This window comes from Equus przewalskii, chromosome 23 (assembly GCF_037783145.1).
Source record: "Equus przewalskii isolate Varuska chromosome 23, EquPr2, whole genome shotgun sequence".
Lineage (NCBI taxonomy): Eukaryota > Metazoa > Chordata > Mammalia > Perissodactyla > Equidae > Equus > Equus przewalskii.
Genome location: NC_091853.1, coordinates 1,133,541 through 1,398,810, shown reverse-complemented (window position 1 = coordinate 1,398,810; position 265,270 = coordinate 1,133,541). Strand labels below are relative to the sequence as shown.

Below are 265,270 nucleotides of genomic sequence, written 5' to 3'. Positions count from 1 at the left end.
TCGCTACAGTGTTCTTTCCTTTGCGTAGTGTAATCTAAGGATGTGAAGCCTCATTATCACTCAGGACTCAGGCATGCAGGAGAACGCTGGAAGCTATATTGAGTGACTTCCTAACCGGGCTCTCCACACCCTCCAGGTTTGCCCGGCCGGTGTCAATGTACACTGCTCTCTGCTCCTGACTCTGCCACAGTCTCTCAGGAATTAGCTCCAGCCACAGGTGACCCACAGGAATCACGCCAGGATTCTTGACTCAATACTTTGATTACCCTTTTACACGAACCCACTGCAGACATGGCAGCAGCCAGAGTCCCGCAACGTTTCTACTGCTCTGGTCTTCTGTGTGGACCACTCCTGGATCAGAACCTTCCATGAAGCCACTCCAGGGCTCACAATGTCATGTAGTTGTAAAGGACCTTTGAACATGACATATTTTGGATCCTCCATGTGTTCATTTTAGAGGTCTCCATTTGGGGATTAGGATGGGGCATTTTTATCACGTCAGAGACCATGCACCTTGATTTAATAGTTACGCTTGTGGACACACTCAAACTAGGACAACGTTGCAACAGTGGAAAGTCTGTTTGACTTGGGCCTCAGTGACCTGGAGATCTGAGGCATTTAACTGACCTCTCCGGACTACGTTTTTCTTACATACAATTGTAAGGAGTTTTGCTTAGATCGTCTCTAACATCCTTTCTGCTCTGAAATTCCAAGGCTTTGTGTATTATGTGTCATTCATGGCTCTGTGCTAAAGAGCAAAGTGAACATTATTGAGGGTCTATGTCGTATCTTCTTGGCATCTCCAGATGTCAGATCTCTGCCTGCACCTATTAGGTCCTCAGCAAATGTCTGCGGCATGGATAAAGGAGTGCGTGATTAAAGCGTGCTGTTACACGGGCTTGGGGCAGGCACCCGTCGCACACTCCCTCCTCCGTGCAAATACTTGCTGAAGTAGACAAGAGGATCTGCTCACAAAGGACCTGGGCTGCTCTTGCCTGGAGGCCACTGGAAATGGATTCTCACTGGTTCTCCTTGGGGAGGCCCATGTCCAGGGCTCCATCTGCCAACCCCTCATCTTATGGCCCTCCTATCTCTGCTTTGAGCTGTCAGACTCCAGCCCCAAAGACAGGATTCGAGGGGAGATCAGAACAGCGATAAATGAAGTTATATCGTGTGTACATCAACAGGAAGCTATTTTTGATAGTGTATCACCCGGTGGCAAGGCAGCGGCAGTCAATAACACACTTTCACCTCCCACCCCCGACACACTTTGTAAGACCGCATCCTTTCCAAGCCTTTTTCCCCTTGCACAGCATCTCCAGCATCTGTGGGACACAGTGTCTCCCAGAGAACACAGGTACTCTCTGTGGAAGAATTACCTTTCTCTCTCCATTTTTATGGGAGGAGAATGGTGTGTCAACAGGATTAGGGAATTTTTGACAAAGGGAAAAAACCCTGCTCACTATCCGATCACCATAACACATTTTTGGACAATGGTTTCCCTGAACACTTGCTTTCTTTTTTCAAAAATAATTTTCCACATTGTTTTCCACATTATATGAGCTTTTAAAACCCACAATTCTGGTTATGTCACTCTCTGCTTAAAACCTTTCAGTAGCTTCCCACTGCACTTAGGATGAAATCCAGGATCCTGCACAAGGTCTGCAAGACTCCCACTCTCCAGCGGCCGCCCGCCCTTCTGGCTGCATCTCAGGCACTTTTCTTGCTTTTCTTTCTTCCTGCTCTTCCAGGCTCCCTCCTGTCTCAAGGTGTCTGCACTTGTGGGTCCCTCGGTGCCCAAACAGTTTTCATGGTATTTTTAATGGCTGCCTAATATCCCACGTTGCTGGTATAACCCCAAATTCCAAAGCATTCCTCAGGTCAGCAGTCGGTTGTTTTCAAGGTTTTTATTATTGGAGACAACACCATCACGGATAACTTTGTACATATGGATTTTTCTTTTGTCGTTTATTTTAGACTATTTCCTTAGGATTAAGTTCCAGGAGTGGAGATCTAAGTCAAAGGAAAGTGACTTTATACAGGGCTCCTGCATCACATTGACCTTCTGTTTTCAGAACACGTATTCTATCAGCAGTATGTGAGCACATCTATTTCGCCACAAGCTAAATAGCAATGAGTTGTCATTTTTCAGAAATTATATAGTGTTATTTCCAGGGGTATCTTGATTTTTTTCAAATCTGTTTATTATTAGTAATCAAATGTTTTACTATTTAATAAGCACCAGCAGCTGGACCAGTTGCCTCATGTACACTAACTCATTAATCCTCACAACAAACTTCCAAGGAAGACGCTGTGGATACTGTTTTCAAACAGGGAAACTGAAAACTGGGAAGGTTAACTTGCCCAAATTCTCAGAGTTGTATTAAATAGCAGAATCAAGATTCAAATTCAGATCTTTGACTGTTATTTCAAAAGCCATTTGCTTTATGCAGCGTTTCTCTGCGTTCCGTGTCTGCTGACTTTTTGTATCAGTGAGCTGCACAGGCATTCACAGGCCATGGCCGAGGCCAGCGCCGCACCCTCGTTCACGTGACATCACACAGGGAGCACCCAGCCCCGCGCCTTCCAGAGTGGGCCATCTACAGACAGGAGATTTTTGCCCCGGCCACCTCCGCCACCCCCGCCCTTTCCTTTCAGACTGAACTTTTTCTTGATTAAAGGTCTCACTCCATAAACAGAATTTTAACCTCAGTGACAAATGTATTAAAATGCCTGCCTCACAGAATTGTTCAAGATTCAATGAGCCCACATGAAGTACTCTGTTAAGTGTAAAACACTGCACAAAAGTGAGGCTTTATTATCTTTTAAAAATAGCACAGAGGGGCTGCCCGCCGGTGGCACAGTGGTTAAGTTCGCACATTCTGCTGCAGTGGCCAGAGGTTCGCTGGTTCGGATCCCCAGGGGAGGCGGGCGGGCGGGCGGGGGGATGGGGGTCGGGGGGGCGGCTTGGCAAGCCATGCTGTGGCAGGCGTCCCACATATAAAGTAGAGGAAGATGGGCACATATCTTAGCTCAGGGTCAGTCTTCCTCAGCAAAAAAGAAGAAGATTGCCAGCAGATGTTAGCTCAGGGCTAATCTTCCTCAAAAAAAATATAGCATAGAGGGAATTGGAGAGTGACTGCTAAAGAGTGCAGGGCATCTTCTGGGGTGAGGAAATTTTCTAAAACGGATTATGGTGATGGTTGCACACCTCTGTGAATATACCAAAAACCATGGGACTGTACATTTGTAATGAGTGAATTGTATGGTATGTGAATTCTATCCCAATAAAGCTGATAATCAAAGAGAATCATATAAAATATCGAGAGCTTTGCTACTATGGCCACTGTGCTATTCCCTCCAAATGCTGCTGCCATTCATTCATTCATTCACTCACTCTGCAGATATTTCTTGATAACCTGCTATGCACCTGGCCCTGTGCTGAGCACTTGCAATACAGAAGTGAAGGAGATGGACGTGGTCCCTATCCTCACGCAACTGGCACCATGTGCTTCAGACGAGGATTTACCCTGAGGTGTGATGAATGTTATGGAGTGTTAAAGGGAGCCAGAGAACACACAGCAGAGATTCCCCTCACACAGTCTCTGTCAGAGACGGCCTCAGCTCTGACCTGGGGAGTCGGGCGAGGCTACAGGCAGAGGAAAGAGCATGAGTGAAGGCTCAGTGGGAGAGAAAGAGCGCAGTGCATTTGAAAATTGAGAGCCAACCATCATGAAGGGAGGCCGGGGTGGGAATGAGAGTGATGAGGCTGCAGGTGGCGGGGTAGGGGCGGGATACACAGGGCCTTGTAGGTTGGATTGACAAGTCTGGATTTCTGCAATGGACAACTGAAACCCATTGAAGGTGGGTTCATGAGCCAAAGAGAGGCAAGATCTGAGTTTGTTTTTAGAAGAACCTTCTGGTTGCAATGTGGAGAATAGACTGGAGGAGAGAAAGACGGAGGCAATTAAACAGATTTTTAAAATATGTAGGAGGTAGAAATGATAGGATTTGGTGGTTGAACTACTTGGAACAGAGGTGGGAGGAAGAGAATTCCAAGGTCGCTCCTAGAGTTTTAGCTTGGGCAGGTGGCTGGGTGGTGGTGAGGCAGAGAGTGACGGCGGAGCAGCGGGCCGCCTCCTGTTCCTGAGGCACCGAGTGTGAGCACACAGGGCCAGTACACACAGTGCTGAAGGGCCCGGGCCCTGCAGCCAGACTGGCTCTTCCACCTTATTGCTACAGGGGTTACATAAGCTCTCTGTGACTCAGTTTCTTGGAGATGAGAGTAACAATAGCTCTCTCAAGTGCCGTCGCGAGGACTCCACATGTGAAGACTTCCAGTGTGTGTGTAAGACTATAGAAACGCTTACACACTGTAAAGACGACACACTTTTATCATTATTATTATTGTCATTACACACCCAAGAGGTGAAGTCCAGTTGGACGATGCGTCTGTCTACAGTTGGAGATGTGGCTTTCAGTGGCATCAGCACGCAGGTGGCACTGAAGACTCTGGGGGCAAACTGAGAGGGCACAGGGCCAGGAGAGAGCCCTGAGGTGCTCCAGTTCAGAGGGACGGACGGAGCCAGCCAAGGAGACCCCAAACGTGTGGCAAAGACACAGGAGGAATGCAATGGGAGTGCATGGACTCCAAGCCTCACGGAATATCCATCTAACATGCCAGGGTCTCTGGCTGTCCCCCCACTTTCCTTGTGTGGACAAGATTGTCCCAGCTGGGGTGTTTCCAAGGGACATTGGTGAATTCAGAAAAATTAAGTTTTTAACATCTATGCCCAGAAACATATTTTCAGAGTATATTAGAAGAGTACACTATTTTTACAAAGCCTGAAATATATCCTCTTATAAAAACTTGAATCCTTTTGGAATGAGCGCTATCCCTCAACACTCGTCAGTTTCATAAGCTTGGACCTCTCGAGTGTGTCCTTTCTTCCGTCTGCGCTAGCCTACTTTGCACACAAATTTCCTTCCACTGTTTTGTGCCTATTTTAACTCCCCACCTAGATGATTGGCTCCTAAGGAAGTGAAAAATTAGGGGGCCACGTAATTTAATTATTTCTTGAGTTCCTGTTTAAGAGGAGCTGTTGCTAAATGGTAGTTGAGGCAGGTTCTCAAAAAAAGAAACGTAACCGGTAATGGCCACTCCCTTCTACTGATGGCAAAATAGTCCTGCTGATCCAGTGCATTCAACTAATCAATGAGAAATAACTTCTTATAACATAATCAACTGTAATATAATCAGCTTTTAAGAATTCTTCACATTTTCTACAGCATCTTCTAGTTTACAGAATATTTTCATATAACATCATCAGAAATACCTATCTGCAAAGTAGTCATAGATTATTCCAATAATCTTTGAAATTACTATTTCCATTTTACTGATGAGAAAATCTGGACTTAAAGAAATTAGTTAACCTGCCAAGCGTTGTACACGATAAGTGAAGGGCCAAGACTGACAGCTGACAGGAAAGTGGTGAACCCAGTGGGGGGTGGGGGCAGGTGTGCAGTGGGACTGTCCATCCTGGAACCAGGCATTAAAGGGGTGCATTGTCTGTAGAGAATTTAAAAATAATAAAAGCCAACTAAAGGCAGTCTGCTTTTTATCATCACCGTGCGCCCGTGATTCCTAATAATGTCAGTAACAAACTTCTCTTTGCAGGGCTTTTTCTATCCCGTAACAGAAACAGTCAGAGAGCAAGCGAGCCTCATTTCCAGTCCCGCGGAGAGGATTTCTCTCGGGACTTTGCAAAGCAGCTCTTCTTCCAAATGCCTGCCCTTGTGAACACAGACACGTTTTCCTTGGGGATGTTAGAGCCTTACAGAATTATGCCTTCCCGGGAGAAGTAATCACCGCCATATGGCCAAACGTCTGGAAGCGCCTCGGCCTACTTAACAAAATTTCTCAAGAATCTTCTAGATGAGCAGCACCCATTCACTGATTCAGCAAAAGGCGCTGAGCAGCTCCTCTGAGAGCGCTGCCGTGCGGGAGCCGCGGGTGCGGGTGGGGAGCAAGGAGAGGAAGCCAGCGCCCACCAGGCCGCTGGACTGGAACAGCTTCTCTGGAGGAATTTGTCTTAGTGTCTGAGACCCGGGCCTCCTTGGAGTGTAACTCACTTGCCCTCTGGGCTTTGGCTGGAAATGTCCAGAATTCTCCTGTCCTCACTGAGAGGGGCAGCTGCTTGCTCCAGGATCACAAAGCTAGCTCAGTAGTGGAGAGTTCCAGCTGCTGGCAGCCCAGATCTGAGGGGTTTCCTGGAACCTAGAACTCTCAATGATAAACCGGGACAAATGAGGATGGTTGGTCATTCGTCCTAGTTGCTGAGACTTCCTAATCATTATTTGGTGCTCATTTTACTGTTGGAATCACCGCGGGGCCCAAGCTTGGGGCGTAGACAGCCTGGACGACATCTTCGTTTTGGGTATCTGCGGGAGCCAGCGTGGCGGCAGGCTCACCGTGAACCCAGGGAGAGCTCAGGGCAGGGCTCTCCATGGCAGCAGCACGGACATTTACGCAGGATCATTCCATTCCGGGGGGCTGTCTAGGGTGTTATGCGATGTCTAACAGCAGCCCTGGCTTCTACCCACTAGATGCCAGAAGCACACAACACACATCCCCTACCCCACTGTGACAATAAAAAATGTCTCCAGATAGTTTCACAAGTCCCCTGGGAAGGGGACCAAAATTGTCCCCCGCTGAGAGCTATGGGTCTAGAGAGACGTCTCTTGCCGCCTTGCTAAGAATTTGGGGCTGTTGTGCACAAATCGAGGCTGGTAGAGGGGGCGTCCTGGCTCCAGCCTGGGCACAGCACCCCCTTGCCCACATGAAGTTCTAATGGCTACACTGAAGCAGAGTTAGGCTGGTGGCCGGGATCCCCCGTGACAGCGCACCTGGGCAGGTGCCCTGTAAGCACGCTCTTCCCACAGGGTGTCACAAGGAACACTTCCTATCCTTTGGGGTGCTTCCTGGGGAAATAAAAGGGAGTTGAAAGACGACCACAGGGCTGCTCACAAAGTGCCCTGCACACTGAAGGCTCTGAGCAGTCTTGCAACAAACAAGCCTGTTTAAATTTCACAACCCAGAATCATTCTGAGGTCAACCCATCCACTAAGATTTAAATACAGCCGGCTCAATCTCCCAGCTGGAGGGTTTTTGGAAATTCTGGCGCCCTCCCTGAGATTTCTGAGAATTCCGGAGGGTCTGTGCCCTTGTGGTCACTTCCGGCTCTGAGTCCAGCCCCGCCTACATTGTCCAGCTCGCTCATGTTGCCCCTCTTACCGCTTCCCTCTTGTTTCTGCTCTGTGCTGACCAAGGCACCGATTTCAGTCCCCTTTCCGTGACGTCTCCTTGCCCAGAGCACCCTCCAGGCGGTGGTGTGCTCGGAGGGCTGCACCGAGTGTGGAGTGGTGCCAGGCTTCGCCAGATGGGATTTTAGCCCCTTCCCCTCAAAACTTCCCAGGTGGGAAGCCCCCTCCATGCCTGCCCGACTCCACTCTCCGAATTTTAATGGACAAAACCACCTCACTTCCCTTCCTCACTTGGTCCTAGATCTACTTTTGCACTTTCAAAGCCTTCTTAACAGGTGACCACATAGTTCATCGTCCAAACTATGACACTTCTGAGAGTGAAAGGGGACCTAATGGTAATTTCGCTGGGACAACAGACGTGCACCAAGAAAGTCCCCAGCACAGCAGGGCACGTGGTCACCACCCATCTCTGCTGAAACAAAGCGCCGGTAGCTCCTGGCCTTGCCCTTCATCCGCTCAGGAAAAGCCTTTCACTACAGTGTTTCGTTTCTGCCTCCTCCTCCCCTCACCAGTCCCTGGATGTGGACCAGAGCCCTACAGGGTGCGTTTTCTTATTGTTGCGAGCTGTGCCACCTCCTTAGAAGACAAGCAGCTGCTGCTGTCAGCTTTGGTTCCAAGCGAAAATTTCTTTTTCTCCATTACTCTTTGCTTATTCATCATTTCCCAAATTTATTTGGTCCTTTGGTTTAATCTATCCTTCCTAACACCCATTAACATCTCCCATAACTAGAAAAACACAACGGGGTAGGGGGTGTGTGTTGTGTGCTTCTGGCATCTAGTGGGTAGAAGCCAGAGCTGCTGTTAGACATCCCAGGTCTCACTTTCTCACTTCCTTTAGGTCAAATGTCAGCGAGGCTTTCTCTGAGCATCAGTGCAAAACAACAACCCACTCCCAGCTGGGGTTCCCCACCTTCCATGACTTAATTTTTCTCCATGCCTTATTTCTCCATGCTTTATTTTTCTCCTTGCCGCCATCTGGCAGTCTGTGTATTGGCTTGTCTGTTTGTTTACCGCCTGTCTCTCCCTCCTAGAAGGGAAGCTCCGTGAGGACAAGATTTTGTCTGTTGGGTTCACTGCTGTTATTCCCAGGGTCTAGAATACGGTGATATTTAATAAATGTTTTTAAATGAAGGAAAGAAGTGAACCAACTGCCCAGTTCCAGACATCGTCCACAGTTCCCCCGGGAGCTGTCCCTGGTCAGTGGCGGGACATGGACCCACTTCCGCTAGGTGCTCCTCCCCAGCTCCTTTCCCAGGTGGCCCTCCGTTCTCTCGGTGAGCTCACCAAGCCCCAGCCCTCAGTAAGAAGCACCTCACGCGCACCTGCAGCCCACCCGTCCCCCGACACTTGGTAGACCGTCCAGCAATTCTGCTGGGCAGACACACAAGGCAGTCAGCCATTCAGGTCTCCATGGACGTGAGCGTCACTCACGCGTTAACTTCCACAGGGCGTTCATTCCTGACAGGGCGAGACGGGAAAGACAAAACCGAGCAGCCGGGCCCTGAACGGCACCGTCTCCTCCTCAGCCCTACCCTCAGGAGGGGCAGAGCTACACTGGGCTCCTTTGTTGGCCAGTCTGCCTCAGGAACCCTCTTCGGGGGCTGGGAGTGTCTGGAAGCATGTCCCTTGTCCCTCATATGATACCCCTTTCCACCAGAACTGTACTTTGCTTCCAATAAATTAGAAGAAATACTCAGCCATCTACCTCCAACAGAAATTGTTTTATGCATTTTTGAAAACACACACACACATACATCTAAAGCAAAAGCGGACTGAGGTTCCAGCCGGGGCACAGGTCTGACTGTCCAAGTGGAAGCATCTCATCAGCTTCCCGTCAGTGGAACAGCACAGAGGTGTATTCCACTTGGTCTGGTGATGTTCTCCTGGGGTGATCAAAAGGGAGCACATTGGCATAGATGGCGAAGTCATCCTCTTTCCAGGGGGCCAGGTTGATCACATTGCAATATATGGCATCCGCATGGCAGGACAGCTCCTATAGAGGGAGGACCCTGGTTAGAGGCGGAAGGTTGGGCTCCAGAGACTTCCAAAGACCAAACCAGCTACCGGACATCCCTACAGGACAGCAAGTGGAACTCCGGGCTCTTGCTGAGCAAGCCCTGGGTTCCCTTCGATTTCAGAAACATTTCTTTTAGGGCTGTTCTCTGCCTCATCCCCACCACCCCCCATATTGGGTCTATCTAGGAAACAGCATGAAATCAGGGCAGAGATGACTGGAAGCCCCTTGAGGTGTGATCTGACTATTTTCCTACCGAGGATTTGTGGAGAAGGTTGGTCCGATGCCTCAGTTGTTTCTTAAATAGTCCTAGAAAAATTAATAAACTCAGAGTCAGCCTGGGTTGGGGTAGTAACCATCTTTACTTGGTCAACTCCCGGACTTAGTGTTGAGCTTTGAAATGCAAAATCCACCACGTTCAGCTCATTGGGCTCAGAGATGAGCCAAGCGCCCAGGTAGAGATGGGGGAGTGAGCTCTACTGGTACACGGTGTAATTTTGGTTATTGTTTAGATGAGACTATTTGGCGTCAATATTTCTCTCGTCAATGCATATAAACCACAAGTGTCTATGCAGACTGCTTATATATGGCTTTCAGCATAAAGAATCTGTATCATAAATAAATCTTGTTGCTATGTACATAGTCCTTGGCAACTCTAGAGAACAGACCTTCAGCGTGCCCACTCCTCCCATCCCCCAAGGCTGCCCCATGAGAAAGACACCCCCATCTCTGCCCCCAGTGTCTCCCCTTTCTTCATTCCGAGTTCCAGGACCAGCTCCTTCAACTCACTCTCGTGCCTCCATTTCTTCAGGGTCATGGACAAGAGACCCACTAGGAGCAAGATGAGGGCCATGACGCCAACGGAGACAGAAATGGCTGTGGCTGCTGTGCCTAAACTGAGGGAAGCAAACGAGAGCGATGAGGACGCCGCAGCGGCTCTGGCTAGCTTTAATGACTGTCCACAAATTGCCCTGGGGCCTCCCTCCTCCAGGAGCTCTTCCACCTCTGGGCTTCCACATCCCCAGTAGCCAACCATCTCTTGCCTCCGTTTGAAGCCTCTCTTCTCTTCCCAACCTCCAAGGCCATGGTCCCACTCACACCATCCCCACATCAGGGCCAAGCAGACCCCTTCTCCAACTCTCCCGCTCCATAGCTCCAGCCCCTCTCTCACCCACCCGCTGAATTCTTCAGTTTCAGTCTCTGGCTTCAAGGTGGTGATATTCTCTGCAGAAAGGGAAAGAGAGGAAAGGGAAAGGAGATTTAGGGTAATTCTTACCCACATGCTATAGACTGAATATTTGCACCCTGCCGAAATTCATATGTTAAATTCTGACCCCCAATGTGATGGTATTAGGAGGTGGGGCCTCTGGGAGGTGACCAGGTCATGAGGGTGGAGCCCTCATGAATGGGATTAGTGCCCTTATAAAAGAGACCCCACACGGCTCCCTCGCCCTTCCACCTTGTGAGGACACAGTGAGAAGCCGACAGTCTAAGAACCAGGAAGCGACTCTCACCAGACACTGAATTTGCTAGTGGTAATCTTGAACCTACCAACACCCAGAACTACGAGAAACAAATTTCTGTTGTTTATAAGCCACCCAGTCTGTGGTAATTTGCCATAGCAGCCCAAACGAAGACAACACACACGCAAATGAGCTCTATGAGATCTAAATGGTAACATTAGCCACTGTCTACTGGAGACGCAACATATGCCAGGCACAGTCATTATCTCATTTAATCTTCATAGACAGACAATGAAATAGGAACAATTATTATTCCTGTCTTACGGTAAAGAAACCAGCTCACAGAGATCAGACTTGTTCAAGGTCACAGAGCCAGTAAGCGGCAGAGTTAGGACTGGAAGCCCTGTCTCTCTGACTTTAAACTGTGCGTCTAGGAACCCTACACTTTACCGCCTTTCTGTGATCCCTTACTTGCAAGTTCTACCTTCTTACAAAGGGTAAGGTGACCAGATACGACAGGATATCCAGAACAGAGACAACCAGGACCATGCAGGTGACTGGTACCTGGGGAGGGGCATGTGAGGTGGCTGGCAGGGGTCAGGACGCCAGAAGGTGGGGCTGGCGCTCAGCGGAGATGGCAGGAGCGAGGGCCTGCCATGGTCTGTGAGGGCGTGGGGTGCTGTCATCCCCACTGTGAGAAAGGTCTCCTGCGTCGAGGGATGGACACACCAAGTCCATCCCCCTCCAGTGGCAGTCTGCCCTGGATTCTCAGTTAGAAGGAATCTTAAACCACATGCAGCCTGACCCTCCCGCTGTGCACATGAGGAAATGCAGGGTGAGCCGCTCGCCCAGGGAAGTGCTGGAGGCAGCACTTGGTTCATGTTTTTGACCCCAAACCTACAGCTCTCCACCCCCCGTGCTCAGGCCCCTTCCCGTCCTTCCCATGACCAGGAGCTGTGTGATTCAGCCTTACAGCAGGGAGCCCCTCTCCGGACACATGTCTTGGGGAGACAAGACTGCTCAGACACCTGAATGCAGGACTGCCGCCAAGACAGGGTGGAGGGAGCATGGTGGGTCACCGGGACAGTCCGACACCCACTGATGACAAACAGCATCTGGGTGGAGCCACCAAGAATTACCGCCTCTCAGGGCATGAAGCCCAGAGGGAATCGTGTCAGCAGTCGGACGCCTCGCTTCCTCTCCGTCTTTCTTCCCGTGCCCCTTCCGGGTAAGAAAGCTAAGCTCACAGTTTCTCTCTGACAGCTCCTGCCCACCTTCTGCGCAAAGTGGAGGCAGCAGACTTGGAAGTAGATCTTCCCAGTACCCATGGCACTGACGCCCGAGATGAGGTCTCAAGTCACAGGGCTTGACGTGGGGGGAGTGGGAGCATGAGAAGTCATATGTAAGCCCCGAGCTTGAGAGGCGAGCCGACAGCACCAGCTGGCCGGGGTAGGACACACCTGCTTACAGCAAGGAGGACAGACAGCGTGAGGGTGTCCATCCAGGATCAGAAAGGCAGCAGCACATCGTGGGAAGGCAGAGGAATGTCAGTGGGGGTGAGTGGAACAAGCATGAAGGATGATGCATGAAACAGCCTGAGACTTGGAGTCCAGAGACCTGGAGCTCAGGCACTTCCGACCTGTGTGATCTTAGGGCAGTCACTTAACCTCTCTGGGCCTCATTTTCTTCATCTGTGAGATGGACATAGTATGAATACCTACCTGGCAGGGTTGTTTAAGAACTAAACGGTCAGACCATCATTTAGCAGTAAGTAATAGCCACTTTGCCTAGGGCTGCTTTTCCACTGGTCTTACCCAAGAAGAGCAATGGTGTGGAGCTGTTCAGGAAGGCACTGCTGGCTCTGGAGTGCTGGAACCCACAGGTGGTCCGATTCATTGTTCCAAGGAGTCACCCAGAGGTTCTCGTCCCAGGTCCTGAGGTTCTGGGACAGGTGCTCCCCTCTAGCTGGCAGCAGTGTTTCTCAGAGTATGTAGCGGCAGCTGGCAGGTGCAGGGCCCCAGGGAGCTGGCAGCTCTCTTCCCCTTGATCTCTTTCATTCCTCCACGGGAACCTGTTGGATGGGGAGAATGTTCCAATTTCACCACCAGAGGGGAGGGCCTCAAAAGGCATTGAGATAGCCTTTCTCTCTTAAGGAAGGCATCTTCAGACAGGCCTTCCCCAAGTACGTGGTCCAAAGTTGGCTCCCCAGCCTCTCTCTGCCACGTCACCCTCTGATCTATTAGCAGATGGATTTACTTCGATCATTTACTTCCTTGCTTGATTATTGTCAGTCTCTCATCAAGAATGTAAACTCCACAAGAACAGAAGCCTTATCTGTTTTGGTCACCACTGTATTCCTAGTGCCTGAAAAAGTGCCTCACATTACAAATATATTCAATACAGATTTATTGAATGAATGAATGAATGAATGAATGCCAAAGACTCCTTCACAGCACCCTGACCAGGGTCACCCAACCTCGGCTGGAACTGCGGCGAGCCTCCAGCACAGACTCCGGAACCCCTCAGTTGATGGCAATCTTTGGCCTCTGAAGGAGAAGCTGACGTGAAACAGCCCGAAGCCACTCTGAACCAAGCCAATGGCAGGATGAAGTTGGTGGTGACTGAACTGGGAAATGCCAGTTTGGGAAGTAGAAGAGCTGTGCCACCAAACACCACGGGTGACGTCCTGATGTCCTGGAGGAGGATGGCCTGCCTGGCCACGTGGGTGGCCCGAGAAGATGGCAGGGAAGACACGGGGCCACAAGCCGCCCTTGCAGGCTCTAATATCTTGCCTCGGCCTCCAGCCTCTGCTTCCGGTATGACGCGAGGAGAGAGGTGTATTTAAGACCAAATGAAAGAGGATCTGTCCCCATCTGTCCTCCACCCACCACCACGTCCCCTCAAACACGTCTGCAGAAACAGTCGGGAAATCCCCTAACGAGCCGAGAGTTGGAACCAAGTGCCCAGGCCACACAGGGGAGTCACTTAACCCCCCTGGACTCAGTTTCCCTGTTTGTGAAATGGGGCAAGAGTAAGAAAGAAAATAACGCACGGCTACAGAAAAGACTGCTTCTTTTCACAAACGCATCTCATTGTCCCCTTCTAGTGTCCCCTTACACAGGTCCTCGTATACAAAGTACATTTCTTCTAATAATCATACTATTGCTTAAGAAATACTAAGAAGTCTTTTGAGAGGTCAGCCTTTCTAACTGTTAGAATTGTTTTTATTTTTGATTTTGGAAGGAGGAGGGGACATCATAATCTTTTCAGTCTGGGGCTTCTAAAAGTTTTTGTTTTATTAGATAGCATTCACACAGTTTAGAATTTAAAAGGTACAAGAGGACAGCCCTTGAAAAGCTGCTCTTCCACCCTTGGCCCCAGCCGGCTAGCTCCCCTCCCTGGAGGCAACAAGCATTCCCAGTTTTGTTTGGTTTTTTAAGATTTTATTTTTCCTTTTTCTCCCCAAAGCCCCCCGGTACATAGTTGTATATATATTTTTTTAGTTGTGGGTCTTTCTAGTTGTGACATGTGGGATGCTGCCTTAGCGTCACTTGATGAGCGGTGCCATGTCTGTGCCCAGGATTTGAACCGGCGAAACCCTGGGCCGCCGTATCAGAGCAAGTGAACTTAACCACTTGGCCACGGGGCCGGCCCCCAGCATTCCAAGTTTATTGGACGCCTTATGTGTACAGGAGCAAACATACAGACACACACACACATAGACACATACTTACACAATACAGCTTTCTGTCCTACAGATGATAGCATACTATATACATTGTTCTGCCTCGTGCTTTTTCACTTAATATATCTTGGAGCTGATTTATTATCAATATGGACACAACTTTCTCATTCTTTTTCAGCTGCCAAGTGTTCTGTTCCATCATGGACGCCCACAGTTGACTGAACGCGTCTCCTAGTAGTGCACATTTAGATCGTTTCCAATTTTTGCTCTTCGAATGATGGCCCAGTTATTAAACGTGTTCAAACGTCGTTTGGCACACGTGTGAAGATATGTTTAGAATTAGGGGAATGGTTACCAAAGTAGGGTTACAATCCAAATGTTAAGAAGTCAATGTTACTTTGAAAAAATCCAAAATTGTAGTGTCACTCAATGTACCCATATTACTACCCAGATTTCACTCTAAATGGCCTTTGGCTGTTTCCAAAAATCAAAATGCTCCTCAAAGAACAAGGACCTAAGACCACGAGGGCCTTCAGCAGAACTGCCAGCGCTGCGGGAGGCTGTCCATGCCGCCGCGCCAGCAGCGCCACTGGAGTAAGGGGAGCGCTTCCCCGGGTGACTAGGACAAAGGGGACAACCCTCAGCGACACAGATATTTCCACGTATTTCAAACAAGATTTACTGAGTCCCACCCACAGTCTGCTTACAACCGAGGCTACAAGGATGAACAGGGAACGGCTTTGCCATCAAGACACTGACGGTCCAAGGCAGCGGGTAGCTCTCAAAGTGTGGTCTGGGGGCCGTGTGGGGGTTCCAACCATCCTTTCAGCGGGCTGCTGAGGGCAAACTTATTTTCATAATAGCACTAAGATGCTGGCTGCCTTTTCCACTCTCAGTTTCTCTCAAGTGTGGAGTGGAGCTTTCCAAAGGCTACGTGACACGTGACACGACAGCAGACTGAGTGCAGAAGTGGACCCGCGACTCCAGCTGTCTTTTACGGAGCCAGACGTTAATAACAAGATTGGCAGAAATGTAAAACAACCCTCTTTTCTCACTAAATTTTTCATGTTTGCAAAAATATGGTTATTTTTCATAAAACTGTGTTATTATTTATGTAATGGTTTTAGTACCACTTTTTAATTAATTAAATAAATATTTTAAAATTTTCTTAGTTTTAATTCCAAATATGGTAAACATAAATAGGTAGAACCTACACAAACAATAGCTCTTTGGGTTCCTTAATAGCTTTTAAGAGTAGAGAGGAGCGCTGAGACCAAAAGTTTGAGAAGCACTGCTCTGAGGACTCGTGGTGTTTCTCGAGCAGAGGGTGGGAGAGCGGCATTTCACCAACGGGTGGGACATCGAGGGTGCAAGAGAAAAGATGCAGGAGAAGAAACGGGTGTTCTCAACAGCAGTATGTGTCAAGGAGGACAGACATTCTCTTGGAAGAGGAAACTCCCTGGGGCCTCCTGGCCGGCAACGTGGCAGCTGTGTAGACAGCTGTGCCAGAGCAGACAGAGCCAGGTGCCGGGGGCAGGTCCTCAGGTCAGGGAGCCTGGAGGAGGCGGAAGCCACGTCAGACCAAGAGGCACAGCCTTGCCCAAAACACTTCCTCACTGGCTGCTGGTGCCCGCAGTTCCAGTGAAGTGTTCCCCTCCCTGAGTCAAAGGCAAATTCAGAACAAAACCATGTCACGCATTGTTCAAGCTCACGCAAATGTGTAAGTAACCATCCAGTTATTGAGCTGGACTGGGGGGCTGCTGTTTCATAAAATGAGAGCGTGCAGCTGTGGCAGGAGTGGGGTCGTCTGGTGGGCGATGGGTGTGGAGAATAAAGGAGACCAGAAAGTATTCAACAGCTAGACCATCAGACCCGGGACAGTGACGCCACCAGAGAGGAGTTCAATCTGGCTGACTCTGGGCAGCTAAAACCAAGGAAAAAAGTCCAATCCAGCCAATTTTTTGTAACATATGTTATGTACCCAGGAGTATAAGACAGGTTGCAGGGGTGGAGAGCAACTGGACATGGGACCTGGGCTCAGAGAGTGCTATCCCACCTCACCCTCCCACCCCAGTCTAGGAGGGACATATCCACTGAGCCCATAGCCCTAACAGATAGCAGGTGTGTGGTCAGTGCTAAAATGGCTATTGGATCAGAGAGGAAGGATAAGTCATTTCTAACTTGGGTAATGAGGGAAGGCTGCATGGAGGAGGTGGCATTCGTGCTGGTCCTAGACGATGGGAAGGATTCCTATAGGCAGTGCTGAGACTATGGACATTCCAGGGTGCTCTGAGCAAAGGCAGGGTAGTCAACGCGCAGTCATTTTTCCCTCCACAAACGTTTGAAAAGAGAAGGTGCACACGTCACCTGAGGATGAAGGAAAGCTGTCACCTAGGATGGTGGAAGAAAGGAGCAACAGGACCTGGGAAGACAGGATGCACGAAACACAGCTCACACACTAGACTTCAGGAGCCCTGCGTGGAGCGAGATCATTCTGATCTACTTATCTTCCCAGTGTGTAGGCCAGTGCCTAGAACAGGGCAGGCCCACAGTAGATGCTTGATGGATGGACGGAAGACGGGACACACTCCCGTTCTCCAGGCTGGCCACACTACAGAGCGCTGCTGTAGTCAAGCAGGGCCACCAGGAACACAGCAGGCGAAGATGGTTAAGTTAGCTTCCTCTGAAGTAAAGATTCTCACCTTTTCTGGGACTTTAACTGTTTTTCTGGTTGTTTTTGCAAAATTTCATTTCTCAAAATAGAAACCCTGTGTCCTCTTGAGGTTTACAACAGAGCCATTTATTGGTTGGGGGTTGCTTTAAAGATCACTTTCAGGTTTCCAGTTTGCTCAGTGGCTTATTTGCAAGCCTCAAACAGTTGCCTTGAGATTCGGCTTCCCAAGAAAATCAGAACGTCATCCTCTTGGGCTCCCACAGAGGATGTGAAACGAGCAGCTGTCCACAGGCAACTGAACGGGAACTGATCCCAAATTCATCAAAATGACTGCCCTTTACTGGCCCGGCAGAGAGAATTCATTCGATTGGAAATCATAATAGAATTTCTTAAGAAAGCACATTTTATCAAGTGCCAAATGGAAACCTCAGGCACATCTCCTGATTTCCTTCACTGCTCAGAACCAGGGCCGTCCCTGCGGCCTCCAGGCAGCAGTGTGAAGGATTGGGCACACTTACCCCATCTGTGGATGAGGTGACTGAGGAGGCCTAGGGAGTGAGGAACGAACTACCCAAGGTCACAGCACACAGCGCGACCAGCATCCAAACACGGCCTCAGGATCCCTCAGCCCTTCTTCCGTGTCCTGCACAGCTTGTTTCTGTGTCTGTGGGAACGCTTCATTAACTGGAACGGCCACATAAACGTTTAGAGTAGCCAAGGATGGTTGTTCAAGTAGTTTACTGTTCAAAGGCGTGACATCTAAGGGGACTATCCACATCCGAGACATTGTTATTATTTTAAATTTTTTTCACATTTTTATTTAACTACTGATTCCAAAGCAGGTCATTTATCTTCTTATTACAATAATTTTCTGGCAGATAACCGTAAAATGTCTTATCTAACAAGAATCCCCTTATTGTGATAATTTTCTGACAGATGGAAATAAACGTTTTGCTAACAGTGTTGACACTTGCTTCTTCATAAGTTGAAGTAGAAGGAGACCTCGCTGATTTAAAACATCTACAATGACTAACACTTCCAAACAAAAAGCTGCTCTTCCAACTGTTGTTTTGATTTTTATCTAAATTTTAAAAAAATCCTCTATTAGTATTTATTTGTGTATTAGCTAAATTTGAAATTTTGCATTATAATTCATATTGTCTGCCTGAACAGTAGCTCAGAGTTTCTCATTTTAATCTAACAAGTTTTCACTATGACATAACTCACTTTTGTAGTAATTAATGTTCATTTACCATTACGTATCCACAAAGTAATTATTTTACATTCATAAATTAGAGACTTGTATATAGTGAAGTGCTAATTAAAGCCTAGCTATTGTTCATGGGTTGTTAAAGGAAATTTCTTCAGGACAAAAATTAACCATAGTTAAATTTCATAGCTCGCTACACATTATTTTTTAAAGTTACAAATTCTAAAATAAAACACTAAGCTTATATATTATTTCTCCCAAGATATTAAGAAGAAAAAAAGATATCAAAACAAAAACAGAAAATGAAAAGCTGCTTATAGAAGAAATGAAATAAAACTATTTCGTATTGTTGAATAAATTTGGAGAGGAAAAGAAATGGTAAAAAATAAAAATAAAAGAGTTCAGAGCCATTGGTTTCAGTCCACGTGTCACAGAAATGTGAGCAGGATGTGACCTGACCTCTTAGTTACGTTGCCGACCATAACTGAGGGATTTCAAGAAAAATTTAAAAACATGCAAACAGTCCCAATACATGGCCACATGATTTGAAAACGAAGCAAAGGCGCACTCTTGTTGAAAATTATCCACCGCGAGTAAGAAAGTTTTACTTTTCAAAAGATATTGTAGGTTGGAAGTTTTGGGAAATATAACAGACACAATTTTTTCCAAAAGGTGAGGAGAAAAATCACTAGATTCTGGTTACTTTATAGACTTCAAAGGATTCTGTATTTTGCCAGCTCTTTGAGAATGAAAAATCAACTAGGGAAGAAGGAGAGGTGCAAAGATTGGGGGCATTTAGCACTTTTTTCGTAAACAGGAAGAATCTGAAATGAACATCAATAGTAGGACTATGTATTCAAACTTCAAATTTAATTTGAAAAATATGGAATTATTAATGCTGCAAAAACAGATTCCATATGATGAGAGAAATATTGGCACGCTCCTGTGGAGCACAAAATAAACACAATTCTGTATTTAGCAAGACATTATGTAGCATTCAGAGGAGCATCTGAGAAAATCTATGAGCATTTTAACAAGAATTTTCTTCCTGTGCAGAAATCATAAAAGATTAATAATAGCATTATAGTGGAACATTTATCCAGGATACAAATGCCAAATAACCTTACACATTATTTAGCAGACAGAAAACAAAAATCAAATAATTCAAATGTAGCAGATTTGTTGGGCTGAGATCATTTTGAATATTGTAAGAAATGCTAGATATTGCACAGTGCAATGACAGACACATCTCCTGATGTAGGCCACATGGAATAGTTATTTTCAGATTTGTAAATTTTCAAAATGCAAATATATTTGTAAGAAAACATTTAAAAAATTTTGTCCATGGTAAATGATATAGCTTGAGAAGGATTACGTGGATTTTCAGTAGACCACCAACAAAAACAACTGACTCTGGCCCATAATAATTTGAGGGGGCAGGGATAGTACAATGATGAAAAAGATTTATGACAAACTCAATGGATTTCAACATAAGATTCCCCAAAAGATTCTAAGGCTGCCCATTCTTTAAACCCAGTAATGACTAAGGCAGCAAAAAGTTCTTCTGACATCACGGAATTCCGTTACATCATCCAAGAACTGTTTGACCTCAGTGAAACATTGGAGAGTATCGAAAACAGAGGAATCAAATGTAAACTTCAGACTACAGTCAAACATGTAATGGAAAAGTCAATTTGAAACCATTGTGACCGAAAAAACTCAGTTAGAGGCAGGATGGAACATTATTTTAGAAATCATGGATACTGGTAAAGACAGAGATTCTAGAACACAAGGCAAACCCATACACTTGAAAAGATATTTTAAGTATATTTGCTCAGCACTAATTTGGCACAAAATTTATGATAACATATGCCAAATTTATGGCAACACAAATATCAAAAATCAAAAGTTAATGTAGATAATGTCTTTGAAAACATCACTGAGATTAAGAACTCTAGGAAAAACACGAAGTTTTACCCAGTTCATAAAACAAAGTCTCTGGCACCCTTCCTCCCTCCTATGCTTCCATCAGGACTAAACTGAGATGTCCCCTCCTCCAGGGAGTCTCCCTTCTCCAGTCCTCACCCCTCAAGATCCTAGGCTGGGTGACCCTCCCACAATGCACTGTCACCAAAGCGCTTGTCACACGAGTATAATCCTCTGTTACCTCGTCTGTCACCCACTAGACTGCCACCCCTGCAGAAGAGCCAGGTCTCACCAATCGTTGCACGGTGCTACAAACCCAGTTCTGCCACCAAACCGACACCCAAGAAATGTTTGGACAAAGACAGATGTAAATAGCCAGACGCATACATCTATTAAATATGGTCCATCTCACTAATAACTGAAGAAGTTAAATTAAAACAATAATTTGGGGGGCCAGCCCTATGGCCAAGTGGTTAAGTTCGCACACTCTGCTTCAGTGGCCCAGGGCTTCACCGGTTCAGATCCTGGGTGTGGACATGGCACCGCTCGTCAGGCCACGCCAAGGTGGCATCCCACATGCCACAACTAGAAGGACCCACAACTAAAATGTACAACTATGTACTGGGGGGGTTGGAGAGAAGAAGGAAAAATAAAAAATAATTTTTAAAAAAAGAATGAAAACGCTCAGCCCTGGCAAGTGTTCTGGGGACAGACACTGGCAGGAAGGCAAATTGTTACAATCTTTGTAAAGGACAATTGGTGGTGAGTGTCAGAAAGCCCTGCAAATGTTCACACTTCCTTGACCCGGCAACTGCACTGAGAGGAATCTATCCTGACGAAACAGCCAAGGACATGTGTGCAGGGCTTCCCTAAGACAGGTGACTGCTGAGTCATTACGACAGCAGCAGTGGAGAAACACCCTTAATACCCAGGAACGGGGGACTGCGGAGTCAGTTGTGGGACCTCCATAAGGTGGGATATGATTTAACCATTAAAGTGATCTGTGGAAACAAACTTGTTGACAGGGAAAGAAGTTCACACTGTATTGCCAAGTCAATAAAAGGCAGATAACACAAGAGAATGTCAAATATGCTCCATTAAAATGAATCCTCTGGGCGAGTGCGTCTGGCTGCTGTGTGTGCCTTCTCCCACTTGGCAACACATTATGGCCTTCTTTCCACGTCCACATCACGCAGACAGGTAGAAACCAAAAACCATCTCTGGGTGGTGAGATTCCTGGTGATGTTCCTACTCTTCTCTCTGACTTTGTGTCTCTGCAGTGAGCTTGTATTGTGTTAAAAGAGAGAAAGAGGAGAGGAGAGGAAAGACAAGAGGAGAGAGCAGGGTGGAGAGAGAGCTGGCCCCGGGCGGGCGGCAGGCCCTCATGAGGTAGATGATGACAGGTTCTTCAAGAAAGGAGAGATTTGGAATTAGGAGATGTGAGGGAGGAGATAGAGTTGAGAACTCAGGAGCTCCAGTTTGGAGATGAGAGAAGCTTTGGAAAGTGAAGACGGTTTTTAAAAAGAAGAGTTCAGAGGGAACGGAATTGCCAAAAGGCAGTCTGAGCATCATTGAAGCTGCCTACGAACCAGCGCCTGGAGGAAAAAAACCTCACGGCAGTCAACTTCTTACAACCCCTGGGTTTCCCGTCTCTGCACAGAACGTCTCCTTTCTTCATCTAACAGAGCTGGTAATTTATCCTGCCGCTCGCACCTTTTTCGAGTAACTCCTGCTGCTTTCAATGTAGGTCAGCGAAGCAGCTTTGCAAAGAACCTGTTTTCTTGCCATAAATCTGTTTTGATGTATGATGAGCAAGGGTTAGCCTCTGTCCACTTTCCTGGGATTCTATTTTAAAACACTTTCCAGTAAATGTCACCTTAATCGAGTGCACGTGGCACCTGAGACTCACTGGAGTCACGTTATATTTAGCTCATTTTGAAATGCAAAGCCACGTGCAGCGTAGATGTTCAATAAATACACACCGTAAAGCAAGAGGGACGGCTGTGAAAGAGAGCGGCCAGTGAGAGCACAGCTGGTGGCTCGGGAAGAATCTGCTGCCGGAAGCAACGACTTGAGTGGGGGGTGTCATTCCTGGTCCCAGACCCTCCTGGCCCCCAGCCTCCAATCTGACCTGTCTCTCTATCACCTGTCAGACATTCCAGCCAGTTTTCCTCGGTCTGTTTCTATCTGTGCCACTCGTAGGCAGGGCTTGCTGGATCACGTTTTCAGCATCTGACCATGCATGCGCCTGCAGCTGCGGAAAGCAGGGCCCTCGCAGGAGCTGTGCCCTCCTCACCCCTCCTCCACCCGTGCCCCACCCAGCACACCCACAGCGCTGCCAAGCTCCTCCGCCAGGATTTCACGCCTCCTGTCCAAACAGGGATGGCGCTTTGCCCTCAACAAGGGCGCCTGCCTTTCTCTCTCAGCCTTGATGAGATTAAGGTCATGTCTGCCTTGGTTTTTGCAGATGTAGCCCCTTTTCTGAAGGTGGTGGTCTTCTAGGGGAGTATAAATAACAAGCTTTAGCAAAATAGGAAAAACATCTTTGTCTTGTTCCTTCCATCAAAGCTGCTGCTTGCAAGGTTAGGTTACCCTGCAATGGCTTTTTCTTATAGATTTTTACAGAAAAAATTAACTTGAAGGCAACATATATGCCTGACAATCTCAGTGGTTGACAGGCAGAAAGATCTTTAAAAGAATTTGTTTGTTGTTTTTTTCCAGAAGTAACTTAACAGGGCCTCTATTCATATAAAATGTTTCCCTCCTTTTATTTATGGCTGCACCGGGGCGACGAGAGTCCTGACTGGCTGGCAGTCACAGGGGGAACCAAGAAACAGAAGCACCCATTGCTAATAAGCACACTTAGCAAAGAAAGAGCTTCTCAAACCCTTACCAACAGTTCTTTCTGATCCTTTTCCCCAACACACCTTCAACCCCAGAACCAAGTTTCAAAGGGATTTTGGTAAAGGATGTATTCCCTAATCCTTTTTTTTTTTTTTTTTTAACATCCAGGCCTCAAAGACTAGTAGAGAATTAATTGATGGCTCTGCCAAGCTGGACAGATGACAATCACTGCTCATGGAGAAATCCTCTGAGGACTAACCGCTGCAGGACGCTTCCGCCCACCCTCCGAGGTGGGGAGCCCGTGGGGAAAATTAATCCTCGCCGCCTTGCCCGTTGCACTGGGGCGCTGAGTGAACAGGCCGGGGGGCCAGGCCCGGGCCACGTGGAGGGGCCCGCCAGCCACTCGCTCTTCACTCTCAGCACTGACAAGAGGGCCATCAGAGCCCGGGGTACAGCACCCCTCGGGCTGACGCCTCTCTGATAAACGGCTTTACAGGGAGGGTTCATAAGCAGGTTAGGAAGAAACCTGGCCTTCCTCTCTGATCTGCTAGACAGATAATGAGGATTTCTAGTCATTAGAGCAATGATGCCGGATAGGAATTCCCACGTGGCCGCCCTAGGAAACCCCTCTGGAAAACTCCACTGCGGGGCTCATCACAAGCCCCCTAATCCTGGAAAATGAACTTGAGGTTTCCTGCCCGCCCCCACCCCGTCCCCACACACGCAACATGGACTCCCTTGGCTAGAATTTCGTTTTCAGCACATTCAACAGAAATTTGGACATAAGGAAATGTTCTCAGAGCGTTAAAAAAATTTTCTTATTTAGAAAAAAAAATCTTCTAATTCCAGGTGTAACCTCTTAGGGATTAGTCAATGAGGGCAGCCTAATCTGGTTTCCCAGCCAGCGGGCTTGGGATCACAGGCTGGCAAGGTGATTGTTTAACAGGAGCCAAAGCTACCATCCTAGGCCACTTGCTAAGTTAGGGACCACACCAGGCCTAGGACCCACCCAGGGTTCTGAGAGCCAGTCCTGAGCTCGTTCCTCACACAGTCCAGAAACCTGTGTTGAAGAAGAAATTATCCAGGGTCTCCTTCATGAGCCCCTTCCATGTGCAGGCATAATAAGATCCACAGAAAAGTGGGGGAACCCTTGGTGACTCATTTCAAAGGATGCAGGAGTGAAGCCACGTGCTGCCGGTGGGGGGAACCTCACCCATCCAGCCAGGCACACCAGGTTTCAAGGACTGACCCCACGTCTCTCACAAGGCGGGTGAGCTGGGGCAAGTTATCAGAGCTCTCTGAGCCTCAGTTTCCTTATCTGAGAAAGTAAATAATGCCTACCTCACAGAGCTGTCATGAAAACAAATTTAAAGGAGATAACATTTATGAAGCTGGTAGCCCTGGTGCCCCTCCTGCTTGCTGCCTCCTGAATCCTTTATCCCAGAACCAAGGGTGTGATTTTAGATTACACGGCATGAGCAACACGTTTGCTAAGGTGTAATCAGCGATTTAACAAACATAAATGTGCCAGAGATCCCGCTCAGGCCAATGAAAGACTGAGGGCTTCAGCCTCCCGGGAGAAGGGCACCTCTAGTCTGAACTGAGAGCTGAGGGGGGAGAGCCAGCGGAGGAGAGAGGCCAGGCGGCATAGACCAGAGATGTCCCACGGAAACAGTGTGAGCGACAGATAGAATTTAAGATGTTCCAGTAGCCACATTCAAGAAAGTAAAAGAAAATAGGTGATGTTAATCTTCATGTTTTATTTAGTCCAGTATATCCAAAATATAATTATTTCAACTTGTACTGTTATAAAAATTATTAATGGGGTATTTTATGTCCTTTTTTCTTACAGAGTCTTTGAAATCAGTATGCGTTTACACCTACAGCACAGTTCAGTTCAGACCAGCAGCATTTCAAGGGTTCACCATATGGATCAGGCAGGTGTAGACAAATCCCCATGCACCAACCTCGGTGCTAAGTGTTGGGAGGCCGAAAGCTTTCCACTAGAGAAGGAGTCCTGCCCTCAGGGGGCTCACTGTCTAGTTTGAGATGTAGGGCAGATGGGGGAAATTTTACCAAACAATATACATTTGCCTGTAGGTTCCCAAAGTGCTTATCCTAAGGCGCTCAACCTGCAGTTCAGTCTTTTTCCTCCAAGCCTTAGACAGACCCCAATCCCAGGGACACTATCCCTTCCCATAAACAGCGGTCAGATCACACATCTGATTTGGGGTTTGGGATGCGCAGCGCCCTAGGGAGCAGTTTAAGGGAAGCGGGTGCCTGGCTTTCCAATCTCTGGAGGCCACATAGTGCCCACTTCCTACTGGCCGAGCCCAGATCCCAGACAAGTAGGAAAGAAACTGAAAGCAAACGCTTGGCCCTTCTCGGAACGCCTTACCTGTGTCCCCGGCGAGCAGCCGACGCGGCAGCCGCCGTCCATGCAGACGAGGCCGCTCTCAGCCCCGCTGCTCGCCGCCCCACCCCGTGGTCCCTGCCCCTCCCCCAGAGCCTCTGCGTTTCCTCCGCCGCCTGACAGGAGAAGCCAGTGGCGGCGGCAGCTTGCGGAGCGCTCTTTGAGCAGTGCAGGCGTGGACCTCGGCAAAACCACAGACCCAGACTGGCTTTAGATCCCCTACCATTTTTTTTGGAAACTTTCTCCCTTTCTGCACCCCACCCCTATCCCCACCCTAAGTTCCTTCCTTAACTATTTCTGCTGCTAGACTAATTCATACTAAGGAGTTACTGACTCAGTGGGCCATCTTTCCCAGGGATTTGCATTTTTAAAGACAAAATAATAATAAAAAGAGTGGCTCAAATTTATTGAGTGCTTCCTAGGTGCCAGGCCCTGTGCCAAGAGGATAATGCCTCACTCTGGGGAATGACTGGACGATGGTGGAATTTCAAGCAAGGCAACACCAGGCGGAACAGGGGTGTTTAGAATCACACTCAGTAGACAACTCTTAGGCACCCTTTCAGAGTCGGGGAGTCAGTGGCGGGTGTAGGAGACCTGCACTATTTTTTTCCTTAACTTGTAAATTGTAGAGCTGTCTTCTTTGTTTACGGATTCCAGGGTACACAGATTCAGTTTCTTGTTTTCATTCATTCAGCAAATATTTATTGAGTGCCTACTCTGAGCAGGGCACTGGCCTCGGTGCTGGAGGTACAGCAAGGGTCCAGAGGGCCAGAGCTCTGGCAGCTCGCAACATGATGGGGAAAGACAGGCAATAAACAAGCATAAAAGAGAGTTACAGATTGTGCTCATCCCCGAAAACAAAATGGACAAGGGAGTGAGATCAAGGAAAACTGGGCGTGGGGACGAGCCTCCTCAGATGGAGGCTGCTGGGGAGGCCTCCTGGGGCCGTTGTGGGGTTTTCCTGCTGCTTCTCAGCCTCCTCTGCTGGTCCCTCCTCCACCTACCTGCGGGCTCAGAGCATGGTCGTGGCCTCTCCTCTTCTCCATCCATGCCCTCTCCCAGGCAGCTCCCCACCAGGTTCCTGGCTTTCACCGCCTCCTGCATGCTGATCTCCCAAATTTGTACCTCTAGCCCCAGCAAGTCTTGTGAGAGCCCCAGACCCGCAAATTCAAGTGTCAATCTGATTTCCCCCCTGGAAAGTCTACCAGCATCTCAACATTAATATGCCTGAAGGAGTCCTGATTCTCCACCTCCCTGACCATTTCTGCTCCCCTGCTCCTGTGCTCCGTCAGTGACTCCACTCTCCAGCCAGCAGCCCAAACAAAATCTTAGTTGTTATTCTTTCTTTAAATTTTTTAACTTTTTGAACAGGTGATTGTGGGAGGCACAATAATGGCCCTGTAGATGTCCATATCTTAGTCCCTGGACTCTATCATTATGTGACTTTACATGCCTAAAGGGACTTTGCACATGGTATTAGATTAAGGATCTTGAGATCTGGAGATTATCCTGGGTTAGCTGGGTGGGTGGAGTCTAATCATAGGAGGCCTTCAAAGCAGATGGCCTTTCCGGGCTGTGGGCAGAGGGAGGTGCGACTGTGAGGAGGGCCAGAGACACGCGGCACTGCTGGCTTCGAAGACGGAAGAAGGAGCCACAAGCCAAGAATGTGGGCAAGCTCCGGAAATTAGACAAGGCACAGGAATGGACTTTCCTCTCTAGCCTCCAGAAAGGAGCACGTTCCTGCTGCACCTTGATTTTAACCCAGTGAGACCCAGGTCAAACCTCTAACCTACAGAACTATAGGATAACAAACGTACACTGTGTTAAGCCACTGTGTTTGTGGTAATTCTTTACAACAGCAACAGAAAATCACTAAGGTAACATAGTCACATGACTCAAAATTCAAAAAGTACAAAATGGTATACAATGACAAGCTTCCTTCTTGCCCTGCCCCCACCCACCTAGTTCCTCCCAAAAGTTCCCAGTGCTACCAATTGTTGGCGTATCCTCCCAGAGAGATTTTGTGTATATACAAGCGAATATAAATATTTTTCCCCTTTAATTCTATACAAATGGTAGCATACTATACATGCTGTTACACATTTTTTAACCCAACAATATATACTAGAGGTTTCTCTTTGGAGCTTTTCTTTGTTTTATTGTGGTTCCACAGCGTTCCATCCCATAGCAACACCGTCGTTGTTAGCCAGTCTCTTCCTGAGCCTGTTTCCAAGCTCTCCTAACACAGACAATGCTCGATGAATAAATAGCCTTGGACCAGCAGCATTCTGCACAGGACCAAGTGTAAAGAAGCTTGTTAGGCCTGACAGGAAGATCAGACAACTCTCTTAGTGTCCCGCAACAGACGTCGTCTTAATTGCATCTTTAGTACGTGTTTTCCTTCTGTGGGTTCCAAGGCATTTCATGGACCTGGAACAAGACAAGAGATTCTAGGAATGGAGAAAAATTCACTTTAAACAAGACCGTGAGGTTAAAATTCTGCCTTTATCTATTTAGCCCCAGCCTAAATCCTACCCTGAGAGTGCCTGAGAAGGTTCCAGAATGGGGACTGATTCAGAGACCAGCAGTCCTGGGAGAGGAAATAAAGCCCTAGAGAGAGGAGCCCGGCCCTGTCACCAGACATCAGAAAACGAAAACCCACAGAGACTGCAAAGGCAAGGCATCCGATTCATGTCGCATTTGCCCAAGCAGACTCTCCCCTCCCCTTAAGATAAAATGTTACTCAGGTGTTTGTGGAGCACGTGCTGTGGGCCACGCATTTTCACACGTGCTTTTATTTTCTTTTCCCAACAACCCCACCTTACAGAGAAGGAAACTAAGGGTCAGAGAGCTTTTCCACTTTCTGGACTTCACATGGCTGAGGCCCTGATCACACAGTAAGAACTGAGGACAGGTGGGAGCCCTGACAAATCCGAACGGTTAAGACACGCGTCAGGGTGGATGATCTTCACAGAGGAGTTCAGTCGCTTGATGTGCACAGTCACGTGGATACCAGCTACAGATGGCAGCCTGGAGCGTCGTGGGATGGCAGACTCTATGGAGGAACGTCCTGGGTTCAAACCTGGTTCCATCATTACCAGCTGTGTGACCTTGAACAAATTCCTTTACCTCTCTGGGACCGTTTCCCTCATGGGGCTGTTGAGAGAATTGTATGGGTGAGGACATGTGGAGCCCTTGGAGCAGTGTGTGGCATTAAGTGGGCACTCAGTGTCAGGTGCTCACCCTGGTCCATGTGGTTCGGCCAGGGTGCTAGTACTGAGTGCTAACGGTGTCAAGTGCTGGGCTGGGTGACACATAGAAAGCATTTATCCTGAGAACAGCCCCATGGAATCCTCACGTCCTCCTGCAAGGAAATCACTCTTCCTTTTCTACAGTGGAGGAGTCTGACAACCAGCCCGAACAACCCCAATGTCACACCTCCCATCCAAGGGCAGGGCTGGAATCTAAACCCTGCTTTGTCTGCTTTCCATCCTGTGCTCAGGAACAAGCCCAGGAGTGGTGCTGTCAGGGTGAAGTCCTGCTCCCTGGCAAGCCCGAGGCATGAACTGCTCCTCCTGCTGACAGCTACGGGGACTCGCGCACACTCATGCACACACGGTATTCAGGGGAGAAACGTCCCGGATGCCTGTGCCCTCTGCTGACTGTGCGGCAACACTTTCTGGTCTGAAAAGCACTTTTCTAGAAAAGAGTTGACAGTGTTTTTGGAAATGACTCTGAATCCTTGACATGGAGGGCAAGATTCTGCAGACCTTGGGTCCTTCTTATTTCCAGTTGCCTGGAAACAAGAGGCTTTGCCGAGCGAAGTAGATCAAGCCATGGGGGAGAGGAAGAGTTGGGGGCCCGGCGCTCTCTTTCAGCAACAAACGAACAGTTCCATCACCTTAAACTGTGAGTGTCTGGGTGGGGGATAGCTGGGGGGCTTTTTGCACCTGTCAACAATGTAATAATGATCCTTGCTGAGAGGCTCCTTGAAGGCAAAACAAAGTTTCTGCAAAAAAGGAGCCATGACAAGATTTCTCATCACACAGCTGCTCGCCACTGCACTCCACCCTGCACACACCCTTCTCTCTTTTTACAGTACAAAGGCCTCAAATTTTCCACCATGCAGGAATTATTCTCCCTCCCTCTCTCCCCCTTTCCTCCGCTCTCTCATCCTCTCTGTCTTTCTCTTCCAGGAAAAAGTCTCGAATGTCAGACCCTAGCGATCATGCAGTACAGATGATCGACTTTAAAGCTGGGCGACGCTGGGTTCGAATCCCAGCTCTGGCACCTTATTCGAGTCGCTTTAACCCTCTGTGCCTCAGTTATCTCATCTGTAAAATGGGCTTTAAAATAATACCTACCTGATAGGATTGGTGTGAGGCTTGAATGAGCTAATGCTTGTAAGGTCCTTAGCTCAGCTTGGCACATAGCCTATGCCCCTAGAATGTTCCTTGTTATTATCTACCCTCTTCGTTGTACAGGCAGGAAAACTAGATCCAGAGAAAAGAGATTTATCCAAGTTTATATGGCCCATTAGTGGCAGAGCTAAGACTAGATCCAGGCATCGCATCCCAGCCCTTTTTCTTTCTTTCCTTCTTTTTTTTTGGAGGAAGATTAGCCCTGAGCTAATATCTGCCACCAATCCTCCTCTTTTTGCTGAGGAAGATTGGCACTGAGCTAATATCTGTGCTCTTCTTCCTCTATTTTGTATGTGGGACACCTGCCGCGGCATGGCTTGATGAGCAGTGCTAAGTCCACACCTGCGATCCAAACCGGCAAACCCTGGGCAGCCAAAGCGGAACCTGTGAACTTAACTGCTGCACCACCAGGCCGGCCCCCGGCCCTGTTTCTACTGTACCACACAGAGCAGAAATTTTCCTTCATTCATCAACTTCAGGCAAAATGAGGTTGGGACATTTTTCAATTGGTCATGTCCGTGCTGGGCTGATGGTGTCGCAGAGCCAGGGCCAAGCGGGTCCTGGATCACTGGCCCCCTGCCATCAGGAGCCAGCTGAGCATGTGGGGGAAGCAGCCGTTTATGTGTGACACCAGCGCATCGTCTCTTGGGCCCTCAGGCCCTGACAAAGCTGATTCCCACAGACCACTGAGCAACCGTTCTCTTCTTAATAATTTGTCTTCTGAAAACTGAAGCTCCAGAAAGGAGAAGTTGACTAGAGAGTGTCACCACCAACAGCTTTCAAATGTTCTGGAAACAGACAAAACCTCTGATCCAGCCAGCCCCCAGTCCACATCCGCTCCTCCCTCTCCCTTTCCTTAAAGGACACACGCACGCGCGTGCACACACACACACACACACACACACACTGTCCATCGTGCACGTGCCCGAGGGCTTTTGTTCCCTGGGGAAAGTGTTCAAATGACCCATAGCAATATTCGGTTCCAGCATGGAAGGAGAGGAAGGAGTCAGTAACCTGCAGACAGGGCAAGAGCAGCTCCTGGTGTTTCCAGAGAGAACAGAATCCATTAGTTCTGAAAATGTTCCATGCTTCTGACTCTAGCCTGCGTCAAACTTTCCGAAATCCTGCCAGACCCTGGAGCTCCTCACAGACAATCCACACTGTCTCTGTTCCAGTCGGTAGCCAGGTGGCCCACAGCTGCTCAGACCAACCAACTTTCTTTTCAAGTCAGAGCCAGCCGAACCCTCCACTCACAGCAAACAGAGGCAGAAGGCGTGTGGGAACCGGCCTGGAGCATGGGAGAGGAGGCAGGAGCTAAGGCAATTGACGATAATTCTGTAGCAGAAAGATCAGTGGACTGGAAGTGGGCGAGCCTGGGTCCTAATCCTAGCTCTGCCGTTAAACGAACCGCACGCTCTTGAGCGGGTCGTCTTGCCTCTCTGTGCCTCACTGTTCTCTGCTCTGTGAGTGGGCTTGCCTTCATGGTCCAGAGGGAGTCTTCCAGCACAAGCTTTTGTAGTGACGATCTTCAGTCCCGATGACACATTACAGTTTTCCAAGTACTTCCACATACTTATTTTTTGTATTTTTAATCTTCCTTAAAACTCAATGGTGTAGCTAGAGTATTTGGCAGATGGCCAAACTAAGATACCTAGTGGTTGGGCAATAATGGGCAAACCATGGCAGAGCTTAATGCTAAAACCAAGAACCTTGATTCCCAGCCACGTCTGACCCACACCCTCTTCTGAGGCAGACCTCTCTGCCCAAAGAAAAGTCAAAGAGAAGGACTCCTGCAAAGTGGGTCAAAGCTGAGGAGGCTTTGTTCCCTTGGGGTCAGGGCAGTTCCCCACGTCCTTTTGATGTCTTTTTTTAACATTTTTGGATCCGAGGCAGGGCTCAGCTTAGCTCCAGACTCCAAGCTTGTCTGCTTGCTGTGCTTCAGAGATGGAAAGCAGAGCCCACAGTGGCAGCGAAGAGACTTGCCAGATCACTGGCTGGTTAGGGCAGAGCTGACCTAAACCCAGGCCCCCTGCCTCCTACTCTAGAGCTGGGAAGCGTTGGCATGCATGACAGTGGTGATGGCCCCTGCTGCCCTGGCTCAGAGAGTTCCATTGACTTGGGTCAGGGTTGGGGAAGATGTTCTTTCCCGTCCCCTTCCATCCCCACTCAAGGTGATAAAGACCCCTCTGTTTAGGGGGCATGATGGCTGCAGGGATGGGCTGATGGCGATAATTAAGCGTGCTTGGGTAACTGAGCACTGAGCCCTGCACTCTCTACCCCTGCCTGGGTCCCACTTGACAGACCAAGGATCCTGCTGCCTTTGGGCACTCTTATAGGCTGAATTGTGTCCCCCCAAGATTCGTATGTTGAGGTCTTAACCCGCAGCACTTCAGAATGTGACTGCATTTGAAGATAGGGTCTTTAAAGAGGTAATTAAGTTAAAATGAGGTCATTAGGATGGGCGGGCCCTGATCCAATATGACTAGTGTCCTCATAAGAAGAGGAAATTAGAAATCAGATACACACAGTGGGAAAACTATGTGAAGGGAGAAGGTGGCCATCCATGAGCCAAGGAAAGAGGCCTCAGGAGAGACCAACCCTGCCAATCAATGCCTTACTCTTAGACTTCTAGTCTCCAGAAGCGTGAGAAAAGAAAGTTCTGGTAAGCCACCCAGTGTGTGGTAAGTTGTGATGGCAGCCCTAGCAAGCCAATACAGGCATCTGCTCCAGAACACCCCCAACCCCGTCGCCCCCCACCCTCCAGAGCTGCCTCTGTACTCTCTGAACCTCCCCCACCCCGGCCCGGAGTCACCAAGTCCTTGGGAGCAGAAAAACTGGCTGCACAATGCACGACCAGATCTTCCCATTTCAGGGGCTTTGGGAAGAGCTGGCTTCTGCTTCAAAGTGGACTGGAGGAGGGTAAAGTGCCCTTGCGGCTCCCCAGGGAATGAAGAGAGAATAGGAAATACAGAAAGAACAAACCGATTAATATTTTGAGTTAGAATCCTGCCCCACGTGTGGCAATTGCGCTTCCGCCCCTCAGGAGTCTTCAGCCAGACCGCTGGAGGTCACCAGTCAACAGGGTGGTTCCCAGTGTCCAAGGGCACGTTGCTCTCTCAGTTAATTAATACAGGGTTTCTTGGGGTCAGAGTAGGGTGACGGATGCCAGGAGAAGCTGAGGCTTGGACTACCCTCTTCCCTTAGAGGATGCATAGACCTCCAGATCCCACCCCAGACCCACACGCTTTCGCAGGAGGGAAAGGAGCTGAGCGGTGGAGGGGAAACGCCCTATTACACACGCTGTGTTTGCGCTGGGCCTGGCTATTGACTCCAGGGGCCTTATCATTGGGTCCTCAGACTGGGCTGGGCAGGGCAGGTCTGAGAGTTAGGGAGATTGAGTTCCCGCTGCCCGGTGGCACAGAAGAAAGGAAGGCGCAAGGAAGGCCGCTGCCGAGCAAGGAAGAAGCTGCTGGTTGGGCCCGCAATGAAAAGGCTCGTTCTTTTGCTGCTGGTGCTCCTGGACCTGGGGCAGGCCCACGGACTACTCCACAGGTGAGGCTGTGTCCCCCGCACTGTGTGCAGCTGGGCAGTGCCCTGCCCTCATGCTTAGGGCCGCCCTGGGAGAGGAAAGCTGATGGGGAAATGAAGAGGAAAAGAACCTGAGAGCTTGGAAAAGGTTTACCAAGTGGCCACCTTGACTATGGCCTCAATCTCCAGCCTGTGACAAGCCATCCCTCTGCCTCCACCTTTGATGGAGCCGCTGCCCAAGGCCCCGGGAACTTCTCATGTTGGAAAGAGCAGGAACCTGCAGCTGTGGCTTGTAGCTCAAATGACCTGAGTACTTACCCAAGGGACCGACCATGGCTGCCCCCAGGAGTTTTTCTGTCCCTTTAAATCAGCCCCTCATGGGGTTCGTGGAAAATTGAAGGCTATCCCACATCTCCCATTTTCCTACAAGATCTCAAAGAGCCCATCTTCAGGAGGGATGGCCGTTTCCCACCTCAGATTCTCAGAGTCTGCAGGGCCAGAGACAAGACTGGACAGGCTGGGGGTGGAGAGGGCCCCGACTGACCAAAAACCCTGGCACACGGCCTTGCACATCCCCTCCTGTAATTCCCGAGTTAACCTCTGGAAAAATGGGGTGAGAAGGGGGAAGGGTCAGAGAGAGGCAGACGTGTGCCTCCTCCTCACATCAGGCTTTGTCCTCAGGGTGCCGCTCAGGAGGCATCCGTCCCTCCGGAAGAAACTGAGGGCACGGGGCCAGCTCTCCGAGTTCTGGAAATCCCAGAATTTGGACATGATCCAGTTCACTGAGACCTGCACGATGGACCAGAGTGCCAACGAGCCCCTCATCAACTACCTGGACGTGAGGCCTCCTGGGGCGGGGACTAGGGGGCGGGGAGAGGGGAGGAAGGCTCGGCCCGGGGCACGGCCAGTGTCAGGCCAGCAGCACTGAAGGCCGGCGGTGTGGATTTCTCCTCTGGGATGACCCACGTGGGCTGGTCCCCTGGGTCCCCGTGGACTTGGCCGAGCAAGCCGTGGTGTGCCTGAGTGTGTAGAGGTCTGTGGGGGAGGAAAGGGCACGCATGCCAAATGGAAGGGCGCTGCTTCTGCTCTCAGCTGTGTGGCCTTGGGCAAATGACTGAACCTCTCCCAGCCCCCATTCCCTGATGGCAGAACAGAGGCATTTCTGCCTCCTCTGCCTGTTCACAACGGTACTATGACAATCAGGATACCGAAAGTGAACACTACCGAAGCCCAGGGGCCTTGACCTGATTTCCTCCCTCATGGCCCTGCCTCTGCTCCTTCTACCTTTTATTGCCATCTTCCAGGCTCTGTAAGCTGCAGTCTGTGCTAGCCTGGGCCCCCGGGTGAGCACCCTTAGCCCTCCCCCCACCACCCACACTCTGCTCCCTTCCCTCCCTAACTTGTAGATGGAGTACTTTGGCACCATCTCCATTGGCTCCCCACCGCAGAACTTCACTGTCATCTTTGACACCGGCTCCTCCAACCTCTGGGTCCCCTCTGTGTACTGCACCAGTTCAGCTTGCAGTAAGTGAGACCAGGAGCCCTAGCGGGAAAGGCTGGAGGCCAGTCATGGGAGCCAGGGCCTGCCACTCTGTGGGAGGGGAGCTTGGGCTCCAGAAACTGGCCATCCTTGTCACACCAGCCTCCCCTCTCCTCGTCTGAGTTTCCTTGAGACTGCCTGCAGCAGAAACAGGGCTGGGCCAGGGAGAGAGCTAAAGTCTGACTGCTATCCAAGTTAGCAATTTCCATGCTAACCAGAATTAACAGGGGGAAACTCAGCCATCAAAAATACAAATCTTAGAATACACAATGACTCACTCCCCTTGCAACACTCAAAAGAATGCAGGGGAAAGTTCCATTCTGATGGCTATTTCTGGGCGGGAGCAGGTTCTGGTGCAGATTGTTCACTTACTTCAAGGAGGCTTGGTGGCCTACCTCCCAGCGTACCAGAGGTGGGGCTGCTGGGGCACAAGGCGTGGGTGAGTCCATTTGGCCAGAGGTAACTCAGAGGTCTTCATGAAGACTGGAAAAGGAAGCGCTAAGGAAAGGTGTCTCAGTCTGTGCAGGACAAGTTCTGGAGACAGAACGTCTCAGGAAAGGTGATGACTAGGTGTCCATGGCTGGGCAAGGAGTTGAGAGTAATTTCCTTGGATGGCAATTGTTTACTCCTGAGTTTCTTCTGGAGGCCAGGTTCTGACCGACACTGGTTGGCAGAGACTGCCACTGGCGCCTGATATGTGGCACTTATCTTGGTATGCCTCATGAGGTCACTGCAGGCGGTCACGCTTGCCCAGGAACAACTGTTTGATCCTCAGTTAGGCCACCACATGTGGCTGGAGAGGAATGTGGCAGCCCACTAGAGGGCCATGATCTACCTCCAGAGGCCCCCACCAGTGCTGGGAGTTGAGGGAAGAGACCCTGTATGTCTGGGTGTCGGGGTGGGGATGAAGGCAGCGAGCTGATGGCCTAGGCGTGAACAGCATCCTTGCTTTCCAGAGACACACACCAGGTTCTACCCTTCCCAGTCCAACACATACAGCATGGTGGGGAGTCAGTTCTCCATCCAGTATGGGACCGGGAGCTTGTCTGGAATCATTGGAGCCGACCAAGTCTCTGTAAGTACAATTCCTTCATTTTTCCTTTCTTGGTCAGAAACGTGGGAGACAGAATATTGTTCGGAGCTCTTAGCAGAGCAGTTTCAGATCCGCGATAGGAAGAGGTAGAAACAAAGAGCTGGCTTCTAGGGCAAGGGAAAGGCCTGGTAGCGCCCCCTGCCTGAGATGGCGGCAGTGCGCCAGTCTGCTCAGTGTGCAGTCCTGGAGAAGCAGGAAGGGGAACTCCCGCAGGGAAATGGAGCGCAGGGCTGAGATCCTGGTGTTGAGGTTCCCAGCTGGATCTCCTGGCCTGGGGAGCAGAGGAAACAACTCCAGACCTCCATCTTGAAGGATAAAGAAGTCCAAGCCAGGGGTTAAGGTGGGAACTCAGTTACAGAAATAATGTGACAAAGGAGGAGGTGGGGGCTGATCCCGGAGACAAGGCAGAATCCCAATTGTCAAAACAAAGGCCCAAGGTCAGTACCAGACTCAGTGCTGAGCTCGTGAGCTTCTCCTTACACTCCCTCTCACCGAAGGTCCTCTGGGTCCCAGAACTGTGGGAACCCAACCAATAGGGGGACAGAGAACCAGGGAGCCCTGGTCCTGCCCCTCTAGGTTTATGGGCAGCAGGACACGCCCAGGCCTTTGGGGAAATAGAGGCTGACCCTCTCCTGATGAGTATTGTTCCAGTTCTGGCGTGGTCCTGAGGCCAGCAGGGCCCAGGCTCCATCAACATCTCTTCAAAGTGGGTGGCATAGGACACATTATTGAGCAAAAAAATGTCAGGAGAAAAACACACACCATCTCTGCAGAAATATCACATACAGATAAAACAATAGACTGTGGTCTCTATTAGAACATATGGATAAGTACAAATACCTATTTAAAAGGCTACATCGCAGACTGATCATCACAATCACCTCAAAGCAGAGAAGGGCCTGAGACTGGCTGGAGAGAGGAATTGTAGCCTTTAGCTTCTCGCTCACCTGCTGGCTCACCTGGGTGGTGCAGGGCAGCCAAGCCCACAGCCACTCCAGCTGCAGTCGGTTCCTCCTTCAGGTTTCCTAGCTCCCAGGCCAGCTGCACGTTTAACTCTGGGACAACCAGTGTCAGCTTGGGCTTCACACACCCCCATCCTTGAGGCTTAGAGACAGTGAGAGAACAATATGGGTTCCAGTCCACCCTCAACCTCGAAGTTCCAATTCACCCTCCTCTCCCACTTGACATCTGTCTTCCCTTCCTGACTCCAAGACTTTCGACTCCAGGCCGCAGCAGCAGGACAGAAGCAGCATCCGAACCTACACTGTCCACCCAGCGCCTGCAGTCGCATGGAGTCCGATATCTGGAATAGAGTTCTCTTCATATACAGCCCCTAATGGCTCTCCTTCTCTTGCCAAACCCCAACTGATACACGTAATGAAGACATGGCATGCTAAACTTTGCGGATGCAGCCACTGCAGTCCTTGAGGGACAATGATAGCCTGGGGGTGCATATATGAGAAAAACCAAAAGTCAATGATCTCACCGTCTATTTCAAGCAACAAATAAACAACAAGACAGCATGCAAACCACAAATAAATCAAACCCAAAGAAAGTGGAAGGAAGGAAATAATACATACAAGAATAAGACATCAATGAAATAGAAAAGTCACACAATAGTGAAAGTCAATAAAGCCAGGAATTAACTCCCTACAAAGATTAATAAAATCGGTAAACTCCTAGCAACCTAATCAGGAAGAAAGAAAGAAAATACAACTTAACAATATTAGCAATGAGAAATGATAGATTACTAGAGACCCTGCAGACATTAAAATGATAGTAAGAGGACAACAAGAATAATTTATTTAAGCAAATTTAAATTTTTAAATTTGACAATTATTTAAAAATTGGCAAATGCCTTGAGAAATACAGCGTGCCAAAACTGGCACAAGAAAAAAATGAGAAACTATGACTACTCTAATACCTATTTAAATATTGACTCCATTATTAAAAACCTTTCCACAAGAAAACTCCAGGCCCAGGTAGCCTCGCGGTAAATCCTTCCAAACATTTAAGGAAGAAATAGCACCAACCCTGCACAAACTCTTCCACGTAACTGGTAAAGAAAGAACGCTTCAGAGCTCACTTTATGAGGCCAGAATAAATTTAGCAACAAACTTGAAAAGGACATTATAAGAAATGAAAATTACAGACCAATCTCTTTCTCATGAATGTAGATGCAAAAGTTTTAAACAGAATATTAGCAAATAAAATCCTGTGATTGTAAAAGGAGAAGGCATCCCAAGAGTCATTTTTTCAAAGATTTTATCACCTGAGAAAATAGAAGGAGAAAATTGTATAATCATCTCGATTGATAAAATTCAACATCTATTTTTGACTTAAGAAATACTCATAAGACCTAGGATTTAGGGTAACTTCCTTCATCTGATAGAGATTATCTACGGAGAAGCTCACAGCAAACTCCATACTTAACTGCAAATGGCTAAGAGCCTGCCTCCTCCCTGAGACGAGAGTGAGAGGAGGATGCCCACTCTTGGGCCAGTGGGGCAAGAAGAGAGAAATCAGGGTGTTCAGATTTCAGAGGAAGACGCAACACTGTCATTATCTACATAGGACAAGATTACGTGTGTAGAAAATCCAAAAAATATCTGCAGACAAACTCCTGGGATTAGGAAGTGAATAGAGCAAAGTTGCTAAGACTTTGCTCAGACGTATGTTCATCCAACAGAAATATGTACACATGTTCGCCAAAAGTCATGGATAAGCGGCACTATTAGCAAAAGTCAAAAACAGGAAATAACCCAAATATCCATCAGTGGTAGAATGGATGAATAGTGACGCTATATGCATACCATGGAATCCTAATGAACAAAGTGAAATAGCATGCAGTAAGCCTCATGTTGAGTGACAGAGCCAGATACAAGAGACTTCACACCATATGATTCCATTTATGTTAAATTCAAAAATAGGCAAAGTCAGTAAACACTGTTAGAAGTCAGGAGGCTGGTTACCCTGGAGGAGGAGTGTGGTGATTGGCAGGGCGCACGAAGGGGCTTCTCGGGGGTTGTCATGTCCTGTTTCTGGGTTTGGGAGGTTGCTTGCATGGGTGTGTACAGTCTGTGAAAACTCCTTGAAATGTACACTTACAATTTCTGTATTATATGTCAATAAAAAAAGTTACTATAAAAAATTAAGTGGGAATACGGCAAAAATCGTTGTCCCCATTTAATCAAGGAAAGTTGAGTAGGAGAAGAATTAGCTTCAGAACAGAGGGAGAATCCAGGAACCGGAGACCCTTTGCCAAACGTCTCCCATGCGACTTTCCTTTGGGCTTTCTCCCTTCAGGTGGAAGGACTGACTGTGGTCGGCCAGCGATTTGGAGAGAGTGTCACAGAGCCTGGCCAGACCTTTGTGGACGCGGAGTTTGATGGAATTCTGGGCCTGGGTTACCCGTCCTTGGCTGTCGGAGGGGTGACTCCGGTGTTCGACAACATGATGGCCCAGAACCTGGTGGACGTACCCATGTTTTCTGTCTACATGAGCAGGTGAGGCCCGTCCAGCCTGCCCGCTTAAGGTCTGTTATGACCACGGGGAGACAAGACGGTGCAGCCGAAAGAGCACTGGACTTAGCAGTCACAACACCGGGGTTGGATCTCTTGCTTGGCCTGTGACCAGCTGTGTGATCTTGGGCAAAACTCTTAACCTCTCTGAATATTGAGGAAATGGGTTTGCCTCATAAAGTCGTTGTGAAAAGCACTTTGTAAACTGTACCACACTGGGCTAATTTAAGGAATGCCTGGAATGGGCTGTTCATTTATGCAGTGAATAAATACTTCTCAAGCCCCTGTTATGTGCTGAGCATGCTGTAAGTGAAACAAGAAAGACCGTCCCTGCCTTCTAGAAGCTTAATTCCAGGGGCGGAGGCAGGAAAGGTGTTAAAAACTAAGCTGACGATAAAGTAGTTGCACGTTAACAGATAGATAAACAAACTGTGGTGTGTACGTACAGTAGAACATTATTCAGCCTCGAAAGGGAGGGAGATTCTAACACATGCTGCACACGGGTGAACCTTGAGAGGTGAAACAAGCCTGTCACAAAAGGACAAATACTGTCTGATTTCCCTCAGGCGAGGCCCCTAGAGCAGTCAAGTCCATAGAGACAGAAAGAAGAATGAGGGAGGGCCTGGGGAGTCGTTGAATGGGTACAGAGTTTTGGTTTTACAGGGTAAAAACATTCCGGAGACTGGTTGCACAGCAATGTGGATATACTTACACGATTGAACTGTACGCTTAAAAATGGTTGAGACGGTAAATTTTATGTGTGTTTTACCAATTGATACAATTAAAAAACAGTCGCATGCTGTAGTTGGAAAAGGTCCAGAGGCTCGCCTGCCTCTGGGCACCCTGGCCTCGGGGCCTGGGAGGCATCTCACCCTCCTCCCCACACAGGAAGGAGCTTTCTTACCTTTCTGACTTCTTCCCACTGAGGCTTGGTCTGAGCTTATCCCGTGTCAGCATAAGCCCGTTTCCCTTGTTCTCCTCTCCCACGTGGAGAGTCTTGAATTTCCTCCATCAAACTGCTTCCTGTCCAGCGTGGCTGCAGTGGGAACAGGCCCGCGTGAGTGAGGAAGAGGGCAGGTTGTCTGGCCCCCTCCCCCTCCGCTGTCACGGCTTCCTGCTCCCTTCACACCTGGGAAGACATGAGTTGAGATGGGAACCAGCAAAGCCACTGCAGTCAGATTGACCTGGATTCAAGTCCTACCACTTCCGTTCCTTCAGCTCCCCAAGCCTCAGTTTCCTCAAATGGACACTAGGTTGATGTGAGAATTAAGCGAGATCAGGCAGGTGAAATTCCAGCCAGTGCCTTGCATAAAGCCATCAACAAACGTTAGTTCTTCCCCTCAGCTCTCTAAAACTGCTGTCCTCAGATGCCCACAGACATCCGTCCCCTTTACCGTCTTGCCTTGCAGTGCCCCACATTTTGTATTTTTCTGATCTTTTTCTTCCGAAAATGAATCAGTTTTATGTCCTATTTACTCAGAATCCTGTTAGATGCCAGAACACAATCCAAGAAATCAACACCATTGAAAATTAATAAATATTCAAGGTCTAGTAAGTCATGCTGGGCTCCAATTCTCTTCTTTGCCTTAACACAAAGGAGTGAAGAATGTGGGAACTCCTGGCGTGGCCACAACGCGGTGGGAAGATGCTTGGGGGAGAGGTGTCCGTGGGGGCATCTCAAGTCCCTCGGGGTGCACACACTCAGGGCGGCCCGGCCTCGGTTCTGCGTGAGTGCTGCAGGAGCAGACCTGGAGTCCTCCCCACCTCCCCAGCCCTTTTAGCTCAGAAGCAGGAGGACACGTGCACGTGGTTGAACAGAGCTGTTTCTATCCTTTTGCCCAAAAAGGCCCAGATTAATCAACTTCCGCTCATCGGGAGCCCTGGTCTCAAAGCCCAGGCTGCCATTTCCACCTACCCAGGGACTTGGTGTGAGTGCCCAGATCCAGGAGCAGGGTCCTGGCTGAGGCTCGTCCCTGTTTTCCAGTGACCCTTCCTTGACAATCAGCCTTTGTTTCCATGTAGTGACCCAGAAGGCGGTGCGGGGAGTGAACTGATTTTTGGAGGCTATGACCACTCCCATTTCTCTGGGAGTCTGAACTGGGTCCCGGTCACCAAGCAAGGCTACTGGCAGATTGCCCTGGACGCGTGAGTACCCTCCACAACGTAGTTATGGTCTGAGGCAAGGACACGAAACAGGCACAGCTCCAGCAGGACGAACTGAATCGACCGGAATGAAACTGCTGGTGGCTGGCAGCCGATGCGGGGGCTCCCCGAGTGAGGCCAGAAGAGTGGAGCCGCGGAGCCGGGCAGGAAGGGCCTCGGCAACTGGGGCGGCAGGCTGACGCGCCGTTTCCTTCCTTGGAGGTGTGGTGCGCCTCCAATTCGACAGACAGTAAACTCAGTCAACATTAATTAACACCCAAGGCAAGGGCTCAGTGACATGGGGGTGCAAAAGTGAACTGGACTCAGATTTTGCCTTCACAAAGCACGTACAGAAAATGAGACATACACACAAACTACTGGCACGTAGAGTGGAAGGTGGTCAGGGCTCCATGAGATGTGGGGTCAAAGTGGCCCAGCAGACAGGGCAAGGCAGCTTCTTCCTGAAGAACTCCTCAAGGCTTGCTTGGAGGGATGGCCCTCACTGAGCTTGACATATATACACAAAGAGAGACATGGAGCCCTGGGGGAAGTGGGACTAGGTGCCTGCCACATAGCCAGGACTGTGCTAGACAGGCAGGAATTCAAAGAAACGTAGTTCGAGTTTCAATTCAGCCAAGAAGTTCCTGCAAGGAGCCAGGCGTGGGCTAGGCGCTAGGGAGACGAATGCAAAAGACGCTCCGGTTCACTGTCTGCCGGGGGTTTTCAGACGGCAGGGACTCACCCATTTATGGGTCATGGCATCATTTTAGGAGACCATGACCTATATTTTAATGAAATGGAGTAAAATGGAAAATATCAGAGTGCACTTCGCATATTAAGGTGAAGCGTTGTTTCATGAAATTTTTAGTTTTTGTATGTGTGTGTATATACTGGGTGAAGAATTGAGTGTATTTCTTGCTGTGGATCTCAGTCAAGAAAAACCTGAGAAACATTCATGGTGAGAGAGACCAAAATGGAAATCATGAATGTGCTGGCACATGTCAGACGTCCCAGCAGAGAGTGGGAGCTGCTGGGCGCTGGGAGGAAGAGGAGCGGGAGATGCAGGCCCTGACACGCGCCCTTTGCCTGCAGAATCCAGGTGGGCGGCACCGTGATGTTCTGCTCCCAGGGCTGCCAGGCCATTGTGGACACAGGGACCTCCCTCATCACAGGCCCCCCGGACAAGATCAAGCAGCTGCAGGAGGCCATTGGGGCACAGCCTATGGATGGAGAAGTGAGTGGCTGCCCGAGTGGGGAGAGCATGGGAGCGGGGGAGCTAGGCCTCCTCCTGGAGGATGGGAGGCCTCTAAATGGATCCTCTGTGTTGTGTTTTAGTATGCTGTGGAGTGTGTCAACCTCAATGTCATGCCGGATGTCACCTTCACCATCAATGGAGTTCCCTACACTCTCCAACCAACTGCCTACACCCTGCTGGTGAGAACTGTTTCCTAATTCTGCAAGTCACAGGGCCTCCCAGACACGCCGGCCACTTCCCCTTTTCAACAGTTGCCTGCACTCAGACTGCATGGACCCCGAGCCCCCTGCCATCTTATCCTGCACTGACGTGGCGGCGTTCCCTCTGGGAGGGACGCAGCTGCCTGTGTGGGCCGCTTGTCTCTAATTCCCTGTAGCGCCACGAAGCAGAAGCGAACCTTGGACAAGCCATTTAGTGAGGTTTTCTGACATCGTCACGTAGGACTTTTCAACTGACAAAGTTTAATCCTCTCAACCATCGAGTCAGACTGGGATGTTATCATCCCATTTGACAGATGAGGATGTTGAGACTCAGAGAGGTAAATGATTCCAGGTGCTTGGGGGGGCGGACGCAGAATAAGGTTATAGCTCTTCTAACATTCAAATTCACATTCTCCTCAAATAGGAAAACGCCTTGTTGCAGTAGATTTGTAAGTTTGGAGGGCGAGGGAGAAAGGGAACTCCTAGGTGTTATGTTATGCGTGATCACCTCACACCACATGTGGCCGGATTTTCAATATCGCATTCTCTGGCAGCGCCCTTGAACGCACTAACTTTGACCAAGAGTCACGCCCAGCATCAGGGTGACTGCGCCAGAATGGAGGCGCGGAGGTGAAGGCCGAGGGCGTTGGAATTCACCTACCCCCACACCTTGCTCTCCATTAACTCCTCCCAAAGCCACCAAACAGGAACAGACAACGCAAGTGAAAACAAGAGTTTTGCTTTAAAACACAGCTTCATGTCAAGTCCCCTACAAAGAAATTCTGGAGCTGCCGCTGTGACAGCACTCCGAGGACAGGCTAGCCATTTCACCTGGGCCAGTGCACCAGTCTGTACACCCTCCACCAGCCCAGCACCTACACTCTCCCACCTTCACCCTCTGTGAGTCCTGCTCACCCCACACCCTTCCCTGTGCCCCATATGGTGCCGTTGCCCTTTTCTGCCAACAGATTTCATCAGCGCCACCTCAATTCCTCAAGAATGCTGTAAGGACTTTGCATTTTTACCCCCGTCTCTCAAGAATGCTCTTTAAGCCCTCCACAAATTTTCCCGGCAACCTCAGATTTCATATGGCTGTTGGAAAGACCATGCCTGCCTGTTAGAGCCCAAGTTGGCCAAACTAAAACATGAGGTTGCGGGAACTTACACTTTTCTCACGGAACAATGATGCCTACTTGCCTTACGCCTAAAAGGAGCCACTCAAATGACTCTTCCCAGAATATCAACAAGAAAATAGCAGTGGCCAGCCACTTATAGAGCAATTTCTCTCCCCTAAAAAGTTAAGTTGAACTTCTCTAGAAACTAAAGAAACCAGAATTTAAGCCAAGATCTTCTAATGCCAAACCTATTGCTCTTCTAGCCTTGCAACAAGATCAGTTTCCCCAGTAGTAAAATGGTGATGGGGGATGGGAGTGTATAAAAGATGAACAATTCTCAAAATTGTAGAACTCAGAAGCCTAGGTAGACATATATGAAATAGTGCAAACACGTTGCTGAGCAGACAGGTAGAAGTGTATAAAGTGGGAGGAAAAACCAATTAGCTAAAATTGTGAAGCAGCTGTCCAAGGCAATTTGATGTAGCCACCACCACCACACAGTACAGCCTCTAGGCAGCACTACTTCCTTCTTACTCTCTATGTAACTTACATTCTTCTTTCCAACCCCAGGACTTTGTGGATGGAATGCAGTTTTGCAGCAGTGGCTTTCAAGGTCTTGACATCCAGCCTCCAGCTGGGCCCCTCTGGATCCTGGGTGATGTCTTCATTAGACAATTTTACTCGGTCTTTGACCGTGGGAATAACCTTGTGGGGCTGGCCCCAGCAGTCCCCTAAGTAGGGGCCTTGTGTCTGTGCCTGCCTGCCTGACACCCCTTGGGAACCCAGCTGGGTCTGTTAGGTTGGGGCCTTCCTCACAGCTGTCAAGTAGTCATTTTCAATCAGATAGGGTTGTCCCAGAGCTGCAACTTGAACTAGGACCAAACAGAGCCTAAGAACACACACACACTCACACATACACACCCCCTCCACCACCACCATGATGGAAGCATTAAGTTGAATGTCCACACCTTTGATGGCTTTTGGCTGACCTTCTATGATGGAAATCCCCAAACGCACGCACAAACAGAGATTTTAGCACAGTAAGTCCCTGCGCTCTCCACCTGGCTGCAGAACCCGCCTGCACGTGGCTGGGCCTGTTTTATCTGCTCCACCACCACTCCTCTCTCCAGCCCCACGTACCCGGATTATTCTGAAGCAAATCCTTAGCATCACCTCACAAATCATCACGTCAAGGATTTATCCATAAATCCTTCTAATATTCTTAAATGTGCAGTCAGTGTTTGAATGTTCTCTATTATAAATGTTTGGTCGTTTTTACAGTTGACTTGTTCATATCAGGATTCAAACAAAGTCCACAAATTGCATTTATTTGAAATGTCTCTTATGTCTTTTTCCATCTGTAGTATTTACGACATTCTGAATTTTGCTGGTTGAAATCCAGAGGTGTCGGGTACGGTGGTTCTCTGAGCCAGCTTTCCGGTGAAATGGTCATTAGATCCAGAAGCCTGGTTTTGTGGCAGGAATACTTCACAGATGGTGCTGGTGCATCCCATTGTGCCCCATTAGGAGGCAGCTGGTGCCTGGGGCCTCTCTGTTCATCGAGTTAGGACTAGGGAGTGGGTTCTGGGGCTGTCAGCCTCATCCATCCATGAATGACAAACTTCCCTTCAGGGTTTGACCTAAAGATTTCAGCAGCCATTGATGACCATTGCTTAGATCCACACTCTCATTAGGGGTCGCCAAACAGGGATTTTTCTAGTTCTATTTTTCCTTCTGTATTTGTTACCTGGAATTCCCCTATAAAAAATAACTCTTTCAGGGCCAGCCTAGTGGAACAGCGGTTAAGTTCACACACTCTGCTGTGGCAGCCTGGGGTTTGCCAGCTCAGATCCCAGGTGTGGACATGGCACCGCTTGGCAAGCCATGCTGCGGCAGGCGTCCCATATACAAAGTAGAGGAAGATGGGCAGAGATGTTAGCTCAGGGCCAGTCTTCCTCAGCAAAAAGAGGAGGATTGGTGGCAGATGTTAACTTAGGGCTAATCTTCCTCAAAATAAATAAATAAATAAATAACCCTTTCAGCAACTATTTGCTCACTGTAAGGTAGGGCTCATAAAGGAAAGGCAAGATTACTTGTTTTTTTTCCCCCTCTATCTATTGGTTTTCAGAATATTGAGTGTGTCTCAACACTCCAGTATTTTAATGCTCAATCACCCCCCCCCCCTCCTTTAGCCAGTGTGCGCTCCTTCAAATTACTTCCTGTGAACTTTTGACTTGACCTCAATACAAAGAGATCTTCCGGACCCATTTTCCCAAGGTGTCCTGGTTCCTTGTAGTGTGGTCATGTTTGCTGTAAATGAAAACATTTCATAGTACAAGGTGTGTGTGTGGTGAGGGGCACAGGGGAAGAGAGGCTCTGAAGGAACCCTTTCCACCTTTGGGGCCCCAGGTGCCGTCCTGAGGGAGCCGACATGGAGAGTCCAGGGCTGAGGTGCATCCCCATGCTGATGGGATCCGTTGGCACCAGAAACAACTTCTCTGTGAGGCTGTGGGAAGAGTCCATGAGCTCACCCAGATGGACGCACTCGGCTCGTAATGTTGGCTTCCCTTCCCCTATAAGTATCTTGGTCAAAGTAGATTGCGGCCACACATATACACACAATTTTGTTTTGTTTTTACTTTTTGTTTTTCTAAAGTATTCCTTTCCGAGTTAGCTCATAATGACTTGATCCCAATAAGCTATTGAAGCAGTATAGTAGGCAGTTAACATCACGGGGTCTGGAGTCCGTCCCACAGCAGGTGTGGGACCTCTGCGCCTCATTTGTCCATCTGTAAAATAGACATGATGACAGTAACTATCTCACGGGGTTATTGGGAGGGGTCAATGACAATGCCTGTGTGCAAACACTTAACTAGTTTATACGCCTGTGCTTACAAGGGGCCAGACTGTCACTCAGCTCAGGCGAATCTCATTAAAGGCAGAAGGCCCTAGAGTGAAAAGGCTTTATGACTCTTCCTCTAAAACAAAGCACTCTGAGAGCCACGTGGAGCCACTTGTTAGACAGCATCCCTGCAGGCTTTCTTCTTAAGGGTCGCTTCTGTAAGGGTAAGCTACCCTGGTGTGTTGAATGCCCCAGCCTGGTGCCCGCGGGTCTGGGAGCCTGAGTGATGAGGGCCTGGAGTGTGAAAGTGATGCTTAAGCCACCCCTGCGGGAAGTGAAAGCCCGCTCCGACCAAGGCTGCCCTGACCCAGTTCTGCTCTGAGCACTCGGGTCCCTCCAAGGCAGAAGTGGTGCTTTCAGCCGGTGTGGACTGAACTGCCAGCTGTGGAAACCTACTTAGCCCTATTAGCTGCTGTGGCTTCTCCAAAACTGACCTCTGCTCTTTGTGACGTTCGCATCAGCGGAGTTACCCCTGAAATCCAGGTCCTTGTCCCATGTCCCACATCTGATACTAGGTCACAAACCTCTCAGAGGTGGGCCGGGAGCTTCACCGTGCCCCGGGAATGGTTGTTAAAAGATGCTGTCCTCGTTTCCGAGGGCTCCCATAACCAAGCACCGCTTAAACAACAGGAGTTTACTGTCTCACAGTTCCGGAGGCCAGAAGTCCAAGATCGAGGTGTCGTCAGGCGCGTGCCCCCTCTGAAACTGGCAGGGGAGAATTCTTTCTTGCCTCCTCCTAGCTTCTGGTGGTGGCTGGCAATCCTTGCTGTCCCTTGTCTCGTAGCTGCCACACTTCACTCTGCCTTCGCCGTCACACAGCGTCCTCCCCGTGTGCCTCTGTCTCTGTGTCCCTTCTCTCACGATGACACCAGTCATACGGATTGAGGGCCTGTCCTACTCCAGTGTGAGCTCATCTCCACTGTTTGTGTCTTCAACAGCCCTCTTTCCAAATAAGGTCATTCTGCTTCGGCGTGTCCTTTAGGGGAGAATTCAACCCCCAGCAGATGCGTTGCTAACTAACTGCCCTTTAGTTGACCTGTGACTTCCTAAGGTCCTTTCAGGAGCTTTTAGTATTTTGTCTTTCTTTTCTTTTCTTTTTTTCCCCCTCACAACAAATCTGTGAATGAGGCAGAGTGGGTTTTATTACTCTCTTTTCTAAATGGGGAAATTAGAGCATACAGCAATGAGACGCTTTGTCGGAAGTCAAGGTGCCGGTGGACTCCGTGGCTCCCCGCTCCTCATCCGCTCCTCTAGCCTGCAGGCCTCCCCCAAGCCCGGGACCTGTCAGCGCAAGAGATCTCTGGGGCCAGGACGGCAGGCAGATGCTAACGGGGCCCCTCAGTAATATTTACTTTGTAAAATAAAAATGCATTTGCTGCTGAAAGGTCGATGGTTGCTGATCCCAAAAGGAACCAAACAGCTTCCTCCTGTCTGCTCCTCTGCAGAGACAAGGCCTGCTAAGAGGATTCTGGGGCACCTGCTACTTCTGTGGGTCAGGCACCACTTCCCTTGAGGAATCAGCCCTCTCCTGTTGTACGTGAGCCTGGTGGGCTACAGTGCTGGGGTTCTGTCGTCAATACCAGCGTTCCAGGGGAGAACACAGGCCTCAAGTCACACCCAGCAGATACTCTCTCCTGGGAATCTGAGTGTTGAGTGGGACCCCCAGGGAGGATGGGCGCTTGGAGCCGAGTTGTGCTGTAAGAGAGGTAGCTCCCAGGCCCCTCACACAGAGAGTGCCAGAGCTGCCCTCCCCTGTCCTACTAAGGCCTGGGCGCTCATCTCTTCTTACTGTTCTCAGTGGAAGGACTCTGGCCATGCATCTTACAGTAGGAGGCGACCGGGCTGACTGTCCTGCCGTGGAGTCAGCAGTCTCAGGACTGTGGTCTGAGCCCTTCTCTAAGGAAACCTCGAGAGCGTGGCTCAGCGTCTCTGGCTGGGGAGCTCGTAAAAGAAGAACGTGTGCGCACAAGCATAGTGAGGGTACAGGAGCCACGTGAGAACTCACTCAGCACCCACGGACCCGCGGTGTGCAAAGACTCCAGGATTGGGAGCTACAAGCCCAGGCCTCGGGGCCATGATAGGCTCCCACTCCTTGGCTTCAACAGCTGCCTCGTGTCTTTTCAGTACTTGCCAGGTTACAAGGGAACACTAACTTCTGTAACAGATAAACCCCCAAATCACAGTGACTTAACACAATAAAGGTTCATTTCTTCTTCTTGGAGAGTCCAGCTGAAGAATCGCATGATTCAAAGACCTGGGCTCCTTGCATCGTGTGGTTCCCACATCCCCTGGGACCTCAGAGTCATTCTTTCTGTCCTGCAGACAGGGAGAGAGTCTGGCAGATCCTGCAAGAGGTTGGGGCGGGCAGGTCTGAAGGAGGCCGAGGAACGGCAGGACACTCCCTCTACAGCTGAGCAATTTGAGCTCCGTGAGGGCGGGGCTCCATCCTGTTCACCGCTCTACCTGTTGGCTGAAATGGAGTCCACGGCCACGCCCATCTACAGGTGCCGGAAAATGCCACCTTGCTAAGGCCTGGGGGTGTGAGCGGCCTTTAACGAACGCTGGTGGTCTCTGCCTCATCCGACCTCAGGCTGGGATCGTTTTCTTTCTCCTGCTTCTTACATGTGCATGTGTCTTCTCTCTCTTCTCTCTCTCTCCACCCCCCCCCCCACCCCACATCCGTGGACGTGGTCCCTCTGCATGGGCGTAATCTGTGGAGACAACCCCGTGTCTACATTCCTAAGTAGACGATGTGCAAAGCTATGACTTTTTCAAATCACCTCCTGTGTCTTTGTTCCTTGCCCTGCGCTATTGAACCTGAGCTCTAGTCCTTCAATTCACTCATTCACCCAACAAATATTTATGGAGCCCTATCTGGGTCCAAGTTCCTTAAGGGGAAACTTTTTTTAAAAGTCTGAGTCAGAAGCTTATGTTTAACATTTTATTGGGAAGTTCAATTCAAAGGAAGCAAGAGAGAGGAAAGGGGAAGCGGGGACGAGAGAGAAGGGGAGTGAACACTGGGAGGTGAGTTTCCAGGCTGACTATAGAGTCACGACAAACACAACCGTTGCTCAGCTCCACAGGCCATCTCCAGGGAGGCATGTGGACTGAGGGTGACTCAGAGCGGTCTGCCGGCCAGGCGGTGGTGAGGGGCAGGGGGCCAGTTTGAACTCCTCCCTGCTGGCATCTTTTCCTCGTGTCTCTGTTGGTCAGAGTCTTTCCCACGGGAGTCTGGTCCCTGCACTTCCGATCCATATTCCAGGCCTCTCCAGGAAGCTGCTGGGAAGCCAGGGCCTCTGGGATCCCATCAGCCCGGGAGACGCCCAGCACCTGCTTCTTCTCGGTTGGCACCCTGCTTACAGCCTCCTTGACCTGAGGTGGTGGTGCTCATAGATATGGGACCAGGAAATGCAGGAGCCATCACCAGAATTGCTCTGGGCAGAAGCCAGCCAAGGGGCTGGGGCTGGGTGGGGGAGGGGAGTCGGGGCCAAGCACCAAGCATGTACCAGGCACTGTTGCATGATCTGGGGACAGAACCACGAACAAGACAATAGAGTTCACCCCCATGGAAACTAACTGGTGTCATGGAAATGTCCTGCTGGCATCTCAACCTCAGTGTAGACGACGTGGAAGCCCCGTGTCCCCTTCCAACCCCACTGTGCTTCCCATCTCAGTTAGTGGCATCACCATCCCCTCAGTTGTGCTGACTCAGTCGGCAGAGCCGAGCTTCATTCCTCCATCTGCCTCATGCTCCTTCCCACGCCGCCCGGCACACCTTCAGGTCAGTTAACATCTACCGAGAGCGCTCTAAATGCCCGCAGCGAGAGAAGGAAGGCTGCCTTGCTCCCACTGGATGCACCACGCCCAGCGCATCAGCCGAACGGCTAAGCGAGTCAGCCATCCTCACAGCAACCCTGTTGGTTCTGCCACAAAATCGCTTCTGTGACTCGTTTCCTGTTCCCCACACTCCTCATCACGACCTTTCGCCAGGAGTATTTCAAGGACCTCCTCGTCTCTCCTCCTTCCAGACACATTTCAGAAGCCCAGCTCCAATCACATCCCTCCTCTGCCTCCGACTTCCCAAAGGCCTCCCTCTGCGCACCACATGGACTCCGAGCTGCCTCGACTTCCAGAGCTCTCTGGGGCCTTGCCTCAGTCTGACCTCCTGTCCTCCCCTCACATCTATTCCTCCCCGGACCAAATACAACTATCCCCATTTTCTCACTTGTACGCTTTTGCTCCCAAGATTCCTTCTACCCTGCTCACCACAGGAGCACGTTTCCCAAAGTGGCTCCTTTTCAACAATTGTTAAGATGATAGTGAAGCGATGTCAGACACAGTGCCATGAGAAAACAGACAGAGCTCTAAGTCCTGTGGGACGCCGGCTGGGAAAGCAGTCGGCCTGACTCGGAGCCCGTTTGCACACGCTCTCTTCTGCCAAGCAGAGGTTCGCATCTCCTCTCCCTACCACCTAGGGCCCACCCACCCCCGATGCCTCTTATACTGAGCCTGACTCCCTCCTCCACTTACTACACATTCCTACCCGTGTATCCTTCCAGCTCCCATTCGAATCCCTCCTTCCATGAAGACTTTCCCTCCTTTAAATCCCCACAACACTTTAGCTGCATTTCTTATGTCATTATTTGCACCATGTCTTATTTCCACTGATAAAATGCAGGTTTCCATTTTATGTCCCCCAAAGGGCCTGACACACTTGGCTTGTTGAATGAACGCACGCAGGAGGGAAGGAGAGGAGAGGCGATGCCCACAGCGTCAGAGCCTCCCCGCAGGGTCGAGGCTGGCCGGCCTTCTCCACTGCAGCATGTGTCAGAGGACAGGGCAGGAAGGAGCTGACTCCTCTGTGTGGACAGAGGAAGTGGGACTAGAGCCTGAGGGTGGGGGGTGACTCGGCTCCCAAAGGTGTTAGGGACAGTTCTCAAACATCCCCTATAAGTCTAAGTTTCAGTCCCGTGTTCAGAGGCTGTAAGGGCCGGTCGAGGCCAGTCCTTCCCCTACTCAAAAGCAGCCGGAGTAGCAGGCCCCGTGGCCTGTGTTCTCTGACAGGGGCTCAGATGCGCCTCCACACCTCCACGGACACTGCCTCTCTCTCACACACACGCGCGCACACACAAACACACACAAGTGTTCCTTTAGAGCCGGGTCTCAGAAAAGTAGAAGAATGTGGGGGTAAAAATCCTAAAGGGCAACACCTTCAGCACAAAGACTCCGTCCTAGACCAGTGGTCGTCCTGGGGGTGCGCTCCCGTGCCCTTTCTCAGGTAAGCAAAGAAATTCCACTGGAAATTCCTGAAAACGAAATTCCACTTACACTTCGTGGAAATTGTCACACCCTCCCTGCAGGCATTTCACTAATTGAAAGGTGGAAATGAGCCTCCACTGGAGCTTCCGTTCCACCAGAAACTTCCTCCCGGGCCTGTCCCAGCACCGCGCGCCCGTGGAAGTGTGGGTGAAGGATACCGAGTCCGCCCTGAGGAGCATGCAGTCCAGTTAAGCAGACATAGAAAGGAGCCATGACGCAGCGTCAGACACACATCTTGGATATGAGGAAGAATTTTTTGACAGGGAAGATTATTAAACAAAGGAATGGGGTGCTAAGGAGGAAAACCCCCACCTCAGAAGGAATGTGGGGATGGCAGGGAGCATCAAATGTGTGACGAGACTTGAGGGGATCCCTTGGGATTCCTTGGGATCTGGTAACCCACATAATTTGAGCATGCTTAAACTCACTTTATTCCCCTTTTATCTGTCAACCGTAGTTACCCCAGGCATGGTTCCAGGCAGCTCAAAGAGACACCCAAATTAGCCTCCTGCTAACAGCACTTTATTACTGCAGGTTGGGTCACACATCCTCATCTGAGAGGCCCAGGGAGATGTCAGGACTTGCCTCCCATCTCACCAGTCCGGGAGGGGGCGGGGTGTGGTATGGTGGTGGTGGTCGTGGTGGTGATGTGGGGAAATGTGGTGTGTGCACGGGGTGAGGGCAAGGTGTGAGGACCAGAACCTCTCCCCACCAGGCTGGTGGTGGAACCAAATCCACCACACCACTGATACTTCAACAAACAAAAGGGCCTCTTACTGGGTGGCTTCCAGTAGCAGAAGTTGCTAAAACCAGCCAGAGGGTTTTTATGGTGCCCACAAACCAGCGTTTTACTTTGCAGGCAGGCCCTCTGACCCACAAGCTCCCACCCTCAAGCCTTCCATTCCTCCTTCCCCCCAGAGGCCAGAGTCCCTATAAATTAAGTCTCACGGGGCCCCAAATCCAGTCAGCTCTGAAGCCTAGCTTTCCCATCTCACTCCACCCCCTCCACCCACATAGCTGAGGTCACCCCGGCCCAGCCTCTTTTGCAACTTTCCCAAGTCTGTGCATGAGAGGGAGAGGAGGAAAACGCAGAAGGAAGTGTCTTGGCCTCAACAAACTCTTTTTTGCTCCCAAAGACTTTTTCCTCTGATCCGGCTGAGACTTGCTCCAAGAGGAGACCCCTGGCTCAGAGAGAACTCTCGCCCACCCTCAGAGGCTGAATGCTGAGCAGCTACAACTGTAAGTGCCCTGGAAGTTCTTCTCGGTTCTTCTGTCTGTCCCAGCAGCCCCTGGAGTACTCAGGTTTTGGAGGGAGGAATGGAGGCAGGGGACGCAGGGATGAGGCTTAGAATCAGGCAGCTGTAAGGCTTAGATCCAGCCCCAGGACCCCCACGCTGGAGAAACTCCCAGAGAGTGGCCGTGAGCCAGGCAGGAAGGACTCCCCGCCCAGCCCAGGGAGCTGGGGCCGGGCTCGGGGCTCCGCACCGGCTGTCAGTCTCAGCAGATGACAGGGCTGCTGGCTCAGCCAGAGGAGGGCCAGCCAGGAACCAGAGTCCTGCTAGCACCCAGAGTCCCCTTGCCACATGGAGAGGGTACCTTCTGGGATGGAACACATGTCCACCAAATGATCTCCTCTGGGAGAGGGGAGCTCTTGGAGTAGGAAAGGGTCCCTCTTGTTCTAAATAGTAAATGTGTCCCCAGCACATCTCTGCAATGCTAGGCAAGCCAATGAACAGAGTGATACAGACCTAGATTCCAGTCTGAGCTTGCCACTATCTAGTTGCCCTTGGGTCAGGAATCCACCAGGTTAGGATGACATTTTGTAAACTGCAAAGTACCCTATAATTGCTAGGCATTATATAGTAATAAAAATAATTTGGGGGGCTTACCAATCAATCCTCCACCACACAAGTCCCCTGCCTGGCAGGCACATAGTACATGTGCTGCATGGATGCACAGACAGATGGATGGACATTTAAATAAACAATCCATCATAATGTTATCTATTAGATAGATGGATAGTTAGACAGTTGGATGGATGGATACATGGATAGATGGATGCATGCATGGAGATGGATGGATAGAAGGATAGACAGATAAATGGATGAGTAGATGGAGATGGATGAATGGATGGATGGATGGACAGATAGATGGATGGATGGATGACCATTTATTGGAGATTCAATATTCCCAGCATGGGTCAGGCTCTTTGGATGGGTACGGAGAGATATGAGGCACTGTCCTGCCCTCTGGGCACTGACAGTTTACATGGTGAAACAAGACTAATACTCCCAAAGAACTTAAAGAACAGGAGTGCTGAGCATCTGAAACCAGGGCTGCGGGTGCACTTTCCGGAGGGAGCAAGTCTAGACTGGCTGGCATGTAGGTGGGTGAGGCAGAGTTGTGAGCCTTCCTGGGAGGCAATAAAGCCTTGTGCTCCCTGGATAGCCTCTTTTCAAAGACAAACTTTACTCCTAAGATTGTAAGTCCCACTAATGTTTTAGAGTGGCTAGGTTTGTCATTTTCCAAGACGTGGGAAGAGGGAGGGGAGGCACCGAAAAGTGGAGTAAGATAGTATGAGGTGGGGGGAGACTTTGCCTGCTTCAGAGTTCGCACCCACCCTGCGCACTCCCTCGTCCCTCCTGCCTGTCAGCAGAAATGACGCGTCAACCCAACACGAGCGAGGCAGGAAATTGTACCTGGGTCCTGGCTGTGGCCATGGCGTAGAGAGAGAAGGGAAGGAGGAAGGTGAGAGCAGAGCAGGTCCAAGAGTTCTTGTAAGTCTGGTCCCAAGAGCTAGGGCTTTAAAAAAAAAAAAATTGTGGGAGGGCATCAACTCAGTCTTTCTTACTCCCCAAGGACTGAGTGACACTGTGGCGTTGGCATACCAGGCAGGGCCAGGGCTCTGGGCTTAGGAGTGCTGCCAGGCAAGACGGGGAGAAGACTGAGTCGAATGCGATGGAGACGCTCGCCTGCAGATTCTGCTCTGTGTAAACTAGGCTGGCTGAAGTCAGGCTTTGCATTCCAAGCCTGCTTTTCACTGTTATTTAACAGTGAAATGTTATTTAACAGTGAAACAGGGTCATGACTCAGCCCGGCCTCTAGGAGGATGCCCTGGTTTGAAGCATCTGACTCAGCTGAGGGGGCTCAAAAGAACAGCCAAGCCCAGCCAAGGGCAGGGCACAGAGGACATGGGAAAGGACTTGAGCCACCATTGGAAATCTGCTTGTGCTTCCTTGGTGGGCCCAGCCAGTGTCGACCCCTGAGCCGCCCTCCTACCATGCACACAGTCCTGGTCACCCTCTGTTGCTGCTAGTTATCCTGGCCCAAGGACAAGGAATTTTATTGTCTTTTATTTTTTTCAAACAGAAGTTCTCAGGTATTTCTTATGGACCCACCTACTGGTGCAGGAGCATAGAAACAAAAAGAAAAACAATTTCCCAATAACACATGTCCAACTGTCCAGGTTGTGGTGATTTTTCTTTTCTTTTTTTGGTGAGGAAGATTGGCCCTTAGCTAACACCTGTTGCCAATCTTCCTTTTTTTGCCTGAGGAAGATTGTCACTGAGCTAACATCTGTGCCAATCTTCCTCCACTTTGTATGTGGGACACCACCACAGTATGGTTTGAAGAGCAGTGTATGGGTCCATGCCCAGGATCTGAACCCGTGAAACCTAGGCACCTGAAGCTGAGCGTGCGAACTTAACCGCTACACCAACAAGTCGGCCCCAGATAGTGGTGATTTTTAAAGCCTGACATGGTGAGATGCTAGTGACCTTGATACAGCATCAGTATGTGTGCCATCTTCACGTGCAATTCCTTATAGACCCAGCTTGGTTCTTCTCCAGTGTCTCCTCTTAGAGTTGTACCTCGTTTTATTACCAGTTTTCTTCCAAATCCGCTAGGGAATGGGACAATTCTGCTTTTGATTCTTGGCCAGGAATTGCTTGATCCTGAAAGTCTTGTGAGAGACATGGTGAGGAACGAGCCAACCGCACACACCACGATGGTGCAGAAGGCGAGAGAGCCAGCCTCAGCAAATTCCTGCCCTTCTGGGTGTGGCATAGGGGAATTGGCAGTGGCAGCACACTTTGAGGGCACATGCGGGGGAAGGGACCAGGGTGGTGGCGGGGTGAGGGGAGCTCAGAGTCAAGGTGGAGGTGAGTTACAAGGATCTGGGGAAGAAAAGACAAGTAGAACTCAAAGGGAAGACTTTCAACCTCAGAAGGGCTGGCAAGTGGCAGAGGAATTGAGCACTTTTTGTGTGGACCCCCAGGAGAAATCTACCCCCTGTAGAGGGAAGAAGCTCTGTGGAGGCAAGTCTGGCTTCATTTTTCCATGACTGTGGTGGCAACGGCTCAAGCACTGGGGGGGATTGGGCTAGAGGGCCGTTGAAGCCCTTGCTATAGTCTGCTGGAGCCAGCTCCACACTGATGGGTGGAAATCAGCCACAGAGGGAGTGTCTGTTCACACCACAGAGAGGAGCAAGCACTACAGAGCAGGTCTCCGCTCCTCCGCCCCACGTGGTTAACCATTTAACTGGGTCTTCCCCAATTTGGGGAGCCTGTTGTGCTGTAAGAACACGAGGCATGCTACCCTGCAAAATAAGCTGCGGCCACGATGTCCATTCTACTCATGCGGGAACAGACTCAGCAAGGTTAATTAAGTAACTCACCCAAGGTTACGAATGCGTACAGCTGCGATGAGAGCTCTGACTCCAAAACTCATGATCACTCCATGCAACCAGCCTCCCTCTCCTGCCGCAGACACGGAAGTGATTTGTCCTGTCAGGAAGTCACACTCAGATGACCTTGGGCTGCCATCCATCCACGCGCTCTTTTTAAAGAAATGTTACGTCTTTATTTGATGTTTTTTAATTACAGCTTAGGGTTGTGTAACAAATTTTAACACAAGATATATAAAGTCAAACAATGTTTCCTGGCCCCTAGTCTACCTTTCACCGCCTCGTGGGAATCATTAGTGTGTATCTATCCATAGCTTTCTCGTGTGTTTGCAGGACAAGCATAAATATATTAGCCATTAGGCACACACATAGGGTTGTTTGTTTTTATATAACTGGGATCATACTATACACAATGTTCAGTGATATTCATTTTTTTACCTAAATTATCATCACATCTTTCCACTTCATTACTTCTCTCTTTTTAAAACGACTTGGTATTCCAGAGTATGAATGGATCATAATTTATGTAGCGTCTCTTACTGATGAACCTCCAGGTTACAACGATGCTCTCCTGCCATCCTCTTTCTACAAATGTGTGTTTGAGAATATGTGTATTTCTGTAGGATAGATCTCTAGAATTAGAACCTAGGCTATGTGCATATCAAGCTTTGATATTGTCAAATTGCCCTCCAGGAAAGACTGTGCCAAATCATACTCTATCAACAACATACAAGAGTGTTTCCTCTACGTGCTTGTCAACACTAAATATTATCATCACTCTTTTTAATTTTTGCTACTCTTGTGGGTTAAAAAAAGGTATTTTTAAATTTTGCACGTCCTTAAAAGTTAGTAAGTTTGAGCATCTTTTCAAAGCTTACTACTAACCATTTATAAGACTTCCACTGGCTACTTACTCATATTCCCATATTCTTTGCCCATTTTTGTGTTGTATGTTGTCTTGATCCATGGAGTACTTTACACATAGTGGATGTCTGTTATACATAACACACACACTTCCTATCTCCCACGCAAAAGCTTCCCCTTTACCGCCCTCCAGCCCTGCTGCACCGTGCCACACCCCCGCCCCGCACCACCCAGCCCCCAGCCTCTCTGACGGGGCACCGAGCCGCAGGGTGCGTGAGCCTCACTCCAGGTTTGCGGGAGGCAGTAGAAGCTAGCGGTTGACAGTGTGGTCTCTGAAATTAGGCCTGGATTCATATCCAGCCTCTACCACTTAACCGGCTGTGACTTTAGAGATGAATTACTTAACTTCTCTAAACGTCCTTCTTCAGTGGGAGAGTAGAGAGAATAATAGTATCAACCCCACGTGCTATTTTTTGTGTGCTAACAGTAGTGCTAAAATAGCTAACACTTCTTCGGCCCTTAATCTGTGCCAGTAAATGTATTATGATAATGTATGATACGTATTAAATGTATTATAATAATGTATTCATACATTTAAGCTCAGAAAGATATGCATATTGTTTATTCGCATATTTGCAGAGCTCGGCACTATGCCAGGCAAATAAGCACGAGCTCACGGTATGAGCCGCCGGCAGTGTGGCCGTCTGACAGGCAGCATGGCCCTCTCACAGCGTGGGAGCACGCCCCACTCCGCCTCAGCTCACCCCGTCCCGGCCCCGCCATCGGTCCTCAAGCAACAGCTCCAGTTCAGCAGCCCCGGTCTCTGGCTCCCACTGTACCTTTCCGCACTTTGCCTTTCTCTCACTCTCCTCCAACTCTTGCCAGAGTTTTGCTGGGCTCCCCCAAACTGAGCCCAGTGCCCTAGATTCTGTGGCTTCAAACTTTGTCACCTCAGGAGGTCAGAGGCAACATGGTGCAGAGGAGCCCTCTCTGGCCCTGGATTCAAACGCCAGCTGGTCCACGTAGTGCCTGCGTGGACTGGACGAGTTACGAGTGCTTGACTCCTCTGAATCTCAGCTGTACTCGTCTCTTAGGGCTCTTAGGAGGATTCCCTAAGCTCTACAGAGCGTGCAGGGCAGCCCCTGCTGGGGCTCGGCCACTGCCAGTTCCTTTCTTACATCTGCCTCCTGTTCTGTTCTGACTCCCTTTCGAAGGCTCTGTGTTGGTTTCTGAAGCTGAGTCAGCACGTGGTGCCAAAACCTTTAGGACAGAGCTCACCAGTGCTCCCTCCCCGCTTCCAGAGCGGCAACTCACGCTTAGAGACCCGTCCCTTTCAGGAGCTTCTGAGCCACCTCTCCCTTGGCTGGTTTCCTTGTGGGGAGCAACATCCATTACAAAATGCCAATGTCAGTTAATATCCTGAATTCTCTTCCACTGCATGCCTGGAGCATAGGAAATGTTTGCTGAATCAGTGAATGAGTGAATTAATGAATCCTTAGTCGGATATTCATGACCCGTCTTAATCTCACTCCCTCTCCAGGCCTTCCTGCCTCCACTCCCTTTACCTCGCCCTCCCCTGAAGGAAACCGTCCACCTTCTCCACTCACCTGTTCCCAGGGCTTTGACCCATTCATTCCCTCCCTCTGAAATACCACCTCCAACCATATGTCTCATCTCTTCTGGGCCCAGTTCGATTGCTGGCTTCGCCCTGATTCCCTGAATTCCCTCAAGACTTTCCCTGTGCCCCTCGAGGGACACGTTACACTTTCTCTCCAGTGTAATCACCCAGCCCCCATCCCTTCTCCCCTGATAACTCCCCAAGGTGAGTTCCTATTTGCTTTGTCTTTGTGCTCCTCCCAGTGTCAAGTGCAGGGCTTTGCATGCAGTGGACATGTAGGCATTTGTTGAATGAATGCATGGACCATTAAGAAGAGCTGTCGCCCACCATGCCAACCCAGCACTCCTCGGTTACAGCGGAAGGTCCAGTGCCACCAACCTGGCTCCTGGGAAAGCAGCTCTGAGCAAAGCCTCAGATCACCTTTGGTCCAGGACATGGCCCATGGAGGGACACAAACAACCCGAGGCCTCTGGGGGTCTTCTATTTTAACTTTTCACAAACTAGGCACCCCAGGCAAAGCTCTTGTGGCCCACTGAGTTGCAGCTCCAGATAGAGCATTTTCCTACCAGAAGGGACCTTGAGTCTTTGGGTCCCAACTGGCTCATTCTCTAGTTGGAAAGTCCAGATGCAGAGAGGGGAGGTAACTGGCCCAAGGTCACACAGTAGCAAAGTAAGAACTAGAACCATGGCCTCAGGACATCCAATTTTGAGACTTTCCCGAGTACCAGGGGCAACACAAGCTGGCCAACTTTTGGCACCCCAGCCAGGCAGGGTCAGTTTCCCCAGTATGCCTAGCACATCCAAGTAATGAAGACCCAGGAGTTGGGAATAGTGTATACCTATGTGTGCACGTAGGGTGGAACCAAACAGCCAGGGAAGCACAGTCCCCTGCAACAGTTTTGTTTTATCTTATTAAAAAATAAATAAACATATATATAATTTACATATGTGTATATATAAAATATATACATATTTTTCTCTTACAGGAACAACACATTTGACATGTTTGTTGTAAAAAACTTGGAACACACTAAAAAGGATAGAGAACAACATTAAAATCATGTAATTTCCTACCACCCAGAATTAACCAATTAAATTTTTTATATATTTCTCTCTAAACCATTTTCTCTGCAAGTAGGAACTCGTTTTAAACTTTGGGGTACTATTGTACGCACGGTTCAGTGCCTTCTGTTTTCATTTAGATCCTATGGCATAAGCACTTCCCCACGTTGTTATATTATGCTCCAAAATTCCATTTTAATGACTACTTAATAATGCATTGTGTGCCATGATTTATTTAGCCACTTCTTTATTTTTTTTTTATTAATTTTATTTTTTCCTTTTTCTCCCCAAAGCCCCCCAGTACATAGTTGTATATTCTTCGTTGTGGGTCCCTCCAGTTGTGGCATGTGGGACGCTGCCCCAGCGTGGCCCGATGAGCAGTGCCATGTCCGTGCCCAGGGTTCGAACCAACGAAACACTGGGCCGCCTGCAGCGGAGCGCACAGACTTAACCACTCGGCCACAGGGCCAGCCCCTAGCCACTTCTTTATTGTTGGACGTTTGTAAATAATACTGTGTAGAACATTCTTGAACGAGAGTCTTTGCCCGAATTTCAGATTATTTCCTTAGGACAAATTCCTAGAAGTGAAGGGCAGGAATATTTTTAAGGCTCTCAGTACTTGCTGCCAAGTAGCTTTCCAGAAACATGTACCAATTACAACCCCACCAGCTGCATTAGAGAAGAGCCTTTGATTCTGCGATTGCAGCAACACCTCGGGCAGGGGGGAGGGGCGCTCTTCCATCCAAAGCCTCTCAGGCAGTCCTGACAATGGACCCCTTGTCCTGGCCCCATCTCCTCTTCCCACGCTGCCCTCCATCCCTGGCTCCAGGCTTGACTGTCTGTGACGCCTCTGTTCAATCCCATCCAGCCTTCTTGGCGCTCCTGGCTGCCTCTAAGAGCAGGGCTGGTAGAGCTGAAGGGTGAGAGATGTGCCCGTCCCGTGGAGCCACCACCCTTCCACCCTTGGAGAGGCCCCCAGGGGAAGTGAGGGGGAGGGTGTGTAAGGGTTGCTGAGTCATCCGTCTTTTTTGGAGAACAACCCCATCCAAATCCTTGGCCCAGGGCAGTGAATTGCACATCAAGGAGGGGAAAGTAGAGGCCAGCCTCAGTGACAATGGCTACAGAGGACTCTGGCCAGCATGTGGATGACTTCTGTTTCCCTACAGGCTCTGAAGCCCCTCCATGAATCCCCGGAAGAAGGTGGACCTGAAGCTCATCATCATTGGAGCCCTGGGGTAAGCCTAGCTCAGCTCAGAGGTCTGGGAGTTGGGAAGCAGCCCCATACCAAAGGGTAGTGAGACCTCCTGGATGTGTTCCCGCCTACCATGGGTCCCCTTCTGATTCAGAGTGGCACCAGAGTGGCATCCCACCCTAAGGAAGGGTGTTCAGATGGGTGAAAGAGGCTGAGCGTCAGGCTCCCTGGTTTCTGGTCCCAGCTCTGCAGTAACTCCATAGTGACCAGTTGTGTGAATTAGGCAAGCCGCTTAGTGTCTATCTGCCCTGCCACCTCCTGCTACAGACAGAAAATACCCGACCCTCGCTGTGGGGCACTCAGCCTCTGCGAGTCTCCCTGCCCCTTTGACTGCTTCCTGCTCTAGAGTCCATTCCCTAGGCCCTCGCTATTCAAAGTGTGGTCCTTGAACTGCAAACGTTAGAAATTCAGAAGCTCAGGGAGAGATGGTGGCCAGGGGGGTGTGGCAGGATTTTGAGAATGGTTTGGATGTGTGTGTTTGTACATGTGTGTTCACGTGTCTGGGTTCTTTTCCTCAGGGTAGGAAAGACCTCCCTCCTCCACCAATATGTGCACAAGACGTTTTACGAGGACTACCAGACCACGCTGGGGGCCAGCATTCTCTCCAAGATCATCGTACTGGATGACACAACTTTGAAGCTACAGGTGAGCAGCCCTCCCTTTCCCTTATCAACATACGTACCTGGAAATCACCCCACTCAAACAGCAGTGTGCACCAGGAGCTAGAATGATCTAGAGCAGAGATCAACAAACTTCAACTCATGGGCCAAATCTGGCCCACGACCTGCTTTTATAAATAAAGTTTTATTGGAACACAGCCATATTCATTTGTTTCTTTTGGTCTATGGCTGCTTTCCCATTACAACAACAGAATTGAGTAGTTGCAACAGACAGTATGATTGGCAAAGCCTAAAATATTTACTATTGGCCCTTTACAGAAAAATTTGCTGATCCCTGACCTAGAAGGAGTGCTAATCCAGGAGTTGGGAGACCCCACTCTTAACCTGAGGTTCCCTGGAAAACTTGGCAAGTAGCCTTGGGCAAGCCACTCCAAGGTCCAAATCTCTCAGGTGGGAATAACAATGCCTGTCCCGATGACCCAGGGGAAGAATGAGAGCTCGGATGTGGAAGTTCTCTTGGGACACTAAATGGCAAACGGCAAAGACACTGTAGTGTACGTGGCCGACAGGGTCAAGGTGCCTGTATATGAAATGACCACATGCACCTGTGCCAGGGCTGTCTGCTCCCTACCCAAAAAAGGAAGTTTTGACTTGATGTGACCTATTTAGGCCTACCTCCAGCCACTCATCACAGCCCCCTGTGGTGGCTGCTCTTCCCCTTCAGATCTGGGACACAGGCGGACAGGAGCGGTTCCGCTCCATGGTGTCCACATTCTACAAAGGCTCCGATGGCTGCATTCTGGCTTTCGATGTCACCGACCTGGAGTCCTTTGAAGCCCTGGATACCTGGCGGGGTGATGTTCTGGCCAAAACCATTCCAATGGAGCAGTCCTACCCCATGGTGGTGCTGGGCAACAAGATCGATCTGGCAGACCGGCAGGTACCATTCATTCACTCATTCACCAGACATTATGTGAGTACTGACTCTACGCCAGGCACTGCGTAAGGTCCCACACATAGAGCTGAATCAGGCAACGTCCTTACCTTAAGAATTTCACAATCTAGTAGTGGATACAGACACTTTAAAAGACAAGTATGATACGCTATGGTAAATGCAACAATAGACATATACATTGGATATTTGGGGACCACAGTGAAAGGTCATCTACTTAAGCCCAGAATACAGAAAGGGCTTCCTGAGGGAGGAAGGTTCCAGGCTGAAGAAACAGCATGAGAAAGGCAAGAAGTAGCATGATGTAAGCTGAGAACTGAAGGCGATTTTGTCTACGGACAGAGAGTGGAAGAATTAAGGCATCGGAGGTAAGCGAGTGGAATTTGAATTAACCTGTAGAACAATGTTTCTACCCAGGGCCAGGCAGAGGACCTGCAGTGATAACTTCTTGAATCTGAAAGTTCTCTGAGAAAGTAGTAATATATTTTTTTTATTAGCTTAAGCATATTCTGGATCAACTGGCTAACCTCTTGGCAGCTGGTCTGCTCCATGGCTGCAGCGACCCCACTTGTGTGGGTGTTTACCGTTGCAGGGACATCAAGGAAAGCTCTTTGCATCATTGCCTACTAATGAGAAAAGAATAGAGGTGGACTTAACAGAAGTGGCACAAAAGATGCTCTTGTGCCAAGCAATGCCAAAATGACACCAAAAAGAGCCATATAAACAAGGTTGTCTTAGTGTTTCAAACAGAGAAAACAAATAGGGAACTGAGTCATCATATTTGAACTACGTTTTCACAATGATTAAAATAGAGAAAAGTAATAGGAGAACTGAGGCATCACTTGGAACCATGGATGGAGGTGGATGGGTGGATGGATGGATGGATGATAATGCTTCCGACTAAGCCACACCTACATGAGGAAGGGCCTCCTGGACAGAGAGAAAGAGAGGAGTCTGGTTTGGACATGCCGAGTTTGAGGAGCTTATAGAACGACTAATTGGAGATGACCAGTAGGCTTTAGAGCACATAAGAATGAAACTTCCACGGAGAAGTCCGTGCTGGAAATAGAGAGCTAGGCGTCATCAATTGTGTGGTGACTTTAGGTTGTAAACTTAGTGTCAATCTCTAATTACAAATATCCAATCTCAGATGACAATCGAAGTCCTCAGTTCATTCAAAGGCAAGGTGTCCCCCTTTCTTTTTCGCATCGGGGCCAGCTATAGGTGAGAACACTGTGTTCCAGGAGGGGAGTGTGTCCTTGCATCTCTTTGCCAACTTTGCATGTCCATACTTCCTCTCCTTCTCTGGACAATTCTGGTTTCAGTCTTTGCCAGGAATGAAGCCAGGAGAGGCAGGTCAGGAGGACAGGAGAATGCTTATCTGACTGGTATTGGCATAAGATGGTTTGTGCTCTCTGGGCCCAGCAGGTGTTTCCAGCTGTCTCTTCCATGGGTTCCTCCTTGGGTCCTTAAGAAACCTCCACTGGGAACATGTAACTGTACCTCCCATGACAAGGTCCTGCATTTTCCTCCTGTCTCTCCACGACTCCTCTTTTTCAGCCATCTTCCACCCCATTCGGGTAACCTCCTCCTGCAGGCAGTCCTCCTGATGGAATTTACAACAGCTCCAGGCTGGCTAGCTCTCTATGGAGGCCACATCTCCTTCACAAGGCACACGGTGCCCTTGGGCTCCACTGTGGGGACAGGACAATTAGTGCCCCATGCGGCCTGCTCGCTCTCTGACTTAGATCCCTCCCCTCAGAGACAAGGCAGACACCAACCCACTGTAGCCAACACACTCCGAGGTCATACGTTAAGCTTTCCAAGTGGCCTCCTTGAAGCCCTATTTTGGCTACAGATGAGGCCTTACCCATCCTCCTCCTTGTGGAGGGTGTACCCACAACACAACTGTCTCTGGAGAAATCCTTTCTCATCTTCCTTTTCAATCCTTTCACATCCATGCTGTGGGTTTTGGAGTCATCTAACAGATTCTCAGTCACGAACCTTTGGAAACGTGCCAGGTCCCAGGGGTGGTCTGTCTCCCAACCAACTTCACATCTGACATCCATCAAATTGTGGTGCCTCGGCCACACTTTCATGTTCACACCTTGCTTCGTACATCTGTAGGCTGTGGGGAGGGCAGCTGAGGGAGTCCAAGACTGAGAGTCTGACTCTTTCTCCGTGAAATCAGAGGCAACGTCTTCTGCTGAGAGAGAGGAGGGAGGGAACCAAGTAGGAGTCTCCAGAATCATGGCGAAGCTTTGCCAGTTTCTCTGGAGAGAAACAGGTGAAGGAGGTCATCAAGGACAAAGACGAGGACGGTGGGTGACACTAAGGGCTCGGCTGGAGGAGGAGACTGGGAGTTTGAGGTGGGGTCTATGTTGTGTTTTTCTTCAACAGCTGTGCATGGGATAAAAGCCAGACACGAGGGACCTGGGACTAAGGTTTTCCCAGACAAGAGTAGCTGAAAAATAGAGCTGTGAGGGCTCTGAGCGACCATGACGGAAAGAAGAGAGACAGGAGAGGGCCAGAGGGCCAGGGGCGGCCGTGTCAGAGGTTGAAGAGAGGGCAGAAGGAGTGAGGGCATGAGAGAGTGGAAGGGAAAGGAGACTGAGTCACAGAATGGGAGACGGAGTTAATATTTCCCGGAGGTCCTGGGTCGGGCCTGGGAAGAAGAGGCGGAAGTGGAGAGAAGTGAATTCTGTTGGAGGAGAAGGAACCGCGAGGCTATCGTGAGAGGTGGAGGCTACAAGTTGAGGCGGACAGGAAGGCTCACCAGATCGCCAGTGTTCAGGGAATGAAGAGGGGCCTGGCAGGATGGGACGTGCAGGTGACGACTCCAAGGGGCCAGGGGGTCCCATCCAAGCCTCAGGGGGATGAGCTTTGTTCTACAGAGAGAGGAAGAATAAAGGTTTGAAAGAAGCAGTGAAGCCCCAGGCAAGCCCAACCCCACCATGGGATCTGTGGTGAGTAGGGCACGGAAATGACCCCCACTGGAGAGGGCGACAAGGGGACGGTGACTCCAGGAAAAGCCAGGGTTCAACCAAGACAGGGAGGCGAGAGAAGATCCTAGATTGGGGAGGACGAGGGCAGCTTCAATTTTCACAGGTAGGCCCAGGGAAGGGTTTGCAGGGAGGTGGAGAGGAGGAACCAGAGGCGAGGAAGTGCTGAGCAATAATGGAATGAGGATAGGGAAGCGGAGAGGAGGAAGTGGGAGTGGGCACAGCAGAGGGACTTCAGGCACAGACCCAGGACCACAGAGCCAAGAGATGAGGCTAGGAGGCGGCCTCCTCAAACGTCCTGCCTTTGGCAGGAGCAAGCAAAGGGTGCTGTGGGCGGCGGGGCAGGCTAGCTGAGAGGGGGGCCGGGAGGCACGGTCTCATTTGCACAGGGTTGAGTGGATGAGGGCTGAGGGCCAGCTGAAGGAGCACCTTCTCCGGGCTCATTCAATTCAAGCTGGTTGTGTGTCCTTGGGCCAGTTCCAGCTTCAACGTCTGTGAAATGAAGACTAGACACACTTGCTTGAGGAGTCCGGGAAATGATGCCTATAAAGCACACGACAAGATTAACAAAGGGAAGGAATTATTACCCTCCTTCTCATCTCCCAGGCATGGGCTGGGCAGACACGGGGGCCTTTCCCACTTAGTAAAAAGAAAATGAATATTTAAAACATATATGCCAGATATGGGATGATGAAAAAGTTCTGGAGATGAGTGGTGGTGAGAGTTACACAATAATGAGAACGTCCTAACGCCACTGATGTGTACGCTTAAATATAGTTTAAATGGTAAGTTTATGTTTACATATATTTTACCACAATTTTAAAAATATGTTATCAACAGGATAATTTTTAAAGAAATTACTGGCTTAGATTTTTTTTGAAAATCCTTACTCCTTCTACAGAAGGTAATATTGAAAAAATATTAGTTTATTAGAAAATCTATGCTGCTAGCATCTATGCTACAAGGAATTTACTCACTAGGATGTGAATTCTTTGCTCTATGCTCAGGTAGGCATTTCTGACTTACCACTGATTCATCTCATCAGGATTATGTTTTCTGAAAATATTCTTTGTTATTTTTCACAGTGGTTTAAGATGTATTTGACAGGTTAATTTTAACACATATTATGGATTATTTTAAATGCATATAAGATGAAAAAGAATCAGAAATAAAACTTTGCAAACTGGACTGATTTTGTCAAACAATTGGCCTCTGATGAATAAGCAAAACTGTAACAGGAAAAATAAAATGTTAATAGTATGTGGTCAGCCAAAAGCAAGTTAATGGAAATAACCCTTTCAAAATGTTCATACTTCCCACGTCCTCAGGTACCACACCCTGAGTTTATTTCTAAGTTATAGATAACTGTTATTTTATAGATAAAAAATGAAGTGACTTAAGCAATCACCAAACTGTAACGAAAGTTGGAAGAGAAAAGCGAAAGGTGCTGTCTGGGCGGCTTTCTTTCCAGGGCAGCTTCCTGAGGCTGAGTGGGAGAGGAGACGGGGCTAGAAAAAGAATGTGAATTTGCAACGTAATCTCAACTGAAATTTTGGAGTGTACTTAATCATTCTGTATAAGCCGGACTGAGAAAGAGCCAGAGGAAGTGAGATAAATGCCTGTCATAACCGGGCACTCTCCGGTGGGAGAGAGGGCCAGCCAAGATCAGCGGGCTGTGGCTGCGTGCTTGTCTGCCTAGCTCTGCTGCTGGATGACCTTGGGCACCAACCAGGCTTCTGCTTCTCATGCCATGAAATATAAAGACTCTCCCTGCCTCCTGGAGAAGTAGAGGCACTTAACTTCTTTTCACTTCGTTTCAATTTTTACTGCAACTTCTGAGCACCAGTGACGTGCCCAGTAAAATGCTCATCACCTGGTGGGAGGTGGGGGCTGGGGGGGGGAGTAGGATGTAAAGAAAGATGGAGCTATAAGAAGTGTAAGTTCAGTCCTTGCGCTCAAGGACTTCAAAAGATACAAAGCCCTTTGCGTTCCTAAGATGCCTTCCAGGTGTAGCGTGTTAATTTCTCGTGCTTACTTACTTGCGTGTTGCTAGTGAGAACAATAATAAGCAGCAGCCATCCTTGATTCTTCCTCCAAATAGTTCAGTGTTTTCCCCGAGCTGTGAGGCTTCTAGGTTGCTCACTAGGTCTTAGGCATCTACGCTCCACAGAAGGGAGCAGCCCTGACCGATTCTGGGGCTCCTCCTCACAGAGGCTGGAGCATCTTAGAGATGAGAGGCCAAGACCAGAGCCTGGGGTTTCTCCCCACTCTGCTCAAGTTCAAGAACTCCTAGGAGACTGACCAGGCAGAGCCTGGCGTGGGAGGTGGAGGTGTCGTCTGGGCTCCCCAAAGGGCAGGCTGCTTAGCTGACCTCAACCTCCATCCTCCAGTCTTAGGTAGCGAGCCTCACAATGCCAGAGCGATGCTGATGGACAACAGCATTGTGGACAATGGCATTGTGAAGGAGAGCCATGAGCCCCTAGGCCCTGCTCTCACTCCTGTGGCCAGGGAAGCAAGGGCCAAAGAGAGAGGGGACAGCTATGGTTTCTTTAATCCCAGTGAGATAGACACTCCTAGAACCTGCAGGAGTGACAAAGGACAGTCTCTGATCTCCCCCTGGCTGCACTGTTCTGGGAGAGCGGCAGAATGGTCCTTTCTCCATGAGAAAGACCTTGGCTCCCTTGAATGAAATGAAATAAGGGTTATAAACCATCAGGCACAGCCAATGTTCAATATGCGGTCATTTCCCCCACCCTGAAATAATCAGTCAGGCATTAAACTCATGGTACTGTCTTTGGAAGTAACCCACAGGGCTGCCGGAACATTTCCTAACCCAACATGCTCAACTGCGATGGGCCATTTGCACTGGGTAGAGACATATCCATTCGCTCAGCTTGTACTGAGTGGCTCACGGTGCCAGGCCAAGAGCTGAAAGGGTCCTGACCATGAGCTCGAGGAAGCTACAGTGCAGTGGGAGAGACAGAAAAGCAGCACCGCCCCTTGGCAGCGCCCTGCAGGGGACAACTCAGGCGCCATGCGAGCCCTGAGCTCGGGCCGCATCCGAGCTCTGCTTTTCTCAGCTGTGTGATCTGAGGCCAGTTGCTGAATCTCTCTGAGCCTCAGTGTTCTTATCTACAAAGTGGAGCCAATAAGACGAGTCTCACAGGGTAATTAAGAGGATTAAATGAGTTAATATGATCAGATGTCTAACACAGTACCTGGCCCATGGTAGGAGCCTGTTAAGTGTGCCTAGGATTCTACCCTGGGAAAGAAAGCTTAGCAGGGACCTGAGTCTTCGCCCAGCAGCAGGCCCCCTGGGCGTGGGCCTGGTGAGCCAGCTCAGGGGAAGGCAGTCCTCCCTCCCTGGCTCGTGTGCATCACATCCATCTCCCTTTGAGGGCACTGAGGATGGAGCCACTGGCAGGAGGAAGCTCCCGGTGGAGACCTTAAGAATGGAGCATCCTGCAGCGGGCTCTAGTTCTGCTGGGCCTGTGTTCAAATCCTGCTCCACCCCGTACGCTCGGAGCAAATTTGTTAATTCTCTAGTCCTCAGTTTCCTCATCTGTAAAATGGAGCTAACAATAACCACCTCATAGATTTATGTTAAAAAAATAACGTGTAAAGTTACAGACACATAGAAGCTTCTCAATAAAAGGGAGTGGTGGTGGGGAGGATGGGGCTGTGAGGTGGTAATGATGGTGGGGACGTGATGGTGGGGACGGTGAGGATGATGCTAGAGGAACAGTGATTATCTCTTCCCCTCGTTCAGGTGCCACAGGAGGTAGCCCGAGGCTGGTGTAAAGAGAAGGATATTCCCTATTTTGAAGTCAGTGCCAAGAACGACATTAACGTGGTACAAGCCTTCGAGATGCTGGCCAGTCGGGCTCTGTCGAGGGTAAGTAGCACCAGGAGGGCTGCACCCTAGGATGGGGGAACTCAGGAGCTTCCAGAAAAGAACATATTGGGCACAGGTGGGGACGCGGGTGGGGCAGCAGCAGCACAGCTCGTCGTCTTAGTTGGTTGCTGACCGGGCTCGGCAGTAGTCCAGTCCTGGAAGCACAGAATGCCAGAGGCAGAAAGAGACCGGACAGCACGCGGTCGGCAGTCCCTCCATCTGGCCGATTATCAAAATCATTTGTGGAGTTTCTAAAAAATCCCAACCTGTACTCCCCTGGAGATTGTCGTTTAGCAAGGGTTTGAGAAGTGATGCTCTAGGTCACTCCTCTTTGGTGGGAGAGAGGCCCATTGGTGCCCAGCACTTGTCCAAGCGGGGTAATCAAGCCTGCAGGAGCAGCTGACATCCTCCAGTCAGAGACGGGTCAATGTCAACCCCTTGGTGTGAGCATTCAACAAGCGTGTGCTGAGTGTGTCAGACGTTCCGGGCCCCTCGCCTTCGTGAGGGAGACAGAGGCACAGGAGTTGTTGCGGTATGGTAACTGGGGACGGACGTGGTGAGGGGCCCAGAGCAGGGGTGCACAGCTCACACTGCGGGGCGGGGAGGAAGCTCAGGGAAGGCTGCCTGGAGGCAGGAGCAGGGTTTTAAAGTCGGTCTGATGTGGGGTTTGGAAACTCGGAAGAGAGTCCCTAAGACATTAGGAAAGCTCCCGACCCCAGTCAAGGACCCCTTGGCTTTCACGGTAAGAGTGGGACCCAGAAAGAACCAAAGAATAGGAGAATCCTTTCAAAATCTGCCTGGCTCGCAGGGAGGGGGAGACCAGGTGGTGTGAAAAGGGACTTAAATGGTGATGCTCTGCTCTTCCTTGTCCCTCCCTGGGGGGTCAGAAATGTCAGGACTCTAATGACGATTAGCTCAGTGGAGAGAGGGCCCTGTGCACAGCAGAAGGGGCCGGTCAGAGGACTGTGATGTCCAGGGCTGTGTAGACTAGCCCGCATGCCAGGCCTGAGCACTGCCGGGGATAAGGAGACTCGCCTCGTTTTTTCTTCTCAGGCACCTCGGGGCAGGACTGTGTCCTCTACAGTGGGAGCACCCTGGGTCAGGTCTGAAGCAATGGGCCAGGATCACCAGGATGCAGCAGCTGGGGCCTCACGCCACCTCCTGAGGTCCAGGGTCTTAGGCATGAAGGGTTTGGGTGACATTCACCAGCTGGGTGCCCAGCCAGAGCCCGGGTGCCATGGAGGAGACAAAATCAGAGAAGGCATGGCTGCTGTCCTGGACGTTGTCCCCTCAGCGGCACTTGAGACGGACCACCAGGCACGGTTTCACCTGCCATACAGGAGGCTGTGCCCCACTCAGGTCCACGCCAATGTATCAGGAGCCACTAGGCAGAGTGAGGGCACACCTGCTTGCTCACTCACTCGCACACACACGGCGCCAGCTGTGGGAGGAACATGAGTGCTGGGAGCTTGGTGACTGCAGAGAGCCGTGGCAGACCAAAGAGAGGGGATCCCCTTAAGAAGAGACCCTTGAGCACGCAAAGCCCACCTCCTGGAGGAAGCACCCCCTCCTCCGCCCCATCCTTCCCCCTGAACCAGGCGGGTGGGTCCCAGGTGAGAAGTGGCCAGCTGGGCAGGGAGAGGCTTGTCAGACCGGGAAGGAGCCCTCCCTGGACCTTGTTGGGACTGGAGAGTTGGGAGGGTGGCCAGAGAGGCAAAAAGGCTCAGCAGAAGCCCTGAGTCTACGGTAGGGCGTGATCCCTGGACGTGGAAGGACGACGACTGACTGGGCCTCTCCAGGTTCTGGGTGGGGTGGGGACGGGAGGTGGTCATGGTGAGAGAAGGCTGGGGTGTGGGGATGTTTGCGGGGAGAGCTCTCCAGCAGAAATGAGGAGCGGGCTGTCATCATCTCTGCTAAGGGCAAACGTCACCTCACTTGTGCCCCTGGAGAATGGAAAGTTGTGGGTCAGGGTTGGAGACCAGGAGACCTAGGCCCTCACCCAGCCCCCAACACTCTGGGCTCCTGGAAGAGGCTGGAGGAGGAGGAAAGGAAGAGGGAGAGTGGGGAAGACCAGTGCTCCCCTTTCTGGGCCTCACGTCCCCAACAGCACAGCAGGGAGGGAACAGAAAGCAGAACAACCACTGGCCATTGAGAAACAGAGGGTGGCGTGCTTTTTGCCCCTGAGGATGTGAACGCTGACTTCTCTCTTCCTCCTCCAGTATCAAAGCATCTTAGAGAATTACCTCACAGACTCCATCAAGCTCTCACCAGAAGACCAGTCCCAGAGTAGATGCTGCTGACCTTCCAGACAGAGCCTGCCCTGGCCTGGTCCCCTCAGGCCCCCACCAGCCACACCGCCTGCCCGAGCTCAGCCAGGAGGCCCGGGCCCCGCTGCATGGCCCTTGACGCCCTCGCTCTGTACTGGCCCCTTGACATCCTCGCTCTGTGCTGGGCCCAGAATCAGAGGCAGCGTCTGCCTCAGGCTGATTGTAGTGAGGACAGCTGGGCCCTCAGAGGTCCAGATGAAACCCAGAAGGTCACAGCCAGAGCCGCGCCCTGGAGGAGTCCCAGCTCCCTCGCTGGCTCCAGCCCTCCCCAAATACACTCCTGCTCGGGAACGCGCATCTCTGCAGACAGGCTTGTCTCCGGAGGTCTGTGCTATCATCCTGTGGACTGGCCTTCCTCACCCAGGCCCCCACACCCTTCCAGAGCCACGGCACAGCTTTGGACAAGGGTGCAGCTCAGCCTCCCTCAGTACCAGGACCAGGAAGTGAGGGTCTGGAGCCCACGTGGGGGCCTGCCTCAACCCCCAGCAGCAGCTGTTCAGGCTGGGACGCCCCTCGGCCCCTCCAGAGAATAGGACTGAGGGAGCCAGGAAAAGAAGTGGGGCCTGGTTTATTCTTCCTCGCTGGGCACTCCGGCAACACCTGTAAACCTCTCTGAGCCTCAGCTTGCTCATCTGTCAAATGGGGTGGTGTGTGCCCTGCCCACATCAGTGCGGTCTTGGGGACCAGAAGCTCCACTTAAATCTCATTTTCTCGTGTTGATATGCACATATTTATTCCTTCAACAAGTATTTTTGAGTATCCACCATGTATGATGCACTGAGATTCAGTGACAGGTGAGACAGACAACATTGACTGCTCCTTGACCCAACATTGTGGCGAGAGAGAGAGGGACAACAAACAGAATTTAAATAGATATTCTCAAATAGCAGGTAAGGCTTGAACAAAGTGAAACAAGGTAATGGGATAGAGGACAGGGGCTAGGTTTGGGTGCTGTTTCAGACGAAGTGGTCCAGGAGGGCTTCCCTGAGGAGGTGACATTTGGCCTGATGGCTAGAGACTGAGAAGCTGGCTGCCACCTGAGATCCAGATGAAGAGCATTCCAGAGAGAGGGAGCACAAGGCCCTGGGGCGAGGACAAGCGTGCTGTGTTCCAGGAACAGGAAAAGGCACTCCTTTACCTGACGCCTCAAAGCCACTGTCCCAGCGACAGGCAAAGGGAACCTGCCTCCTGGATGGCTCCTTGAGCCTCTGCCCACTGGCCACCAGAGGGCAGCAGGGGTCCTCTCCCAGGCTGAGCTGAGAGGGGCTGCTCCACGGACGCTAGAAGAAGCTGCTAAGCTTTCTTGTGCTGATGCTCAGAGCTTGTTAGCAGGTTCTGGGCGTGTTCAGTGCTTCCAGATCTGAGGGGCAGGAGAATCTCAACTTCTTAAGCCTAGTAAGAAAAACTGTGGCATCAATGACTCAGACAAGAACTCCTAATGGGTGACCAATACTAGAATGTGGGCCTGGAGAGCTCCTGGATTCTCTGTTCCTGCAGAGTCTAAGGCCATATCTTTTTCTTCCAGCTACAGACAGCATAGGTAGGGTCCAATGTGAAGGGGGCTGCAAGGTGACCTCCCAGCGTCTCCCACAGCCACCACAGAAGCCTCTTGTCTACACGGAAGTGTCTTTCCCTGGGCTCCGAGCAGGGCTGGGCATGTTGGCTAATGACTTCCCAGTGTCATCTGACTCTGAAGATCCACCTCGAGCGAGGGGAGTCGGGGGTTAACGAGGGCGTTGGGGAGCCCCTTCTCCCCACCCCCAGCTGTGGAAGAACTGGCTCGTCCTGGGCAGCAGCACAGACCTGGCACAGGAGCAGGCGGCCCGAGCGCGCTTCGGCTCCACGTGCTTCGTGGGGCGACCTTCTCCACATCCCGCGGGCTCTCCTGGGAGTCGGCAGGACTGTGGCTGGACGTGTGGGGTGTGGGTGTGTGCACAGCAGCTTGTGCACTGTCATGGGCGCACAGGCCGTTTCCAAATGTGGGCAACAAGTAATAAATGTGACCTTCTTTGTTTTTATCCTTCATGGTAGTTAGTTATTGATTTAAAAGGGGAAAAAACCCGTGTCTCTGTAGTTCAAAATTCAAAAGATTCTAAGGGAAAGACAACAAAAACTAAAACAGGACCAGACATATAACTGGCGGGGCCCAGAACAAGATGCAAATACCCAGCCCCTTGTTCAAAAATTATTAAGAATTTCAGAACAGTGACAATGGATCATTAAACCAAGCACGGGGTCCTTCTGAGTACAGGCTGCGCACACCTGTGAAGCCACCCTGAGTATGGCTTCTATGTTTTCAGTGCCCTCCAGGATGATAGAGCGCCTGCCAGGCCCACTTGGACAGCAGACACACTGCAGCCTGAAATGAAAAGATCTGCCTTTGCAAGAGCCACGTGGAGATTCAACGCCAGGCCCAAACCACGCATTTTTCATCTTCCCCAGAGTCAGGAGCCAGAACAGAATGTCCCACGTGGGGGTGGAGAGTGGGAGCCTGAAGGCCCACAGCATCCCTCCTATCACAACTAGGGGATGTGCCGACCAGTCCCCTGGGCAGCGGGAGCTGAGCTGACAAACTGCAGGCTGCCCCCACTCCCCACCCCGCACCCCACTCCTGAGTCCGAGACTGGCCCCCGTACCCACCAGTGGGGCAGGTACTGGAGAGGGAGGCAGCATGTGGGGTCTGGATGGGGGTGGGGCAGCCATCCCTTCAGAGAAGAGGACCTGGACTGGCAAGTCGGCTCTGGCCCAGGCTGCTCTTCCACCACAGCCAGGCGCGGAAGGCCAGCTCCAGGCTGCTGATGGACAACGGAGACGATCCAGCCCAGGGCTCTGGGTGGCACACGCCCTTGGGGCTTGGGAAAAGAGCAGAAGCAAATCATATCACCAAATAAACCTGGGCCGGCCCAACTGCCCAGCGGGTTTTGGGGAAATGCCAGCTTTTTCTGCTGTTTGCTCCCTCTCGGCAGAGGTTTCCTCACTGCCCCATCCACGCCACAGCCAATCCCAGCAGAGTCAGGGACATGGCAGGCACCACAATGTGGTCTTGCTCCCAGGAGTGCACAGTCCAGTAGTGGCCACAGAACACAGCCATGCTAACAGTGACACCCAAAACTAATGGCCAAGCACGGCAGGCCCAGCTGTGACAGTAGGCTCTGGACACGAGGACATGTATGCTGCGTGCACACCTGGGGGCTCCCTCTAGGATGTGTGCTGGGGGTGGGGTGCAAGGACCAGGTTAGGCAGGACGTTTAGTTCAAGTACCAGGACTCTGTGAGGTAGGGAGTGTTCGCATGTGTGTTTGCATGTGTGGTGCAATGTGTGTCTACGTGTGTGGGGTGTGCGTGTGTGTGGTGTGTGGTACATGTGGTGTGTGTGAATGATGTGTGGTATGTGTGTGTGTGTCTATGTGAGTGGTGCGTGTGGGGGGGTGTGGTGTGTGTGGGGGGGTGTGGTGTGTGTGGTGTGGTGTGTGGGTGTGCATGTGGTATGTGTGTGGTGTGTGTGCATGTGAGTGGTGTGGTGAATGTGTGTCGTGTGTGCATGTGGTGCATCATGTGGTGTGTGTGTCATGTGCTCCGTGTGTCATGTGGTGTGTGTGTGGTGAAGTGTGTGTGAGTGGTGTGACATGTGTGTGAGTGGTGTGTGTGTGTGGTGTGACGTGAGTGGCGTGGGGGTGTGTGTGTGGTGTGGTGTGTATGTGAGTGGTGTGTGTGTGTGTGCGTGTGGTGTGACATGAGTGGTGTGGGGGGTATGGTGTGGCATGTGTGTGAGTGGTGTGTGGGGGGGTATGTGTGTGGTGTGGCATGTGTGTGGTGTGTGTGTATGAGTGGTGTTGCGTGTGTGTGCATGTGATGTGACATGAGTGGTGTGGGGGGGTATGGTGTGGCATGTGTGTGAGTGGTGTGTGTGGGGGGATGTGTGTGGTGTGGTGTGGTGTATGTGTGTGTGTGGTGTGTGTGAGTGGTGTGTGTGCAATGTGGTGTATATGTGAGTGGTGTGTGTGTGGCGTGTGTGTGTGGTGTGGCGTGTGTGTGTGTGGTGTGATGTGTGTGTGGTGTGGTGGAGAGCAGGTAGGGACTAGCATGTTGCAGGGCAGAACGGTTACCATTGGCTCCTGACACAGGAGGAGGTCACAACAACTGCAAGGGGTGCAGGGGCACTGGGCCCGGGCAGGCATCATGACACGCTAGGGGGGAGCCCAGAACAGCCCGCGGGGGGCGCTTGCCCGCGTTCCAGGCATGAGGCCTCCTCTCCCTCCGCTTCATGTCCCACAAGTCCAGTCAACAGCACTGCACCATTCTCTTGAATCCAGTCCCTTCTCTGCCGCCCCTGCCCCACCTGGGTCCGCCGACCTGCAGGCCTTGCCTAGACCACGCTCCCCCTCCCACAGGCCTCCTGCCTGCCCTTTTGTCCCTTTCCTAGACACTCCACATGGCAGCCATCCCAGTGCTGTCCACAAGGACAAAGTCCCTCTGTGGTCCACAGGGCCTTCTGTCGTGGGCCACTGCCTGTGCCTCCCCCAGTGCTCCCAACGTAGGAACCTCTCTCAGCACCGGGGACACCTCTCACCTCCTGCTGGCCAGCGGGGGACCTCTGTGGGGAACACTGGCCCCTCTCTGGCTCTTCCCCTGGCTAATTCCTCCTTAGCTGTTAGCGATCAGCTAAAACATCATCGTTTCCTCCAGTAAGGCTTCCCTGATGCCAGACCAGGTCAGGGCTGGCCAGCTGCCCCTACAGCTCCTCCCCTAGGCTGGGAGCACCACAGGGCAGAAATTTTCATCGGTTTATTCACCATCGTCTCCCCTGGGCCCAGAGCAACGCCTGACGAGTGGCTGGGACTCAATAAATATTTTTGGAAGGAATGCACCTGCCACTCTTTATCATAGCTGTTGGTCTGTTCACCCTGAGCCTGTACTCCCTGAAGGCAGGGCCTGTTTTGACTCATCGTTTTCACCCCAGCACTCAGCATAGAGATTGGTGCATAATAGATGATGAACAAATATTGTGGAATACGATAGAATACCACACAGCTATGAAAATAAACGATGGCGAAATGTTCTGGGTAATGACATGGAATAGATATCGAAGACTCATTGTTAAGTGAACAGGCAGCATTGTGGATATAGTGTGCTATCTTTTCTATAGTCGGAGGCTTAAATTAGACTTTATATTCATGTTTGCTTGTACATAAAGAAAACTTCAGAAGGATGAATAAGAAATTAATAAAAGTGGTTATCTTTCAGAGAAAGGACCAGGCACGTGGGAGTCAGGAGCGGGGGCAAGACTTTTGTTTGTATGATTTTATATTTTGAATTTTGAACTCTTTCAGTATTTTAATCAAAATTTTTAATCAAAAATTTAAAAGAAGGAAGATGAATATTGGTGGAAGGAAGAACATGTGGGGAGAGTGGCAGAACTCCAATCAGGCCCTAGCCGCCTCCCATCAGTTACACCCACAGCCTGAATCCAGGGCTGACAGATGCCGTTCCATCCGCCGGGAAGGACACACACCTAAGAAATCCCCCAGGCCCACGTGCTCTGGCCAAGATGCCAAGTCTCCCAGGTGTGGGACGATCACGTCAAGGTTTCTTGGTTCCCCTGTGTCCCGTAGGAGGATCCCGTCTCCTGGGATGTTGGTCAATAACTGAGCAAGTGTTTCCAGCCTTGGAGGCTCAGCTCCGGAGGTAAACTATCAAGTCTGTGCGCTGCTATGTGAATGACTACACTTAGGGAACACTATTTCCCAAGGTTAATCTCAGGGCTTACCAGTTAGTTAACACCCTGGAGCCCCCTTTTCTAAACTTAACACGACCCCTGAAAAGACTCTGCTCTAGCTTCTAGGCTCCAAAGTAAACTGGTACAATTGTTTTCTTGGCTCTACTGAGTAAAAGGCACCACACACAGGCCCTAGGACCCTGAATTCCACCCCTGCACATGTGCAGCCTTGGCTGGTGAGCACCAGAGGACGTGGTCAAGAATTTTTTGTACTATGGTTTGTAATAGCAAAAAAAAAAAAAAAAGAAGAAGAAGAAGGAACTGAAATGATCTAGACATCCTTCTACAGGAAATTGGGTAAATAAAACGTGGTATATTCCAACAATGGCATTTCACAGCAGTGGAAGTGAATACACTAAAGCCACACACATCAGTGGGTGAATCGGAAGCATGTGGAAGGCAGCAAGCCACGGAAGAAGATACACTGTGTGCCATTTACACCAAGTTCAAAACCAAGCAGAACTAAACGGCTTATCCTCACACATATTTATCACAAATGCACCGGTTAAAACAACAGAAAGCAACCAAAATACCTACAAACAAGGGAATAATGAACTCAAAATTTAGACAGCGTTCACCCTGAAGGGGACTCAGGGTGGGGGAGGCAGGGGAATGCAACAGGGGCCAGACGCACAGGCGAGCGGGCAACGTTGGGAGTGTCTGTGCCTCCAGCTGGGTTGTGGGGCACAGAGTCATTTTGTTATTACACTTTGCATCTCAGATTTTTGTCACACGGTGACTCAAACAGCCAAAGTTGAAACTGTCAACCACAGCCTGAGCTTTGGCGTCAGCGCCGCCTGAGTTTGAGATCTGACTATCTTCCATAGCTGTGTGACCATGGGCATGTCACCCAGCCTCTCAGAGCGTCCACTGTCTCCCGGGTCGGGGGAGTAATAATGCTGACCTTGAAGGGTCCTGGTTATGTCTGTGCCTCACTCGTGGTAGATGCTCAATACACGGTGGTTGGTATGGGGTCAGGAACAGCGGCAGGGGTGTTGGTTTTAAATCTATTTGTGAATAAAGGAGTAGAACTCTGGCATCCCTGTTAGGCTAAGGGTAAAATAAATGCGACCTGAAGGAATGAATGGGTGAGCCAACAAGTGAACTCATTCATTCTGTTCTTGCCTCCACATCCCCTCCCCTGGGGGACCTCTGGGACTCACAACGTCTGCTTAGCATTGCGGTCGCTTGAAACAAAACTTGAAATATAATTCTCACACCCACCCAGAGACTCTGGAAGCAGGCAACTGGCAAGCTTAGCCCCAGGAAGGGCCTGCAGCCACTCTCCAGACTGGACCACAGATCGCTGCCCGCAGGACCCACGCGGCCCTGGCCCCCGTGGCCCCTGGGGCAGTGCTGGCCCGCAACAGCTGCTGGGAGGCCAGCTGCTCTTTGGGAGGAGAGGCCCTTGTCGGCGGGGAGCTCCGAGACACTTGCAGCCTCGGATCTGTCACTCCTGAATCTGTAGGAGTGTCCCTTGACCTTGAGGTCTCAGCAACATTTGTCTTATATACAACAACAGCCCATGACAGAAGAAATTTCAGTGGATTTCCAAACCCTGAAAATAGGAGCGACTGATATTTTTAGACCTGCTGAGACTCTCTGCCGGTCTCTGATCTGAATTTTTTTTCTTTTTCCTGTTTCAGGCTGGATCTCGGGGAGGGAATGACCTGTGGAATCATGGACAGCGTCGTAAATTTGAAGTCAGATCATCTTTTTTTTTTTAAAGATTTTATTTTTCCTTTTTCTCCCCAAAGCCCCCCGTACATAGTTGTATATTTTTAGTTGCGGGTCCTTCTGGTTGTGGCATGTGGGGTGCCACCTCAGCGTGGCCTGATGAGCGGTGCCACATCCATGCCCAGGATCCGAACCAGTGAAACCCTGGCCTGCGGAAGCACAGCATGCGAACTTAACCACTTGGCCACGGCCCCTGAAGCCAGCTCATCTTAACCAAGACTTTGTGTGATCTTGATCCAGTATCATTTCTGGCCTCAGTTTTCTCCCCTGTAAAATGGGGGCAATAATTATTTCTCTCTTACTTCACAAGGATGATATAATGATAAAAGAAGACCATGAGTATGTTGGTGATTCGGAAACTATTGTAGGGGAGGAAGACATTTCCTCTATCTTCTCTGGGTTCGTCTGGCCGGAGAACGAATTAAATTCACATGAGACAGAATAGCAGGAGAAAATTTAACAAAGTTTATAACATGTACCCATGGGAGAGGTCAGGCAAGCTGAGCAACTCGCCAAGAAGGCTGAAGCCCCCACCTTAAATATCATAAAGGAGGATGTTGGGGGTGGGGAGAGTCAGTTACAGGAGGTTACCAGAAACAGGAATAAGATTATTATGCAGATTTAAGTCCTTGCATTCTGTATTGATAGGAGTTTCTAGAGATAAGGTCATCCCCGTTCTTCCTGGCACAGAGGGGGAGATACCTTTACAGGTGGAGATTTCCTTTACAATGTAAATGTCTCCTAACAAAGGGCAAGTAAATTCTACTTTTCAGTTGCTTTTCTGTCTGCAAAGTAAACAGCCCTAAATCCTCCTGCCAAAGAGACATATCTTGGGGTGGCCAATTCCAGGCCCCCACACTGTCCAGCTCTACATAACACGGTACAGAGAAATAACACTGCATGTGGAGCTGAGAGTCCTGGGTTGTTTGGTTGTTTTTAAGTTCCCAAATATGTATTTGAGGCTCATTATGTCCCAGGCACTGTGTGAGAGCTCTGTGAATGTCAACTCCTCTAGTCCTCACACCCATCCTAGGAACTAGGTGTTATGTTGTGATCCCTATTAGACAGACGGGGAAAGTGGGGCACAGAGAGGTTAGGTAACTTGTCCACATTGCACGCGAGATGGGAAACCCAGGTCAGGTTCCAGCAGCAGGGCCCTGAGTCAGCGTTTCTGCCTCCCGCTTGAGAGGTTTGAAGTCCAGCTCTGCCGTTCACTAACTCATTCTTCTATCCTCCATTCAGTCATTCTGCATTTATTTACTGTGTGCTTATCACGTGCCAGGCACTGTTCTAGGAAATGGGCATGGATCAGTGAACAGAACAGACCGTCACGGAGCTGGCCCCCGTGTGGGAGACGGACCACACGCATAATCGCATGCGGTGTCCAGAGGGCTGAGCGTGGAGGAAGAAGGAAGCAGGCATCTGATGCACGCAGGCTGCTCTAACAGAACACCACGGGCTGGGCGGCTAATAAACAACAGACACTTACCTCTCACCGTTCCGGAGGCCGGAAGTCCGAGAGCAGGGGCCAGCACGGTTGGGTTCTGGCGAGGGCCCTCTTCTGGGTCACAGACGGACCACTTCGTACTGTGTCCTCACATGGCAGAAGGAGTGGGCTAGCTCTCTGGGGTCTCTAATAAGGGCACCGATCTCATTCATGAGGGCTCCACCCTCCTGACCTAATCACCCCCCATGGGCCCCACCTTTAGGCCCACCTCCTAACACCATCACCTTGGGGTTAAGATTCAACAGGGGAATCTAGGGGACTCAAACAGCAGGGACAGGAGATATAGTGTGACTCCGGGCCAGCGTGTCATCTCTTAGAGCTCTGTCCTCCTATCTTAAAATGGAGCTGCTGAGGCCTTGCCTGCTCTGGAGGTGTAGGAGGCAAGCAGAAGCGCCGTGGAGGCGTCCACAGCGCAGAGGCTGTGACACGCTACTCAGGGCAGGGACTGCGGAGCTCACTGTTCCTGCCTCTTGTTCCGCTGGTGCTTGGTTCCCATTCTCCGTTCAGTACATCGTCACTGTTTCAGAGCTGGTCATGCGGGTCTCTGTGTCTCTCAATAAACTGAATTTTTGAGGGCAGGAACAGATCTTGGTGTAGAGCGAGTATGAAACAAAAGTACACTTATTCATATTAATAATCACTATTTAACGAGCCCCTACCAATGCCAGACACTTACAGACAACGCTGAATTTAACCTTCCATATATAAGTTATTATTATCCCTGTTCCCAGAGGAGAAACAGAGGCTCCGAGAGGTGAGTGACCTGCCTGTGGCCATTCACCAGGGAGTGAGAAATCCAGGAGAGGAACTTGCATCTCTCTGACTTCAAAATCCATGGCCTGTCTCCAAGCCCAAGCCGTCCTTGGGTGCTATTATCCATACTTATTCATTAAACAATATTCTGTGAGCAGCTACTATGTCCTAGGTGCTCCCCCAGGTGCTGGAGACAACAAGACTGACAAGGCAGGTGAGGTCTCTGTCCACATGGAAGACAGAACCACTAACGGAACAGATGAATCACACAGACGCTACCTTGACACACTGGGAGCCCTATCTGGTGGGGAGGCCTGTCCCAGGAGGGGCCTGCAGAGCAGGGCCCTGAGTGATGAAAAGAAGCTGGCCTTCATGGGGCTGGTCCAGTGGCACAGTGGTTAAGTCCACACGTTCTGCTTCTCGGCAGCCCGGGGTTCACCGGTTTGGGTCCCGGGTGTGGACATGGCACCACTTGGCAAAAGCCGTGCTGTGGTAGGCATCCCACAAATAAAGTAGAGGAAGATGGGCATGGATGTTAGCTCAGGGCCAGTCTTCCTCAGCAAAAAAGAGGAGGCTTGGCAGCAGTTAGCTCAGGGCTAATCTTCCTCAAAAAAAAGAGAAAAGAATAAAAAGAAGCTGGCCTTTAGGAGACCATGGTGGAAGAGCCAACCAAGGCAAGGAAAGAGCTGGGAATGTTCTCCAAGCCATAGGGTGGCCAGTGGGCCTGAAGGATCAGAGATAGGGGGGCAGGGCAAGAAGCGAGGTAAGAAAAGAAAGCTGGATCCACACCATGTGAGGCCTGAGAGTCTGTGGGAAGGAGCACTGGGGGGCCAGCAGAGGCTTCCAGGCAGAAGAGTGATGAGATCTGATTTATGTTTTGGAAGAGATATTATTATTATTATTATTAATTGTTTAAATAGCATTAGAGCTTACTAAGAGTAATTATAACAATGTCTTTTTAAAAGGTGTGTAGAAGGCAAGAGAGAGTGAAACAGAAGGGAGCAGGCAAGTCTGGGAGCAGAGAAAGTCATTCAGCCAGCAAATGACTTCTGCAGGTGTTTCCCTTCGGCTTAGCTCCAGCTGAATTACGCCTCATTTATCTTATGTACAGTAATAACTGGCCGTAAATTGAAATAACTGAATCCATTTCCAGGGCTCCGCTGTGACAGGGATCAGATTTCTTCCCCCTTCTCTTCCCACCTCGGGGGAGGGGTGGCCCATAACCCTGGGGGAGAGGGCACCCATGTGCTGCTGTCTGGAGTAGGGTATCTGTTGAGCAGGTTGAAGGATGCTTCTTAGGACCAGCCCCTTCTCCCCAGGAGCAAAGCTGTTCATTTCTAGATGCAGCTCAGTCTCTACCAGAACGTGGCCTGGGAGTCAGGCCCTCTGGGTTCTTACTGTGAGGTTTTGGCTGCCCCATAGGAAGTGGGCGGACAAACCCAGCCTCATCCCTGCTCCACTCCCACAAATTTGTGAATGGAAACAAGATTCCACAGAGCAGGGACAATGGAACGGGGAGATGGCACTGCTGGGTCCTGGAAGAGACCACAGATCTCTACACCGCCCCTCTTCTCCTCCAATTCAGTGTCTACACTGCTCGTCTTCTCTTCCCCAACCCCTTCACCATGCTCCTACCCGGGCCTCTTCTTCCTCCTGGAGAGGAAGCAGATGTGCATCTCAGGAAGGAGATGAGAAGGAAAGGAAAGAAAACTCCAGGAAAGAGTAACTTCTAGGAAGCAAAAAGATTGAATTTAAAAATGCATGGAAAATCAAATAATACCACCCAGGCAAATTACACAGAATTATGCAAATTATAATGTCAATCAGCGCACAGTCACATTTCCTCCTCTTTATTTCCAAGCCCAGCTTTTTTTGCACCCTGGAGGTGTCTGGAGGTGAGAAGATCCTGGCAGGGCCTCTTGTGCTAATGCAAAACTCTCAGCGTTGAGTTTCCACACTCTTCCGCTCCCAGGATTGCAGATTTCTTAGTTCCGCTGTTTCCCTCCACTCCCTCCACAAGGCACCCCCCGGCACTGACCCAGGGAAAGCCCCTTTACCACCCCCACCCCCACCCCAGACTTCCCTTGGCCTAGTGATGGGACAGGATATTTTTCACACCGTGCTTAGAGATGACGGGCAGGTTCGGAGGAGGAAGGAACTGAAAATAGAGTCCTCTATGCTAATGATATGCAAATACAGCCGGGTTCCCTTCACTTGGCCCCCTGGAGCCAAGAAATGACTTGTCTATGGGCAGTGGACCGAAAAGAACCAGAGAGAGAGAAAAAAAGAGAGAGCACTAGAGAAAGGGAAGAAAGAGAGGCTCAAGAGCCCTGGCTGACCCCTGCCCCCCAACTCAAGTGACCCCCGGCAGAGGACAGCGGACAGGGCAGTGCCGGGCTCTTGGAGAGAGACTCGGATTTGGGCTTGGAGCTCGGGAAGGGGGTGGGGTTGGCAGGGGGAGTCTAGCGCGTGTCCTGAGCTTTCAGGACAGGTGCTGTCCCCCTCACCCCCCGGTGGGGAGTGCCTCTCACCTCCTCCCTCCTCCTCTGGAGAGACTGTCTCCCTCTGTGCCATTATCTCCTACAATTGCACCTAAATGACAACACCCCACAGCGCCTGGCCCGCCCAGCACTCTGAAGCCCTCTGGCGAGGCGGCTGGCCCCGGATTAGCTCCTCTTTGGAGAGTCCACAATGGCCCTCCACGTCCTTTGTGCCTGTGTTTGCAGCAAATATTGAAGCTCTCTCCTGAAACCCATTATTAGGGCTTCAGGACAAAGGCTTTCCACGGGGCTTCAGGACAGAGGCAGTGCCAGGACGCTCCTCGCTACTGTACCAGCCGCCTCACCTGCCGCTTCTTCTCCAGTTACATCGCTGTGCCAAGGCAGTGGGCAGGCGGATGCGGTGGTGCCTACACCTGGGCTTGCCCATCAGAGGGGCTGCGCGGAGCTGGGCACCCTGGGGGTGGGCAGGGGCACACGCAGTTGGGAGATGGAAGGATCTGGCAGAGGGAGCCTGGGGTGGAGCTGAGGGCACAGCAGCAGGTGCACCATGGGCTCCTTGGCCATCAGCCCATCCCAAATGCTGTTACCTCTGCCTGGAACACTCCCCCTCCCACTCTCCAGCCTAATTTTCAGGGGCTGGTTTTATTCATCCTTCTGGTCTCAGCTTAGACTTCACCTCATCACCTCCTCCAGGAAGCCATCGCTGCCTCCCAGTTTTAGGTGTCCGTCCTCAGCACTCGGACCCGGTATTCTAACTGCCAGCACACACTGCTCCTTGTCCCTCCCCATCTCAGCTCTGAGCACCCCAGGGCGCCTCACCGCTGTGCCCACAGGTGGCACAGCTCCCCGAGCACGGCAGACAAGTGTGGCTAGAGAGAGGAAGGACAGGATGAATTCAGCAAGGGCGGGCTCTGCCTGGTCCTCGGGTCCTCAGAATTCTGCCCAAAGTGATGCTGAGTCGTGAAGGGGCCCAGGGAGGGGAAGGACCGAGAATGTTCCACTGCCTTCTGTGGAGACGCCTTAGTTTACCGAAGCGCACGGGGCTCAGTCCAACAACCACGGGACACTGGGCAGGTCTCGGGTCCCACCCGAGCCTCGGTCCCCTCATCTGACAAACGGAAGACGAACGTTGGAAGATGGAGAGAATGCTCTGGAAGCGGCAGAGGAGGGGGCGCAGGCCTCACAAGAGGGGACGGTGCGGGCAGGGGCTGGCAGTCACCAAGCCGCCACACCGTGAGAGGCCCGGCGCTGAGCGGAGGGTCCCCTCCGGGTGTGAGGGCCGGCACGTGTCTGCGGGGCCGGGACCCCCGGGGGCGACCCCAGGGCCGGCCGGTGCTGCCCTCGCGTCCCCTCTGCGGCGGCTACCGCGCACGAGGCGGAGGCCGCAGCCAGCCCGCGGCGGGCGGCGACCCGCCTCTCCGCCCCCACGCCCTCACGGGACAGGGGCGAGGGGAGCGCCGCCTCGCGGCCGGCGCGAGAACACGTCCCGGGGACGCGCGGAGGCCACGCTGCCACTTGACGGAGGGAGGGCCCGGAGCCTCCAGAGCGCTCCACAAACGACCGCGGCTCAGGAACCGAAGTGGGCGCAGACTTGGGGCGCGCGGTTCCGCTCCTGTCCCCTCGAGGGTTTGGGCTCGAATCCTTCTCGTCCCTTCGTGTTCAGGTCCAGGCCACCCTGTTTGGCAGCGCCGGCGCTGTCCCTGGTGTCCCTCTCGCCTGCGCAGGGCTGTGGAACCCCCGAAAATGAACAGCGGAACGGCTGGCGTGTTCAGAGGCGCGCGATAAGGCAGAAGAGTTCGCTGGCCCCGGCCCCCGAGCAGCCTGGGCCGCGCCGAGGGCCGCCCACCGCGCTGTCGGGAGGCCGCCGGGGGAGGGGCGCAGTCCGGAGCCGCGGGGAGGGCGCGTGGCCGCAGGCAGGGTGCAGGCACGGACTGCGGGGAGGGCGCGTGGCCGTGGGGAAGGTGCAGGCGGTGGCCGCGGGGAGGGCGCGGCGGAGGGCCCGGCGCGCGGCAGGAGTGCAGCCCGGCCGCTCGGCTGCGACAGGCCTTTCGCCACGTGGAAGGAGGCGCCTGTGGAAACGGCGACGTGCCCGAGAAGGGCGGCCGGCCAGCGATCTAGATGTTTCCCTGCAGCAGCTGGAGGCAGTCGGCGGGCGCGGCCCCTCAGGGAGGGGTAGCCCCGCCGGGAGGAGATCCCTCCGCAGAAGGCACCTCAGCCCGCGAGCGCCGCGACGACCCCCGCCCCGCCCGGTCCGAGGAGCGCGGGCGTCCGGGCGGAAGCCTCGCCTCTGCGCCGCCGCCCGAGTCCGCCCGGGCCTGCAGGAGGGGGGCTCTCCAGGCAGAAGGGACCCCCGACCCTCAGCTGCAGGGCGGGGGCCGTTGTCCTCGGCCACGACGCCCTTCCCTGCGCTGAGCGAGTGCGCCCCGCCCAGCAGAGGCTGAAACCTTCTGAGATCAGCCGAGCGCTCTGGCCCCAAACACGCCCGCAGAGCGGCTTCGGCGGCCTGCTCCCGGGCCAGCCGGCGCCTGGCGTCCTTCCTCTCGGCGCTGCCGGTCCTCTCAGCTCCCCGGGTCTCCCATTGCTGGGTCAACAGGCCGAGAAAGAAGCCTCTCCAAGTTCTTGGATGGTGATAAGCCGCCCCCTCTGCCTTTTCTGGCATAAGTAATCCTAAAATGTCTTTCATCGCGCCCTTGGCCGCCTCCGGCCCATCTCCAAGTCTCCTGACACCTCCTTCCTGGACCGCCCCCCAGCCTCCGGGCTGCCCCTGCCGCGGACCGAGCTCTGCGAAGAAGCCGGGGCGGGCTGGTCTGGGGGTGCCGACCCGAGGCCAGAGAGCCGTCTACCGCTTCAGGGGCCTCCAGCCGGGGGTCTGCCTCCTGCCTGCGTTTCTGAGACCCTGCTGGGGGGAGAGGGAGATGGGACAATGGTCCACCTCCACCCCAAGTGAGTGGCCCCTCTGTGACCTGGAAAGCTGTCCAGTTGTCCCTTCAGTCTCTGCCTCTGGGTCTGTTAGGAGTCATTCCAGCCCCCGAACCTGACAGCCCAGCCCAAGGCTTCTGAGCTTCCCAACACCCTTGGTTCCCCAGCCTAAAGATGAGCAGCAAACACTCCTCCATTGCCCCTTCACCCCATCAGTCTTGGGGCCCCCACCACAGTCCTGCAGTCCCGACGCCTCAATTCATTCAGGCTCTGTGCAAATGGACCCCACCCAGGGGAGCTCCCGAGAGTTCGGGCAGCCTCGTGTTCAGGACTTACAGCCGGGAGGCCTGGCCGGCGAATTCCGGCTCCGCCACTAACTAGCAGTGTGAGCTGGGGCAGTCTCCTGGCCTTTCCTAGCCCCGGTGTCTTCATCTGTGAAGTGGGACTAAGAATCCCCACCTCCCAGAGCACCTGCCTGCGAGGATCAGGTGAGACACACTGCACAGGGGCGCCCAGCATGAGACAGGACTTTTCAGGTTCTCTCTGTTCTGACCACAGCCCCACCCAGAGAAACAACGAAAGAGGCATCCATTCAGCTTCTCTGGTGCTGGAGGAGGTGACTTCCAAAGAAAGGCGTCCTCACCATTGTCCTCCTTTTGGGTGGTGTGCCGTCCTCCCCAGAAAGGGAGTGCTGGATCAGTCCAATGTGTGTTCCGCAGGCTAGACATGGCCTGCTCAGCCTCAGACACCCTACCCTCTGCGCCCATCCTCACACCTCCCTCTCCATACCCGGATCCTAGCGTCTCCCAGACCCGCAGGCTGCAGCCGGAAATGAGTTCTTCCATCGATCCCCAGACCAGAGACACTGTCTGCCTTCTCCTTTCACCTAGACCCTACACTCGCCAAGAGCAAACGCTGGGACCTGCCTGTCTGATCCCAATCAGGTTCCAAAAAAGTCAAATGTCATGAAAGACACATTGCAAAACCCCTCCCAAATCCGTTGCTCTCTGAGGTCTTAGAAACTGGCTGAGGATTTTGCTGTGTTGGGTGGCATCGTGGGGCCCAGCACAGACATTGAGGGTAGGGGGCATTCTCGGGGTGGCTTGCCAATCGCAGTGCTCACCATTCGTGTGCAGGGGCTTTGGTGAAAGACACCCTCCCTGGTGGTGCAAAGACCTTGGTGCTCACAGCCAGACGATAGTGTGAGGAGCAGGGACATTTTGTGGGTAACACAGAATATTAGAGATGGGAGGGGACTTAGGGACCATTTAGTGCCACTTCCTCCTCCCACGGCCACCTTACAGAGGCAGAAACAGGAAGTGGCCTGCCCAATCGCACCTCGGGAGCGAGGGGCAGAGCTGGAGTCCAGCTTTCCTAGCTCGCTGATCTGACTCTGACTCCACGGGGAGGGGGACAGGATAAAGAGTTATAGAATTTACAAAGCGCTCTGGTTAGTAACTCATATTTCTTTGCGTCTTCTCTAACCTGTGAGGTAGGTGTTATTAGCAACAGTCCAACTTCACTGTTGTGGAAAGAGGCTCAGAGGGGTTATGGCACCTGCCTAAGGTCACACAGCTGGCACAGCTGGAGCTCTGTCCCTGGGGAGCCTATCATGACAAGCTCTATTAGAGACCTGAGCTCTTTGGATTTCATTGTGTTTGAGGGGAAACGGCCCTTTGCCTCCTAAGCAGGAGTGGGAGAGTGGGCGTGGTGGGAGGTGGGAGAGAACCTCATTTCATAAATTCTTACCCTCACGACATCCTGAGGGGACTGTCCTCAAAGTTACACAACTACTGTAAATTTGTAGCAGTCCTTGGGACTTGGCGACACGCAGATCTGTTCTTGGGCACTTGCCTCTCCCTGTAGCCCTCTTCTGTATATAAAAGTCCCAAGATGGGGACAGGCTGCTGTGACCCAGATTTTACTCATTCACTCACTTGCTCATTCAACAAACACCTGTTGAGTGCCAACGATGTGCCAGGCAGGGTGCTAGGCACTGAGGACGCTAAAATTAATAGGATAGCCCAGCAAAGCCAGAGGGCGTGGGGCTCCTAGTGGGGCTAGGGTCCTTCCTGGCCCTCACCTCTTGGCCACTAATCCACATTCTAGTTGGGGAGACAGACACATCAGCAAGGAGTTGGTCATTCATTGTGCTTGGGGCTATGACAAAGCTGTGCAGGCGCTCAAGGGGCCTGGGGAAGGGCACCAGGTCTAGGCTGGGGGGTGACAGAAGGAGAAAGTGGGCTGGGTTCGGAAGAATGTGTAGAAGCAAGCCCAGCCAAAGCGAAGAAAGGGCATTCTCGGAAGCAGGAGTAGACAGCACGAGCAAAGGTGTGGGGAGAAAATAGCAGGGCACATCCAAGCTGTGCATGCTTAGAGAAAGATCTGGAAGGGTGTATGCTCAACTGCTAAGGCTGGTCATCTCAAGAAAATTAGATTATGGAGGCTTTTGCTTTTGTATTTGCACATTTCTATTTTATTTGAAAGTTTTACAATGAGCAAGAATTACTTCATAAGCAGAAAAAAATTAGCATACATAGAGTTCTGTGTATGATGGAACTTTAAGAAGCTTAGTGTTTGAAGAGCATAAAATGGGAGAGGAGGCTGCTAGCTGTAGAGGAGAAAACACAGGGAGCTGTGGAAAGTCCCCGGGGCCTGGAGAAGCACTGGGTCTGACTCTGGCCCCCAGGCAAGGCCTGGAGTGCTAATTGATTGGGTCTTTTCCTGGGAAGCCACAGGGCAGCCCAGGGAGAATGTCCATCAGCTCAGCTACAGCTCTAGGGAGTGAGTGGGTCCTTGGGGCTCTGGGGCTCCCCGGCTAAGGCCCCCGTTTCCCTTCAGGCTGGAAGCCATGCGAGGCGAGGCCAAGAGGCAGCTCCACTGGCAGCATCAGGGGTTCCAGGCTCCTAATCAGGGTGTTTCTCTTGGCCACTGTCCCTGTTCCACCTGGACCTGGGCTAGACCGGTGAAGCACAAAATACCTGAAGTACTTTGAACAAGGTCATTTGCAAAAAAAAAATCTTTGATCTTATTGACCTTTCAAAGGAGTTTTTTATAGACGTCATTTTTTTAAACCCTCTATTAACAAGATCTTCCTCTCTTTGTCCTTTGCCAGAGAAGGAGGAAGTACCTTGCAGGCTGTAACTCAAGTGTATCGTTCAAACGCACACACGTTTACAGTCCCTTCACCAATCCGGAGGGCCGGCGGGACGTGGCTGCGGTTGCGGCCCCACAATGCGCCCAGTCCAGAGTAGCATCTCCTCCACGGCATTGGGAACTTTGGGGTTGGGCAAGGCTCACCCTCTTCCTATAGCTTTCTTTTTCCCCCCCCTACTGGGAATGCTCTGGAAAGGCTAGGAGGGGTTAGGTCCCAATAAATTAGTACAGGTTTGCTGGTGCATGTTTTTCTCTGGGCAGATCCCAGACCAAGATAGTATTATGGGTTCCGCTGCTTAAAGAGCTCAGAAAGGAGAGGGGTGCCTGGGGACAGGTCAGGGTACCGGTTGGTGTGCATTACCAACACTCCCTCCTCCCTTTGGGGCCTGTGGAGAGTCTCCCAGAAAACAAGAATGGGAGAAGCCAGTTGTCCAGAGGAAGAGTGTGGTTTGGGGCTGCGACTAGAGTCCCCAGCCCCCTTTTCGCCCCCTTCCCTTTCTGCTAGAACAATGTGGAGCAGCTCTCTCTCCTCTGAGGGGAGGTCTGCCTTCCAGAGCCTCGGTAGATGAGAAGCAGCTCCAGGAGACAGGGACAAGTCTTGTGCAGTGCCACCGCCGATGACGAGGACGATGGCTATCAGTGTCAGTATGGAAACAGCACAGGAGACAGAGGGATGTTTCAGAGAATGTTTGATTTTAAAAGTGGTGATATGAAAAATCATCAGTTATCAATCAAAATCACATCATTTGTGCCAGAAAGCAGAACACCTATTTGGGAGGCTGGAGGGAAAGAAGGCAGGATTTGGGGTCAGGCAGGGTTTCCCTCACCTAGCTGTGTCTCTGAATCGTCTGCGGAGCTTTTATAAAATACTCATTTCCAGGTCCCACCAAGACACAGTGAATCTGAATAGGGACAAGGGCTGAGGATCTGTACATTGATTTTTTAAATCCTCCAGGTGGTTCTAAAGTACAGCCAAGTTGAAGAAAACTAATTGTGGTTCAGATGAGGATAGGGGCTGGGTTAGGACGGGGGAGGGAGAACCCAGGGCTGAGAAGGGAAGGGCTGGAGGGCAGAGGTGACGGCAGGTAGGTCTGTGCCCGCTCGCGGTGGCCTCCCGATACTAAGAGAGCCTGTCAGGAGAGAACCTGGGCCTGTCGTTTCAGAAGCAGGCTTCCCACAGCTCATTCAGTCTCCCCAGAAGCAGAGGCTGCGGGGGCGTGGTGGGGGTTGCAAAGAGGAGTCCAGCCTGCTTAGCACCCCGTCCCACAACCATTGTCCTGATGAAAGGACCAACTTGGCTTTCCCTTCAGGGTCAGCAGAAAGGACTTAGAGTGACTTTCTGGGTCCTTCGGACCCCCATGCTATTTCCCAATTCCCACCAGTGCTTCAAAGGCCTTTGCCAAAGGCTGTGCCTCTCTACCTAGGGTGAGCTGGGGGCGGGGCACAGAGACCCCACGCCAAGGGAGAGACGTGGTGTGTATCCCAGAGCCTCGCTTTACTCCGAGATTTGGCAGGGTGCTGGGGAACGGGGATCTTCATGTTACAAATAAACCTGAAGATGGCGTGTGGGGGATGCCTCATTCATGTGCTCTTTAGAAGAAACATACGATTCTTCAGTGACACTTCTGAAACTGTACCCATCTCCCTCCCCACTTTCCTAATATTTGTTTATTTGGGGTCTTCCGACAGCTGTCCTTGGATCTTTTCAATATATTTAAACCTTTATTTAGTATGATTGTTTTTCACATGTCAGCCCTAGATAGTGGCTGTGGCCGCCCCTCCAGGAAGGATGTGGAACTGGCACCTGACATGTCATCCCCCTCCCTGTTTCTGTCAGCACAGCATTACTTTTATAGCAACAAGTTTTAAGTCAGCTGTGTTGTAACTGTGGGTTGATTCTAGGAATGACCTATGACATCTTTTTTTTTTTTTTCCTGCTTTATCTCCCCAAACCCCGCTGTACACAGTTGTATATCTTAGTTGCAGGTCCTTCTAGTTGTGGGATGTGGGACGTCGCCTCAACGAGCGGTGCCATGTCCGCGCCCAGGATCCGAACCCTGGGCCGCCGCAGCGGAGCACGCAAACTTAACCACTCGGCCACGGAGCCAGCCCCATATGACATCTTTTTAAAGAAACGCCAGGCCCACTGCACACTGCCGAGTTACGCCTTCAGGCCCCCGTGGGGACGCGGTCAGGGCTCCCTGTCCTGAGGGAGCCTCAGTGGAAGTCGGAGGGGCACAGAGCTGGGGAGCTATGAGGCCCATTTGGAGACGAAAGCAGGAACAGTCAGTGCCGGGCGGGGGCAGCCCCTCAGTGGGAGGCAGTGTGTTACAGTGCAGCTGCACTATCAGTTATCTAGGGTAAACGCCTGGCTGTCAGATCCTCCTGGGTCGGGTTAGCGGGTGGGGAGGGTGTGACGAAGGCAGAGCCCACAGTGCCTGAGTGGGAGGAAGATATAAGGGGTGGGGGTGCCCCAAAGGGCCATTCAGTCGCAGCAGAGAGAGGAGGCTGGGCGCTGGGAACCTTGCATGCCTCACAGGCCTCGCCAGCCAGCCTGCTGCCTCCCGCTGGTCAAGGACGCACGGAAGGGGCACACCAAGGCGCCGAGCACGCCCTTGAAAGCACAGCTGCCCAGCGCTGAGCGAAGATTAGATTTGGGGACATGTTTCTTGTCTGACAATAAGTCTGACTTTATGTATAGCAGACTCTTGCCCGGAGGATGCGGGAGTCATTATGCTGAGGGAAAGAAGCCTCCCCGAGAGCACGTTGTGTGACTTCCTCCACAGGGTGAGTGGACAGAACAGGCAAGACCAACCTGTGGGAGGCAATCTCAGAAGGCTGTGGGGTGGGGTGGGGTGGGGTGGGGTGGGGATTCGCTGGGAAGCGGCATGAGGGGTCTTTCTGGAGTCATCACCATGCTCGGTCCCTCGATGGGTGCGGGCATTATCAGAACTCACACATGGTACACCTGAGATTCGCGTGTGTCATCGTGTGTAAAGCTCACCTCAAGAGAGACAAACAGCTGTGACAAACATTGAACTCTGTTAACGACGTGATGCGGAAGTGCTGGCCTAGACGGGCACGGATGCCTGCACCGCACTGAGGAGGGCGTCCGAAAATAAGAGGGGTGGACGGACGGAGAGAGGGACGGAGAGTTGGAGAGACTGTGACACAGCACCCAACAAAACGTCACGGTGGCACGAGGTGGTGGGCGTGTGGTGCTCACTGTGGAGGTCTTTCAGCTGTTCTGCAGGTTTTAAATTTTCATAACAAACTGTGGAAATACAAAGAATTAAAGGGTCAGGGAACCATCCCACTGCCTTAGGCCCCTCCGGCCCTCTTGCCAGGTCTGGTGCATCCCGGCTGAGTGAGCCGTGGAGACAGCACCCCTTCCAGCTCTCCTCGCCAGCTTCCCCTCTGGCTGAGCCCTGAGTTCACTTGCCCGGCAGGCCTGACGACCACTCCACATGTCATTAGCCCACTGGACGCAGGGAGATGCTGCCTCTCATAGGCTCCTACCCATTTCCCTGTTCTGAGGACCAGAGAGTCCTGCTTCCTTGATAACTCTGCCCAGCAGGCAGTAGCCCCCTTGATGCTGTATTCCAAGGCCAGAATTCCCCCCTCCTCTCCCATTCCCAGGTGCAGAAATAGGTAAGAGGTATGGTTCCTCTGCACCTCTTCCTTTGTTCTTTTATTGCTTTTCCTTCTGTCTGGGCTCGAAGGTGTTCACTAGTAGGGATTGCATACCTTATTCATCCGGCTGCCTCTGGGAAATTCCGGTTTAATTGTCTCCCCTACTCCCACCCTCAGCCCCACAGCCAGAGAGATAAGTATTTCCTTCATATTTATAGAGACCATCACCCTTCCTTCAGAAGATTCCACATTGTCCTGTCTTTCATCTAACACCCTCACCCCAGGAAGTTCTCCTTTGTATCTAACTTAAATCCTGCATGCTGCTCTTCTATAGAAGCCAATGGGACCTGAGGCCTGGGGTCCATGGCTCTTGACACACGGGTGTGCTTGGGTCAGGTACACAAGGCTGTGTTTGTGTAATTGGTGGGGCTGAAGAATCAGGAGCACTGAGTCAAACCAACCTTTCTTCTCCACTGGGCCTTTATCCTGCACTGCGCCCAAGCACCAGGCATGGCTGGCCGCTCAGGTGAAAGAGCGAGTCCCCACCCCCCTCGTCTCCCCCGACTGAGGACTTCTCTCAGATGACGCTTCCCGGGGCAGCCTGGTGTGGTTCACCCGACGCGGGCCAGTCTAGGGGCAGCAGCCCCAGGATGCCTCTTCCTCCCCAGACCCCAACTTCCGTGGCCAAATCTAGGCCCGCAGACCAATTTACCTTGCAGACTTGGAATAAGGGCAGGAACTGGATGGGGACAGGGTGTGTGGGAAGAACAAGAAACTCTCTGCCTGGTCTGGGAATGACAGGGATGTCCTTCCCATTTACAGAAGGAGAAATTGAGGCCTGGGTTGGTCAAGTGGCTCACCCAAAGTCAACACAACGCCCTCTTCTCGACGTCGTCCTCAATGTGCAACCCTTTCTGAGCATAAGACAAAACACATCATTTTTCAGTCTGGCGGGGTATAGAAATGAGAGCACAGGCCAGAAGTCAGGAACCCGGAGGTCTGATGCAAGCCTGGGCATTTCCAGGTGTGGGTAGCAACCTCAGTTTCCACATGTGTAACATGGGGACGAATAGCCCCTGTTCCCATCACAGGGCTGTGGCCAGCAAGTAGATGAGAGAATGCGTGTGAAAGCGCTCTGTAAACTGGAAGTGCTCTGCAGGTGTGCGGAGTAAGGAAGCACTATTTTTCTTAACCTTAGTTAGTAGCACAACTTCATCCATCACCCACTTGCCGTTCCCAGGGAGCCTAGAAAAGGGCCCAGAAGCTACTAACCCACAGGGTTCTCTCCTAACCCTAAAGAGCCTCAGCCCTTTGCCGTCTTCTCGCTCAAGGCCAGAGACAGAGGTGAGCCAGCAGGAGGCCGAGCCCTCGTTCAGGAAGGCTCGCCACGACTGGGCACCAGTGATGAAGCTCCTGCTCTTAGAGACGCGCAGGCCTGGGTGTCCCAGCTGACCCTAACCTGGGATGAGTCTGGGTGTGTCTGATGAATCAGAGGCCCTCCAGACCTCTACTTACAGGGCAGGAAGAGTCCCTGCCATCAAGTCTGGGACAGACGAGAATCCAGGAAATGGGCCTCTGTGGCCTCTATCCTGAGCCAGGCCGTGGGGATCGGTCCAGGCCTTGGGCGGAGGGGGTGCAGGACTATAAGCAGAAGCTGAGGGGCTGTGCTCTCGTCACGCCTGGAGCCCACATGTATGTTGAAGACTAGACTCCTGTTACAAAGAGAATCTCGTTACAGCGGATTGCACAACAGAGGAGATTTTCTCTCAAACAACAGTCTCAGGGTGGGTAGCCCAGACCAGCAGAGCCTCCGCTTCATGAGGTCATCCATGGGCTGAGGTCCCTTCCACCTGTTGTTTCCCCTGTGCCTGGCCATTGTCATCATGCCTGGTGGAAGCTGGGTCACCAGCACCAGAGGAAGAGGAGAGAGCATGGCGGAAGCATGCCCAACACCTTAAGGCCCAGACCTGGAGGTGGCTCAGCTTACTCAGCGTTGCACTGGTGAGGACTCAGTGATGTGGCCACAGCCCATTGTAAGGGACGCTGGGAAATAGAGTCCAGTTTGTCACCATGTGCCCCACCTTAGTAATGGTGTCTCTGATGGCAGATAGCAGTCTGCACCCCAGCACCGTCAGGGTGGGGGCAACACAGCGAGGTACAGGTTAGAGAGAAGCCACCACCCACACTTCTGTGTGATACCTGGTGTGGCTGCTGGTCACAGAGTGCACTGAGATACCAGGCCCTCGAAGGCTGGAGCTCCTGGGGGCAGCAGAGCAGAATCCTCGGGAGGGGCCCTTTCTCCGTGGCTGGTGGGCAGTAGACAGTAAGAACAAGTTTGGAGCAGGAAAACCTGCCCAGAGACCTCTGGAGACTCCCAAACCTAACCACGGGGAACAGCACTGGGGGGGATTCAGGCTCTGAGTCAGAGGGAGGGGCGCAAGCCGGCACAATGTGGGTAAGTCCCATTAACATGAGCTCACCAGCTGGCTGGGTGTGGCTGCAACTGAAACCCTTCTTCAGAATACCTGGACCTTCAGCGGAGCATGGCCGACACCGCAACCAACGACAGCTCTTCCAACGGCCCTGGGGCAGGACCCAGGCTGGGTTTATCCAGTCAAGACGTGAGCACTCCTGTTAGTCTGTTTAGTACCTTCTGGCCCATGACGGACACAACAGAAGCAAAACACCCAAATCCCGTGCTCCAGGAAGGAGCCTCCTGTAAACCCTTAGAGCCAAATCCCTAACAGCAGCGTGGCCGGTGTCTAACTGTGGGCATCACCAGCGAGTACCACAAGAGTGTGGGCACAATCAGAGCAATCAAGGCGGGCTTCATGGAGGAAGTGTGGGTTGAGCTGAAGGACAGGGAGAACTGAGAAGGAAAGGGAGGACATTTCAAGCTGGCTGGGGAGAGACCATAAGAGAAAGGACAGTGTTGATGGAGTGGGCCCTCTGGAAAGTGCCAGGCCTGTGCTAAGTGCTTTCATGCCTCACCTTGTTTAATCTTCCCAACTTCACTCTGAGATAGGTGCTGTTATTGCCCACATTTTGCAGTTGAGGAAAGTGAGAACTCAGAGAAGTGCAAGAACTTGCCTGTAATCACACAGCATGTTCCTGGGCAGCCGGAGGCAATCCCAGGGTGCTCTAGCTGCAGATGCTGCTCTCGACCTCCCCGCCAGGGCCAGCAGTGGCGTCAGAACTTCCCAGGCAGACTTGCTGCGGCCCTTGGCAAACAGCCCCAACATCACATCGCAGGCTGACGAGCTCCCTGCTCAGCGGAGCAGTCCAGGTCATGCCCGCAAGCCTGGCGCCCTGCCTGCCCCCTGAAGATGTCTTCAGTGGGAATCACAGCCAACGAATGTACCAGCAGGACGAGACAAGCTAAATGCTCAGGAGGCTCCTGGGGAACAAAGCGGCTCTGTGAGCAGCCCCGGCCAGAGCAGAGCCCTGGAGGGCTGACGGGAACTGGGCCCAGCCAACCCAGGCGTCCTGAGGATTCCTCAGAGCCTGTGCGTGCTGTGGCCTGCTCCCTGTGCTCTGGGGGTTAGGACGGGTACTTCTTGAGCCTTGGACCCCAGAGCCACTCAGCCAGCCTCTGTCCTACCCACCCAGAGCCCGCCTTCTGTCCTGGGAGACCCAGAGAAATGGCCTCAGCTGAGGTCCCCACAGGCCGGCCCCTGGGTCCCTCCTGTACCCTCATGCTGGGACTGTGTTCTCAGGGAATTCCACACATCTCGTGTCCCCCTGACTCCCAGAGGGAGAATGAGAGTTCAGGCTGGTCAGGGCTGAGCGCGCAGAGGAACCTGAGTGTGTCCCAGGCTTGGTCCCAGCCCCCACCCCCGAGTGGACAAGCCCCTTCTCATAGGGCTGAAAACCTATCCCTAACTGTGAGCCCATGTCCACCTTAGTCGCCTGTGAATAGCTCTGGGGGAGGCTGCTGGGAGGAGAGAGAGGGAAGAATCAGGGTGCTAAGTGCTCTGACCTTGGAGGGTAGAAAAAAAAAAAAAACCACAGCAATAGGAGGATCACTTTGGAGAGGGGTACTGATAAATTCCTGGACTTGTCCCCCAAACATGGCCCCTGGGACAAAAGTCAGGGTAGACACATTCCTCTTCACCCTGCCTCCCCTCCAGTGTGAACCTTGGGCACCCCAGGTGCGAGACTCTGTTCTCACAAAGCCAGCCCACCCCTAGCCCAGCTTATTCCTCAGGCAGGAGGGCTCCCTTCCACCCTGCAGATGGCCAGCCGCAGGCACCAGGCAAAGGACCACAGACAGAGGGTCATCAGGGAGTGTGGGGGTGAGGAGGAGCAAGAAGAGTGCATACATGCCCTGGGTCCCACTCCCTCGTAGAAAAGCGTCCCTGCTCTGGTGCTGCACCCACATCATGGACACACACTCACGCTCACACCCTCTCCACTTGGCGCCTCCCAGAGGCAGGAGGGGCGGGGGCCAGGGCTCCAAGTCACAGGCACATGGAAGGCCGTGATGGTTTTGCTCTGCCACAGCGGCTTGGGAGAAGAGGCTTCTCGAACCCATTCCACCACTTGGCTGCATCCCTGGGAGATTGTGAGGGCAAGCCCTGAAAGCGGGCACTCAGCACTGCTGGTTCCTTGGGTCATTCCCTGTGCAGGGTGACGCTGTGCAGTGTTGCCTAGCTGGAGTGTGGCTACACGGCTGAAGGCAGCCGGGTATCAGAGAGATGATGGAGACGAGTGAATGGCAGTGCAGTACGCATTCATCCGCGGGGAGCGTGTGTGCCCGAAGGAAAGGAACTTGCCTTACAGAAGCATTTCCTTTCTGCCGTGTGTTCCCTTTCACAGACGAACAAAGTGAGCCACAAAGAGGTTAATCCTTTGCCCAAGGTCACATGACTAGCAACCCCAGAGTCAGGACTTCAACCTCAAGTCTTTGCTCTTCCCACTATATCCCAGTGCCTCTCTGGTACCCGTGGCATAGGCCCTGACTTCAAGGAGCTGTTGGGTAGACAAAACCTAGGAGACCTGGAACCCTCACCTTTGGCCGCTCAGGCCTTCAGAGTGTCCAGTTGCCACCACTCAGAGAAGAGAGGCCTGAGTGGTCAAGGGCAATCAGGAGGAAGAGTGGGGTGGCTGGACCAGGTGGTGAGTGACAGGAACCTTCCAGTTTTATTCTCTCCTGGAGAATGTGGGATAGGAAAGGGGAAATGGGAAGGCATCGTTGTCCTATGACTTTCCCAAGGTCACGAAACAACCCAGCCTGACCTACTTCTCTTGCTACCCAAGCTAGATCCTGGAGGCAGGGTGAGGCCTGCAATCCAAGACCATCAGTTCCATGTTTCTCCAGCTATCTCAGTTCTCCCTGAATCGGAGTCTAGGCCCTCTACACCCCGCCCATAGAGAGAGGCAGCACCTACACCCAGATTAACATGTGCCTGGCTTAAGGCCCCAAAGCCTGAATTGCAGCCAGGAGGCCTATCTGTCAACCTTGACAGCCTGGAACGCACTTTGGATGTTGGGGAACCTCCCCCACCTTCATTCTCAGCATTCCCAGGGCAGTGTGAACTGCCTCGAACACCCTCACCCGGTCCACCAATTCCTGGTTCTGAGCAGAATCGTTTTTTTCTGTCTGGAATCATCCCCCTGGGCTCCCGGGCCCTGAAACCACAGACCTGCTTCCCCTAAATCTCTCCTTTAACAAAGTCGGCTGGTGCTCAGCAAGAAGAGCCGTCCCCCTCGAGAAAGCATCGTGTCTCCAGGTAACACCTGAGTGATACCAAGAATGGGAAGGAGGAGGGGTGCCCAAGGAGCCTCAAGCCCGCCTTGTGGAGGGAGAGCTTGATCTGTGCTGCAGGGCCATGCTGGAGGGAGAGGCTGGGGTCCTGTGTCACCTGAGCACCGACCTCAGCTCTGACATTGCCTCTCTGGGCAACCTTAGGCAGGTCCCTCTCATCTCTGGGACCTCGGCTTTCTCATCTGTAAAATAGAGAGGTGACTCAGATGAACCCTAAGGCCCATTCCTCTTCTCTTCATTCTACGGCTCCGTGGCGTTCCCTCTCCTCTGGCCTCAAATGCTTGGGGGTCTTGGCCAACTCCCATCTGACTCTCTCCAGACAGGTCCTATCCTTACCCTCCACAGTTCAGAGCCCATCCTAAGATTTCTTCCAACATATTGTCCCCAGCTCTGTCATGTGTGTGTTCTGAGAAGCCTCATTCTGCCTGCTCCTTTCAGGGCCTTGACCTCTCGGGGACTGGCTCTCATGGGTCGTGTGTCCCCGGTGCCTAGAACAGTGCCAGGCACACGGCCAGAGCTCTGGTTCCTTGAGCCAAAAACCAGACACAAGTTGGCATCGCCCTACTCACCTTGCCGCTCCCCCACCCCGGTCTCCTGGCCGAGGATGCTCACAGCCAGGGCATGGAGCCTCTGGCTTCCTTGGGGACAGAGAGGAGCATTTGCCTTTCCTTGGGGAGCTCTGAAGCCCACCAGTTCCCAGGCACTCATGCAATGGGCAGCCTCGGGGCCAGGTCATCCTGCCACCGCAGGGCAGCGTGGTGAACACTTTTCTGTCTCCTGCTTTGAAGTGTTTGCTTAAGTCACTGGGCTGCTCCGGCCAAAACATGATCCTGCCCACACTCTTGGCACAGGCCCCGCACGGGGCACACAGCAAGAAGCCAGCAGGTGCAGATGAGACCAGAGGCCCAAGGATGGACAGAGGTGGCAGAATGAGTCTCCTTCTTGAGGGTACAGCCTCAGTTTGCTAATCTGAAAACTAGCTTTTCCTTAGCTGGACCAGCTCAAGGGTGAGGTGTGTCAGGAGGGTACTTTGTGAATACTTAAGATTTATCTGCATAACTCAGTAAATCCCCAAACCCTGTTTGGTATGAATAAGTGAGGGTGTGTGCATGCACATGCATGTGCGTGTGCGTGTGCGTGTGTGTGTTGAGATGTGTGGAAGAATAGGGTTGGAGGATGGCCAAGCTCTGGATCGGAGGGCAACACAGAGATGTGCTTTAAAGCGGAGAAACTTGGACGGAATCACAAGTCAGAGGGCTTGGGGACAAGCTGGAAACCCCTTCTACAAATAATGCTTCCAGGGGCAGCCCCCATCCTGCTTCTTCCTGGGTCTAGCACTCGGGTCTCCAGGCTCTGGTCACCGCGGGCCCTTTGTGTCCCCTCCTGGGGGACAGCTTCCCTGCCCTTCCTTCCCTCCTCGAGGGCTGAGCCAGGTGCCTCTCCTCTGCATTCTCGCAGCATTCTGTGTTCCCATGGGACAACGGTCTTGTCACCTCCTTGCTTCCCCACCAGAGTGAGACCTTTTCAGGGCAGAGGTTGTGCCTTATTTTTCTCGGTATCCCCAGGACAAGAACCTGGCACTCACTAACAGTTTTTAAGTGAATGAATGGATGAATGAATACAGCTTGCAAATGTTGGGGTGGGGGAGGAGTAGGTTGCTACCAAGGAGACTCTGTATTGCTCCAGAGACAGGTATGGTGTGGATGCTCACCTGCTTTCACCATGAAAAGCAGACGATGATTCAACAGAGCTCCAGACTGAGTTGCATTGGATGTTAATGTGTTCTTTGCCCCTCTCTCTTTTTTTCTGAGCCTCTTTTTCTCTGTATTTCTATTTCTGCTATCTGTCTGTGTGTCTCTCTGCATCTTTGCTATCCCCCCACAAGCCCTAACTCCGCCCCACAGTTTAATTCTATCCAAGATGCCCTTTGAGCCATCGGCCTCTCTCCCTCCTGTCCTCTGCTGCTCTAACCTCTGATCTGGCTTCCTCCTTCCTAGGTCTCCCACCCATGACTAGTCCCCAGATTCTGTCCATCTCTCTTGGTGACTTCAGAGGAACCCCTGGGCTCACCTATCCCTCCTGCCCCATTATGCAAAATCTACCTGCCCAGAATTTTGCTGAGACAATAGGAAAAGGGCTGGGGGGGGAGAGCCAACAAGCTCCCAACCCCAGAAAGTGTTCTGGAGCCCCCAGCACCTTCATCCAGGTTACCTTGGGGGATACGCCTGAAAGGGAGGCTGAAAGTGTCTCAAAGGTGGGGTCTTGTATGAGGTTTCATCCTTAGCTCTGCAGGTTCAAAAGTTAAAGTGACACAATGGACTACGCACAGCATTTGAAGCCAGAATACCCAAGTTAGAGTCTTGCCTCTTCCGTCCAGGTCTTTGTGACCTTGGGAAAGTCACTTCAGTCAACCTCAGTTTCCTCATCTGAAAAATGAGAGCAATGTGCCTACATCACATGGTTGTTATGAAGATTAAACCAGATAACCCATGTGAAACCCATGTGAAAGCCAAGTGTTACTACAGAAAGTCAGTCAGACTCAGGGGAGATCAACTCACATTTACAAAACTCACACTAGACCAACTGTTAGACCAGAATGCCTGCGGTCGTTTAAAAGAGAGACATGTACCTGCAGGTAGCCCCAGATGCTCTGATCAGTTGGGCAGTGCATTCTCTGCTCTGAAGGGACCAAATTACAACTGGAAGTTTCCCTGGCAGGCATGGGATCTCAGCAAGGGGACTCAGTTGTTTGAGCTTGATGTCCACTGTCACCTGGCTATAGGGAGAGCTCGATGACTCATCTGCTTTCTAGGAATTGCCTGCCCAAAGTTTAGAACATGTCAGGCTACCCACACCACTGGACAATACTGGAGACATGTGGACAAATTCTTGCCCTTTGGCTCTGCTTCCTTTAAAACTCCATCATACAGTCATTCATCAATCCCATAAGTCTACACTGAGCTCCTACTGAGTGCCAGACCCTGGGCTACATGGTAGGGATACAAAAGAGAATGGACAGGCAATGCCCCGCCCTCCTCCTGGAGTCCACAGTCTTTGGAAAGAGACTGACAGTTGAACGTGTAGCTACCATCAGGGGGATCAGTGTGTTGTTACCACGGTGTTGTGATCAGTGTGTTGTTACCATGGTGACAGAGAGGGAGCCGTGGGAACAGGGCTGCCAAGCCCGTGCAGGGGCCTGCGGAAAGGTCCCTGGAGGAAGTGTCCATGCACACATCCCTCCTCCTGTAGGTGACAGGGCATGCTTGGGTGGCTTGCACGCTAGCTTTCTTCAGCCATGCTCAGGCCCCTGGCTACACCCTGACAACTCTGAGTGACCTCGGGTGTTTCCTAGTCCCCACAAGCCACACAGCTATAAACTCTCCCTTGGGCTGGGCTTGCAGACAATTCACCCTTTCAGTCACTCAAGAAATATTTATTGTATCCCTATTACATGCTGAAGCTAGTTCATTTTGCCTTCCTAGGGGTGTTTTTACCCTCACTCCCAGGGGTGCCCCACTGAAGCCCCCTGTACTGATTCCAGCCCACCTCAGAGCCGCTGTTTTCTTCTGGAGAGATGCAAGGACAATTCAGGACTAGGGCAGTGCTGCTCCAGAGGTCGCAAAGGAAGGGGCTCCTGGCATTGGGGGGGACTCTCTCTCCCGGGAGAAATGTCCAGACACTCCCCCAACCTGCCTATCCAACTTATGAGGCTCTCACACAGTGCTCAACAGCCACAGGATAGGCAGGCAGCTCCGACTCAGCCAGCAGGCAGCAGCCTGGGCAGAGCCAGGACCCAGGGGTACATTAATTCCTGGAAGTGACAGAAGCCTATGAATTAGAGGTTTGCTGGCCTTCAGGTCACCTTACATGTAATTGTAAGTCCAGCTTCATGAGCTCCTTCACCATATCCCAAACCCCCGTGCTCCCCCTGCACCCTACCCGGGACCTTAGGAGGGCGAGGAATACTTTCCCTATTGCCCTAGTGGACAGACCAAGGTGCAGAGCTTACAAGTGACTTAAGGTTGGGGACAAAACTGGGAACCAGGTCTCCACCACAGCCCCAAACCTCCCAAGTGCCCTGAGGGCCTCCTAGACATGGCTCGTCCCCTTCGTCAAGGGTGCTCAGAGGTCTACCGTCCCGTCCCCCCCACCCCCCCGCCCCGACCCCCGATCTCCAACCTTCAAAGCAAGCAGCCCGAGGACCCCACCCCTCGGGGGGCCTCAATGGGTCCCATTGTCCTAGAGGCTATTTGGCTTGACCTCAGCCCTGTAAGCAGCAGGACAGCAAGCTCAGAGAGGGGTCTGCCTTGTCCCCTCCTCAGCCTCCGCTGGCCGCCTTGGGGGAGCCTGTGGAGCAGGGGCCCCGCTGAATGTGACCTATTGTCTTCGGGGTGGATTTAGGAAGTGCCAAGCTCCCATCAAACAGCCCTGCTCCTCAGGTGAAACAAAAAAAGGGCTGTTCATTTGGGACCTTTTCCCCCTTATCTCCTTTTCCTATCTCCTCAGGCTTAGCTATGGTGTAGTGTTCAAAACCACTTCCCCTCGGAGCCAATCAGAAGCCGGCCCCGCCGTGGCCCTGAGGTGAGGGTATTTATAAACGCCTCCCTGGATTATCTGGGCAGAGCCCTTCCGCACACCTCTGGAACACCTTTCAGCTGCCCGCTCCCCAGGCACACCTGCAGCCCTGCCCAGCGGCCCCCTCACCCGCCGGTAAGCCCCGCCCAGGCCATGCCGCCGGGCTGGGGGTCATCCCTCGAAGAGGGTGGGCGCTGGGGGTACTGAGAGGAGGGATGACAGGAGCCAACCGGTTGTGGGGGTAGGTTGGTTGCCAATCTGAGCACAAGTGGCTAGGGCGCTCCAGCCCCTGAGTGTGAGAGCAGCCCCAGCTCTTCACCTCTGGAGGGGGGTCCTCACCTCCATGTAAGGACCTCAGCTGCAAAGCTGGAGGCTGAAGGGAGCTTGCAGGATGGGAGGTCTGGTGGAGAAGTTCTGCCAGACACCAAAACGGAGTGAGGCGAAACAGCCAGCTCCTTTGCAAGGGCTTCTTTGCTCTGCAAAGGAGAGAACAAAAATGCTGGACCCTCCTCGGCACCAGCCTTTGAAGGGGCTGGATGCACCTCTCCCTTTTCTTTTCAAGTCTTGGAAGCAAGAAGCTCTTAATGCTTGGCTCACCGGCCTGCTCTGCGAGGCTGTCTCCCCCTCCTTCTGCCCCCCCCGATGTCCTCTTTCACTCGTTCACTTCTCCACCAGCTTGGGGTACCTGCTTGGGCTGCACGAAATTTCATTTGTCCCCATTAATCCTGAGAAATTGGAAGAGGTGGAAGGAGGGCAAACCGAGGATTAGGAGAGGGCAAGCCAGGGGCCAGCTCCCTCAGGCAGGGGGAGCAGGACCCAGGGGACCAGTGTCCCAGGTGAATGCTTTAACACAGGAGGAGTTGGGCTAGGACAATGGTTTAGGCCAGCTCCACAGGCTTCTGGCCTCCCAACCCCTCATCCTGCAGCTCTGAGGGATCCCAAGTCACACTCAGGAAGTGCTCCCGTTCCTCAAAACCAGCTCACGGGGTCCCCAGCCTAGGTCAAGCAAAGCTTTTATCATCCTAGCATAAACTCCCACTTACCCTTGGCCCCAATGGGTCTGAGCACCAGAAGGAAGAGTGACTGTAAGGGTGTGCCCCTCAGAGTGGATGCTGTCCCAAGCAGAGCAGCCCCATGAGGACTATGCCCCTGGATGGCCTCCTCACACAGACACCCCTCTCCCAGAGCCCCGCAGCGCTCCCCACTCCCTCCCCTCGGATCTGGCATTCAGACCTGGAAAGAGCTTCCTCGGGCCACACGGAGACCAGCACACAGGCCTCCTCCGCACCAGGATGGCCTTCCCAGGCACTTGCCAGGGCCCGGTCCACTACTCTGGAGGCTCATTTGCAGGAAACCCTGGGGGCAGAGTCCGACTCTTTTTCTCTCTTAATGTCCAGAGTCTTCCCAGGCATCAGCTTGTAGTGGGCATTTAGAGAACGTGTGTGGAATTGAAATAAACAGCCGGAGTCTGACCCCAGGGAGCCCCCTGGAGGAATGAGGGATGGCACAGCGCTGACCGAGCTCTGGACTCCTTGAACTAGAGTGGCCCAGGCCTTCTCTGGTCTCCTCATCCACTCACCGGCTTCCAGGCAAGACTAACCCTTGTGTCCTTACAGACATCTCGGAGTCTAACCTTAAAGGACCATTTCAGGGAGCCCACGACCTTGGGCAGATCTCACTGCTGGACCTTATCTCCTCAGCCCAGCACCCACGCCCCCTGCCCAGTAAGGAAAGCAGAGAGGGAGAGGAGAGCAGGCTTGGAGATGAGGAGTGGGCATTCAGGGAGTGGTGCAGGGAATCCCTCCCCTACGGGAGACACCAGCCCTGGAGCAGCCCAAGCGCAGGGAGGCAACTCTGCGACAGCTTGTCCTCTCCCGACATTACTGATGAGGAATTGGGGGGCGAAGAGGGGTGGGAATTGTCCCCAGAAACACGGGGACAGTAGAAATAAAAGCAGTATTGATAACATGCCCTGGAGACCCACAGGCCTCTGCACTGTCACTCCAGACACGGTCCTCAGCTGAGACCCAACCCTCCTATCCCAGCCCCGCTCCACTCCAGCCCACCCGGCCACTCAGAGGTGGCCCTTTCCCTGTGGTTCCCACCCTGGATGAGGCGGGGAGGAACCAGCAGCTAGAGCAAAGGGGAGACTCAAAGTGACCTTTCCTTTCCCCGGAACACAGCGATCTCCAGGCAGGGACCGGTGATAAGAAGCCAGGGTGGGTTGGCCAAGCCAGGGCGCTCCGTACCTGGCACATGCGCAAGTCAGAGAAACCCCCCCCCCACCACATACACACACCAAGCAGGGCTGAGGAGGAAGTCAGCCTGGGCCACAATGACAGGATCACCTCCAGACCTGACCGAAACCCCACAAGCGGGCTCCCTGCCTCCCTTGCCCGCCAGATGTCCTGCCCTCATCAAGAAAGATTTTCTTCTTTTCCTCTCACCAGTCCCAGGAAATTTTGGAGGACAAGAGTGTGTGGCAGGGTTGGGGGATGTGTACAGGGGCAAATAGGAAAAGGAAGGCAGAGTGACCGGCCTGAGTTTGCAGAGCAAGGAAGAATCCACCAGCGTAACTGTAGTAAAAGTAGCAGTAACACAGGTAGGATCTGCTGCACGCTGACTGCGGCCGGGCCTTCTGTGGAGTGACCTGGGCATGAGGCCCAAGCCCATCTCTGCCCACAGTCTTCTGACGGTGCAGACAGACCTGGTCAGAAACACGACTGAGACGAGATTCCAGGGGGCTGTCTTTTGTGTGAGCTCACTGTGGGGGAATTAAGATTCTGATGAGGGGTCCTGGAGAAGCCCAGGAGGGGATCTGATCTGCTCTGGCCTGTGCCCCCCCTACAGAGTCCATTTCCCCTTTGTCCACTCCCCCAACCCCCCTCCTCCGCTGCCAGCTCCTTAGCTCTGCAAGACCCCTGGAGACCCCTTGCCCCAGATGTGACCCCATTCCCCTGCCCAGCCTTGGGAACTGTCCATACCCCTCTTCTGCGACCCTCTGCTCTTCCCCTCTCGCCCCTACTTCTCTTAAGCCCCACAGCACCCCCCTAGGTCTTTCCAGCAATTCAGGACCTGCCCCTCCTGTCCTTCACAGTAGGGGAGGAGCAGGGGCACCCTTTTGTTCCTCAGTATTGTCACACGGCACCTGCTATTTATCCCAATGCCGTGGGGGATGGGAGGCGGTGGAGGGGCTGACACTGAGGGAGGCAGGGTGGGGACACACACCCACGGGAACAGAGCACTCGACTTCTTTCAGCGACGCTGACATCACTCCTCAGGATGGCATGTGTGTGCGTGTGTGTGTGCGTGTGTGTGCGTGCGTGTGTGTGTGCGTGCGTGTGTGTGTGCGTGTGTGTGTGTGTGTGTGTGTTTAACCAAGGATCAAGTCGTCAGGTTCCCTACACCTCTTCCTTTCTGGCTGCCTCTTTCATCTTCTACCCCTAACGTGGCATTGTAGGAACTCTCTCTGAGGGTCCCTGGGGGCCTCTTCACTCTCAGAACCCCGGGAGCCCATCTAGGAGAGGCAGGGCCTCCTCCCCACACTGGTTCACCCTGTCCCCCTCCCCACCCCGCTTTCCTCCTGGCCTGAAGGACTGGCTAGGATGAAGTAACCTCCCCTCCTAAGTCCCACCCCACCTCAACCCCTTTGCTTGGAATTAGGAAATGTGACCAGGGCACCTCCTCACCTGAGGGGGGGCCGCAGCTCCTGTGGCTGCAGATTTGTATGCCTCTCATTGTCCTGGGAAAGCTGAGGCCAGGAGAGGAGTCAGAACCCACAGAGAGCCCTCAAGACGAGAAGCAGAACCCAGAAGTCCTGTCTCATCAGCTGGGGTGGAAGGTCGCCAGAGTGGTCCAAAAAGGGCACTCTGGATGCCACTCAGAGGACAATCCCCAGAGAGCAGGACCAGGGTCATCCTTGGAAGGTCTGGGACCCTTTCAACAGGAGCACTTGAGCTGAAGTTGAAGGCCTGGTTCAGATTCCCATACCAGCCTCTCTCTAAGACTCAGTTTCTTCATCCACAAAGCGAAAGGACTGGACCAGCCTAGTCCAGGTTCCCTTCTGCGGAAAACTTCCTGAGTCCAGCTGACTGCTGGGTTCTCGTTTTTTTGTACATAGCACAAACTCTGGGTTGGGAAAAACCCCAGGTTCAACACCCTATTTCTGGAACGCAATGGGTAGAGCAGGTGGGGAAAGGGACAGACTTGCCTTCCAGTAAAGCAAGGGAGCTTTTCCCCTCTGTTAACCTGTGTAAGCGGGAACTCCCCAAGCAGCTCGTCCCTGTCAGTAGGAAGCCAGCCCACAGGGGCAGAAACCGTCCTGAGTCATCCACCTGCGCTCTCCGGCACCATCGCCTCCTTTCCTCCCTCCCCTCCCTGGAAGTGACAGGCAGGAGTGGGCAAAGCCAACACTGGCATACAGGTGGAGAGGTCCAAGTAAAGGAGATCTGAGGACACAGAGATCCCCGGGCCTGGGTGGCCAAGAAACGCTTCACAGAAGAGAAGGGAGAGGAAGGCAGGAGGAAGGAGGAGAGGGCGGAGGAGGAACAGAAGCAGGTCTTAAGGATGGCCAGGTCAGAAAGGCAGAATGAGTCAGGGCATTCAGGTACGGAGGAGAGTGCAGACTTTCCGGGAGTCTCCGGCAGAAAGCCCCGGATGTTAAACTGAGCCAAGCTTGTTTGGGGGTGCTGGACGGTGCAGGGGAACCCAGCTGAGAAACCTACCGAGTCCACCAAAACAGAGCCAGGTGGTAAAAGGACAAATATGACAAAGTAAGGAGTTTGGGCTTGATCCTCCTGGAAACGAGGAAGCTGAAGGTTTCTGAGCAGGGGGTGTGGGCTGGGGAAGTGAGTTAGACGGCTAAGGCAATAGCCCAGGTGCGAGATAAGACCTGAGGGAGTGGGGGACAGGAGAGACACGGGAAGGAAAAAGCAATGGGATTTGATGAACAACTGAATGTGGAGGCTGTGGGGAGAGAAAGGGCAGGGACAAGTGTGGGTGACAGGAAGAAACGTGCCACTGAGGAAATGCAGAGAACGGGCTGGCAGGGAGCCGCGTTGGCAGGGCTTAGCAGGATCAGATGTTAACATCCCCCTCCCCACAAACACACCACCAGAACTTAAGCCTTTGACAGCAGCCAGGGGAGGGGCTTCAGGGATCACTTCCTGCTGGCTGGCTTGGAGGCAAGATCTCCCATCATCCCTTTTCCAAAGGACTCTCCTCTCTGGTTCAGCCCCCTTGAAAATTTCGGCTATTCCTTTGCAAGTGGTCTCTTCAGTGGCCCAGCATAGACTCCCCAAACGACGAGTCTGTCTCTGAAGCTGGGCTGGAGCTATGGGTCCCTCCAGAGGGTCACACTCGCCCTCATTGCTCCCAAAGGGCCAGCCAGGCAAACCACCTGGAAAGCCAGACCCCTTCAGCCCCGGGGAGGGTGGGGAGGGGAAGGAGAGTGAGGCCACCCAGCCTCACTGGAGGGTGAAGGGCTGGAAGCCTCCGAATAGTCTCTCCTAAGAGGAAGGATGCACCCTCCCATCTTAATAACAGTAATCATCGCTGTAACCGTGGACTGGGTGTCCTTGGAAGGCCAGCCACTTCACACTCGTGATCTCATCTAATCCTCATAGCAACCACCGGGGACTGTCATTACTCCCATTTACAGATGAAGAAACTGAATCTCTGAAACCCAGGTCCTTCTGGCTCTAAAACGTGTGGTGTCTTCCTTACGCCACTCTGCCTCTTACTTCTCCCACTGAAATGTCTCATATGCCATTGTTCTTACTCATTTTTGCCCATGTCTTCTCCAAAACACCATTTATTGATTCACTCAACAAACATATATCGAGCACATACTAAGCACCAGGCAAGGGGCCAGGTACAGGTGCTTCACCCTGGGCAGGCAGGTTCATCTGCCACTTCCCTTCCAATTGGGTATCATCCGTGAGGTTTGGCTGGCCATCCAACTCTTGCTTATAGGTCCTCCTGGACCATGGCTCCTGGGACCGAAAGAATGGAATGCACCAACCTAGCTTATGTCAGCTTGGGCACAATTTTATGAATAATCACAACTCCCATTTGCCTCCTTTTTTACATCTTACATAACCCTTTCTTGTCCCTTTATTCATTCGATCCTCAAAACCCCACGAGATGGACATGTTACCCCCTTTTGCTGACAAGGAGCCTGCAGCCCAGAGAGGGAGCGCCGCCCCTTCCACCTCACCGCAAAGCCAGGACTAGAACCCAGGTTTCTGGCCCTCAGCCAACGCACTTTTCATCTCTCCCCCCATTTTCTTTTTCTTTTCTTTTTTTTTTTTAAGATTTTATTTTTCCTTTTTCTCCCCAAAGCCCCCCGGTACATAGCTGTGCATTTTTAGTTGTGAGTCCTTCTAGTTGTGGCGTGTGGGACACCACCTCAGCATGGCCTGATGAGCGGTGCCATGTCGGTGCCCAGGATTCAAACCGGCAAACCCCTGGGCCACCAAATCGGAGTGTGTGAACTTAATCACTCGGCCACGGGGCCGGCCCCCTTTTTTTTTTTTAAGATTTTATTTTTCTTCGCCCATTTTCTTTCCCACGAAAAGTATCAACCAGCCTGCTCCCCTCTGATAACCCCCATGCACCCAGGTTCTCCCCTATGAAGTGAGGGGCATTCCTAGCCCCCTGTGCGGTGTCTCACTTTCCACCCCATTTTGCCAAACTGGCCACAGCCACCCCACCCTCCCCACCCCGCAAATGTACATCCTCCCTCTGAGACTGCCTCACCTCTGTCCTCTCCCCCATCTTCCTCTGAGGCCCTCCAGGCTGCAGGAGGGGGACCGGTATCGGAGGAGGGAGAGGGCAGGCTCCCACAGGGAGCTCCTCTGGGCCTCAAGGGCCCTAGCACTTAGCTCTGCCCTGCTCAGCTCCCAGAACGTCAGCAAGGTTGCGCAAAAAGCAGGGAGGAGAGAAACACCATACACAAGGGTGGGGGAAAGGTTAGGCACAGGAAGGCGTGGGAGAGCCAGCTGCCAGACCATCCTGATTTCCCCAAACACGCCATTGTCTCCCCCCACACTCCGGGAAAACTGTTGGTGAAGTCCTAAGCATCTCCTTCAAGAAGGGTCCTCCTGAGGTCACCTCAGCCATCCCCCTGCCTCTGGGCAGGCTGTTTTCTCTATTTCTTCCAAGCTGAAGGGCATGAGCCTTTCTGCCAGGGAAACTGAGGCCTGAGGAGGAAGAGGGGCTTAGCGGCACCAGGACTGGGGGGTCGGGCAGGGGATGAAGCCCAGCTGTGACTCCTGCCCTTGTGCTCCCACCTCCTTTTTGTCTGGTGTCCGGTGGGGGTGGCAGTGATGTCACAGGTGTGGAGTGCCAGCCATCTGCCGGGCACCAAGCAAAACAGCCAGGGCAAGTGTGTGCATCATCTGTGCCTGAGAAGGAAGGCCACCAAAAGAAGTGAGTCTGACGGAAAGACTTGGAAGAGGGAAGGGAGGCACCTTGCTGGCTGGGGGCGGAGAAGACCAGAATAAAACTCTGCTGCAGCGAGGACTAGCAAGAGAAGGCCCAAGCTGGCACAGGGGAGGGATGCCCCTCATCATCCCTACTCTGCTTCTCCCAAAGCTCGTAAATGCCCCAGACATGAGCCAGCCCAGGCCTCGCTACGTGGTAGACAGAGCCGCATACTCTCTCACCCTCTTCGATGACGAGTTTGAAAAGAAGGACCGGACATACCCAGTGGGAGAGAAACTTCTCAACACCTTCAGGTAAAGTGGCCCAGAGCCCAGACCCCTCTTCCTCTGCTCTCCAGCAAAAGCCTCCCAGCAGCAGGGCACAGTTCCTGCACCAGTACCCCTAAGACGGGCCTTGGGGAAGCCCTGGGGAGGGGAGGTTTGGAACCCTGAATTTAAGATCCTACAACCTTGTCTGTATTGAGACCCCCATGGGGGGTGAGGAGTAGGAGCAAGGACCAGCGCAGCTTCAGAAGAGTGTAGGGCATCCCAGCCCCCAATGAGGCCTCCCCACACTCTCAGTCCACTCAAGTCTCTCTTGAGTTCTCAAGGGAGCTGGAGGTGGACATGCTGTGCGTGGGGGGCGGGGAGCATCAGAGACCCTACTTCAATGTCCTCTCCCCTCCTTATCAAGAAAAATCTGAAGCCACCACCACCCCATGCCCTTTGTCCTCTTTCCCTCCTGGATGCTCCTTCCTTCTCCTGGCCCAGAGAATGCCCAAAGGCGGCCCCTAAATTCATGGGCTCCCCTAAGGGGTACCTACCAGGATGTGATCCTACCAGCCCCTAGACTCTTTCCACTCTTAGATCCCTGGAACTGTGCTGGTGGGTAGTGAAATCTCACCTCTAAGGAGGGGCTCCTCAAGGTGATCCATACCCATACTCCGGAGCCCGAGGCCACCAGTGCCACCTTCCCCCTTCCCAGACTTTTGGCAGACCTTGCTCAGGCCTCACTGTGAGCTGGCTTGCTCTTCCTCACTCCCCTGGGGAAACAGCTGATTCAGTTACCTGGATCCAGGTCACTGGCAATGGCTGAAGTGGAGATGCAGGTGGAACTGGTTCAGGCCAGGGGAATCACCCACTTGAGTCTTCACTAAAAGCTCCGGCCCAACCCTACTTCACCTGGGAGGCTCCATCTCTGCCAAGGCCTTGGTGCCCAGTGTTCAGGCACTGTCCCCACAGCTGTATCCTCGGACAGGTGGGTTCCGCCAGCCTTGATGCCCAGAGTTTAAGTTTGGGTTTTTTCTGTGCTGAAGAGATGAGGGTATCTGCTGTTGTCCCAAAAGATTAGGATGACGAAAACTATAAAGAGATGCAGGGAACTAACAATTCCCGTGAGGCTGGCACGAGAGCCTTGAACGGTACGTGGCACCCAAAAGGTGCGCCAATAAATATTTGTTTAATGAGTGAATGAATGTCTAGAAAGCTAATCCCTCTGTCCACTTCCCTCTTAGCCTCTGGAGCCTCAGTACAGCTTCTGTTTCCAGCTCTTCTCTTAGGCTTCAGATTGCTTTGCTCAACATGTGGCAGGCTTGAAGCAAGGCTGGGCATGGACGAGCCCTCCACTGGGTTGTTTTTCTTCCCCTAGCCAGCTCGCTATTCATGGTTCCCGTTTTCCCTGCCAGCGACAAACCTGAGAGAGTTCCTGCAGGGCTAGTTTCTCTCTTAGGAAAAGGTTTTAGAGATGCTTTAAGCTATTTACCACCAGTCCCACTTGCCGTCCACCATCTCAGGCATTGGAGAGGTACCCACCTGCCCCAAAGGAGACCAGGGAGTCAGATGTTGATGGTGATGCCGTTCCACGGAATGTCGGTGGGGAGAGAAAATCTGCCCAGACTTCACAGGGGACAAAGCATCATCTGTGTTGATTTCGGTCTTGGGTGACATCCAGGGGACCCAGTGTTGCTATTGTTGAGCAACGGCAAAGAGGAAGAATTGGTGCTGGGCAGGAAAGGAGGCCTAATCAGAGCAGGCCAGTGAGTCACCGGATGGGCCCTGAGTATCTGAGTTCCCTCAACTGGGAAAAGAAAAGCCTCCCACCCCTTCCAGTCATCAATTTGCCAGCTGTCACCCTGAGTGAGTAGGCCCTTGTTCCTACCGCTCCCGAGTCCCTCTGAAAGGACCTCAAGATGTTCAACAAACAGGGCAGGGATCAACTCTCCCCACCCTGCATTGACCAACGAACAGCTCCCCAGGCTTCCCTCCCCGGCGGATGAACTAACAGGGGAAAGAGGTCAGGCCCTGAAATCACCGCACGTAACAGGGTGGGTCAGCAGAGGTGCACCCTCAGGGACAGTGGAGAAAGATGGCAGCAGCTCCTACTTGGGCCGAGTTTCAATACCAGCCCATCCTCTCACTCATTCATTTATTCAACAAATATTTACTAAGCACCCCAGTGTAATGCGCAAGGTAGACAAAGACGAGTAAGAGAGCCAGACTTCTCACCATGGTGGGTCTGCTGTCTAGAGAGAGAGAGAGATGAAAAACACGTAACTACAACACAGGGTGTGCGGAATGCTGTCGGAGCCAAAACAGGGAGCCCGGGCCTGTGTTCAGTCAGATGAGAAAGGCCATCTGGCGTGGGGACCAGACTTGACCTCTTGGAAGGCTAGGCTGCCGCAAAAGTCCATGACTTTAACCCAAGCCTTGTAGACTTCCCAGACCTCCAGCTGATACCCTGGGTGTGTTGATGACACCCAGGAGAAAGTCCCCGTGTCTTCTCCTCAGGATCCCCACACACCGCACCGTGCGTGTGCTCGCTGGAGTTTGAAGGAATGAGTGAATGAATGAGTGGATGACCGGGAACAGGGCACTGTAATCCCTCACTGACTCTGCGTGTCTGGCCATGCAGTGCTGACTGGAAACCTACACTCTTCCCTCCAGATGTTCCCCAGCTAAAGTCAAAGCTGCGGTGTTTGGGCTGCTCCCCGTGCTCTCCTGGCTTCCCAAGTACAAGATCAAAGACTGCCTGGTCCCCGACCTGCTTGGCGGCCTCAGCGGTGGATGCATCCAGGTCCCCCAAGGTGAGGGGTCCCCTCGGCCAGGCCTATTCCTCTCCCTCCCGCCCACCCGTAGCCCCCATAGCCCAGCCGTGCCGCGAGCCTCCAGCCTCTGTCCCCTGCAGGCATGGCGTTTGCTCTGCTGGCCAACCTCCCTGCAGTCAACGGCCTCTACTCCTCTTTCTTCCCGCTCCTGACCTACTTCTTCCTGGGGGGCATACACCAGATGGTGCCAGGTGAGGCCTCTCCCCTCTCAGCAAGCGGGATGACCTGGACCACGAGGACGGGTGGGGTGGCAAAGGGCGTTCGGGTGATTTTCCATCTGAGTCCCCTCTAGTTGGTACTGGTGTTCAACCCTGGAAAGACTGTCACTGTGAGTGTCAGTCCCAGGTCCTCTGTGACCTTGGAGAAACCACTTAGCTTCCGCACACTCAGTTAGCATTACCTGTCCAGTCTCCCTCCCTGGACTGTGCGGAAGACTTGGCAGAACAAGGTATACCATATGCCACAAAGTGCTAAACAGATGGGAGAAATCATCATCTAACTCCCAGGCTGGACCCTGCAGGCCACTGGAGGGACTTTTTGAGCTCTCTGGTGCAGAGCGAGATGGAGAAAACGGCCTGGCCACAAGGCCTGTTTCTGGGTCAGGCTCTGCTTGCATTTCCAAGCTCATTTCCTTACGTGTCCAATGAAATAAGAGTTGAGGTGAAAGCCCCTTGAAAAGTGTAGCTCGTGGTGAGATGTGAGTGGTGGTTATGCTGGAGAGGAGCCCTGGAGGCATGGGGCTCCATCCCCCTGGGGGTCGGGAGCATCCCTGGGCCCCTTTCTGGTTTTCGTGGGTGTGGTCCAAACTTCTGACTTCTGCCGGCTGGGTGGGCACTACAGGTACCTTTGCCGTTATCAGCATCCTGGTGGGTAACGTCTGTCTGCAGCTGGCCCCAGAGTCGAAATTCCGGGTCTTCGACAATGCCACCAATGAGAGCTACGTGGACACAGCGGCCATGGAGGCCGAGAGGCTGCACGTGTCAGCAACGCTAGCCTGCCTGACTGCCATCATCCAGGTGAGGGGACAGCCCCAGCTCAGGAGGGAATCAGCCCGCCCCACCCCTGCCTCAAAGCCCCAGTTTTGACGTTAAAGTTGATTTAGGGCTCTACCTCCTCCCTCTTCCCCATTCCTGGGGCCACAAATGGCCTTGAAAAGTCAGAGCATCTCCTCCTCTGCCTCCAGCAGGCCCATGAGACCAGCATCTGCACCTAATAAAACTGCCCTGAGTCAACCACCGTCAGACTCATGGCCTCTCTCCACTGCCCTTTCCAGTGCCCACCTCTCTGCCAGCACAGTTTTCCGGTTTCTCTAAGACCCCTGGTTCCCCCCAGCTTTCTCTGCTCCACGCCACAGCATCACCTGTGACATAAACTGCTTCTCCACCACATGCAAAGGACTCTGCTAGGAGTTATGAAGGGAACACGGCATGACAGAGGCAGGAGCAGGAAGCAACCTCAGAGGGCACCTTTCATCCATTCACTCATTCAGTTAATATTTTTTGGTTGTTTCACTGTGCCAGGAACTGAGCTAGGCCCTGGGGATAAAAGATAAGTAAGAAAGAGGCCCAGTTCTCAAGGAGCTCCCAGCCCAGCAGAGGAAGCAGCCACGTCAACAGATAAATTTGTAGGCACAGAGATAAGCAGCATAAGACAACTGTGTACAAACAGCTGTGGGGACATCAAAGAGAGAGTCAGGGCAGGCCTCTCCTCCAGGAGGGGAGGTGACCTTTGACCTGAGTCTCCAAGGATGAGTGGAAGTTGACCAGTAGCCAAATGAACACGGCACGGAAGGACAGGCCAGGCAGAGGGAATGGCACCCCAAAGCACTGAGCCTGAGAGAGTGTGAACTGACCAGGGAATGACAAGGCAAGGAGTTTGGTGTGGCTGGAGGGCAGAGGGCCTTCAAGGGGCAGGCCAGAAAAGAGGCTAGAAAGGTTGGCAGGGGCCAGACAGTGATGTCTAGGGTCTGTCCCCTAAGCAGCAGCTTTGGGTCCAACTGGCAGTTTACAAGGATCATTTGGGCTACAGAGGTGATGGGTGGGAGACGGATTGGAATCAAGGCAGGGGACCTGTTGGGAGACTATGCAGACAAGAATGCTGAGGGCCGAGACCTGGGAGGCGGCCGTGGATATGGGGGTAGACTTAAGGAACATTCCGCCAGGAGCGTTAACAGGGCTTGGTGATAGATTGGATGTGGGAGGTGAGGGAGGATGACTCCCAAGTTTTGGGCTGGCCAACTAGGTGGATGGTGGTGTCATCTACTGAGAGAGGAAACTCTGGAGGAGGGCCAGGTTCATTTTCTAGATGAGGAAACTGAAGCCAGAGGGGTGGGGTGACAAGAGGTCCGTGTCCCAAGGGACTAAAGGTGTGCTGGCACAGTAAAGGGCAAGACAAGGTCACAAGGGGCTCACTCCGCAGAGCTGCTGCATGGAACTCCAGCCCTGAGTTCGGGTCAGGCAGGTGTGCGAGCTGCTGACCCTTCTCGTCTCCCCCCACCCCTCCTCACAGATGGGCCTGGGCTTCGTCCAGTTCGGCTTTGTGGCTATCTACCTCTCCGAGTCCTTCATCCGGGGCTTCATGACTGCCGCTGGCCTGCAGATCCTGATCTCGGTGCTCAAGTACATCTTTGGGCTGACCGTCCCCTCCTACACAGGCCCAGGGTCCATTGTCTTTGTGAGTCTGGGAACGCACCCCTGCAAATGGGGAGGGGCTCGAGCAGACACATGAGCTTACTGTTTTAAGAAGTTGTGAGCTGCTCATTGTGAGACGTTCTCAAGCAAGAGCTGGCTGACCCATTGTTCAGAGAGGATTCCCAGGGGGTTCCCACTTTGGAAGGGAGGGTCGAACACATGACCTTGAGGGATTGCTGAGGTTCTCTGTGGTGAATCCCTGCAGAAAAGGACATGTACACTCTCCATCAGTTCCCCAATCCAGGGCCTCAACCCCTCCCTGCCTGGGAAGTCATTCCATATGTCTAATCTCCACCCCTCCTCCTTTAGTTTGAATCCTTTCTAGAGAAAGAGAAAGGGAATCTGCACTCCCATCCCAGCATGGACTCCTAACATGCCCTTTGGGAAAGGGGGTGGACGATGGGATGGTGTTGATGACCAGGGTCTAGAGTCTGCTTTTGTATGCCTCCGTTAGCACTGAGGACGTCCCCGCACTGGATCAGAAACCCAGGGGTGGGGGTGGTATGGGAAGGGGAGGTGGGAGCCCAGGAGCACGGTGCTGTCTCCCCTAGACCTTCATTGACATCTGCAAAGGCCTCCCCGACACCAACATCGCCTCGCTCATCTTCGCCCTCATCAGCGGTGCCTTCCTGATGCTGGTGAAGGAACTCAATGCTCGCTACATGCACAAGATCCGCTTCCCCATCCCCACAGAGATGATTGTGGTGAGGACCCTGCCAGGACTGAGGTGTTGGGGGCCAAGCTGGAGAGGCCGTGATAAAAGGAATCCAGTTCCAGCCAGGGCCAAGGGAACCCCCACCCACCCTCCCCACCCCAACAGGCAGCCGGTGGGGCAGGAAGTCAGGGTGAATCCGTTCCGTGCCCTGCGTGCAGCTCCCACTCTTCCCGCTCCTCAGGTTGTTCCCCCTCAGGGAGGCAGAGGAGTGGGATTCGGGGTCCTCAGAGCACAGGGAGGCTTGGGAGAGGCCCCTGCCCTGGCCCCAACTTAGAGCCAATCCTCATTCTCCACTTTGGGGCTTGCAGGTGGTGGTGGCAACGGCTATCTCCGGGAGCTATAAGATGCCCAAAAAGTATCACATGCAGATTGTGGGAGAGATCCAACATGGGTGAGTCCAGGTAGCCAGGAAGCCTGGCCCCACCCCCACTGCACTCCCCACAAAGGCCTGAGCTCAGAGACTGACATGAGACGAGCCTGTGAAAGTGCATTCTAAACTCGATGGCGCTGAGCTCATGTGCTTTATCACTGTTACACATTATGAAGAAGAGCGACACAACCAGCCAGTGCTGGCTGTTCCATGAACAGTGAGTCTTAACTGCCACTCTCCCCAAAGTCTCATTCGATAGATGCTGTTCAAGCAATGCCTCTCTGATCAGCCCTTTTCTGGCTCTTTGCCTTGTAATAAGGCATCGGCTCTTTTTATACACGTGGAAAGGAAGCCGTTAGGATCAACAAAATCCACTCAGCACCCAGTCTGTGCCACGCTGGGCCTTGGGAGGGCGAGGGCAGTGCAGGTGCTGCAGAGGCGGAGCAGGCAAGTTGGGGCGCTGGGGGGGCTCGGCTCACAGCACTGGGGGGCTGGGCGCTGGGGACTGCTGAGCACAAAGAGCCCAGGATCTGGGCATCAACAAATGAGGCCCCACCACTGACTGGCTCTGTGACCTTGGACGAGTCAGATTCTCTAAGCCTCAGTTTCCTGCTTCATCGACAGGAGCAAGGGTAGCTACCCTCAGCGTTGAACTGAGGATTCAGACTGGAAGGGGTAACTCGTGGGAAGACCTGGTCCACAGTGGGGCCTGGCTGGTCCCCGTGGGTTGATGAAGGCCACAGTGCCTTCCGTCTCCTCACACCCTTGGGCCCTGCCTCCTTTCTGGCTCCTCGGCAGGTTCCCCACTCCCGTGTCGCCTGTGGTTTCTCAGTGGAAGGATATGATTGGCACAGCCTTCTCTCTGGCCATTGTGGGCTACGTCATCAACCTGGCTATGGGGAGGACCCTGGCCAGCAAACATGGCTATGACGTGGATTCTAACCAGGTAGGTCCGGCCACCCCCAGCAGGGCTGATCAGGATGGGCCAGGGCCCACAGAGGCCTGGCAAGAGATATCTTGGGGCTCTTTGGGCTGAGGTGAGGCAGGCTGCAGGCCAGTGGGGAGGGCTCTCTGGCCCCAAGAACTGACTTCTGCTTGATTGGGAGCATAGAGCTTTATAGCAATAGGGTCACTTTCAAGTCCTAGGCCCAAGGTCCAGCTTGCATGGCCAACTCTGTTTGGTCCATACCCTGCTGCCCCAACCTCCAGCTTCTGGTCCTGCCCCTGTCCCCACAGGAGATGATTGCCCTGGGCTGCAGCAACTTCTTTGGCTCCTTTTTTAAAATCCATGTCATTTGCTGTGCTCTTTCCGTCACTCTGGCTGTAGATGGAGCTGGAGGAAAATCCCAGGTGAGTTCTGTACCAGGAGAGTTGGGGAGGGGCGGGAGGATAGCAGAACAATTGCCCCAGAGAAGCCCGGGCACCTGTAAGCTGCTTCTCCAAACTGCCCCTGTCCCTCGTGCCCGCTCCACCAAGGGCAGCCATTGGAAATAAATCGAAAGCAAGAATTTCACCCCTGCTCCCTATTCCCAACTCTCTCTCTGACTAGGTGGCGAGCCTGTGTGTGTCTCTGGTGGTGATGATCACCATGCTGGTCCTGGGATCCTATCTGTACGCCCTCCCCAAGGTAAGAGCCCCGTGGGAGAGCAGAGGCCAGCGAGACTCCAGTAAGAACAATCCCTAAGAGCCGTGTAGCATTGACAGATTACCAAGTGCCATCATTGTCACCCTTTGTCCTGATTACAATCTGTGAAACAGACAATGCAGGTTTTACTCTCCCCATGTTATAGGTGAGGGAAACTGAGGCTGAAAGAGTCTAAGTGATCTGCCCAAGGTGATACAGCTCACCAGTGCAGGGCTGGTCTCAAACTCCAGCCTTCTGAGCTCAGAGCCGATTCCCCAACCAGTGTTTATGGCTAGAAGGGCTCCAGGCATGGCCGTCTGGTGACGAGGGAAGAGAAGAGGGGCAAAGATGGGGCCAGGGTGGGCCCGTGGCTCGAGCACATGTGTGCCTAGGCTAAGACTGCATGCAGAGACTTGGGGGCTCTGCCCTGGGAGGTGTTCTGGGGATCCAGCTGTGTCCTGCCAGGCTCCAGGGTCAGGTGTCTGTAGGAAGGACAGGAAGAAGGGGACATCTCAGGTGACAAGGAACAATGTGCTGCTTCCCCAGTCTGTGCTAGGAGCCCTGATAGCTGTCAACCTCAAGAACTCCCTCAAGCAACTTGCCGACCCCTACTACCTGTGGAGGAGGAGCAAGCTGGACTGTGTAGGTATTGGGCGGCTCCCCGCTGTGCCCCTGCCCTCCTCCTGTCCCTCACCCTGCCAGCTCTCCTCTCCGCCAGCCCTCTGGGTGGCTGCTCCCTAATTAGCATAACCAAGTGTTTAGAACCCCGGTTTTGGAGTGAGACATCCTTTGTTCAAATCCTAACTCGGCCAGCACTGGCCCCATGGCCAATAGCAAGCACCTTAACCTCTGAGTCAGAGCTGCCTCCTCTATGAAACAGGCACTCTACACTCTCTACCCACTTAGGTATGCTTATGAGGGAGAAATGAGATAATACAAGTAAGGAGCACATTGTCTGAATTGTATCTTGTGTTCAATAAAACTTAGCTATTATTATTTTTATGATTTATAGAAAGCAAAAAGAAATTGTTTTAGAAAAAAAGCACTAGAACATACAGCCAGTGGCCCAGGGTCTTGAGCAAGTCACCAGACTTCTCTGGAGCTGTTTCCTCGTGGGTGATGGGGCGGGAGTTGTGGCCGCGTCACACACTGGCTCTGAGGGATAAATGAGAGCAGGGTGGGAAAGCACCGTGGAACCACAAAGCAATCAGCAGACAGGGCTTCTTGTGACTGACACTCCCAGCGCCTCGTCCACTGCACAGTAGTAACACAGCTACCATGGTCTGACGACACTGCCTTATCCCTGCGTAAGCCCCACCAGAACGTGTGACAGAGGATTTACTAACCTCCTTTCCAGATGATGAAACCGCGGCTCAGAGAGGTTAAGTAATTTGCCAAAAGCCACAGAAGTAGTAAGTAGTAGAGTGAGGATTGGAAATCCCAAGCCTTAGACTGCAAACCTCTGGGCTGTTCGGGCTCGTGGGGGAGGAAGCTCACCTGCACGACACAGGAAGGAAATCCTTAAAGCCAGAGAAGTGAGTGGTCCCTCACCATCCCCTCTTGGGTGAGCAATGAGGACAGGGAGAACAATGATGACCCACCTCCCGCCCCAAGGATCTGCTTTCACCACATCCCAACAACGCCCCCCTCCCGCCCCCGCCCCATGACCACTGTCCCTGATAACACACAGTGCTTTGGGTTTCCATCTGAGCTTCACAGTTCCCTATAGGAATGCGGGCAGACACTTCCTTTAGAGGAATGTGGGGGGCTCTAAAGGACTACACGGGGAAACTATCAAAACTACATCCAATCCTGCCCCCACCCGCACAATCAGGCCCCAAGCCATCAGACCAGGAAGCGTCGAGCCCGAGGCCGGCTTACACACTTCTTAGATGAGAAAGGGAACTGCTGTCCGCCCGCTGGGCGCCCATCGCGGGGCTGGGGCCTGGACCTTCCGGCTCCTCACCTCTTTACTGCTTCAGGAAGCAGGCGTGAGTGCTCCTCCTCTGTGCGTCAGGCAACTCCTGCTCACATAGCTGATAGGGAGGAGAAGGGAACTCGGAACCTGGCCCAACTCACCCGAGACTCCTGCTCTGTCATTCCGCCATGTTGCCCCCTTGTGTGCTGGGGTTGTCTACTAAAAACCCAACAAGGTCAGGGAGCCACACTCAGTCTAGAAGACGTGAGCAAGTGTAACCAAACATAAATACATAAAACAGTGCAAAAATACCATGAAAACAGAAGGGCCGATCTGAGGTTGTGCTAGCAGGGAAGGGCCTTGACTAACCCAGGAAGACTTCCCGAAAGTGGCAGTGTTCTCCCCAGGCCTGCTTTGACCTCTCTCTCCTCACAGTGTATCTGGGTGGTGAGCTTCCTCTCCTCCTTCTTCCTGAGCCTGCCGTATGGTGTGGCGGTGGGTGTCGCCTTCTCCGTCCTCGTCTTGGTCTTCCAGACCCAATTGTAAGTAACAACCCCGCCCCTCAAGGCACAGCAGGTGGGGCCTCCAGACCAGCCTGCCAAGGGCTCCCATGCTGAGGCCTGACCCAGCCCTCCACACCCTCCCGCCTTCTGGGCCTGGCACTCGAGGTGCTGCCAGGCTTGAGAAGAACCCAGCCCAGGCAGGACTGTGGGCACAGGCTGGGCTGTCTGACTTCCCATATTCTTCAAACCCCAGAGGGAGCCATCATAGGCTTGGGGGACTTGGGGACGGGGGGGCAGAGAAAGTTGGGGAAGAGCAGGTGGATTTGATTCAGCATCCTTCCAAAGGTACTGCCAGACCCCAGACCAAATGGGGCTCCACCCCAGGGGAACACCAGGCCAGAGGACAGATGCTGTGCCCTTCCTATAAAGAGATCAGGCCAGTGGGGCCAGAGGAAGGGGTGTGGGCCAGGGCAGGAAGGATGCTGAATGTCAGGGAATCCCTGTCTTCTCCTCTTGAGAACTGGGAACCAGGAAGTGGTGACTTCAAGGCCACTTAAGCTTGTCACCTTAAGACATGTACCCCTACGTCTTCTCTCCCCTGAGCCCTGATCTGGGAATTATGTCAAGGGCCTGCCTGTCATCCCTCTAGCTATAGCCCAGTCGCAGGCCACAGGCACACATCTGCAGTGCAGAAAGACAAACAGAGCAAGCCGAGCCCGGGGGTGAGGAAGGGCCCCTCTCCTGCCCTGCCTCTGCCCCAGCCCCCACCCCCACCATTGTCCCAGGCCCACTCACTATTAGCATCCTCTTAGGTTTTTCTTTTCCTTCTTCATCCAGTCGAAATGGCTACGCTTTGGCCCAGGTCCTGGACAGTGACATTTATGTGAATCCCAAGACCTACAACAGGGTGGGTAATCCAAGCTTAAGACCTCCCTCTTTTTTTTTTTTTTTTAAAGATTTTATTATTTCCTTTTTCTCCCCAAAGCCCCCCAGTACATAGTTGTATATTCTTCGTTGTGGGTTCTTTTAGTTGTGGCATGTGGGACGCTGCCTCAGCGTGGTCTGATGAGCAGTGCCATGTCCGCGCCCAGGATTCGAACCAACGAAACACTGGGCTGCCTGCATCAGAGCGCGCGAACTTAACCACTCGGCCACGGGGCCAGCCCCAAGACATTCCTCTTTTGCCCTGCCCCCACCCCAAGAAGAGGAGGGTTTTAAAAAAAACAAAAGCCAATAAAGACACTTCTGCTACCTGAGCTCAGTCTCTCCATTACAGGTCCAGGAAATCAAAGGGGTCAGGATTGTCACTTACTGCTCCCCTCTCTACTTTGCCAACTCGGAGATCTTCAGGCAAAAGGTCATTGCCAAGGTAAGACCTAGTCCTCTGGTGACCAGAGTGGCTGGACAGAGAATGGCCAGAAGATGGAAGAAAGGGTGCTGGGAGCCAAGAGCAGGCTGCCTCCCAAGAGGGCGGAGGTCAAGATTGCTGCTGGCTCTCTCCCTGCAGACAGGTGTGGACCCCCAGAAAGTGTTGCTCGCCAAGCAAAAGTACCTCAAGAGGCAGGAGAAGAGAAGGATGCCCACACAACAGAGGAAGTCTCTATTCATGAAAACCAAGGTGAGCTGAGTCCAGGAACAGCCCAGTCCTCTCCCCTGCCCTCTCTGGTTTTACCCCCCGATGTCCCACCTGCCAGCACCCTTCGAGGCAAAGACTTAAAGTCTCTGTGACCATTGCCTGGTGGCCACTGGGAATTCTTCTTCTTCAGTGAGGGGCTGTCAGCTCCTGGGGTAACCAAGGATCTCCCATGCCCCCCCATTTTCTGGCTAAGATAGGATATGGCCCATGGACTTAGGAACAACCCCAGAAGGGGAGCAGCAGTGAATTTCCTGGGGTACCCAGCCAACCCAGAGCAGCAAGGTGGAGGCAGTGTGGGAGTTCTGGGGAGAACCAGGCAGGCAGGACAAATGCAAAAAGGAGCTCAGTTGTCTCCAAAGGGGCTTCCTGGCTGAGCAGAGTGGGCTGAGGCTTCAACACCTCCCTCGGAAGGGTACTCTGACCTTGCCTGGGTCATGGGAGACCAAGCGCGCAGGTCCTGCCTAAAGAAAGGCCTTTGGGAGATGCCTCGCCCGGGGGTGTTGGGGGCTTGTATTCACCAAGATCAAGTTCAGTCGTTCTCCACCTGCATGCTGCTCGCCCCTGCTTCAACCCCGCAAAGCCTGATTCGGGCTGTGGATCCCTGACTGCCCCACCCCCCGCCCCCCAGACTGTCTCCCTGCAGGAGCTGCAGCAGGACTTTGAGAACGCCTCCCCGACCGACCCCAACAACAACCAGACGCCTGCTGATGGTGCCAGTGTGTCATACATCACCTTCAGCCCTGACAGCTCCCCGGCTGCCCACTGTGAGCCACCAGCCGCTGCGGAGATCCCCATTGAACCCAGTGACATGCTGGCCAGTGTCCCACCCTTTGTCACCTTCCACACCCTCATCCTTGACATGAGCGGGGTCAGCTTTGTGGACTTGATGGGCATCAAAGCCCTGGCCAAGGTGAGGCCCTGGGGCAGAGGGAGCGCAGGCCCACCGCCAGCCTCTCACCCACGCCCCTGCTCTCCCACGCTCCCTTTCCTTGGAGCATTCACTTCAACAAGCTGAGGGAGGAAGCTCGCCAAAGAGGCCAGTGGCTCCTAAGGATCCCTCCTTCCCCCAGATGTGACCAGAAAAGACGCTCTCCGCAGAGCAGGCCCAGGCAGCTTGAGGCAGTGAGTGGCTGCAGAGGGAGACCAGGGCTCCAGGCCCCGCTGCTCCACCTGGGCCTAGCACCCCTCTCTAGCCACCTCGAGTTCTCTCGCAGGCCACCGGAAACCCACCCCAGGGTCCTCTGAGGAAAGTCCAGCTTGACCATGATTCACGGTCTGCTGTTCCTTCCCACACGAATGCAGACACTCTAGGATCAGCTGGCTCTGGCCAACTGAGCAGAGAAGAACTGATATCAGTGCCCCACCTTCTCGGACCATACAGGCAGCCCACGGGACACCTTCGATAAATGTACGCATCTGATAACTTTTGGGCGGACACCTCCAATGGCAGGGACTCAGCAAACAGCAGAGCTGGCTCAGACAGAGGCAGCCCAGAGAAACTGAGGGGAACAGAGAGCACACAGGCTGACATCGCCCTCAGCCATGTGCACAGAAGGCTCCACCCCCAAGCCGGGGCTCAGCTTCCCCAGCCTGGACCTGGAGTCCAGGTGGCCCTGGGCTGAAGCCCTAGCCTCTCCCGCCTCAGTCCTCCCCTCCAGCTTCTGCCTAAAGCCACAAAGTTGGGAAAGTGGTGGAGTCTGAGAATCCAAGCTACTGGAAGAAAAGATCTGGCCCCGTCAGAAGGGGCCATGGGGACTTTAAGTGCCCGCCTCTCTGGCAAAGCCCATTTCCGCCCCACTTTCCATAGGAGACCTCAGCCAACACTCCAGGGAGAAGTGGTGCTTCGCTGCTATTTTTATCTTTGACTGCCAGGGCTCTCAGGATTGCTTATTTGTTTGGCTTCCCCTCTGAAGTGCGTTTTGTGAGTCACTTTTGAGACCCACTCAGAACATTCCTTTCCTTTTGTCTCCCTACCCCACCGCTCTCCCCAACACGTCTAGCTGAGCTCCACTTACGGGAAGATCGGCGTGCAGGTCTTCTTAGCGAACATTCACGGTAAGAGAAGGAGGACATTCCGGGCCTGGGTGAGGCGGGGGGCAGGCTCGTGGGACGCTGAAGACAGAGGGGGTGGAAATGAGAGCACCCAACATCCCCCCAAACTACTGCGTGCTCAGAAGAGCTTGAGACACAAGTCAGAAGAGACGGGCCAGACTGCGTGACCACATAGGGGGCTCAGTAATTATCCAGGGGAAGTACAGACACACAGCTGTGTACACGTGCAGTCTCCAAAGGGCACGTACGCACAGCCCCGAGGACACGTCCACATAGCAGCGGGTTTCCATGTCGTAGCCCGGTGTAGAGTGCAGGGGACATGCGGCAGGTACACACACACACACAGGAGAATGTGGAGGGGCACACACTCACACACCCAACTTCCCGCGGGGTCAGAGCCGTCCCGGTGGGCCTGCCCGACTTCAGGGCTGCCTGAGCACATCCCAGTCTCCGTGGAGGCCCCGCTCAGGGAGGGAGTCTGCAGTGTCCACGAGCTGCTGTGCATGTGCTCCAGAGCTCAAATGGGAAGACTCCTCTCACCCTCGCTGGACACTCCTCAGGAAATCATCTCAGGATCTGGTAGGAGTGAGGCCTCTCCCACCCACTGGAGACTACAGGAAAGGTCTGGGTAAACAAGAGGACAGACCCTCAGGGGACAGAATTGGCAGCTTCCTCATGGACGTTTTAGCCTGTCCCTCTCAAATCCCCACAAAGTGCCGACTCCCTGAATCAAACTGCTTCCTTCTGCCCTGGGTTGAAGGTGCGGCATCCTCAAGCTCATGCTGCCCTCTGCTGACCGAACTGACATTGCAAGGCAATGCCGAGGCCCTAGGGTGCAGCGGGAGCGCGGCCCTCAGGCCTCTCTCTCCTCCACTCACACCGTCCTCCCCCACGCCAGCTCACACCCGCAGTGGCCGTTGTCTTTCTGAAGGTGACCCTTTCCTCCTTCCAGCCCAGGTGTACAATGACATCAGCCACGGAGGCGTCTTTGAAGACGGGTGTCTACAGCGCAACCACGTCTTTCCCAGCATACATGATGCCGTCCTCTTTGCCCAGGCCAACGCCAGAGAAGTGGCCCCAGGACGTGACTTTCAAGGGGTAAGGTCCCCGCCCCTGGGGAATCCTAGGCCCCAGGGCACTGAAATAGCAGGACCAGGAGGCATTAGAAAGAACACAGGAGGAGGTTTGAGTTCCAACACCAATTCCGTCATTTAACTTTTCTGAGTCTCAGTTTCCTTATCTGCAGAATGGGCACCCTAAACTAACGCCCTAAACTAATACAACCTACCTCACAGGGTGTTTCTTTTATTTTTGCTTTAAGATTAACTGATAATTATGTCTTTTATGTCACTGGAAAGTGCTTTGCATATTGGAAAATCCTCTATTAATATTCATTTCTGGATCACACAAACACTCAAAGCACATTAGGTTGTGCCCAGGACTCTGGCATTGCTCACCCCTGCCCGCTCCTTCACTCTTTCTAGAAGAGGCTATGGGGAAGGGCAGCGGGTGAGCCTGCCTGTTCTAATTTAGCGGAGCTTGGAGATTTCAGGCTGGTGACGGATGAAGAGGCTGGATCCAAGTTTTGTCTCAGCTCCTTGACATTTAATTTACTAGCTCAGTAAGTGGTATGCAAATGAGCTACAAATAACACTGTCGAGGACTCCAGAAAGCTGAGGAGTCAGCAAAAGCCCACCCCGTTGGGGTCCCTGCCCAGGCCTCCCCAGCCACCCCTACCTCCCAGGGTCCCCTCCCAGCTCAGCCTCTGCCCTCGGCCTCCCAAGACTCTGAGCCCCAGCCCTCGATAAAATCCTCCTCCGCCCTCTGTAGGTCGTAAGAAAGGCTTTTCTGGCCTGAGAGCAACCATTTGCTCTTTGCTTTAAGAGACGGATGAAGGTGAAGCCATGTGTTCCAAGCGCTGAAAGCCTGCCCGGGAAAACACGGGGCCTTGGCGCCCGCCCTCCACAGTCGGAGGGGGACGGTGCAGGCGCAGCGGCCTGTCTGGCTCCATGAACCTTGTCCACAGAGCAAAGTCAGGGAGATTCTAGAAGAATCCTCGTCATTTGTTATTGCACAAATAATGTCCAGTTATTACCAGTTATATATTTTAAAGAATTTATATTATATATTTACATATTACAGAATATATTCATATACATAAATTGCACACACACACGCCTTTTTCATACTGAGGTAGAAAGTCAGCAAAACGAGTTTGATTATCCTACTTTTACAGGAAACAGATTCCCCAAGAAGGGAACCGGATTCCCTGAGCTCAGGCAGCTAGCCCTCATCTTCTAAACCGCCCCCAAGGGCGGGCTACATTCTGTGAGGCAGGGGAGCGGGGAGAGGGGAGGGACGGGGCAAGAGGAGGACTTATGCGTTGGAAAACACGGTGCCCACCCGGAGCCTGCCCTTTGTGCCAGACATCGTCATTCTGCCCTGGAGCTCATTCTGCACCTGTCTCCCCTCCAGGCTGCAGTGGACCCCGAGCTCTCCTTGGATGGCTCCGAGGACAGCCCCAGCTACTGGGACTTAGAGCAGGTACGCTGAGGCGGTGGGGGGGGGGGGGGGCGGGGAGGAGACCCTCTCAAATCCAGGGTGTTCACCAGGCTGTCTCTCCTTTAAGCCAAAGCAGTCACCTTGAAGGCAACAAGGTTTCTTTCTCATCTTTCTTTTAATAGCAGATCTTAATTCTTCTCACTCCCTGAAAGGCATCGTGGGGGAAGGGAGAGACACTGGACCAAGTCCTAGAGAACTAATATCTATTCTTAACTCTCCAACGCATCTACCACATGACCTTGGGCAAGGCATGCAACACCCCCGGGCCCCAGTTTTTGTTGTTGTGAGTTAAGGGGAATATGGCTAATACCTGTCCCCTCCACCTCATTTTTCTTTCATTAATTCGACGGGTCTTTACGGGCTGCCTACTACTTGCCTGACACAGGGTGGACAGGCCGCAGGGAGCGACACAAAGACCCTTGCCCTTAGGGAACATGTTCTGCGAGGGTCAGAGGAAGTACCGGGCACAAATTCTAGGAATACAAATATTGTTACATGTGGCCTCAAGAGCTGAGATGCAGATGTGAAGTGTTGTTATCCCCACCGGGCCCTCTGGTCCTCACGTGAAAAGTAGCCCTACCCCGATGCCCTCAATAACAAGAAGCCAGATGACCAAGTTTAGGGAAATAACATCTCACTTTGTGCCTCTTCCCATTCTTTTTGGGCTGAGTTCCATGGTCCTCTGCACACGTCTCTATGAGTGGTGACGGCATGCAGGAGACATTAGGAAATAGAGCCAGAGGCACAAAGATTTGGCAGACTAATTTCTGTGCCCCCGTCGAATTTCCAGCACATTCCAAAAAAACTTGGATAGAACCAAAATAGCTTATCAGAGCAGACAGGACTTTAGAGCTTATCTGATCTGAGCCCTCGCTCTGTCTGATGAAGAAAGTGAAGCTACAAAGCGGGTGGGCCGTGTGAAGGTCACACAGCCACGGGAGGTGATGCAAAATTAGATTCCAGGCAGCCTCTCTTATCACCTCTGTACCAGTTTACCTCTTAGGCTGACCCTGCCTCACCCCCGTTCACACACGCACACGCACACACATGCTCACACACACCCGTGATGCCTCTTTCTGGCCAGGGGTTCATAGTTTACCTCGTGGTTGCAGCCCCTCTGAACCCAGCAGGTCTAATGCTCTCCCTTCCCCTCCCTTTTCCTCCTTGGGGCCCTGCAGGAGATGTTCGGGAGCATGTTCCACTCAGAAACCCTGACCGCCCTGTGAGGGCCCAGCCAGCCCCATGCTGCCTGCGGAGCCTGGCACCCGGAACTTCCGCGGAGGCTGAGCCTGCGATTGTGGGAGTGGTGGGAGGAGGAGAGCGCCTCCTCCGGGACTTCAGCCCCCTCCGTCCTCCTGTCTCTCCTCCTCTCTCCTTGCCTGTCGTCTCTAGAGCAGGCTGATCTCAGCAGCGAGGAGAGCCACCTCTCCAGTCTGCTGTAGACCCTCAGGGCCCTGGCCAGCCGTGAGCAAGCCTCTTCTCCCTCCACCGCACCCACCCATGCCCTGCCATGGCAGCTGGGCCCCCCGACTGCCGGACTTTAAGAGTGAGCCAAGAACAGAAGGGAAAGCACGACTGTGCTCGCCTGGAGTAGAAGCTTCGAAAGTGTCCTTGGGCCTGCTTTGTGTCAGATGATGTCACGCTGTCACAGGACATAGGCACGCACTTGCTTGGGACTCTGTGGCTTGCCCTCTCCAGCTGCCCCCGCTCTCTCCCTGGCAGCTCTGCACCCCTGGGACTATGTACTCCCCACAACCCAGAAATCTCTGTCTTGGGGACTGTGCCCCCTTCCTCCTCATCTGAAGGCTGCCAAGACCTCACTGCTATTCGGCACATCAGGTTCTAGCCTGGGGAGTGGCCAGGGCCCTCAGGGTCACCAGAGCTGCCTCCCAGGGGCAGCCCAACAAGGTAGTCACCCCAGCCTCCTGAAACATTATCACTCTGCCTGCCCGCAGGGGCTGCTCCTTTCCACTGGAGACTGGGGAGGAGCCCAAAAGGTATAGGGAGTAGCAGGCAGAATCCTCTGGCAACCTAGCAACAGATACCAGTTTTTCTGCACAGAAGCTTTTTAGGAATCTCTCTTTGTACCTGGGACTTGGAGGGGGAGGGGGTGCCAGTGCCGACCCAGGGCAAACTGGCGGGACCTGGGCCCTGACAGTCCCCCGACCTCGGAAATGCCTTCTCCACTTGGGAAATGTGCCTTGACCTGGCACAGAACCAATGATTTTAACTCTCCATGATCAGCTTTGGGCCTGAATCCTTCAGCTAGACAAGAGAAAAAGCTCCCCAAGGACCAGCTGCATCCCCCAGCTAGGTGCAGAACGGGGTCTTCCTCCACAGGATTCCTGAACACACTCAGGACCTGAGGCCCTCTTCTTCTACGAAAGATGAGAAGAGGGGTTCAGTTCTCCATGTATATAAATAAGATGGTAACTAGAGGAACCCCCTTGTTGACTTGAAAATAAATAGGTTCCATGTTCAACTGTTTGGGAAATTTTCATAGAAGTGTGCAGAAAACCTTCTGGCCTCTCCCCACTGCTTCCCCTGAGCTCCTTCAACTGCATGATCCCGGCCCAACAGGTTGGGCTGGCTCAACCTGGAAAAACGTCCCAATTCCCAACTTCAGCCTGACCTGCATTGTGTGTCTGAGTGTTGAGTGAGCTGGTCAGCTAGCAGGTCTTCTTAGAGTTAAAGGAGCGGGCGCTGGCAATGATCCAACAGATTCTTGGCCTCCGAGCATTGCTTCTCTGTGAATTCATTATGCCATCTGGCTGCCAATGGAACTCAAAACTTGGAAGGCAGAAGACAATGTTATCTGGGATTCACCGTGCCCAGCACCCGAAGTGCCAAATTCCAGGAGGACAAGAACCTAAGCCAATGACAACTCGCCCTCCCCCATTCCACCTCCTTCAAAGTCCAGCTCAGGCCCAGGAGGTGGGGGACGTCACAGAGCCTCAGGACATCCAAGTCAGAGGTGCCCTTTGAATCAAGTGTCTAGAACCCCTGAGGACTTGATGAAGTGACCATTAATCCCCAGGCCAGTCCCAGACCTGAAGGAGATTGCTGACTCACCGTGGCCCAGAGCGGGGGCTCAAGGAGGCTTCCCGAAACATGTCCAAGGGTGTAAGTACTCACAGAGCCCACAGTGGAGGTAAGATTGGAAACACATGGTGTTGGGCAGACATTAAAGAAAACTTCGCTGTTAGAATATTTTAGAAAGAACACACAAAAAAATCACACAGACCACTCTCTGGACATGATTGAGGCAGGAAAGGAGGGCAAGGTAGTGAAATAATCCAGAATTTCAATACTTTTGAATGTTCTCAGTGATACTGACCTGTGATGACATGGTTCCCAGGGAAGACGGGGACTCTTGAGATATTTGTGTAATTTATTTAATTTAAACGCCATTCTCTTTTTGTTCATTTTGGTAATAAAGTGGTTTTGAAATGTGAACAAATGCATGTGTTTGGGTAGTTTTACAGAGAGGCAAAATAAGTCACCTCCAGGGAAAGCTGGCCTTACTTTGCACTGTCCTGAGGGGAAGCAACAAGGAGCTAAGACTTCTCTGTGAGTCTCCCAGCTCCCTCTCCAGGGTCTCGTTTTCCACTCCTGGGAGTGAATAAACTTCTCTGCTCCAGCTCAAGAGCAGGGACTGGGGGGAGATGACTGAATAAGGGGTCCACAGACCCAGGACCAGTTCTCAAAGCCGACTCTGTGATTTCTGTGGCTATCAGAGAAGTCAAAGTCCCATCATCACTTCTATCTACCCTTCATGCACGAATTCTTCCACATTCATGAGATGTCTGTTATGGGCCAATCCCACCAACACTCAGCAAAGCTTTCAGAATCCTTAGTTTGGGAGCACACAATCTAAGCCGGGCTTCCCCTCCCCTGTTTGTGAGACAATGCAAGGAGCATAAGGCCACAGGGCTCAAGTATCCAACAAGCTGGGTTGACTCCCAACTTTGTTTACTAACAGTAGGAAATGGAAGGAAATAAGAAGAATCACATAAAAACAGAGTAAAGGCATGAAGGAGACAGAAATATGATGAAGCAGAAAGAGATGACAGGCTAGAGATAACACAAAGCAAAGAGGGAAGGGAAATGAATGGCCAGTGGGATAGAGATACGCAGGGACAAAGAGATTGGGAGAACTGGAAAAGGGAGAAAGAGGTGTGCCCATCTTCCTCTACTTCATGCATGGGACGCCTACCACAGCAGGGCTTGCCAAGCGGTGCCATGTCCACACCCGGGATCTGACCTGGTGAACCCTGGGCCGCCGAAGCGGAACCTGCGCACTTAACCACTGCGTCACCGGCCGGCCCCTATATATATATTTTTAATGATGCTATTTTAGCCTAGATCCCCCTGAAGCAGAGCCTGAGAGAAAATTTTGTGTGCTGGTATTTGGGAAAGGATTCCAGGCAGCAGCAGTGAAAGGCAGGAGGCATGAAACAGGGAGAGAGGGAAAGCCAGCAAAAGAAAAAGTTACTGAGGTAGCCACCACGGAGGGCACTGGGGCTCCACCCTGCTGGGCCTCCCAGGAGCCCTGTGAAATTCATCTCCAAGTGTCCAGGAGAAACATTTAACCATCACTCCCATCTTCCATTGATCAAAGGTGGCCCCTGGGAATTAACTCCCCAATGATTACGGGGTGCATGGGTATGAGCACAGAGTAGTTCCCAGGGTGTCCCATGCTGTGGCATCAGGGAAGCCACCCAGGGCAGGAAGGAAGAGGCATGCACAGCTCCAGGAAGGACCCAGCAGGTGAGACTGCTCAGAACTGTTACCCCAACAGAGGCTTAGTCGGAGAGTTTTGAGTGGCACATAAAGACGGCATCTAAATCAGATGCATTTCTGTAACTTCTTGTCTTTAAAACCTAAGTTTATCTTCAGTTGTAAAACAACAATATGGCTTTAGCAGTCTTTAGGCATAAGTGTTGAAACATCTCTAAGATTCTAAACTGGAATGGGGTACTTTTAAGACTGTGAATTCCTAAACATGGTCTCTAATACCATTCCTAATTTAAAGTAACCAGGGCTCCTTAGGGCCAGGGCCAGGGCAGGGTAGGTACAAAATCAGTCTGCAACAAGTTTTTATGCCAGAAACCAAAGAATTGCTCAAAAAAAATATGGAGGCATATCACAAGGTTACAGCAACCAGGTGGAAGCACCTTCTACTAGCCAAATGTGGGACAATGAGGACCAAAATAATTAAATACAATGATGAATTGTAAACATTTAAAAACAAGAACTGAGTCCATACCAATGATGATAGATAGACAGATGATAGATAGATAGATAGATGATAGATAGATGATAGATAGATAGATAGATAGATAGATAGATAGATAGATAGAATTACAGAGGCTTTGTAGTATTTTTTAGTATCTGGGAGAGTTAGTCTCCACTTAGAACATTTTTATGATACAGCCTTCTTATTCAAGGATATGGTATTCCTTTCCAATTACTTAAGTCTCCTTTTGCTAATCTAAGTAGTGTTTCCTCATATAGATCTTACATATTTTTCAAGGTTTTTTTTACCTTTTTTATTGCCGTTATAAATGGAATTTTTTCTTTCCTCGTATTTTCTAACTGGCTGTTGTTTACATATATCAAGGCTACTGATTTCTGTATATTAATGTGTACTCAGATTGCTTACTGAATTCCCTTACAGAACTAATAGTTTTGTAGTTTTCCAGTCGATTATTTCAGATTTGACAGATATACAGCCCATGTCTGCAAATAATTATAATTTTACCTCCTTTTCAAATTTTATACCTCTAATCTCATTCTCTTGTTTAATTGCCTTGATCAGTACTTGCAAAACAATGTTAAATAATAGTGGTGATAGTAGACGTCCTTTTCTGGTTCCTAACTTTAATGCAAATGTTTCTAATTTTTTCTCATTAAATTTAAGATTCTTCCTTTAGCATTGGAAAAATATATTTTATCATTTTAAGATTTTTATCAAGAATGGATGTAGCGAGGGCCAGCCCCATGGCTGAGTGGTTAAGTTCACGCGCTCCGCTTCGGCAGCCCAGAGTTTCGCTGGTTCGGATCCTGGGCATGGACCTATCACTGCTCATCAAGCCACGCTGAGGCACACAGCAGAGCCAGAAGGACCTACAACTAGAATGCACAACTATGTACTGAGGGGCTTTGGGGAGAAGGAGAAGAAAAAGAAAGATTGGCAATAGATGTCAGCTCAGGGCCAATCTTTAAGAAGAAAAAAAAAGAATGGACATAGTGAGATCAATGTCTAGCATGAGAGTGTAAAGAGTTCCACTGACCAGCTTCCCAGTGAAACTGGTGACAATGTTAAAAAAAAAAAAAAAAAAACCTTAAGCCTGTAGAAATGGCCCTAAGGGCAAGCAGCAAATGAAGAAACAGCTATTCAAGAAAATCTAGGGACTGCCCCGTGGCCGAGTGGTTAAGTTCCCGCGCTTTACTGCAGGCGGCCCAGTGTTTCTTCGGTTCGAATCCTGGGCGTGGACATGGCACTGCTCATGAAGCCATGCTGAGGTGGCATCCCACATGCCACAACTAGAAGGACCCACAACTAAGAATATACAACTATGTACCTGGGGGCTTTGGGGAGAAAAAGGAAAAAAATAAAATCTTTAAAAAAAAGTCTATGAAAATCCAGTCTTAACAGGTGAGAATCTGTGATAACTGAACCAAGACCACTCCCTCCCTCCCCCTTCCCAACCCAGTGAGGCAAAGACTCTGCTCCAGACTGCCAAGAACACAGGGCTTCCTCTCCCCCCACTTTTCAGTCAGAGGCCTTTCTTCCCAAGAAGAATAGGACTTCAGTATTTCTCATCCTGCCCCAGCTACCTTTTGTTAACACTGAATGGGGGCTCCCTTCTCCTCCCATTCCCAACTTTTATAACAGATGTTCTAACTTGAGTGCAGTGTGCTCAGAATACTGGGATCCCAGTCAACCTTGCCAAAGTATGTGAGGCAATGGTTCCCCATGAGGACAGGTAAGCCAAAAGGACCTCAGATTGCTGACCCCCCACACACACCAAGTGCTGAGCTCCTAGAAAAGGAGTATCACTCAGAGAGAAGCTTGCCATTGTCCCTACCTCCAGGTCCAGAACTCTGGCTCAGAAATTTTGCCTGGGGGAAGAAGAAGGCCATAAAACAGATAAAATAGATAGCTCCTAATTTCTTCCCAAAGGAAATGACTTAATATGCAACAGAGCATGGAGAAGCTCAAGGCTAAGGATGCTCTCAAGAACAGTGGAGGGGCGGGCCTGATGGCAAAGCAGTTAAATTCACACGTTCCTCTTCAGCGGCCCCAGGTTCGCCGGTTCAGATCCTGGGTGTGGACATGGCACCACTTGGCAAGCCATGCTGTGGTAGGCGTCCCACGTATAAAGTAGAGGAAGATGGGCATGGATGTTAGCTCAGGGCCAGTCTTCCTCAGCAAAAAGAGGAGGATTGGCAGCAGATATTAGCTCAGGGCTAATCTTCCTAAAAAAAAAAAAAAAGAACAGTGGAGGTTCTGGTAAACATCATTGGGAGGAGATTTGTGGATCGTGAATTTAACAAAGATACAGCCTAGACTGTAGGCTGGATAGTTTGCAGGAGAAAAACAGATGGAAGGAGCCTTCCTGGGATCAGAACAAAGATCAAACAATGAATCAGAAACTATTCTTTCAAAGGAGCTGCAATGTGACTGGATTAGTTTGTACAATAATTTATGCCCAAGGCATTATTGAAAACAATAGAACAATGAACCAGAAATTAGTAGAGTTTAACAGCTGGGAGTGGTCATGGAAAGACAGGAAGAGAGCCCTACCAATACCACCATCATCCCTGGGTGACTGTGGGCAGACCCCAAACTGTGCCTGTTGAGGAGCAACATCAAAGGTTTAACTCTGTGGGGGAGAAATAGACTTCACTAAAGTGATCCATCTAGTCACTAAACAAATAAACAAGCAACTAACAATAACAAGCCTAAGCGGGAGGGAAAGGAACCAGTTGCCAGAGTTGCTACAATATGTTATCTAAAATGTGCGATTTCCAATGAAAAAAATTGCGAAGCATGTAAAAAAAAAGAAAGTATGATCAATACACCAGACAAAAAGCAGGCAACAGAATCTGTGAGAGCAGCCAAATGTCAGACTTAAAAGAAAAAGATTTCAAAGTAGCCATTACAAATATGTTCACAGAACTGAAAAAAAGCAAGATTAAAGAAGTAAAAGAAGGTATGATGACAATATTGCATCAAATAGAGAATATCAATAAAAAGATAGAAATTATTTTTTAATGGAAATTCTGGAGTTGAAATGTCTAACTGAAATGTTTAAAAATTCACCAGAGGGGCTCAACAGTAGATTTGAACTGGCAGAACAAAGAACTGGTGAACCTGAAGATAGACTGATAGAGATTATGTGAACCAAAGAACAGAGAGAAAAAGAATGAAGAAAAATGAACAGAGCCTTGGAGAAACGTAGGACACCATTAAGTACAACAACATACGCATAACGGGAGTACCAGAAGGAAAGGAGAGAGAGAAAGAAGCAGAAAAAATATTCAAAGAAATAATGGCTGAAAACATCCCAAACTTATTGAAAAGCAATTATCTACACATCCAAGAAGCTCAATGAATTCCAAGTAGGATAAAGGCAAAGAGATCCACAAATAGACACATCATGTTAAAAATGCTGAAAGTCAAACAGAGAAAGAAAAATCTTGAAAGCAGCAAGAGAAACATTGACTCATCACTTACAAGGGATCCACAAGACTAACTGCTGACTTCTCAGCAGAAACAATGGAAATGGATCACATATTGAAAGTGCTCGAAGAAAAAAGTGTCAACCCAAAAACCTATCATCAGCAAAGTTATCTTTAAAAATGAAGTTAAAATAAAGACTTTCCCAGGGGCTGGCCGGTGGCCAAGTGGTTAAGTTCGCACGCTCCGCTGCAGCGGCCCGGGGTTTTGCTGGTTCGGATCCTGGGGCGGACATGGCACCACTCATCAAGCCATGCTAAGGCAGCATTCCACATAGCACAACCAGAAGGACCTACAGCTAGAATATACAACTATGTACTGGGGGGCTTTGGGGAGAAAGAAAAGGAAAAAGAAGATTGGCAACAGATGTTAGCTCAGGTGCCACTATTTAAAAAAAAAAAAAAAAACACTTTCCCAGATAAACAAAAACTGGGAGAATTTGTTGCTAGAAAACCCACCTTACAAAACATGCTAAAGGAAGTTCTTCAGGCTGAAAGCAAGTGAACCCAGACAGTAACGCAAATCTATATGAAAATACAGAGTGCACCAGTAAAGGTAATTATATAATTATAAAAGACAATAAATGCATATATTTTCTCCTAGCTTCTCTTAACTGATTTAAAAAGCAATGTATTAAAAGTGTATAATGTATTGCTGGGCCTTAACATATAGAAGTGTAATATATGTATAATATATTTGTCAATAATAGCACAAAAGAGGTGGGTGAGACCAAAGCTGTATTTAGCCAGGAAAATGATTACAGATAGTAAAGTAATAACTATAACAAGTATTTGACAAAATCTAACATCCTGTCATGATAAAAAAACAAATACTCAACAAACTAGGCATCAAAAGGAACTTCTTCAACCTGATAAAGGACATCTACAAAAAACCCACAGCTAACATCAAAGAACAATCCAAAAGTAAAACTAAGATAATAATTCCATTTACAATAGCATCAAAAGAAATAAAATACTTAGGAATAAGTTTATCAAAAGTAGTGTAAAACTTACACTCTAAAAACTACAAACATTGTTGAAAGAAATTAAAGAAGATCTAAATAAATGGAAAAACATCCCATCTTGATGGATTGAAAGATTTAACATAGTTAAGATGGAAATACTTCCCAAATTGATCTACAGATTCAACATAACCTCTACCAAAATCCTAGCTGTCTTCTTGGTAAAAATTGATAAGCCAATTCTAAAATTGATTGAGATTTCAAGACGCAAAGTGTTCAAAACAATCTTGAAAAAGAAGAAAAAAAGGAGGATCTGTACTTGTCAATTTCAAAACTTACTACAAAGCAATGGTAATCAAGACAGCATGGTACTTACACAAGGACAGACATATAGATCAATGGAAGAGAACTGAGAGTTCAGATGTAAACCCATTCATCTATGGTCAACTGGTTTTCGACAAGGGTGCCAAGACCATTCAATTGGGAAAGGATAGTCTTTTCAATAAATAGTGCTGGGACAAGTGGATAGCCACATGTAAGAGAATGAAGTTGGACCCTTAACTCACATCATATACAAAAATTAACTCAAGATGGATCAAAGACCTAAGTACAAAAACAAAAGCTACAAAACTCCTAGGAGAAAATATAGAGGTAAATCTTCATGACCTTGGATCTGGCAATGAATTCTTATATATGACATTAAATGCATGAGCAACAAATGAAAAAATAGGCAAATTGAACTTATCACAATTAGAAACTTTTGTGCTTCAAAAGACACCATCAAGAAAGTAAAAAGACAATCCACAGAATGGGATAAAATATTTGTAAATCACATATCTGATAAGGAACTTGTATCTAGAATATATAAAGAACACTTACAACTCAATAATAGAAAGACAAATAATCCAATTTAAAAATGGGCAAAAGATCTGAATAGACATTTCTCCAAGGAAAATATACAAACAGCCAATAAGCACATGAAAAGATCCTTGACATCATTTGTCATCAGGAAAATGCAAATCAAAACCACAGTGAGATACCACTTCGGACACACTAGGATGGCTAGAATCAAAAAGTCAGATGGTAAGTGTTGGCAAAGATGTGGAGAAATCAGAATCCTCATACACTGCTGATGGGAATGCACAAGGGTGCAGCCACTCTGGAAACCAGTATGGCAATTCGTCAAATGAGGAAACCTACAGTTGCCACATGACCCATCATTTCCACTCCTAGCTTTATCCCCAAGAGAAATGAAAACACATGTCCACACAAAATCTTGTACTGAATGTTTACACCAGCATTATTCATAATAGCCAAAATGCAGAACCTTAATGTCTATCAAGAATAAATGGAAAATGAAAAGTGGTATATCCATACAATGGAATATTATTCAGCCATAAAAAGAAAGGAAGCACTGACACAAGCCACAACATGGAAGAACCCGAGAAAACATGTTAAGTGAAAGAAGCCAGTTACAAAAGACCACATGTTATACGATTCCATTTATATGAAATGAACAGAATAGGCAAATATATAGAGAGAGAAAGCTGATTAGCAGTTGCTTAGGACTAGAGGGAGGCAGATGAGGGGGAGTTAGGGGGTGATAGCTAAAGGGGACAAAGTTTATTTTGAGGTGATGCAAATGTTCTCGAATTGACTGTGGTAATGGTTGTACAACTCCATGGATCTACTAAAACCAATGAGTTGTGCACATTTATCCAGACACCTTGTAGTGAAACTGAAGAAAAGTGAAAACAAAGAGAAGTCCTTAAAAGGAGCCAGAGAGAAAACAGTTCATGACAAAAGATCAGTAATTACATTTTCAGGGGCCGGCCCTGTGGCCGAGTGGTTAAGTTTGCGTGCTCCGCTTCGGTGGGCCGGGGTTTTGCCGGTTTGGATCCTGGGCACGGACATGGTACCACTCATCAGGCCACGCTGAGGCGGCGTCCCACATGCCACAACCAGAGGGACCCACAGCTAGAATATACAACTATGTACTGGGGGGCTTTGGGGAGAAGAAAAAAAAGAAAGAAGATTCGCAAAAGTTGTTAGCTCAGGTGCCAATCTTTAAAACAACAAAAAATAATAATAATAATTACATTTTCAGTGAACTTCTCACCAGGAAAAATGGAAGCCAGAAGACAGTAAAATAATATCTTCAAAGTGCTAAGAGAAAATACCATCAACTTAAAATTGTATGCTCACCAAAATTATTTTTCAAGAATGAGGATGAAATAAAGATATTTTCAGATAGACAACTGAGAGAGCTGATTCTCATCAGATTTTCAATAAAGTAGTTCCCAAAGGATAAACCTCGGGAAAAAGGAAAATTATCCCAGAAGTAAGGTCTGAGATTCAAGAAGAAAGATTAAACAAAGAAACTGTTAAATATATTGATAAATTTAAAAAACACTATCTCTATATAATAATAATAATGATAATGACTAATTTGTGGCATTTAAAAATAAATAAAAAACTAAAATAATGGACAACAATAGTATATAGAGAGAAGGTGATCAGAGTTAGTGTTCAAAAGTCTTCATAGTTTTTAGAGAAAAAGCGTTCTGACATTAACTTTAAATTCATTAAATATGCATACTAAATTTCAATGGTAAATCATAAGAAGATAACAAAGAATATAATTTCCAAACCAGTGGGGCAGAGGCGGATAGAATAAGGAAACAAACTACAATAATAAAAATGTAATTAATTTTTAAAGACAATAAATGGGGAGAAAGAAGCATAGAAAAATTAGTGCTGATAGTAAGATGATAGAAATATGTCCAAATACATCAGAAATCATGATAAATGTGAATAGACTAAACTCATTGGTAAGAGAGAGAAAATGTCTGATTAGATTAAAAATTAAATCCAGAGAGCTTTCTAAAACATAAGAACACCAAAATATGAAGGAAAAAAAGAGATACAAGATAAATATTAACCAAAAGAATGAAGCAGCTGTATTAATAGCAGACAAATTGGCCTTAAGACAAAGAGATTATTAGGCATAAAGACCACTATATCACAATAAAAATTTCAACTCGGGGCAGGCCCCATGGCTGATGGTTGGATTTGCCCACTCTGCTTCAGCGGCCCAGGGTTTCACCAGTTCGAATCCTGGGCGCTGACATGGCACAGCTCATCTGGCCACGCTGAGGCGGCATCCCACATGCCACAATTAGAAGGACCCACAACTAAAACTACACAACTATGCACCGGGGGGCTTTGGGGAGAAAAAGGAAAAATAAAATCTTTAAAAAAAAAAATTTCAACTCAATGAGAAGATATAACAGTTCTAAAGTTGAATATATCAAATAAAATAGTCTCAAAATATATAAAGCAAAACTGATTTCTAAAAACTGAAAAGTGACAAATCCACCAACACGATGGAAGATTTCAATACACTTCTCTCATTGCCAAACAAGAAGATAAACGATACAGGTAAAAAAATAGTAAGGTAAGGAAGAGTTAAACAATAAAATGAACAAGCTTAATTTAATGGACACATGGAACCTGCTGACAATTAAAATTTACACTTCTTAAGCACACATGAAATATTTACAAAAATTGACCATATACTAGGGTCTAAAGCAATTCTCAACAAATTTTAAAGAATAGGTGTCATCCTACATTTTCTGACCACAATGCATTGAAGTTAAAAATCAATTACAAAAAGATAACTTGAACAAAAATATGCATTTAGAATTTTTTTTTTGAGAACACTTCTAAATAACATAGTCAAAGAAGAAATCATATGGGAAGTTAAAAACATTTAGGACCTAAACAATGATGAAAATACTACATATCAAAATTTGTGTCATGCAAGGAAGTAGTGCTTCAAAGGAAATTTGTAACCTTAAATGCTTTTATTAGAAAAGATAAGAGATGAAAATTAATGAGCAAAATGTTTGATAGTAGTTGGAAAAAGAAAAACAAACTCAAAGAAAGCAAAGGAAAGGAGATAATAATAATAGCTAACACTTACTGAATGGTTACTATAAGCTACGCGTGCTTCCAAGTGTTTTACTCACTTTACAATGTATTCACTCAATCTTCCCAACAACCCTAGGAGGTACATACTCTTATTATCCCCATTTTACACAAGAGGAAACTGAGGATCAGAAAGGTTAAGTAGGGACCAGCCGGTGGCTGAGTGGTTAAGTTCATGCAGTTGGCTTTGGCGGCCCAGGGGTTCGCCGGTTCGGATCCTCAGTGCAGACATGGCACCGCTCATCAGGGTATGCTGAAGCGGCGTGTCACATGCCACAACTAGAAGGACCCACAACGAAAAAACATACAAATATGTACTGGGGGGTTTTGGGGAGGGAAAAAAAAAAAAGAAAGGTTAACTAAGTTTCCCAAGACCACTCAGCACAACTCCATGAAAGTGGAGGAGCTAGGATTGTAACGCAGGCAATCTGGCTCCAGAGTGTAAGCTCTTTTCCTTTTTTTTTTTAGGAAGATTAGCCCTGAGCTAACTACTGCCAATCCTCCACTTTTTGCTGAGGAAGACTGGCCCTGAGCTAACATCCGTACCCATCTTCCTCTACTTTATATGTGGGACGCCTGCCACACCATGGCTTTTGCCAAGCGGTGCCATGTCTGCACCCAGGATCCGAACCAGTGAACCCTAGGCCACCGAGAAGAGGAACGTGTGAACTTAACCTCTGCGCCACAGGGCCAGCCCAATCCTCCTCTTTTTGCTGAGGAAGATTGGCCCTGAGCTAACATCCATGCCCATCTTCCTCTACTTTATATGTGGGATGCCTGCTACAGCATGGCTTGACAAGTGGTGCGTAGGTCCATGCCCAGGATCCGAACTGACGAACCCCAGGTCCCTCGAAGCAGAGGGCATGAAGTCAAGCACTGTGCCACCAGCCCAGCCCCAGAGTGTAAGCTCTTAACTATGTAAAGTTGAAAATTTAGATGACATTGACAAGAGGTTTTCACATATTGAGGTATAGGGAGTAACTATTCGAGTTCAAAACTGATTTGGCTTGAACTAGCAAGCCTGACTTACGGCCCATCAAACACACACTGTCCGTCTGCTTATCCATTAAAGTAAAGAAGGCACTCTCCTAGGATAAGAATGCAGACTTCTCCCAGCCCTATTGGTAACAACGCCCTATCGGTAATGCCCAGGTTAGTCCCTTTCCTGGCATCACGGTCAAGTTGACCTGCTAATTTGCAACTGAGCACCTCTTTGAAACTGTATTCTGCGTGTGTTTAATATGTCTTCTTTGTTCTAAAAAGACATAAGACTGTACTGAAACCCAAGCTTCTCCCGAACGCCTTCTAAGGCCTTCCCGGGTTATAATCTTCACTCTGGTGCATAATAAACTCACCTCAATTTTGATTTATCAGTTGGTTATGGATTATTTGTGTTGACAACATGAATAAATTGCTAGTAAAATATAATTTACCAAAATGGAATCAAGAAAACAGTAGAAAGCCTGAAAAGTCATGTAACTATTAACAGAAATTAGCAATTTAAAATCTTCCCACAGAGCAAAAACAAGGCCCAGATTATTTTTTAGAATTATGAGAAACTAGGTTAGATTTTTGGTCCACCTTTATACACACTCTTCCAGAGAATGCCCCAGAAAAAGAAAGAGTAAAGGAAGGAAGCTCATTCCTTTAGTGGTTTAAATTTGGTAGAAATCTCTGTCTCCCTCCCGCCCTCGCACCCTTCCTCCATTTCTCTCTCTCTCTCTTACTGTCTCTGTAAACTCAGTCCAGAGGTCGCCAGTCCAGAGCTGGTACGGCTGTTCCCTGAGGCACCTTCCAGCTCTGCTCTCTGTCCTCCCTCAGCTGAACACGCAGGAAGGATTTAAGAAGACGTCCTTAAAGACACTCCCTCGACTCACACACCACACTTCTGCTTATCTTTGATTCTCCAAACTTAGTCACACGGCAAAACCTGGCTGAAAGGGTCTGGGAAATGTGGTCTTTTAGCTGAGTATCAGTGCGTTGAGCTCAAACTCAGGATTCCTGTTACTTAGAAAGCACGGGCAATGGATACTGGGGGCAGCTAGAAATCTCTACCATATTCTCTAAATTCGATTTCTGAGGCTACTGTTCACTTGATACCAAATCCGAGAAAGGACAGCACAAAAATGAAAAATTACAGGCCAATCAAACTCATAAAGAAAACCGCAATGTCTACAGACAGAGTAATACTGTTCCGATTTCAAATGAAGTCAAGCCAGGGGCCTGGAGAGCTCCCCCACGGAACCTGGAGGAATGGTAGTCCAGTCCTAAGCTTCAGGGGAAGCGAGAAGCGGAGTAAGGTCTCATAAGCTCCGTTCATTTTATTTCGCTCTTCCCCCCTTTAATTTGACTTGCTGTCATATAGCAAGGGATTTTGAAGTATCTCAACGGAGAAGATCAAGTACAGACACGACTCGCCTCTCGCCTGAAGCCCTATATCACCTCTGGTGCAACCCCGCCGCCTCCAGGGCGAGAAACCACAACCCCCAACAGCCCTTGCGGGCCTGGGGCGAGGACATCCCGTTGATTGGTTGTCCCGCAGCCCCAGGCAAACGATGATTGGCCGGGTCTGGGAATGGGGTGGGGCTAAGGCAGTTGCGGGAATCCGAGCAGAGGCAGAACGAGGAGCGCGGCTGGGCATTTCGTGCCAGACGTCGGCGGCGGCGCGGCGGCAGCGGGCCGGGAGAGAAGCATGGCTCGGGGGTACGTCTGCGTGCTGGCCCTGGCGGCCGTGCTGCTGCTAGGTATCGCCGCCGTCTCCAGATCGAAGGGCCTGCGGGGCAAGGAGCCTCAGAGGGCGTCGCGAGTCCCTTCTGAGTTCAGCCAAGGGGAGCGCGTCGCGATGAAGGAAGGACTGAAAGGTGAGCCTGGGTCCTCTTCGCACACCTGTTCTCAGGTATAGGTCCCTGTCTCCTCGGGCCAACCCGTGACTCTGCTCTCCTGACTTAGAAGGGCCGCTGCTCCTAGCCCCGGCACCTCGTGCCCTGGCTTGGGGGGCGCCACTCGTCCCCCAGACCTGGCTTCCGAGGCCTCCAGTGTTCCCTGCCTTTGTCCCTATTCGCATGGCCGTCACCTGCCCTGTCCCCGCTTGCCACGAGGATTATAACACCTTTTAGTTGTATTTTTAACCTTTGAAAGATTTCGCTTATGTTAAATCTCTGGGATATCCTAAGACTGAAGGATGTTAATCTTATCTGCAGAGGCAGGAAATTGAGGCTTAAGTCAGTGAAATGGTCTTTCCCAGGACCCCACAGCAAGGACTGGGAACTGGATGAAAACATGTAGTGCCTATAGGACCCACTGGGCACCAGATGGCTCGAAGAAGGAGTGTGGGATGTTACTGCAGTGTGGGACAGTCCTAATTTCCTCTCCTAATTAAAGGACATCTCTCCCCTAGACCTCAAAACAAGGCTAAAAACTCGTTTATTTTCTGAATCTGCATTTTCCGAGACAAAAGTTTCTGTTGAATGCTAGATCCTGTGGGACAATGGGAGCCTTCCTCACCCTGAGGCTTTCATTAACAATGGATTAAAAGAAACTGCGTACATAGACATGTGCAGGCAGGTCAGGGAGCAAAGCTCACCCGCGTGGTTAAACATAAATTGTGTGTGTGCTGGAGTGACAGGCCTGGGAAGCAGAGCAGGACCTTCCCAAAGCGTCCAGGATAAGTAGTTCTCTGAGAGGCACTGGGCAGCTGCTCGCTGGAGTCTCTTTGCACGAAGAAACCAAAAGCTAGATAGGACCCTAAAGTAGGGAACTCCTAACAGCATGGCTTGCAACTCTTAGCAGGGGCAGAACCTGAGCTCAGCTCTCGCCTCTGCCTCTCATGTAGGTGGTTTATTTAATCTGTTTTGACCTTGGCTTATGGTCTATGGTGTAGGTTGATCCTTAGCAAAACTGAGTACAGAAGTAAGTTTTTCCTTCAGAGGCCCTCCCTTGACTTCAAGCTGCCCTGGAGGCATTTGTTCCACTGTGTTTTTGGTTAGCTGTCTGGTGAGATATTCTCATAATTCATTGTGTCTCCCCTCCCAGTGGTGGTCACATTTGACAGTGGAACTCTTGAACAAGAGTGTAAGGCCTTCACGGCCCCAAGGCCTGAGCCTGTTGGCAGTTGAGGAACTGAAACATCTGGGTAGGAGAAGGTGAGCCTATTTAGGACTGAGGAGCTGGTTTGGGAGCTCCAAAGTCCACCCCTTCCCAGGCGCCATGGGCCCAAGTAGCTGGCCTTGGTCTGCTGGGCCGTCCGAAGGAGTCAGCCCACTCTCTGCACACCAGACACACAGAGCCCCATTCGTGCCGCATCCCAGGCCGATGTGCTCCTTGGGGTCCTCAAAGGGATGGTGGTTTTGATGAGGATTATTTTAGGCTGGTTACTGTTAAAAACTGCAGATGAGAAGGAGGCTCTGAGGAGTGGAATTTGCTTGCCCTTTGATGAGAGATATTTGCATTTGTGAGGGAAGTCTCCATCTGTGGGGGGTGTCTCCCTCTCTGCACCAGGGGGAAGGGGGGATGACCTTATCTCTAGAAACTCTTAATGGGGACGGCAAGGACTTAAGTCTTGCTTGTTGTGCTTGTCTGGTAACCTCATGTAGCTGACTCCCCCCACCACCAATGTCCTCCTTTGTCTTTAGCTAAAGATAATATTTAAGGTGGTGGCTTCTGCCATTTACTTGATCTGGTTTGATTCTTATCTAAAGTTATAGGACCACCCAATAACCAGACCCCACCTGCCCTGATACCATTTTAACAACTCTTTTTACATATTCTTTCCCTTGTCTTGTAAAGAGATAACTCACATACCTATGCCTTAAATTTAGCCCTACTCTCAACCCATGTTTTTGTTTTTGTTTTGTTTTGTTTTTGAGGAAGATTAGCCCTGAGCTAACTACCAGTCCTCCTCTTTTTGCTGAGGAAGACTGGCCCTGAGCTAACATCCATGCCCATCTTCCTCTACTTTATATGTGGGATGCCTACCACAGCGTGGCATGCCAAGCGGTGCCATGTCCTCACCGAGGATCCAAACCAGTGAATCCCAGGCCTCCAAGAAGCGGAACGTGCAAACTTAACTGCTGCGCCACCAGGCCGGCCCCATCAACCCTTGTTTGCAGCGGCAGCAGCAGCTCCTCCTGCCCGTGGGTCCTGTCCTCATGCAGCAGCTCCTCCTGCCCGTGGGTCCTGTCCCCATGCAGCAGCTCCTCCTGCCCGTGGGTCGTGTCCCCATGCAGCAGCTCCTCCTGCCCGTGGGTCCTGTCCTCATGCAGCAGCTCCTCCTGCCCGTGGGTCCTGTCCTCATGCAGCAGCTCCTCCTGCCCGTGGGTCGTGTCCCCATGCAGCAGCTCCTCCTGCCCGTGGGTCCTGTCCCCATGCAGCAGCTCCTCCTGCCCGTGGGTCGTGTCCCCATGCAGCAGCTCCTCCTGCCCGTGGGTCGTGTCCCCATGCAGCAGCTCCTCCTGCCCGTGGGTCCTGTCCCCATGCAGCAGCTCCTCCTGCCCGTGGGTCCTGTCCTCATGCAGCAGCTCCTCCTGCCCGTGGGTCGTGTCCCCACGCAGCAGCAGCTCTTTACTGCCCGTGGGTCGTGTCCCCATGCAGCAGCAGCTCTTTACTGCCCGTGGGTCCTGTCCTCATGCTATTCCACACTGTTCTCTGAATAAAAGAGCACTACTGCCAGACCTTGAGAGTCCAAGAAATCTTTCTTTCGACTTCTCGGCTCACCAACCCCGCATCATTTCTGGTGGCCCGTACAGGGATCTTGCTTCAGGGGATCTGGCGTCAGGGGATGTTGCTTCAGGAGATCTTGCTTCATCGGCTTGTGAGCTCGAGTTCTGGTCAGTGCCCTTTTTTCCTTGTGCCTTTCTCTTTTTCAAGGATGGATCTAAATTCACTTCTCCATCGGGAACCTTCTTGGACAGCTGTATGGATCCACGTTTGCTGCCCATGGCTACTCTATGGGGCAAATCATGGCATTCAGCTTGAAGAGAATCAGTACCTTAAGCCTGAGGGTGATGGAGAATGAATTAATCCATTCCTTCCTGACTCTGTCTCTAATATATAAATTTTACATGGGCACAGGTCAGCCACTTAAGTCATTAGGATAGTCGCCAATCTCCAAGACTCCCATGGCAGGTTTCCTTTCCCAAGGCTGGAGTGGTATCCCTCCCTATGGCTCCTGACCACACTCCAAACCGTGGGAAAGTCCCAATCGGGACTCTGGTTCAAGGAAAGCACCAAACTCTAACCTTTGGTTGAGTATGGGAACCCCTTCTTGGGAGAACGGCTCCAGGATGCAATTGGGTAGAATGTCCCCCAGACTGGTGGAAAATTCCTCACTGTTTTTCTCTATCCTTTTCTCTCTGGGACCATTCACCAGGCACCTATTACTGCCAGGCAGATTAGGGAAGATATGCAAGGGATGCCCCCATCATCCCTTGTTACAGGAACCCCATTGGGGGGATTTTCAAGGTAATGGCTCCTTTTCTCTCGGGGACCATTCACCAGGCACCTGTTACTGCCAGGCATAACAGGGAAGGTATACAAGGGATGCAATGCCGGGGGACGCCCCCATCACCCCTTGCTATAGGAACCCCACAGGAGGAACAACGGGTAGGACGCTGCCCTAGGTTCAGGGGGAATTTTCAAGGTAATGGATCCTTTTCTTTCATCTCTCTTAAAGTTCTTTTCCCTCGGGGACCATTCACCAGGCACCTGTTACTGCCAGGCAGAATAGGGAAGGTGTACAAGGGATGCAGGGGATCTGGCTTGAGGGGATCTCGCGTCAGGGTGTGTTGCTTCATCGGCTTGTGAGCTCGAGTTCTGGTCAGTGCCCTTTTTTCCTTGTGCTTTTCTCTTTTTCAAGGATGGATCTAAATTCACTTCTCCATCGGGAACTTTCTTGGACAGCTGTATGAATCCACGTTTGCTGCCCATGGCTACTCTATGGGGCAAATCATGGCATTCAGCTTGAAGAGAATCAGTACCTTAAGCCTGAGGGTGATGGAGAATGAATTAATCCATTCCTTCCTGACTCTGTCTCTAATATATAAATTTTACATGGGCACAGGTCAGCCACTTAAGTCATTAGGATAGTCGCCAATTTTTACAGTAACCCTCAGGTACTGCCTTCATAGTGTTAGTGACAGGAGCCAGGAGCTAAACTCCTCTAAATGAGGGGGAGTGACTGAGAGCTTGGGGGCTGACAATAACAGTGATTAGGATATAATTTCCTATATTGACTTGAGTATACACGCTCAGGAGGAGACGGTAAGGTGCAGTAAATTATAGTCCTGCCTGGTTATTCTTTGTGATGGCAGCACCAGTTGCTATTCAGATCTCAATGTGATAAAGGATTCTGTTTCCCTGCATCTTTGCCAATACTTGATATTATCTGTTTTTATAATTCTTTCAGTTTTATAATTCTTGTCAGTTTAAAATCCTTGTCAGTTTTACATATCTTGTTAGATGTAAAGTGTTACCTTATTATTTTCTTGTGTTCCTGATCCTAGTGAGGCTCAGCGTCTTGTTAGTCAGTGTCCCTTCTTTGCGAATACTGATTCATATCTTTTGTTGGGCTTTATCTTTAAGAACCATATTAGCCTAGGGGCCGGCCCCCATGGCCAAGTGGTTAAGATGGAGCGCTCCGATTCGGCGAAACCTGTTTCTCTGGTTCGGATCCTGGGCGCGGACGTGGCACCGCTCATTGGGCTATGCTGAAGCGGCGTCCCACATAGCTCAACCAGACGCACTCACAACTAGAACATACAACTATGTACCAGGGGGCTCTGGGGAGGAGAAAAACAAAAAAAGATTGGCAACAGAATGTTAGCGCAGGTGCCAATCTTTAAAAAAAAGAGTGAGAGAGAGTGGAAGTGTTACCAATTAAAAGAAAATTGAAATGAAAAAAAAGATAACCATATCAGCCTAAATAAACCCCAAAGACTTGGGTTTAAATCTCGGTTCTGCTGCTTGTTTCTGGACCGTCTTGAGCAGCTCGCCTGACCTCTCTAAGTTTGTTTCCCTCCTTTGAATTAGGGAAGACAGCAGTGCCTGTCTCACGGGGTGGTTTTGCCCTCCGCAATAAGATAGTGAATGCAAAAGAACTACTTCTGCGCAGAGGGCTGTGGGAAAACCAGTGGTTGTTATCATCTGCAATCTTGCGTCTCTGACGATCTGACTCTGACAGGTGCTATCCAGATTCCAACAGTGTCTTTCAGCCCCAACGAGTTCAACACGACAGCCCTGGCTGAGTTTGGAGAATACATCCATGAAGGTTAGCCACAAGCTGTGGAAGGGGTGGGAGGTAGCATGCGGACACGATTCTTTTACAAGGCGATAAAGGTTATTTTGTGACTGAGCAGTGGGCAGTCTAATTCCCACGGGCCTATTTTGAGTGCGTCTGTAGTGAGGGGGTACAGAAGGGAGCATCCAGGAGTGAGAATGGAGGCAGACTACAAACTCTGAATTTGCCCTTTGAAGAACTAAGGCATGCAGCTGTTGGGCTGGAGTCTGAACTCTCCCAATCTTTGTCCTAAATATGCGTCGGTTGATAAATATGATATAATCAAAAGGTAGGACTAAGAATTCCTTCTTCCTGTGCAAGTTTCCAGAACAAGGCCCATGCTCCTCCCTGCCCTCCCTCTGTACACGCACCCAGGCCCCCCGCCTGCGCAGGCCCTGCTGAAGGTTCATCACCGGCATGTTTCTGAGCTGCCGGGCAGTGACTGGGAGCTGTCACTTCAGTCTTCTGCCCTCGCCCCACCACCCAGGAGCTGAGGAACGATGGGTCGAGGGAAAACAAGGAGACTTGGAACAGCCTCCCGCCCCCGCCATGAAAAACTCCTGGGCAGTAGTGAGGCCATCTTCCTAAATCAAATGAGAAACAGCCACTTCCCAGCTGTCAGGCGCAGCGCGGCAGGTAGCCCTGCTCTAACGCTCTGGGCTGGGTGGATCTGGGGTCCGTCCCCAGCACCAGGCTGAGGCCGGGCTGGAAATCTTTACAAACAGGGAAATCAATATACAGTGACAGTAAACTAGAGAAGCTGGCGGACGAGATAAAAGCATTTTCTTCTTGCGGTTTTTGTTCAGGTATCCACAGAGGTATTTGGATTCTTCCAACAAAGCCCAGAGAGAAATAAAAGTTCTTTCTCCTATATAGTTAAGGCCACCTGTGTTAAGACCTATCTGTAACCCGAATTGTTGACCCTGGGAACATCTACACCTGCACAGAGAAGTGTGTCCTTGTGCTAGACAGAACAATCTTTTATCTCCATGTAACCCAAACTTTTTTTTTTTTTTGGTGAGGAAGATTTGTCCTGAGCTAACATCTGTTGCAAATCTTCCTTCTTTCTGAGCTAACATATGTGCCCATCTTCCTGTATTTTTTGTATGTGGAACACTGCCACAGCATGGCTTGCTGAGAGGTGCGTAGGCCCATGCCTAGGATCCAAACCTGCGAACCCCGGGCCACTAAAGCTGAGCATGTGAACTTAACCACTCTGTCACCGGGATGGCCCCCCAACAGTTTTTTGTGAGAAAAATATCTCTAATTTTTTTAATACATTTAAGAGTCATGTTTGGTTGGTGGTTGGATACTGGGGCCTACTATGCTCAAAATTTAACACACCCATAGTCTGCACAGCCTTGTAACGTGTATTTGTGCTAACATGTTACAGGTTGGACAAAGCCAGATCTTGAGCTATTGACTGTCATAGTGGTTGCGTCCCGATGTGCATGTTAGTACATAGTTACAGCACATGAAAATACAGGGAAGAGGAATTCCACGGTCATCTGGGCAAATCACAAATCAGTCTGGCTTTGTCCCAGAGGGCTTCCTAAAGGAGGCTGCATGTTTAAAAATGAAAAAAATGGGGCCAGCCCTGGTGGCCTAGAGGTCAGTTTTGTGGCACTCTGCTTCAGTGGTCCAAGTTTGGTTCCCAGGAGCAGACCTATAACACTTGTCTGTCAGTGGCCATGCTGTGGTGGTGGCTGACACAAAAAAGAGGAAGATTGGCAACAGATGTTAGCTCAGGGAAAATCTTCCTCAGCAAAAAAAGGCACTTTTCATCAAATGGTAAGAAAACCAAAGGAAACTGTTAAATCTGGCTTTCTCTCCCTGCTTTTTATCCCTTTGCCTCTAGTCTTTCCTACAGTTTTCAAAACCAGCTTTATCCAGCATGAAGTCGTGGGAGAGTACAGCCACCTGTTCACTGTCCAAGGCTCGGACCCCAACTTGCAGCCCTACATGCTGCTGGCTCACATTGACGTGGTGCCTGCCCCTGATGAAGGCTGGGAGGTGCCCCCGTTCTCTGGGTTGGAGCGTGATGGCTTCATCTATGGTCGAGGCACACTGGACAACAAGAACTCTGTCATGGTCTGAAATGCCGTGTTCCCTCTGCCTTGGGGCCCTCAGGATGGGGGCAGTTGGCTGACCCCTGGGAGGCAGGAGGCTATGTAGAATGAGCTTTAGCTCTAGGAGATGTGGGCTCCAGCCGTCAGCCTCTCGCTTCCTTTTCTGGACCTTGATTTCTCAACGATGCAGTAGGCATTAGAGTAGATGATCCCCAGGGACCTTCCCAGCTCTGACATTGATAAAGTTATGTTTTCTCCAGGTAGTGAAAGTTTTTATGCAGAGCTGTGCTTCCCTACATCCTCTCCCCCAGGACCCTATGAATTTGTTCTCTGTAAAGACTCTATCTGGGGGCCGGTCCAGTGGTGTCGTCATTAAGTTCACGCGCTCTGCTTCAGTGGCCCAGGGTTTGCGGGTTTGGATCCTGTGCGGGGACCTACACACTGGTCATCAAGCCATGCTGTGGTGGCGTTCCACATGCAAAATAGAGGAAGATTGGCACAGATGTTAGCTCAGGGCCAATCTTCCTCGCAAAAAAATAAATAAATAAAAATAAAGAGAGTCTGTCTGATCCTAGTCCCACCAGCCCTGATGCAGGCAGCTGAATGTTTCTGATGCCCTGGTGTCCCCACTTAGATAATAAGCCTTTCCCCTCTTCTGTTGTGCTTCTGTCCCACAGGCAATTCTGCAGGCCTTGGAGCTCCTGCTGATCAGAAGCTACGTCCCCCGAAGGTCCTTCTTCATTGCTCTGGGCCATGATGAAGAGGTGGAGCCTGTTCACCCCACGTCTATCTCTGGGACCCCTGTTGGTGGTGGGGGGAGGGCTTCACCCTAGTCCAGTTTGCTCCCCAGCTGCAGGGTCTCCAGGATGTGGTGTGGTCTGCTGACTTCTGTGTGTATTTGTGTGCCAACCATCTAAGGCCCTTGACCATAATGCAGATTCCTGGGCCCTGGGCCCTAGATCTGAATTTGTTTTTAAAGGGTTTTACTTTTTTAGAGCAGTTTTCGGTTCACAGCAAAATTGAGAAGAAGGTATAGAGATTTCCCTTATACCTCCTACCCGCATACGTGCATAGCCTTCCCCCATTATCAACATCCCCCGCCAGAGTGGTACATTTGTTACAACTGATGAAACTACATTGACACATCATCATCCCCCAAAGTCCATAGTTTACATTAGGGTTCACTCTTGGTGTTGTATGTTCTATGGGTTTTTTTTTTTCTTATCTTTTCTTTTTTTGATTAAGATTAGCCCTGAGCTAACATCTGCTGCCAGTCCTCCTCTTTTTGCTGGGGAAGACTGGCCCTGAGCTAACATCGGTGCCCATCTTCCTCTACTTTATACGTGGGACGCCTGCCACAGCATGGTGTGCCGAGCGGTGCTGTGTCCGTACCTGGGATCCGAACCGGGGAACCCTGGGCCGCTGAAGTAGATCACGTGCACTTAACCGCTGCACCACCAGGCCGGCCCGTGTTCTGTGGGTTTGCATAAGTGTATAACAACATGTATCTATCATTATGGTATCATGCAGAGTATTTTCACTGACCTTGAAACCCTCTGTGCTCTGTTCATCCGTCTCCTTCTCCCGGACCCTGGCAGCCACGCGTCTTTTTACTGTCTCCATAGTTTTTCCTTGTCCAAAATGTCACATAGTTGGAATCAGACAGTGTGTAGCCTTTTCATATTGTCTTCTTTCACTTAGTGATTTGCGTAGACCTGAATTTTTGACAAACTCCCTGATATATCAGAGGCCCGCAGGTGGGCCATCAGTTTACACCTTGAGAAACACTGGTGTGATGGAAAGAGAATTAACAGACAGCTCAATGAATGTGTTTTATTTCCAGTGACGCCACTTACTTTGACCCTGGGAAAGTCATTTCATTCTCCTAGTCCCAGTTTCTTCATTTGTGAAATGAAGGGTCTTACAGCTCTGACATTCTAGGATTCTAGCTGAGGCAGGATTGTCTACGACCCTGTCCCGCAGGAAGGAGACTGGGCGGCGCGGTTCTGGAGCCCCTTGCTAAGCTGAAGGGGTCCACTAGCTGTCTTTGGAGGTCTGGCTGAGAAGGACTGTGGCTTTGGGGGCCATGTCTGCAGGTGTCAGGGGCGAATGGAGCTCAGAAGATCTCAGCCCTGCTACAGGCGAGGGGCATCCAGCTGGCCTTCATCGTGGACGAGGGTAGCTTCATCCTAGATGGTCTCGTTCCCAACCTCAAGAAGCCCTTTGCCATGTGAGTAAAGCACGCTGTCTCCCACCTGGAAGGCATTCTCACCCCATGTGAGATGACAGCAGCCTGGGATCTGTGAGCTATGCTGAGACAGCTTCTTTTAATTCCTCTTGCTTTAGTCACTGAGCTTCAGCCAAGTTTGGGCTCCCCCGTCCCTTCCTCCTCTAGTCTAGATATTTTTAAGCGGCATGAAGCCGATCTCCCAGCCCCCTAGACCACTGTGCAGACGGGCCTGTGGGCCATGGCATAATTCAGGGCAGGAAGAAGTCAGGAGGGCCCTCTCTGATCCTCTCCTGCAGGGTTGCCGTCTCAGAGAAGGGTATGCTTAACCTCGAGCTGCAAGTGAACATGACTCCAGGCCACTCTTCAGCTCCTCCAGAGGAGACAAGCATTGGCATCCTCGCAGCTGCTGTCAGCCGGTAAGCGGCTCCCGGCCCTGCTCCCTTGCCAGACTCACCGTGGAAGACCTGGCACTTTCTCACTTTGACTTTGAAGAGGCTAAGCTTCCCGCCCTGAAGCTGGCTGAGAAGCCATGGTGGGGCCTCAGGGAGGAGAGGGCTGCAGCACCCAGGCAACGGGGAGACACAGCAGGGGATGTGTCCACATGGCAGGCAAGACCAGCAGGGGAAAGCTGGATCAGGTAGCTGGAGGAGTGCAAAGTGCAGAACAGGAGTCAGAAATCGAAAATGGCTATGACGGGCAGAGTTGTGTGACTTTTCCACCTGCCCCCGCAAAAGAAGAAAGACAAGTAAAGGCAGCTGGCTGTGGGTGAGGACAGCAGGGTCTGTGACAGCGGAGCTCACCTCTGCCTGGGTTTTCTTATAAAGTGGGAAGAAGAACTATCTTTATTCAGTTAAATATTTAGCTGACCATCTACCGTGTTCGGGGCTCTGTGCCCCGTGATGTACGGTGGGGGAGAGCAATCTCTCTCCTCCAGGAACTCACAGTTCTGCCACAGTGTGGGAGGTGCCATGAGAGGAGGGTGCGCTAACTCGGATTGGTAGACAGGGATAGCTCCTGCTGGTGGAGAAGAGGTGGTCCAGCTTGTGCCTTGAGATCTTGGAGTGGTTGGGTTGGTAGAGGTGATAGAGAGGTGAGTGGGAGATGTCCTGGCCAGGCCTGTTGCAACATCCTCTCTCCCTCCTTCTCTTCAGACCGTGATCTTTGACTGGGGTTAGGTAAGTCTTGAGAACGTCATTTCTCTTCCAGACTGGAGCAGACGCCAATGCCAAACATGTTTGGAGGCGGGCCATTGAAGATGGCATTGCAGCAGCTGGCAGATGAGGTGTGGGAAAGAGTCTTGCCGGCTCCTGATCAGCTGTAGAAGAGGAAGAAAGAGTGTCAGAGAAGTAGCCTTTAGAGTAATGAAAAGGCCCTAGGTTCACAGTGCTCTGCCTTCTGTGACCTATTCCCGTCCAGTGGCGGAGCCAAGACCCAAGGGAGATCTCAAGCAGGGAGAGACCCAGGCCTCGGGTACAGTGGTCATCTCGTACTGACCCCTCTGACGTCTTACTGACCTGGTTCTTTCCCTTCCAGTTTCCCTTCCCTATCAATATAGTCCTGAGCAACCTGTGGTTATTTCGGCCCCTTGTTAGCAGGTAAAGTTTTGTCTTTCTTTCCCTCACGTCCCCCACCCCAAATTTCCCCAGCCCCTCGGCCCCTCACTTTGGCTTACCTGGGCCTGACTAACTGTCCCTCAGCCACAAGGCACTATATCTAATTCATCTCTAGGATGTCCCTCCTAGTCTTAAAGCTCTCCAAGGTTCAGGGAAGTGGGTGATCCTCCAATCAGTTCTTTCTGCATATTAGACAGTTCTTCCTAACATCTGACCTTAGTCCTTTTGCTTTAGGTTAATGGAGAGGAATAAGATAACCAGCGCACTGGTCAGGACCACCACAGCAGTCACCATGTTCAAGGCAGGGATCAAGGTAACATTGCCTGGTTCCTCCCAGACACCTTTTCCTCGATGCCCACCTACACCTCCATCCTTTGGCTTTATCTCTGGCTCCTCCTTCCTCCTCTGCTTACAGTTTGAGTAATAGGAAGGCCCAGAGCTGAACTGTCCTCTGTCATCAGTTGGTTAACCCTCAAGAACAAGTGTTCTAGCTGAGGTCTACAGAACCTCTGAAATTGCTGGCCAGATTTTGTATATGTGTAATGTATGGGGTTCACAGCCCCCTCAGGTTCTTCGGGTCTGTACTCCTTCCAGAAAACAACCATTACGGGCCAGCCCAGTGGCGTAGCGGTTAAGTTTGTGCGCTCCGCTTTGGTGGCTCAGGGTTCACTGGTTCGGATCCCGGGTGCGGACATGGCACTGCTTGGCAAGCCATGCTGTGGTAGGCGTCCCACAAATAAAATAGAGGAAGATGGGCATGGATGTTAGCTCAGGGCCAGTCTTCCTCACACACACAAAAAAGCAAAACAACCATTATACTAGTGTCAGGAGGAGGAGTTATTTGGGAGTTAATACTCATTCAACGTGTTATGTATTTACCTAGCATTTTGGTCATGTAGACTAAAGGTTTCTAACCTTTCTACCACCAAGGATCTTTTTATTATTCTTTCTCATATTTTGAAAGATTTGTCTACCTAACAAATTTAATGAATGATTAATGTATTTTCCCCTAGTGTTATGCTGAATTGAAAGAGAGAAACTTACCTGCCATTTATAAAATCTAGAATGTTTGTGATCTATACCACACTTAAAATATACACATTGTCCTCTCCCGAAATACACTAAATATTGAGTGGCCTTAGAAAATGTAAATTCTATATGAGGCTTACTTGCATAGAAATAAGTTTCAGGGGAATCAACACGGAAAATTTTTATTCCAAGAACTGCTTTTCAGCAAATTGGTCTACTTCCAGTTGGATTGCCCACTTAGGGACATCTCTGTTTAAAGGAACAAGCCACAGCCACACTCGTTAGCCTGGACCTGGTCTCTCTCAGATCTTGAAAGGAGTGAGACCATTCCTGTTACTACCAGTACTACCAGCCCCGCTTCGAGGAGCACACTGACCTAGAACACACCGTGGCCTTTGGACATCTGGTGATCTGGAGCCCAGGTTGAGTACACGTGATTGGTGCCTCAGAATTAATTCCCGGCGTAACTGGAGTGTCCAGTGTCAGCCAGGCCCAAGCCGTCTTCACCAGCTGCCTAGAGTGTTCACCAAAATAATCGTACTGTGTCCTTGCGTTGGAATGGTGCTTTTATCTATCCAGAGTGCTTTCCCATTTGTTCCTCCGCTTGATCCACCTGACAGCTCTGTGAGCGTTATTGCTCCAATTGCCAGTTGAAAAACAGAGGCACAAAAAGGTGGTAATTATTCAAAACCACACAGCTAATTTGTAACAGCCCAGTTCTCCTATTCGTAGTCCGGTGCCTTTTTGCAGCATACCACTTCAAAGAAAGACATGCAACTGAGGACTCGGTTCTCTCATGGCCTCTGAGGAAAAATCCCTTCATAGCTTAACTCTCTTCTCCAGTTAGTCCTGGGTTCTTCCTAGTCAGGCCAGGCAGAGTCAAATTTCACAGCTGGACATGAGAAACCACCACCAGCACCATCATCCCCCTCAGGGATCAAACATGCCATCATGGGGGACTGCAGAGGCTCTGGGTGCCCTGTCCAGAGGGCACTAACACTGACCGCTGGGGACCCTGGGAAAGAGCGCACATGGAAGACTGCCAGTGGCCCTGCACGGTGCCGAAACAGACGTCTGGGTGGTCAGAGAAAGCACTTCTGCTCTGAGCAGCTCTCTGTGACCCCCTCCAGCTCCCAGAAGCCTGAAGGTCTGGCCTGAAGCAGAGACAGACCTCTAGCTCTGAACATAACCACATGGGAAGGGCCCAGAGAAGGAAGCCAAGGGGCAGGCTGAAACAAGTAAGCCCAGGACCTTTAAATCAGATTGCTTCCTTCCCTCCTTCTGGTGGTAGTTGACGTTTCCTGGGCAGGGCTCGGGTGTAGGGGACTTGAGATTGGATCAGGCCAGAGTTTGTGCTTCTCTCTCTAGGTGAACGTCATCCCCTCGGTGGCCCAGGCTACAGTCAACTTCCGGATTCACCCTGCACAGACAGTCCAGCAGGTACGTGCCATATGTCCCGACAACTAGTCCAGCATCAGGAAGGGTGGCCCTGGGGACCTTGGTGTAGCTGCAATCCCAGGGCTGGCCCGGTCTCTCATTTGCTCAGCCAGCACTTTTCAGAGTCTTCGTGTGCCGGGTACTTGGCCAGGGTGGGCCATCTCTGGTTTCAGGAACTTGGAGTCTCGCGGGGTGCGGATGGGACATGAATGCTAGGGGCAAACACACACAGTGGGCTTGCTGGGCGTTGGGGGCTGTTCTAAGGTAGACACACACTCATAGAATCCCCACAGCCACCCTATGACGTAGGAGCTGTGTTCTCCCCCTTTCACAGGGAAAACAGAGGCACACATCAACAGTGCAGGTAAGGAACGTGCCCAGGACAGCACTTCTAGGAGTCCAGTTCCAGAGTCTGTGCTTCTAGCCACCACACTGATCGTAACAATTGGGATGAACAAATTACCGTAGGACCAGTGCAAGGAAGGGGACTGATGCTACCTCTGAGGGTCAAGAAAGTCTTCTGACCACTAGAAATTTCAGCTGGGACTTAAAAGACAAATAGCACTTTTCTAGAAGTAAGGCAGTCAGAGTAAGGCTAAAGTAAGGATAAGGAGTATCCTCTAAAGAGTAGGATAAACTGGGGAGAAGTGATGGGAGATGAAAGCGGATCAAGGCCTTGGTGCCACGCTGAGGAGTTGGAGATCTGATCTGTGGATAGGAGGGAACTGTGACGGTCTCCAAACAGGGCTATGCTGTGCTCAGATTTGCTTCTAGGGGGACAGCACTGGTGGCAATGCAGAGGAAGAGCTGGGGCGGGAAGAGACAGTTAGGAAGCGGTTGCAGCGTCTCAGGCAGTGGGCATGAAGGTCTGAGTGGAGGTGGTAGACATGGGGTGGTGACGGGGGCACCTGCCAGAGGTGTGGGAGAGGGCTCAGGGCGTGATGTGTGACAGATGGGGGGTGAGGGCAGGATGACTCTAGGGGTTTTAACCCGGGTAGTTGGCCAGGTGCTGATGCCTTTAAGCAAGTTCGGGAGTTCGGAAAGAAGAACAAGTTCGCAGAGAAACATGATAGTTTAGAAGATCAAGACACTTAGAATATATTAATAGGCAATTATAAGTACCTCAGGTCCAGAGAGAGAATGAACTGGAGGTAGAGGCTAGAGAGTTATTAACAGAATTGAAACCTCTAGAGTCAATAAAATCCCATGTGAAGGACGTGTGCAATTAGGAGAGGAGAGTGGGGCTGGCCCGATGGCACAGCGGTTGAGTGCTCACGTTCTGCTTCGGTGGCCCAGGGTTCATCAGTTTGGATCCCGGGTGCGGACCTACGCACCGCTTGTCGGGCCATGCTGCGGTAGGCGTGCCACATAGAGTAGAGGAAGATGGGCACGGATGTTGGCTCAGGGCCAGTCTTCCCTAGCAAAAGGAGGAGGATTGGCGGTGGATGTTAGCTCAGGGCTGATCTTCCTCAAAAAAAAAAAGGTAAAAATGAGGAGAGGAGAGGGTTGAGCACAGCCTTGCAGTAGTCTGCTACAAACATCAATTTAAAAATTATTAAAATGAACTTAAGTCCTATGACAAGGGGATGGTGCCTTTAGAGACTATAGGAAAAGGGACAGGTGCTGTTAGAGACTATAACAAGGGACCGACCAGACCTTGTGTGGGGTCAGGCCAGGCTTCCCTGACGAAGTGACATTTGAGCTGAAATCCAAGGGGTGAGTAGAAGTTATACAGAATGTTTGGCATCTACAGGAAAGAGCAGCTCCTTTAAACATCAGGTAAGCTAAGAAGAATTCAAAAGGTGAATCTAATCCTTCACAGCATGATCAAAAGAGCCCACCCGACTTCTGTCCGAGGGAGAATGCGCTCAAGGACGAAGCAGGGCTCCGGGCAGGAGGGGTTTCCTGAGTCTCTGGCCAGCCACACCTAGACTCTGGTCCCTTCTCCCTCAGCCGTTCCCCATGGAGGGTTTTGTTTGTCCTCACACAGGGTGGGAGGCACACCCCTCGTTGCAGCGCAGGGAGGAGAACAGGCATTCGCAGGGCCTGGGACCAGTGGGAGCCCTGTGCTCTGCTGCTTTTCATCGAGCGCCAACCTTTGTGCTCTCCCTGGGCTCATGGGGCCAGGAAATCACTCAGTTTCCCTCATTGAGCGTCTTTCCACCAGTGTTTTTCCAGCCTCACTCCCAACTCCATGCCCTTTCCAAGGCCTGTTTTCCACGAGCCGGGGCTTTCATCTCCCCAGGTGCTGGCACTCTTCCCTCCTCTAGTCCCCGGCAACAGCGGCCTTCCTTCCCTGTCTGTCTGATGAGATCCCTGGAGTCCCTGGGCCATCCTGCCCCCCTGCCCCAGTGAAGAATGGAAAGCCTCCATGATCCCGGACGCACAGCGCCCCTTTGTCCTCATCACTCCTCTCCCTCGTGCCCAGTGCCACGAATCAGGGACACTCCCTGCTGCTCTGCCGGCAGAGGCTGCAGAGCCTTGGGCTGGATCTGGTGGGCACATAAACGGCTCCCAGAATCCTGTTCCTCCGTCTTTACCTGGTCTCCCTCATGTCGTGCATCTCACTAGGTCTCCAGCACCTGCCTATGAGGAGCAAGAGTCTTCAGAAATGGAATAGGCTACTATGTGGAAAGGAAGATTTGTTCTGAATGGGCCTCAAGGAGTACAAATTAGGCCGCTGGGAGGTGCTTAAGATGAGCCCCCCCCCCCCTTAAAGGGGAGTTTTGGAATATGGCACCTTGGATGGTAATGAGCTCCTCGGAGGCTGGATGCCCACCTGTCTAGCATATTGTACAGAAGAGTCCTTCCTTCCTTGATTTGTTCATTCACTAAGTGGCTACTGTGGGCTAGACATTCTAAGTGCTTCTAAGCACTTGGGAAAATGGTGAACAAGACGGTCAAGATTCGCATTCTAATGGCACTTACATTCTAGCAGGGAAGACAGCACTAAGCAAGTAATGAAACAAATGAACAAGGCGATTTTTTAAGAGATGAGTACCATAAAGAAAACCATAGGATGGTGTGTCACAAGGTGGTTGTGGGGTGGGGGTGGAACAGTGGGCTGCTCTCTGAGAAGGCGTTTATACTGAGACCTGAGGAGGAGCAAAGACCTGGGGAACAGCATCCAGGCAGCAAGAGCACAGCCCTCTAATTTCGACAAAGGTGAGATTCTGCTGAGCATTTATGATGTGTCTAGTACTATGTTATATCCTGTAGAGTATATATAATATCAAAACAAAAAAACGAGAGGGGTCAGATGCGACAGGAAGCCATATCTCAGTTTGTTATAAGGATGACATTCATAACCGAGTTGCTCAAAGGTGGGATGGCATATGGCACAGGAGGGTGAGCTCCTTGCCGCTGGAAGTTTACAAGCACAGGTGGGCTGCTAGCTGCCGTGGATGTTCTAATGAGCAGCCTCACAGCAGGACAAGCTGGATTTATCATTCTAAAGACCTTACCAATTTTTAAGTATCCATTGTCCTTGCCTTCAACAAATTTACCAGTCACTTGAGAGGAAAATATATCTAAAGAGGAAACAGAGACTAACATAATGGTGTGGGCGTGTGCTATAAGGGCTGTGGGAGCTCAGAGGAGAGAGAGCTCAATGTGCTCTAAAGTGACCTTAGACGTCCCTCGTACCGTTGACAAGTCCCTCCTCCTGGTCTCATCCTTGTGCCTCTGATCACTACCCAGGGTGCCCCCCTCTTCAAAACAAGTAACGGCTGACATTTATTGAGCCTTTTCTCTGTGCCAGGCGCTGCCTAGGCATGTCGCATATATTCCAGTAGTGGTCACGACCGCTCACCAGGTAGATGCTGCTATTATCCACAGGTTAACAGATGAGCACAGGGGTTAAGGAGCTTGCCCGAGGTCACACAACAGTAAGCGGCTGTCCAAGGCACAAAGTTTGGCGTCACTCCTCGGTTTTTGTGTGCCCCTTTCCATTCTCAGACTGCCTTTTGCCTTTTCTCCATCCATTTCATATCCTTCTTTCAAATTCAGTATTCTTCAAATACTCTTCCTTCAAACTCCGCCCTCTTTCTGGCTCTACTCCTCACCATCTCAACCTATAGGTACCTTGGAAGCAGTTACGCCTTGTCCTTGTGAAGTCAGACCGACCGGGTTCAGATACCCAGCTCAGCCATACTGCTGTGTAACCCTGGGCAAGTTACTTAGTGAGAAAACTCCTGTTATTTTGATTGGTTCACATCTTTTAAATTTCATGCCTTTTATGTTCTTGGTGCTGGAAATATAGAAATGAGGTAGAGACAGCTCTGCCCTAGAGGCAGGACCTGGCCAGCAGCTAGTGGGAAACGGGCTCTTGTGGCCTCTCACTGAGGAGGGTGCAATTTGTGTGCCTCTTGAATTTCTGGGGGCAGTAAGTAATTTGGGGCAGAGGGCACAGTCCCAACTCACCTTATAGGAAATGACTTCAGGAACGTCCCAGTGGGTCTAGAATATATCAAAATTATATATAATTCTTACATCACAGTATTTGGAACGTAAGTGCTAGAGTGAAGATAAGCTCTCATGAGTGAGTTGACCTCCCCCCAATCCAGCAGCAGGGGATTTGGTTTGGCTCAAATGGTGGTGTCTAAGCCAGAAGTAGGAGCCCTCATTTCCTTTCCAGACTCAGCTCCTAGCATGCTTCGAGGGGACACTGACCCAAAAGGAGTACTCTTGAGATAATGTCCCCCGTGGGATGCTCCCCTGTCTAGGGCAGAGGCAGTACAAGGCACCTGCTGATCAGATGGGTTGAGACTGTGCTGGGGCTTTCCCTTGGTGGCTGGGTGGCTTTGAGGGGCCAACGTAAGCCAAGCTTCTGGGCCAGTCCCACATGGCTGTGTGGGACCTGATCCTCAGTGTCTGCTCTACATCCTGCCTCAGACCAGGACTTTGGCTGGATTCAGCTCTAGTCATGTCAGACTGAATTTTCTAGGAGCTTCCTCAGGTACTTTCCTGAGGAAAGGAGCCAAAGAGAAAACTTGAATCTGTTACCAAAACCAAAGTGGGTTCCCTCCTGGTGAGTTAAATCAGACTCTCCACCAGAAGTGGTTGTCTCACAAAGTAAAGCGTATTTGCAGCAAACAGGAGACCACGAGGAATCGTTTCCAGAGTCATGGTGTCCCCAAACAAAGGGAAGCAGGGACCTTTTATTTTGGATAGGAAATGAATATTCGAAAGGGAGAGGTGGGTGTTGGCTTGCACAGGCTCAGTTGGGAAATGCTTCCACACACACTGCAGGTGATGGTAATAAAGCCTAAGCTCCTCCTGGAGAGATCTTAGCCTTAAACATAAGGCAAAAGCAAAGGTCACAGTGGTGAGGCTTGGTCTGGTTCGTGGAGATTGGTGATTGCATCTCCTTAACATAACAAAAGGGAGAAAAACAATTTGGAAAAACAGTTAAATGCATCCAAACCCACCCTAGAGTTCCCCGGGGCAGTTAGTGGGTGACAAATGCAGTCCCTCAGCTCCTCACTTTGTGTCTCTGAGCTCATCTTCCTGGCTCTGGTGCAGTTGGTTACAAACAGGAAGCAGGGATGTCCAGAGAGGGGAAGACAGTGTGTGACCCTTTCATCACCTGTCTGAGACTGTCCCAGGTTGAAGTGAAGTCATCACGTCTAGCCCCCTGCCTCCAGGTGGTTGAAATTGCCATTCGGCTGTTTCTTCTATGATTTCACCCAGCCAGTGGTTCACGACCCAAGGGGAAGGATACGTAATTTCCTGATTTTCCACTTCCCCACCTGCCTCCTGGCTGTGAGGCAAGGCCCCCGAACATTAACCTATATCTTCCATGCTGTAGATGCTTCGCAGGAAGACCTAGCTCTTCTGTCTCCTATGGTCAGTCGGCTGAAATTGAGGTCCTGGTGCTAAAATGCGTCTCTGTCAACACCAGGGCCTTGCCTTGCTGGAGAGAAATCAGGACTGTTTAAATTCATATGGTACTTGGATAGCAGATGAGCAAGAAATCAAACTCCCTCTGTTTGCCCCCTTGAGGTCCTAGAACTCGTCAAGAACACTGTGGCTGATGACAGGGTCCAGTTCCACGTGCTGAATGCCGTTGACCCCCTGCCCAACAGCCCCTCTGACTCTCAGGCTTTCGGCTACCAGCTGCTCCGCCAGACCATCCAGTCCGTCTTCCCGGAGGTCCACATTGTTGTCCCAGGTAATGACTTCGTCAGCTGTGGCTGGAGGGAGGTGGGGGCTGTGCCTGTTTCCTCTCCAGTGTCCACTGCCCCACCCCCACCCCAGCTGTTCAGCCTGGAAACAGCTGGCTGCTTCCCCACCTGATGGGACTGGAACTGTATTTTCCCCTCCGAGTGGAAGTGAGAAAGCAAACAGGAAAGGAGCAGAAACAATAAATTAGGTCAGTCAAGCCCAGGTCCTTGCTTAACCCAGGCCAGCCACTCTGGTATGGAGGAGAGGGTTGGCCCTGCTTCCCCTCCTCTGGAGGAGCCACAGAGCGGGCCACATTCCCCCCAGTCTGGTTCTGATCTGTTCTAGGACACCAGCTCAGCAGCAGACCTCTGAACCGCAGCCCAGACATGCCTCCTGGCTCTACTGTTGGCATCAACTCCCTTCATCTCTCCCAGCAGCGGCACCTCTGGGACCTATCCCCAGTCTTCCACCATACCTTCCAAATCTGTGCTGTGTGGACAGCGGTTCTCAAATTTAAGAGTGAAAGAGGATCATTTAGAGAGCTTATTAAAATGCAGACTACCTAGACCCACTCCCAAAGATTCGGGTTAACCATGTCTGGAGAGGAACCAGGAATCACCTTTTAAACAAATAGCCTGGGGGATTCTGACACCAGATGAAGGCTGACCACAGTTTGGGATTCTTCAGTCTGTGATGTCAAGAGAAGATGCTCTGATATTAAGACCTGTGTTCAGTTTCCTTCTATGTGGGTTTAATTGTGGATTCCCTTATTTTCTAAGCTCCTACTTAGGACCTGCCCCTTTGCTAGGCATGGCTCCTTAAAGAGCTTAGGGTGAAATTCTGTTATCTCCAAATTCCTCAGGCATGAAAAAAGCAGACTTGTTTTTTTCGATCAACTTAAATCTGACCCACTCCTCAGGAAATTCAACCTCAGATGTTATTGAGGTCTCCAAGCACCCCATGGCCCCCACCTTGGATTGGGCCCTCGGGGTCTTAAGCAACAACGTAGCATTGGGATCCCTTAGCCAGTGGTCATCGGTTGTTGTGGTTACCTCTGAGACATCCATTGTCCCAGCCACAAAGTCACTTCAGGTTGAAGATTTACACTGATTCCCTGGCCTGTCTGGGGTGTGGATCTTTGATTCTAAACCTAAGATCCTCCCTGAACACACCAGGCAGCCATCCCCTCTGAGGTCTGCCACTTCCTTGGACTCCTGCCACAGAGCAGGGCCTGGGTCCCCACCGTCCAGGGATCCTGGCCCTCACAGTTCCAGAGTTGTTCTCTCTTGGCCCTCAAAGGCTCCCTCCTTTACGCTCTCACTTCTGGGGCACCTGCCATAATCCCATCAACAGAGTTAGGCTTGTACGGAAAAAAGATAAGCAGACATCAATTGGCAGAAATCCCTAAAGCAAGGAATTATGAAGGGCCTAATTATCCATTTAAAACCAGGAGTGGAAAGTAGAACAAAACAAATTACCATTGCAAATCATGCCACCCCACTTTATTTTATTTTATTTTATTTTTTTAAAGGTTTTATTTTTCCTTTTTCTCCCCAAAGCCCCCTGGTACATAGTTGTGTGTTGTTAGTTGTGGGTCCTTCCAGCTGTGGCATGTGGGATGCTGCCTCAGCATGGCCTGATGAGCGGTGCCATGTCTGCGCCCAGGATTTGAACTGGCAAAACTCTGGGCCACTGAAGCGGAGCACGCGAACTTAACCACTCGGCCACGGCCACGGGGCCGGCCCCACCACCATACTTTAATTGATGCTCCAGGGGGTCTTTTCCCAAAGAATACTCCTACTGAGGACAAATCCCAGCGCCAGCTGGGGACTGTGGCAGCCTGCTACCTTCAGGAGAGTGGGACATTCGAGAGTATCATGGGACTTTCCAAACCTGAGGTTTGACTCTAGGAAGACAGTCATCCTCCAGAGGACAAAAATAACAGGAAATTATGTTCTGCTCTAAGAAGATTGCATGTTACAGCAGTAAAGTTCCCCAGAGAGTGTTTATTTCTGACCTAGGGTGATATACAAGAAAGCTCAGACAATAAAGAAGTGATACCTAGATTTCTGAAACAGTCTGGCTACATATGAAATGAAGATATCAGCCTCCCTGGTCACCACAGAGAGAGGGCACTTAGCTTTGGTACATTCAAGGGATAGCTCGCTAATGTTCTTGGGAGAAAATGCCATGTTTCTGGCTGAAATGGTGTTTTAGTAAAGTTTTGAGAATGGGTAGCCTGAAGGACAAAAATTCATAGCTGCAGCTTCCCAGGAGGGTCCAGGCATTATTCTCTAGTGACCCGGGGGCTTAATTTTCCAGCCAGCCCACCCCCCACCACTGCCTTGTCTTGGTTGCTCACATGAAGCCCCATTCCTCTGCATCTTCCCTTTCTAGGTATTTGCATTGGCAACACAGACAGCAGACACTATACGAACCTTACCACTGGCATCTACCGGTTCAACCCCGTCTACCTGCAGCCTCAGGGCTCCTATGGGTGAGTGAGTGGAATAGGTTTAATAATAGGGGGGAGAGGAGATGCACCTGACCTGTCCCTTTCCCAGCCTGTTCTCCTGACAGTCCACAGAATGGAGGAGAGCCAAGGTTTGCACAAAGTAGAGACACAGTAGAAGCCAACTGGCCAACTTTCCTCCTTGCAGTCTTGCCACTCCCCAGAATTTGTGGGAATCGGCCACTATTTTTCAGAGATGGAGATAATCAGATGATTGCAGAGAACCTGGGGGAATTAGCACCCTTGGGTGCCAGTCTCAGCTCTTCCTCCCTTTCGGAGAGTGCTTACCCTCTGGACCTCATTTCTGCCTAAAATGGGGAGACTCCAGAGTTCTCGATTACCACTCGGTGAAATACAGACACACATGAGGTCAAAGCTGGGCTCGTGTTTTGAATTCTCAGAAGAAAACACACTATAGGGGTCTAAGACATGATCACTAATTCTGACTCCTGTGTGTGACTTACTACTTTGTGGGTTCTTCAGCACATTTTCGGTCTTGGGAGTGTGGGGAGATGATTTCCACTTGCCTCTTCTCATCACATTCAGACCTGATTCTCCACCATAAGTCAGTTTCCAACAGCATGAAAATATTTGAATATTTGCTTAAGAACAGCTTTCACGGGTTGTTTTTCTTTGTTTTTTAATGGGAGTGGGGCAGGTACTACTCTTTATTTGCTTTCATCTTTGAAGTTACATGTGTGGTCTGGTCATCTGTTGCATTGTGTTGTGGTGTTGTGTGGAGGCAGATTGCGGGCCTGACATCCGATGGGGAAGTCCCTAGGTGAAGCAGAGAACCCCATAGGTACCCTGGGCGTTTGCCCTTCCTATCCTCTTGTTTGCCTAGTAATGTGGGGGTGGGCAAGGGGGGTGCTGGCTTAGAGTCTAGCTGGGGACTCTGGCCTTAAGAGAAAGAGAATTAGAAAGATAATTTCCCCTCAGAGGAGAAATTATTGAATGGATTTCAGAGGAGGAGATGATTTTGGACTCCCCAGAAGTTCATCATCATCTCCCCCCACTGTTCTTTGCCATGGGCATGGATCCTGGAGAGATGATCAACATGTCACATGAAGCTTCACTTCTCGCTAAGGGCCCCTCCCACCTTGCCCACTTCCTGCCTCTGGAGGGTCCAAGGCCAGTGCTTCAGATGATGTGCGGTGCGGGTACTCTGTAATAACACTTGACCACAGCAGTTGGCTCTCTCCTCTCTTCCCCCAAATCTCTTTCCCTCAGCATCCACGGACGCAATGAGAAAATCTCAGTCCAAGCCTATGAGAGCCAGGTGAAGTTCATCTTTGAGTTTATCCAGAATGCTGACAGAGACTGGGTGCTGGTTCCTCACCAGCACGAACTGTAGGGTGGAGGAGCCAGCTGCATTAGGGGTGCCTGATGCTGAGTGACGACCAACCCAAGGGGGAAGCCAATGTTGATGGAAGTTTTGGTCAAAACCACATTGTAATACATCACCCATCTGCCTTGCTGTCTCCTGAACTCACCCAAGAACTAGGCTGGGGAGTAGGGGGGCCAGCATATTTCTTCTTGCTGTACCTTCCTTTCCCTTCCTCCCCGCTTGGATTATCTAGCTGGCTCTTCATCTCTCCTCTCCTGCCCCTGCATCCCTCCCTTTATCCTCCAATTTATTCTACATCTGGAGCAGGACTTAGGCAAACTGTGATACTACTATAATTACCACAACAGTTGGTCAAATAAAGTGATCTGTGCAGCATCACCTGGTCACTGAGGGGTGAAACTGAGGCAGGGGACTTTGGAGGAATCCCAAACCTCCTGGCTCTGGAAGCTGGAGCCTTGAGAAGAAAGCCTCTGTCCTTGGGCTCCTCCCAAGGGCTCCCTGGGCTTTGCTCCCTCCCCTGCCCTGTTCCTGCCACCTGCTGCTGCTGTCCCACCCCAGGAGGCACTAATCTGTGGAAACATTTCCCTGGCACTTAATGTGGGCTGAGCTCCCAAGGGAAGGGCTCTCGTGATCCAGCCTCTCAGTGGAGGCCAGGCCTGGCACCATGTCCTGGTTCAGACCTATTAAAGGGAAGTGGAGGGCACAGGGTGGGGAGGGAGGGGGGAGGAGACTGGCTTGAGGGGTTCTGCCCTGGCTAGTGAGGCATGAGGAGGGACAAGCTGCCCTCCCTTGGGGACAGCAGAGCCCCTGTCTTTTTTCTCTGGAATCCGACCCTGAGCATACTTGAATCTGCTCAGTAGCTGCCAGGTGGGAGGCATTGGAAGGCAGCATTTCTTGGCTCACTGGCTGGGAGCTGTACTTTGTGCATCACAAGGGACTTGGGGTCACGGAGGGAGGCAGAGGGAGCAGGGACCTGTGAGACTCCCTTTTTTTTCCCTCACCAGACAAGGACCTTTCATGCCTTCCTGGGATTTGTCAGCAGTGGGCTCCTTTTCCCTCCCCCCTCGCCACCTCTACCCCCACCCCCAGTGCCTGTGAGCTATTCCTTGGAGCTCGGGCTTAATGGGAAGTATTAGAAACACAGTGCGGGGATTATTTGAGATTTTTTGCTACTCCATGATTCACATTCCTTCCCTCACCCTCCCTTTTTTGGCCAATTCAGTACTTATTCAGCCTTTGTTAAGGGGTGAGCTGAAGAACAAAACACTCCTTCACGTTTGTACAGAGCTGTGTAAAATGCTTTCATCCACCTTACCTCATCGGAGCCCCTCAAGAGCCCCATGAAGAAAGTACTGCTCCCCCTTCTTACCAGGAGGACTTGGTTCTCAGAGAAGTTACACAGATTCAAACCCTTGTCACCTGGCCCCAAACTCACTGTTACTCCATGATCCTAAGTTACTGATGGCATCCACTTCCCACTGATTATCCTATTTGATCCTGACAACTCTGAAGTGTTAGCGCCCGTTGTACAGCTGAGGCAGCTGAGACTGAGGTTAAGTATTGTTCAAGGTCATGCAGGTGTTAGGGGCAGTCTCTCTGAATCCAAAGCCTGTGCTAATAGTACTGCAGAGGAAACTGAAACTCAGAGACGTCATCTGCCCAAGGTCACACAGTTCTTAAGGGGCAGCCCCAGATTCAAATGCCCATCAAAAATCCCCCAGTCCGGGGCTTTTTTGCTTGCCCCACACTGCCCGTCCCAAGAACCTGTGCTGGTGGCTCATTTGTTCCGATCCAGGGAGATCTCAGAGACAAAGACTGCTCTCCTGTTGGATTTGGTTCTCAGCTCAGGCTCTCTGTGTTCCCCTGGCTGACCTCTCCCTAGTCACACCTCTCCCTCTGTCTGCCAACACTCCTTACCACCCCCAGCCCCACCCCCAGCTTCTGGGTTCAGCCCTTCTCCTTTCTCTGAGTTTGCGGACAGCCTCGTCTCTAATGATCTGTGGGATGACAGAGAAGAATGAGCAGGGGACCCTGTCCCCATCCGGTCTCACCACTCTCTTCTAGCGTCTGAAAGGATAGTCTTCTGAGCCCCCAGAGTAGAGAGGAAGGCTTTTGAAGGGACTGCTCCAAACTCTGCTCAGAGAGCAGACACTCCAGGCCCCTGAAGGCTCCTGGAGGGAGCAGCTGAAAGTGCTGGCTGGGCAGCGTGGGGAGAGAGCCTGGGACTTTCCTCCGCCCCTGCACCCATCCATCCACCACTCCCCAAATTCACCTTGAAAGAATGCCGGCAGATAATCACAGGTGTACCCTACGTCCTCATGAAGGACTTAGCTCAAGCTTGTTCCTCACACCTCGCTCCCTAAGGCTGGAAGGAGGACAAAAGATTCCAAGCAAAGGGAATGGGAAAGGAAAGGAGTGAAGTTTGACTGGGGTCCCTTGGTTTTGAACCTGGGTTGCTAAAAATTTGACCATTGTAGATCCAGTATTCTTTTCCTCTTTCCAGAGGAGAGATAATAGAGACAAAGTTACTACCGAAGAGCTGAACACTTCATTAATTTTTTTGAATTTAACTCTAATTAAATATTTTTATAAAAATGAAACTATTTGCGATTTAAATGTTCACTGACGATGTAGCTAACAATAAAAAGAGTATCATGTTAAATATATGTTGCATCTATAGCTACAGATATAAAAATGTAAGAAGAATATAAATTGTTTAACACTACCGAATTTTCCTCAGCCAGCCTGTGCAGTGTTGCAAATACTACACTAATTCCTGAGCGCCTCCAGCACCAGACTGGAACTAAGAGGAACAAGAAAATGGCCGCTCAGCATGCTGGGAAATGCGTGTCATGCAGGCATCTACTCAGTTATGCTATCTGAGAGGAAGGATTTTACAAGTCAATTTTCTTTTCTCTTAGCTAAGCGCTCTGGCAGCTCAATTCCTCCCTGCGCTCCAAAGGCACATCTTCTCCAAAGTTCACAGTGACACCATCCACAAACATTCAGGGCGTTCAGACGTAATTTTTTTTTTTCCTGAAGACGTAGGGCAAGATTTGGAGAGATGTGTTTCTCTAGGGCCTGAACTGTGTTCATCTCAGGAATGTCTGTTTAGGGTGACCCGTTGCTCTGTGCCAGCACTGAGTGCTGGATCTCAAGTGACGAGAACACCCCTGGACTTTTAATAGATTTCCTTCTTTTGTGGTTGTAATATATGGCGCCTTCTAAAGCATGAAGCCCTGGGCAGGGGGCTCTCTTGCCCAAGCCTAAGAGAGAAGGTCTTATTTTATATACTCCATGGTGCCTGGTCTGGGATATTAGGAAGGCCTCTGTGGTCGTGAATAAGCTCAGACTTCAAGACTGATTAAGAGTTAACAAGGCAAAGAGTTGAGGTTGGAGGTTGTGTCAGACAGAGAAGAGAGTGTGCAGAGACTATGAGGCAGATGAGAGTGGTGTACCTTCCAGAAACTGAAAGGAGACCTGTTTGGGACTTTCAAGTCAGGATAGGGATTTTGAACTGTGACTTAAGGACAGTGGGAAAAGGAAGAATAGTTAAGAGGTTGTTTTCCTTTTTTCTTCCTTCCATCTTTCTGTCCCTCTGTTCTTCCTTTTATTCTTTCTAACACTTATACAGTGATTACTATATGCCAAGCACTGTTCTAAAGAATTGATCTATGTGTAAACTCATTTAATCTAATAATTACCCTATGAAGTAGGCTGTTACAATATAGCAGTTGAAAACTAGTGGCTTGGAGAAAAGTAGATGGAGTAAAAAGTTATCTAGGTTAGTCATTAGGGAAATGCAAATCAAAATCACAATGGAATAACGCTTCACATCCACCAGAATGGGCATAATCAAAAAAACAGAAAATAAATGTTGGTGAAGATGCGGGGAAATTGAAACCCTTGTACATTTACTGGTGAGATGTAAAATGGTGAGGCTGCTGGGGAAAACAGTGTGTTGTTTCCTCAAAAAGTTAAACATAGAATTACCATATCAGGGGCTGGCGCCGTGGCCGAGTGGTTAGGTTCTCGCGCTCCGCTGCAGGCGGCCCAGTGTTTTGTTGGTTCGAATCCTGGGCGCGGACATGGCACTGCTCATCAAACCACGCTGAGGCAGTGTCCCACATGCCACAACTAGAAGGACCCACAACGAAGAATATACAACTATGTACCAGGGGGGCTTTGGGGAGAAAAAGGAAAAAAATTAAATCTTTAAAAAAAAAAAAAAAGGATTACCATATCACCTAGCAATTCCACTCTTAAGTGCATGCTCAAAAGAATTGAAAACGGAGCTGCACCATGGCCGAATGGTTAAGTTTGTGTGCTCCGCTTCGGTGGCCCAGGGTTTCACTGGTTCAGATCTTGGGCGCAGACATGGCACCACTCGTCAGGCCACGCTGAGGTGGCGTCCTACATAGCACAACCAGAGGGAGCTACAACTAGAATCTACATCTATATACTCCAGGGCTTTGGGAAGAAGAAGAAGAAGAAGAGGAAAAGAAGATTGGTAATAGTTATTAGCTCAGGGCCAATCTTTAAAAAGAAAAAGAAAACAGGTATTCAAACAAGTTTGTACGTGAATGCTCATAGCAGCACCATTCACAATTGCCAAAAGGTGGAAACAGCCCAAATGCCCATCAATAGATGAATGGGTAAACAAAACATGTTATAGCCATACCATGGTCTATTATTCAGCCAGAAAAAGGAATGAAGTACTAATACATGCTACAACCTGGATGAACCTTGAAAACACCATGCTGAATGAAAGAAGCCAGACACAAAAGGTCACATATTACCTAGTTCCATTTACATAAAATGTCTGTAATAGGGAAATCCATGGAGACAGAAAGCAAACTAGTGGTTGCCAGGAGCTAGGGAGAGAGGGGAGTGGAGAATGACAGCTTAATGGGTAAGAGTTTCCTTTTGGGGTGTGGAAAATGTCTTAGAACTAAATAGAGGTGATGCTGCACAACATTGTGAATATACTAAATGCCAATGGAATTAGCCTTAAAACGGTTAATTTTATGTGAATGTCACCTCAATTTAAAAAAAAAAATCAATACCAAAAAAAGGGTACTTAGGAAGTGGAGTCAGTGGATAGCACTTGGTGACGGATGGATGGCGAGAAGGTGGGGAAGTGCCGGAAGGAATCACAAATGACTCCCAGGTGACTACCTTGAGCAAGTGGGAGAGTGACTCCATTTACCGAGGTGAGGAAGACGGAAGAGGGATCAGATATCTAGGAGATGATGGGCTCCATTTTGGATATAACAAGTTGGAAGTGCTGGGACATCCAAGTCTGGAGCTCAGAAGAAAAGTCTAAGACAGAAGTACTGGGGAGGCCATAACATAGCACCATAAATTGGCACTGTGAGATTGAATGAGACTCAATTCCTAAGGGTCTAATCAGGAAGAAGAACCAAATTTGTAAATTTAAATTAGAATGTTAAAAGACATCTGATAAGAGACTGTTATCTAAAACATACAAAGAACTCTTAAAATTGAACAATAAGGGGCCGGCCCGTGGCACAGCAGTTAAGTACACACATTCCACTTCAGCAGCCCAGGGTTCGCTGGTCCGGATCCCGGGTGTGGACATGGCACCGCTTGGCATGCCATGCTGTGGTAGGCATCCCACATATAAAGTAGAGGAAGATGGACACGGATGTTAGCTCAGGGCCAGTCTTCCTCAGCAAAAAGAGGAGGATTGGCAGCAGACATTAGCTCAGGGCTAATCTTCAAAAAAAAATAAAATAAAAATAAATTCTCATTCCTGGTGGGAATACAACATGGTACAGCCACTTTGGAAGACAGTTTGGTGGTTTCTTACAAGACTAAACGTACTCTTACAGTATGATCCAGCAATCACGCTCCTTGGTAGTAACCCAAAGAAGTTGAAAACTTACGTCCACACAGAAACCTGCACACAGATGTTTTTAACAGTTTTATTCATAACTGCCAAAAATTGGAAGCGATCAAGATTACCTTCAGTAGGTGAATGAATAAACTGTGATACATCCAGACAATGGAATATTATTCAGTGCTAAAAAGAAAAGAGCTATCAAGCCATGAAAAGACATAGAGGAAACTTAAATGCATATTGCTAAGTGAAAGAAGCCAATGTGAGAAGGCTACATACTGTATGATTCCAACTATATAACATTCATTCTGGAAAAGGCAAAACTATGGAGACGATAAAAAGATCAGTGGTTGTGGGAGGGGGGTAGTTATGAGTAGGCAGAGCACAGAGGGTTTTTAGGGCAGTGAAACACTCTGTTGATAATATAATGGTAGAAATATATCATTATACATTTGTACAAACTGAGACTCTACAACACCAAGTGTGAACCCTAAGATAAACTGTGTGGACTTAGGGCGGTTCTGATGTGTCAATGTAAGTTCATCCTTGGTGAAAAATGTACCACTCCCATGAGAGATGTTAATAATGGGGAAGGCTAGGCATGTATAGGGGCAGGGAGTATATGGGAAATCTCTGTACCTTCCTCTCAATTTTATTATAAACGTAAAACTGCTCTAAAAATAGAGTCTTAAAAAAAATTAGAATGTGTCAGCGGATGTCACGGAAATTTTACAATATAAGGCATTAAAAATTAATTTAAATTTAAAAATATAAAGTCTCTGTGCTCAAGGACCTTGTAATCTAGTTGGGAAAACAAATCTACCACATAAAACAAGAAGTCATGTAAAATAAGTCTTAAGCTGTGTAACTGATCATTAAAGACCAACGTTTCGTCTTCGCCCTCCACTCCCCTGTATGCCTCTGGCCGCATACTGAAAAACCTGATATTCCTTGCAAATGCCACGTCTCCTTTGCTTCTGGAGATGCTTTTCTCCACCGTTTTCAATTCTTTGAGGTGTATTCTTGGGAGTGGAATTTCTGGGTGGTATGGTAATTCTAGGTTTCACTTTTTGAGGAAACAGCGAACTGTTTTCCACGGCAGCTGCACCATTCCTGCTAGGAATGCACAAGGGTTCCAGTTTCTCCACATCTTCACCAACATTTGTTATTTTCTTGTTTTTGCTCTGTTTTTTTTTGTGCCCAACCTAGTGTTTGTGAAGTGGTATCCCATTGTGGTTTTTGATTTGCATTTCCCTAACGACTAACCTAAATAACTTTTTAATACACCTACTTTTCTCCAATCCACTGACTTAATTTTGACCTGTTACATTGCAACAGCCCACTTCATAGGGTAATAATTAGGATTAAATGAATAATGTAAATCCACACAGGAAGATTCAATTGAAGCATCTTCATGTCTGAAGACTTCCAGAGCCTTCCCAGACGAAGTTCAGTGTTTCCTCCTATGACAAAGGTATGTCTCTTGATGCTCCCCAGGAGGTTCTAATATGCAGCCATGGCTGAGAACCCCCAGGCTGGGGCACTGTTCCCCAAACTGGTCGGATCATGAGAGTCATCTGGGGCACTAATTAGAAGGGTAGATTTCCTGGCCCAGCACCAGATCTTTGGAAACGGAATTTCCAGGAGAAAGGCCTGGAAATCTATATTTTAAAAGAAATGCCCACAGGTGATTCCTATGACCAGGCCAGTTTAGGAAACCCTGGCTAGTAGATAATCAAAGGGCAGTAAACGCAGAGGGCAGTGTGAAACTAGATCATCTGTTTTGCAAAATATGATCTGCTTGCATCCTGGCTCTGGAAAGATAAAGCTTACGTATCTTTGGCTGATGACCCACTGCAGGGACGCTGCCCTGAGACTAGCTCCCCACCCGCATCCACACGCTGCGACTGTCCATCTTTAACCCTGCGCACTCTGTGAAGTCTAGACTTCAATGTGAGTCCCAGAGAGAGGCTGAGCTGCCCCTAATCCTCGTTTGTGGCTCTTCCTCTTTGGTGAAATCATAATATTCCTACTATGTGCAAGAAATGTTCCAAATGCTATATTATCAGTAATCTTCACAGCATCTCTGAGAAAGAGACCAGTGTCCCCATTTTATAGATATGGTCCTGAGACATAAAGGAGCTTGCTGAAGGTCACACACCTAATATGTAGGTGAGCGTGGATTCAAACCCATGTGATTACAAAGCTGTGGCACATTCCACTCTGCAGCACGGCCTCTTAAAGATTACTTCTCTATTCCCAGTTATAGTTCACCAGACTATTTTGCTTGCTGCTAAGCCTTCCCAGTTATACCCAGTAATTTCAGAACTATAGCTCCAAAATACTGGAATCATCCTGCCTAGAGGAATCCAGGGTGGATATCCAGGGGGCTTTGGGAAAGGGGAGCTCAGTTAGAGAGATGCAGAGAGGATGGTGGGAGCAACTGGCTCTGAGCACAGATGGCCTCACTTCCCCATCCCACCCCCGTCACTGCATCCTCCTAGAACTGAAGGAAGCCGGAAGGGGATGTCACCACAGCTCTGCGCAGCAGGAAAGAGGCTGACCTCTGGGAGGGAGATATCAGCGGAGGGGTTATAGCAAAGGGAAAAATGGGAGGGGGCACCCCTTCCCCAGCAGAAACAAAAGACAGAAAAGTTTCCAGCCATGTCAGGCCAGTCTTGTGATTATACCACACTAGTTAGTGGATCCAGAATTTGCAGGGCTCTGGAATTTTCTGATGTTTCATGATGGGTATCCAGGTAGTCCCCTGGTAGACAGCAGCTGTTTCTAAAGGAAGGCCATGGAACTGGGATGACCTCAGCATAGAGGCTAAATGAACTGTATATTAGGAACAGTGCCACACAAGACTGAAGAAGGCTGCCCCACAGAGGCAATTCCCTCACAGGCTCCTCCGGAGGCCTCTGGCAGTGATTAACACCTCCCCCTTCCCCAAAACCCCCCACTTCCACCAATAATCTCATATTCCAAGTGAAAACACTGTGCTTGCTATACAAATGCCATCTCATGCCCCATCATCTAGCTTTCTCCAACTAGACTGCTACCCCAATATAGAAAATTCTGGAGCTATCCTAGCCTCATTGTCTTCTGGAGGACCTGGGGAGGGGATGCTTGTGAGTCTGTTAGGGTGTCGCGAGGGGGAAATCTCTCTCCTATAGTAATGGGAGTCAGTCAGAGACTTCTGACCTGCCCTGGTATCAGCTATAGCTGAATGAGAAAGAGAGGACACAGGAGAGAAAGACGGTGACAGAAAAGTGCTGTAGAATGCCACAGGCCTGGCGAAAGACTTCCTAGAGAAGAAGGGGCTGGCAGTGATTAATGGTCTTCCATCTTCAGGATGGACATTACAGGCCATGAGGACGTTAAAGCCAGATCTGAACAAGAGTCCACAGTAGGGAGCTTGGAACAGGACCCTGCAACCAAAGTCTCAAGGCCTCTCCTTCAGAGGGGGGAAAGTGTTTCTAAGTATAGAAGAGCTCTCGGCTAACAAGCTTTCAGAGTGGGCATGTCCTGAGGCAGGAGGAGGGCCTAGGTGACCTTTGGAGGTTCTTGTCGTGCTCAGAAACCCTCACTGTCCCCTTGACATCACCACCCCTCCACCCCCAACTGAGTCTCTCCTGAAGCATCTGGCTGGCTTGCTACCTGCTGCCAGTTCCTGTCTTTTCATCTGTGACCTCCGCTTCCTACATCCGTGCTTCCCTCTTCACAGACTGTAGCTATTTCTGCTCTTCGGTAGGGAAGGGCTGGGTGTCTTCCCCTTCCCAAGGTCACAGCTGACTGGGCTGGAAGGAAATCTGCTCCCTCCAGCCCCTCTTGGTGTTGGGGGGCCTTGTGGTGTGGGGACCAGCACAACCCAGGGCAGACTGCCCAGATGAATCTCATCCATTTCATCCATCATTCCTTCAGCCTATTTACTAAGTACCTACTAAGTGCCAGGAGCTAGGAATACACTAGTGATCAGAATAGACATAGAGCTTATAGTCTTATCCTAGTGGCCCTGAGGCTTCAGAAGACCCCTAAACCAAGGTCTTCTGTATTTATATACTCACAGAGATATTTGCAATACCTATAGCCAACAAAGAAGTCATTTGAAATCTATAAAGAACTCCTACTAAGCAATAAGACAGAAAGCCTAATAGAAAATGGACAAAATACTTGACCAGATATCCAAATGGCAAATAAATATATGAAAATGTGCTTTACCTCATTGGTTATCAGGAAAATGCAAATCTAAGCCACAATGAGATACCACTACACACCCCACCAGAATAGCTAAAATTTTTAAATCCTTTTATATCGACAGTACAAAGTGTTCATGAGGATATGGAGCAACTGGAACTCTAAGACAGTGCTGGCAGGAATGTAAATTACCGTGAGCACTTTGGGAAATTATTTAGTAGCCTTTACTGACACTAAACCTATGCCTATTCCATGACCCAGAAAGTCTTTTCCTGGGGATATAGCCAACAAATAGGAACGTGAGTGTACCAAGGGACACAAACAAAACTGTTATAGCAGTATTATTCATAATAACCCGAAATTGGGAACAACCCAAATGTCCATCAACAAAATAATAGATAAGTTGTGGTATATTCCTTTAATGGCATACTATACAGCACTGAAAATGAAGGGGCTGCTGCCCCCACAAGGTCCTGCAGGAATTTCACAAACACACATGAAATCATACCTACTGAATCGTTTCATTTATATCAAGTTTAAAGGCAGGCAAAACTAATCTGTGGTGTCAGAGGTTACCTTTGGGAAGGAAGGTGGGGTAGTGACTGAGAGGGGCTATAAGGAGGGCCCCTGGGGAGCTGGTAGCGATCTAATTCCTGATCTGGGTGGTGGTTCTATGGGTATGTTCACTGTGTCATAATTTGTCACACTTAGGCTTTGTGCACTTTCCCACGTGTCTTGTATACTTTGTTTAAAAAAAAAAAAATGCCCACAGGAGAGAGGAACTGTTTTGGGGTGGGTAAAAAGTGGAAGGTGGGAAGGGAAGAGCGGGAAGATCAGGATTTTGTGTATAAGTCTCCAGCCCCTGAGTGAGAAGTCTCCAGATACATCAGCCTTGATTGCCCACCGACCCTACACCACGATTCACAAATGGATCCTTTTGGATGGAGCCCAATGTTTCCTAGCCCAGCAGCTACTTCTGTCTCCAGGCAGAGAGACCCAGTGTTTGAATCCAAAATTGGCGTTCTAAGACACTGACGTTTCCTCTCCTAAGTCCTCTGAGACTGCAGGCCCTTGATGCAAATGTCCCGGCAGCTGAGCTGGAATAATCCTGAGCACTGGTGTGGGAGGTCGGGGGCAGGGTTGTAGGTGTTTGTCATCCTTGTCCAAAGGAATTACCCGCTCAGGTTACTGTGTGCGTCTCTCCGCAGGAGGAAGGGGCCCCAAAGGCTTCGTACCAGCACTGTGTTCTCTCCCCAGGCACACGCCTGCTCGACACCAGCCATCCAGGAGTCTGGAGTCATGCTCGAGCGCCCCCTGAGCCACTTTCCGGGAGGAAAAGGGCAGGAAGGAACCACTGGTCACAGGTTCCACCGAAAAGAGGGAAAACCTGGGGTGGCGGTTCCGTTGTGGGGGAGGTCACACCCCCTGCACAAAACCATCCCAAAGGGAACTGGTCCTGAGTTGCGCTGGAGAGGTGGAGGTGCCGCAGAGAGGAAGTGGCAAGGGCAGATGGGAACACCCCTCTTTGATCCCGCAAGGTGCGTCAGGGAAAGTTGGATTTCGTTAGCTGGGACGGAGACCTCTCTCTCCGCGCGGCCACCAGGATCAGTGGGTGAGAGGAAGCCACGCTCCCCTCCGCCCCTAGCTCAGGTGGTGCGTGCGGGACCCCAGCCACGAGTCTGACCTCTTTTCCCTCCCGCCCGCCCGTCCCCACCCCTTTCAAAGCTGGGACTTTATTAAGGCCGGTTCCGTCAGGGCTGAGCCATTTGCTCAGAGGAACGCGCACTCTGGCGGAAGCGCGAGGTGACGAGCCAGCAGGGGGGCGCCGTGTCCAAGAACAAGGTAGGGCCGGATCCCCGCGGTACGAGCGCGCGGAAGGGGCGCGGGATGCGCCGGCGGCCGCGGGGTCAGCGCCTGGCTGCGCGAGAAGCTTTCCCGTTCTTCCCGAAGGCCGGAGGCGCAAGGGAACACACATGCCCTTAAACGGCGCGGCGGCGGGCGGCGGGCGGCGGGCGGCGGGCGGCGGGCGCGGGGCCCCGGAGCCCGTGGCGCCTCCAGCCGGGGCCGGTTCCCGTCACTCCCCGCTCGGCGTTTCCCCGGCGCCCCGCCTCCAGGGCCCCGACGCGAGGAAAGGGGCCGGGCCGCGGCAAGCCCGCCCCTGCCCCGTCCGCGATTGGCTCCCTCAGGTGTCCATCCGGAACCTATTTTTGATGGAGGAGGGGGTGCCACCCAGTCTGCCCCAGATCACGTTTGCCGCCGGCAGCGGAGCATTCGGGCCCGAGTCCGCGGGCGAGAAGCGGTTAGGGGCCGGCGAGCTCGGCTCCGGTGCCCGGTCCGCGTCCCCCCGCCCAGGCCCGAGGCGGTATCCTGCCGCCCCGGCCACCTCCCCTCGTGGAAGCGGAGCGGCGGCCTGGCAGCAACGCAGAGGCGAAATGTAGCGAGCCGGGTGTCGCGGCCGGACGCTCACCTTGGTCAGGGGTGTGGGGGGCACGCCGGGGGCCGAGGAGGACGGCTGAGGAGGAGGAGTGATGAGAAGGGGGGGAACCCTGCAGCCCCCGAGACCACGGGTCCCTGCTGCCGCCCGCCAGGCGCCCCCCTTCCTCCGGAGCGAGGGGCAGGTCAGTCCCGTTGGGGCGGGGGCGCGGGGGGGCCGAAGGCGGGAGCCCTGGCGCGCGGTGCGGTTGCTGAGTCTGAGTCGGAGAGAGGCGAGGAGGCCACCCAGTTACTCCTCCCCTTCCCTGGGTTTGGGGATAGTAAAACAGGTCTTTTTCGTCCCGTCCTCAGGGCATCCTGGTTCGGTTCTGCTGCTCTCATCGCAGGGCCTTCGGCCGGTCTGAGGTCTCTATTGGAAGGCGGCGGGGAGGGACGGGCTTCTCTGCCTGCGAGCCCCCTTTCAGGTTAAGCGGCCTGCCAGGACGACGGGAGGGCGGGGCAAGTTTCGGCAGACTCAGAAACTTTTCTGGCTTGGGGCAGTGGACCCTGTCCTGCTCAGAGGTTTCCTCCTGGATCTCTAGGGAGGGTCTTTGAAAGAACCAGGGGGCTGTGTTTAAGGAGACTGGCAAAGGGAGTCCTGGTGACTCGAGTGGATAGAAGAGGAAATTCTCGTGGGCCAGTTAACTGGAGTTTGGTCCACCCTTTCCCAAACGAGTTGACTAATTGTGTTTGAATACTTTAGGGCCTATTCATCCTACCTAGGGGAATTCTCTTTAAATTTATTTTTTTCCTTGTAAGAGCTGTTCTGGTGAAATGGAATAGGGTGGGATTGAGGCCTGGGGATTCCTTGAGGCAGGAAAAGCAGGGGTGTCACTGCTTAAGAGGCGTGCATTGGGAACAAGTGCATTTTGGCTTGTGCTGCTCTGCTTTTTGTTTTGCTTTGTTTTATTTCTTATTTTTTGAGTTGGTGCTTTTGTGTTTTTGTTTTTTAAGAATTCCATTATATCCAACTCTCAGTAACCCTGGGGAACAGGGCAAACCGAGGGAACTGAAATGTGTGCATAATAACCAGCAGTTTTACCCTCTTTCTCTTCAACCTGAGATAACTCCCTCATCCTATCTGACAAGCTCACAGGCCAGAGCAGGGAGAGGACTCGAGACAGAGGCCTGGATCCCAGTCCTGCGTCGGAGCTTTTTGTAACACTGTTGACTCTCAAGGGCAGGAGTGGGTAGGCCCTGGCTCTTGGCCTTGGTCTGACAGGCTTGCCCCATTGCCCAGGGAGTCCTTCTATTTTTTTTTTCAGGGGCTAGGGTGTTTGGGGGTCTGGGACCTTTACTCAGTGATCAGATTCTCCCTGTTTCTTTGCCCAGTGCCACTGTCTTGTGACTGTAAACAATCACTTTCGACAGTGGGGTGGCTGTGTGGCAGGGAGTTTGTGACTGAATTTGTAAGTGACCCCACTGGGAGACCACACTTAAACAATCCTGGGTTCTTAATGGGCATTCAAGAAGGCATCTCCCTCAGGACATCCCTGCCCACCGCCAGTTGCTGAGAGGACAGTGCCGGTGTCCCCTGCGCAGCATCTTCCCGGTCCCAGGCTGGCCACATCTCGTTGCTCTTGACCATGGTGGTGAGCCCTGTGGGGCGGTGGGTTGCTGGATGGGAAGATGCAGAGAGAGTGCCTGCTGGGCCTCCAGATGTCACAGCGCAGGAATGAGTAATTTTAGTGGAAAGAAGGAGGCAAATAGCAAACTCTATGCCTACCTTGTGGGAGAATTCTCCCAGTAGGAGCTGTCCTTTGCTGTATCTTAACATTCTCTTTTTCTTGTCTTCTTCCTTCTCACGTAAGGTCTTCTACACAGATTCTCGTAACTTTAAGGACCAGGGATTTGGGGAGGTACAAGTTCTTCCCAGGAAGGAAGGAGATCTCTGGAAGAGAGGGAAGAGACGGCAGACACTGCCCTGGGACCAGCGGAGCCTGAGGAGCTGTGGGCAGCTGAAGGAGCCCAGCCAGAGGCGTGGGAGGGAGCCGCAGCCCCACGCCGAGGCTGCGTTCTGAAAGATTTGAACTTAAGCTACTTTTTGTGAAAGAAGGGCCACCTCGGAGGGCACCCCAGACTTCACTGGGCTCTTCTACTCTGGATGTCCTGTCCTGAGCAGCCTGCTGCTGAGAACCAAAGAAGATAAGAGGCCAGATCGCTTCTACAAGTGTAGCACTGGCCGGCCAGAGTCAGGCATCCACACCCCTCCTGGCTGGCTGCAGAGGCTGGCGAGGACTCGCGCGTTTCCCTCCAGCTCGCAGCTTCAGTGCTTGATGGGGCTGCCTGTTGGTGGATCAGCTTTTGCAGCGCCTAGTAGGAGCGGAGAGCCGTGGGAAGAGGTCCCACGGCACTCAAGCCTGGGTTCCTCCCAAGACTAAGTTCTTCCCTGAGTTAGACAGGGAGAGAGAAAGCAAGAAAGAGGAAATTTCCCCCACCCCTCCTCCCTTCCCGTCATGTCCTCCAAGCCAGAGCCGAAGGACGTCCACCAGCTGAATGGGACTGGCCCTGCTGCCTCACCCTGCTCTTCCGATGGCCCCGGGCGAGAGCCCTTGGCCGAGACCTCGGAGTTCCTGGGGCCTGATGGGGCAGGGGTAGAGGTGGTGGTGATTGAGTCTCGGGCCAACGCCAAGGGGGTTCGGGAGGAGGACGCTCTGCTGGAGAATGGGAGCCAGAGCAATGAAAGTGACGACGTCAGCACAGACCATGGGCCTGCACCACCGTCCCCACTCAAGGAGACCTCCTTTTCCATCGGGCTGCAAGTGCTGTTTCCCTTCCTCCTGGCAGGCTTTGGGACTGTGGCTGCTGGCATGGTGCTGGACATCGTGCAGGTAGGACCTGGGTATGGCAGCTCTTGACCATGAGCTGTGGGGCCACCTTTTCCTCCTAGGAAACTAACTCTTGGAACTTTCTCTCCACCTCCCTGTCAGAAGCAGCTGCTGCTTCCTAGAATACTGTTTGCCTTTGGATCATGTTCTCAGGTTCTTCTTGGTCTAGTTATTGTCTACAGAAGCCTCAAGGAAGCCCATTAGCCCTCGAGAGATGGTCAGGGCATTATTGCTTAACAGAAGCAGGAATGGTTCCAGAGCTCCGGCTTGGAAGAGAGATGGAACAGGGTTGTTGCCTGCGTCCCTCCTGAGCATTCCTGCTGAGCCCAGCTCAGTAGGAGACGTTTAGATGAGTCTCCTCTTTATGCTCTCCTTTCCCTTCACTTGGGGTTTCAAGGATACCCATAGTAGAAAGGTCAGTTTCAAGTCTCCTCTCCATCCTCCTGCTGGGCAGGAATTTGTCCAGCTGCCAAGAGGGTCTCAGATTAAATGGGAAGGTTCTTAAAAGCATTCTGTGTTGCTTCTCTGCCTGTAACCTTGGCAGTCTCCTTGGGGAATGGGGTTGGGCCCATGCTGTCTGATGCGTGATTTGGGGGTGTAGGCATGGCAAGACCCAGAAGTGCTAATTATGGGGACAAAATGTAACCAGGCCGAGGCAGATGTAACCAGTCCCTCCTCTTTGCTCCTTACCTGTCTTTCATGAACCTACCCTGGGCAAAGAGGGCTCTTCTGAAGCTACTGAGTAGAATTCAGGATAAGAACTGGCAGGACCTGGAAGCTAAGAGCCAGGGATATGCCATGTTAGCATGTTGTCGTTTAGGACTTACCTGGAATCTCTAGGTCCGAGGGATAGTTAAAGTCCTGTTTCCAGGTGAAGGTTTTGAAGCGCAGCAAGGCGAGCAGAGCTTTCTGAAGGTGCTGGGTTTGTCCAAGTCAGTCATTAGCATGGATCAGATTCCTGCTGAGTGCTGGCCCCTGTCCTAGGTATTCGGAGAAATACAGAGGCCGGAGGAGATCTGGCCTCTGCCCCAGTGTGTCCCTGACCATGAGATCTCTCAGGATGACGTGGAGCTCAGCATCCCCTCCCCTGTGCCAAGCTAACCCTGTAAACAATGCGTGTGGTGATGCCTGTGCCCCAGGGAACGGAGTGTGGTTGGTTCTAGGTGTCCCCTGGACCCCTTCAGGAGAACCTTCGCTTGCTAATGAGGATGGTGTGTATGTCATGCCAAAGTGCTTTGTTCGGCCTCCCCTTGCCCCTAACCTGTATGTGGAGGATTGTCCCCCCTGCGGGTTAGGAAGCCAGCCTGGAGCTGGGAGGGCGGGCTTTGGATTCTTCCACTAGTGGCTGCCCCTCCTCCTGGGCAGTGAGTGGGGTCGTGGGAGGAGGAGCAATGAGACTGGGGCAGCGGTTTCTCCACCTCTTCCATCCCTTTCCTGTGGCCTTGGTTCTCATTCTTAGAGTTTTTGAGTTCTGGTTTGCTGGTGAACTGGGAGAGGGTTGTTTTATTTTCTGGATGATGATAATGGTAGTGGGGAGCACTTGCTGGGCTCCTCTGGGGGAACCATGATCATCTGCATTTTGTAGAGAGGGAGTTTATGGCTTAGAGGGATTGGCTAACTTGTCCCTGGTCATCTGGCTCCTCCAAGCTTGCGCTGGTACCCTCTGTGGCCATCACCGTGGCCATGGTTCACCAGCTGGTTAAAGACTCTGGGAGGAGTCTGCTCTCTTTGTCTCCCCTTGAAGAACAGGGTGGACTGGAAACTGGAACAATTGGAGTTATATTCTGAAGTGAACAAGAACAAAAGTTCTTAGAAGGGATGGGGAGCCCTCTGCCATCCCACACACTCAGAGAGTTCTAGAGCTGGAAAAGGCTTTGACATCTTGCCCCACCCCCACGAGCCTGGGACATGGAGAGAACTAGGTAGGAAACCTTTGGGGCCTAACCAGAGTGCCCATCAAGGGCCAGCATTTGCCCTCCATGTGGCACCTAGGCTCACCCCAGAGTGAGGGCCAGTTGGTATGGATGACAATGGCTGGTTTGTCCTTGTCACCCCCCCAGCCTCCCTGCCCCAGCTGGGCTGGAGCAGGCCGTGCAGATGGCTGCAGTGATATCATGGGAGGGGGTGGTACAGAAAGACAGGACGTGGGACCACAGAGAGATCTTTATTCCACATCCAGGGGAGCAAAAGGGGTGACTGACAATCTCAGATTCAGGAAGAGCAGGACGATTTCTAAGGCTTCGCACCTGCATGTCCCTCACAAGCTCAGATGGCCTTCCGTGGGACAGAGTTGGGACGGCCTGGGAGATGGGGCTGTCTGGAGGAGTTGGCTGTGGAGTAGTCTCAGTGTCTCAGAGCAGCTGAGCAGAAGGCCGTGCTGGTGCAGATGTCTCCTTGTCCAGGGCCCCTCATCTTTCCCCACTACTGCAGAAGACCCAGTCTCTTCCGGGAAGGCCCATTTCTGTCTCCTCTTATCTACCCTCCTCTCCACTTAACGTGTACAGCCAGCGTCTGCAGGGAGATAAGGGGCTGGTGGACTGGCCCAAAGCAGGGAAAGGGTAAATGGACTGTGGTCTGCTCCGGCTTCCGTACCGTGGCTTTTTGGAGGGAAAGCAGGAGTGGGCCTGATGTTGGAATTGAAGGGGTTGGGATATGGGTGCATCCACACTGCAGATCTTTGTGCCCTGCCCCCTCGTTTGCTCAGAGGCTGCTGCAGGGCCTCTCGCTCCCTTTTCCTGTCAGCCTTTTGAGGGATGGGGGGGTGGCCAGAGGTGGCGTGCTGACCTTCACTGGAATTCCCAGCTGTGTTAAGACAGGTGGGACTCCTAGGTCCTTGTTTTAACTCACTGTTCACTAGCTGGAGCCAGCTCTGGTGGTCTAGTGGTTAAGGTTCCTCGCTCTCACTGCCGTGGCCTGGGTTTGTTTCCTGATCAGGGAACCACACCACCCATCTGTCGGTTGTCATACTGTGGCAGCTGCATGTCACTGTGATGCCAAAGCTCTGCCATCGGTATTTCAAACACCAGCAGGGTCCCCCATGGTGGGCAGGTTTCAGCGGAGCTTCCAGACTAAGACAGAATAGGAAGAAGGACCTGGCCACCCCCTTCTGAAAAAAATTGGCCATGAAAGCCCTCTGAACAGCAGCGGAGCATTGTCTGATAGAGCACCGGAAGGTGAGAGGATGGCGCAGAAAGACCGGCCAGGGTTCCGCTCTGTTGACCACAGAGCGCTAGGAGGCGGGATCAACTCCGGGCACTAACAGCAAAAATTCACTTGCTGAGGATTTCAAGGAAAGTAGACTTCCCCTTCCCTAAACACCTCCTCCTCTGGTTTCTCTGCCCTGCTCTGCATACGGAAGAGTCTGCAAAGGTGAACGTGGATGGCAAGTGTGCACTTGGGGAAGTGGAGGGGGAAAGAAGCGCTCTTCTCGCAGCCGGCCCCTCCCTGCTCCCAGGGCTGCCTGGGCAGGAGCTCAGATTCCGTCTCACTTGACCACCTCTTTCTCAAACTTTGTACAGCCCTGTATATCCAGGCTTTGCCCTGAGGTGCTTCTCCTTGGACACCCAGAAGATGCCTGGGGCACAGTAGGGGAGGCCTCAGACCAGTGAAGGCCGGGCTGACTCCAGTCAGATCTAACTCAGTCCTCACCTTGAAAGGTCAACTCCAGCCCAACTTCCCAGGTTCTCCCACAGCCTGGTGCTTAGAGCTTCTCTCTAGGGATTTCAGTCTTCATGTCTTGATTCCAGCTCTTCCTGGCTGTGACTTTCTTCCCTGCTGCTACCCCTCTGGAGGGGAAAAAGGCTCAGGGCAGAACACTTGGAGGCTGGCGGGGGTCAGTATATGAGGCCAGAGGAGGTGAGGCGGGGAAGAGGCAAGATGGAAGGACAAGAAAGAGGGACCAGCCGGGCCCCTGATTTGTGAGACTTAGGGGGATTGCTCTGAGGCAGAATAATTTCTGAGTGTTGGGGGAGCAGTCTCATTCCACACCCCTAGAATATCAGGGAATTATGAGCCCCCGCCAGGGACAGAAAGAAAGGGAAGAGCTGCATTTCTGAGAAGCAGTGGAATTGTAGATGTCGTCCCCTGCCGAGCCGGGCAGTGCTTCGCAGAACGTGCCCTCTTCCACCCACAGCAGAGCAGGAAGGCGTGGGCGAAGGCTCAGTGACGGCTCTGACTTCAGGGACAGGCACTCCCAGCCAGCATGAACAGATGGGCCTGAATCAGCCAACGGAGGAAGGAAAGACAGTCACTGTCTGCCCCTGCCACATTCTGCCCACTCCTGACCTCAGAGCCACCCTGCTTCCGGGCTGGCTCCACATCACCAGCATCTCTTCCCAGAGCCCTGTGTGAGTGCACGGGTCAGGGACTCCCCTGACTGAGCTGCATCTTTCAGAGGGTTTTGTGGCTGAAGAAGGTATGTGTGTAGGATCTGGCTGCTCTGACCCAAGTGCCAGCTCAGGGCTTTGCTGGGCTGGGGCCAGGCAGTGTGAGGTTCCAGGCTGTACTCTTTGGAGCTGGGGAAGACACTTGCCTAGGGGCTGTTACTGTGTACTGTTCCACTTGCCTGTCTGTCTCTCATCTTGTTGCTACTAAAACCGCATACCTTCTAGGACCTTATGTAGTCAAGGGAGAGCAAACGTGCATGTGTGCTGGAGGTGGAGGAATTTGGGCGTGCTTATAGTGGCAGCCAGAGGGGCTTAGCTGAGCTTCATACATATTTTTTCTTAAATAATCATAAAGACGGACAATATTCCTTACAAATAATTCAGGAAATATTACCTGCATGCAGTCAGAGTATTTTCCAGGCCTTTTCACTCTGCCAGTACATACACATTACACATTCCTACCTAGAGAACACAGCTTTTCACAGACTTGGCAGCTTGGAAGGCCAGGGGGGAGATGTTTTGTGGTGAGGAGGGGATGAGGCTGTGCTCTAGGAGGAGCTCTGACAGCCCGCAGTCCGGCCCCTCCATGAGGGGAGAAGAGCCCTCTCTCTGGAGCTGCAGTCCAGTTGAGGCGAGGAAGGAGGGGACAGGGCAGAGTGAGGCCAGGCCTGCAGGGAGCTGGAACCCCAGTGGTGTGTACCACCGGCCAAAAGTAGCAGTGCCCCAGCTCCTCCAGGCAGATGGGGCCCACGGAGCTGCCTTCCCTCTGAGGGCCCGGGGGTGAGAAGGGATTCACATCCCTCCAGTGTTTGCAAGGAGCTGGCTCTTCCTGAGAGTGCCTGAAAGCTCATTAATTGCTGCTGAGACAGGGCCCTTTGTCGGGGCGGGGGGGCGGGGGGGTGTCTCTTCCCCTCCTTGTCTTCAGAGGGGCTTCCCTAGAGAATCCTAGGCCCCCCACCTGTGAGGGGCCAGGCCAGGAGCTCAGGTAAGGGTATGCTGTAGCCCTAATGAAATGAGCCTTTCCCCAGAGTCCTGGTGGGAACCTCTCCTGCCCCCAGCCCACCCCCACACACGAAGAACTCTGACAGGAAAAGAGAGGTCCTCGCCTTATGGGACTCCCCAGTGTCCACCCTCCCTGGTCTCTAGCTCTGGTCCAGTCCCCTCTGATATCCTTGCTCATCTTTTTTTTTTTTTTACTGTGGTAAAAAACACAACATAAAATTTATCATCTTAACCATTTTTTTTTTTAAACATTGGCACCTGAGCTAACATCTGTTGCCAATCTTCTTTCTTTTTTTTCTTCTTCTTCTTCTCCCCAAAGCCCCCCAGTACATAGTTGCAGGTCCTTCTGGCTGTGCTATGTGGGACGCCACCTCAGCATGGCTTGATGAGCGGTGCCGTGTCCACGCCCAGGATCCGAACCTGTGAAACCCTGGGCCACTGAAGCGGAGCGCGTGAACTTAACCACTGGGCCACCGGGCCACTCCCTCATCTTAACCATTTTTAAGTGTACAGTTCAATAGTGTTAAGTATAGTGACATTGTTGTGAAACCGATTCTCCAGAACTTTTTCATCTTGCAAAACTGAAACTCTAAACCCATCACACACTAACTGCTCTTGCCCCTCCCCCAGCTCCTCACAACCACCATTCTACTTTCTGTCTCTACAGATTTGACTGCTCTAGGGACCTCATGTAAGTGGAGTCAGACAGTATTTGTCTTTTTGTGACTGGCTTATTTCACTTAGTATAATGTCCTTAAGGTTCATCCATATTGTAGCGTGTGACAGGATTTCCTTCCTTTTTCAGGCTGAATAATATTCCATTGTGTGAATATGCCACATTTTGTTTATCCATTCATCATCCATAGACGCGTGGGTTGCTTGCACATTTTCGCTGTCGTGAGTGACGCTGCTGTGAACATGGGTGTACAGACATCTCTTCCAGCCCCTGCTCTCAGTCCTTTTGGACACACACCCAGTAGTGGGATCGCTCAGTCATATGGTAGTTCTAGTTGTAATTTTTTCAGGAACTGCCATGCTTTTTCCCATAGTGATTGCACCATTTTACATTCTCATCAACAGTGCACAAGGGTTCCAGTTTCTCCACATCCTCACCAACATTTGTTATTTTCTGGCTCTTTAATAGTAGCCCTCTGAATGGGCATGAGGTGGCATCTCATTGTGGGTTTGATTTGCAGCCTTGTTCATCCTTAACTGTGGTGTCAGTGTTGGAATTGCCTTTATCTCGAGACCGTCTGATCTGGCCCCTGAAGTGTAATTTTAGTCAGGAGCTTGAGGCCCTTGTAACTTGTTTAAGGTCCCCCCGAGGTCTATCTGGGGAGGATATTGGGGAGATAGCATGAGGCCCTTCCCTGTGGTCTCTTGGAGGAGACCCAGGGTTCTCAGTCCAGTGCCCTTGCACATGACGGCACTTTGCGCCCCCACCGTGGTACTCTCATCAACCTATGTATAGCCGCCTGCCCCCCCGCAAACCTGAAGGCTTTCCCTTCTTAAATAAAGGAACAAATAAAGGACCCCACGTTGCTGCCAGGGCCAGGGAGGGGGATGCAACCCCAGCCTTTTTTGCAAGTCTTCAGTTTCAATTGCAACTAAAGTCGCTTTCAAATAGCCAATCCCAGCTCCTGCATTTTTCCCTCTTAGCACTAAGTAATGTAGAGCTCTCTGAACCTCAGTTTCCTCACTGACAAAATAGGGATAAAAATAGCCCCTACCTGAGTGGGCTGTTGATAGGATGAAATGAGAGTATGCACATAGAGCACTCAGCCCGTCCTTCCTTGACAGACGTTAGCTGAAGGCACTGGAGGAGAGCCAGGCCTGAGGGCCTCGGGACCAGTTCCCATGTCTCCTGACTCTGCCTGCAGGAGTACCCTTGCCTCTCCTCGCTAACAGGCTGGGCAAGGTCTGTGGGGTGAGGGAGTGCAGAGGAGGAGTAAAAAGCCTCTCGCAAACCAGTCCTCACTCAGAACCTGTTGAGGAGAGTTGCTGTGGCTGAGGCCCAAAGCCCTCGGAGATAGAAACCAAACAAACCCTCTAGTCTGCTCAGCCTGGCCCGTGGAGCTCCACTCTCCACAGCTGAGACAACACCCCCAGGCTGAGGCCCCCAACAAACCAGACTGGAGGCTGAGGGGTTGGGGACTGCAGATTGAGGGGGGTCACAAAGGAGCTCTGGGCTGTGAGCCAGCCTGCGTGACTCGGCTGTGTGGGGCTCACCATCCTCTCACACTGGCTCCGGAAAGCAGGCAGAGGAAGTAGAGCCAGGCTAGGGTCTCCTGACTGGAAGACCCTCCACGCCCCCCTTCCGGGGCAGGCAGCGGGCTGTGCTGTGTGGAGCACGAGGGGCTCCGTCTGGCTCCGGGGTTCTTGGAGGAAAGGTGCTGGTGTGTTCACTCCCTGCTGATTCTGCTTCCTCCTCGAGCCCCTGGTCCCAGAATATCTGTTCAGCCTTGACACCAGCCCTTTGGGCACTGATTCCTGGGTTCTGTTTTCACCTTGTAGCACTGGGAAGTCTTCCAGAAGGTGACAGAGGTCTTCATCCTTGTGCCTGCGCTGCTGGGGCTTAAGGGAAACTTGGAGATGACCCTGGCATCGAGGCTCTCCACTGCAGTGAGTGTCCTGGCAGGGACAAGTGCGGCGCACAGAGGACTCCTGGCAGCACAAAGCCAGGCTGGGAGGTCACTACGGGCCTTTCTTAACTGCCCAGGCCTAGAGTGTGGGGCTGGGGTGGGAAGGTATAAGGAGATCCCAGGCCGGGTGTCCTGCTCCTGGGCAGAGGCTCCCTGCCCAGAGTGGTTCCCAGGCTCCACTTCTCTGGATGTCCAAGCCGTCCCTGGACTCTTGCCCCACCCCCTGCTTTGAAACTCACCTCGTGACTGTTTGTGCAGCTTTGACAGGCGAGCTTCATGCTGGTCCCTGCACCTGCACAGATGGGGGCTTCCTCTGATCTCTAGCCCTGCGCTGCAGCTGGGCAGGAGCAGAGCCAGGGCTTCCCAGCCCCCATCCCGTCCCGTTCCCTTTCCCCTGCGGCAGCCTGCTCTTCTTTAAGGGAATAGATGGAGGAGGGTTGCTCATCACTCCCACTTCCCACAACCCCTTAGGTCAGTCAGGATGGTTCAGAGACTGAAGCAGATACAGGGCTGTGGGGTGGGAGGCAGGAGGCAATAAAACTCAGGAGGCCAGGAGAGCCAGGTGGCAGGGATGTCCCTGCATGGCCGTGAATCTGGAGAAGGTAACAGAGAGAAGTGGCAGCCAGCCTAGCCCGTCCCAACTTGCCCTACTCCTGGCCTACTTCTGTGCCCCTCACTCCTTCCCATACACTCTTGTGGCCTCAGTCCTGTACCAGCACTGACCTCTCCTTCCCTAGGATAGCAAGCTGGCTTCAGAGCCGGAGATCAGGTCATTTTGACCCATGTGGAAGTGGGCTACCCAGATGAGCGAGACTGAGGCTGGAATCTGCCTCTGCCCAGTGGCTGTCCTGAGAGGAGGAGAGAAGAGGAGGCTGCCTTGGGCGCCCCCTTCCTGCCCCCACCCCGCCGCAGGAGCTCAAGGCTCTTTAGCTCCTTCCCTCTCACCCTAGCCCCCCCGATCTTGCTTCACTTTCCCTAGGGGTCATGTCCCGGTCCCAGAATCTTAGGCTGCATGCACTGCCCCCTGATCCTGGCAGGGTCCTAATGGATGGAGCTGCAGGCCTTTTCCAGCCTGGAGCTCCAGCCCCGTGCCTTCCCTCTCCCAGGCCAACATCGGGCACATGGACACACCCAAGGAGCTCTGGCGGATGATCACTGGGAACATGGCTCTCATCCAGGTAAGAGAGGAGGGACCAGAGAGGGTGGACTAAGCTTCCCCTTTTAGTCAGGAATCTGAAAGGCTTAGGTCAGCCCCAGCCGACTCTTGAGTGAAGCTCCAGCATCCGGCTGGGCTGGCCTCTCCCCAAGCAGCTCGAGGAGGTAACCAGGTTCCCAGGAAAACAGCCAAGATGGGGAGGGCCCCAGCATCTCCTGTGTCATTTCTCGGCTCCCAGTGGTGCAGGGGGCTTGAATCCTCACAGATCAGACCCAGAGCAGACTCAGGAGTGCTGGAGTATCCTCCACCACTGCTGTCCCATCTCCCAATAAGGCCAATAGGTTACAGACTGGGAGGCTTCCTCCTTGAGTTCCAGGCCTTGTCGTTGATCTGAAGTCTTGGGCTCTGTTGAACCTCACCCCAATCCCCAGAGGGACACGCGTTCAGCCAGTAACATGTGCTGGGCTCCTGCAGGGCGCACTGCGCAGTACTAGTGTGCAGTGTGAAACTAAATAAATAAAGACGTCCTCCCAGCTTGGGAAGACTGGACAGTGCAACCCAGCCTGCTTCCTGGGGCTGCTGAGGGCCAGGAAGAGGTCTGGCTAAGTGCTCAGTGACCTCAGCTACGAAGCTCTCTGCTCCCTGCTCCCGGGGCTCTCCCCTCCTCAGGTGCAGGCCACAGTGGTGGGCTTCCTGGCATCCATCGCAGCCGTCGTCTTTGGCTGGATCCCTGATGGCCACTTCAGCATCCCACATGCCTTCCTGCTCTGTGCCAGCAGTGTGGCCACGGCCTTCATTGCCTCCCTGGTACTGGGTAAGGAAGGGGAGTGGGGAGGCTGCCCCAGAGGCCTCAACTGGGCCTTCACCTCCAGTCTCTCTTTTTGTTGATGCTCTTTTATCTCTTCTCGCCCTGCCTCACCCTCTCTTCTTCTTCCCCAGGTATGATCATGATTGGGGTCATCATTGGCTCTCGAAAGATTGGAATCAACCCAGACAATGTGGCCACGCCCATTGCCGCCAGCCTGGGCGACCTCATCACCTTGGCGCTGCTGTCAGGCATCAGCTGGGGACTCTATCTGGAGAAAGGTGAGGCTGAGGCCACAGAGTGTGACCTGGGTAGACTCCTAGGTGGGACTAGGAGAGATGGTAGTGGGTTTGCAAGTATGCAAGGATTTCTTCTGTGTTCTTAACTCTTTGGTTAGATCGCAGTTTATAACAACTCTCAACTTTAGGGAGGTGAGGCTAAGGACTTATCTCGAGTTCAGGCAGCAGGGGGAGTATCTGAGAAGTAAGTTTCTGCGGGGTCCTGGATTCTTGCTTCCCTTGGAGGGTGAGGTGGGAAGGGGAAAGGAAAGGAACAGAAGGCTGGAGTCTGCATGCAAAGTGAAGAAGGAGAGGGGAGACAGTGGTTCCTGGGGATCAAAGCAGGAAACATAGAGTCTGATCTCTGCCCCTAATAAGTCCAGTGCCTGGGGAGCTGTCAACCCTGGTGCCTTCGTCCACAAAATGGAAAAGGCTGGCCCCGCCTACCTCCTGGGATTACAGTGAGGATCACATGAGGTCATATGTTTACAGGCAGTTAGTGTGGTATTGCTGTTGATCTGTTGGAACATTTGCAGGCTGAGCCAGGGGGAGGCTGAGAGCGGGGAGCCACATCGCTCACCTCCCGCTGGTCTCTGCCTCTCTCAGATAACTGGCAATACATCTATCCCCTGGTGTGTGTTTTCTTCGTGGCCCTGCTGCCTGTCTGGGTGGTGCTGGCCCGACGGAGCCCCGCCACAAGGGAGGTGTTGTACTCGGGCTGGGAGCCTGTCATCATTGCCATGGCTATCAGCAGGTAGGCTCGGGCCCTTGGTTCACACTCTCACCCTCCTCCTACCCTGCCACAGACTCCCTTTTAAGCCTTGGAGAGGGAGTGTGGCGCGGACCCTAGAAATGCCTCCAATAGTGTATCAGTCACATGTCCTTCAGTTGCAAGTGACAGAAACCATCTGAAATGGGTTTCCCTGAAAAGCAGAATGCATTGGCTTAGGGAACTAAAAAGACACAGCTGGTCTCAGGGGTGTAAATGATCTCATCCTAGCCCCAGGGTTCTCCGTCTCTTGGCTCTGCTTTTCCCTGTGATGGCCTGTAGTTCCAGGTTTATGCTTTTCCTACTCTTACTAATTCCAGTGGGAAGAGTGAGATCCTTTGTCTCAACAGCTCCACAGTTCCCATTATAGAATTTCAGTGGTCTCATCCGGTCACATGGCTATGCTTGAACCAGTCACTGGGCTTAGGGATATGATGCTTTGATTGAATGGGCCTCAGGCCTAGCAGTCATTGGAGCAATGTCACCAGGACCAGTGACTGGGTTTGAGAGAGGCGTTCCCTGAGGAAGAGCCCAGTGCTGTTACCAGAAGGGGAAATAAATACTAAGCAGGCAAAATGGCAGAGGTCCTCACAGGCAGGTAGCCTGTGGGCCGCTCCTCCAGCCCACTTGGAAGATAGGTCCAGGAGGCGCCTGCCTGCCCCGGCGCCACCAGCTTGTTTGGGGGTACTGTGCCAATCCGAACGTTAGGAGCAGCCGCTGGTTCTGGCAAGGGAGGCGAGGACTGGAAGACAGGGGACTCCTGGGAGCCCCCTTGCTTCTCTTCCTCCTCCAAGGCCACTGGGGCCTGGGCCTCTCAACCCACAGCCAGAACAGAACCCTTCAATGGTCTTTGTGTCATTTTATCTTTGTGTCTGTGTAGCGTGGGAGGCCTCATCCTGGACAAGACTGTCTCAGACCCCAACTTTGCAGGGATGGCTGTCTTCACGCCTGTGATTAATGGTGAGGTCTTGGCATCAGCTGCCAGGGGGAAAGGAGAGGGCAGGAGAAGAGGATGTGGGAGCTTTGTGTCAGTCAGGGTTCCAGCAGGCAAGAGAATCCAGCTCAGGTAGTTCAAGACTTTAATGAAGGGGCTGCTCACAGAGGTAGGAGCAGGGTAGAAGGACCCAGAAATTAGCACCTGTACAAAGACCTAGTCCTCAAGGGTCAAAGGGAGTGTTATAGGAGCCCAGAGAGAGCCGTCCTCTGCCCCCAGTGGGGGTAAGCCACTGCCAAAAATCAGGGAGGGATCAGGAAAGATGACCTTTCTCTCTTCCTACCCTCTCTGATTGCCTCTTGGTGCCTCCTGTTGAACAAGCCTAATTAGAAGCAGCCAGCAAGGGAGCCTGGGTGACACAGTCTGTAGAAATCAGCCTCCCAGGGCTGAGAAGGGCAGGGACTAGGTTGGAGGTGGGAGGGCGAACAGAGTAACTAGCACAGTTCCTAGGAGAGCTACCAGATTCCAGAGCTCCAACCTGATACCTGAAACCGGTTACTAGAAGCAGTACGTGAGCGTTGGGTGCCTGGGTGTGCTCAGAGCATTGGAGAGAGGCTGAGGCAAGGCCAGGCCTCGTCCCCTCGGCCGTGTGGGACGGCAGGTGCACACACTGCGCTGGTGGAGAAGGCAGGCTCCCTGAGTCTGCAGAGCTGCCTGTGTCCCTGCACTCAGCCATACCAGGGGGACGTGCGACTGCCACAGCTCCGCAGCAGGGAGGAGGAGCCTTTGTCTTCCTTCTTAGTGTCTCACTCTTCTCCTGGGAACTGGTGAATGGGTCATGCCCTCCCCACTCCTCCCTGCCACCATGACTAAGATCTATGTGTCTCTGCAGGTGTTGGGGGCAATCTGGTGGCCGTGCAGGCCAGCCGCATCTCCACCTTCCTCCACATGAATGGGATGCCAGGGGAGAACTCTGAGCAAGTCCCTCGCCGCTGTCCCAGTCCTTGTACCACCTTCTTCAGTCCTGGTAATGGCACAGTCCCAGCCTCCTAGGCCAATTCCAGCCCTGGAGGGAGGGGCCAACAATCAGTGAACTTCCCTGAAGAAACAGCTGGGGTTGGGGGGGCAGGCTCTCCTTCTCTGCTAGGCTATACCATCTGTTCTGGAGGGCAGGACCCAGGCAGGAAGGCTGTCCTTTCCTGGGACGCCCTGCAGGCTGGCGACCGTGGGATAGAGAGGGAGAGACAGCTGGAGAGGCAGCTGTGTGCTGCCCTGGGGTGTCGTGTGGTACCTCCTGACTTTGAAAGGCACGAGGCAGGTGTCCTCCTCCAGTCCTCTCATACCCTCTCTCCCCGGGCTCCAGATGTGAATTCTCGCTCGGCCCGGGTCCTCTTCCTCCTCGTGGTTCCAGGACACCTGGTGTTCCTCTACACCATCAGCTGTATGCAGGGTGGGCACACCACTCTCACACTCATCTTCATCATCTTCTACATGACAGCTGCACTGCTCCAGGTATGGACTGGCAGGGGCACCGGGAGAGGCCAGGGCTGCCCTGCAGGTGTGGGAGGGGAGGCCCACACTTGGCCCACAGACACTCTACCACCTCCTTCTCCGTGACTGGGTGGCTGATAAACACTGGACAGGCTCAGGAGAACAGGCTGTGTTTCCAGCAGGCTCACTGACATGCTGTGTGACTATGGCTCAGTGTGTTGTCTCTGAGCCTCAGTGATACCTTTGTAACTGGAGAGGAACAGACCAGAGGTGGTGGTTTTCAGGCAGGTGGTGGTGGGGTACCGCCCGCCAGCCCCCAGCCCCAGAGCGCCACTCAGCTCTGTTCTGCATACTGTGCTTCTTTGGGGGATTTCATTTGAATAAAGGGATTCACAGCTTGAAGAAGTGTCAAAACCACTACACTAGGTAATCTGTAGGATCCTGTCCAGCCTTGCCATTCTCTAATACTATGACACACTCCCCTGGTACATTATTACATTTTTTCAACTTTTTATTTTGAAATAATTATATATTCACAAGAAGTTGCAAAAAAAAAAAATGTAGAGAGAGATCCCCTGTACTCTTCACCCAGCTTCCCCCAGTATAAGGTCTCGCATGACTACAGTACAATAGCACAACCAGGAAATTGGCGTGGGTACTAGCCACAGCGCTTATTCAGACTGCACCTGTTTTCCATGCACTCATGTGTGTTGTGTCTCTGTGTGTGCATGCACACATGTGTGAATGTTTAATTCTGTTCAGTTTTATCACACATGTAGATTTGTGCACCCACCACAGTCAAGATACAGAGCTGTTCCAGCCCCACAAGGCGCCCCCCTGCTGCCCCTTCAGAGCCACATTCGCCTTATTATTGCATTTTAAATTTCTATAGGTTTGTTTTTTGAATAGGTAATAACAGTCACGTAGTTCACAATTTTTTAAAGGTTCATAGTGAAACCTCAGTGAAAAGTCTTCTATTCTGCCATTTCCAAGCCATCCAGTTCTCTTTCCCACAGGCCTTCGCTGCTATTTATTGCTTCTGTATCCTTCAAGCTTATGCTATATGTATATAAGCAAACATATATTTTTTTCTTATTTTCATTTTTTTAATACACATGTAGCATGCTGTCTAAACTGTCTGCACCCTGCTTTGTTTCACTTAACAATTTATCTTAGAGGTCATTCCACATTGGCACGTAAGGAAAAGAGTACCTTGATTTTCTGTGGCAGCGTTCTATTCTGTTGTATAGATGTACCATCATTTCATTGAGCCACTCCCCTATTGGTAAACACTCACCCCTCCAATCCCTCACCCTGACTTTAGAAAAGTGTGTGTTAGGACATCTTGGCAGGGGCTGGGCTCAGAGTCACCCACGTGCGCTGTCCCCACAGCAGTTACCCAGGCGCCATGTTCCCTTGCAGGTTGGAGTTAAGTGCACTTGGTGGAAAGGGGAAGGACAGGTATGCCGAGGGTCCGTGGCTGGAGCTGATTCACTTTGGCTGTGTTGAGAAGGATAAGCCTTGGCTCCATTACCTGTTACAAACACCCTGCGGAGCATTCACCTCTGCTGTCTTTTCTAGGCCTGGGGAGGGCCCGAGTGTGGCACTTGGTCCCCTGTAAAGGGCCTTCCTGATCCCTTTGCCACCTCCTCCCAGCCATGTGTCCCAGGGCCTGTTCGGGAGGCTGGAATGTAGAGCCAGCTGCTGCTGTTTCCTTCCTGGGGCGCCTCCTGAAGTCCTCCTGGGCACGCCCTTTATTTGGGACCCTTCTGCAGCTGCTGGAAAGGGTGTAAAGTTATGGGGGACTGGCCCTCATCCAGGGCCAGGGCCAGGGCCGCAGGAGTACACGGCGGCTGTGTGCCGGGCAAGGGGGAATGCAAAGGCTGCTGGAACTGTAACGTCCGGCTTCCTTGGAGAGAAGACAGGAGAGCAACCAAGTTTGCCTATAAATAGGTATCAGTTTTGGTTTCTGGATCCCCCAAGGTGCTCTGGTTCCTGCATCTGAGCCCCTTGGGGCAGAATTTACATACCACAGTATTTGCAAAGCACTGTCAAGGATAGAGCCCCCACGAGACTGGTGGGGCTTCACCATCAGAAACCTTTTCATTCTCACCCCATGCAGTCATCTAGGGAGCCCCAGCGTCAGGAGTGGTGCACAGCGCATAGGAGACGCTGGCCTGGCCACTTGCTCGTGGCAGTCTCCATCAAGTGCATGGCCAACTGAAAAGTGCATGTCAGTCTTGTTAAAATGCAGATTCTTTTGTTTTATTTTTTGAGGAAGATTAGCCCTGAGCTAACCTCTGCTGCCAATCGTCCTCTTTTTGCTGAGGAAGACTGGCCCTGAGCTAACATCCGTGCCCATCTTCCTCTACTTTATATGTGGGATGCCTGCCACAGCATGGCTTGATGAGCGTTGCCACATCCGTACCCGGGATCTGAACCGGTGGACCCCCAGCCACTGAAGCGGAATGTGCGCACTTAACCGCTGTGTCACGGGGCCAGCCCCTGAAATGCAGATTCTGATTTAGGAGATCCAGAGTGGGGCCTGAGATTCTGCATTTCTAGCAAGTCTCAGCTGTTGTTGATGCTATTGGTCCTGGGCCCTCTAGCAAAGTTCTAATTGAGATCATTCTTAATTATCTGTAGTAAAGGAAGGAAAGCCAGGGCACAGCTCAATCAAAGCAGCAGATAACCCAGAATGTCTTTTGAATTGACATGCACTGTCTGCTTTATATTTAGCGGACTTATTCATAATTCTGTTTTGCTAGGCTAGTGTTAAAATAAATCTGCATTCTTTGAGCCCACAACAGCAGAATGGAAAGGGTCAGGAGGAAGACAGCTTGGGATAATCAACTATTATTCGGACAGCTGTGCCAGCAGCAGCCTCAACACTCCGTATTCCACTCTGCTCCAAGGAGAAAGCCCTGTATGAAAAGCCAGCTGCAACCCCCAGCCCCCTGCCAGGCTCCTGAAGAGGTCAAGATGATGTTGCAGGCATTGGAGTGACTGGGAATAGGATGACCCAGAATTAGAGACAAGAGGGCTGAATTCCTGCAACAAGTAGGATTCTCAGGAAGCCCCTTGTTTGGTAAATTTGGCAGCAGAATGTAATGCTGACGTGGGTGACCCCAGGAAGTGGCAGCATCTTCCTTTCTAAAGGGCTCAGATTATGCCTGTCATCTGCTCAGGGTGGTAATTGTGGGGTGGAGGAACATAGAGTGGCGGCCCAGGTGGAAAGATGAGCTGTCCAGCGGAAGGACTGTGGATAGCCAAGCCTTGTGATGCAACAAATGGGTCCAATCGTGTGGCCTCTGGCTCCCCCTGGAGAGAGGGGGTGGCTACAGGCGGGCCTTTCTGTCTCCAGGTGCTGACCCTCCTGTACATCGCAGACTGGATGGTGCACTGGATGTGGGGCCGGGGCCTGGACCCAGACAACTTCTCCATCCCGTACTTGACAGCTCTGGGGGACCTGCTTGGCACTGGGCTCCTAGCACTCAGCTTCCATGTCCTCTGGCTCATTGGGGACCGAGACACGGATGTCGGGGACTAGCCTGGTCACCTCCCCACCCCTCTGCACTTTCTATTTGAATTTTTTCTTTTGTTCCCCTTCCCCCACCCCACTCCACATCCCACCTCTTTCTAGGACTTCACTTTGATACCAAATTCTCATTATTTTCAATGGGAATTTTTATACATTGAGCCAAGTTTGTATAGCAAGAATTCAGGCAGGACACATGGACTGACATAAGCAGTACAAGTAGATTTTTGAGACAATCACCAAGTGCAATTTCATGGTGAGTGCCCCCTGGTGAGGAGGACTGGGGCAGGGGTTTCCGTCTGGGATCTGGGCACATTTGGTTTAGCTTTAGCAAACTCAGTCCTGGCCCTAAGGAGAAACCCTTTGTGCATGGGCTCTGGTTATTTGTTTTTCTTTTTTTCTTTTTGGTTGAACAGAGGGATAAATGTCTCACACACACACACACACACTTTTTCTAGAAATGGGCCGACTTCAAAGCGCTGGGCAGAAGACAGCTGCTCCCGGCCCCATAGAATCCTAGCCCTATTCTCCGCTTTCTGGACCTAGGCCCTCTGGCTCTCACAGAGTGAGGTGGACTACTATTCAAATTGCGTATGTTCCCCTTACCCCCTGCCTGATAAACACCATCAGCCCCTCCCTTTGATCTTTTTCCAGTTGACTGTCACATCCAGGAAGAAATGAGCAGTGGCCTGGTCTCCCTTTGACTCATGTCCACTCATAGGTTTGCCAAGATCTGCATCCTCCCTGGGCCCAGAGGACTGATTCTTCATCTCTGTTCAACCTTCATCTCTAATTGTCTCTAAGCACCACCTTCCCCAGAGCTTGCCAGGTCGGGTTCTGAGATTAGGGCCAGGAATGGGTATGTGGAGAATGGCTGAGAGGTTGAGGGCAACCGGGTGTTTCATTGCTGCTGCTGCTCCTGAGGACGTGATCACGTGGTCACCTTAGATTCTGTCACTTCCTAAAATCACTCATTCTGTCATGCCATGGAGGCCAGTTTTCCTCTCCTTTGGCTTCTGCCCACATGCATCATTCATTCATTCACTCATTCAGCAAATACACAGCCTCCCCAAGAGGAGCTCTCCTGCAGGCACAGTCTGAAACCTCTCACTGAGCGCTCTTTATTGAGTGCCTGCTACGTATTAGGTCGTGTGCCTGGCCCTGACTAGCTCTAACCTCACCTCGTTCCCCAGATACAAAGGCCATGTGCCCCTTGCAACGTGGCAGAGAAAGTTTCCTCGCTGTGAGTATTTGCGTCCATATCACCAAGCCAGGTTCTGCCTCTCGAGCTCCCTCCTAGATCCCACCCCCGTGCGATGCTGACCACAGCTAGAGCCCCCAGCCTCATTGCTCAGCCAGTGTTCAGTCCCCTAAGCAACCCTTCCTCACCTCCCCTTCCCTCCCCCTCTCCTCACCAGCCACCTAAAAGAGGATTCAGAACTGGTAGGCTGGACATCGACTGACTGCTGCCACTTTTCTCTGCCTAGTACCAGGCTGGGGGATCGCTGGAGCCTCTGGATCTTCCCCATACGATCTGAACAGATCACAAATCTGTCTACACTCACACATATCCAAATCTGGGCATTTGGACAGAGGTTTTTTCCAGCCTCTCTATCCACAGCCTCCCCATAAAGCCTCTCTTCTGTAGCCTAAAGGGCCCACCTCCGAGGGAAGGCCAGACAGTGACCCTGTCTCACCACCACCATGCCTCACCCCAGGAACCGGCCCTGTCCCTTCAGAGACAGTCTCTTCTCTCCTTCATTTCCACCCAGGCCGCCTTCTGGAGTCTAGACCCTTAGAACTGGAAGGAATCACAGAGGTTATCTAGTTGGAGTTATGTCCAACAGGGTTAATTACCACCAGCCTGTGCTTGTTTCTGCTTTTCCCTCAGGCCTGCTTGTGTCTTGTCCTCCACCTCCAAACACATTTGCACACACTCTTGTACAGGCACCAAAACCAACCCCTCTGTCCCCAGCCGGTGCCCTGTGATCTCCAGTCACCCCTGCCCATCACTCACCCCTTCCTCATCTCGAGTTCAGCCAGGCTGCCCCGGAGGACTCCGGAGTGTCCTCCTTTGCCAAAAAAGCAGGAAGGTAGGCATGCCCCAAGCCCTGGGTACGTGAGCAGAGGGAGGAGTGTGGGGTGAGAGGGGAAGAAATGAAGTTGAATTTCATGAAGATTCGTTTCTTTTCCTGATTGCACAAACTGTGTGTACTTTGGGCCTGGCTGCAAGGAGCCACACTGGTCTACTCTCGTATCCTTAAAAAGTTACAGAACTGTGTCTTAAGAGAATTATTTATAGTTACTATAACTGAATTGACAAATGTCAACGTAACTGATAAATTATATTTGGTAAAATAAAGAGGACGTTTATTTAGGTGGTTGGTGCTTCTTGTGTCTCATCAGAAAGCAGGTCAGCTCTTGTGTGTAGTCCTGGCCCCTCCTCAGGAAGAAAGGGGCCAGAGTCTAACGAGAAAGAGAACATCTCTTAAATTCAGAGATGGGTGATAGGAAACACGCATCAGTCATTTATTGAGAAACAAGCAGCAGTGCCCCAGGACATACTCCAGAAGCCAGTGCAGAGTCCCTGCTCTCCACCCTGACTCGGCCTCGGACGGAGCGTTGTGCTAAGGGGTGCAAGCATCCATGGGTTAGGATTCCTTCCCTGCAGAGGCTTACAGTCTGGTTGGGTCCAATAACAGCTGTTATTGGTTGAGTACTCACTACACGCCGTCACTGTGCTCGACCCCATAAGCCCGTAGAAGTGTACACTTGACTACAAAGGGTTTGGAGTCAGGCCTGGGTTCAAATCCCAGCTCTTCTGCTTGTATTTGTGTGACCTAGGGCGAATCACTTACCCTCTCTGAGCTTCAGTTTCCTCGTCTGTACTATACCTATTTCCTAGGATCGCCAGGAGACTTCAGTGAGATAATGCACATAGAGCACTAAGCACTGTGCCGAGCTCATACTAAACCCAAAATACTAGTCAATATCAAAGAGAGGGGGACGTAGGCCAATGGCCAGGCAATGTCAATACACTGACTATGGGGCAAATTGAGGGTGGCCACAGGAGCAGATGGAGAGGACCCCTAACCAAGCCTTCAGCGGCAGGGACGTCTTGGAGGAAGCCAAGAAGATTAGGAGTTAGGAGAAAGAGCCTTCCTGTAGAAGCAACAACAAGCAGGGAAGTGTGCTTTCGGGAACTACAAATAGTTCCACATGACTGGAGCCTGCAGGGCAGAGAGTGACAACATGACCTTATGAGACACGTTTGGGAGAAAGCAGTTTTTCTGAGATGGCAGATAACTAAGGGCAGAGTCACAATGCAGCCCCACCCAGGTCTGTCTGACTCCAAAGCCTATGGTGGGAACCACTGCCCACCCAGGACACGTCCCCCACAGGCTGCATGACAGTGTCATAAAGCATATACTGAATGCTGAGCATTACCCGTCTCAGTAATCAGCTTTATTTTTCAGCTCTATTGAAGTATAATGGACAAATAAAATTGTAAGATATTTAAAGTGTACAATGTGATGATTTGATATATGTATACATTGTAAAAACATTTCCCCTATTGATTTAATTAACATATCCATCCGTTCACTTTCACATTTTTTACATTTCACCTGTCTTTTTTTAGAACATTTAAGAAATCGACCTCTTTTAACAGCCTTGAACTCTAACGTTAACTCTTCAAAGCGGCGATGTTAATAAGGCTATTAAGGGTTAATGGAAAGAGGATAATTGCTTGTTAATTATTATTTGCATAATGTTTTAATATATAGTATTCTATACAGTATACTTTTAAATAATGATAGCCTCATTTACAACTTTAATATTATCTCTAATAACTCTGCGAAATAGATATTATCATCATATTACAAGGGAGAAACTGAAGCCCAGAGGGGTTAAATGTCTTGCCCAAGGTCACGTATTTGCACCCAGGTTTCTCTCAGCCCAGAGCCTTCCCTCTGTGCCTGGAGCCAGATCAAACAGCTGGCCCAGGTGCCCCTGTATGGAGAACACAGAAACACTGCCGCAGTGATCAGAAATAGGGTGCCTGTTAGCTCGGTTTTGCTCATGAGACACCTTACATTACTGCAAAATGTTAATTGTCTACCAAAATAGACAGTGTCTTCCAGTGGACATTTAAAAGCATGCCTCCAGCGCAGCCTATCTTTGATGATATTTTTGCAACATAATTATAGGCACCACCACCAACCCTGAGAGCAGCCGGCCGACGGTTGCCTGAAGTTTGCTTGTCTCCTTCAACTAAAATTCAGAAACTGAACAAAGCACAAGATAGTGCTGTTTACTGCACTATACTCTATTTTATTACATTACCTAAATACAAAATCTTTTAATATGGCTCCCAAGAAAATATCTGGCTTAGAAAATTTTAAAAAAGAAAAAAAACGAAAGAAAACAAATTGCAGAAAAGTGACAGTTTGTCCAGAAAATAATTTTTAAACATAATTTATGGCTATATTCATGTTTAGTTAAGTGTGAATGACGAACATTGTCTAGCTATTGGTGATTTTAAAAAAAGTTAAATGAAAATAATTCCAAATAAGTTTAAATATTATGTCATATTCAGTGCATGGCATAAATTCCTTATTTTGAACATATTAGAACAAACTCCTTATTTTGAACATTATGGAAATTACTTTCTCTTAGCTCCTATTGAGACAGGAACCAGCCTAATGAGACGGGGCCATCTGCCAGGCCCCGGGCCTAAGAGGAGGCCCTCACCAATCGGCAGGCTAGGAGAACCAGACCGTGGCCACCAAGATCCACATTCCACAGCCTCCGGACGTTCCTGGGCTCACACATGCGCCCTAGCACCCAGGAGTCGGCTGAAGGTGACCCAGCCCCATTAGCCTGGTAAAAATCACACTCGGGTGGAGAGCTAGTGTGCTAATGACACGTGTCGCATCAGGTGGCATTTGAACAACAGCGCAGGTACAAGCACAGCCCTACCTCCATATGCCATGACGAGGCCCTCCTCCCCAGCCTTTGCCTAATAAAAGCCCACAATCCTACTCCCTAACGAGCCGGTCACCTGCCCCTTTCCTTTCCACACCAGCTCCCTTGTGCCTCTCCTGTGCACAAGCTAATCAACCCTTAACTTTTCTACTCCCATTTGTTGTCTCTCTTGATTTCCATCCTGGGGGACAATTAGAAGCCAATGTGCTGGTAACACTGTCAAAGAAGTGTTGAACAAGTAGATGGAGAATATTGCTGTAAGGGAGCTCCAAATTGTGGCTGCCTGGGACACCCACATGTTTATCTGAATGACTGCCAAAGACCATCACGTGTGTGACTTTCAAGTTACCTGAGTTGGTGACTACTTCACAAATTATTCCGAAATGAAGTCTTTGGTTTTTAGGATTTAGAAATCCTTGGAAAAAGAAACTAAAGCTTTAAGAGAATAAATGACCTTCCTTAGTTGTCAAATACGGAATATTCACTAAGTTATCCTGATTGCCAGGCCAAAAACCTAACTGCCTTGGATACAGGTTCAGGAAGGTTGGGGCGGAGATGTCACCATTGCCTGAGGCTCTCGGGGGAACCACTCCCAAGCCAGAAGCTTGGCCACTTACCCTTCTCCTTCCTGACTCACGTATTCTGGAGGACAGAACAATGTGTCCTGTGCTCATCCATGCTTCTGTGTTCCATATCTCTTGCTTAGCATCTAGGTTATCTTCTTCCTGTATCAGGGTCAAAGCAGCAGCCAGAATCCTCCAGGATGCCCCAAGGCATCACCAGACTCCAGCTCCTTCCAGCTGGGCACGAAGGCCAGGTTGCCGTCTCCAATCAAAGCAGATGCTGCTTTCTTTTACCTCAATAAGTGAGAGTCCTGATGTCCACTTTTGGAATGAGGAAACTCCTAGAAAACATGCTGAGGATGCTATACTCTTCTGGGAAGTCTCCCTGGTCTCCTCATGCAGCTTAAGTTCTAAAATAATAACAATAAAGCATAAACTTTAGAGGTAGACAAAGATTGGAATCCCAGCTCTCTTGGCTGGTGGCCATAATTAGCCTCTCTTGATCCCCAATTGTCCCATCTGTAGAATGGGACAATAACGCCTTCTCTGTGGAGCTGTTGGCCACACAGACGATTCAATAAACAGAAGCTTTTATTATTGTTATATAATGTTGATTAGATTGGTGATGGTAGCAAAATGAGAAGAGAAAGACCATAGAGTTTGGGATGAGGTGAAGGAACCAGTGAATCAGGAAGTTAACAGACCTGCGCCTACCCTGGATTCCGCTCACTGGTGGCACAGGTGCAGCTGAAGTTGGACAAAGCCGTGCAGTGAGGACCAGCGGCTTCACAGACAGGTCTCAAATGAGTGAATGCGTTCTGACTCTGAGCCCAGCTTCATCCTCAGAGGCTCAGAAACTCAGTCCCACCCGGAAATCATCTCAGGGACCCTGACGTGGACCCACAAACTCACAGAGGCCTGTGCATAACACCACATGGTCAGTGGGCCCAACAGACATGTCACCTGACCAGCACGTTCACTCCCTAGAAGCAAGCTATACAGGAAGGTGGGTCATCAGAAGGTACCTACGGAGTCCAGAACCCTAACAGAGAAGTCAGTTTTATAACTTGAAAATACAATAGCATCAGAGCTTGTTAGCTACACGAGTCTCCACAATAGGGACATCTGACAGACAGCCACATGTTCCCTTACGATTCTGGTCTCTTCCAGACAGATCCCAAGAGGTACGGCCAGTGTTCTCCTCAGTGTCTCCTTTCTTTGCCTCTGTTGCTGACCAGCTTCCCTTCAGATCAACTCCTTCCTTCCTTTGAGACGTTTATTCCTTCAGTCAGCCTAGATGCCTGCCCGGGAACCTCTCGTTACCTGTTGACGGTAGAGTTAACTCTGAGAGGACTAGAAAGACAGTGGCATTTCCAAGCTCCTGATGGAGGGGCGAGGGTTGTCCGTGAGTAACTAAGGATGGGCCATAGGTGCAGTTACCTCTGCCTTCCTCGCCTCTGGCAGAGTTAAAAGGACGTAGACAATGAGAACAGAACCATCTTTGTTGAAAGGCCCTTCCTTTTACAGAGGTGGCCTTCCCAGCGCCACACGGAGAGATGGGACCACATGCTCAGTTCTTTAAACCAGAATTTCCCCTCTAGCTTCCTCCCTTTTCCTGTCTTCTTTCCCTGGTCCTTATTTGGGGTGGAAGGGAGGGTATCCACAGATGGAGGGAAACGTGGCAACAAAAGCAGTAAAAACTAGATTTTGATGTTTTCCCTCGAATCCTCCCAGGCTCAAAGCTGGCCTCAGACTCTGGGGCACAAGCCCACAGGGCAGTGATGGGCAAGGTGGTCTTTGAGCCCCCCAGCCTCTCTAGAGGGTTTCCCAGGGCACCTAGCTGCGGAGCCGTCCAGCTGAGTGCTCCGCTGGGTCATAGGCGTCTCACCAAGCTCCTGTGCCCAAAGCTGGCACCAAAACTTAGGATTATTTCCATGAGTCTGGAGTTGGGGGCTGAGGGACAGCCGTGGCCTCATATCCTTACCCTTCTCTGGGTCCGTCCTTCTCCGTGCTGCTGCGCTGCTGGCTGCGTCACTTCAGTCTCCGTTTCACATTACAGAGCACGTGTCCACTCTGTCCCCGGCACAGTGCTGGAGACTCTGGAGGTCATATAAATGCTCTCTCTTCTATTTGAAGTCAAGCTCCCCAGTCCTAAGGAGACTGCCTGGTGCTGGGTCACTTCTTTAGTAAGTATTCATTGAATTCATACTGGAGGTATCACCAAGAGCCTGAAATTAGTGATATAATAAGATGTAGACCACATCCTCCATGGAGGGCTTTTGCCAAAAACGTTTTTCCAGAATCCAATCTTGAGAAAACAATCAGACAATTCAGAATCTGGTACTTTCTTTAAGACCCCTGGCCTAGACTCTGTAAAAAGAAAGTCAATATTATTTTTTCTTTTTTTTTTCTGCTTTATCTCCCCAAACTCCCCCTGTACACAGTTGTATATCTTAGTTGCAGGTCCTTCTAGTTGTGGGATGTGGGATGCCGCCTCAACGTGGCCTGACGAGCAGTGCCATGTCCGTGCCCAGGATCCGAACCTTGGGCTGCTGCAGCGGAGCGCATGAACTTAACCACTTGGCCACAGAACCGGCCCCAAGAAAGTCATTATTAAAAGCAAAAAAAGGTAGAGGATTGTTATAGGCTGATACTGTCCAATAGCGCTATTTGTGATCATGAAAATGGTCTATATCTGTGCTGTCCAATATAGCAGCCACCAGCCACATGTGGCCATTGAGCCCTTCAAGTATGGCCAGTGTGCCTGATGAACGGATTTTTAAATGTTTCTTTTTATTTTATAGATTGACACCTGAGCTAATAACCGTCGCCAATCTTCTTTTCTTTTTCTGCTTTTTATCCCCAAATCCCCCCAGTACATAGTTGTATATTTTTAGTTGTAGGTCCTTCTAGTTGTGGCATGTGGGACGCCGCCTCAACATGGCTTGATGAGCGGCACCATATCCGCACCCAGGATCCGAACCGGCAAAACCCTGGGCCGCCCAAGCAGAGCGCAAGAACTTAACCACTTGGCTACGGGGCGGCCCCTTAAATTTATTTAATTTTGATTAATTTAAATGTAAATAACCACGAATGGCTATTGGCCCCTGTATTGGACACAGCATAGTTCTACATTTTAAAAGACTGAAAAAATAAAACAAATGCAATGTATGAACTTTGATCGTATTCTGGATCAGAGGGGCAGAAAAGGAGAAAAAATATTTTGAAGGCTATAGATAACTGTAAATGTAAACTGTTTATGATTTTATTGAGCTAAGGTTAATTTTCTTAGGTGTGACAATGGTCTTTTGGTTTTGTAGGAGAATTTCGTTCTTAGGAGCAGTATGCTGACATACTTAGGGATGAAGTGTGTGCTGCTTACTTACAAATGGCTCACCACAAAGACCCAAAGCACACATGGCAAATGTCTGTGATTGAAAATCCAGCTGAAGGACATACTGGTATGCCTTGTACTCTTTCGACTTTTCTATGGGTTTGAAATTTTTTTTAATAAAAAGTGGGAAATAAAAAGGAGTGAGGCAGACACCCATAGGAAATATGATAGTAAGAGAGCAAGGCTGACCACTTTCCCCGGCTTCCAAAAAACCGTGCTCCGAGTATGTACATGAAATCAGTCGTTCGGCACACTGAATGTGCTCGCTGGCTCTCGTTTCTAACTGTGCCTCTGGGAAACTGCAACTGACCATCGAAGAAATACACCCCCATGCCCACCAAAAGAATTGTCACTCCTTTGATTGAAACCCTGTCACTTGCAGGGACACCAGCAACTTGCTAATCTTCCCTCTTAAATCTTCACTCCTCCATTTCTGATTTGGAAAGCTTAGAGTTGTTCCTCTCAGAACCAGGCCAAAGCCAAAATTCTGTATTTCAAGTCCTTGTTTACTGTGCAACATGGCGGTCGCTTATAAATTAAATAATTATAAACCGGTCACATGATTAAGCTACCACAAGTCCAGCAGATTGTAAATGCTATAGGTGATAAGTAAGGGCTGCGCTCATAGGGGAAATGTTCATAAATGAGCTGATGCTTAAGTCAGGCCTTGAGCAGCATTTCTCAAAGTGGACTCCGGTCTAGGGATCACCCTAGCACTTGACTAAAAGGCAGATGCCCCCGGCTCCGACCCCAGCCCTACAGACTCAGGAGGTCCACGTTGAACACGTGCCCCAGCTGAACCTTATCACAATGAAGTTGGAGAACTTAAAGTGTGGTAAGATGTCGGTCTGTGAAAAGAAACCTGAAGGCTATTCTGATAGGCGAAGCACCCGGCCAAAGACACAAAGTGAAAATTGATACTGGGCTTTTAAAGAGTCTAAGGAACTCCTCCTGGTTGGAGGGGGATCTTCCCAATGGAGAGCAGGTGAGAGAAAGTGGGTTGGGCAGGGCGGGGCCGGTGCGTAGAAAGCTCTGGGCACCAGGACAGGGAGGCTGGCCAGTTTTTGGACAGTTGATGGACAATGAAGGAACAAATAATGATGTTTTAGGGGAATCATCCTGTCCAGCTGTGTAGGATGAACTGAAGGCATAAGAAACTAGAATAAGGCAGACCAAGAAACAGGTTGTTGAAGATGATGCAGGTGTCAGGTAACGAAAGCCTGAACTAGGAAAGTGGCACTGGATAGGAAGCAGAAGGGATGGATGGGAGAAATGTGTTTGCAGGAAAAATCAGTAGGATGTGGTGACTGACTTTTTAAAAGGGAGGAGGCTGTAAAGGGATGTGTGTAGAAGGAAATGTTAATAATCTTCAAGGTCTGCAATAGCAAAAAAAACCCCACTAATAACATGATTTAAAAATTGGCCAAGGGGGCCAGCCCCATGGCTGAGTGGTTAAGTTCATGCGCTCCACTTCAGCGGCCCAGGGTTTCGCCAGTTCCGATCCTGGGCACAGACATGGCACTGCTCATCAAGCCACGCTGAGGCCTTGTCCCACATGCCACAACTAGAAGGACGCACACCTAGAAAAGTACAACTATGTACCGGGGGGCTTTGGGAAGAAAAAGGAAAAATAAAATCTTTAAAAAAATAAATAAATTATTTTGAGTACCAGATCCAAGATGGTGGTGTGAGTAGTCTTCTTTGTCTCTCCCCCTTCGAATCTACAACTAATTGGACATTCATCGCTTAACAAAGGATATCCATATAGCATCTCAGGACGCCTGAGAGACCCACGCTGCTATACATCGGAAGGCAGATGGACTTCCCTCCGGCAGGAGGCGGAGATAGGTGAAAACTCTCCGACCCCGACCCCCGAACAGCCGAGTACCTGCAAGTGGCTTTCTTCCAGCGGATGCCCCCAGAACATTGCCACACACCAAGGGCAGGAGGGAGCGCACACCAGAGGAATGACGGTGGAAACAGGTGACCAGAGCCCTACCTAAGCCCCCCTGCAATTACACCTAAGCCCAGAGGGAAGCTCCAGAGTTACACACCAGAGGCCGCGGGGAAAACCCCTACCCACCATTAGCAGAGAGGCCGCACCTAGCATCCACAACGCCGGGAGGCTCCTAGAGAGAATCACCAACGGGGCAGCAGCCCGCCAGCTGCCGCCGCCACTCTAACAGACTGCGGCTATCGCCCGATCGGGGCTCAGGACTACTGGAGACCTCCTGGGAGAGGACTGGGGCTGGGTGGAGTTCCGGCGGCCGGCACCACGGCCCAGGGAGAAACTCTGGACTTCCATCCTGGCAGCAGGCATAGCCTCTACCCACAAATAGCGGAGAGGCCCTGCCCAGCATCCACAACACCGAGAGGCTCCCGGAGAGAATCCCAAACGGGGCGGCGGCCCCACTGACTGCAGCTATCACCCGGTCAGGGCACGGGGCTACTGGAGATCTCCTGGGAGAGCTCTGGGGCTGGGTGGAGTTCCGGCGGCCGGCGCCACGGCCCAGGGGGAAACTCTGGACTTCCGTCCTGGCAGCAGGCATAGCCTCTACCCACAAATAGCAGAGAGGCTCCACCCAGCATCCACAACACCGGGAGGGTCCCAAAGAGGAGAATCCGAGGCAGGGCAGCAGCCGGCCAGCTGCCACTGAACTCAAGGTCTCTGGCTATCCCCTAGACAGGGCAAGGGGCTCCCCGAGATCCTGGGGAAGAGGACTGGGGCTGGGTGGAGTTCCAGCGACCCGGCTCCGTGGCCCAGGGGGAAACTCTACAGTCTCACAGAAGCCTCAGCGATAGCCTCTGCACAGCACTAGTAGAGAGCACCCACCTGGCAACCAGAAGGCTGGAAGACCCTGGGACAAAAGTAGCATAGCTAGGTGAGCTAACCACAGACTGCAGAAAATGCCCATAGCTCTGCTGTGACCCATAGTGGACAAGTGAGATTTTGAGGGCACCGACAGTGACAGAGCTGCAAATATAAGTGATCCTGCCCCTGGCCGCTGGGAAAGCCCATAACACCGCTGCAGACCCTAAGGAGGGAGCACGTCTAGGTGGGCTGCAACAGTAGGCACCAGCAGCCTGAAGCCCCCTTGTGACGCCCCCACAGCTGAAGAGGGAACCCACAGGACCACTGTGACTACGAGGAGGGGCCCAGGCCCAGTTATCAATAGCTGATAGGGTTCCTGGTTGGTGCAGTATAAACAGCTGTCCCCCCACCACACCAGTAGAAACAAGTGGAAGCAGTAACTAAATTCTATCTCTATGTGGAGGCACAAATCTACACCATCAAGCAATATGAAAAAATATATTAAATCTCCAGAACAGAAGGAAAATGACAAATACACAGAAAACCATGCCAAAGACAATGAAATATATAACCTAAATGATGATGACTTCAAAACAGCCATCATTAAAAAACTCAATGAGTTAAAAGAGAATTCAGATACACAACTCAACGAGTTCAGGAGCTATGTCACAAAAGAGTTCGATACTATAAAGAAGAACCAAACAGAAATACTGGAAATGAAGAACACAATAGAGGAAATTAAGAAAAATCTAAACGCACTGAACAGTAGGGCCGATAATATGGAGGAAAGAATTAGCAATTTGGAAGATAGGAATATAGAAATGCTGCAGGCAGAGGAGAGAGAACTAAGACTAAAAAGAAATGAAGAAACTCTCTGAGAATTATCTGACGCAATTAGGAGATGCAACGTAAGGATTATAGGTATACAAGAGGGAGAAGAGAGGGAGAAGGGGGCAGAAAGCCTATTCAAAGAAATAATGGCTGAGAACTTCTCAAACCTTGGGAGAGAGATGGAACTTCATGTGACAGAAGCCAATAGATCTCCAAACTTTATCAATGCAAGAAGACCAACCCCAAGGCATATTGTAGTGAAGCTAGCAAAAGTCAACGACAAGGAGAAAATACTAAGGGCAGCCAGGCAGAAGAAATTAACCTACAAAGGAACCCCCATCAGGCTATGAGCAGATTTCTCAGCAGAAACTTTACAGGCTAGAAGAGAGTGGAATGATATATTCAAAAATCTGAAGGACAAAAACCTGTAGCAGAGAATTCTCTACCCAGTGAAAATATCCTTCAAATACGATGGAGAAATAAAAACTTTCCCAGATAAACAAAAATTAAGGGAGTTCATTGCCACAAAACCTCCTCTTCAAGAAATGCTCAGGAAAACCCTCATTCCTGAAAAATCAAAAAAAGGAAAGGGGCTACAAAACCAAGAGCAGAGGAGATAAGTAGAAGGACAACAACAGAGAGTAGCATCTCTTCATCAGAACAGACTAAACCATGGGACGAGAAACAAAGGAAATTGAAGAGAACCGGAAAACAAGACATAAAATGGCAGCAGTAGGCCCCCACATTTCAATAATCACTCTAAATGTAAATGGATTGAACTCTCCAATCAAAAGACACAGAGTGGCAAGACGGATCAAAGAACAAGACCCAACAATATGCTGCCTCCAGGAAACACACCTCAGCCCCAAAGACAAACACAGACTCAGAGTGAAGGGATGTAAGACAATACTCCAAGCTAATAATGAACAAAAGAAAGCAGGTGTCGCTATACTAATATCAGACAAAGTTGACTTCAAAGCAAAACAGATAAAGAAAGACAAAGAGGGACAGTATATAATGATAAAAGGGACTCTCCACCAAGAAGACATAACACTTATAAATATATACGCACCCAACACAGGAGCACCAAAATTTGTAAAGCAACTCTTAACAGAACTAAAAGAAGACATCAACAACAATACAATAATAGTAGGGGACCTCAACACCCCATTAACACCAATGGACAGAACATCCAGACAGAAAATCAACAAGGCAATTATAGAATTAAATGAAAAATTAGACCAGATGGACTTAATAGATATATATAGAACACTTCATCCAAAAACAGCAGGTTACACATTCTTCTCAAGTGCACATGGAACATTCTCAAGGATTGACCATATTTGGGGAAACAAAGCAAGCATCAATAAATACAAGAGAGTGGAAATAATATCAAGCATCTTTTCTGATCATAATGCTATGAAACTAGAAATCAACTACAAGAATAAAGCAGAGAAAGGTGCATAAATGTGGAGACTAAACAACACGCTACTGAACAAACAATGGATTATTGAAGAAATTAAAGAAGAAATCAAATATTATCTGGAGACAAATGAAAATGAGAACACATCATTCGAAATCATTTGGGATGCAGCAAAAGCAGTCCTAGGAGGGAAATTCATTGCAATACAGTCTCACCTCACTAAAAAAGAAAAAGCTCACATAAGCAACCTCAAATGACACCTAACAGAATTAGAAAAAGAAGAACAAACAAAGCCCAGAGTCAGTAGAAGGAGGGAAATAATAAAAATAAGAGCAGAAATAAACGATATTGAAACAAAAAAGACAGTAGAAAGGATCAATGAAACAAAGAGTTGATTCTTCGAAAAAATTAACAAAATCGACAAACCCTTAGCCAGACTCACTAAGAAAAGAAGAAAGAAATCTCAAATAAATAAAATTAGGAATGAGAGAGGAGAAATCACAACAGATACCAAAGAAATACAAGGGATCATAAGAGAATACTATGAAAAACTATATGCCAACAAATCGAACAACCTAGAAGAAATGTACAAATTCCTAGACTCTTACAACCTCCCCAAACTGAATCAGGAAGAAATGGAGAATCTGAATAGGCAAATCACAAGTAAAGAAATAGAAACAGTAATCAAAAACCTCCCCAAAAATAAGAGTCCAGGACCAGACGGCTTCTCTGGAGAATTCTACCAAACATTCAAAGAAGATTTAATACCTATCCTTCTCAAACTATTCCAGAAAATTGAGGAAGATGGAGCACTCCCTAACACATTCTATGAAGCCAACATCACTCTGATTCCCAAACCTGACAAGGACAACACAAAGAAGGAGAACTACAGGCTGATATCACTGATGAACATAGATGCAGAAATCCTCAACAAAATTCTGGCAAACCGAATACAGCAATACATCAAAAAGATTATACACCATGATCAAGTGGGATTTATACCAGGGACACAGGGATGGTTCAACATCCACAAGTCAATCAACGTGATACACTCCATCAACAAAATGAAAAACAAAAACCACATGATCATCTCAATAGATGCAGAGAAAGCATTCTACAAGATCCAACACCCATTTATGATAAAAACCCTCAATAAAAATGCATATAGAAGGAAAGTACTCAACATAATAAAGGCCATATATGACAAACCCACAGCTGACATCATACTCAATGGACAAAAACTGAAACCCATCCCTCTGACGACAGGAACAAGACAAGGGTGCCCGCTTTCACCACTCCTATTCAACATAGTACTGGAGGTGTTGGCCAGAGCAATTAGGCAGGAAAGAGAAATAAAAGGAATCCAAATAGGTAATGAAGAAGTAAAACTCTCACTGTTTTCAGATGACATGATCTTATATATAGAAAACCCCAAAGAATCCATAGGAAAACTATTAGAAACAATCAACAGCTACAGCAAAGTTGAAGGGTATAAAATCAACATACATAAATCAGTAGCATTTCTATACACTAACAATGAACTAACAGAAAAAGAACTCAAGAACTCAATCCCATTCACAATTGCAACGAAAAGAATAAAATACCTTGGGATAAATTTAACCAAGGAAGTGAAAGATTTATACAATGAAAACTACAAGACTTTCTTGAAAGAAACTGACGACGACATAAAGAGATGGAAAGACATTCCATGTACTTGGATTGGAAGAATAAACATAGTTAAAATGTCCATTCTACCTAAACCAATCTACAGGTTCAACGCTATCCCAATCAGAATCCCAAGGACATTCTTTACAGAAATAGAACAAAGAATCTTAAAATTCATATGGGGCAACAAAAGACCGCGAATTGCTAAAGCAATCCTGAGAAAGAAGAACAAAGCCGGAGGCATCACAATCCCCGATTTCAAAACATACTACAAAGCTACAGTGATCAAAACAGCATGGTTCTGGTACAAAAACAGGTGCACAGATCAATGGAATAGAATTGAAAGCCCAGAATTAAAACCACACATCTATGGACAGCTAATCTTTGACAAAGGAGCTGAGGGCCTACAATGGAGAAAAGAAATTCTTTTCAACAAATGGTGCTGGGAAAACTGGACAGCCACATGTAAAAGAATGAAAATCAACCATTCTTTTCCACCATTCACAAAAATAAACTCAAAATGGATCAAAGACCTAAAGATTAGGCCTGAAACAATAAGTCTTCCAGAAGAGAATATAGGCAGTACACTCTTTGACATCAGTTCAAAAGAATCTTTTCAGACACTATGACTCCTCAGATGAGGGAAACAATAGACAGAATAAACAAATGGGACTTCATCAGACTAAAGAGCTTCTTCAAGGCAAGGGAAAACAGGATTGAAACAAAAAAACAACCCACTAATTGGGAAAAAATATTTACAAGCTACTTATCCAACAAAGGGTTAATCTCCATAATATACAAAGAACTCACACAGCTTGACAACAAAAAAACAAACAACCCGATCAAAAAATGGGCAGAGGACATGAACAAACATTTCTCCAAAGAAGATATAAGTATGGCCAATAGATACATGAAAAGATGCTCATCATCACTAATCATCAGGGAAATGCAAATCAAAACTACAGTTAGATATCACCTTACACCTGTTAGATTGGCAAAAATATCCAAAACCAAGAGTGACAAATGTTGGAGAGGTTGTGGAGGAAAAGGAACCCTCATACTCTGTTGGTGGGAATGCAAACTAGTGCAGCCACTATGGAAAACAGTATGGAGATTTCTCAAAAAGTTAAAAATAGAAACACCCTATGACCCAGCCATCCCACTACTGGGTATCTATCCTAAGAACCTGAAATCAGCAATCCCAAGAGTCCCATGCACCCCTATGTTCATCGCAGCATTATTCACAATAGCCAAGACATGGAAGCAACCTGAATGCCCAGAAACTGATGATTGGATAAAGAAGATATGGTATATATGCACAATGGAATACTACTCAGCCATAAAAAAGGACAAAATTGTTCCATTCGCATCAACATGGATGGACCTTGAGGGTATTGTGTTAAGCGAAATAAGCCAGACAGAGAAAGACGAACTCTATATGACTCCACTCATAGGTGGAAGTTAACATATAGACAAGGAGAACTGATTGGTGGTTACCAGGGAAAAGGGGGGGTGGGGGGAGGGCACAAAGGGTGAAGTGGTGTACCCACAACATGACTAACAATAATGTACAACTGAAATCTCACAAGGTTGTAATCTATCATAATCTTAATAAAAAATAATAAATAATTAATTAATTATTTTAAAAAACAATTAATAGAATTGGCCAAGGGGCCAGCCTGGTGGCATAGTGGTTAAGTTTGCACACTCCACTTCGGTGGCCTGGAGTTCACGGGTTCAGATCCCAGGCATGGACCTACACGCTGCTCATTGGGCCATGCTGTGGTGGCATCCCACATACAAAACAGAGGAAGATTGGCACAGATGTTAGCTCAGGGCCAATCTTCCTCACCAAAAAAAAAAAAAAAAAAAAGGCTAAGGACTTGAATAGACATTTCTCCAAAGAAGACATACAAACAGCCAACAGGTATATGAAAAAATGTTTGATGTCACTAATCACCAGGGAAATACAAATCAAAACCACAATGAGATATCACTTCACACCTGTCAGGATCGCTATGATCAGAAAACCCAAAAGACAACAAACGTTGGCAAGGATGTTGAGAAATTGGAACTCTTACATACGGTTGGTGGGAATGTGAAATGGTATGGCCACTATGGGAAATAGTATGGAGGTTCCTCAAAAAATTAAAAATAAAACTATCGTGATCCAGCAATCCCACTTCTGGGTACTTATCCAAAAGATTTGCAATCAGGATCTCAAAGAGATATTAGCATTCTCATGTTCACTGCAGCACTATTCACAATAACCAAGATATAGAAGCAACCTAAATGTCTATTGACAGATGAATAGATAAAGAAAAGTGGTATATGTATACAATGGAATATTATTGAGACTTCAAAAAGAAGGAAATTCTGCAATAAGCCACAACATGGATGAACCTTAAGGACATTATAGTAAGTGACGTAACCAAGTCACAGAAAGACAACTACTGCATGATTCTACTTATATGAGGTATCTAAAATAGTCCAATTTATACAATTAAAGAGTGGAATAGTGGTTGCCAAGAGCTGGGGGAAGGGGGAAATTGGGAGTTACTAATCAATATGCGTAAGTTTCAGCTAAGCAAGATGAATAAACTCTAGAATCTGCTGTGCAACACTGCAGCTATATCACACACTTGGAAATTTGTACTTTTTTGTATTTTATTGCATACTTTAAATTTCTTAAGAAGGTAGAGCTCATGTTAAGCGTTCCTACCACAATAAAATAAGTTTTTTTTTTTTTCAAGGAAGATTAGCCCTGAGCTAAGATCTGCCGATCCTCCTCTTTTTGCCGAGGAAGACTGGCCCTGAGTTAACATCCATGCCCATCTTCCTCTACTTTATATGTGGGACACCTACCACAGCATGGCTTGCCACGCGGTGCCATGTCCGCACCCGGGATTCGAACCGGCAGACCCTGGGCCACCGAAGTGGAACGTGCACACTTAACCGCTGCGCCACCGGGCCGGCCCCTAAAATAAATATTTTTTAAAAATTCTTGAGGTCTGAAGCCTGAGTGGAGGGAAAAAATGATGAGGCCAGTGACAGAAACAAGGAAGCTGAGAGAAGGAGTTTCTGTGGTGAGGTAGTGACAGGGAGGCTTTGGCAGGACATCACGTGGAGGTGCCTTTATGGCAGTGGAACACGATTGATTGGACATAAGGACATAAATAGTCTGAACAAAGAGAGATATTTGAAGCTGTCAATGCAAATAATCCATAATCAATGTGCAAATCAAAATTTGGGGTGAGTTTATTATGAGCCACGTCTGAGTATTGCCTTGGGGGACTTCCTTCCCCGAGTGGGTTGTACAGAGTGGTTATACACTGTCTTGAAACAAAGGGCATACATCACATATGACAGGAACATCTCTTTTACTACTGTCACAAGATGTTTATCTGGCACAGGTCAGGGGTCACAAGGTGAACACAGCAGGTAAGTAATTAATCCTTAGTTTCTAGGAAGAGATGCTTATCCTTCAGGAAATACTGATAATGGGGGGAAGCCACATCCCTATCTTTAAGGGCATCATTCTTGTCTTTGGGACCTTGTAAATGTTTAAAGCAGATGTACAATGCATGCTCAACAGGCCACACCAGGCCCTCTTGGAAAAACAAGGTCAGGCTGAATTAGTTTTAAACCAAATGGCTTCCTCCTATACTCCAGTGTATCCTGTTGCTTCTCATTTATTTATCAAAGCTAAAAGCAATTCACCAAGGTAACAAGTTTAAAGAACGATGAGCTCAGGAACTAAGAATCAAGCATTAGGACATACGTGCTCCCTTAGGGGGTGATGGCATGGAAAGAAATCACGAAAGAAAAAGGTGAGCATCACAGAGGCAGGAGGAGAGCAGGGAAGAACAGTGTCACAGAAGCCACGTGAGAAATAAGTTTCAAGGAGTGGTCAACTACGTCAAAGCCAACGAGAATGGAGAAAAGACCATTGGAAAGGGGTCTGAGACATCCTGAAAGATGAGTACGGTAGCCTGACCTCCTGTACCGGGGGAACAAACATTTTGGGCTAAATAAGTTGGGAACCTTGCTGACGTTCTTTCCTCACGGGATGTAAGTGGTGGCCACTCTATCCAGAGACCCGGGTTTTCCCAAGGCCCTGCTGCTTTCTCTTCTATTCCTGGGAAAAGCACAGAAAATAGAGCTTATTTTGCTTGCCATGAAGCTCATGTCCCATTAACTCCTACCTAAAGGACAGGCAGGTCAGAAAAGTTACAGGTTGAAAAATTAAAATTATTTGCAAGTTTAATCATCACTCATGAGCAACAGCAGCAACACCTCGAGGAGGACTCCCAGTGTACTGCAACTGGCTTCCAGCTCAACTGATACATGACTAGTGTATCGAGAGTAGAGATAGTGGAAGTGAGAACCAGGAACTGGTTCTTGTTTACTATTTTCACTGCTGTGGCTGGTTATTAAATGTTCATAGCTGCCATTCAATGGCATGGGTTTTTTAAGGGTCAGTCTCTTGGGCAAGTGTCCCTGAACTTGAGAGATACTGGGTCATATAGGAAATATAAGAGCCAGCCTTCAGCATGTTCACAAGATCCTAGGTTTGCCTATGTAATTGAAGGACTAGGAAATGGACATCTGGAGCATGAGGGACGAGGCTTCAGCTTTTATTAGTGGAATACTTTATGCAATCTATGGAATAATTTTTAATCTTAGCTCCATAAAACCTTCAAAAGACAATGAGAAATCTATTTGGAATGGATTTAGGCAGGTGAGATCATGTCGAACAAATCGCCTCTGGACGATCTTTCCTATTCTAGAATTATTTAACAATAAGATTCTGGACGGTTGAAGGAGTTTGAAAGCCTTGAAACTACAATTGTAGATTTTTTAAAATAGTGCAGAAACTACATTTCCCAGGAGCCCTCGCGGACGAGTCCCCACACTGGGCTGGTTCCCTTGCCTACGAGGTGAAGTGGAAAATGTAGTGCGGCGCGCGACTCTGCACGTGAGCAGGGCGGACGAAGGCGGGAGGGACCGCGCCGCTTGGGGCGGCACAGGGTCCAGGGAGTCAGGGTGTGGGCTCCTCCTTCCCCCGAGTTTGGTTTGTGCCAAATAGGGGCGGGCCCCCATCTTCTGGCCCGACTGTGAAATGAGCTGGCCTGGGCCCAGTCGCCCGCTGGAGCGGTTCGGGGGAAGTCCCGGGGAGTGAGGCACCGAGGTGCCTGGTCCTGTTTCCCGGCAGCCGGGCCGGGAGGGGGAGAAGGTGCGAGCAGGCGGCCTGGAGCTCGCGCCCTGCCCCCACCCAGGCTGCGGCGGCGCGGGGAGGAAGCGCGTATAGGTGGAGCGCAAAGTTTCCCTTTTTCTTTCTCGTCACAGCAGCCCCAACGCCGGCGGGCGGGGATGCCTAACTTCAGTTTGCAGGGGTCCGGAGCCTAACGGGTTAAAATTAACGCCTCCTCCACTTCCCGCCTCCCCGAAAGGTCCACCCCGCCAGCCATGGGCAGCCGCGATCACCTGTTCAAAGTGCTGGTGGTGGGGGACGCCGCGGTGGGCAAGACGTCCCTGGTGCAGCGTTATTCCCAGGACAGCTTCAGCAAACACTACAAGTCCACGGTGGGAGGTGAGACGCGCCGTGGGGGCGGGGAGACCAGAGGCCCCGAGCGGGGTCGGGCACGGGAGGTCTCAGGTCCTTGCGCCCTTCCTCGGGTCAGGAAGTAGGTGTCTCGGCTCCTGGAGGAGTCATTGCGGGGTGTTTGGCATGGCTTTCTTGGGTTTCTCCAGTTAGGTTTTCCCAGCCTGACCTGACTGCGTGGAGAGAGAGGGCGAAGGTGTGAAGATGAGAAATGGGAAGGGACGATGAGAAAAGGAGCAATTGCTGCCTTTTGCGGGGGGCCCTTCGAACCCGAGTGTCCTCCTGCACCTTCCAAGCGGTCCCGGCCAATCGCTGCGCTCAGCAGAGGCAGCCGAGACCCCCTGGTGAGGTGCCAGCTGGGGCTGTCGTCCCGCCTCTCTCAGGAGTTCAGGCAGCTGTTGAAAGAACAGAATGGTGTTTAGCCTGGCCTCAAGGATCCCAGCTTTGTTATGGGGGTGCCTGCATGGGAGAGCCCCTTGGCCACCCAGTGGGATGCTTACCAGGGCTGATGAGCTGTGTGTTTATTGTCTGTTGGTTGCTTAAATAAAGGCAACCTGGGAATTCTTCAAAGAATGTGAAATATTCTTCCCACCCCTTTTCCTCTCAAACTGAGGAGGGAAGGAAGGAAGGGAACCCCAAGAGTTAATTCATTTCTTTCCTAGTGTCACGTTTGGACTCAGCTGTTTTTTTCAGAAGTAGCAATGCCCTTTATTTAATTAGAAGGTGCTTAGCTGGGAAGAGCTGGTGAACGGGGAGAGGACCGTACATTTATTTATCTCTGTTAAAAGAATGTTTTTTAAGGAAAAAAACTTGCAGTAATGTTAAATTTTGAAAATGTGTGCTGGTGTTCATTATGGAAATTTTTAAAAATTAGCCATCTTCCTTAAGAACATCCAGCAAAATGAGGGTTTAACGTTTCAAAGACTGTTTCCTGCCCATTCTGCCCCCACTACTCCTAAATAAGATGGGGGTCCCTATGCCATGGATTTGGTTTAAAAGTGTCCCACTAATTAATTTCTAGCACTTGCTCTAGTTTTACTTTAGTAGAGAATAAAAATGACTCTGGCTAATTTTTTGTCAGTGTTTATTTTGAATTTCCCCTAGCTTTCATTTCCCCTGGCATACTCGTTCAGCCTTAACCCATGGGGTCTCAGTATCTACAGATGGGGTGGGAGATTCCAGCATATTGAAACGTCATCCACGCAGTGTCTTTTTCCTGGCGATGCTCTGGGACCTCTTCACTTAATCCCATCCCTGCCCAAGATAATTCCTACAGCCTTATGGAGGATGTAGAAGTCTCCCAAGGGTGTGTTGGATTAGAAGCCAGCAGTGAAACTGAATGTGGAAGACGCAAAACTCAGCACACCTCATTTCCCCCTTCTACTCATTTCTTCCCTGAGAAAACCCCCTAAATCTCCCAGAAACTGTTTAACCTGAGTTTAGGACGTTGTTTTCATAATCAGTTTCACCCTCCTATCCCCAGCCTTGGAGACAAGTAGTATCAAGTAAATTTGTTTGACAAGAGAGTAAAAGCTGGAGATCCTACAGGGAGTGAGTATGAATGATCTGTCCCACGCTTAATACATGAGTGTGGGCTCATCTCAGTCCATCGAGGGCTTAAAAATAAATAAATAGATGAATAAATAAATAAATAACTAAATGAGATTGGAGTTGTGTGTCCCTGGGGTTGTAACTGCATATTTGATGTGAATTTCTTCATGGATTTTTTAAAGATAAGTTTCATTCAAGTATATTGTATGTGCATTTTCAGTGGATTTCGCTCTGAAAGTTCTCCAGTGGTCTGACTCAGAGATGGTGCGGCTCCAGCTGTGGGATATTGCAGGTAGGCTGGGAAGACTAGATGCGAACAAGGGAAGAAATTTTGGTTTAACCAGCAAGCTCTCAGAGATCAAGGAGGGCGACAAAACCAGAAGTTCTTTTTCTGAAGCTGGAATGATGGAGCTGCTCAGAGGATACACACGCTAAATAGATGTAGGGCTGTTCTCAATGTCTTCTGCGGATGTTTTGCCCTAAATAAACGTGGAGCAGTCTCTGTGTGGGTGGAGCGGCTGCAAGGTGGTGGGTTGACCGTGACCAGACCATAGGTGGATACTTCCACGACAGGGGGAGGGTGCTTTTTCTAGGTTTGCAGCTGACCTTGGTGAGAAACAAGATCCCCAGAAAATAGCCTGTCATAATAATAGCTAACTCTTATTACATGCCATGCATTTTTCTAAGCATTTTAGATTCACTGACTCATTAATCCTCACAGCAACCCTATGATAAAAGCTACTGCTTTTATCCCCACTTTACAGATGAGGAATCTAAGCACTGAGAGCTTGACTTGTCCAAAGTCATATGGGTGGTACATGACAGAGCAGGGGTTTGGAATTGGGCCGTCTGGGTGCAGAAGCTGGACTCAGCCACTAGGCCTTACCCCCCCCCCCCCCCCAATGAAGGTAGAAAGGGCAGGGTGTCAGGTTCTGAGCCTGGTCTTAGATCACCTTGAGAACTCTCCTTTCTTCCCAGGGCAGGAGCGTTTCACTTCTATGACACGCCTGTACTATCGGGATGCCTCTGCCTGTGTTATTATGTTTGATGTTACCAATGCCACTACCTTTAGCAACAGCCAGAGATGGAAACAGGACCTGGACAGCAAGCTCACGCTGCCTAATGGAGAGCCCGTGCCCTGCCTGCTCTTGGCGAACAAGGTATGTGGTCATTCCAGGAAATGACCCCTGGCCTTTGTCTGTGGGCAGAGAGTAACCGTATCTAAAATGCTCTCTGATTCTGGGCATCCACTTTCCCTTCTCATGTTGGAAAAATCATCTCTACCTCTTTTCAAGGAATGTTGAGACTTTCTTTGGGAAGAATGTTGACTGCGGATTTCTAGATGCTGGTGTTCTTCACCATGAGTGGAAGTGTTTGAAATCTGCAAGTATCTGAGCCATGTTCCTCTTTCCAGAAGGTTAAGAGATCGCCTTTTATTTATTCTCTTTGCCAGTGTGATCTGTCCCCTTGGGCAGTGAGCCGAGACCAGGTTGACCGATTCAGTAAAGAGAACGGTTTCACAGGTTGGACAGAAACATCAGTCAAGGAGAACAAAAATATTAATGAGGCCATGAGGTGAGTAGCATATGCTGTTCTGGGGATAGACACATAGGTTTACCCACCTGCCACTGCCATGCCTTGGACTGTCTTTTCTTTTTTGTGAGCAAACAAGAGGAGACCGAGTCACCAGAATACCAGCTTCTGAAGGTCAGGGATGCTGTATTCTCTCCAGAGATAACTGGGGACAATGGGGCATTTAAACCTTGTGGCTTTACTGAATGCCATCTGCTGATAAGATAGTGTCCGCCATTTCTCCCTTTCCTCCATCTACCTTCTCAGCCTTATTTTTATTTGTTTTTTAGAGTCCTCATTGAAAAGATGATGAGCAATTCCAGAGAAGATGTGTCTTCGTCCACCCAAGGGGACTACATCAACCTGAAAACCAAGCCGTCCTCCCCCTGGGCCTGCTGCTAATAGTGTTTGGCTTGTTTTCCCTCCCAGTTCTAGGAGGTCTTTCATCTCTTCCCTTTGGCCGCCCACCCAGCAATTTTATTCAGTACATTTGAACTGTCTCTTGCTCACTCTTCAGTGAGGAGGGCCATCATCACTGAGAGAAGACACCTGGGAGCCAGGTGCATTTCTGCATCTCCTGCAAGTTGGTTCTCACTTGCTGCTGGCTCATGTGGCCCAGTTAGTGCCTTCTGGATAAGAAAGATCGTTGTCTCATCTCTCAATTTGTGATGTGGGATTTGTGGGAAGGATTAGAAATCAGCATCTTTGTTTTAAGGATCATAACGCTGACCTGCTTTTGAGCTTATTTTTCCTTTTGATGTATGTTGATTTCTCAGTCTGATGTGACTTCAGATCGCAAGGAAAATGAGATCAAAAGCCATTTGCCAAATTCCTTGTAGTTCATTGCTTTCAGATCCTTTCTGTCTTGGACTTTCAATTCAAACATCTGATTCTGAGATGCAGAAGGAGAGGGGCTGCATGTCTTTGGGTTTGGACTACCGGAGGTGACCGAAAAGTCACTGTATTTTTGAAGCTTCTAAAGTCACAATTAGCTTTCTCTTGTCTTCTCTTCAAGAGTAGTCAAGACTATCTATCATATGTAATGAGAGCATTTCTTTCCCCAAAGAAAGAAATTCTCACGTTAGGCTTTTCTAGTGTCTCCCTCCCACGGGTGTTCCTGGGGGGATGTCTTGATGCATAATGCTGCAAGTGACCGCGGTCGGCTGTGATGCCCTGAAATAGGTCTGTTCCTCGCAGCTCTGGGAGTCTGAGTGGAAGAGGAGGGAGAGGTTAACAGAACAAAATCCCATGAGGCAACTTGCTTGTGAGTACTTTGGATGGCTAACACTTAACAGCCATGGGAAACCAGTGTTATGTACAGACCTGCGCCTGGGGGTGGAGAGGCGATAGACAGAAAATCATTAGGTAATTTAAGTGCTAAATCGGGTAGGATTTTTAGTTTCGAATCATTTCTAGACAGAATTAATTTTAATTCTCACAGGATGGTGATTTATAACCTACCCAAAGTTAGGAACATTCTCAGTGAACTCAGAGGCCTCGAGTTCTTTGAGAGACACTTTTCTAAATAAGTGTCCTAAATCAGTGTTCCCAAATCTGACTGATCAGAACCACCTGGGAAGTTTGTTAAAAAATTAAAAAATAAAAGGTTTTAAGATTCTGGGTCCCAACCTCAAACCTCCTGAATCAAAATTCCCCGGAGCGAAGCCTGGGAATTTGTGGTGGTTGCTGTTTTTCAAAGCTTCTCAGGTGATTCTGATCAGCCTGGTTTGGAAACCTTCGCTGGAGAACTCGGTGAAGATGCGAGAGCAGGCTTTTTCTGTTTCAGCGATCCTGGGCTTCTGTAAGCTCTGTTAGCAATTCAGGTGATTCTGACCCACAATGGGCTTTGAAACCACTGTCCTGAGAGAGAGAGCAGAGGCAAAATATCAGAACGAGAATGGGAGCCAGTCCTTCAGTGGTTGGTTTGTTTTTAATGTCAATTATTAGACCTTTTGCACAGCTTTTTGAGAACTTGAAGCTCCTTTTTGTATTCCCCTTTTCAGGTAGGGTTTTTATTACAGTGATTCTGAAGATAATAGTGGAGTAACAAATTCCCTTTATATGAAAAGAAAATTGATTTTTTTTTTATTAAAGATTTTATTTTTTCCTTGTTCTCACCAAAGCCCCCTGGTACATAGTTGTATATTCTTCGTTGTGGGTCCTTCTAGTTGTGGCATGTGGGACGCTGCCTCAGCATGGCCTGATGAGCAGTGCCATGTCTGCGCCCAGGATTCAAACCAACGAAACACTGGGCTGCCTGCAGCGGAGCGTGCAAACTTAACCACTCGGCCATGGGGCCGGCCCCAAGAAAATTGATTTTTATTCACTGGTTTGAACCCCTGCAAAATCACAAATAAATGGGAAATCAATCTTGATATTCCTGGTAGTTATTGGCCTTTAATGTGAGTTAAAGTGTTATTTTACACTGATACTTCAAGAATATTGCAGAAATGGAGACTATTTTTTAAATACCAAAAAAATGAAGGTAAATGTTATTCCGTTTATCTGTTAATTTACTAGTACCAATTGTCTAATACGAATTCTGTACTTGATGTAACACCCCAAATACTGCTTGGAAGTATGACTATTTAAAAAAAACTGAACATGCCTTCTTTTCCCATATGCTGAGTCAGGGTATACCTGCTTTTTCAAGCATTGCTAGACACTGGCCTGCCAGCCGTTCTGGGTTTTCTCTCCTGATTGGTGAACATTAGAGGCCTGAGATTAATTAAAGAAGAAGTTGAAATATAACTAATTCCTCTCTGCGTTTCTATCCATAAAGAAAAGGGAAAGCAAAGATGAGGAAGGAGAAAATATTTACATGATTAGAAATGTGATTATACTAAAAATAATTGTATCCTATCATTTGGGTGCTACCTCTTACACAGAATTTTTTGGAACTTGGATATTGTTGTGGCCCTTTCCTAGAGAATTTTCCGTGTTTGAGACAAGACGCCCCTCCAACCACTCAGCTGGTCTACGGCCAAAAAGAAAACATAAGCGTTCCCTGCAGACTCAAGGTCTGAGGTTGTGAGAGAGCCAAGGAAGGGCTGAGAACAGAGCTGTGGGACTGTGACTGCCCTGGCTTTCTTCTCTGAACAGAACAGCTGAGTGACCAAACAAGCAGGGAAAAAGAGACCACAGGTCAAGGAAGCCTCCTCAGCAGTAAGTGATGGTTTGCTCTTTTGTCACTGCTAATGAGCCAAAATTACTCCAAGAGATATTGCTAATTCACTTTCCCTAGCTATTGGTAAAGTATGCTATGGTTCTGCGTTTTTTTCCTATTTTCTCCAGATTTAACTCTTTTCTTTAGGTGGTTCGTCTTCTGTCCTCAGGACACTGTCCCAGCTGACATGAGACGTTTCCTGCCTGTCGTCGTCCTTTTGTAGGCAGTGGCCTGCTTTTGACTTGATCTAAGGCCGTGGTTAGAAGATGTGAAAATCTCCGTGGTATTTTGTAAAATCCAGTGAGCTGATTGCCCGAGGAAACAGACCGCAGTCCCCTTTGCCCCCCGCCCATTTTGGGTCGCTATGGATGGGAAAAGTCCTCAGCTGTGAAAGTGACTCATTTATTAAAGCTGAACGATCCCAAAGCTGCAGGCTGGGCCAGGTGGGAAGCCACAGAGAGTGGCAGGGTTGGAAAAGACGCTACGTGTATTTTTGATTCGGCCATAAATACCAGAGACTTGAGAATGTAGCTACATATGACCTTTGTTGTTGTTAGAAAAAAACCTGCCTTCCCTTTGGCTTTCAAGCATAATCTGAATTCTCTCGAGTTCCATCTGCAGAATTTCAGTCTGATAATGGAATTGCTCTGTATTAGGGTTCTCCAGGGAAACAGAACTAGTAGGATATGCATATATGTAAAGGGATTTATCATAAGGAATTGGCTCATGCAATTATGGAGGCTGGAAAGTCCAAAATCTGCAGAGCTGATGTCCCAGTTCAGGTCCCAAGGTTAGCAGGCTGGAAGAGCAGACATTCTGGTTCAGAGGCCGTCAGGCAGGAGAATTACTCAAGAGAGGGTCAACCTTTTGTTCTGTTTAGGCCTTCAACTGATTGGATGAGGCCCACACACATTAGGGAGGGCAATCTGATTTACTTAGTCTACCAATTTAAGTGTTAATCTCATCCAGAACACCCTCACAGAAACACCCAGAATACTGTTTGACCAAATACCCCATGACCCAGTCAAGTTGACATAAAATTAACCGTCACGTGCTCTTAACAGTCCTTTACTGTGTGAGGGTACGTTTTGATGCCTTTTCTGCACACGCTAATTTAATTTGATTCACACTCAAAGCCCGTCTGATTAGGAACTAACTAACTACATGTTAATGGGAATAAGAAGAAGAAGGCAGCCAGTCAGCTTTTTATGAGTTGTCATGAGATGAGAAGGGCAGCCTAGCAGCACTGGATACCAATATCTGAATTTGTATAAACTTCCCTCAGATCTGTGAGTTGTGTATGCTTCTTACACTGTCTTGGAAATAAGAAAGAAAACAGTTCTTCCTATTTTATGTTTGAGGCAACCAGTGTCTCAGAATTTGACTGACTGAGGGCCGGCCCCGTGGTGCAGCGGTTAAGTGCGCATGTTCTGCTTCAGCAGCCCAGGGTTCGCCGGTTTGGATCCTGGGTGTGGACTGACACACTGCTTGTCAAGCCATGCTGTGGCAGGCGTCCCACATAAAGTAGAGGAAGATGGGCCCGGAGTTAGCTCAGGGCCAGTCTTCCTCAGCAAAAAGAGGAGGATTGGTGGCAGATGTTAGCTCAGAGCTAATCTTCCTCAAAAAAAGAAAAGAAAAAGAAAAAGAATTTGACTGACTGAAAGGCAGCCAGGGGAATTTGTAATAAAGCCCGAGACACTACTGCAACCCTTCTGATTCCCCGTCTGCATTCTGTCATTTAGGTTTCTGAGAAACATTTGACCTGAAAAACCTATTTTAGAAAATAAGCATTTAGAGAAACAGAACTAACCCCTCTTGGGTTTGAAACTCTTGGTTTGTGTTAGATTTTTTTAAGGCCTGTTCATGCATGGAGTAGAGACATGCGTGTAATTAAAATTTGGGGCCAAACTAAGTGCAGTTTGAATAGCATACAATGCAGATATATCCCAAGAGCTGTAATTGAGAAGTTCCACTTACTAAGATGTGTCACCCCAATGCCGTGGCTGTCATTTCCTTTTGAATATCAGTTGTCTTGTTTGCAAGCACAGGGCTTTTAACATCCATTCCATCTTCACCTGTTGCTGGCGGTAGCTAACATCTGAGTGTTTCTATAAGCCAAGTATTCTCCTAAACACTTCACATCCATTATTTTTCTTTTCACAAAGACCCTATTTTATGTGTTTATATATATATATTTGTAATGTGTATATATAATATAGGAAACTCAGGCACAAAAAATTACAGCTTTGCTCAAGTTCAGACAGACAGCAAGTGGCAAACTGATTTTAGCCTTAGGCAGTGAGACTCCAGAAACTGGGCTCTTTGCTACGATACACTGGCTCCCATTTTGTATGTGTGTGTGTTGGTGATGGCATCCTTGAAGTTTTTCATATAACAGATTTTCAGTATGATGGAAACAGAGTAATTTATTAAATGGGTATACAGGTTTTCTAATACTTTTATAATGAAAAATTTTAAATCTACTCATGAAGGAAGATGGAGAAAAGAAGAAAAGTCCAAACCACCCACAGCCCCACAACCCAAACAAAACCTCTATTTACATTTCGATAAATTTGTTTTCAGTCGTTTTTTTTAATGCATACGTTTTTTTCTCACATTGCATTCACACTTAAACCATTTTCAATTACATAGCTTTTATGTATCCAGTATTGCAGTAGGGCTGGGGTGTGAAGATCCATGCCCTAGAAGTTCAAAGGACAAGGAGGTCAAGAAACGTTTCTTAAAAGGAAGTAGGATTTGGGATGGATACAAATTGAGAAAGAGGTGGGATAGTATTTCAGGGTGGGGAGAAAGGGAGTTCAGAATTCTTACGCAGTTTGGGAAGTAGCCAGTAGACCAAAAGGCTCGTGTTGTAGAGCAGTGGGAAATAAGGTTAGAAAGACTGTTGACAGATTGTGTAGGTCGTTAATTGATTTAACCAATAGTGGCGTAAAAACCGTGTACCAGGGACTTTGTTAGATGCGAAGGATGAAGGCCTGGGGCAGAGAAGCTTCCTGTCCAGGAATGGCAGTCCAAAAGGGAGCCAGCACGTAAAAGGACCGCGTCTTGCTGCAGGGACTGCTGTCTGCTTCTTGTAGTAATGGAGGCCAAGGAGGGAGCCAGGAAAAGCCTCACGAAAGAGAGGGCACCCAAACTGGATAAGAGTTGCCAACTGAAAGACTACAGGAGGAAACGCATGTTAGACAGAATAAAGTGAATAAAGGCATGGAGGCGTGCAATAAACAGCGGAGCTTGCTCAGAGAACAGTGCATGTTCATAATGGCTGGAGCTGGCGGCGGGTGGAGGAAGGGACAGCTGAGAAAATAAGGTTGGAGATGGGGCCAAATCACAGAGAGCCCTGTATGCCATGCTGAAGCATTTGAACTTCATCTCGTAGCGGAGAACTACTAAAGGGCTTAATTTTTAAAAATCTTTTTGTTTTTCTTTGAGGAAGATTAGCCCCGAGCTAACATCTGCCATCAATCTTCCTCTTTTTGCTGAGGAAGACTGGCCCTGAGCTAACATCCAATGCCCATCTTCCTCTACTTTATATGTGGGATGCCTGCCACAGCATAGCCTGACAAATAGCGCATAGGTCCACACCCGGGACCCGAACAACGAACCCAGGGCCACCGAAGAGGAGCATGCAAACTTAGCCGCTGCCCACAGGGCAAGCCCCCAAAATCTTTTTTCTTATTGAAAAATACAGGGCTGGCCTGGTGGCTTAGCGGTTATGTTCATGTGCTCCCCTTTGGGGGCCTGTGGTTCACCAGTTCTGATCCCGGACACAGACCTACACACCTCTCATCAAGCCATGCTGTGGCAGCGTCCCACATAGAAGAACTAGAAGGACGTACAACTAGGATATACAACTATGTACTGGGGCTTTGGGAAGGGAAAAAAAAAGAGGAAGATTGGCAATAGATGTTAGCACAGGGCCAATCTTCCTCAGCAAAAAAAAGAAAAATTAAAAAAATAAATACATAAACATAATGTTGTTGTGGCTTAAAACAACAGAAGTTTTTAATTTTATACTTCTGGAGATCAGAGATTCAAAATGGGTCTCAGTGGGCTAAAATTAAGATATTGGCAGGGCTGCATTCCTTTCTAGACGTTATCAGGAAGAATCATTTTCTTACCCTTTCTAGCTTCTAAATGCTACCCACATTTCTTGGCTCGTGGCCCCCTCCTCCATCACCACAGCCAGCAATGGCTGGTCAAATCTTTCTCACGTCTCATCACTCTGACCTTTCCTGCCTCCCTCTCCCACTTTTAAGGACCCTTGTGATTACAGTAGGTCCATCCAGATAACCCAGGGCAACTTCCCTACTCAAGATCAGTGACCTTAATTCCCCCTCGCATATTCACAGGTTTCAGAGATTAGGTCATGGACACTGTGGGGGTCGTTACTGTGCCTACCACAGATAGGAAGGCTGAGGAGTAGTGGAGTTGAACTGGCCCAGGGTCATACAACTGGCTGGTAGGAGGGCCAAGAATAAAAATTTTTTAAATTCAAATAATACAGATATTTCTTTAGAAGGAGATAGAATTCTTCTGTAATTTCACCTCTGAAAGATAACTTGATTAACAGTTTGAATATTCTTCCAGATTTTTCTCTACATACACAGTCCCAGCTGTTCACTCCCTTTCCTTTAAAAAAAAAAAGGCTCATATAGGGCTTCCTGCAACTTGCTTTTTTCTTTTTAATGTGTCCTGGGTATCTCTCCACGTAAGAACAGACTTCTACCTCATTCCTTTTAATTGCTGCATCAGATTGTATGGCTGTATTATCATTTATGGAACCAGTTATCTATTGGTGGTATTTGGGTTATTTCTTTTTCCTCTCTTACAAATAGTACCACAAACTAACATCTTTGTATATTTATAAACTCATGTGAAAACTTTAGGAACTCCTAGAAGTGAGTCAAATAGTATACACACTTCAAGTTTAAATATGTGCCAAATTCCCCTCCAAACTGTTTATACCAATATATACTCCACCAGTAGGGTCTGAGGGGCTAGTTTATTCGTATCCTTAACAAAACTGTTTCCAACCTTTACCAATCTGAGAAGTGAAAATTTTTTAAATTATTTTCTCTTTTGCTCTGAGTGAGCATATTTTTAAATATATTTGTCATTTTTATTTCTTCTGTTAATCACCTGTTTGTATCCTATATCTGTTATTTTGTTGTCTTACTGATTTTGTAAAAGCTTTTTGTATATCAAGGATATTAACCTTTTGTTGTAATATTGCAAATAGTTTCCCCAGTTCGTAGAGGGACTTTACGCATAGACATGTGCTTGAGACATGTGCTTGAGAAATCTCCCTGGAAGTAGCTTAAATAAAGCTAGTATAATGCATTTAGACTCTATTCTGGAAGCTGTGTGGACATATTGAAAATTTGAGTGTAAGAGTGACATAAGCATCGTGCTTTAGGAAGGTAGTATTGTCTGTTGTATCTACCACAGATTCCCAAAAAAAGGAGAAAAGAAAAGCTGAATGGTGGCAATGGAAATTGCAAGTGAAAAGTGAATTTGAGAAATGCAACGAAGAAAGAATCAAGAGGTTTCCACGCTGAAGACTAAGAGTGAGGTGTGGGGGTGGAGTCAGAGGCGCCGCAGATTTGAGCTCTGGTGGTTAAGAAGATCCTGCTGACAGAAGTAGGGGAGTTGGGAAGAATGTGGGTACGGAGATGATTTGTTTGGCACAGATAAAGCGAGCTTGGGGCATCCAAGTAGAAATGTCTGTTAGGCTGCGGGGATGCTGGCTGGAACTCAGAGAGAGGCAGAGAGGCTGGCAGAGGTTGGTGGAGTCACGGCCATGCCAGTCATGGTTGGAATGGATCAGTTGTCTGAGGACTGGTTAGGAGACCGTCGAGAAAGAACGACAACACCTTCAACATTCACGGTGCTGAAAGATGACTGCCGTCCCTTCTCACTGTCACCTTTTCTCCATCCATAAACTGTGGGCAGTCTTTCTTAACTCTGTTCCCAGGGTTCCAGGATTGTTGTGTGCTGTTGGATTTGCAGCTTTTCCTTCAGTGAAGGCAGTGTAATCTCATCTGCCTCCCACAGCGCTTGACAGTGTACATCTGCTTTCACATGTGAGCCCATTTTTTTCTAGTTATCGTGCCAACCTTGTGAAGTAGGTGAGGACTGATATAATCATCCCCATGTTACAGATGCAGGAGCCGAGGCGCAGGAGTTTGAAATTTGCTCTAGGTCACCCAGGCAGTAAACCACGTGCCTCAAGGCAGACATTGCTGATTACAAGTTCACTGCTCTTCTGGTTATAGCCTGGCGCCTCCTCTTTCAGCAGTGTTCACTTTACAATATTTGTCGCTGGTTTCGGTGGGTAAGGCTGTGTCTCCTTCAGTGTTACACGGGATTTTATGGATTTTATTGGTGTTGAGCAAAATAGCAAGTAAGTCTTTTGGGGTTTTTTTCTTCAATTCAAACTGGATGTCAATTTGTACATCTTTTTTAAAACAAACAGAAATCCACCTAAACTTAGCTCTTAGTAGCCTTAAAAGTAGGTATCCTTAAAAGTAGAGGAAGGGGCCGGCTCCGTGGCCGAGTGGTTAAGTTCGTGCACTCTGCTGTGGTGGCCCAGGGTTCGGATCCTGAGCGTCGGACATGGCACTGTTCGTCAGGCCACGTTGAGGCGGCATCCCACATCCCACAACTAGAAGGACCTGCAACTAAGATATACAACTGTGTACAGGAGGGGTTTGGGGAGATAAAGCAGGGAAAAAAAAAAGATTGGCAACAGTTGTTAGCCCAGGTGCCAATCCTTGGGGGAAAAAAAAAAAAGTAGAGGAAGATGGAAGTCTGGAGCAGCAGAAATATACACTTGAGAAAATGAATTTAAAAGTTTAAGTTGACTTTTTCTGGCTGTGACCTAAGGGCAAGGGGGCATTCTCCTTAACGATGAACCTCTCTCCAAGCAGGCTGGTTGGCCTCTGCGGTTGCAGAAACACTCATCAGACATACAGCTCTTCTGTTCCATCGTTTCTTTCTTTTTTTTTTTTTTTGAGGGAGATTAGCCCTGAGCTAACATCTGCCGCCAATCCTCCTCTTTTTGCTGAGGAAGACTGGCCCTGAGCTAACATCCGTGCCCATCTTCCTCTACTTTACATGTGGGATGCCTGCCACAGCATGGCTTGACAAGCGGTGCCATGTCCGCACCCGGGATCTAAACCAGCAAACCCCAGCCCACCCAAGCAGAACGTGCTAACTTAACCGCTGCGCCACCGGGCCGGCCCCTGTCCCATCGTTTCTTATGAGTGTAGTAGAAGTTAAAAAAAAGAAAAGAAAAGCCTGGGAGTCGCTTTCTTTAACTTCCTAGCAGGGTCTTCAAAAACAGGTACCTTTCTGTGCCCCTGTATTTGGTAGAAGCAGTGTCTGTCTTTAGACCTGGTTGGCTGACTTTCACGAGGTCACAGAACTGGAAGTGCCCAGCACAGAGTAAGTGCTCAAAAACTTTTATAAAGCTCCCAGCTACTGTAGCATTGCCTTGAAGGAAATGGGTCTTTGTTTGGGATATGTAAGAGACATCAGTCCTGCCACCTCAGCACTGCCACTTCTAATTGTCTTTAACAAATGCACGGGAGAAGGAAAAGGCTACTTCTCAAAATATAACTAAAATCATAGGGGATATGAAGCATGGGGTTTAAAAGGCCATTAAACCTCATTTCCAGGGAAAAGGAATATCTGCCTTTGCTGTCTCCTGGGCCTTTTTTGTTTTCATAGTTTCTCGTACTTTTATTGCATATATTGTCCCTTCAGGGTTATCTGACAGTGCTTCTGACCTATCATATGATCAGTGTTTTTCTTCAGTTTCCAACAAACTGGTTGTGGTGGAGACAGGTGCCCAGGGCAGATCGTTTGGGGAGAGGCTAGAAGGAACGGACGGTGGAGACTGCACTCCAGGTTCTCTTGGCAGCCAGGGAGACAGTGCTGGGGCTCGTGAAGGCATAACTGTGTACTTGTCCTCTAAAAAGTAAGCTAGAAGTTCAAGCCTAAGTTACTTCCCTCCTAAGAGACAGCATTTGTTGAAATACTGAGTGAAGAAATGAGCAAGTGGAGGGAAGATGTTAGCTGCAGCTGAGGTGAGGAGAGAGGCAGGGTATGACCCTCGTCTAGGAAGAGGGGCCTTCATTCAGTGGCCATCTGTATATTGGCCTTGAACTAAACCAGAAGGCCGAGGCCTGGGAGACCTGTTCTGAACTCTCCACCTGCCTGGACATGTTGACTATGGCCAGTTCCTTTCATTCCCTAATAAGTGAATAACAAGGACTCCTCTGCCTCATCTCACAATACCAAATAACGGTATTTGGTAAAATGATAGCAATCTGTCCTGATAAAATAGCCTCCAACGAAGTCATCCGTGACCACTGCACCACCCCAGTCTCTGCACTGGCATTTTGACAATAATATGAATGACAATATACTTAGTCAAAACATATTTGGTCATCCATTAGGAGGGCTACATCAAAAAGCCAAAATAGGGGGGCCAGCCCCGTGGCAGAGTGGTTAAATTCAGGCACTCCACTTCTGGGGCCCAGGGTTTCCTTGGTTCGGATCCTGGGTGTGGACCCAGCACTGCTCATCAGGCCACGCTGAGGCGGCGTCCCACATACCACAACCAGAAGGACCTACAACTAGAATATACAACTATGTACTGGGGGGCTTTGGGGAGAAGAAGAAGAAGGAAAAAAATGAAGATTGGCAACAGATGTTAGCCCAGGTGCCAATGTTTAAACAAAAAAAAGCCAAACTAAGCGTTGGCAAGCATGTGGAGAAACTAGACCCCTTGTGCACTGTTGGTGGGAATGTCAAATGGTGCAGCTGCTGTGGAAAATAGTATGGAGAGTCCTCAAAAAATTAAAAATAGAATTACCGTATGATCCAGCTATCCCACTTCTGGATGTATACCACAAAGAACTGAAAGCAGGAGCTTGAAGAGAGATTTGAATATCTACGAACAACCATGTTCATAGCAGCATTATTCACAATAGCCAAAGTCTAGAAGCAGCCCAAGTGTCCACTGGCAGTTGAATAAGTTAACAAAATCTGGTATATACATGCAATGAAATTCAGCCTTTAAAAGGTGGAAAATTTTGATACATGCTACAACATGAATGAATCTAGAAGACCTTAGGCTAAGTGAAATAAGCCAATCACAAAAGGACAAATACTGTATGATTCTACTTACAGGAGGTGCCTAGAGCCATTAAATCCATAAAGACAGAAAGTAGAATGGTGGGTGCCAAGGGCTGGAGAGAGAGGGAATGGGGAATTAGTATTTAATGGGTACAGAGTTTGAGTTGGGGAAGATGACAAAGTTCTGGAAATGGATGGTGGTGATGGTTGTACAACAATGTGAATGTACTTAATGACACTGAACTATACACTTAAAAATGGTTAAAATGGTGAATTTTATGTCATGCATTGTTTTACTACAAAAAAAAAGTTCAGGGGAGAAAGGGTAGAGAGACATGGAAGAGGCAGATGATAACTTGTTTAATGCCTCGCTGGTGGACGGCACTATTCTCTTCCCTCCGAGAAGCCAGGTTTTACAGCGGGGACTTTTAGGAGGCAGACAGTGTGGGTGGGTTTGTTTGTGGAGCGGACCGTCAGTTGGCTACTGACAGGCTGCCTGTGGCAGAGATGGAAGTCTGTTTTACCACGGTGGGGTAAACCTTAACCGTTTGCATAGAGATCCTGAGCTCTGCCTTTGAGAGTTTTAGGCATCCCGCAAATGTTCATGGATTTAAATAAAACGATCGGAGAAACCCTAAGTTATGTGACTTGAGTTTTGAGCCAGCCCCACCCACCTCCACCAGGCATCAGGTCTTTTAAAAACTGAATTTAACAAATACTTATGTAGTGCTTACTGTGTGCCAGAGATCGTCCTAAAGGCTTTTCGTATATCAACTCATTTAATCCTCATAACCCAATGAGGTAAGTACTATTGCTCTCCATTTTACACATGAGAAGACTGAGGCACAGGGAGGTAAAGTTACACAACCATTAAGTGTTGGTCCTGAGCTTCAAAGTGAAACGCCTTGTGGACCCAGAGCTCATGCTCCTAATCCTTAGGCCCCCGAAGTAATGTCGGAGACTGGGACTTGAACGACCCTGAAGTGTATCTCAAGGTCCAGAATGGAGAATGGAAATTGGGAGTAAAGTTGTTCCTCGATTGGTGATCCTGTCTCTCTGCCCCAGCCGCGGTAGGGCCCCTGAGGGCTAATGCTGAAGCCAGGGGAAGGGGCTTGTAGGTTTAAGGTCAAATTTTTTGAACCCATGGAATTTCCCTCCAATTCTGAAGCAGCCCCTCAGTGACGAATCAGCTGCCTATCCCACAGGTTTGGCTATTGGTGGAGTTTCTAGATGATCAAGTCAGGCGAAATAAAACATCATTAAACTAACACTAAATGACGCTGAGCCCTGTATAAATCTTTTTTTCTAGTCGTTCCAAGATGCGACCCAAGACGAATCTGCAACTCTGGAGTGGAAACCAGGGGGCGGGCCGAGCAGCGACCATTTTTGTTTTGCGGCCGTGCGCTCTCAGAGCATCTTGACTAATAGGACCCCACGGAGGAGGCGGGGCCTATCAGGGAGTGGGGCGGGGCCCGGGGGACGTGATGATTCAAACGGACTAATGAGCTCGGCGCATCTGGCAGAAGCCGCCAATGACCCGGCGTGTTGGGGCGGAGCCCACAGGCCCTAGTGGGTTTGGCTGCACTGCGGCTTTGGCGCATTTTCGGCTGGTTTGATTCATCCATTTTGAAGAGACGGGGAGCGGGGGGCTCGTCTGGTTAAGGGGCCCTGAACCAAGGAGCGGCGGAGTTTGAGGAGCCAGCAGCTCGGGGTTCGGCGGCAGCGGCCCCATCGGCCGAAGTTGGGGGGGGTGGGGCGCCGAGCGCGCGGGGCGGGGGGGGTCCTGGTCTTTGGCTTCTCGGCTCGGTCCTGTTTCGACAGCCAACATGTCTCGGCCTGTCAGGTCAGTGCGGAGTCCGAGGCCCGGGGCGGGTTGGCGGGGTTGGGGGCGCGGTGAAGCAGCGGGGACACGGGCCCGGAGCCGGCCCTACGGGGCCCGCGCGCCCTTGAGCGCGGGGGGCTCGCTGGCGCGGGCTGCGCGGGGGCGGCGGCCGCGCTCCTCCCCGCCCCGCGCTGCGGGCCCCGCGCTCGGCGGCGCCCCCACCGGCCGCACTGGCGCGGGCGGGGTGTTCGGGCCGCGGCGCCGGGGGTGAGGTCAGCGCCCACCCGGCCCCACCCCCGCGGCCGGCCCGCCCTGAGCGAGGCGGGGCGCGGCGGCGGCGTGTGCCCCTTCCGCCCTCGGCCTGCTGGGGGTGGGGGCTCGGCCCTGGCTCCCGCGCAGGGGGCGTCCGCGCGGGGCGGGGCGGCGCCGCCCCCGCCCCGCCTCCGGCCTCGGGGCGCCGCGGGCCGCGCGCGGGGGCGGCCGGGGCCGGGCCGCCTCTCCCGTCCGCGAGAGTGAGCTCGGGACGGGGCCCTGGGCGGTGCGGGCCGCCGCCGCGCCGCGGAGCCCGAGCGGGTTGGGCCCGGCGCGCCGCTCCCCGCCTGGCGGCCCAGGGAGGGGCGGCTTAACGGGCCACCCGCGTTCTGTGCGGCTCCCGCGCCCGCCCGCCCGCTCACTCGGTGGGACAGGGGCTGGCTTCGGTCAGCCGTTAGACTGTGTCCCGAGGATCTCGGCAAGTTCGCCGTCCCCGGGGCCCCGCGCCCTTGGGGCCTCCCGGCTGCCGTGCGGAATGTGCCATTTGCGAGGGGTGTGGCCTGGGCCCGTCTGCTGCGGGGGAATGTGACTTCCCGTGTCGATCCGTGACGCCGTCCGTGGAGGGAATGGGCCGCTCTGCGTAGCGTTTTCTGAATAAATAGGTGAAGGTTTAGTTTAAAAATGTTGAACAGTTGTTGCTTCCCCCTCCTCGTTCCAAGTTGTTGGGAGAAACGGAAGTATTTAGCCCTGAAGCTCTAAAGAGAGGTTGGGACCCCGGAAAGGGTTGTTCCCCGCCCTCGCGTCTCCCGGCTGCAGCGGCGGGCAGCGGGGCGGCCCCGTGGCCGGGGGTCTGGAGAGGGGTCTCCGGTTACGGTGTGCAAAATCGGCCGACGTGTCTCGTCGATTTCTGTAGGATGTTTATGGGGGATCAGCCCGAATAGACAACATCGTAATAAAGATTTGTTTCACCTGGCTTGGGTCTTCTGTTTTCTGGAAGTAAAGTACTCTGTAGTGAGCTTGGACTAGCATTCTTGTCTACCTTTTAACTTAAGTTTTGATGTCTATTTATTTTATTTTCTTGTTGTGACTTTCTTATACTCATTTGCCTGAATTTGTGTTCCCAGATTTAGATATTGGAACATGAACAGAACTTTTGTTTTTACTCGAAAACTTGGATTTTTAATGTCACCAGGTGGGGATAAATATATTAAGCACGTTCTATCGGTTTTTTGGAGGCATTGGGGTTTCTGCACAACTTTTTTCTTACTCAATGTGTTGTTTAAAATAATTTTAAACTGTTTGTTTGCCCCATTTGAAGGATGAAGTTAATATATAGTGGGCTTTTTGTAATTATTTCTTTAAAGTCTTTAATATACTCATGACCAATAATAAAGCAGAAATTATTAAACTTGAGTTGGGTGGTTTGTTAAATTTTGCAATAAAAATCCTGTCTTAGAAGTGCTTTTGTTTCAAGGTATAATTGAAGAATCTATGTACTTGAGGGCATTTAAGAAAAAATTAATGATAGATATTTACCCAATATCAGAATGATCAGCCTTCTTTAAAAACAACCAAAAAAAAAAAGCACATGTTGGAAAATAAGTGAGTGCATCTTCTTTTGAGGTATGTTTCTGCCCTTAGACCTATACGTAATTTTGAGGTTTTTCTGGCTTTTGTTTTTACTATAAATATTATTTTTATTTAATATTAACCTGAGGGTTTAAAGTCTTTAAAATGTACTAATGGGTGCTTGACACCAATTTCCAAATGAAAGGAATGGTGAACTGATCAGTTGCAGTTTCATTTAGGCATGTGTGCAACACGTATCTAAGTGGTTTTGTTCATACGGTGTTCCTATCTTTACCTTTTACAGTATCTGACTCATTATATATAAGTGAGAGCTCAAATATTTTAGGCCTTGGATTCAAATTTATAGCATAAAATTACAGTCTTGGAGCTAAAAAGAAATTTAGGCAAATTCGTTTTACAAGTGACTTAATGGGGACCTGGGCGAGTTAAGTGCCTTGCATAACACAGTAGTAGATGCCAAGATTGATCCTAGAACCTAGACTTTAATTCCCGGTCCTACTCATCCTCCCCCTCCCCCTTTCCTCATGATAATCCCTTTACCTTCTGCCTAATAAGTATTGATAGTATTGTTGTGTATAGCACTTTTAACTTTTTTTAAAGTGCTTTCATGGCTCTTATCCTTGTGAGGAAGCAAAGAAAATGCTGTTCCTTTTAAAAAATGAGAAAGAAAGCTCAGAGAGATTTACTGACATGTCCAGACTAGAAACCAGGGTTCTTGAAATTCAGCTTGGTATATTCTCCAGAGATCCTCCTCCCTTATTGAAAAGAATCCAAGTCACGCAGATCAGTCTGTCTGCTCCTTTCTTTGTAACATAAGTGTACTTGACATCTTGTCTTTTGCTTAGCACTTGAGATGGCAGGGAACCCCTATCGTCAAAAGTTTAGATGTGAAAGCATAGGCTCTTACAGGTTGATAGAAAATTACCTTTATTTTTTGTCATGTTTATAATTATGTTAAGATTTAACAGCTTTCCCAAGATTCCAGATTGCTTTCTTTTCAAAGAGAATTTTTCTTGGGATTCTGGATTCTAAAAATTGATATTCTCTCTTACCAGAAAATTAGTTTCAAAAAGTGTTTAAAGGAAAAACTTGGAAACCTGAAAATTCAAGATAGCTTGGAATTTACGTAAGTACGCACAGGCAGACACTTAAAAGTTTTGTATCCTAGTAAATGTGGTTGTAGGTGAGCTTGGTTCCTTATATCTCTGCTTATTCTCTACTTACACGTTTGTGTGTGAGAGAGAAGTGTGATTTTATTAACTTTGGGTCTGTTCATTTTATAACAACGCTTAAATATTCAACGTTTCCCAACATGCATGTGTTTAATTAAGCTGAAAATTATTATACACTGTTTAAAGGGTGGTGTTTAGAGTAATTTACTGAACAAACATTTACTGAGAATAAATGCAGAGTCAGGCACTCTGCTAGAGGCTTTCAGTTTATCTTGTTTTGTCCTTACTACAGTCCTGTAATGTAGGATTTTTTAATTCCCATAATAACCTGACGAGATGAGATTAAAGAATATGTTACTCGAGGTCATAGAACTGTAAATGCAGAACCAAGTTTGCACCTGGGTTTTCTGAGTACAAAGTTGGCGTTCTTTCTGTCGTACCACTCTTTCCTTCCTAGTGTCAGGCATGAAGATGGTCAGATGTTTTTTGTTTAGTAATCTCTTCAGTGATGAGTACATTCTGTGTCAGTAGGGTTTTAGCTCTATATAGAAAGTATTTGAGGAAAAATGTGGCCCAAATGTTTTAAGTAGGAGTTTTGTTCAATTCAGTATTTAAAATAAATTTCAGAGATACTTCTTAATTAAAACTTTTTTAAAAAACTACAAAGAACTTCAGAGATTAAGTCCAGTTTCTTCAGTTTACCAATGAAGGATGACTTTGAAGCCAAAGGAGTTGAAGTGTAGAAATAATAGCAAAGCTGGATTTGGACTCCACAAGTCTTAGCTATTCTCCTTTCTGCCAGATTTACATTCACTGTGTTTGACTCCACCTAGAATATAGATTACGGGTCCATAATGCCGAGTTTGAAACCATTGGGGCCCTATGGTTTGGAAGTTCAGTTTTTTTCCAAAAAAGGTAACAAGCTGCCTATACTGTGTATCAGTGTACCATGACCAGTGAGTCTGGGGTAGTGCTCTTATAATCAAACACATTAATCTCTGCAGTAAAACTCACAAATTTTCACACTGAAAAGATGACTAAAAATCCCCTCACTGTTTAGGTCAAGTTTGCCACCATATAAGCTCTGGAAAAACTTTTTTGTTTTTCAGAACTTTTTGAATTTCTAAATTGTGGATTAGAGATTGTGGATCTTTATCAGCAGAAGTCCCTTTCTCAACCTTCAGTTGTAGAAAAGATAAAATCACTTGGAAACTCAGTAGAGCTATCACTTACCGAGCAACTCTCTTTGTATCAAATATTCTGCCAGCCGCTTTACGCATGTTTCAAAATCTTAAAACCACTCTTCAAGCAAGGTATATGTTATCCCCACTTCCTATGTGCAGTAGCTGAGGCTCGGACGGATGAACTGGCCCAGTTCACCCAGCTGCTGAGAGGTGAAGCAGGGATTCAGATCCAGGTGTGGCCAACCCACAGCCAGTGTGATCTTCCTCTGAGACACACTGGCCCAGGGTGTTACTCTTTCCTGTGGTAGTAGTGCACTTTGCCATCTTTGGAGTTCCTAATAGGACTTTTGTGGGGGGCCGGCGACCAACTTTAAAGTGAGCTTGGGGAGAGGGGGATGGAGAAAAGACAATTTTTTGGAAGGAATAGGGGAACACGTGAAGGGATTAAAGGAAGATGAACCTAAATGAGGAGGAAAAAGCACTAAAGTGTTATGTAGCTTTTTGGGGAAGAAATGTGGATGTTAGATAAGTGGCATTGCTTTAAGTATATCCGTTTCATAATAAAGGCATTTCCCCCAAGTGAGTAGATCCCAAAGCCACCTGAAGGACACTACAAGAAAATGGGCTAATTTACACGTAAGTATAGATGCAAAAATGCCAAACAGGATATTAGCTAACTGAATCAGATGTGTATTAAAAATATATATGATCAGGGCCAGCCCGGTGGTGCAGCGGTTAAGTTCGCACGCTCTGCTCCAGTAGCCCGGGGTTTGTCAGTTCTGGTCTCAGGTGCAGCCCTACGCACCGCACCGCTTGTCAAGCCATGCTGTGGCCGGCGTCCCACATATGAAGTAGGGGAAGGTGGGCACGGGTGTTAGCTCAGGGCTAATCTTCCTCGAAAGCAAAGAAAGTATATATATATATATATATATATATATATATGATCAAGTACGGTTTGTCCCAGGAACAAAAGAGAAGAGCCAGATTCAGCCCTAATGGCCTGGTGGTTAAAGTTCAGCGCTCACCTCCTCAGTGGCCTGGGCTGGCTTCCCTGTCTCAGACCACATCACCCGTCTGACAGTTGCCATGTTGTGGCAGCTTACAACTTAGAATTAGAATATACAACCATGTATTGGGGCTTTGGGGAGGGAAAAAAAAAGGAAGATTGGCAACAGATGTTAGCTCAGGGCAAATCTTTCCTTGCAAAAAAGAACCAACAAAACATGGCATCTGAAGATTGAGGAAGTAATTTTGAATAAAGGGACGTTGGTTTTATTTGTGTATTTTGCCTATTTTTTTTTTAACCAGAAATATAAAACAAGGCCACTATACTGTAATTCCAGGACACCATCCATGTTACATCCACATTTTAGTCCGTGTGAACGGTGCCCCTCTGGAGTTAATGAGATTTAGTGTCCGCACAGCTAGATGGGTTATTTGCAAACTTCAGTTGCTTGAACTTAATAATAATGAATTTATTGAGCCTGCTCTGAAGTGTTATTTCTATTTGTGCTTTTTAATTCTTAGTTGCAAAGATAGAAATAAATGTGACTTTATTACTCTAGATTATGAAGAAGTAGCTTCTTGGATTGTTGAGACTAGAGACAACGCTTAAGAGACTACCAGGCTGTACACTTTAGGAGAGAACATTTGATTCAGCACAGGACCGCTTTGGTCAAACGGAGGCGCCTCTTTGTCTTTGAAAATGTATTATCTTGATTCTAGGAAGTGGAACTGATTGTTGCAGAATTGCGTTACTATATTTTAAAATAACTGCTGTCTAAGTAGCCCTAATTATCGGTCTTTGAAATACTTCTGGAGAACTGTCCCCAAGGTGGCCAAGAGTGTTTCAAATGGGTATAGCGTATTTTCAGGTGCTTCTTAGTGCCTATCTGTTGTTTGAATTGTGCGCTTGTTCAGTTACCTGCGAATAAGCAAGGTGATCTTCAGGGAGGTTTCATCTGTCAAGGTAAAGTGACCCAGAAGATGAACTACTGGAGAAGCTAAAAAGTTCGAGCAGTGAAAACCCACCCTGCTGTTCCTCAGGCTGGGAAGCACGCGGCTGTCTGTCTGCCACAGATTGGTGCCAGCTGCAAAGGTTTATAACAGTCCTCCGTGTGGGAGCGACTACTGCCTTTCTACAGAGAAATGATTCTCTGAATTCAGAGACTATCAGAAACCTTGCTCTTTGAAAGTATATCAGAAAGAAGGAAACCTCACACTTGTCAGGAGGAACTAAGTCCTCTTGATAGAGAACTAGCCTCAATTTGCAACTTTAGAGCTTCAGGAGAGGAATTACTGGACACAAAATTCCCCATCTACCTTAACTTTGCCAAGAAATAGGACCCGAGGTCCACTTTGCAGTCCACACCTGATGTTGACTCCTTTATTACTGTGCTTTGGGCCTCAAGACACTGCTTCATTTCAATTTCACCTGAATTCTAGCCTTCCCCCAATCCTTTAAGTTTTCATGTTTGGTGAGATGCTCCACACTTCTGACGTGCCATCACCTTTGTTGTAATGAGTCAATAAACCTGACAGTCAGGCTACAGTTTCTCCCTGGTGATTGGGTTAAAACAATTGTGGAAGATTCCGCTGAGGTTTCTGAGACTCTGCTGCAGACAGGACTGTGCTTGGTAATGTGCACATCTGAGACCTCTTCAGTCTCACCTGCTTGAGGTTTCTTTGTCCTTAATTACATAGGGTTTGCACTAAATTTCTGTTGGGAAAAATGTAGCCCATTTTATTTATATAGTACTTTATCTGACGCTCATTGAAATTTGTGTATGTCTGACTGTTAAGCAGGATATTTTCCTATATGGAGAGAATATGAAATTGGAAAAATTGGGGGATTAAGGAGTGCTATATAAAAGTTAATATTTGCTTATCTTGACTAAAACATAAGCAAGTTGATAAAGATTTAGTAGGGGATTGTGACAATAATCTAATAAACAGATGTGCCTGGCTCATCATTCAGAACTCCTTTACTCCCTTCTCTTTTCTGCAGAAATTAGAAATTTTCCATTTGAAAAACTTTTAGGAGCTCTTTCCTATAACGTTCTTGATTTTTTATTTTATTATTATTTTTTTATTTTTCGAGGAAGATTAGCCCTGAGCCAACATCTGCCAATCCTCCTCTTTTTGCTAAGGAAGACTGGCCCTGAGCTAACGTCCGTGCCCATCTTCCTCTACTTTATATGCAGGACGCCTGCCACAGCATGGCATGCCAAGTGGTGCCATGTCCGCACCCGGGATCCAAACCAGCGAACCCCGGGCCGCTGAAGTTGAACGGGCGCACTTAACCACTGCGCCACCAGGCCGGCCTCACGTTCTTGATTTTTTAAATTTTGGCTTTTGTTTTTTACTTTTTGCTTTCTTGTATGTTGTGACTGTTTTCAAATTTTATGTTTAGTTATAAATAACAGAATGGTATAAGATACAGACAAAGCAATATATCTTAGCCAAAAGGAACTTGAAGCTCAGGATAAGTGAAGCAGTTGTAAGAAGTTACCGTGAATTGAATTCAGGTATCCTGGCTTCTATGAACTAGCATTTTTGTATTCTGAGAAAATTTGGCATGTGAATAATCTTGGAGGGAGAGGAGAACGGAGAGAGGTAAGTGTCTTCAGTTTTAAAGGCCAGGAAATGGTTGATGTGCAGAAACTAATGGCATCAGGTCTATGGAGGAGTTCGATTTGTGAGCACTTAGGAAAGGAAGATTTAAGAGGGGGCGGGCATCAGCAGTGTCCTGTGGGTTATAGGGTTGGACGAGCTCAAGTGGGAAAGTTGGCCTTACCACCTAATGGCTTGTGGTCAGTTGTTACTTAGCCTTTCTGAGCATTAGATTCTTCAGATAAAATTGAATTCATGTAAATTAGCTCCTATTGTGAGATTGTTGTGAGAATTAAATGAGAATTTAGGTGAAGTATCTGGTGCATAGTAACTGCTGTTAGAATTATTGATAAAAATCAGCATGGATTTACAAAAAAACCAGTCTTTTAGATCAGTGGTCTTCATAATCTTGACTTTCAGGAATATCTCAAGCATTTGATTCAAATTTTGTTTTTAAAATATAAGTAATCTTAGAGATCAATGGTAAGCAGTTCTCTTTAATGCAGGACTTTCAGAAATTTAACATGTTTAAGGAGGTGATACTATCCAAACTAGGAAACTTGTAGAAAACCTATCTTCACAGAATACCATTTGGAAAATTCTGTAATGAGAAATTTTTTAAATTTGAAATTACAAGACAAATTGATACCCTTAGAATGTTTCTTTTACTTTTAATTATCCGTGTTTTAGTTTGTGGTTCCTGGAAGTATTTTGTTTGAACAAAAATGTTTATTCTAAAAAGTTTAACTATCATTGATTTAAACAAACTCATTTGCTTTTAAAAAAATTTATTAGAGTGAAAGAATATTGGAAAAATACTGGGTTTCTGTTTCAACACGGATTTTGACAGAGCTTCACATGACATCCTTGTGGGGAAAATGAAGAAGTGTAGGCAGAATGACAGTTGATTGTGATGGCCTTGTGCCTCAATAGCCGTACCCAGAGAAGGCTGAATGATAGATTAATGCCAGCCTGGCAAAATATCTCCACTGGTGACTTAAAGGGCTTCGTTCTTGGCCTATGCCAGTTACGTTTGTTGATAATAGGAAGTTGGGAAAGATTAAGTGATGTGTTGGAATGAAGTATCACTACACAAAAAGGTTGTAGATTTGGGGAAAGGAGGTTTTAGTCATTGAAATTGCAATATCCGGTCCACTGTGTGATCTACCAGCCCAAAAGGCAGCTGAGATCTTGCATTGCATTAGTACAAATATAGAGTAGAATGAGAAGAGGAAGCTCATAACCCTGAGCTGCTTCGCCTCCCCAGACTCACCTTTTAAGAATCATGTTATGTTTAGACCAGGGCACTGCTTGATACACTTCACTAAATCCAAGGTGCTGTGGAGGAAAGCGACTAGGTCTTGAGGATTCCTGAAGTACGTCGTGAGGAAGGGTTAAGGGAACCCTAGTATTAGCCTTGAAGAAAAAGCGGAAACTGATAAACTTTAAGGCTGCTCTGTGGAAGAGGGTTAGGCTTAGACCAGGAAGTGGACAAGATAGAATTGGTGAGTGGACTTGAGAGGCAGATTTTCCCTCAGTGAGAAGAACTGTTTCATTGTTGGAGTTTTCTTAGAGTTGGTTGCCTTGGGAGATCATGAGAGATTCTCTGTCATTCGCTTTGAGGGACGTTTGTTGATAGGATAACACATTCTGGGTAAGGTTGGATTAGACTGAGGTCCAGTAGCTCCGGTACGTATAATACACCTGGTATCATCATCGTCCTGTCACCAGCCGCCCACCCCCTACTGCCCACCAAACTTTGATAGGCTTTATGAGTGCTTAAGCTTAAAACAGTGATTTTCTTAAAAAGATACAAAATTAAAATAGGAAGAGATGTTATACTTTTGTGGCCACAGATCAATAACAAATTGTTCTTTGTAAAGGTGAAACTAAAAACTGCTTTGGAAATCTCTTTTTGCAGTCCTCTTTTTATTCTAAAGCAATGGCTCCCAAACTTTGTTGATGACATTCCTATAAGAAATACATTTTACGTTGCCGTTTGCTACACACAGGAACACAAACACCTGAAACAAGTTTCAGGAATTTACCCTTATTTAGATACAGGTTTCTTTGATATTTTCTGTTTCCTTTTGCTTTTCCTTTTAAAATGCTGGTTATATAACAATAAATTCATTTCAGGACCTGGAAGTGGGTTGTGACCTACAGGTTGAAAAACGCTGTTCTATAGAATCTCATTCATTTGATGAACTGAGATGTTTACCACCTAGGTGATTAGTGAAAAGGGCTGTCTTGGCTATTTGGGGTTTCTCAGAACTCAGATTTCAAATGTACTTTAAGTGCCTCATGAGAAACTTGTTAAATTCTGAAAAGTTAGGAAAATGAGTTTTTTTCTTCTTCTTCCCTGCATTGACCAGAACAGTATAACTTCTAAAAGGTGAAAATGGAGGTATAGTCAGCTTGATTGAGCTAAAACATGTAGAAGATTGTGTGAAAGTCTCTCCAGTTTGCCATGAGAAACTGATTTTTTATTCTTTAAGTAGTATAAAGCTTGGGGTGTCAATAATTAAATGTGGGTTTATATTTGAAAGTTCTGCTTCCTCACCTGGAGCTTGTCATCTTTCTCCATATTTTGACGTGCAGGCTTGTTATAAAGTAGAGCTGGATTATGTGGTTTTAGGGTTTTTCTCATCTGTAAAGACCATTGGATGAGATAATCTCCAAGATGTGGTCATTTCCATCTGTGGAATGCTGTGATCCTTGACTCTTCAGAATGTTGGCTTTATATACCTTGCATTTCAGGAATCTTTGTTTTGGTCTTAGGTGGTTGCTGCTATAAGAAAGAAGCAGCATTTTGGGGGTAGACTTATCAGTATTTAGTAGAAAGAAGTTGATGATTAAGAGAGTAGAAGAAAAAAAATCCTATTGCTTCTAAACTGCTTGAGTTATCCACATTTGGTGCCCAAAACAGATCTTTTAGTGTACCCTGTCTAGCTTCCCACTTTACCTTTCATTTTTGCACTTTAAACCCATACAAAAGTGGAGGCTTCTCATCTCAAAACCCTCTTGATGATCATCCAAGAACTGGTTCATTGTGACCAAGGTCCATTCGGAATCTAGATATAGAGATTATATCAGCTTTTAATGTAAGAGAAAGCACATAATTGAAGTTTTTCTGTTCCTACATTTTGTATTTAAACATCGTTTTTCTTACTGGGTTACAGTTCTCTTTTCTAGTGCGGACTTTTAGACTTGTTTAGATGGAACTCCAGTTGATTTGAGTGACAGAAGTTGATCTGACTTGTATGGTGGGTTTAAAAGAGCTACTGCTGCTGCTTTCTCTGGCCTGAATGGTAACCTGAAAGCCGTCATAAGTTGGAAATAATATAAAAATGGGGAGGTATTTTGGTATTGCATTTCAATGAAATGAGCAACAAACCATTTAAAGACAATCTTTCTAAATGGTACTAGAACCAATACTAAGACACACGTATTTTAAAACAGAGTGACTTCATCATCATGTTCAAATAGTCGAGTGTCACTTGTTTCTGTAAGATGGCAGTAGTATTCTGGGTGGAGCAAGTTAGTGCTTACGAGTGATAACAGCTGCTGTTCATTGGATCAGTTGTACACCTCGAACTCAACAATCTTGAGAGAGAGGGATTGTTACTCCTATTTTACAGGTGAGGAAACGGAAGTTTAGTGAGGGGAGTAACTTGCTCAAGGACGTACAGTTAGCAAGTGGCAGAGCCAGGATTTAAACCCAGTTCAAAAATTTGTGTTTTTAACCTCTGTGCTATATTGAAATTTTGTGTTGTCCTCCCGGTTCTACTTGTTGATGCTTATTTTACACAGAAGAGGTTGGTTTGGCTTTGGCATTTAATTTAAGTAGTGGCATTTTGAGAAAGTAAGAATGTTTCTTTGTTTCCATCTAGAAGTAGAACTTCTTGTGCCCTCAGATTTAAATAATATTCTTAAGTATTACACCTCTATTCCAATATATCTTCTCAGTTTCCAGTTTACGTAGGAATAAGTTCATGAGAAATGTATTTCAACCCTAAATAAGGTAAATCTCCAAGTAATGGAAATAGTAGGTTGTTTTGAATAAACCTCTTTATTTATTTATTTTTTTTGAGACAGATTAGCCCTGAGCTAACATCTGCTGCCAGTCCTCCTCTTTTTGCTGAGGAAGACTGGCCCTGAGCTAACATCCATGCCCATCTTCCTCTTTTTTATATGTGGGATGCCTACCACAGCGTGGCTTGTCAAGTGGTACCATGTCTGCGCCTGTGATCCAAACCAGGGTTGGGGTGGGGGGCTGGAATAAAGCCCCCACAGACACTGAAGGAGGACTGTATTTAGTATGGAGGAAACTAAATTTTCTTTTGTTATTAAAGGTAGTGGGAATTAAATGTCTGATAGGCTGAAAACTCCAGTCACCCATACATCTCTTTACTGATACCCTTTCCCGCCCTGATCCTTTTCAGAGCCAAGTCAACTCAACAAATTTCTTGAATTTGGTGTTCTGGATAACGGAGAGGCAATCCCTGTCCTTAAGAAGGACATTTAGTGGGGAAGACAGATATTTAGTAGATATTCCTAGCATCAGTGAAGGGTTAAAGGTGTTGAGAGGAGGTGAGGTTGTATCTAATACGAGTGGGAGTGATATGAACAGGAGCTGCAATGAATTTGACTACTGTAGTACATACCTCATGTAAGTGGAATTGAGTCATATTTTTAAAGTTAACTTTCCTAATAGAATGGTATCTTTGATACATAAACTCAGCTTCTTATAACAAAACAGACAGTTGGAGGCTATTTTATAGTTTTGCATCTTGACTCATTGAAACAGTAAAGTGAGAAGATAATTCATTGTTGGTAGTCTAAAGAAAAACAAGGCAAATTTCCTTATGAGCCCTTCTCTTTTTCTCTTAAGCCAAGAGTGTAGCTATACTTTGCTCCACATCTAAGCCCTAAACGTGTGTTCAGAATTCATCCTTACCCTATCATTTTTGCATATTATATAGAAGTTGTACCTGTACTTGAATCCTTACCATCCTGTCTTTGAATTTAAATGGTGTCTTAATCTGTAAAAACGAGGACTATCCCGGGGCCAGCCTGAGGGCGTAGTAGTTGAGTTCAGTGTCTTCTGCTTCGGTGGCCAGGGTTCATGGTTTCGGATCCCAGGCGCAGACCTACACCACTGCAGCCATGCTGTGGTGGTGACCCACATGTAAAGTGGAGGAAGATTGGCACAGATATTAGCTAAGGGCTAATCTTCCTCAAAAAAAAAAAAAAAAAGCCAGGGATATCCCTCTGCTCAGGTTTAAGTGTAGTTAGTGGTGTGCTTCTCGTAATCCTTTCAGTTTAGCTGTTCAGTATCCATTTAGTTACAGTGCATCTAAGGCTCTTTCAAAGCCAGGCTATTTGGATGCTAACAAGGAAGCTTTTCTCTCCCTCTAGAGGAGAAATTGGAAACTGTTAGATTTAGAATATAGAGTAGAAAAATGGAAATTAAGGTTTCTTTGAGATGTTGAAGATGCCTTACCTAGTAAGAAGCAGTTAAATTGTTGAGTCAAGTAGATAATGCAAATTTGTGAGACTTTAATATTTTTCTTAGTTACAGACTCTTTAATAACAAGCATCTTTTTATTAGTTAATTTTTAATCAGTTTTTAATTAGTTACTTTTTTTTCCCTTCCCCTTCTATGTGAGGCTAACTTACTGTCACCTTAATTTGTGTATTATAACATTTAACTGTATTATACTTAAAAATCACTTTGCGGGACTGGCCCAGTGGCACAGTGGTTAAGTTCGCACATTCCACTTCTCAGCAGCCGAGGGTTCGCCAGGTTGGATCCTGGGTGCAGACATGGCACCACTTGGCAAGCCATGCTGTGGTAGGCGTCCCACGTATAAAGTAGAGGAAGATGGGCATGGATGTTAGCTCAGGGCCAGTCTTCCTCAGGAAAAATAGGAGGATTGGGAGATGTTAGCTCAGGGCTGATCTTCCTCAAAAAAAAAAATCACTTTGCTTTGGAAAAAACTCGGTGATAAGATACATGTGTATGTGTATATAGCAGTAAGAATAAAACAACATTTATAGTTTTCGTTTGTTCATGTGATAGCATCTCTGTGTACGGTGAATAAATGTGGTAGTTTGGCTCATTTTGCTGTTTTATGTGTGTGTGTTTTGGGAGGTGGAGGTTATTTTGTGGGGAAGAACAGTACCTGTGCTGTCACTGGGGTGAGCAATATGGGAATTGTAGTTTGAAATAGTTTTGGTATAAGCTGCACTTCCCTGTAACGAGATGTGAAGTTTTTTGGCTGAGGTGGGGGCTTGTTGAAAAATAATTTTCAGAGAGCTAGTGCTAATTCTGTTGATAAAGTAGAAATGTGTGTTCTCGTATCTTAGAAAAGTCCTGTATTTTCATGATCTTAATTAGAGTCTCTTCCTTCTACAGAAATAGGAAGGTCGTTGATTATTCACAATTTCAGGAATCTGATGATGCTGGTAAGTTTTGTGATTTCAGTAAATTCTCAGTTGGACCAACTAGTGGAAGAATAACCAGCTTATGTACTTTCTTATCATGCTTTTGGAATAAATTTTGTTTTTTGTTTTTCAACTACTAATATATGTAAATTATGTCAAGATCTGTGTTACCCAAAATAAGCAAGTTGAACTTGGCATGAATTTTAACTTTTTCCTAGTAAATCATTGATAATAAACACTTGAATAATTTTTTTCTTACCTTGTTTTGGAGTCCAAAGTGCAATAATTCTGTTGCAGTGTCTATTACTTAATACAGCCCTTGCTATAATCACAGTAAAACTTGTACCTTGTAATAGGGAGTACTTAAGTTTTTTGATTAATAAAGTAACTAAGATGAGAGTATTTGGTGAAGTAACTTTGATTGGTGAACTAATTCATCATAGAATGAGTAGTGTATCTTACATCTTAACCATAAGGGTTTCTTGAGAATAAGTCCTTAATCTCATTTTCCAGATGCATTTACCATTATTTTTTTAATCTAATTTTACTTCATAAAGATAATATGTGCGTTTTGGGAAAACATAGAAAATGTAGAAGTGTGTAAAGAAGAATAAAAAATAACATGATCCAACCTCTCAGAGGTAATACTAACATTTATAAAATGCTTGCTAAATGTTTATATTTACTCATTTAATCCTTAGAACAATCCTGCCATTGACCAACAAGCCATTTTAACTTTTGTTAAAAGGGCCTTTTGCCTTTTTTCCTTTTAAAATTGTTGTTGAAGTCTTGCTATAGAATTTTGGGTTCTGTCCCCTCCCATTCCATCCCTGCTTATGACTTCATAACTTTTTCGTTATTAAAAGTTATTTGAGGGGGCTGGCCCCGTGGCCGAGTGGTTAAGTTCACGCGCTGCACTGCAGGCGGCCCAGTGTTTCGTTGGTTCGAATCCTGGGCGTGGACATGGCACTGCTCATCTGGCCACGCTGAGGCAGCGTCCCACATGCCACAACTAGAAGGACCCACAACGAAGAATATACAACTATGTACCGGGGGGCTTTAGGGAGAAAAAGGAAAAAATAAAATCTTTAAAAAAAAAAAAGTTATTTGAGGGGCCAGCCGTGTGGCCAAGTGGTTAAGTTCGCACGCCCTGCTTCGGCGGCCCAGGGTTTTGCTGGTTCGGATCCTGGGTGCAGACATGGCATCACTCATCAGGCCACGCTGAGGCGGTGTCCCACATGCTACAACTAGAAGGACCTGCAACTAAAATATACAACTATGTACTGGGGGCATTTGGGGAGAAAAAGCAGGGGGAAAAATTTTTTTTAAATTAGAAGTTATTTGGAAAGTTCCTGTTAGCGGTTGTATGATATTCTGTAATGGAATTTATAATATATCCAACCATGTAATAATTGCTAAAGCTCCAGGCTACTTCCAGATCTTCACCATTATATATAATGGTGTAGTAAACAGTTTAGGGAATAATCACTTTTTAAGGTGGGGTAATTTTCTTTAGTTTTGTAGGACTTTTGAAATTGGGAGTATTTTCCTCAACTGTCAAAGTATGCTATATTTAATGCTTTAGTTTAAAAGTAAACATAATTGATAACAATAATTGTGTCAGGATTGTAAAATTATGGGTTCTTTACATTCTAAGTGCTTGTAATATAACCGTATTACTATAATAGTTTTCAAATAAATATGAAGATGGGAAAATCTTTAATAAAAGGGTAGGATATAAAATGATGAGAGGTTTGGCTATGGATATATTAAAATGTGCACGAGTACTAGAGGGTAATATGCAAAATGGAAATGATTGAGTTAAGGTGGTGGGACTTGGGCAGAAAAGAACTTATTTTTTTAAAAATGAAAGAAAATGATTTGGGAAGTCCTGTCCCCTCACCATTTAAATAGCATAAGAGAGAATTATCTCAGTAAATACAGTAATAATTTCTATATGTAAAAATCATAATATTCATTAAATTTGAAAAAAATGCTCTGTTTAGATGAAGATTATGGAAGAGATTCGGGCCCTCCAACTAAGAAAATTCGATCATCTCCCCGAGAAGCTAAAAATAAGAGGCGATCTGGAAAGAATTCCCAGGAAGATAGGTAAGGGGCATTGTTAATCTGTTCTTATGCTGTCACCAGTCTGACATGAGGGTAGTATCTGATCTCTAAATTGGTGGAATCTCCATTTACTTTGGGAAAGTGTCTACTTAATGTTGTTTTGCTATTTCATATTATCTCAGGCAGTGCTTCTGAATCTGGAGGTTAGCCTCTTTAAGGTCATGAGGCTTGCTTGGACTCAGCCTGGAATCCAAAGTGATCTCCAAGAATGTCTTTGTTGCTACCTCCAGCCTCTGAACATAAGCAGAAAGATTGTTAAGTGTAATTTGTTACCTGAGGTTAGTATTGACATTTTCATTGTAATGACAGCAAAGAATAAGTGACCTTTCCCATTCAGTCACAGATCACTGGCAGAATCATAACTAAAGCTTATAGAATCTTCAGTTGTATAGCTTGCCAAGTTTTATTGTCTAATCAGTTCTTCTTCATTTAGATAATTTAATCATTTGAACAATTTCCCTTCCCTTGGTTTTATAAATGAGTTCAGATGAGTTGTAATTTTAACTATAATTGCCTTGTGAGAGCAGGATACTGTAGCTTTCACGTCTCCTGTTACAGGTATACACACGCACTCTCATACTCAATGTAGCATAACTTTAAGACCTCCTTGGTGATGGTGATGATGATGATGATGATGATGATGATAGCCACCATTTGTGATTATTATGTGCCAGTCTCTATTATGTGCTCATGTGTATTCATTATCTTTGAATTCCCACAACACCTTTATTAGGCTAGGTAACATTGACTTAGAGGGGCTCAGTGCTTTGTCCAAGGTTACCCAGCAAGTGGACCTGCAGGTTTTGAAACCATGTCTGTTGGACTCCAAAGTCCATTTTTTAACCATTGGACTATCTCATTTCCAAATAATACTATTAGTGTGGGTTGAGAGAAATGAAATAATATTTCTCACTAGTTCTTGTAAGATTTTTGTCTTCAAGCACTAAAATCACTATAATAGCCCCAGGTAGAAGCCATTACATTCTGAATTCACAGGAGACTAAATTTGTAGAAATAATAATATTAAATACATACATTTACCTAGAATTTCCTGTTTGCTTGTATTCTAACCTCTAATATTTTTTTCCTGCAGAATTTCAGAAATGTAGTTTTGAGGAAAAATAAGGCAAAATTATACTTGGGGAGACAAGTCTTCCATAGTTTCATAGTATATTTCTCTAATCCAGTTTATTGTAGCAACCCAACTTAGAACTGTCTTGCATTACATTCATTTATTATATTTCTCCTAGGAATAAGCTTCATGGCCTGTTATAATGTCTCATTGATGTAATTGCTATCTATTCTAAATTTTTTCTTATTGCAATCATTTGGTTTTATTATTCTCTCCTAAGTGTCAGAAATGGTTGAAATAAAGTACAGCTTTTATTGCCATTTGTATTAAGTGCCTTGTATGTTTATTCCCTTGGACCAGTATTATGTTGATTTTTTTCTGTTGGTCTCTATTTAAAAGTGCAGCTTTTACTTGACTTTGCTGTAGAATGGGGCTCACAGATTAATGAATGGTCTGTATAAACACAACAATAAAAGAACTAGAGAAAATCATACAGTTCTTTGTCATTGTAAGAGACTTGTGAATGAAATGCATAAAAACATTTCTATAGCATAGTCACAGGTTTCAGAATTAGAGTGTGTCTTGGGTAGATTCCTTAGTAAAGAAATAGGTTTGGTTTTCCTCTTTGCTTAGGAACCTTAGGTTCAGTAGTTTGTCATTTGAGTGTGGTCTACATTATGGGAAATACCGAAAGAGATTTACAAGACCTACTGTTGGAGAAAGGAAAGCTATGAAGGCAATTCTTGTGTGTGGTGGTTTCTTTTTTTGTCAGAATTTCTCATGGAATCGTAAAATTTTAGCACTGAATAGTACCAAGTGATTTACCTAAGATCATACAACTAATTAATGACAAAAATCCCAGACTCTTGAGTTAAGATTTCTGAGGACATAAAATGTGCATCTTTGTCAGGGGCCGGCCCCGTGGCCAAGTTCAGTTCACACACTCTGCTTCTGTGGCCCAGGGTTCAAATCCTGGGCACGGACATGGCACTGCTCAGCAGGCCACGCTGAGGCGGCATCCCACATCCCACAACTAGAAGGACCCATGACTAAAAATACACAACTATGTACTGGGGGGCTTTGGGAGAAAAAGGAAAAATAAAGTCTTAAAAAGAAAAAGTGCAGGGGCTGGCCCCGTGGCCGAGTGGTTAAGTTCTCGCGCTCCGCTGCAGGCGGCCCAGTGTTTCGTTAGTTCGAATCCTGGGCGCGGACATGGCACTGCTCATCAGACCACGCTGAGGCAGCATCCCACATGCCACAACTAGAAGAACCCACAACGAAGAATACACAACTATGTACCGGGGGGCTTTGGGGAGAAAAAGGAAAAAATAAAATCTTTAAAAAAAAAAAGAAAAAAAAAGTGCATCTTTGTGACTTAAAAATTATTTTATAAAACTTGCCGTTGGACTATGAAGCTCCTTAACTTCTTATTTTACTTTGCAGTGATCTCGAGCTCACTTTTATTTTCTCCGTGATACAAGGCAGGCCTGTGTGTTGATGTTTCTGATGTATAGAAATATTGGGTGATAATTAAGTGATTTTCATTTTTGTTTTAGATAAATTTTGAGGCATATTGTAGTATATATAACTGAACTGCAGTTTCCTCTAATAATTGTATTGTAGGTGTTTTTTCATCTATATTTGGTACTATCCAGTTTTTTGCCTACACTATCACCATTGACACATTATGTAATTTATTTAAGTATTTTTATACCCTGCCTCTGACAACAGAGAATTTTTTTCTTATTAAATGTTCTTGTGAACCAGGTCTTATATACAGGTGAGAAATTTTCAGCCTGTATTAAGATACCTTCTTTTTTTCCCTTTGGGTCTTTGGAAGCAGTGTTTTCCCAAAGTAGATAAAATTGTGCTGATTCACTAGCATCCCTGTCAAGTAGGGAAATAATGGAAGCAGTTTCACTCCTCAGCATCTGTTTGAATATTTTATGTATAAAAGAGATCTTCTTCACTCTTCTCCGGTCAGATACCAAGAGGTCTATGTTCACTTAGATTTTGATCTAAGACTTTTAAACTTTTTCTCCCTTCCCCTTACAGTGAGGACTCAGAAGAAAAAGATGTGAAGGCCAAGAAGGATGATTCTCACTCAGCAGGTAGTAAACAATTTTTAATGTAATAGGTGTAATTCTATTTATGTATTTGTTGAACATTTTAATAAGTGGTTTTGTAATAATGCTAGGCACTGTTGAAAATACTGGCATTACAGACTTTACGTTTCCATCTTTGAAGAGCTCATAGTGATGTTCAGTCTTGATGGCTTATTGTAGTCACATGTGAAGGTTTTTTAACCTACTGCTTATGCTCCATCCCACCCCAGGATTTCTGGTTCAGTAGGTCTAGGTGGGATGTTGAGGCTTTGTTTTTTAAAAGTATTTACAGATTATTCTCATGTATAGTCAAGAATAAAAACCATTTATATGAACAAATAAAAGACATCAAACTGAATAGAATAAGAATATATATAATACTAAGTGAAATAGAGGTATTAAAAAGAGAGAGTGATCAACTCTGGATTGAAAAGTACACAAAGGTTGGTTTCAGTCCTACTCTTGTTAGCTGAGAGGTAGACCTTTGAAACCGTTAGCCACAGATAAAGCTTTTGTAAGAATTTTAACTTAAAAGAATTAATGAGGAGACTTCATGGCCAAATAAAATGTTAAATCCTGATTATGTATCGTTGGTATTTATTTTTTTAACTTGAACTCTTCTACGAATTGAGAGTTTATTCCATGTTGCTCCCACCCACTTTAGTTTTGATCTACGTTCTCCTGCTTTTGCCTTTCTAGATCTGCCTTTAAACAAGGCTGCTATTTAGCCGATATTTAGAGGGTAGACCAAGTTCCACTGAGTCCACTCTGCTGAGCTGTTGTGCTCTCATTCCTTTTCAAGTCTGCTATCTCACTGCCTAAGTCCAAAAGAAATTATATTAACCTTTTGCACTATCTAGTGATGTTGTGATAATATAATATACATTTTTATTCATGTGCCTTGTGAATTTTAGTTTGAATCTCTTACATTTCTTAGTTTATTGAGCACTTCAAGATGAATAACTGTACTGGTGTTAAACACAGCTGCTCCCAGGTGGATTGAGTTTTGAGTCTACTGAAGTCAGTTTTATTCCCTGTGTCTGTTTGTCTCTAGATGAGGTTTTTGACAGTGAAAGTGATGACTTGAACCCAGACCATGGCAAGGCTTATAGGACTACAAGTGTTTCCTGAAGAGCAACAGCTAAACCTTAACAGAATAAGGGAGCCTCAAAGTCCAGGAAAAGGCCATAGGTGGAGACTAATACAAGTATACCTTGGTGTAGAGCCAATAGGCTTCAATCACATTTATTCACAAACACAACTGTGTGTTGAAATTTCTTTTTAATTAATAGACTATAGTATGTGACAGTAATTTTTTTATTATGAACTTGTATTAAGATCTAGTTGAGGGGCTGGCTTGGTAGCGCATTGGTTAAGTTCGCACATTCCACTTTGGCGGCCTGGGGTTCGCATGGCACCACTTGTCAAGCCATGCTGTGGTAGGCGTCCCACATATAAAGTAGAGGAAGACGGGCACGGATGCTAGCTCAGGGCCAGGCTTCCTTAGCAAAAAGAGGAGGATTGGTGGCAGATGTTAGCCCACGGCTAATCTTCCTCAAAAGAAAAAAAAAAGATCTAGTTGATCTAAATATGTGTTTTAAAGATTTCCCTCAATACTCTCTAAATTGAAATGGCCATGCCTCATTCATTGAAAAGGGTAGTGGTCTGCATTGTTTTAGGGTCTGCATTTGTGTGTCTTAGTATAAATATCATTGGAAGACAGGCTTCCCCTCTTCTACTATTTAAAAATACTTTTCTAACTTTAGTTTCTAAAAACTGAGCATAGATTTGAATGTAATTGAGAATTTCAGGGCACAGCAATGATACAAGTTTAAAGTTATGTTGTAGAAAGCATGTGTTCACACCTTACTTTGGCTATGTTATTACTTAAAACTCTACATATCTAAGTTATTTTATGTTTAATAGTGGACAGAATCTTATTCAAGTTGATGCTTTGAATTTTAGCTCCTCTTTTGTATATTTTCTAGGCACTAAGGATAGAATTGACCCTTTTTGAGTGAAATAAAGCTACAGGTTTTCTCTCATCCTGGCTGTTCTAGTCAGCTGTCGAATAAACACACATCTCTGATCATTGGTTCTAATTTTGATGTTGCAGAGGACAGTGAAGACGAAAAAGAAGATCATAAAAACGTGCGCCAGCAGCGGCAGGCTGCCTCTAAAGCAGCTTCGAAACAGAGAGAGATGCTCATGGAAGATGTGGGCAGTGAGGAAGAGCAGGAGGAGGAGGACGAGGCACCATTCCAGGAGAGTACGTAGTCGGCTTGTGTCTTTGCAGTTTGTGACCTTGATTACTTCAGCAGTTTTGTGGATGCTAAATGTTACAACTAGTCCCTTGAATTAGATGCTCACTGGTTCAGAGACTCTCATGATTATGATGTTCATCCTTTGTACTCAAATACTGAATGAACAGGGGCTGACCCCGTGGCCAAGTGGTTGAGTTTGCACTCTCTGCTTCGGTGACCTGGGCTTTCACCGGTTTGGATCCTGGGCGCAGACACGGCACCACTCATCAGGCCACACTGAGGTGGCGTCCCACATAGCACAATCAGTGGCACTCACAACTAGAATATACAACTATATGCTGGGGGGCTTTGGGGAGAGGAAAGAGAAAAAATAAACAAAATAATTTTAAAAAAGAGATTGGCAACAGATGTTAGCTCAGGTGCCAATCTTAAACAAATGACTGCATGAACAGCTGTTAGAGCAACAGTCGCATGGTGAGTGTTGTGATTAAGGTTAGTATTTTGGCCTGGTGGAGAAGGGTGTAGGCCTCCCTCGACAAAACAGTATTAATAGCAGAATTTAGATCTTTCACAGGTGATTCAGGTTAATTATATGTATTTTTGCTTTGTATGTAGTTTTCTTGTTTCATTTATTCATAGTTGGACCAAACAAACCAAGTCAGTTCAGTTTCATTTTCTGGGTCTCACCAGTACTATATGGGAATGATGGAAATACAAGTTTCTTGATGGCTTCAATTTTTATTCAGATTAAGTCTTATCTTTTCCTGTTTTTGACCTACTCTTCAAACAAGTCAGTCATATAACCCTCATGTGCGTGCTAAACTCATTTTACAGGTGGGGCCAGTGACAACTCCAACCAGATTGGTAGTCCAGCTGCAAAAAGAATCCAAGAGTGTTTGACTCCCAAATCCCATCCTCCAGTCACTCTTAGCACTCTCTCCCTTGGTTCACTGGAAGGATGTATGCATTAAGCTGAACGTTGAAATTCTTCTTTCCTCTCAGAAGATTCCGGCAGTGATGAAGATTTCCTAATGGAAGACGATGATGATAGTGACTATGGCAGTTCAAAAAAGAAAAACAAAAAGATGGTTAAGAAGTCCAAACCTGAGAGGAAAGAAAAGAAAATGCCCAAACCCAGGCTAAAGGCTACAGGTGAGCTCTGCAGAAATGAAAGTTAAATTATTGCTTTGAAAAATTTCAAGAACCAATACACTCTCTCTACAGAAGTTCTTCGTTAGGGCTTGGCATTCACCACATACTTAAGAATTCTGAAAGGATCCTGTCTTCTACACCTGGAAGTATCGCTTATTTATTAATGAGGAGTCCAGCCCCTCCAAGAGTCTGGTAGCTTAGCCCTGTTCTTCAGCTGCCGCCAAACATAAGCAGGATTTGAGGATGACCTGTTTGTGTCAGGCATAGTGATAGAAACACTGTGTTAACATAGCTATTGCTACCCTTTTCCCCCCCCGATACTACAATCCCAGCAGCTAGTGAAGACATGAAGTTGTGAAAATGTACACCTACAGTAATACATTGAAGTTCTGTCGTCTGATCCCTGGACCACCACGTATGCTAGCAGAATGAAACCGCACTTGACAACACGGATTCATTTTCTTTGAGCCCTTGTGGTTTCTGCCAGATATTCTCCTAGGTGGAGCTAGTTTGTCATTACATCAGAAAGCTGGATTTGTTTTTTGGGTTTTGTTTTTTTTTTTTAATTCTGGCAAATAGAACTGGTGATTTTTAAACCTTTTACTCATCATTTCTTACTGTTGGGAATGATGGAACTATCAAGTTATTTGATGGCTTCAGTTTCTACTCAGATTAAGGTGTATCCTTTCTTCTTCTTGATTCACTTTTTAAACACAGACAACTTTTATCATAAACAGCTTTTAGTTTTACAAGCCACTAAGAATGATGCGCAGTTTCTGTAGCATCCTGTTGGTTTATTACAAGCATTACTGCTAACATAACATTACAGTGTTGGTAAAAAGTGATTGGAAACCAGTGCCCACCTTGGTTTTTAGTAACTTGGGGTATTGTCTTTATAGATTTTATTCTTACAGATTGTTTTGTTTTGTAGCTGATTTTTATTAAAGACATTTTCTTCCTTCCCTTCCCCAAACTGGTATTTTTCTTCTTTCAGTGACGCCAAGTCCTGTGAAAGGCAAAGGGAAGGTGGGCCGCCCCACAGCTTCAAAGGCATCAAAGGAAAAGACTCCTTCTCCCAAAGAAGAAGATGAGGAACCAGAAAGCCCTCCAGAAAAGAAGACATCTGCAAGCCCTCCACCCGAGAAATCTGGGGATGAAGGGTCTGAAGATGAAGCCCAGTCTGGGGAGGATTAAAAATGATGGTTTGGGGAG

The 265,270-nt window shown here is 49.3% G+C and overlaps 7 protein-coding genes, 4 long non-coding RNA genes and 1 pseudogene across 28 annotated transcripts in view; 7 read left to right on the top strand and 5 right to left on the bottom strand.

The window, feature by feature from the left end:
* Positions 1–31,876: 31,876 nt before the first annotated feature.
* Positions 31,877–45,696, top strand: CTSE (cathepsin E). Its single transcript, XM_008524567.2, has 9 exons — positions 31,877–33,525; positions 34,183–34,339; positions 34,908–35,025; positions 35,998–36,116; positions 39,441–39,640; positions 41,678–41,800; positions 42,890–43,031; positions 43,133–43,231; positions 44,938–45,696. The coding sequence occupies exons 1-9, from the start codon at positions 33,458–33,460 to the stop codon at positions 45,100–45,102; spliced, it is 1,191 nt and encodes a 396-aa protein (XP_008522789.2). The 5' UTR covers positions 31,877–33,457; the 3' UTR covers positions 45,103–45,696.
* On the bottom strand, positions 40,574–55,598 carry LOC139078987 (uncharacterized). Its single transcript, XR_011532228.1, has 3 exons — positions 55,477–55,598; positions 55,288–55,390; positions 40,574–40,691 (listed from the first exon to the last, which is right to left on the bottom strand). It is a non-coding gene; the product is annotated as an uncharacterized lncRNA (long non-coding RNA).
* On the top strand, positions 53,192–80,718 carry RAB7B (RAB7B, member RAS oncogene family). Of its 5 annotated transcripts, none has more exons than XM_008524559.2 (6): positions 53,192–53,827; positions 61,983–62,051; positions 62,587–62,713; positions 63,413–63,628; positions 70,412–70,537; positions 72,757–74,887. In XM_008524559.2, the coding sequence occupies exons 2-6, from the start codon at positions 61,999–62,001 to the stop codon at positions 72,835–72,837; spliced, it is 603 nt and encodes a 200-aa protein (XP_008522781.1). In that variant the 5' UTR covers positions 53,192–53,827; positions 61,983–61,998; the 3' UTR covers positions 72,838–74,887. The 5 variants fall into 5 exon arrangements, with proteins under 5 accessions (XP_008522781.1, XP_070447690.1, XP_070447691.1 ...); XM_070591589.1 differs by lacking the exon at positions 72,757–74,887 and adding an exon at positions 80,286–80,718 and having other exon boundaries at positions 53,550–53,827; XM_070591590.1 differs by lacking the exon at positions 72,757–74,887 and adding an exon at positions 75,165–75,794 and having other exon boundaries at positions 53,550–53,827.
* LOC103553839 (large ribosomal subunit protein eL39-like) lies at positions 56,409–58,919 on the bottom strand (annotated as a pseudogene).
* A 13,159-nt stretch (positions 80,719–93,877) lies between the features above and the next one.
* LOC139079014 (uncharacterized) lies at positions 93,878–112,061 on the bottom strand. Its single transcript, XR_011532278.1, has 3 exons — positions 111,947–112,061; positions 105,527–105,663; positions 93,878–94,486 (listed from the first exon to the last, which is right to left on the bottom strand). It is a non-coding gene; the product is annotated as an uncharacterized lncRNA (long non-coding RNA).
* Positions 105,235–133,175, top strand: SLC26A9 (solute carrier family 26 member 9). Of its 6 annotated transcripts, XR_011532273.1 has the most exons (22): positions 105,235–105,322; positions 112,784–112,926; positions 115,555–115,694; positions 115,796–115,906; positions 116,556–116,731; positions 118,224–118,388; positions 118,957–119,109; positions 119,429–119,511; positions 120,289–120,436; positions 120,727–120,840; positions 121,040–121,117; positions 121,661–121,756; positions 123,468–123,574; positions 124,373–124,442; positions 124,812–124,904; positions 125,043–125,153; positions 125,800–126,081; positions 127,172–127,226; positions 128,176–128,321; positions 129,699–129,767; positions 130,964–131,236; positions 131,657–133,175. XR_011532273.1 is itself a non-coding variant. In XM_070591808.1 (21 exons), the coding sequence occupies exons 2-21, from the start codon at positions 112,802–112,804 to the stop codon at positions 131,009–131,011; spliced, it is 2,370 nt and encodes a 789-aa protein (XP_070447909.1). In that variant the 5' UTR covers positions 105,235–105,322; positions 112,784–112,801; the 3' UTR covers positions 131,012–133,175. The 6 variants fall into 6 exon arrangements, 3 of the variants coding, with proteins under 3 accessions (XP_070447909.1, XP_070447908.1, XP_070447910.1); XM_070591808.1 differs by having other exon boundaries at positions 130,964–133,175; XR_011532275.1 differs by lacking the exons at positions 105,235–105,322; positions 112,784–112,926 and adding an exon at positions 113,690–113,869.
* On the bottom strand, positions 119,783–145,314 carry LOC139079013 (uncharacterized). 2 transcript variants are annotated; one of them, XR_011532277.1, is made up of 6 exons: positions 145,213–145,314; positions 124,331–124,432; positions 123,081–123,150; positions 122,461–122,611; positions 122,171–122,269; positions 119,783–121,596 (listed from the first exon to the last, which is right to left on the bottom strand). It is a non-coding gene; the product is annotated as an uncharacterized lncRNA (long non-coding RNA). The 2 variants fall into 2 exon arrangements; XR_011532276.1 differs by lacking the exon at positions 145,213–145,314 and adding an exon at positions 127,187–127,384.
* A 736-nt stretch (positions 145,315–146,050) lies between these two features.
* Positions 146,051–181,808, top strand: PM20D1 (peptidase M20 domain containing 1). Of its 2 annotated transcripts, none has more exons than XM_008524561.2 (13): positions 146,051–146,346; positions 151,662–151,748; positions 153,616–153,848; positions 154,504–154,590; positions 155,923–156,056; positions 156,353–156,472; positions 157,263–157,338; positions 157,590–157,651; positions 157,904–157,982; positions 160,067–160,138; positions 166,139–166,307; positions 168,698–168,797; positions 170,043–172,760. In XM_008524561.2, exons 1-13 carry the CDS (start codon positions 146,178–146,180, stop codon positions 170,164–170,166), a joined length of 1,512 nt encoding a protein of 503 aa, XP_008522783.1. In that variant the 5' UTR covers positions 146,051–146,177; the 3' UTR covers positions 170,167–172,760. The 2 variants fall into 2 exon arrangements, with proteins under 2 accessions (XP_008522783.1, XP_008522784.1); XM_008524562.2 differs by lacking the exon at positions 170,043–172,760 and adding an exon at positions 181,478–181,808 and having other exon boundaries at positions 146,068–146,346.
* Positions 181,809–181,950: 142 nt separating this feature from the next.
* Positions 181,951–204,897, top strand: SLC41A1 (solute carrier family 41 member 1). 3 transcript variants are annotated; one of them, XM_070591805.1, is made up of 12 exons: positions 182,299–182,838; positions 183,005–184,284; positions 184,504–185,523; positions 193,422–193,529; positions 194,656–194,727; positions 195,375–195,519; positions 195,645–195,791; positions 196,395–196,542; positions 197,438–197,517; positions 198,384–198,518; positions 198,855–199,003; positions 202,347–204,897. In XM_070591805.1, exons 3-12 carry the CDS (start codon positions 185,149–185,151, stop codon positions 202,530–202,532), a joined length of 1,545 nt encoding a protein of 514 aa, XP_070447906.1. In that variant the 5' UTR covers positions 182,299–182,838; positions 183,005–184,284; positions 184,504–185,148; the 3' UTR covers positions 202,533–204,897. The 3 variants fall into 3 exon arrangements, with proteins under 3 accessions (XP_070447907.1, XP_070447906.1, XP_070447904.1); XM_070591806.1 differs by lacking the exons at positions 182,299–182,838; positions 183,005–184,284 and adding an exon at positions 181,951–182,062; XM_070591803.1 differs by lacking the exon at positions 183,005–184,284.
* A 1,066-nt stretch (positions 204,898–205,963) lies between these two features.
* On the bottom strand, positions 205,964–214,023 carry LOC139079012 (uncharacterized). Of its 2 annotated transcripts, XR_011532271.1 has the most exons (4): positions 213,547–214,023; positions 210,054–210,297; positions 209,222–209,392; positions 205,964–208,479 (listed from the first exon to the last, which is right to left on the bottom strand). It is a non-coding gene; the product is annotated as an uncharacterized lncRNA (long non-coding RNA). The 2 variants fall into 2 exon arrangements; XR_011532272.1 differs by lacking the exon at positions 213,547–214,023 and having other exon boundaries at positions 210,054–210,654.
* Positions 214,024–222,995: 8,972 nt separating this feature from the next.
* On the top strand, positions 222,996–229,673 carry RAB29 (RAB29, member RAS oncogene family). Of its 3 annotated transcripts, none has more exons than XM_070591801.1 (6): positions 222,996–223,172; positions 223,544–223,787; positions 225,571–225,642; positions 226,329–226,510; positions 226,804–226,925; positions 227,213–229,673. In XM_070591801.1, exons 2-6 carry the CDS (start codon positions 223,664–223,666, stop codon positions 227,322–227,324), a joined length of 612 nt encoding a protein of 203 aa, XP_070447902.1. In that variant the 5' UTR covers positions 222,996–223,172; positions 223,544–223,663; the 3' UTR covers positions 227,325–229,673. The 3 variants fall into 3 exon arrangements, with proteins under 3 accessions (XP_070447902.1, XP_070447903.1, XP_008540720.2); XM_070591802.1 differs by having other exon boundaries at positions 223,011–223,172; positions 223,648–223,787; XM_008542498.2 differs by lacking the exon at positions 222,996–223,172 and having other exon boundaries at positions 223,194–223,787.
* An 11,036-nt stretch (positions 229,674–240,709) lies between these two features.
* The window catches only part of NUCKS1 (nuclear casein kinase and cyclin dependent kinase substrate 1), a 25,557-nt gene continuing 996 nt past the window's right edge, over positions 240,710–265,270 (top strand). Inside the window, exons 1-7 of one of the 2 annotated variants that reach the window (XM_070591799.1) lie at positions 240,710–241,096; positions 255,307–255,356; positions 257,342–257,447; positions 260,593–260,648; positions 262,759–262,911; positions 263,909–264,058; positions 265,053–265,270. The exon at positions 265,053–265,270 is cut by the window's right edge and continues 996 nt beyond it. In XM_070591799.1, the coding sequence (XP_070447900.1) occupies positions 241,080–241,096; positions 255,307–255,356; positions 257,342–257,447; positions 260,593–260,648; positions 262,759–262,911; positions 263,909–264,058; positions 265,053–265,252 (732 nt within the window). In that variant the 5' untranslated portion in view covers positions 240,710–241,079 and the 3' untranslated portion in view covers positions 265,253–265,270. The remainder of the gene's footprint in view (positions 241,097–255,306; positions 255,357–257,341; positions 257,448–260,592; positions 260,649–262,758; positions 262,912–263,908; positions 264,059–265,052) is intronic. The other variant, XM_070591800.1, reaches the window with a different exon arrangement.

What these genes read in the sequence shown, in the direction of transcription:
- CTSE (XM_008524567.2), top strand. Translation starts at nt 33,458, where the DNA reads ATGAAAAGGCTCGTTCTTTTGCTGCTGGTGCTCCTGGACCTGGGGCAG. An exon ending in CCCTCATCAACTACCTGGAC is followed by an intron (nt 34,340 to 34,907) that starts GTGAGGCCTCCT and finishes CCTAACTTGTAG; the next exon opens with ATGGAGTACTTTGGCACCAT. An exon ending in TTTTCTGTCTACATGAGCAG is followed by an intron (nt 39,641 to 41,677) that starts GTGAGGCCCGTC and finishes GTTTCCATGTAG; the next exon opens with TGACCCAGAAGGCGGTGCGG.
- RAB7B (XM_070591587.1), top strand. Translation starts at nt 61,999, where the DNA reads ATGAATCCCCGGAAGAAGGTGGACCTGAAGCTCATCATCATTGGAGCC. An exon ending in ACACAACTTTGAAGCTACAG is followed by an intron (nt 62,714 to 63,412) that starts GTGAGCAGCCCT and finishes CTTCCCCTTCAG; the next exon opens with ATCTGGGACACAGGCGGACA. An exon ending in CCAGTCGGGCTCTGTCGAGG is followed by an intron (nt 70,538 to 71,590) that starts GTAAGTAGCACC and finishes TTTTCTTCTCAG; the next exon opens with GCACCTCGGGGCAGGACTGT.
- SLC26A9 (XM_070591807.1), top strand. Translation starts at nt 112,748, where the DNA reads ATGCCCCTCATCATCCCTACTCTGCTTCTCCCAAAGCTCGTAAATGCC. An exon ending in AAACTTCTCAACACCTTCAG is followed by an intron (nt 112,927 to 115,554) that starts GTAAAGTGGCCC and finishes TCTTCCCTCCAG; the next exon opens with ATGTTCCCCAGCTAAAGTCA. An exon ending in ATGCATCCAGGTCCCCCAAG is followed by an intron (nt 115,695 to 115,795) that starts GTGAGGGGTCCC and finishes TGTCCCCTGCAG; the next exon opens with GCATGGCGTTTGCTCTGCTG.
- PM20D1 (XM_008524561.2), top strand. Translation starts at nt 146,178, where the DNA reads ATGGCTCGGGGGTACGTCTGCGTGCTGGCCCTGGCGGCCGTGCTGCTG. An exon ending in GATGAAGGAAGGACTGAAAG is followed by an intron (nt 146,347 to 151,661) that starts GTGAGCCTGGGT and finishes TGACTCTGACAG; the next exon opens with GTGCTATCCAGATTCCAACA. An exon ending in CTCAAGAAGCCCTTTGCCAT is followed by an intron (nt 156,057 to 156,352) that starts GTGAGTAAAGCA and finishes CCTCTCCTGCAG; the next exon opens with GGTTGCCGTCTCAGAGAAGG.
- SLC41A1 (XM_070591806.1), top strand. Translation starts at nt 185,149, where the DNA reads ATGTCCTCCAAGCCAGAGCCGAAGGACGTCCACCAGCTGAATGGGACT. An exon ending in CATCGAGGCTCTCCACTGCA is followed by an intron (nt 193,530 to 194,655) that starts GTGAGTGTCCTG and finishes TCCCTCTCCCAG; the next exon opens with GCCAACATCGGGCACATGGA. An exon ending in CTTCACGCCTGTGATTAATG is followed by an intron (nt 197,518 to 198,383) that starts GTGAGGTCTTGG and finishes GTGTCTCTGCAG; the next exon opens with GTGTTGGGGGCAATCTGGTG.
- RAB29 (XM_070591801.1), top strand. Translation starts at nt 223,664, where the DNA reads ATGGGCAGCCGCGATCACCTGTTCAAAGTGCTGGTGGTGGGGGACGCC. An exon ending in CCAGCTGTGGGATATTGCAG is followed by an intron (nt 225,643 to 226,328) that starts GTAGGCTGGGAA and finishes CTTTCTTCCCAG; the next exon opens with GGCAGGAGCGTTTCACTTCT. An exon ending in AATATTAATGAGGCCATGAG is followed by an intron (nt 226,926 to 227,212) that starts GTGAGTAGCATA and finishes TTTGTTTTTTAG; the next exon opens with AGTCCTCATTGAAAAGATGA.